This window comes from Lissotriton vulgaris, chromosome 6 (assembly GCF_964263255.1).
Source record: "Lissotriton vulgaris chromosome 6, aLisVul1.2, whole genome shotgun sequence".
NCBI lineage: Eukaryota > Metazoa > Chordata > Amphibia > Caudata > Salamandridae > Lissotriton > Lissotriton vulgaris.
Genome location: NC_141694.1, coordinates 802,799,992 through 803,088,349, shown reverse-complemented (window position 1 = coordinate 803,088,349; position 288,358 = coordinate 802,799,992). Strand labels below are relative to the sequence as shown.

General features: G+C 44.1%; 1 protein-coding gene across 1 annotated transcript; it reads left to right on the top strand.

Annotated features, from left to right (window-relative positions):
• Positions 1-105,911: 105,911 nt before the first annotated feature.
• On the top strand, positions 105,912-272,748 carry LOC147708024 (histone deacetylase 2). The gene is made up of 14 exons (XM_086926833.1): positions 105,912-106,085; positions 170,716-170,828; positions 170,936-171,053; positions 178,821-178,895; positions 196,830-196,968; positions 206,740-206,881; positions 209,437-209,529; positions 209,608-209,716; positions 230,740-230,880; positions 232,974-233,082; positions 234,267-234,397; positions 238,193-238,348; positions 259,859-259,916; positions 272,420-272,748. Exons 1-14 carry the CDS (start codon positions 106,034-106,036, stop codon positions 272,448-272,450), a joined length of 1,467 nt encoding a protein of 488 aa, XP_086782959.1. The 5' UTR covers positions 105,912-106,033; the 3' UTR covers positions 272,451-272,748.
• The last annotated feature ends 15,610 nt before the right edge of the window (positions 272,749-288,358 follow it).

Genomic DNA, 288,358 nt, shown 5'->3' with positions numbered 1-288,358 from the left:
ATGTTCCATGTTACAATGGACATGTTTTGCCTTGTGTTATATTGATTTGCCTGGGATGTTCCTGAGTCTACTTTCAGGGGTATTCTGGGGATCCCTTCTCTTGGTTCTCTGACACACTGGGCTATGGACTTATCTTGACTACCTTCCGGTGGGGATTCATTGTCTCCCCTGTTACTAAGTGTGTTATTAATGCTTTCGTGAGAATCATTTGTTGTTAAATACAAACTAGGGGATGTTTGTTGTTTGTACGGAACTTTATTATTTACCCCTAATTTTTGTTTGGCCCGGTAATGGATTGTATCTTTTATTTGGGTTTGTGGTTCCCTAAGAGCTATAGGCAACATAAGATATATCAATCCATGCTCCATGGATCTTTGGGTTGATGGTGGTCAATCTACCATTTCTAGAGTAGAGAAACGGTTACTGGTTGGTATTCCCCTCCATCCTTCCATATAGGGTTGCTCTCTTCTGGGATTCCATGTCCATGGCTCCCAGTCCCTTCTCCTATTTTGTGTATCTATTTGAGACCAATTCCAGTCAGGGCGTTGGTTCCAGCTAAAAAGAGCTTCTTGATCATAGTTATACATTGGAGGGTAAAAAAAGGACAGACGGTTAGCGTCAATACCTCCTTTTTTCTCCAGTGCTGACCATGAGCATATATACCTAACTGTGCCTGGATCATCAAAGTTTATGATGACACAGTCCCCCTGTGTTTTTTTCTTTGTTTCCCCAATCCAGGAGACCCTACGTACCATGGAAAATCTACTATTACAGTTAGGGGGAGAGGTCTGTTTATACTAAGCCATTGCTGCACTTTGTTAGTTAAAGACCAGGTGTATTCTCTCGTGTTTTCGGGAAGTTCGGGAACCCCCGTGAGGATCACAGTAAACGGACTTGCCTCTGGGGGGAGATGAATGGGCCTCTTGAATCTTCCTCCCTTTTTATTATTATCTCCTTCCTGTTGTATAACTGGGGTCTTAGGTGGCAATGGCTTTGGTTTATCTGTTTCAGTTGGCGCTCTAGGCTTGTCCTGAGTTGGCTGTGTCGAGTCCTGAGGCACTTTTTCTTTTACTTGCGGCTTAGGTGTAACTGTGGGGTTTTTAGATGGTAAAGTTGGACCTGGAGGTTTCTGTGCGGTGTTAACTTTGGTGCCACTCGCCTTAGGAACACCTAATGTGTTTTGTCTAATCTGAATATTTAGGTGGATGGTAAGCTTAGCTATTTGTTTCTCAATGTTCATCAGTGTTCGTTCGATTGGAAGTAAGTGCGTCTTAATTAGTTCCTCAATACTAGCCAACAGTTGTTTGTTCAATTCAATATTACATTTTGTACTCGCACCCTCCCCCCCTTCTGGCACATCTAGAATTAAAGATGATGAAGAAAGGTCATCTATATGTGCAGATGAAGAATTGACAGCATTGTTACTAGGGGGCACTTGTCGAGCTTTATTGATCTTTTTAGGGTTTTTAGCATACTGACGTTTTTGGTTCTTCTTGGACCTAGCGCTTTTTTGTTTAGGGATAGCTCCCTCCCTCTTCCCCTTTTCATCCGTATTCAAAGATTCTATTTGAGTTGGTGGCACAATTTGGGTGGGACTTGTGACCAGGATCGGGGTTTTCTCAAGTTCTTCCATGGTATCTGGCTCCAAGGATAATTGTGAAGCAGAAAGATCAACGTTACTTGGGATAGTATGAATATCAACAGGGACTTCAAGCAATAGTGGGGCAATTGCTCCTGACTGTATGGGAGTTGTAGCTAGAGCCAAAAGGCCCATTGAGGACCTTCGGGCTAAGGCCAAATCCTGTGACACTCTTCTTTCTAGGAGAATAATCCCCTGATTCATCGCCTCATTTGCCCTTGTAATAAATTGGTCAATCGGTCCAGTGATCTGGCCTAACCCCTGGGCCGTCTTGCTCCTACTTCCCCTTGTGCTCATATTTTACGATATGAAGCACAACTTAGAGCATAAGTAGTGGAAATAGCTAGATCTCGGGGGCAAAAAGTTAGATGGGGGGCCCAGTCCAGTCTTACCCGGTCTTTAACGGGCTTAAACGGGCCCGCCCTTGGCCCGGGATTCGCCCGGCGTCCCGCGAGACGGTTCTGATGCCGATTTTAAGCGCCTCCTGGCGCTTCCCGGTGACGCGGAACACCGCAAGGGCTGCTGGGAGTTGAAGTCCGCCCCTCGCCGGTCTCCTCTCGGCGGCTCGCTCTGGGTGACAGGTGAGCAGTCAGGTGGCGGGAGACAGGCGGGCGGGTCCGCGGGTGATTCTCTGGTCAGCAGAGGGTTCGAGGGCAAAGATTAGCTACAGGCAACAGCACGTTCAAAACTTGGAAAGTTCCCCCACTCGATGGGTCTGATGCCGATTTTAAGCGCCTCCTGGCGCTTCCCGGTGATGCGGAACACCGCAAGGGCTGCTGGGAGTTGAAGTCCGCCCCTCGCCGGTCTCCTCTCGGCGGCCCCGCTCTGGGTGACAGGTGAGCAGTCAGGCGGCGGGAGACAGGCGGGCGGGTCCGCAGGTGATTTTCTGGTCAGCAGAGGGTTCGAGGGCAAAGATTAGCTACAGGCAACAGCACGTTCAAAACTTGGAAAGTCAGGATTTTCATTCTAGTTAGGACAGCCATGGACAAAGCAAGGGAGTCGTATCAGTTCCAGTGGATCAGAATGGACCATATGTCGAAGTAGTTGCATTGGGTGTTGCAGAGCCATTTCTCTTGGATACTGGTGCGATGAGAAGTTCTATCATGCATTCCAAACTCCTTGGGGCACCTTTGTCTGGCTTAACGAACGTTTCTGTGGGATTCTCTGGCGCCCCAGTTGCTAACCCGGTTTCTTGTCCTTTGCCTCTTTCGATTGGTCCTTACGAATTGGAAGCTCCGCTTATTCTAACGACTGGTTGCGGAGAAAACTTGTTGGTTTGGACTTATTGAAACGTCTGCATGCAACGTTGTATTGTTCCCCCTCTGGTGTGCATCTTACCTTGGGTGAGAAATTGGTCTCCCCTACATATCTATCATAAGATCGGTTTTTGCCTGAATTGCAATCTCTCCCTGCTACGCTTTGGGCTACAGGTCTGAATGATGTTGGTCTGCTACAGATTCCACCTTACGTGGTTACTATTAAAAGTGATGTTAAATTGCCACGTATTCCTCAGTATAAGATTTCTAATGATGGTGAACGAGCTCTGTTGGCTATTATCTATGATTTGGTTCAGAAGGGTGTGGTGGAAAAAACGAGAGGAAATGTTTGCAATAGTCCTGTTTTGCCTGTTCTTAAACGTACTGACAGCCTCCTGTATATCGCTTTGTGATCGATCTTCGAGAGGTCAACAAGATTGTTGTCCCCCAGTTTGCTGTTGTCCCAGATATAACTGCTTTGCTTACTATGATACCAGCTTCAGCGGCATGGTTTTCGGTTATTGACCTCAAGAATGCTTTCTTTAGCATTCCTATTGCTGAGGAAAGCAGGGATATATTTGGTTTCTCTCTCGGAGGTCGAAGTTTCCGGTTCAAACGTGCACCTCAAGGCTATTGTGAAAGTCTCTCCATTTACAGTCAGGCTTTGAAATCCCAGCTTGATGCTTTCATTTTGCCCTCAGGTGCCACTTTGATTCAGTATGTCGATAATTTGTTGGTTGCTGCTGATTCGGAGGATATCTGTAAGGATGCAACGGTTTCTTTGTTGCGTCATTTGTCTGATTTGCATCATAAGGTGTCCCCCTCTAAGTTGCAATATTGCCGCCAAGAGGTTACCTATTTAGGTCATCTCTTGTCGAAGGAGGGAGGCGGTTGACCCCAGAACGAATTCAAACAATTGCACAAATGTCTGTGCCATCCACACAAAGGGAGGTGCGTGCCTTTTTAGGCATTACCTCTTATTGTAGACAATGGATCCCAAATTTTTCCTTGCTGGCTAAACCTCTATTGGCACTCACGTTAAAAGATACATCACCACCTCTTCCTTGGTCAGATGAATGTCAGAAAAGTTTTTCTGACTTATGTACTGCTTTGTGTTCTGCCCCTGTGTTAGGTTCTCCAGATTACAGTAAGCCTTTCACACTCTACGTTCATGAAAGAGAAGGTTGCGCGTTGTCAGTTTTAACGCAGCAATTTGGAGACAAACAACGGCCATGTGCTTATTTTTCGGCTACGTTGGATCCAGTAACCAATGCATTGCCTAGTTGTCTCAGAGCTACAGCAGCAGCAGCAATCTCTATCCGTCAATCTGCTGGATTGGTATTAGATAACACTCTTGTTGTCATGGTGCCAGATGCACTAGATACTCTTTTGAATAGGACGAAGACACAACACCTTACGAGTGCTCGCTTGTCTGTATTTGAGCTGACGCTTTTGGCCAGCCATATACACATCAAGCGGTGTAACACTTTGAATCCAGCAACATTGTTGCCCCTTCCAGACGAGAAAGGCATTCAAGAACACCATGACTGTTTTCTCCGAACAGAGGAGGAGAGGAAAGGCAGAATAGACCTAAAAGACACACCACTTGTGGACCTGGGATCCTCTGGGTGGATGGGTCTTGTTTCAAACTTCCAAACGGAGAGACGACTGCAGCTTATGCCGTCACCACCTTGTATACGGTAGTGGAGACAGCACGTATTGCACAGAACTCAGCCCAAGCAGCTGAATTAATTGCCCTGACAAGAGCGTGTGTGTTGGCTAAGGGAAAGAGAGTGAATGTTTACACTGATAGCCAATATGCCTTTGGTGTGGCTCATAGTTTCGGTCGCTTGTGGAAGGAAAGAGGATTCTTTACTTCCCATGGGACTAAAATTCAGCATGGTCAGTTGGTGACTGACCTTCTCGAATCACTTGCTTTGCCTACACAGATAGCAATAATCAAGTGTAGTGCCCATGAGAAGATTACTGACGATGCGGGTCGTGGGAATGCTTTTGCAGATGAAGTAGCGAAGGAAACAGCGAGAGATGTTACAAGTCGCATGTGTGTTGCGGGCCCGGCAAGATGGGTCAGAGAAGGAGGAATGTGTGAGGACACGATAGAAAGTGTGAGAATGATTCAAGAAGAGGCTACTGAGAAAGAATTGAGTAAGTGGAGAGAAAGTACGGGAATGTTGGACTCAACTGGGTGTTGGACGGAATTGTCAGAACATCAGCGTTGGCTGTTACCAGACGCCTATGTACTACCTTTAGTTACTATGTCGCATGGTCCAGCCCACATCAGTGCAAAAGGAATATGTAAACTTTTGGCTCCAGTATGGCAGAATGAAGGAATTCCTAAATGTGCAGAAAATGCGGTGAAGCATTGCATTGTTTGTTTAATGCATAATCCAGGAAAGGGAACCCCAACTCCAGCAGGTCATTTTGTTCCTCCTACTTAGCCTTTCGAGGTATTACAAATCGATTACATTCATATGGATCGTTGTAATAACCTCAAGTATGTTCTGGTGGTGGTGTGTGCCTTTTCCAGATGGATAGAGGCCTACCCCCTAAAGGACAATACTGCTTTGTCTACTGCCAAAGTCCTTTTGAAGGAGTTTTTCCCGAGGTTTGATTTTCCGCGCATTGTCTGTTCTGACAATGGGAGTGAATTTGTAGGCCAAATCATGCAGAAAGTATGTACAGGTCTTGGTATTAGGCAGAATTTCCATGCGGCAAACCTCCCTCAGTCGGCAGGTTTGGTAGAGTGCTATAATGGCACTCTCAAGCTTAAATTGGCAAAGATTCAGGCCAGCAGGGGTCTTGCTTGGCCTGATGCCTTACCATTGGCACTTCTGTCCATGAGAGCTACTGTGCATTCTTGTTTAGGTCTTAGTCGGTATGAGGTCATTTTTGGGCGCCCAGCTAATGTTTGGGGAGTCGCTCGACCTAAAAAGAATTCTGATATCCCATACCCAATGCTGATTGACTACTTGCATGACCTCACCACTAAATTACGTATTCTCCATCAACAGGTTCAAAACGCTTTGCCAGAGGCCTCTGTGGACCCAGGTCACTCCATCCAACCCGGTGACTGGGTCTGCGTGAAGAATTTTCAGGGGAAAAAGAGTCTGGAAGCTCGTTGGGGCCCGCCGCGGCAAGTTTTATTGACAACACGCACAGCAGTTAAGGTCGTCGGGAAGAAGAACTGGGTCCATGGCGTGCACTGTACCTTTGCCTCTACCTTTTGACCAATGGGTTCGTAGGGGCATGAGTGACAATGAAGGCGAAAGAGTTCCTCGATTTGTACCTTTCAGTAGTGCACTCCTGGACCAAACGAACTCTGAGAAAGAAGACGACGGCGTGTTGCAAGAAGCTGTGCCATCACACCTGCGATTGAACACGGCCAACCCAGAAACTTTGTTTAAAGAGCAAACGATCCCTAATAAGACTCAGTATAATTTGCGACCAAGAACAGCAAAGGACAATTGAATTTTTTCTTTTTCTGATTACGTTTTTTTTAATTTCCTTTTTTTAGAGACATTTTATTTTTTCTTCCACTATCCATCAAGTTGCAGGGTCACGGTAGGAGTCTTAAGCTGTGACCTGAGTAGTGACATAGGTCTGCAGGACTTGCAGTGTCATAGGACGGCTACCAACCACAGCTAAGTGATCCAGGAAGATTGCCGTGAGCAACGCCTTAGAGTATGGATGCAAAAAGGGAAATTAATGACTAAGAATTAAAAATGAAGAGTAAAATTAAGAAACACTTGGTTAGTCCGTGTGGCATAATATTAGGTATTTTAATATGTTCATGTGTTTCATTAGCGTGTGTAAGTTGGGTTGTTTATATTATGCAGCCATCACCTGTTCCAACCTCTGTCTCTTTATCTCTCTTTACTACTGCCTCTCCACATCAGTTTCATACATTCCCAGAACACGAACAGATTAGGAGAACCGAATATTTCAATAATTAATTTATTCAGTTATTGCATCAGCATAAACTGGTAATGAATACCACTGATTGTTGGGTCTGTGGGCTCCTTCCTCATAATACAGAGAGAGGGATGCCATATTTGGTCCTTCCGTTTTCCTATGAAGGCTCCGTTGGGCCTATTTGGCTATGTTTTCTAATGTCTATCAGAATCAACTACGGTATCCTCCTGGCAGTCCATATGGTGGTGGAGCAGATTTTAGTCATAGTTCTTAGATAAAGGGAATAGTGGCTATGGTTAGAATTGCTGAGATAAGTAAGATTCCCGTGGATGAGAAAAGAGCATATGATCGCTGGAATATAACTCGTTATGTTACTAGCCTCACGGATAAGGCTAGGCAAAGGAGATCCCCACCAATTTGGACTGTGCCTCATCGAGGTAATTTATGTCTACAAATTAATGGTCAGAATGTTAAGAATCAACAGGAAAGGAGTGTTTATTCTCATACTTATGTCTATACACCTCAGATTCCCTCACCATTAATGCCATCGCAAGGCACATATTTTATCTGCCATGACAGAGCTTAAACATGGCTTCCTACTTATTTTTCAGGAACTTGCTATGTGGCTTTTCTTCTTCCTCTAACATATACTGCTGCTTAAGGTCATCATAGGAGAAGGTATGGCAGAGGAGTTATTGATTTGAAAGACACAGCAGGACAAGAAGGAGGTGACTTTAATAAAGGGTTACTTCTTTTCTGGGGCCCAGTGGCCAATAGCAGAGACATTCGACAACTAGTTTGTGTTGTTGAGGCTACCATAAATGTAACTTCTGGAGCCTTGAGTAATCTGACAGCCGAACTTCAGGCGGATCACCTTATGACTTTGCAGAACCGAATGGTTCTAGACATTGTCCTTGCAGATCGTGGAGGAGTCTGTAAATTGATCGGGTCTAGTTGCTGTGTTTACATTCCTGATAATGCTCCTACGGTATATCAAGCTATCTCCAAGTTACATATCATCTCCGAGTCTATACATCAGGACACAGGAGATTGGTCTGTGATGGGATGGTTTTGGGGACTACTGTCCACATGGGGATGGAAGATATTAACTTTCATTGGAATGGTTTTGGCCATCCTTTTCTCTTGTTGTCTTTGTGTACAGTGTGGACCTGCCATCTGTGGTCTTTGTGCTACCATGTGCGTCCCAAAGCCTGTGTCACAGAAAACAGAGAATATTAGAATGATGTTACAGCAACAGCTCGATGACCTCATGGCCATTGACATCGACTCAGACTAACTTGAGTCTTTGGTGTTTTGCCTGAGTAATGGCAAAAGGAGGGTCTGAGGTTCTTTGATTTATGACTTCGTTCCGTATCTAGTCGCCATTTTGTGTCTCGTCGCCATTTTGTGTTGCCTTCACTCAGGCCGCACGGCGAACAGAGTGTTTTTGATTTTCAAGCTGCTGCGTGTCCTTTCAGTTAAAGAATAACTCTATTGCCCTTGTTTATGAAACCGATGTCAGGGTCTGGCCGAGTTCGTTAATCCATGTCTGGGTTGACTGATCCCCGTCTCGACTGACTATTTGCCTTCTCCTATTCTTTCCTCACATTATCTTATCCGACTGGCCTTCACTATTCTTTCCTTGTATTCTCTTGTTACACAACTATCCTTTGAGACACACAAATACGTCCTGCCACCTGCAAATTGGATTGTTGCAACCATTACTGATTAAATTGTTGGGAGGGGTAACACACAGGGTCTGAGAAAGGGGCGTATTTGAGATACTTGATAGCTTGTTTTCCAACTTTTCTCATTGGTCCGTTTTGTATGTGTAAGGATTAAATTCTGTAAATGTGTTTCCTATAAAAGATTGTGCACCACGGATTGAAGTGGCAGTCTCCTCAGAACCCACCTTGTGTGTAACTTCTGGGATAACTGTGCTTGGCTGCAGCTAATAAACCTGGAGAAGTGTTAACATCCCTCTGTCAATGAACTTTGGTATTTTTTTTCAGATATGCCCATTAACACCATTTTGCTTTTGTGTATTCTTTATACGTTATATGTATAATAATGTATATTAATCATGATAATATTTTAATGCTTTTTAATATTTTTGTATAATGTATTTCTGTGACTGCTTTTATGATTTTAATGAATCGAAATAAAGTGCTATTGACTTGACTTGACTTGAAACCTGGTTTCCACGCTCAACAGAGTGTCTTGTGTCTCTGTTCGAGAAGGCAGGTGAACCCGGGGATTTAAGGCGTGCCCTGCGCCGCCAGGCCCATAAGGCCCGGTTCTCCAACCCCCCAGTGGAGAAGGGGTGCCCACGGCTCCTACACTTGTAGAATGGCGAGAGGCTGATATCCACACACTCGGTGATTTATACCGGGATGGTGCGCTCATACTGTACGAGTCCCTGGTGGCAGAGGAGGGGCTCCCACCCGGGCGTTTTTTAGTGCACCGCTCCCTGATAGCGAAGCTGACTGCCAAATGGGGGGATATGACCATGGAGCCCAGTCGATTCAATTCGATTCAAAATCTTTATTCGGATTCCAGCAAATCCATAAAAGCACAATTAAAATACAATTCAACATTTTTTTTTTTTTTTAAACTACAATGGGTGTAATAAAGTGCATATCAATACAATTGCAAAATATCATATGTATCATTATATAAAGTGCAAGAGAGGTCAATGGTCATAAAAAGTGCAGATAAATCAAGGGCATTCCATAGTTTTGCGTACATTAAAAATAACTCTTAAGAAAGTGCTTGTGCGGAATATAAGTTCATCATCCTCTAATTTTAGGAGCATTAAATAGGACTGATTCAAGGAGAGCGGTCTATGTTTTTTAAAATATGGGGCTAAAAACCATTTAATATATTTCATGTAAAACTTGCAATTGAAAAAGAAGTTTAGGTCATTTTGTTTACTGACTCCATCGCAAGGGCACAGAATATTTCCAGATGCGCTATCTCCCAAGGGAAAACAGAGTAAAAACTTAATAGTTCCGGCTCTCATTCAAAAAAGTAGAGATCTTTCCCAATTACACATTGGCAGTATCAAATACAATGGAAGTTGTTGTATAAATAAGCCATTGTTAGTATAGGACGCAACAGTTTGTTTCCGCATCTTATCTGGCAATCTCTTTTCATTGTAGGAGGCATATAATCCAAATTGCACTTCCTTTTTATCAGTACTCTTGATATGAGATGGGTTGTCAAAGAGATTGCCTCTGCCTATGCTAGACAAACTTTCCTGTATAGCACGGAGCCATGGGATCCTATTCCATTTATCACAGGCTAGGCACTCCCTCAGGATATCCTGTGTTAAACTAGCATAGTCGTTAGCCCAAATGGCCAGCCAGAATAGTGCAGGCCTTGCAGCAATAAAATCACTGATATACGGTATATTCAACTCTGAATGACAAATGTACCCCGATGATGAAATGGGGGCCCCCAGCAATTTCCTACAGAGCCGATTCTCTTCTCTTTGTAGTGTGGGGGTTTTTACTAACCCCCAGATTTCGGCGCCGTAGGTTGCCACTGGAGTGCACTGTAGTCTGTATATCTTTAGGATTGCTTTGGTTGCTCCAATTCTCTTCGGTCTGGGAAGGGAGAGAATTTAGTTTATGGCCTTTGAGAACTTGCCTGTGGCGTGGGCAATGTGCCCACTCCACAGGCCGTTCGCAGCAAACACCATACCTAAATATGGGAAAGTCTTGGTTGGAAGCAACTTATCAGCTCCTATCGTGATGGAATTTAGTTGTCTGGCGCCCGGCCCACAGGACATAATAAATGATTTTTTTAAATTTACCTTAAGATCCAAGTTCCCCATGAAATAAGAAAAATCCCTGACTAGTGCGCGTAGGGCATTGGGTGTTAATCCCATAAGCACAGCGTCATCAGCATACAAAAGACAGGCTAACAAACCTCCTTTAATTTTGGGAACATCTGTGGTGGCCCTCTTCAGGGAATTACTCAGGACATTTTTGTAAATAATAAATAACAGGGGTGCTAAAACGCACCCCTGCCTCACACCTCTTTCAACATTAATTGGCCCGGAAACTGTGCCCTCCATATCAATCCGTACCTGCGCCTTTTTATCTTTATGCAGGTAGGCGAGGAAGTGTACCAAGGGGGCATCTAGGCCGTAAGACAAAAGAGTCGACCACAATTTTGACCTATTTACCAGGTCAAATGCGGACGATAAATCCATAAATGCAAGGTAAATGGGCGATGCCTTGGCTATATTATATTTGCTTATTAAAAGATTTAAATTTAGGCATTGTTCGATAGTCCCAACCTTACATCTAAAACCCATTTGACAACGGTCTAGTACCCCCATTTCCTCGGCCCAGTCGTTGACTCTATTATACAATACCCTACCCAAGATTTTCAGCGTATTGTCCAGGAGCGAAATGGGCCTATAATTTGCAGGGTCAGATCTTTCACCCTTTTTATAAATAGGCACAATTATGCTCGTAGACCAGGTCGCAGGTATTGGGACAGACGGGAGACTATTGAAGGTGTTTACAAAAATCGGTCCCCAGAGTTCCGGCTTATGCTTAATTATATCTATTGGGAAGCCATCAGGCCCAGGTGCCTTATTACCAAGGCTCTGGTTAATAGCCATGGTGACTTCCCCCAGGGTGATTTCTAATGATTCCAGTGTTCCAGGGCAATAATCTCCTATGACAGCTCCCGGGCTAGCATATATTTTGGAAAAGTGTAATTCCCATTGCTCACTCGCTATGGTACAGCTTGTTGGGGTTAGCTGCTTACCCATGTCCCGCATCTTTTTAACAGCAGGCCAGAAAGTCGTACTGCTCCCTATTGCAGCAGCAGTTGTTAGAGCCTCCCATTGCTCAACTAATAAAGCCGCCTTCCTTGATCCTATAGCTGTTTTGTAATTTTGTCTAGCAGCCCGTACATCCCTTATACTTCTAGGTTTACAGTTTAGAGCCCTGTGAAGGGCTTTGTTAGCTGCTGGACAGTAACAATCGAACCACCTTGGCTCAGAGGCAGTCAGTTTAGTGGAGACACCTAAAAAAGTTTTTATAATATAACAGAGTGTGGCAAAATCTTTTACTATCCTCTGATGATTCCCATCAACAAGAGAACAGGAGTCGACTAGCGAGCCATGATTACTCATAATTGTGTTTATTATTTGACTGCTATCTATCCCCCGCCATTTTAATCTTAAATTATTAGTCGAGGCCATGATGTCCCTGGCCCCCAAAGTGCGAGCAAAGGCGTTGGAGACACCTAAACCAATATTTACCTCCAAAGCGTTATGATCCCCGAAGGCGGTCTCAAGAACCCAGGCCTTCGTGACTCTATCTATTAGGTCAGAAGACATAGAGATATAGTCCACTGTGCTAGAGAATTCTCGACCTCTAAAGGTTGGGATGTAAGTAGGTGGCTCGTTTTTATTGACATCCATTATATCTATTAGGATATGTTCGTTAATAAAACATTCTAATTCTTCACCACGTTTAAATGCCCTGTCTATTTGTGTGTTGTCCATTTTAGATTTTAAAAACTTCGCATTAAAATCTCCTGCAAGAATTGTCCTAGTGCTCACCTGATTATGAGAATTTTCCGCTATTTTGGATAATTCTCCGAAGAGTTCTATATAGTTCTTGTTCGGAGTTGAATTAAAATCATTATTATAAAAGTTAATTAAATAATATGGGAGCCTACGGGTGTACTCAATTATCTGAATGTTTGCACTTTTAGATGGAATTAATTTTATAGACCCCCCTATACTTATCTTAAACCCGATTAGTAGACCTTCAATCGGGCGGCCAAAAACAGGCTTTTGGGCCTTAATACAGTAACAATGAAAACCCTCTATATGCACCGCAGTTGTCACCCATGTTTCCTGCAACAGTATTATATCCTTATCCGAGATAACCTTTAACCATTCCAAGTCAGAGACCCTTTGCTGGAGTCCTGCAACATTCCAGCTTATGATTCTGAGTTCCTTATTTGGCGCCTGTGAGTGTTGTCTGCCCATATTTAGGTTAGTGTCCTGAGTGCTGATGTGACAACCCGGGTCTTGAATCATCTGTGCCACCGGCTCATAAGGGGTGGCATGTTCTTCCCTTTCCGGGGGCAACCTCTGGCCCGGTAAGCTGACTAAGCCCCGAACTAGTCTAAGGTGTGCCTCATCAATTTGTGTACTTTCAAGCTCAACCTCACTGCTCTCTTTTCCCCCAACATTGATATCCAGTGTAGTGTTTTGTGGTTCAGTTAGTGGTGGGAGTCAATCAACCATATCCAGGCTGCTGAATCTATTAGATGTAGGGAGCCCCCAGTCAACATTTAACCATACAGTACCTGAACGTTATGGGGAAAGGCAGACACCTGGTTTGCTGGTTTGCAACGTCGATGCGAACGCGTGCGGCCTTCAGCCTAGACCCACTCCGCCGCAGATGGGAACTGGATCTGGGGTGACAGTTGGCGGATAAGGAATGGGAAAGGATACTAAAAAGCCCAGTGCGTATACCCAGAAACATGCGATTCCGCCAAAGCCAGTTATTCATCGTCCATAGGGCATATCTTACACCTGAGCTGATTAACAGGTACTTTCATCGTAATTATGCGCTGTGCCCTAGGTGTAGCGAGCAGGGGGCAGGATTTCTACATATGCTATAGAGATGCCTTAGGCTGGGCACATACTGGCACACAATCAGTGGGCTTTTGCAGGGTTGCACAGGCCGCACCATACCCTTTGACTGGCCCAAGCACCTGTTGCACCATTTTAGGAGGGCCCCTACGGACAAGGTGACGTCCCGGTTCCTAGACCTGGGACTAGTGGTTTCAAATCGCCTCCTAACAAAGAGATGGAAGGCGCAAGACCCACCGCACACGCGGGCGTGGAGGTATTCACTTCAGGCATGGGCTAACGCAGAGGTAATTGCCATCCGAAGGGAGAAAACACTGGGGCTGAAGAGGGACCCTATAGCAGCTCAATGGGAGCAGATACTTTGCGCGCTCCAGCAGACGGAGAGGGAGGGACCAGGGAGTCACTCTGAGGGAATGGATAATGATCATACAAGTGGAGACATGCCTTCCACCAGTGCACTGACATGATATTCCAGTAAAATGTTACCCTCTGTTTAATTCCTGTACACGTGTAGTCACGCTAATGCACAGTCACAGCCACAAACTACATAAGGGACCCCGGGGCGGGATGCAGGGAGGGGGAGAGGGAGTTAAATGTACATATACCGATTTATGCTGCTACTGTTATGGTTCCTTTGTTTTACATGTAAACCATCTGTTTAAATGACCAAGGTGAATGACCAGGACAGAACCACACGCACTATCAGGATATTCACACACTTCTTTTAAATTGTAACTTCAGAGATTGCAACACGACTTTCAGATCCAAGTTAACCTCTCTCATGTGTGAGCACTCCTTTTCATAATCGAGGTACAATCAGAATGCATGTGAATCCAATGTTGCTCCGCATCCAGCTGTTGGCGATCAGCCTTATGCATGACTATATGTTTACATATAAGTTGCCTGTCATGACTGTGTGAAAACTAAAATCAATAAAAATAGACTTGAATAAAAAAAAAACAAGGATATTCTGGCTAAAGAATGGCACAACTTCGATAAGCAGGGGATCCTGCGTTTTCTGGTCAAGAGGTATCAACTGGCACAGTTTGATGAACAATTTCCACAAGTGCCTAAGGTCAACTAAATGTTGTCATCTTTGGCCACTTCCTCTTCTTTGTCTTTGGGGGAGGCTTCCCTCTCTGATCCTGATGAGAGGGAGGTGGAGGCTGTTTTGAAGAGGTCGTACCCCTCCTCTAATTTTGGGATCAAGTCAAACACTTAATCAGGGTATGCCTCAGAAGTCATTATTAAGGATTTCGAGAAGTTATTGGATTGTCTTCAGGATTAAGGGGATCCCACTCCTGTCTCTGCACAGATGGAGGTGTTTGCCTAATTTTTCTCCAATGTTGCATTCAATACCCTATGGGCTTTCTCATCCTCAGCTGGGGCTGCGGTGGCTGGTAGTTGGTCTTTATTGACTAAACTATGGCGAGTGGAAGCAGCACAGAAGGCCTTAATTTATAAACTGCCCTTTGAGGGTCCCAAGGTTTTTGGAGACGAGGTGAACATGATGGTGCAGCGTTCTGCAGAGGAGAGGAAACTGCTGAAGCATTTCGAGGCTGTGCAGAATTTTTTTTTTTTTTCCATAAACAGAACTTTCAGGGGGTTCTCTCCTCTTCTCAGCCCTTTCTTGGACAGGGCCAGGGTCGGGATGCATTCGCCAACAAGTCCTGACCCCAGAATCACCAGTACCAGGCGGCTGGACAGAAGTGACTTTGTCGGGGTGAGAGCCCGACTCAGTGTTTTTTCAGGATCGATGTTCCAGCTTGATTTCTGACCAGTGGGTTCTGCCATGCATCAATCCGGAGTATCAGATTCCATTCCGGGGTCCTCCTCCTCAGACTCACTTTTGGAATACACCATTGTCAAGAAACCCTGTGAAGAGAAATGAAATGCTATTCTATCTGGGGTGGATGATTTGCTATCAAAGGCTGAATTTGAAGACTTTGAATGAGATGTGAAGCTGGAACTATTTTGGATGAACACAGTAGAATCTATCATTCCTCTCATCCAATAAGGTGACTTTTTGGCATTTCCGGACCTGGAGGACACTTATTTTCATCTGCCTGTCCATCAAGAAAGCCAGAAGTTCCTGCGGTTTGTGGTGGATGGGGCGTGTTACCAGTTTCAGGCTCTGCCCTTCGGACTCTCCACAGCTCCCTGGACTTTTACCAAAGTACTGGCTCCGGTTGTGGGGATTTGCAGCTTCAGGGTTTCTCTGTGTTTCCCTATATTGATGATTGTTTTATTTCTGCTTTCTCTCTTTCTAAGGCACTGCTGGCAGTGGGAGCTACCATGAACATGGTCCAACACTTGGGCTTCAAGTTGAATCTGGCAAAATCTCAACTGATCCCTGCACAGAAATTGCATTTATCTGTGGTATTTTCGACACTCAAATGGGCGCAGTGTTTCTTCCCCTGCTCGCATTGTCACTCTGAAGCATCTTCTAGTGGATCTCCTGACAAAGTCGTCCCGGCTCAAACTTGGTTGAGGGTCCAGGGGCTGATGGCAGCTACCATGTCTGGGTTCTCTGGGCTTGTCTTCACCTCAGGCCTCTGGTGATCCATCTGTTGCCTCACTGTGACCCCTCCAGTGCAAATTACAATTTTCTGGTTCCTCTCACTCCTGTTCTGGCACAGTACTTGGGTTGGTGGCTCCGCACTCCCAACCTGGAGAAGGGGTCAGTTTCCAGCTTCCTCATCCTCTGTTGTTAACAACTTATGCCAGTCTATGGAGTTGGGGTACCACGTTCGGGTCCTTGCCAACAGTGAGTGGTCTCAGGAGGACAACACCCTACCCTCCAATTGGAGGGAGTTGGCAGCCATTTGACAGGTGATGCAGTTCTTTAAGGCTCAGCTGTGGGACAAATCTGTTGGTTCGCACCGACAACCAGGCGTCTCGCTGTTACTTGAATCACCAGAGGGGAACAGGGTGTGCTGCTCTGACTTATCTGGATTTCCTGATTTGTTCCTGGGCAGAGTCACAACTCAGGGCCTTGATGGCTGTGTACATTCAGGGTCACCTGAACTTTCATGCGGACAGCCTAAGCCACAACCTGCCATCTTTTGTCCTGTGCCATCTGTCAGTACCCCTGTTCAGAGAAATATGCCTCTGAATCGGAGGCCACGGGTGGACCTCTTTGCCTCTACTCACAATGCCCTCCTTCCCTGGTACTGTTCCAAAGTGGTTTGTCCTCAGGCATGGGCGGTGGATGTCGTGTCGATCCCATGGTCCTCAAGCCTTCTGTATGCCTTCCCTCTGATTCTACTTCTCGCGAGAGTGCTGCAGAAGATTCAGGTGCAGCAAGTGTCTGTCCTCCTGATTGCTCCCTTTTGGCCTCGCCACCTTTGCTTCCCGCTGTTGATGAGGTTGTCCAGGCGCAGGGTTGTCCCGCTTCTGGTAATTCTGTCCCCACTGCAATTCTCCCTTCTTTCATTGCCTTGTCTCCGTCAATTGAAACTGAAGGTCTGGCTCTTGAACATTTGTCGTTAGAGTCTTTGGGTTGTTTTTCTTTGATGGCAAGGGATATTCAATAGTCCCCAGGGCTTCCACCCTTAATTGTTAAAATAAGCATTGGGGGTCTTTGTCTGATAATGTGCCTCTCATGGTGTGGATTCTGTGGCTGGGGTGCCGACTGCTATTCTTGAGTTTCTCAGGGACATTTTTGAAAAATCGTCCCCCCTCTGCTTTGACTGCTCAGTGGGCAACTACTCATGCCAGTAGGGGTTCTAGGGTTGCACTGGAGGATGTTGCTCCTTTGGTGGTTCAGCTTCTTCTGAGTTTTAGACTTCATCCTCTGGTCACTTCGGAGATTGTATCCTCTTGGGTTCTGCTGACTGTCCTGCAGGGTCTTTAATTGTCCCCTTTTAAGCTTTTGTTTGAGGCCGATTTACTGTGGTTGTCTGAAAGGTTGGCCTTCTTGTTGGCCATTGCTTCACCTCAGAGGTTGGGTGGATTGGGAGACTTGCTTATTTCTTTTCACTATTTACAGTTTCAGCCTGGCAGGGTGCTGTTGTGGTTGGATCCGGCTTTTCTCCCTAAGGTCTCTTCTAATTTCTATTAACAGCAAGAGGTTGTTATTCCTGATATTCTAGGGGAGGAGGGTCCTATGGTTCCTTCTGTTTTTGATGTTAGGAGGGCCCTACAGATTTATTTGCAGCATACTCAGGGCTTTTGTCTTTCCCCTGCTCTGTGTGTGTCCTGTGGGTGTATTGCTAAGGAAAAGGTGTCTACATCCACCATCAATAGGTGGGTGTACTTGTTGGTTTACCAGTTATAAAAGTCTGTGGGGCTGGCTCCTCCTACTCATGTTCAGGGATGCTCCATGCGGTCTGTGTCCGCTTCCTAAGCTGAGGCGGCTGGTGTCTCTCTCCCGGAGATTTGTAGGGCAGCTTCCTGCCAGTCACATCATGCTTTTATCAAGCATTATCGTATCGATGTGTTACATGCTTCTGTGGACAATTTTGCTGCAGGTGTTTTGAACACAGCTCTGTCTTGAATCTTGTTTTGATTAAAATTTGCATTCATCATGTAGCTTTGGTGTAATGCGTTCTTTTTGTGTTTTTGCTTGTGAGATCCTCACTAATGTAAGGACTGGGACGAGGAGGTCCTATGAGGGAGTAATGCATTGTTACTTACCGACAATCTTCATTACCCCGATTAAAGTCCGCCACATCCCAGTCATGCTCCCTCCCGCTGTTGCTGTGTCTGGTCTTGTTACAAACAGAAATTGCAGAGGGTGGGTGGGGTTTAAATACTAAAGATTAAAAGAAGACGAGCGTTGTAAAAGCCTGGTGGGAGGCGGGATCACCTCACTAATGTAAGGACTGGGATGAGGAGGACCTTTATCGGGGTAATGAAGATTATCGGTAAGAAACGACACATTAAGTCTGGTTTCCAAATGCTGCTACTTCTCTCCTTCACACCAGGCTTCCTAATTGCCTCACTGGTCATGGTGGCTCTTCGGGTGATATAAACAGGGAGATATAAACAGGGAGCATGTCTTACATGATGTTTATGAAAATGCCAGACTTCTATATATAGGTCCTAGCATTGTAAATGCACAGCGCTTTTATTGGGCCTCTAGAGCCACACTCGGTTCATCATAATTCCCATGAGGAAGCTGATATAATTAGACGGTGGTCTGTGGACATTTCTAGAACATTTACAGTGCTGAATACTCTTAATTTATCTCAGGCTGCCACCCCTTTCATTTTATTACTGGTAAAGAGTCCACCTCTTAAATATAAGTCCTTAAAAACTTTAAACAATCGAGAAATAAGATTGTTCATTGTATAGATGGGTATTTGGGTCATGACTTAGTACAGGATTAAATTTTCAAAGGATCCACGGAACTGATTGTGGTACAACTGATACAAAGCAGAAAAACAGATTTCTCAGGCGTGTGCCTTCTCTTCCGTTGCCAATAGTAAGGCCCCTATTGCACCTTGGGAGGTGTAGTCCTGGTAGTTTTTTTATTTTGATTTTCAATCTTCATTTACCAGTAAAATACTGATGAATTTTCCGTGAGGTACTCTCTCTTAATTTAAACAAGTTAGTGTTGTTCTATTTTCCCTCTCCTAGCATCATAATGCTTTGCTTTCGACTTTGCTTGGTGCTGCTGAATTGAAAGAAGTAGAAAAGACTTTGCCGGTGGATTGTTTGGGGCATATCATGTGTAGGATAGCACGAAGAATTGTGCCTTGCATTCAGAATTTAACATCCCTCATCTCCCGACCTTCGAGCAATGGAACAGTCTTTTAATAGGCTGGCCTCAATTGTAAGAAGGTAGCTTGAAGGAAGCTAATAACAGGCTGTCGATGGGACAATGCTGAGGTGGGAGAGATGCCGAGTCCAAGGCTTGAACAACTTCTCCACCCTTCTGCTACACATAAGGGGCTCTTAAGTAGACACATAAGGAGAGGGAATTTTGAGGACAGGGCCAGAACTACAAACAGCCTCCATTGCCATCTACTGCACATGGTAGGAAAGCTCCACTCCATCTCTACCGAGACAAAATCTTGGATTCAAAAAGGGTCAACAAACTCTCCCTGCTGCCTGAACCCGAAACAAGGACCGGACTGGCATGCCCTCAAATCTGTGGCAGTCTGAGTGGACACCCTGCCACCCTCCCAGCGGAGACCCGTCCAATCACAGGGAAAGCGCTCAAATGATAGAGGCAGCCCAGGCATAGAACCTGAGCTGGTGGCACTAGTATAAATGTCTAGCAATTTATATAGCTGTTACAAAGTCACAAGCAGGTAAGGTTTTTTAAGTTTTAATAAGTACACCACCAAGACAGTAAAACCTAATCCCAGTCCCTCATAACACTCTCCAGAATCACCAAGGAGGCACAGATAGAATGTTGGGACAATAGGAGGAAAGTACCAATGAGGCAGGAAAGAAGGGGGAAATCAAGGAGGAGCATACCAATAGATTACAACACATATCCCTGGACAGGAGGAAAAAGAAACACAGAAAGACAAAAGACAGGAGGGAGGAAAACCAAGGTTAAAGGTAATAAGGTACAAATGCCAGAACAAGTATAGAAACATTTAACCAATATTATAGTCTTTGTGCCATGAAGGGCAACTGGTGTTCCTTGATGATCTACGAACAGGGTCACAGTTAGTAGGTGAGGATTTAACTACTCCTCCCCCCATTTGAGGATGGTTGCATTTGACCACTCTGTCCATTCTCCACGTTTGTCCATTTTCCAGGTGGACAACATTTCTTCCTACTTCTGTAATTTTTATGTGTTCGGAAAACCAGGAGTGACTTTTCCTACTAGCCAGTGGCAAATCTTTGGGAACCCATTCTCCTGGTTTGAATGAGAGTGCCTTGACATTCTTGCTATTGTCATACCTCATTTTGTATTTCTCTTGTTGGGTTATTATATTTTTTGTGATATCCGACCTGTCTACCTTGCAGTCGTACGTCTTGTTCCCTCACCCTGCTGTGAGGTTGGTTTTAGGTTTCCTTCCTTTTAGGGATATAAAAGGTGAAACACTTGTGACAGTGTTGAGCGCTGCTCTGTAGGAGCATATCATTTCTTGCAAGGCTTGTTTTGCAGCTATATTGGTGACTTTTGCTCTTTGCAGCCATTCTTTGATGAGCCTATTCATTCGTTCTACTAACCCATTCACTCTGGGACAATACAACGCAGTTTTAAGATGGGTAATTCGTAGATCAGCAAGAAAGTCTTTCATTAAGTCTGAAGTAAATTGGACCCCATTGTCCGTTGCAATAGAATCCGGTATACCTTCTTCGTAGAAGGTGTATTTCAAAAATTGGATAAGAGTTTTGGTATCAATGAGGTTTACTCATTCGGTTACCACCCACCTTAAGTGATAATCTATAAGAACCAGGATGAAACGTTCACTTGCTTGTCTGAGATTTAAAGGTACAATAATGTCTAGCACCAGTTTGGACCATGGATGGTTTGGAACTTGAACAGGCGACAACAGAGGTTTTCTTACTGACAGTGTTTTGTCACTTTTGGCACAATCTATACAATTCTTGACTACATTTTCCACCATACTGTCCATACCCAGCCACCAGTATTCTTCCCTTACTTTGCTTTTTGTCAAACTCCGTCCAAGGTGTCCTATGTGCGCTAGCTTAATAATTTTGTCTTTAATTTCTTCAGGGTGTACAATTTTCTCTCCTCGATAGATTGTATTGTTGATTATACTTAGTTCGTATCTCACTTCCCAAAATTTACCAACAGGTTCCGATAACGTGTTCCTTTGGTCTGGCAACCCCTTTCTGATGAGTTCTTTTAGGGATAGAGCCATACTGTCAAGTCTTTCTTGGTTTTCCTATTTTTATTTTTCCAACCCAGTTATTTCTAGTACTACTATATAATTTTCTTCTTATTTTGTGCTGCAGTCAATGTTAAGGGGAGCACGAGACAGAAAATCATCTATCACGTTGTTTCTTCCCGGTACATATTCAACTTTGAAATTGAATCCTTCTAGTCCTATCATCCATTTAGCTATTCTTGGTGTCAATCTGGTGGAACCTTTGATTGTGAATACGTAGGTGAGAGGCCAGGTGGTCAGTTTTAATAGTAAAAGGTATCCCCCACAGACTTTCTTTTAAATGGTTAACAGCCCAAAAAAAAGCCAACGCCTCTTTCTCAATTACTGAGTAGTGTTGTTCGGCACCTTTTAATGATCTGAAGGCAAAGGCTATTACTTGTTCAGTGTTCCCCATCTTTTGTGTAAGACTGGCTCCCAACCCTTTATTGCTGGCATCTGTGGACAGATAGGTAGTTTTGGTGGGATCAAACCTACCTAGAAAAGGAGCTTTGGTAATGCATGTTTTAATTTCCAAAAATGCGGTTTGGCAGTTTTCATTCCATTCAAATGGTTGTTTGGCTTTGAGAAGGTTGTGCAACGGCTCCCCCTTGCTCGCATAGTTCGGAATGAATTTTGAATAATATTCTGATACTCCTAATAAGGATTTCAATTCCTCTACATTGGTGGGAGCAGCTGCTTCGACGATGGCTTCAACCAGATTCATTTTGGGTTTGATTCCTTCACTGGAAGAAGTATGCCCTAGGTATTCTACTGAGTTTACTCCTATTTGGCATTTTCCTTCTTTAAGGTCAGACTACTTAGCTCAACTTCTGTAGTGTGTTCCTTAACCTGTCATTGTGTTCCTGAGTATCTCTGCCAAAAATTAAGATGTCATCTTAAAAACACAGTGTTCCCGGAATGTTTTTGAGCACATGCTGCATAATTCTTTGAAAAGCAGCCGCAGCTGATGCTAATCCAAAGGGCATTTGGAGATATTGGAATGCTCCTAAGGGTGTAATGAATGAGGTAAGGTGTCGGCAATCAGGACGTAACTCTACTTGGTGATATGCCGACTATAAATCGAGGATACTGAAATGATTAGCATCTTTAATGAGGGTGAGGACTTCATGTATTCTGGGTAGCGGGTACCTATACACCCAAATATTTTCAGGTCCCTAAGATCAATGCAAAGTCTGACTTACTTGCTGGCAGCTTTGGACATAATTACAATGGGAGATAACCATTGGGAACTTTCTATAGGTTCTATGACCCCCAACTCTAGTAGTCTATTTATCTCTTTCTGTAGGGATTCATACATTAAATGTGGGATTGGCCTCACCTTATGGGCAATGGCTTTGGGTTTGTCCTTAAGTTTTATGCAATGCTGGAAATCTTTGAGTAGACCTAATTTATTGGTAACTACTTCAGGAAATTTTTAGCAGATAACTTGGCCACAAGCTGATTTATCTACTAAGAGAACTTGATCATAACTATTGGGATCAAGTTTCATACCTAGGTCTTTTTGATGCTTCCACCCAATTAAATTGTATCCTTTTTCAGTTACATAGATCTTGCCTACTGTGCTTCTACTCTTATATTCAATTCTCATAGTGGTCATACCTAACAGGGAAAGAGGATCTCATCCTTATCCTCTGGGTTTAATGTCAGCTTCTGCGAGAGTGCTTAATTGGTTGGGAAACAGCCCTTCAAACCTCTTACTGTCTAGCAATGTATATGGTGAGCAAAAGTCGGCGAAGTCTCTGACCAATTTATTGTCCAGTGGGATGGTGCATTCCGGAAAGTTTTCCATGCTATCATTATCTTCTACTTGGAACACCAACTTGGTCTCTTCAGGTATAGGTTTGGCTTCTATCAAAGAGACCTTCCTTGAACTGTTGTCATGGCATACTCTGGCTAGGCGTCCTCTCCTTCCACATTTGTGCCACGTTACATTTCTTGCTGGACAAGAAGGATTATTCGTTAAATGAGCTGGGTTACTGCACCTATAACATTTAATTTTAGAATTAGTGCTCAATTGGTTTTTCTGTTTCAATTCTTTTTCCTTTGATGATTCTTGTTTGTTAATGGTAATTACCTCATGACACTTGGACTCAGCGCTTACATTTCTTTCTTTTATACACTCTGCTGTGTGTTCAATGCTTAAAGCGATTTCTATAGCTTGTTTCAGATCAGGGTTGCCCGTTAATATATATATTTTTAATTTTGTGGTTGCTTGTGCATCTGACCAATTGGTCTCTAATGATTCTGTTTACCCTTCAAACTCGCATGTGTTGGCTAACCCTTTTAAAGCTGCAATATAAGGTTTAATCTTCTCACTTTTACCTTGAACTCTGGAAAAAAAATTGTGCCTTTCCAGCACCACATTTATAGCTTTTTCAAAATGTTTCTCCAGTTTGTTCATCGTAGCTAGGTAAACGTTGACATCTACTTCAGTTCTTTCTTCAACCTCTGTGTCAGGGCCTTCTAAGTTATTATAAATCTTTCGGCCTTCAACTCCTAGATTAAGCAGTAAAATGTGCTGCTTCCTGAAATTCAAAAATGTTTCTATCCCTATCACTATCAAGTATGATTCAAATATTACGCTCCAATCCTTCCATGATATAGTAGGATATCCTTCTTCTTTTAGAAAGGGCGGAGGCAATGCCATGTTTAGCGCAGCCATGGCGTACTAATATAATGTAGGCTTCACTGAATATATTTCTTATGGATAGAACACTCCGAACTTTAAGAAACTCTTTGCTTATCAGCGTGCCACCTTGAAAACATTTTTAGAGCAAAATAGGCAGAATAGCGATAGCTGTGCCTATCAGCGTGCATTAGCATAGAGAACACCACTGATGTTGACAGGCATTGTAAATTGAGCTGTGCCCATCAGCGTACAATTTTAGGAAAAACTGGCAAAATAATATTAGCTGTGCCTATCAGCGTGCAGCTAAACAACAATTACAATGGTGTTGACAGGCAGTTTGGGATAAGCTGTGCCCATCCGTGTGCACAGGGACTGGAATAATCTCTTGTTCTAAAAAAAAAGTCCTTCAGAAAATATGACGAAGATTGGGCAAAATATAGGCAAAAAAAATCCTTCCGAGAATATGACAAAGTATGGCCAAAATATGGGCTGTGCCTATCAGCTAGCAGTAACCTAAACAATTTCAATTGCGTTAACAGGCAGTATTGGATAAGCTGTGCCCATCAGCACGCACAGCTAAGAAATACAGCTCATGTAAAAGAAATTCCTTCAGGGAGTATGTGAGGAAAGTGAGGATAAGGAACACTGCTAATTTCAGTCACGCAGAATGAAAGTGCACACTGGAATAATGAGCCACACGGGGCGCTCGTCAGAAGCTGAGGGAGAGTTTCAGGGTGACGACCAGGAAATACTGATCCGACCCCACCAGAATTCCACAAGATGCTTGAGGCAGACTAGAAAAGGTGGAAAGGTTCCCAACTCTCGTCAACATCAAGCACAACTCCTCAGGAGACGAAAAACAGTGCCTGGAACGAACTTCACCGACAGGAATCAACGCCCAACAGAACCGCAATGTTCACCACAACAGAAATCCTCCAGATGGACGTGCCCACCTCACAAAAGAGATCGATCACCTCAGAGAATAGTGAGCGCTGAACTTCCCACATCAGCCAGTCCCACTGAGGCGCTGTGCTACAGTAAAGCACTCACTCTGAAAGGCGTAGGTGTAGTGGTTAGTGTACATCGCGCGGGGATCACGCGATGTTGTTAATTGAATTATTCACGTGCATGTTGCGCGTATATTGTCTTGTGTACCTTGTTGTGTTTTAAAAGGACACTCACGCGTGGTGGGTCAGTTCGGTGGGAGTTCCAACAATGTTATTCAGTCACCGTTTTTTATTCCATCGAGGGGACGCTCCGCACATGGGTGGAGTTGTATTTTAATAAACTCCAACTTCAAGCTGAATTGGATTCCTGGATTTATTATTTTGCTACATTTGGCGACGATTGGGGAGACTCCACCCACACTCACGCAGAAGAACGTAACATTTTTCCACGTATTTCGTCAAACCATACCAACTTATCAGATCCATAAATCCGGCTCTACTCGACGTTTCTTCACGAATCCGGTCGGATTTGACATCTTCGAAATATGGGTTTGACCCGGAAAAGGTACTTGGGAAATGAACTTTAAAGCTTCCATTGGTTAGCACTGATATTACGAGTGTGTATTGGAAGCCATTTGTTACTTAATTATGAGAGACGTTTTACTATTGGTCACTGATAACTCCGTCTCTTCATATCTGCATGTGACTCATTAAAAGAGGTTGGGCCAATCGTTAGCAAGTTCAACCTCTAACGTACTGACGCTTTTCAGCGTACCGGACTGTCACTTAAACCTTGTTGATACATTTTTTCCTATGAGTTTGTTTAATGCCGACAATGCGCCAAGTTACTTCCAGCGATGTGTACGCTCCTTTCAATTAATTTTGGTTAGAGTTACTTGCAGCGCGTCTCATTGGATGACAGCCACGTACACGCTTGGTGCTTAGTGTGTGCATTGTTCATCAGCGATTCACACGCTAGTATAAACTCACAGTGCGCCTCGATTTTCAACAGCGATACGCACGCTTAATATCAGCTTTATTATTCTACCAGTGTGCCTCGCTTTCACAGCAGTGATACGCATGCTTAATATCAGCCTTAATAATCTGCCAGTGCGTCTTGTTTTCACAGCAGCGATACGGACGCTTTATAACAACTGTTTGTGGGCATCTCTTTCAAAACAGCGATACGCACGTTTACTAATAACTTTAATAAGTTTACTGTGTGTGTTTTTACCCACCAGCGATTCGCACGCTTTTATTAACTGTTCACCAGTTTATTTTTCAGCCTGTATTCAAGGTTATTATCTTTTGCAAATTCCGTGTGTCTGAATATACATTGTCAGACACGTTTCAATTATCTGCACTCTTCATATTTTATATTTTGTTTCCGCAGATTTTATTATTTATTCAGATTGTTATTGTCATTGTTATTACCATATTGGCTAATGTTCAACTTCAACAGATTACTCAACCCCTGCCTTTTCTCAGTAAGCCTGGTAGCCCTGAAATTATTTGGTCAGAATGGTTTAGATTATTTGAGAACTACTTAGTTGCTATTGACGCTGTAAATTATCCTCCTGCTCGAAAATTTGCATTACTTTTTGGATGTCTTGGTCAAGCAGCACAAAGAATTTTCCATAGTGTTGTTCCGATTCCCCCACCTACTTTACACGCTGGCGATGGCCAATGGAATGTCTATTTGGAAGCAGTTGCTCGCTTAAAAAAGCAGTTCTCAGAAGAACCAAACATTATGTTAGAACTGAATAATTTTTATTCAAGGAAATAAAAGGAGGAAGAGAAAATTGAGAAATACATGTCTGCACTCAGGGTTTTGGCAACCATGTGTGATTTCGAACCGTTATCTGATAATTATAACAGAGACAAATTTGTTTTTAATTGCGCTTCACGTAAAATCAAAGAGAGGATTTCAGGATGCAAAAATCATTCTCTGTCTGAGGTAATTGACTTGGCTTTGAGCATCAAGCGTTCCACGTTGTCAAGTAAAGCAATGCAAGATACCTCTAAAAGTGGAGTTAATTTTGTTTCTTATTCAGAAACTGATAATGACGGGTCTATATGTGCAGTAAGTGTTAAAAACAAAAGTTCTAAGTTTGTTCAAAAGAAGCACTCATTTGTTTGTTATAGATGCGGGTCCAAAAACTATATCGGTAATTCTCCTAATTGTCCAGCCATTAACAAACGAACAATGTGTCATCTGTAAAAAAGTGGGACATTTCCAAGAGGTATGCAGAAATGCCAAAAGGTCAGTTAAAGTGAACTGTATTGATCCAGATGTTGATTCCTTTAGTAGTTCCTTCAACAACATAGTTGTTGCATTAGATTGTAATGACAAAAAGGATTCCATAAAAGGCCCTTTATGTTCTGCTATTATTGACAATGTTTCTTTACAGGGGATGGCTGAATCTGGCTCCCCTTTAACAATCCTTAGAGATACTACTTTGTATGATCCATGGACAAGAAAGGTTGATCTATTTGGTTCCTGGTGATGAAAATCCAATTAAGGTCCGGGATCTTCCTGTATGTAATATTGAGTGTAACATGTCTGACTATAGTTCTAAAGAGTTAAAAGAAGTTATTTCAGAATTCAAACCAGTTTTTTGCAACACAGTAGGGTCTGTTAAGGGTTTTGAACATCGTATAGGATTAGTTCCTGGAGTTCAACCCATTTCACATAAAGTTTGCTCTGTACCTTTGAGTGTGAGGAATGAATTGAAAGCTACTTTGAAGAGTTTGTGCGTCCAAGGTATTATATAATGTACAGATTCTTCACAATGGGTCACCCCATCGTAGTCGCACGCAAAAAGTCTGGCGAGATTAGGCTCTGTGCGGACTTGCGTGCTTTGAATAAAAATATTATTGTGGACTGCCACCCACTCCCTAAGATTAATGAGTTATTGGCAAATTTGGGGGGGGTAAATGGTTTTCCCTAATTGAATTGAGATCAGCTTATCATCAGGTCCCACTATCAAAAGATTAGCAAGAGCTAACAACTTTTGTTACTCCTTTTGGAGCATACAAATATTTGCGTCTTCCTTTCAGCCTTGCGTCGGCTGGGAGTGTTTTTCAGAAGCTTATGGATACTCTTTTTCGTGGGGTTAATGGTGTACAGGCCTATTTAGACAATATTTTGATTTATGCAGAATCATTTGAGGAACATAACATGATTTTAAAGCGAGTTTTGTAAATTTTAATGTCTAAAAATATGACTGCACGTGATGACAAATGCAAATTTGCAGTTCAGGAACTGGAATATTTGGGTCACACAGTCTCCAGCCAAGTAATTAAACCAAAGTTTTCGGTTATTAGTGCCATTGAGGATGCCAAACATCCTACGGATAAGGATTCTTTGCGATCTTTCTTAGGTTTGGCCGAATAATCTGCCAGGTTTGTTCCCTCATATGCTCAGGTGGTTGAGCTGTTACGCATGCTTCTAAGGAAGGGTAAAAGCTTCAGCTGGTTTTCTGATCTTGACAATGTTTTCTGTGAGGTTAAGAAATTGATTGTTTCAGCTCAAGCTTTGCATGTTTTCAGAGATGATTGTACTTCCATTATAACTGTTGATGCTAGTATCTCTGGTCTTGGGGCAGTGCTAACTCAAAGGGTAGGTGGTCATGAAAAAACAGTGGCTTTCGCGTCTAGATCCCTCAAGTCGTTTGAACAGCAATATAGTACCATCGAAAGGGAAGCATTGGTTTGCGTGTGGGCTGTTCAGAATTTTAAAATGTACATATGGGGTCGGAAGTTCGAACTAGCACTGATTTACATTTTTAATAAAGTAAATTCTTCTTGTTTGTCAGTCAGGATAATGGGATTAGTGTCTAAACTACAGGAATTTCATTTTAGTGTTAAACATATTCAGAGAGGAAAGAATTTTCGGGCGGACTGTCTCTCAAGGTTATCTATGATGAGAGATGATGATGAAGATATCTCACCGGAAGATATCGAATGTGTTACAGGTTTAGATGTGGTTTGTGAATATGATTCTATTCTATCTGAAAAGGAGTGGAATTTGGCTTGCGAGAAAGATGTGGTTCTTCAAACAGTGATTGTTTACTCTAAGCATAGATGGCCTGAAACTAGGTGTTTAGTGGGGGATTTGTGTTTATTTTCACAGATTTCTGAGGAACTTTCAGCAGAGAACGGAATTATTCGTAGAGTTGCCAAATTTGTACCCCCAGCTGGCTTACATTCTTTAATTGTAAACGAAGCACACCAGGGCCATTTAGGAGTCACAAAGGCTATCATGAAAATAAAACAACACTACTGGTGGCCCTCTTTAGATACTCAAGGGAGAAAAGCTATTAATGATTGTCCCAAGTGTCTACTATCGGATAAGCACTGGCAAACCTTGAAGGGTCCTTTACACCCCACTGAGTTTCCAGATACCCCTTGGGAAAAAGTCGGTGTGGATTTTTCTGGTCCATATTCTGTGTTAGACCATGATAAGTAATATGTTATCTTATTAGTTGATTATTATTCTAAATGGATGTATCATGATTTTGTGGAGGCTCCTGATACTAAGTCCACAATTTCATTTTTGAGCAGAGTTTTCCAGCTAGAAGGGTCCCCCAAAGTTATCGTTAACAGATAACGGTACTCATTTTGTATCTGATAAGATGTGCAGGTTCTTGAGCGAAAGTGATAAAAGAAGGAATTCAAACAGCATTGTCCTCTAATCTAAATGTTCAAGATTTTATCCAACAGAAGGTTTGGAGTTACAACACAGCACCTCACTGTACCACTGGAGTCTCACCTTTTTCTTTATTAAGAGGCAGGGAGGAACATTCTGTTTTGTTTCCATCCCGGTTGCATAGTATCGCTGGAGAGAAAGGAATTCATTCAAAATCTTTATTTGGTTATTAAAAGAGAACAACCATAAAAGTACAATAAAATCACAATTTACAGAATCTCATCTTTAGATACAAGTAATTCATCACCAATCAGGATATTATAGATTTCCGCGATCTAAAAACATTTTTTTTAAACGCTGAAATAGATGCGACAGTTAAAATATTATCCAAATATTGAACAGCTAAAAAAGCAGGACGACAGCGATTTATTTCCATAGTCTTCAACAACGGAACAATCCATCTTCTTCTTGGAATCAAATCAAATTTACAAAAGAAAAGGATACGAATGTCTGATTGTTCAGAAGTTTCGTCACATGGGCATTTAGGTAAAACTTTTGTCCAATCATTCATGTTGGGGAAGCTAAGCAACCTGAATATAATATTTAATCTAAAACCAGTTAGAGGAAACCTCTCATAATCACTCATTTGCAGTTTACATATGGCTGCATTTTTGGGGTAATTATTATCAACTGATGAGCAACCACCGTTTGTTTCAACATCTCATTTGTTGTTCTACGCTATTCCAGATAACTCATGCACTTTTCCTTCAGTGCTTTTCTGGAAATATTACACATAGATAAAGGTTCAAGAAAGTTATTTTCCAAACCTAGGTCGGTGAGAATCTTCCTTACATAACTAATCCATCTAACCCTGCCACCGTTATCTAACCTCATCACATCGTTCAAGATGGAGCGGTTTAATTTACATTCTTCGGTGGTCCAGACCCTATGCCATAACAGGACCGGTGCAACCTTTATTGTATCTTCTAAATATGGTTCCCCAAGTTCAGTATGGCAAACATATGTAGATACACTTTCCGGAACAGCTAAAAGATGTTTCATGAAGGAGTTTTCCACCACCTGTAATGATCTCACATTAGCGTATCCCCACAATCCAGCACCATATGTAAGAATTGCTACGCAAGTCGCTCTATACACTGTAAGCATCTCCCCAATAGGTTTTCTACCCATTCTTTTACTAACATTTTTTAGAGACATTATCGATTTGCAAAACAGTAGCCTTCTTGTTTTGATTGCGTTATTCCATCGGCCAGTATGATCAAATAAAACACCTAGGTACGGGAAGGTTAAGGTAATCAACTGGGCTAGAGGAGACAAAAATTATCCTTCTCTTTCTAGCTACCCCATAGCCACAATTCATGCTAAAGGTCTTAGAGCAGTTTATCCTTAGATCCAGTCTGGTCATAAAGTCAGTGAAGGAAGTGACTATGGTTTGCATAGCCATTGGTGTCCTGGCCATTAGGACAGCGTCATCTGCGTATAACAACGCTGGGATTGGTCTTTTACCCACCATAGGCATGTCCCTGCCCTCCTGTAATAATAACATCTCCACATCATTAATATAAAGTGTAAAGAGAAAAGGGGCAAGGACACAACCTTGTCGTACTCGCCTAGCAATTCCAAATGTTTCTGTACATTCACCATTTTTCCCATACCTAACTATGGCTCTTGCCCCCGAGTAGAGTTCCCTAAGAAATTGAATTATTGAATTCTCTACTCCTAGATTCTCAAGGATTAGCCATAGTTTGCAATGAGAGACGCAGTCAAACGCTGACGTCAAGTCAACGAAGGTTAGAAATATACAACCATCCTTAGCTTTAGTATATTTTTCAATAAGGACGTGTAAATTCAGGCACTGATCTATAGTACTCAATCCTTTTCTAAAACCGAATTGAAGATCACTAATTACTATATATTCTTCTGCCCATGACTGAAGTCTATTTAAAATCACACGGCCAAAAATCTTAATAGTGGAGTCCAAGAGCAATATTGGGCGATAGTAATTAATTTGAAGGTAGTTTGGGAGGATGTGGATGAAAGTAAATTTTGATAAAAAATGCAAGTAATTTAGTACTGATATTATGGTTGGTGACTGGGTGTTAATTAAGAAACCTTGCAAAATCAGGAAAGGTGAATCAAAATTTTTAGATCCGGTTCACGTTATGAAGGTTAGCAAAGGCGCTGCTTTTATCGACAAAAAAGGTTGGTGGAGCAAAAGACAATTGGTTAAGGTATCTTCCAGTCAGGTGAAAATACTGCAAAATAGACGTAGGAGGGGAGAAGAGGATTTAGATTGTAGTCACTGGTTAGATTCACCATGTAAGGACAACATACCTTCTCAGACATCTCCAGCTCCTTCTTCTTCCCCTTCTTGTTCAAACTTTCAAAATTGTTATGCATGTTCTTCCCGAGGTCGATCAATTAAGGTACCAAAAAGATTTTATGGTTTTGTGAGATATTAGGAAATATGTATATATCTATTTTACATTTCTCATTTGTTCATTTATTCATTTATTTATTTTTTGTTGGTCATTTTATTGTAAGGGGGAAGGTGGTGTAGTGGTTAGTGTACATCGCGCGGGGATCTCGGGGTATTATTAATTGAATTATTCATGTGCATGTTGCGCGTGTATTGTCTTGTGTACCTTGTTGTGTTTTAAATGGACACTCACGCGTGGTGGGTCCGTTCGGTGGGAGTGGTGGGTGAGTTCAGTGGGTCCGTTCCAACGATGTTAGTCAGTAACCTTTGGCTTTCCATTGAGGGGATGCTCCGCGCATGGGTGGAGTTGTATTTTAATAAACTCCAATTTCAAGTTGAATTGGATTCCTGGATTTATTATCCTGCTACAGTAGGTTGGTTCACAGTAATGCCCAGGAACTGGCACAGGCTGCTTTGGAACGTCGGCACCCAGGGCAAAGAGCACAAAATGGTGATAGTCCACAGCATAGACTTCATCACAGCGATGTGCCCTCTTCAACCAGCGTGACCAGCGTAAACACTTTCCACTTCTCTCTGGAACTGGATACCGCTGTGACAGGACATGGAGCATAGAATGGTGAAAGTCCACAACGATGTGCCCCAATCAGCCAGCATGGCCTTCGAGAACTCCTCTCCACTTTTCCTTGGAACTGGATACTGCTTTGACAGGACACGGAGCACAGAATGGACTGAACTGGATACCGCTGTGAACAGCTGGGGATGGTGGTGTAGCTGCCCCCACGCAACGCTTGTCGCCAGTGTTACAAAGTCACAAGCAGGTAGGTTTTTTAAGTTTGATTGAGTACACCACCAAGACAGTCAAACCAAATCCCAGTCCCTCAGAACACTCTCCAGAATCACCAAGGAGGCAGAGATGGAATGTTGGGATAATAGGAGGAAAGTACCAAAGAGGCAGGAAAGAAGGGGGAATCAAGGAGGAGCACACCAATAGATTACAACAATACCACAAAGCAAACTGGCCATTTTTCCACGTTAAGCTTAATACTACATAACTTTACTGATTTATATAAGCCTTAAATGAATGAAAGACTGTGTAAGAGAAGAAATGCAAGAATTCAGCCTTACATGTAGCTATTTGCAGTGGATGTATAACTCATTGAGCCATTTTGACACAAGTAATTTAAGGCCTACAGGATATATGCAACAAATCAATAACCCAGTATATTGTCTGTCTTAAACCACACATCTGCCACTGAACAGTACATAGAATGTTCTGGAGCAGGTACATTAAGCTTCTAAGCATTTTATGAGAATCAAGCGTGTGTTCAGTAGATTACAGACAGAACTGTGACTCCAGTAAGTGTATTAAGAATCTGAGTTATCAATGACCAAGAATATCTATCAATTGCAGTATTTTACAATGATACAGTGGCGTGCAGGCCTACTGTGAAAAAAAAGGCATGTAGACATAATATCGGCAACAGAAATATCGTGGACCAAAATTTCATGTCAACAATATCGAAGCCACCAATATTTTGATGGTAAGTTTCTATAAGTAAGCAAAGTTTTTATATAGATAACTCACATATACGTACCTTGGCAATGTACATATAGTGAAGGTACGTAACTGTGGCATTAAGAATAGTAAATTTATACTTGCCTATTTGCACCTACCGTCTTGATGTTTTGGTTCTTGATATTTTTGACATGGTATTATGTCCACATGATACTCTGTCAGTGATCCGAAAAAGAATCATTTACATCTCAGCTTCAGAAATAAAGAATACCATTATCAAAGTGGCAATAACATTGTTGCACAGAGATTTCCATAGCCCTGGCACTACAGTCACATGGTGCATGCATAGGTGGGTGACACCAGATATCATGGCAGACAATGAGAGCGAAAATTGGAAGGTGCTGCATTTCGCAGACCTAGAGGTGAATTATTACGCTCCAGATGTAAATACTACCAAAAATCTTATTTACAGCTGCTTTGAGTTCTGATCACCAAAATGGTTTGAGGGTCTGCCATTTCACCTGCGAAATAATGAACCAGGACTCTTGCGCTATGATTGCTAAATTCACAAGGAGACATCTGACACACTGAGAAGAGAGAATGTGCTCCTATGTTTTGACAATAGATCCTCATCTCAGTTGCACATTTGTACAAAGACCACTTGTTAGATTTGGGGGTCTCTAGTTGGCACAGGTAGGTACTTGTGACATATAGGGACCCTTGCCTCTAGTTGGGATAAGGGTCACCTCCTTGGTAGCTTGGCACGAGCAGACAGGCTTATCTCAGAGGCAGTGTGTAAAGCATTTGTGAACACATACAGTGATCAAGTGACAACACTACAGATGGGCACCACACAGGTTTTACATCAAAAATAAGTATTCTTTATATAGATTTATCACAAGACCACAAACAACAAAAATCCACAATACTGTACTTGAGATGGTAGTTTTAGCTTAGTCCTCTTTAGTTCTTAAAATGCGACACTTTGAGTCAATGTACCTTAAGGTGAGACACGCAGGGCAACAAAAGTGTTGCAACGATGGAAATGCGGCAAAGATCCGGTGTAAAAAAATAAAGATGGCACTTTCTCCTTGATGCAACATGCTTCCCGGTGAGGCGGTGGAATCTGCGGCGACGTCGATCCTCTTCCCCGGCGATGCGAGATGCTTGACACGATGCGAGCTGTGACAGACCCTGCAACACGCTTCCGAGTGATGCGGCGTCGTCTGTGGCAACGTTGATTTCGGAGATGAGACGCGACAGGCCCCACGACAAGCTTCTCGGAGATGCGGCGGCGTCTGATGCGATGTCGATCCTCTACTCCTGCGACACGCTTCCCAGTGATGCGGCGGCATCTGCGGTGACATCAATCATCTCTTCCAGCGATGCGAGGCGCTTCATGCTGCGAAGCAGCAGCGGCAGTACTGCGACACGCTTCTCGATCTTGAGTTGCGCTTCCAGCTCCTTGCGACACGCAAGTCCCCAAAAAGTCCAACACAACTGTAGGCACTTCAGGAGATCTCTTGAGGAGCTGGTGGGTGAAGTCTGTTGTCCCTGAGACTTTAGCAGGAGGCAAGCTCTGTTCCAAGCCCTTTGTGATCCTTACACAAGTTGATGAAAATACACACAAAGTTCCTCTCTCCTTTCTTTGGCAGTCAGGCAACCACTGCAGGCAAATCCCCCAAGCTGCACATCAGCTTAGGGATAGTCTCGCCTCAGTTTCTTCAGGTTCCTCTTCTCAGCAAAAGTTTCTTCTTGTAGTCCAAAAGTGATCAAATTTCTTGGGATCAGGGTCCCAATATTTATACCCCAAAATCCTTTGTCCTCTGAGGGCAGAGGGGACTTTGCCCAGTCCAAACCAGTTCTGGTGCACTCTGTTTACATGACTCCATCTTTCCTTTCACAGTGCAGGGCAGACACATCAGACGCCCCACAGGAGGTGGAGCCAGCATTGTGGAGGAAAATCACAGCCCTGGAGCACTCTGTTGACATGATTCCTTCTCTCCTTTCACAGGGCAGAGACATCAGACACACCACAGGGGGTGGAGCCAGCACTGTGGGGGGCAGGCACAGTCCTATTCAGGTCCCAGGTGCAACTCCTCCCTCCCATCTAGACGCAGATCTCTCTATTCACCACTGGGCTTACTCATTTTGTCTCCTGGAATCCCCCAGCCCAGTCACTCACACTCCAGACAAGGAATACACAACCTAGCAGAGGCAGGCCTGGATAGTTAGACAAGAAAATATCTACTTTCTAAAGGTGGTATTTTCAAACACAGATTGTTAAAATCAACTTCCCTAAAAAATGTATTTTATCATTCTGAGTTCAGGCATACTAAACTTGAATTTCTACTATGTTCTCTGAGTAAGTTAGGACTATAAAATGTAATAATCTAACTGCCCATTCTGGCCTATGGAGAACAGTTAGCCTTGCAATATTGAAAAAAGAAAATGGCTGTAATTCACTATGAAGACATGCCTCACACACCAGGGCATGTCCTACCACATACTTACAAAGCACCCTGCCCTTGGGCCTACTATACGGGTGTCTGATATGAAGAAAAGGGAAGGTTTAGGGACTGGCAAGTGGGTGCACTTGCCCAGTCAGCATGGCAGTACCAGACTGCACACAGGTTCTGCAATGGCAGGCCTTGACACATTTTACAAGGCCGCTTCTGTGGGTGGCACAACCAGTGCTGCAAGCCCACCAGCAGCATTTGGTTTACAATCCCTGGGCACGCTCAGTGCACTGTACTAGGGCCTGACAAGTAAACCAAATCAGCCAATCATGGAGTTATCAATTCATACATCAATTTACAATAGGGAGCACTCACACTCACACTCACACTGTGGCACTGGACAGCAGTGGCACATTGCCCAAAGCATCTAACACCAGCAAAAACACAGGAGGCAACAGCAAAAATGGAAGGGAGACACACGCCAATGGTGCCAGGTCTAACATCGCTATTAAAAACTAAACAGAAATTCTATATTTAATATTATGATTCAGGCTAGTTGTACCCCATTTTCATTGTATTTTATGCCACTTTAAATACCCTTGACACTGCTTCAAGGTTTTATTTCCTCAAGGTCTTGTAACGTGGGTGCATCTTGCAACACACCGTACTGTAGGAGCACAGTCATGGCCAGCTTTAGGGTGGTGCAAATGGTGCAGCCGCACCTGGCACTGACCTTAGGGCTGTTGCGTTTAGAAATAAATTATAGGTTTAAAAGCCCCAGCTGCTGAGTTTCTTGTCTGAAAAGAAGTGTTCAGGCAACAATTAAAATGTCAAGGCAATACTGGTGATTAATGTTCCAGTTGGAGAGAGATTGAAGTTTTGTCTAGTGGCAGTTTCAAATCTAAATACAGTAGCACAGAGGGTTAACACGCCTGCTTTAAAGAACATGCACCATGTAGATCAGAGAATGGTGTTTTAAAAAGATAGCTCCACACATTACTGCTTTTGTCACAGAGATCCTTTTGTTACTTACAGTTCGCAAGTTCCATTAGGGAGGAGGCGCGCCACCCCCGCCACCATGCTCAAATAAAACGATAATAAATATAGTTTTATTATTAACCCCCTGTACCTGCCCCAAGGACTCAGGGTCCAGGGGGATGACACTGCTGGTGGAGCAGTGGAAGTGCACTCCCTTTACTGCTCATGAGGGTTCAGCCAGCCGTCTCAGGCTCGCGAAACCCTCATGCATAGTGAAGCTCTCTCCAGTCCCAGCTTCATTGCTGAGGCTGGAGAGAGCAGGAACAGTCTCCCAGTCTCCCTGGGAGAGCGAGTTGCCAGCGCTCAGGCCAATCTCGACGCTGCTTTCTAGGCAGCGTCAGGATTGGCCGCAGTGCTCTGCCAAAAGCAGGTAGAGCGTAATGCGGCAGGAGACGACGGCATTGGTGGCGGCGTCAATCAGGCAAATTTTCCCCACTTCCCTCCCTTCTCCAGCCCGCCCGCACCTTTGGCAGGGGACTGGTCGCTACTGCATAGTGAGCTATCAACTGGAATGAAAGTGTTGCAAGCAAACTACAAGGTACAGGTTCAAACGTTATAATTTTCCCCAGTCTCTAATTATCGTAAAGTTGTAAAAAGGGTTTGTTGGATATGAATGCATCCTTATTAGTAAAGCCAACCAGTGTGTTACATTTAAATCCTGAGCTTGTCCTTCTCCAGACCTTTGATCTTTCATTTGTGAAATTCCTTTCTTCCTTACTGTTGAGGCGGCTAGATTCCTTTAGGCAAGGATCAATGGCAGTGCTGCTACGACATCCACTGACCGAAGAGAACCAGTGCAACAGATGGGAACTCAAAGTCAGTCTTAGACCTGACTTCCACTGGCTGCCTGGAGAGAGGTGTTGTAAAGAGGATTCTCACACAAGAGAGTTTCAAATAGGAGGTATTTAATCTACAACCTCACCCAAAAGCCAACAGAGATAACTGACACTTTTAGAACTTCACATTATAGAACACTACGCTGACCTGGTTCCATGCTGGAACATTAGGCATGGAACCAAGTCACATCAGCACACTCCTTCCCCTTTACATTTCAAAAGATACATCTGAACTGGTATGTTACAAAAGAGGAACAAAAGAAAAGTTAGAAGAACACATATTATACTATTACTTCACATGATCACGCAAATAATTAGGAAGTTTGCGAACTCTCACACTCCTGCGAGAGGACCCAGATTTCAAGCTAGGATCAGAAGAAATCCCACAAGAGGCAACGTGATCTGGGTCAAACCTATTGCCCCCACCAAAATGTACAACACGACTATGGTTCCAAATGTGACCATCATCTGTTTTTACAGCATTTTTTAACAGTTTAACAACAGTTTTAGATGATTTAAATTTAGACCAACTCTGACATCGTACCGGAGCTTTTATCTTGACCATCTCACCAACCTTGAAGTGTGAGACTTTACCTGACCTCCGAACATCAACATAGATTTTCCTTTTCTTCTGAAGAGCTAATTCCTTGTTTCTCCAATCCCCAATGGCATTGTTCTTCAACCCCTTATCCAAAATCATCCACCCAGGACACAAACTTGTATTAGCAGACCTCCCCTTAAAAAGTTTGAAAGGAGATTTACCCGTTGAGGAATGAGGAGTGAATCTGTAGGCCGTAATATGATTCTGCAACTCTTTAATCAAGACAGTTAACTTTTGCCAATTGAAGGCTCTACTTCAAAGTTTTGTTGAAACTTTCCAAAGCACCATTAGCTTCTGGGTGATACAATGAAATAGTTTTTATGTACAACACCACACTTAAGTAGATAGTCTTCCATCACCCCAGAACAGAACTGGGGGCCATTGTCCGAAAGAATGGAAATAGGAAAACTCTCACGTTTAAATACAGAATCCAAAAATTTGATAACAGATTAAGTTGTGATTTCCCTCACTGAACTAACTTCAACCCAACGTGAATACAAATCCAACAAAGCAATTAAATAAGGAGTTTGTTGTTCCCCATGCAAAGGTCCTACTATGTCAATGGCCACCTCATCCCAGGGCCACATTGGTAGACTTCTGCAAACCATGGGTGGATGTCTTGGTTTTAGTACCTTATCACTTAACTGACAAGGTACACACTTACGAACAGCACGTTCCACCATTAGATCTAAGCCTGGCCACCATAAATCTTGTCGGATGCGCTCTTTTGTTTTGGAAATTCCCATGTGGCCTTCATGTGCCATTTTTACAATATTATTCCTTAAACTCAAAGGTGGAATCATTCTTGTGCTCCTAATTAGAACACCATCAACAATGGCCAACTCATGTCCAATTAAGGACCAAGGTTTACTAAGACATTGAATATTATTTTGAGTTAATAAACTCATGACAGCCAACAACTCTTCATCTTTGTTTAATTCATCTTTCCAATCACCCTAAAGTTACATCACAAACTTTTATTTCTAACTCACCCTCACTCTGAGCATCCTCATCATGACAACTTTCGGTTTCTACCACATCCACTAAATGTGACAGACAGTCTGCTGACACATTCGTACTTTCAGGAATGTATTCAAACCTAAAATTGAACTCTTGTAAGGAAATGACCCATCTTCTTATTCTGAACAAGATGGCATCAATACCTTTCTTTTCAAATATCTCCTTAAGCGGTTTATGGTCTGACTTGACTACAAAAGAGGTACCCCACACACATTTCCTAAATTTGTTGACAGCCAAGAAGATTGCTAATGCTTCCTTCTCAATTACTGAATAATATTGTTCTGCACCTCTTAAGCACCTCGAAGCACAAGCAATTAACTCCTCATAGCCATTATTAACTTGGTAAAGAAGAGCTCCAAGTCCCTTCATACTTGCATCCGTGACTATAAAGGTAGTATTCCCTGGTATAAAAGCTTGTAAGTTAGGTGCATTCTTTAGATCTTTCTTAATTTGTTTAAATTCCGCACTACATTCATCAGACCACACAAACTCGGAATTCTTACACATCAAATTCCTGGGATGAATGGTTTTGTCTGCAAAATTCTTAACATACTTATTATAGAATTCAGCCATGCCCAAAAATGAAGGAACTTCTTCTTTTGAACAAGGTGCTTTTAGCATTTCGATAGTTTCAACCAGCTCCTATTTAGGTCTAACACCTTGCTTTGAAATATGATGACCCAAATAATCAAGTTCAGTCACTTTAAACTTGCACTTATCATGTCGTAAGGATAACCCTGCTTCAAGCATTTTTTTGAGAACTTGTGTTACTCTTTGATCATGTTCTTTTACGTCCTTCCCACAGATTAACACATTGTCCTGATAACACCTAACCCCTGGTATACCCTTAAAAAGATCATTCGTGATTCTTTGGAACACAGAGGCTGCTGAAACCAGCCCAAAAGTCATCCTCAAAAACTTGAATGCACCCATGGGTGTTATAAAAGCTGTCAACTCCTGGGAATCTTTACTGAGTGGAACTTATTGACAAACTGACGCCATGTCCAAAGTGGTGAAATAACTAGCACCATCCAACGTTGACACCTGCTATGAATCTGACGTAGGATAGGAAGCTCTGATGCCTACCCCTGAATGTCAGATCAGGTCACTAGAGGCATCCTGCTAGAGCGTTTTAAGTGAAAGGCCAAGACCTGCAGCTTTGGAGCTAATTTTTAAAACAAACTCTAGGTTGGCCTCCTCTGACTCCAGCCTAGGCCTTACAAACACCACCAGTGATGAAATTGTGGCAACCAGACTCTGAAAAAGAATTAAGGGGTGCTACACCCCATCAGTCCTCCCCCCGAAGATATGCCCCTGGTTGTGCTTGTCCTTGTCCTTCTACCTAACCTTCTTACTTTGTGTGTTCTTGTTACCCTTCTCTTCAACCCACACCCACTCCAATCACCCAACCCACCTTACAAGTCTCTACACAGAAGAAGTGTTTCATTTACTTTTTCAGATATTCAGTAGAATTCACAATTTCTGAAGGAACTTCACCAATTACTTTTTCTAACTAACTCTAAAATAAACGTAGTGTGCTAGGATTGGATTACATTTTGCATTTATCTTTTGAGGTCTAATTTCAAGATTAAACTTTCTGCACAATAAATGAGATACTTTTTATGTGTTTGTTTTTCGATTATGTCTACTAGTTTATGCAAGAACTTTGTGCAAAGACGTCCTCTGGGAATGTTTTAAATCCATACCTTAACTCACCCTCATGGTCAAAGTCACATGCATTTAGATCCAATCATACCGATCACGTCCAAACATTGAGTCTGCTAAGTATTGGCACAAAAAAAATAAAGTTAGTGCAATGCTGGTTGCAATTTATTAAAACAATATGTTTTTCAAGATATTGCACAATAAAAACAATTCTATCAAAGAAATCACAATAGAACATTGCATTCAATAATGAAACCAATTGAGCGTAGTTAAAATACAAAAAATGTTGCACAAGAGTTTAAAAACAGACAGTAACCTTTGTCATCAATTGCCACAATCAAAAACAAGATTTCACCATATGAACCTTTATGCCTTACAAGTCAGGAACATCTAAGGTAATGTTCAAACAGATGGATTTGTGACCACAATAGGAGCGTTGATGCGTTTTGAAGGTATGTTCCCATAACACCTTCTTTTTCAAGACTGTGGTATTGTTACTCCCGTTCTTGGATCTAAATGCATGTGACTTTGATCATGAGTGTGAGTTAAGGTGTGAATATAAAACATTCCCTGAGGACGTCTTTGAAAAAAGTTCTTGTTTGAGCCCCCGTCCTTTGGGTTACCAAGGGTTCCTCTCTCTTTTTATATATACTAGTTTATGCCAACCAGTATAAAAAGAGGGTAATGTGTTGCCTGCCTATATAATTGATATTTGCCCAATTTATCGAGTTATTCCAACCAAGCTATATCTGAACCATCCAATTTCGGTCCAGGGAAGACCTGGCTTGGCAGTTCGGGCTGAACTGTTCCCATGGAGAACAGGGTCAAGACTGATTTGCATGTGGTTGGATCTAAACTGGAATGGCATGGGTAGAAAAAAATCGATGTTTTTAGGCCCAAATCTCTGTACTGGGGTGAATGTTTGACATTGATCAGGATTCGGTTCATCAATTGTTCTTTTTGCACGAATTAGGCACAGGAACAGAGGTTAGTGCCCCCAAATAAATTGCACAGTCAGTTAACTTGTTTGTTTGACTTTTTACCCCTGGTGGTGTGGCAGGTAGAAATTCAGTCTCTTGGTCCTTCACGCTCAACTGGCACAAGTTTGGCATCTTGATGCCACTGCAGACATAGACCTGCTGTGACTGGTTCAGTCACCTCCAAGGGGTCAGGCACAGCCTACATCTGTCTGTAGGCAGCTTCCCAAAATAATCCAGTGTCCGTCCACTGTCTCAGCACCACCATACTGGTACTAGTTAAGAAGTTGAGACTCCATCCTGCGCTACGAGGTTGCCAAGGTAGATGCAGTCCCGAACTGGGCTTATGGGTACTCCACAACAAATGCAACCCCATCCAGTCGGATGTGAGCACTGTAGCCTGGGCCAATGCAAACTCACAGCAGTTCCAGCCTGAAAGGGATGATGTGTACAAGCATGAAGACACTTTTCTTTGTTCTCTCCAGAAAAAAACACACCAGAGACCAGAAGACCTGCAGCACGGGGGACTCCTAACTTCACTCTCTGACAGTCAACTTGCACTGGGTGTTCCTCAGACCAGAAACAGACTGAGCTACTCTTCCTGGACAGTCTCTCCTCATGCATGGCCAGGCAGACTCCTTCCCTCTGTCAGCAGGCAGTCTTCTAAGTATCAATCAGGCTCTCAACCCCTCCAACGGAAAGGTCAGACTTCAGGTGATGTCCCCCCCTCTGAGACTGACAGTCCTACAAAGACCATCCCTTGTCATACAAAGGTCCTTGGAGTACTCTGTGGAGCACTCCATTTCCTGTTCATGAAGCATCTGGAACTAAAACAAAGTGGAGGTTTTTATTTCCCACTTTTATACGCATTTTCTAGATTGGGGACGTGGAGCCACAGCCTTTAACTTCAGAATCATTTTGGGGTGGTTTCTTTTAAGTGTCCCTCTTGGGCACCTCTAGAAACAACCTATTTGTAAATTGATGCTTCTCACATCAGGTAGCAATGGGGCTGTCTCAAAACTGAAGCACCCGAACCAAGGGCATAATGAAGTATGCAATTTCTTCACCTGACTGTCATCAGCCTCTCTGAAGCAGTAATCATGGGTAGGCAAAAGGACAGACCATGTGTGTCATTAAGGGTTGCCTGGGGTGGCAACTGCCACCTCTTGACTTGCCCCTTGCGACCCCTGGTACTCGAGGACCGGACATACTGATATAGTTGTGGCTGTACTACGGTGCGTAACGGGGTGCTTTTACTGAAAATTATGGATTTGTTCAATTCGAAGCAAGGGTACTAGATTCACTCACAGTCTAAAGCGTGTGGGATGTAATTATCACCACATGGAAAGTTGCTACCAATGACATTGAAGCCTTGAGAAAGTCACTGGACGATTTCCCAGTTTGTGCGACGAAACACATGTTGGCTGATTTCTGAAACTGTGTTTATAATTTGTGTATACTTGCATTGGTATTTAATATTACACTACAGACGTGTGCTGAGGATTTTATGAATTTCTATGTTGTCCTTGGCCACAACTTTGAGGGAGGTTGGTAGTTCTCCTCACCTTACAGCACAGTAACTCAACACAATCCTGAACTGATATATGTGCAATTGTTCCTAAGGCACCGTATAACCTATAACTATACCACTGTCTAGTAAATTCACAACCTAACTTGGGTCCTTACCAACTGGGAGGGTAGTGAGACTCTCTGTGGTACTGCATGTCAAGCAGTCTAAGGCTTCTGACAGGGGATGAAGATATAAGGGGATGGACACAGGCTCACTACTCAAAGTATGTTTAATAGCAGCAATAAATGATTGTCCAGTCAAATACGGTCTTTTATGACAAAAGTATTATTTATATACAACCAAGAAGTGAAATACAGCATACACAATCAATACACATGGCCTCCTAAGATCAGGGCTCTAGTGTTAAATAGGCAGGACCCTGAGTCCCACTCCCCCTCCAAATTTTGGTAGTGGTTATTCCTCTTGCATTTTAAGTGATCTTCAGATTAGGTCCCACTAACCGCAGTCTCAGCAGTCCAACTCCAACTCTGTTTGAAAAGTCAAAAGTGTTCCGGCGCCAAAGTGCTATCTGCCAGACAAGTTCCCCCGGGAACTTCCAGCCCTTTAATCAGTCTTATCTGCTCTGAGAGCATCTCTCTCGCATGCACAGCAGCTGCAGTGGCTGCCTCTGGTGAGTATCAGACACACAGCTCTGCAAGGGCCTTGGCTTGTTGTCTTTGGCACTCCTCCTATGCAACAGTCAGTTTCCCGTGGTCTTCCCCTCAGGGGGGGAGGTCGTGGAGGAGTTCTGGTTCCGATCCTCAGCTGGGACTATGGTCCACACTGGTCGCCATGGCGGCCTCTCCTCACGACAATGGCATCAACCAGCCTATGATCATCATCTTTTTCAGGGGCCCCTTCTGGCATACAGGGGCACCACACCTGCTCCACACTTGGGTGACTGCTAGATAGGCAGAGCAACAGGTTCCTCTTGGCGGAAGCCCCCTCTGGCATACAGGGTCACCGACCTACACACAGCATACATGCAACAGCCTGATCAGCATAGTTAACTTAATCTCTGCCCCCTGGCAAACAGGGTCATCATCTTACACACTTACATCTTACACATGGCCAATTAGCTTGGTTAATTTAATGGCAGTTTCCTCTGGCATATCAACAACTTACACACTGCATAGAGGTGATGGCCCAATAATCATGTCAACTTCACTGCCCTCTCTAGCATACTGAGTTGCTGAGTTACACACCGCACACAGGTGATGGCCTGATTGGCATGAGACACTCATGGCGAGTATACCAAAGACTTTAAATAACCTCGCCATGAGTGTCTCTTTGTGTTTTTTCAAATTTGAGATGCCTCTTCTAGTACCGGGTTTATGATGAGGTTTTAATAGTCGCTGGAGGGCCTAGCTTTGGCTTTTTTTCATCATGACTGCGATTAGTGATTGTCTTGTAATATAGTTCCCCTTGTGTTTTTGGAATTAACTACTTGCCTTTCCACATTATTACGTAGGTGTGCGAATGGAAGACACCGATTTAGCCATTTATTGTGATATGTTCACTGACTGTATTCCTGATATATGTTATTCAATTTTTGTCAATGCCGTGTTACTGTCTACGACTTCCATCGGCCTTCAACGTTTGATTGACAGGTTCTCCGTTTTTATCAGGGATAGGAAACTACTTATAAATAAAACTAAAACTTACACTATCATCTATGGGGGCGGCTGCAGGAGACCCCATAACTTTTTTTATTGATGGACAGAGAGTGCTGCAAGGGGCCAAATTTTGTTACTTGGAAATCACCTTTGCTAGAGACCGAACTTGGGCGCATGAATTTACCAACGTGCGGGCCAAAATGGCCAAAAGTACCCACAAAGTTATTAGATTCGCAGCCAAGATAGGCAATAGACGCATCAGGGATATGTTGCAGATTTATCAATCACGATGTGTATCAATTGCTTTATACGGGGCCGGGATCTGGGGACACTGTTCTAGCGGCTGCCTGCAAATTGAGGAAAATGTTTTCCTCAAGAAACTCTTGTGTCTACCAAATTCCGCCCCTAATGATTTAACCCATAGAGAACTAGGGATTAATCACCAGTCAGACTTGATATCTTTGAGACCGCTAATGTTATGGCGCTCGATCTGGCAAAAGGAGGAGACAGCAATGAATAGATCTGTAATTAACGACTGCCTCTCTCTGGATAATCACTCCAAGATCCCTTGGTTAACACCATCGCTGCTAGAGAGAATTTTCCTCCGGTGCTGGACTTGTTGGAAATTCCATTGTTCATGACGAGCTCAGCTCGTCATGAGCACAGCTCCACTGTGCCTCATGACGAGCTCAGCTCGTCATGAGCATCGAAGGGGTTAAAATATATAATAGTTAGTTTCCAGGAAATTTTTGATATAAATATTTGTAGGTAATGAGGGATTTCAATTATATTTAAGCCAGGTGACCAGACCCTTGCATAGATTTGTTCTCACGAGGTTGAGGCTTGGGTTAGTACATCATCTGGTGGCCTTCCCGTTCCCGAAAAAACATCCGGTGGGTCCATGTCGCCGTGACGGCCAATCTAAGCAATGCACTTTGCACTTTCTTTTGTTATGTAACCTCTATATGAATTACCGCATTGTTTACCTAAAACCCATCTTTGTAAAAAAGACGAAGGGATGAGAAGTGGCATTATTGCTTAGAAGCAGGGAGTCCGTACTGTTAATGAGGCTATGAATTTGCTTTTTAATATGCATAACCTGGATGTATGCATTTTTACTGCTACCTTTTTAAAAAAATCTATCCATGCAAGGAGTATGATGTTTTAATACGTTGTGCGATAACCGAATCAATTACCCCTGTCATTTGCCTGTATATATCTGTATGTTATGCTGTGCTTTTTTGGTCTTTTTTTGATATGTACCGAATAAAGCTATCAAGACTTGATATCTTTGAGACCACCAATGTTATGGCGCTCGATCTGGCAAAAGGAGGAGACAGCAATGAATAGATCTGTAATTAACAACTGCCTCTCTCTGGATAATCACTCCAAGATCCCTTGGTTAACACCATCGCTGCTAGAGAGAATTTTCTTCCGGTGCTGGACTTGTTGGAAATCCCATTGTTCATGACGAGCTCAGCTCGTCATAAGCACAGCTCCACTGTGCCTCATGACAAACTGAGCTCGTCATGAGCATCGAAGGGGTTAAAATATATAATAGTTAGTTTCCAGGAAATTTTTGATATAAATATTTGTGGGTAATGAGGGATTTCAATTATATTTAAGACAGGTGACCAGACTGAGGAAAATTAAATTTTGGCCATGTTGTGTTCCCTAGCGCGTACCCCACCGACTCCATGTACCAGCTTAAAGTGCATGTAACTTCCCTCCTGTGCCAGCTATGAAGACGCAAATACATTTGCGTCCACCGTTAACTTGTCCTCTTTCAGATCCACCTTGAATGGATTATGTAGTCCGTTCCTAAGTATGCTATGCCACCGTCTTTTTGTAGTACACTTTTCATGTATTCCTGCTCTAGCAAGAGTAGGCCCTGAATTCCTGCCATCTGAACCTCTTTTGTGGCTCCTGACTCTGCCCAGGCTACCTCTGTACCCGTGAACTCTGTCCTACTTTCAGCGCGGCCCCTCGCGCTCAGCTCCAGCCTGCTTTCTGCCAAGACTGACTATAACCTTCGAGTTATCTGTTCCGCTCCTCGAGAATGCATTCCTGCCTACTAGATCCTGTAAACATCCTCTCCAGCTGCAGAGCCAAAAGGCCGACCTGTCTTAATGCAAGTAATTCATAGCCTCTGTTGCCATGCTTCCATGGAAGGCCCCGTGCCCCACGCTTCACATGTAGACACTTAGGCGCTTATACACGCATCCACAGTTAGCATAGAACAAGCTTCTGCCCTAGAGACCTTTCCGCCCAGATAGTATAGTTCCTAAACACCAGATATCAGATATGATGGAAGTACAAGTTGATCTGACATGCCAGACTTCTGTCTCTTTCCGTCAGTGTAAATGTCAAGTCCCCTGCACCCCGTCAATCACACGTCATGCAGCTGCGCGCGCATCCAAGCTTCCGATTTCTGCTGACATTGCAACATTCTGTTAGCACCACCCCTTGGTGCCACCCACTTGCGTCACTTATCAGTGACATTTCTAGCACACACCTCTGGTTCACGCCTAGTTTACGCCTCTTGATGATGTACTAGTACCACGTGTATACTGTTATCTTGTCTTCTCTCAGCTGTTACGCCTCTTACATTGATTCTTTATGGTATAAATCAAGTATATAAGCTATGTACTGTCAATAAACGAGAGCGCTCATCTATCCCTTCTGACACCCCTGTGGTGGTCAGAACATGATATCCTGATTCCTTTATGAGGAATAAAACCCTTAGAAACTCTAACACCACGGACTCTGTCTTTTTTCATTCCGATTGAGTTATTATTGATTAAGTACTTACCTGCATAGAAATTAAGAGAGTAAATTAATTATTTACGTCATTTTGGCGCCCGAACAGGGACCCCTCCCCCACCTCACGCGCCGGTTGGCGCGTTGCAAGCTGTGTCCCCTGCCATCAGTTAGATGGAACACACGTGTACTGGCAGGATTTCCTGCATCTCCCTCTGACCCACGGAGGTGACGAAGACTGCGATCAGTGCCCAGACGAGGCGGTGAGGAGTGCGGAGGATCCCGACCAGAGCCTAGCCGAAAGAAGCAAGGTCCGAGGTGTGAAGAGGCCCACCAGTTTTCCGAAGTTTTCCGAAGTTTTCCGAAATTTTCCGAAGTTTTCCGAAGCTCCGAGTCGAGTCCAGTCGAGTTTTCCGAGGCCTTCTGTTTCCGTGCTTCCCGGTGAGTACCATTGCTGGGTCGTATCTAGACGGGTTTGGGTACGCAAGTCCGGTCTGCACTGTTTTTAGGCAGTGTATCTGTACTGTTTAGCAGTATATCAAGTATTCCGAATTTCTGCACTGTTACAGCAGTGTATCCGTACTGTTGAGCAGTACATCTAGTATAAGGGGGTAGTCATCTATGTCTTCAACGTGTTTATGTGCTTAATATTGTGGTATGAATGTGACTGTTTAAATGTGTAGTATTGTGTTTCTTGTATCAACTAGCTGTGAACTCGTATTAAGGAATAAAGATCTAGCATTCAGTAATAAGTAAGCAAGATGCCGTTCTTCAACAAGTTAAAACAGATAGGAACTAGGAAAGGGTTACTGGAGGAAGAAATTCCTATCCCTCCTAGGGACACTCCAGGCAATTTTATGTACCAGAAGCATGGCATAGATGCCATATTATATCTAGACTTATGGGCCGATTACACCAAACACCTAGACGAAAGACACAGATGGCCTGTTACCGGAACGTGGGATGCCGAGTGCATCATGAGGGTAGAAGAAGCATTATGGAAAAAGAAAGCTAGACAATCTCAGAAGGACGCCATAGAATTTTGGCGTAAGGAATCACGTAAGCGTGCTGACAAAGCACTCCGTAGAGAAGACAGACTTAAGGAATCAGATAAAGAGCAAGAAAACGAATTAGTTACTGAAGGGATCCGAGTAAAAACAGAACAAATAGACCGTGCCCGAAATAATCTTGTAAACGGTATGTATCTTGCAGCAGATGGCACGTCTGAAGCCCAATCAGAAACACCGAAAAACTTACCGACACCATTAGTTCCAACTAAAGTAATGCATAAAACTACTAAAGACATATTCCTAAATTCATATCTAGAGGATGTAGCACCAGCTTATACCAATCTGCCTGTTCGTGCCCTGCCTACTGACAGGGATGGGGGTGGCACTGCGCCCCCAGATAATGTTCCGCCGGTACCACGACAGACTCCCCCTGTTCCGCTAGCTCCGCCACTTCCCGCACTTAAAACAGACCTACCGAAACCAGTCCTACCTGATCTTACTAAACGACAAACTCAGACTCAGATCCAGACTCCGCGGAGAGATAATGCCCAAGCATCCGCCTCAGGAGGTGCTACAGCGGGTCTACAGACCCCGCCACCGACACACAGATTAAATTTAAGGGATACGCAGAATCCTTTCCAGTCTCCCCACTTATCCCGGCTTGACGCATTTAAAGAGAAGATGTCAGTTTGCAGATATGATCCAGTACCCGGAAAAGACGATTTAATGATATTAGCATCACTCCGATTAAGATCTGCCACCGATAACTTGCTATGCTATGTAGGAATGCAGGAACTTCTCGACAGACTATATAAGTTTATACAGACAGGGAAAGACCCCGACAGTGTCAAAGATGCCATGCATAAACAGAAAGTTGACATTCAAGCACAGATATTACGATTTTTCATAAATTGTGTAATAAGAGAACGAGACAGGCCCGGGACAGATCAAAGTGAATTAGACGCATTAAACAAGTGGGGTCAAAATATAGCCGAAGGAAAGCATGATAGAGGGAATTGCATAGCCAGTATGTCCCAGAAAATTAGAAAGGCAGTATTGACTGCACACCAGGAAGAGAATGATAAAGCTTCCTCCGAGGAGGAAGAAGACCATGAAGCACCAGGAAGGTCTACAGATACTATAGCGTATGTAGGTAAGGGAAATTACCTTAGGAAAGGCATCCGTCCGGAGAGCAAGAGAGTTCTTTTCTCTGCTTTAAGCAATCCGAATTCTTCTGAACATCAGTTCCAGGAAACTGATAAAAGGCTTCGAGACCGAGTGGGGTACCATGTACTCAATTCTATGGATGAACAGGAACTAGCCCGGTCAGCCGTGTTATGGGCCGAAAACCCAGACATGTATAATGATGACACGTTAGTACAGACATTCTTGAACCTTTCCCCGGAAGAGCAGAAAATAGCAGGTGTATACATGATTCAGCACCTCCTCATCAAGTTCAGAAACCATCATTCTGATCCAGGTCCCTTACACGAGACATTAGAGGCACTACTCATGGATAGATGGAGAGGTTTTAGTACCAAATTAATACAAATAATTCTAGAACAACGACATAAATATAACACCTTCATAAGTCCCGAATATGTTCCCGCCCGCCTCCAGAAAGGAAAACGTACCACATGCAATGCGGTGGTGGCATTGAAAGTCAGAACCCCTTACGAGAAGTACACCCAGTTATGGGTACGGACCAACGTTTGAAGCGTGTGTATGTTCACACACCACTGACTAAGTTAGAACTGTTAGAAATGAAGAAATTAGTTCCGTGCCATGATAAAGATCCTGCAGGTTTTCATAGAGAGCTTAAAGACATGTTGCTGATGGGAGATTACACGTATGACGATATTATGAAAATGTTAAAAGTACTGTTGCCCACGGGCATTTACGAGAAATTAAAGGAAAAGGATTGGGAGGTGGGAGAGTCAAAGATAGCATGGGCAGAAATAGAAGACGAAGAAAGCAAACGAGTCCCAGGGGTAGGCCTTGGGGACAAGACTAAAGCATTACCAGGTTTAATAGTACAGGTTTTGCCAAGATTATTGACAACTAGAAAGGAAGATTGGGACGCAATCTCGTCCTGTAAACAGAAACAAGATGAAGATACTAGTGACTTTTATTCAAGATTCGAGAAATGTTTCATCATAAATAGTGGCCTAAAAGTTAGCAGTGAGTCATATCCACACCTTTTTGTAACAAAATTAGTAGAGAATGCCCTACCATTAGTCAAAAATAGAGTATACAAAGTTGAAAGTACTTGGCAAGCAAATACGCCATCCCAGATGTTACAAATGTTACAATATCACCAGAATAGAATTAGGGAAGAACAAGATCAGGAACAGAAACGTATGAAAGACACGAAAATGAAAATGTTAGTAGCTCAGACGATTCCAGCCGACGGTCATAGAAAAGGTGGGGCCCAGACCAATCATTCTGCCGCTCCCGTTAAAGGGACATGTAATTATTGCAAGCAGCCAGGTCACTACGTACATGAATGTCCAGTCCTGAAACACAACATCGAGACAGGTAAAACTAAAGAAAGACCGCGTCCGCCTAGACATGAACAGGGTCATCAACAGACCTCACAGAATGAACAGCCAATGCAGAATACACAGCACATGCATGATCAGTCCCACACAGTACAGACAGTAGCAGTACCGCAGCCACAACATGCCCAGACACAGCCCATTGCCGCAACTCGGCAAGTATCACAACAGATGTACCAGTATGCCCAGTCGGCATATCCAGATTATCCCCGTTATACATGAAACAGCCTAGGGAGGGAAAGTGATTTGCCTCTTATTGAAATTCCTGTAGATCAAGAAGGTCCTTATGTACACAGTCACGTATTAGGAAAAGACAGAAAATTTTTAATTGACACAGGGGCAAGTCGCACTACAATAAGTCACAATGAAGTCCCAGGGGCACCCCTCTCAGGCTCACAGAATGTTTCCCTTGGTTTTTCAGGACAGCCTATTGTAAATGAAGTATCAGAACCAGTACCACTAGCTGTGGGTCCATTATCTCGAGTTACAGATTTGTTACTTACGAAATCATGTCCAGAAAATCTGTTAGGAATTAAAACACTGAAAGCTCTAGGAGCTATAATATGCTGTTCCCCGGAGGGAGTCAGACTCTTTCTTCGGGATTTTAAGGGTCATTATGTTTTACGTGATTTTGATGTCAGATTGAAAAATGTACCAGATCACTTATGGGCAAAAGGCCCGGCTGATGTAGGTTGTATGCATATCACTCCATATCGTGTCACACTCAAGACAGGAGTTGTTTTACCCAGAATCAGACAATACAAGTTACCACCCGATGCTGTAGTGGCTTTACTGAAAATAATTGAAGAGCTTATTGCCCAGGGAGTGGTTGTAGAGACCGACTCCAATATCTGTAATTCACCCATCATTCCAATTCTTAAACGTACAGACCGCAATGCACCGCCAGTATATCGGCTGGTGATTGATCTTCGAGAGCTGAATAAATGTATTGTACCACAGTATCCTGTGGTCCCCGATATCTCCTCCCTATTGACTGCTATTGATTCAGAAGCAACGTTCTTTACTGTAATAGATCTCAAGAACGCTTTCTTCAGTGTACCTATTGACCCGGAGAGCCAATATCTCTTCGGATTCAGTTTAAATGGACGAAGTTTCAAATTTTCCCGCGCACCTCAAGGATTTACAGAAAGCCCCAGCATCTATAGTCAAGCACTGAAAAGACAACTAGATTGTATCCAAATGCCAGTTAACACCGCTTTACTGCAATACGTCGATGATCTACTGATCACCGCACGAAGTGAGCCCGAATGTGAACAAGCATCTCTGACAGTTTTGTATTTCCTGGCCGACAAGGGACACAAGGTGTCCCCTTCGAAGCTACAATTCTGTGTTCAGCAAGTTGTGTACTTGGGTCACTTGCTGTCCAAAGTGGGGAGACAGCTCACTCCCGATCGCATTCAGTTAATTATAAATATGCCGCGACCCCAGACACAAAAGGAAGTGCGGGCCTTCATAGGCCTCACCTCGTACTGCAGACAATGGATTCCTCAATATGCATTTCTAGCTAAACCACTCATTCAGTTAACGACGCAGGAGGCTGCAACTTCCATTGCCCTCCCTTGGACTCAGGAACACACACAAGCCTTTGAGGAATTAAAGAAAGCTTTATGCCAAGCACCAGTTTTAGCGACACCATGTTACAGCAAACCGTTTACTTTTTTTGTTACAGAACGTGACGGTACAGCATTGTCTGTCCTCACTCAAGATCAAGCAGGTTCACATAAGCCTTGCGCTTATTTTTCAAGTACATTGGATTCAGTAGCACAGGCACTCCCTGCATGTTTAAAGTCAGTAGCAGCAACAGCGTTAGCAATCAGACAAAGCGACTCAATTGTTTTAGGTCACCAGTTAACAGTACAAGTTCCACATTCTGTAGAGGTTCTGTTAAACAGAACCCAGACGCAACACTTGACTATAGCACGACTTACAGGTTACGAATTGACATTATTCCAGCCACACATAGAAATCAGACGCTGCAGTATCCTGAACCCAGCAACATTGTTACCTACAGTTATGACAGATCCAGCTCCACATGATTGTATAGAGATCATTAATGCAGTAACAAAGCCCAGACGAGATTTAACAGATGTTCCATTGACAAATCCAGACCTGACACTTTATGTGGATGGTTCATGCATGAGAACAAGTACAGGAGAGTTAGTGGCCGCGTATGCCGTGACCACTGAAACCGAAGTTAAAGAAACACATCGTATTGATACACTGTCTGCTCAAGCGGCAGAGCTCATCGCTCTGACCCGAGCCTGTATTCTAGCCAAGAACAGAAATGTTAACATATACACAGATTCCCGTTATGCGTTCGGAGTCGTACACGACTTCGGCATGCTGTGGCAAGAAAGAGGTTTTCTGACCTCTCATGGTGCCAAGATACAACATGGTCCTCTCATTCAAGCACTATTAGAAGCAATACATCTGCCTTCAGCCATATCCGTCATGAAGTGTAAAGCACATACTAAAGCCACAGATTCTGTTTCCCAGGGTAACGACCTGGCAGATCAGACAGCAAAACATACAGCACTGACCGACACTCAGATAAATGATACGACAAAAACAACAGATCCGACAAACTGTATGACAGTCAGGGATCCCACACTAGATGTTATCGACATTCAGACACATGCTACTCCAGAAGAAATAAAGAAATGGATCGAACTAGGAGGGATCCAGACAGATCAAGGTTGGATGACGAAGGGAAAATCTACATGGTTTCTCCCTGACTCTATGGTTCAAGTCATGATAAATACAGCACATAGTCCTGCCCATCTAGGAGAGAAAGCAATGTTAGACAGTTTGCAAAATCTCTGGAACAATAAACACTTACGAGCAGCCGCAAAACAGAAAGTGCGTACTTGCATGATCTGTTGTCAGTTCAATCCAGGTAAAAGCGTCCCTGTAGAGCAAGGTGGATTTCATCCTCCCGATCACCCTTTTGAAGTCCTCCAGATGGATTATATCCAGATGGACCGTTGTAGAGGATTTAAATATGTTCTCGTAGTTGTCTGTGCTCTGTCCCGCTGGACCGAAGCATACCCAGTCCCAGATTACACTGCTCCGACCACTGCCAAACAGTTGGTTCGTGAATTTTTCCCACGATACGGCCTGCCTCGGGTCGTGTACTCAGATAACGGTCAGCCATTCTCGTCTGCCTTAATGAAAGAAGTTTCCTTATTACTGGGATACCAGTGGAAGTTCCATTGTGTCCGACACCCAGAAGCCGCAGGCCTTGTTGAGAGGCATAACCAGACATTAAAGATCCGCCTTGCCAAAATATGTCAGGAAAAAGGGGTCGACTGGATAGTCGCCCTGCCAGTGGCACTATTCTATATGAGAATGGTCGCCCATTCGAGATCAGGGCTATCTCCGTACGAGGTGGTCTTTGGAAGACCGCCGAATATGTGGGGGACGCCCATTCCTAAAAAGATTACTGATGTTGATTCTAATATGTTGACAGATTACCTTGCCTCCTTGATGTCTGCACTCCAATCATGTCGTTCACAGGTTGCCGCAGCCTTCCCTGACAACACTGATGTGAAGCCACATGACGTCCGTCCCGGTGATACTGTCCTCGTCCGCAACTTCGACAGGAAAAGTCAGTTGGAGCCCCGCTGGAAGTCTCCGAAGACCGTTCTTCTAACAACAAGGACGGCGGTGAAAATCGAGGGAAGAAAGGGGTGGGTACACACGAGTCATATCAAGAAATTTGCTGGACTGAAACCTGACCCAGACTCGTCCACCCCCACCAAAGACTGTGTTACCAAAGACTTTACCGAATCGCAACGAGAAAAGACTCCTCAAGAACAATATCGCATGAAATTACGATCTAGCAAGTCAGACAGTTTAATTGTTTAAGTCCTCCCCTAGGTGAATCGGTTAAATAGTTTCTGACATGTATCCCCTAGATCGAGATAGAGAGAGAGAAGCAAAGAAACGTACATATTGCAAATCACTTCGTAGTCACTGCATAGTGACACTAATAATTATGTTTATTCTCAGCATTTTAATTATTATTGCTAGCATCTTATTACCTATCTACTATCCTATTTTCAAGCGTGAACAATCTGCTTACAATGTCTCTGCTGAACACACTTTTAGTGAGTTACCTCCTCATGAGCTTTCCTACAGACTCGCGCTGCGCAACAATACATTCATTAGTATGTTACATCATTCTCATCAAACTAACAATGCTACAAATTGCTGGATATGTGGCCGACTCCCTCCCTACCAGAATTACAAGGGAGCTCTGCCTCTCTTTCCGTATCCGTTCTCTCACAATGGCTCCTGCGGAGCATGGTTCAAAATAATTAATTCTTTAGATCCCGACATTGCTGTTTTCGATGGGGGTTGGGTTTGGGGAAACCTGAACTTGGTCCTACTAGACGTCTGTTACCCAGATAAGGAGGGACTTCCCACTAGAATAGGAACTGATCTAGAAAATGAAGTATATGGATTAGGTAATTATACAATTAACCTTATGATTCTTACTGTCGAATCCGAAGCCACACCAGTTCTACCTATTATGTCAGTACTGCCAGTCACTGGTGAATTATGTATCAAGAAGAAAGGTTCAGTACACTTAGGTCATAGTAAATGTACTACTGTGGTCGAATTCAGTGATCATGGAAAATCGTCTTTCAAAGCTGTCAGTCATTCTTACTTTGTTTGTGGTCATACCGCATACATACGTCTACCTCCAGATTGGGATGGTACCTGTTACATTGCATTCCTCCTGCCACCAGTTTTTCTAGCTCCTCCTGATTACCATAGAAATAGCAATCTAGTAAAGAATAGACCCAGAAGAGATGTCCCACTTGTCGACTACACAGAAACGGCATGGGAACAGTACACCGATTTTAATAAAGGATTCTTTTTCTTTCTAGGACCTGTCCAGAATAGTAAATTAATACGCAGATTAACTAGAACACTTGAAGCAGTAGTAAATGAAACTGCCTCCGCCCTAGGTAACTTAACAGAAGAGCAGTCCGCTATGCGGGTTGTTGTCCTTCAGAATCGTCTTGTAATTGACGTCATCTTGGCAGATAGAGGTGGAGCCTGTAAGGTCATCGGGTCAAGTTGCTGTGTTTTCATTCCACAAAACGCACCATCAGTATATCAAGCTATTACCCGTCTTCATAATATTGCAAATCAGATACATCAGAATCCAGGCACCTGGACTTGGTCCGGTTGGTTCTGGACAACGTTAACAGCTTGGGGATGGAAGATCCTATCCTTCCTAGGCATTGGCCTAGTCCTTGTATTCAGTTGCTGCCTGTGCCTGCAGTGTGGGCCAGCGATTTGTGGACTGTGTGCCACTTCTTGTATTGAACATTCCAGTTTTCACTCAAAACGTAACCGAAAGAAAGAAGAACAAATGATGTTACAAGAACAGACTGATCGATTCATGAGGATCGATATTTCATGAAGGGTCCGTAGGGAACAAGGAGGGAATGAGGAAAATTAAATTTTGGCCATGTTGTGTTCCCTAGCGCGTACCCCACCGACTCCATGTACCAGCTTAAAGTGCATGTAACTTCCCTCCTGTGCCAGCTATGAAGACGCAAATACATTTGCGTCCACCGTTAACTTGTCCTCTTTCAGATCCACCTTGAATGGATTATGTAGTCCGTTCCTAAGTATGCTATGCCACCGTCTTTTTGTAGTACACTTTTCATGTATTCCTGCTCTAGCAAGAGTAGGCCCTGAATTCCTGCCATATGAACCTCTTTTGTGGCTCCTGACTCTGCCCAGGCTACCTCTGTACCCGTGAACTCTGTCCTACTTTCAGCGCGGCCCCTCGCGCTCAGCTCCAGCCTGCTTTCTGCCAAGACTGACTATAACCTTCGAGTTATCTGTTCCGCTCCTCGAGAATGCATTCCTGCCTACTAGATCCTGTAAACATCCTCTCCAGCTGCAGAGCCAAAAGGCCGACCTGTCTTAATGCAAGTAATTCATAGCCTCTGTTGCCATGCTTCCATGGAAGGCCCCGTGCCCCACGCTTCACATGTAGACACTTAGGCGCTTATACACGCATCCACAGTTAGCATAGAACAAGCTTCTGCCCTAGAGACCTTTCCGCCCAGATAGTATAGTTCCTAAACACCAGATATCAGATATGATGGAAGTACAAGTTGATCTGACATGCCAGACTTCTGTCTCTTTCCGTCAGTGTAAATGTCAAGTCCCCTGCACCCCGTCAATCACACGTCATGCAGCTGCGCGCGCATCCAAGCTTCCGATTTCTGCTGACATTGCAACATTCTGTTAGCACCACCCCTTGGTGCCACCCACTTGCGTCACTTATCAGTGACGTTTCTAGCACACACCTCTGGTTCACGCCTAGTTTACGCCTCTTGATGATGTACTAGTACCACGTGTATACTGTTATCTTGTCTTCTCTCAGCTGTTACGCCTCTTACATTGATTCTTTATGGTATAAATCAAGTATATAAGCTATGTACTGTCAATAAACGAGAGCGCTCATCTATCCCTTCTGACACCCCTGTGGTGGTCAGAACATGATATCCTGATTCCTTTATGAGGAATAAAACCCTTAGAAACTCTAACACCACGGACTCTGTCTTTTTTCATTCCGATTGAGTTATTATTGATTAAGTACTTACCTGCATAGAAATTAAGAGAGTAAATTAATTATTTACGTCAAGACCCTCGCATAGATTTGTTCTCACGAGGTTGAGGCTTGGGTTAGTACATCATCTGGTGGCCTTCCCGTCCCCGAAAAAACATCCGGTGGGTCCATGTTGCTGTGACGGCCAATCTAAGCAATGCACTTTGCACTTTCTTTTGTTATGTAACCTCTATATGAATTACCGCATTGTTTACCTAAAACCCATCTTTGTAAAAAAGACGAAGGGATGAGAAGTGGCATTATTGCTTAGAAGTAGGGAGTCCGTACTGTTAATGAGGCTATGAATTTGCTTTTTAATAAGCATAACCTGGATGTATGCTTTTTTACTGCTACCTTTTTGAAAAAATCTATCCATGCAAGGAGTATGATGTTTTAATACGTTGTGCGATAACCGAATCAATTACCCCTGTCATTTGCCTGTTTATATCTGTATGTTATGCTGTGCTTTTATGGTCATTTTTTGAAATGTACCAAATAAAGCTTCATGAAATGAAAATGACTGTAGAGGTGAGTCTGTAACCTTTCGCATTTACTTCCCTGACTGTTCTATTCTGGATTTTGGTTATGCTTTTCTAATTCTTTAAACTAATTCAGAAGAGGGTTGCTTCTACTTTTTTGCTTACAGTTAGAATAGCTCCCATTATGTCCTCTTCTCACTTTTCTTTCTGTTAAAGGCTGTTGGCGAAATAATAGGGTATGATTCGCCCCCACTTTCTTTACTCAGGTACTAAACCTCGTATGGTTGTGGTTTGACATGGTTTTGGTACCAATATAATCCTATTGTTTTTTCTTCCCCTTTGTCTGTGGTTAGAATATGCATATAAATGAAAAAAAGTAAAAAGAAACAATTTAATATAGTAGGATTTTTTTCCCTTTTACCTTTGTATACGAGTGGAAACCCTCTGGCTCTTCACCCTTTCTCTTCTCTTCCCCCCCATTTCTTATTTACTCTATGTCATTAATTAATTCATATCAATGGTTGGATTTGTGTCTTTATTTCCCTTTTTTGTTGTTGTTGCATGTACATCCTAGTGTATAAAGAAATTTTGTATATATTAGAAAAAACATTCATATTTATTAGTTTATTGTTTGATATTTTTTTTAATGAATTTTGTACCAAATGTGTCTTCTTTGTTTGTGGTGCTATTTTGTTTATTAATTGTGGGATTATTACATTTTATATATTTTTTTGATGGTTGTGTTATTTTATGTGGTAACTGTGGGATTACTGTGCTTATGTTTGTACTTATGTATGTTTCATGTTATTTTGTCTGCAACCTTGAAGATGTTCTCAAGGTATGAACCTTTAAAGAACGTAACGCGTTGGCTGCTATTAAAGATCTTATATGGATGCTATAATAAATGATTAAATTAAAGAAAACACAAAAGGACTGAAACATCTTCTGTTTGGTGCGCTACTTATTGTTGGAATTGTTATGTGAATCTGTAATCAGCAGCACCAAAGGGTGACAGGTGTTGGAGTCTTGTGCACAAATAATAACCTGGATAACACGACTGTAAAGGAATGAGGTGGTGTTGTTAAAGTCCATTGCCTATCTCTGTTTGAAAGTATACTTTTCTGTCCTTCCCTTCCTTCAGAGAGCACTCTGCCACTGCAGGTGCGACTTCAAACCTAATAGCCCTGCACCACAGGCCATGGGAGTGACTAGAGGTTCACACCTAGATGTCAGCCACGGTGATATATGTTTCAAAAGGTTACCCCCAGGGTCACACCCTCACTCTTTATGATTCTCTTAGCAGTCCTATCTTCTTCCTGATACATACCCAGACCCTTTTCTCTGAATCAAAGAGCACACTCTGAAGTATACTAGAGAGCATGTCTAACCCTTCCCCCAATGTGTCCCACCTGGCCCACAGGAATGCAGCAATCCACAAAACTGTCTGCATGGATTCCTTTACCTCTCAGTGCTCTTCCAGTCAACCCAAGTCTCCCAAAATGGATCCCAGAATATTCCATGTATTGTACCATTCATGGCACACATACACTCAGCACATGCATACAACACACACACACTGCACAGCAGTATATACTAACTTGATGTAGGCCATTTAAGCACAAGGTAACAGAACTTTACATGAGTGACCCTGTTATCCTCACTTCAATGACACAGGTAAAAAGGCCTGTTCACTTCTGCTTATCACAACACTGTATGCGGACACCACTGCACTCATGCTGCTTAACCCCTAGCAAAGGCAGCAGCCTTTCACCACTAAAAAGGTAGCAGTTTGGGCGCCCCTCCTGGTGTACCAAGAGTGCAACCTTTGAGACCATCCTATGTCATGGCGCACAAGAAGGAACTGTATTCACCTATAACAATAAAAATCAGCACCAGGGATCCATACATCATTGCTGTTGGAGCACTCAGGCTAGGAAAACACATCTATCACCATGCAAGGGACTTTACTATCCCAACACCCCTCATGTATTTCCTGTCAGAGCCTAACAACATCCAGCTTTGTTCATTGTCATCAGGTTCAAGGCGTGCCTATAAAGCCTCTAGCTTGCATCACCCACCTCCCTTAGGTTCTACCTGAACTGTCACCCATCTGTCTCAACAGTGTGACAATGAGTGGGTCACGGGGTAGGTGCCTGTGGTGATTCCATATTTAGTTTGCAAATTGCAGCACAAACAGGTATACTTTACTCACAGTGTATTAGCATCACAACAGATAGGTGCAGATCAATTAAACTTCCACACAGCACAGCAAGCCACCTTGTTGCATTGCACTTTGTGAAAGGGAAAGGGCCATATTTAACATAATATGATGCATTCCTGTCCTTTACTTGCGCCGGCACTCTTTTGGCAGCCTAGCACCAATGCAGGTATTTTTTCACCATGGTGAAAGGGTGCCTGTTATTCAGATAGGATTGATTTTGTGCACTAAGGGACACCTTCCTGTACAAGAACAATCCTCTTAGGCATTTTCATCCTTCTATGTGCACTGCGGAATGAGGAAAAAACAAGGAGAAATAAAGATATTTCTCCTTGTTACGCCTCCCCTTGGCGTTGTAGCATTTTGACGCATACCCAGGTTTACCAGTAATGGTAAATCTGGCAATGCCCCAAAATCCATGGGTGGATGCGTGGTAACACCCACGCTCCACCCATGCAATGCCTCCCTGGGGCAGAGCAATGCAATGCAGTGATTTGTGCTGCATGGCATTACTCTGGATTTATCAAGCCATGTAGGGCCACACAAGGTGGCCTTGCTTGGCTTGATAAATCTGACATAGGATTTGCGTTGCCCTTGGGCCCCCCTGTATGGCACAAGGGTGATGCAAAAAACAATCATACATTTGCCCCTCAGTTCTTCTAGCACTTCATGTTGCATCATTCTGAAGCTCTTCAAACAATGACTATTTTGATCAATTGGGATACATGGTTAACACAATTACTGGAATCACGGTTGCATGTGTAACCTTAAAACTGGAACATATATGTTAACAGCATGGTATGCATCATTCTGAGTTGATTCTCTGTCATTGTTTCTGTTATGAACTTCTATTAAAGCTGTCAGTGGCCAAGGCACTGTGCCTTATCAATGACATTACGTTTGTCAGCGTAGATCCTTCTAATGCTGGGGTATGACATGCAAGTGCACATAAGACATGTCCCAGTAACTGTGCAGTGTCAGGATTCTTGATGAGATGTGATAACCTCACTCCCCTATCACAGAGATTTCTCATGCCTCATTGGCCAGCAGGTAAAATGTAAATGCCTTTCAAAGTCACTAGCTCACTTTTTGCATCTCAGAATATGCCCAAGGGAACGAGCAAAAAATGCAGCAGCATTAAGGTCATTTACACACATCTGTCCACATATGTATCCATGTGGGTACACACGCAAGCTCACACACACAAGACATGTTCATACATACCTACACATATCCATGTACACTGCACAGGCATACACATATACCACATACACTAGGTGACCTTTAATCCACCTATACACAAAGACTAACCATCAAATATCCTTGCACAAATACCCATCGATGCATAGATATTTTTCTTTCACGTGCATTTTCCATTTATCAGCTCATCCATCAGTTTAACAAATTTAACAACCATCAAAAATTCATGAGCCAGCCACAATCCCACTCACCCAATTGACACTTCTCCAGCCATGTACTCATGTATAAATGCAGCAATTGATCCAGCCACACATAACATCACATATGTATTTGTTAGCACAAGTTCACCCCTTGGGTCATCTTGGCTCTGGAACATCACATGTTTATACTCAGCCATCGATATGCAACCCTGTTACCTGTTCAACCATCCATACATGTACCAACCAACACAAGCAGACTGACATAAACAATAAACAGGCATGGGTGCTTGCACTGCTGCTGCACCTGTCATTTGGGACAGCATGCTTCACTGATACGTCCCAAGGTTTACCTTTTATGTGACAGTAGGAAGTTTGTACTGCTACTACTGTGTCAGGAAGGGAAGCTTCCACTGCTCTTACTATATTGCAAATGTTCTGTTAAAGAGGGAAGCTTGCACTTCTGTCCCTACTGCACCTATACCATGAGTAATGAAAGCCTGCACTGCTGATGCTCAACTGTGCCTGTTGTGTGAAGATGTTGTGGTGTGCTCTTTCTCTGAAGATGGGAAGGTTGAGACACTTGCACTTCTAATGCCCAGCTGTGCCTGTAAAGTGGCGCTTATGTTATGTTATTATTTTTATTTAAAGCGCTCAATTACCCCGAAGGTGTCATGGCACTATCTGAGATAAAGAAAAAAGATGCCCCAAAAGAAAGAAATTATTTGGCAGAGAAGAGCCACGCCTTCAAGACTTTCCTAAAGGCAAATAGATTTGGCATCATTTTAATATAAAATTGATGAGCTTTCCAGGTTTTCGCAGCTCCAAGCCCAAAACCTCTGCCGACCCAGGACATGCGATGCAACCTAGGCAGCGCCAGCAGTCGGGCAGAGACTGATCGAACTGGCCTTCCTGCCTGGCGTGTACACTGCTGATAGTGTGATGTATCTATTCTGTGAGGGACGGAAGCTTGTACTCTCGTGTTTCAGAAGCATTATTCATCCCACTATTGTGGACCTATCTGTTGGTGCAATAGGTGTGCATCTGGCTCTGGACCTAACCATGATTGTGAGGGTCTAGTGGGTGTCCCTGTGGTCTTTGAAGACATGCAGGAGGATTGCAACCTTTCTCAGAGAAGAATACTTGACATTTCTTGTAAGCTAAGACTATGGAAGGGCAAGGAGATGCCACTTAAATAGCAGTATAAAACCCCCTGTGTTCTTTTTCTGTAACATAGCAATTCTGCCTCCCTTTTCATTAAAAATATTTATGAACAGTCTAGACAGCTCTAAAATATTTTAGAGGAGTATCCATCTTGTAGTTGGTGCTGTATGTTTATTTTTAAAAGGGGAAAAATACAAGATTGTGATATCTTTTGGGATTTTAAAAAAAGAATCTGATTTGACATAAAAATACTGGCCAAATCAATGGCCACAGTTTCCAGTGCCCAGAAGAGAAGGCGAGCAGCGCACACAGTTTATATCGAAATAAAAGACTCTGATAAATATTTAAAAAATCTGCACCTAGTCTTGGAGCCAATAATACCTCTTCATAAATACTTATTGTGGAACAGTATCTGGATTACCACAGCACTATTTGTAACCACGGTGTTTGGGCTGATGAGAGAGCATTGACATATAGATCTCATTTATTAGATTTTGACGCACGGCAGCGCAGCAAGCCTTTCTGCTGCACTACCGTGGGTCATAATATAAGGTCATAATATAAGGGCAGGAATGCACTGTATCTACAAGATAGAGCACATTTCTTTCCTTCTCCCTATGCTGGTGCACAAAGAGGTGCATAAAGAGGCGCTTGTAAGTCTGGGAATGCTTCAGGTTCCATGGTTGTTGAGTGGGAACACCCACAGCAACACCCATGGACCGCCCATTTCACACAGTTTTCTGCTTGAAAGGGGCATATATTTATAAGGCTATGAAAAGCCACGTAAAGTGGCTTTAAGTGGCCTTGTAAATAGGCCATGGCACATTGCGCCACCAGAATGTCAAAAAAGTGACGTTCTGGTGGCACAAAAGTGCCACTAGTGTGGAAGGTCAGTCCAATTTACTACCGATTCCCAGGCTGCTGGCGCAAGACGCCTCTTAGTTCCCATTCTGAATAGTTACCAAATAAAGAGTCGGGCGCTGGAAGCAGGAACACAAGAACAGAGTTTTATTTCTCATGAGGAGAGCCTGTCATTTCGGACACGAAACACAGTGTCTTTCGGGAGGTGCTCTAACAAGTTCTCTGTGACATCGCCTTTTATACATTACAAACATTCCTTATTACAATAACGACATTGTGAAACAAGGAAAAGACATCCCCGACCCCTCCCCGTTCTAGCGCAATCCAACACGTGGCTACAGTACAGGTCCTCACACCATACAATGGGAGGGGGCTATTGCTCAGCTGAGTGTTCCGCTGATTTCTTTGGAATGTGTGCGCCTGATCGATTCTCGGAGGGGTGGGGGGGTCATGATCAATAGTAGCTCTTTTGAAGAGGGACGAGTGCATACAGTGGTGGGCAATGAACTGTATCCTCAGGCGAAAGAGATGACCAGTGGTCCGTGCGGACAATCGGGCTCAGTGGAGGGGTCATCAAGGGAGGGGTATTCATAGGAAGAAGGGAGGTGATGGTCAGGCACGAGGTGTGATGCCCAGGGACAGAGTCGCACAGAGAGAGAGGTCTTATGACCCGTACATGAGAGAACGGGGGCAGTCAGGTACAGCTGGGGGGGGGTTATGTCAGCTGAGGCGAAGGATGCTTCTTCGAGAGGAAATGGGGGGGTTTGCGTGGATCAAGCAGGAGGGTTGCTTTTCAGAGCAGGGTCGCGCAGAGGGAGAGGGTTTTATGGTCTATGCATGTGAGAGGGGGGGGTGTTCAAATACGCGCAGGAGGGAAGCCGGGGATCCCAATGAGCGGGCAAAAAGGCCCTGGTGCCTAAAATGGCTGTCATGTACATATGGGCACGGGCTTTTACTGGCGGAATGATGCGGTCAATACTTCACGGTGTTCATGGTGCTTACAGGGAGGGGAATGGGAAAAGGCAAATGAACGCCGCTTAGGTACATTAATTTTGCTAATTTCCACAGTCGCCGCTTTTACCATAAGCTAGTTCATTTCCTAATTAACGGGTGTACATATAAACATGTATCGTTGATGAAAACTTGTCAATACTAGCAGATTGCCTATAACCATGAGCAGTCGATGTGATTGGCAGAATGCAATACATAGAAATTTACATTTGTTGGGTTACTACAAGCCTAGGGTGCAGCATACTACACAGTGTAAATGCTTCTGACTTTACAGCTCTAAAGGTGACCGACAAACATTTTGAAAACAATACCAAGTGGTTGAGGGAGGAATTCAGTCCAATATATCTTCGTCACAGTGTCTTTTTAGCAGTGAGCCATCACTGGTAGGCTCTCGTCCGTATCTTTTCGTTGGCGCTGTTGAGCACCGGCGGTGGAGTCATAGGTCCAGCTCGGATCTATCCTTACGCGTTGCAGGGTGTGGTCAGTCCTCTGCTGTTAAACCACAGTCCTGTTCCCTAACCAATCCTTTTGGTGGTGCCTTATGCTCGGCACCTATATTTCTTTTTACTTCCGTTTGCAAACCTCATTGCCACCTAAATGCTGTTTCTTCTTTCTGAGTCAAAAAGTCATGTGGAAAAAGAGGGGGTTGTTGGATAGTCGAGGGAAGAGAGGGCGGAGTGGGATCAGATCTTTTCGGACACTTCCAAGGGACCAAGGGAGCAAAGGATAACGAGCAGGCAGGCCCATCAATCGGGCCCAAAAAAAAAAGGGGGGGGCGAAGACTTCAGGCACACGTGGGTTAGCAGACTGAGGGCTTCAGGGCAGCCCGTCAATTTTTCATTTTCCACGTTTGAGATTGCTGTCTCGTCCCGCATCTTGTTGCTCTGCAGCTCCACCTTTGGTCGAGGTCACATGTGTCTCAAGATCTGCAGCCAGGCTGTACGTCACGTCCGACCCTTCTCCTCCGGTGATCGTATATCTTTGAATAGGCACAAAACAAGCTTTAGAGAACTGGCAGGAGAAGACATTTATGCATGTGAATTCCTCCTTCAATCCTACGCACTTGGGAGATACGTTCATCGGTCACAGTCAGAAGTCTATTACCATGCAGTGTATATGTCGGCATTCCTACTGAGTTCATGCCAAGTTTATTCATCGTCTATTCATGACACAAATGGAGAGAAATCAGACTCCTATCAACTGCGCATTTCATCAAATTCAACATTTCGGAACCTCCAGCGGAGGCTTGTCTTTCTAACCCGAGCCTTAACAGTCTAACATTTCCCTTCAGAGCTGGTTAACCCTTTTCAAACAGGGCGGGGTGCTATCATCGAGAGAGGGGGGGGGGGGTAAACAGACTTTCATCGAGGAGCGACAGTTAATCAAGGCCATCAGTTATACTTCGGGGGTAGCTGATATCGAGCAGGGGTCAATGGGAGAAGCGGGGACGCTTTGAACATTCGCACTTGAATACATAAGGGTGGGGCAACCTGGACGTTGGGGATCAATCTGGGCATTGGGGATCGTATTTCTAACGAACTGAAGAATAGGAAGCCATTGACATGTAGTCCCCCCTATAAAAGGCCAGATTGGGGGATATCAGTCGTCTTACCTGCCCTTTCTTTCTTAGCCAATTCAAGTTCATTTATTTTGCAGAAAGGAGAGGTAGTAATATGGCAAGTCACAATCGTTTTGGTTTCTGTCAATTTTGCTGAACACCTTTGCGTTCAAAAAAGGAACCCAATTAGGCTGGTGCCGACGGGGCACAATTTTACTGCGAAAGGGAAGAGGGAATAGGGAGACTCTCATAGAGAGTGAGAGTCGTCCGCAACCTAAACGAGCCATTCGGTACACGTAGGACATGTAGAGAGAGAGAGAGAGAGAGACGTGTACAGTAATGGGTCATTTAGTGCGCTCACAACACAGAACAGCAGGGGTCAGGCAACACAGAGACGCGAACAGAGGGGAGACATAAACCCATACATTACATACACACAAACTCAGTCAAAGGAAGACAGTACATGTAGTACATACAAAAAAATGTTCATGACAAAACATAAAACAGTTATTGGCCAACAAGATCTCTTTCTGCATGCTGCGTATCTTTAGTATCCTATTTGTCTACGTGCTGAGCTCTTTTTACCTTTTCCTCCTTTTCCTTTCGTTCGCTATCTTTGCGAGCGTTCTCGATCGCTAATACTTACACCTCGGTCAGTTGGTCAGGAATTAACCTGGTCGGGCTATTGCCCATGGTTGGATCTTGAACCACTTTTTTGTTTCTGTCAATTGGTAAGAAGTTCTCCAGGCTGAGGCAACGGAGGGCATTAATCGGGAGAACAGTCGGACAGCTTGGCTATATCTATAAGAGTGCGAGAAGGAGGTGGTACATTTTTGAACATCAACATCATTCCTACTTTTCCAGACGGGTAGTGCCTAGGTAAACCTTACCCCGGAACTTTCCTTGTCCTTTCCCTATCTAGTAAAACGTCATAGTTGCACTATCTGGCGTGCTGGTTCGAGTCAAATTCTGTCATACAGTACTAACCCGTCGAGTTTCTACGTCAGTCCATCCTCCCAGTCGCTACGTTCTAGGAGGCATAGTCATATCTAAGTCTACACCTTTCAAAGCTCGTTAGCATAAGTACTATGCTCAGATCCCCTTTTCCCCTTCTGTCGGTTGCTCGATCATTGCTTCTTCCATACTTCAGCCGATGTTCCGGCGCGACCTGCAGAAGGGAGGAGAAAGAAGGGGGTGGGGGCAGCATTCAAAACACATCAGCGCGCAATAATCCGAATTTTTTTTACCTACCACATACTCGACCCATTTCCACGGGGTGCATCCTCTACCATCTCGGCGTTTAAGCCCAGAGGGATCAGTATTGTTAGATAGATAATCATCGATGGTCTGCGTATCTACATGAATCACTTGATCGTGGCCTTTTAGGCCATGTGCAAGGGTGGTGGTCAGGTGGCATTTCTTCGGTATCGCTTAAGGGCGTCTAAAACACTTTTCCGGCTGCCTGTGACACATAATGTAGCTGCTAAGTATCGGGCCTTTTTAACCTTCAACCTTAATCATGCTGCATGTATTTTACTTATATCGGTGACAGTAGCCATACATTTCGAAACTCATCAATCCAAACGCTACAATTATATTTGCCTGTTCAAAAAACCCTTTAATAAAAAATGTTGGCGCACAAATACGGGCCTACAACCCAGTGGGCCGGCTACGGAGCAGACTGGAACTGTGCATAAGAGGAACGAAGTCGGTGGCCATTTATTTCATAATATAAAGTGCAGCAGTGTAATAAAATCGTATCGAAATTCATTGGGAGCAAGCATCATAAATGTCGAAAATTCGAACTTTCAATAACCATTGGTTTCAAACTTTACATCATCTCATTGTTCAACTATTCACTCAGTACCTATCGTGCATCAATCCATTGAAAAATCACGTAACCAGTATTCATCTTATGCTGAATTCATTGTTGAAATACATGATCAATACCCATCTCATATCTGTTCATTATCCATCCACATAATTAGTACCCACCCCATATCAGTTCATTGTCCCAACAAATAATCAATACCCATCTTACATCGCTTTCTTTTCCAAACACATAATCAATATCCATTTTATCTATTTTCATTGTCCAAAACTGCATACATATCTTGGAACATCAAGGCTGAGCAATCAGGGTGCAACAAGGAGTTGAAAGTTTCATTTTGTATCGGCGCCATTTTGGGCGAGGTCAGGCAAGTCCCAGTATAGTCAGATTGTCTCTACCTACTCGTGGTTGGACCAGAACCTTCTTTTGGCAGTTCAAAAAGTTTTTCGTAATAGGGTAACGGACTAGCGATATGAGCCATCAGTCAAAAAGTGGGGAGGGATGCAACAATCTTCCCTACCGGGTCATTCTGGTGTTCCACCGGAACTGAACAAATCTGTATCTTTGCAGGATTTTTAGTCATTTCCAAACTGAGGCTGGCGCCGGCAGGAGTGCGCCGACGTCTCGTGGCTCCATCGGAGGACGGGGGGCGCCTCGTAGAGAGGTCGGCCCCCCCCGGCTCTTTTAGAATCTTCAAGGTCGAGGAGCGCAGGGCGCGCGCCAGTCCTGGGCAAAAAAACCCACCTTTTTGATATGGACCCTCTTTGAGCAGGAGCGTTGGGGTGTCGCTGGAAGCCTCCACCTGGGGGGGTGGGGGAGGCTCGTTCGTGCCGCCTCCCCCTTCCAGCGACCCCGCGCCGTTTCTCGGCTCCACCACTTTGGTATGGCCGTACCAGGCAATGAAGATGGGGGGGGGGGGTCGGAGGCAGCAAGACATCCCCCCCCTTTTGTGACCTGCAAGGAGCGGCCAGACCAGGCGAGACTACCTGCAACTCTCAGTGTTATCGCTGACGGCCGGAGCAGGCGATAGAGAGGGGGGGGGGGTCGGTGGCTGAGGCAAGACATCCCCCCCCCTCCCCCGTGGCCCGCAGGGCAGAAGGAAAGAAGGGAATGGGGAGATCATAACAACCTTCGGGCCGTCCGCCCCACAGCCTCCCCTTCCGATGGCGGCCAGCCGAGCCCTGCTCTACACGCGCTGAGGCCTCGCCTTCCGGATGGGCGTAACCGCGGACCTGTTGCACTTCGGGAGCTTCCGGAATGGGGGTAGGTATCTGCTGATTTGTATCTATCTCATGTTACCGTTATTTGGGCATGGCGGGCGGTGGGACAGACATGCTTTGGATAGCGAGGGGGCGGCGGGGCCTAGCTACCTTGTGCCTGTCTTGGCGTCAAGCTTGGCTTCTTTCGCCATTTTATAATTCTTATTACGGACTATTTCTAACGTTTTCTTATTTTTAATGAAGTCGGAAACTCATCAGTGGGCTACTGGCTTAGCTCGACTTCTTTTCCTTCCTTTTCTAGTGTGTTTCATGCTAAAATTTCTGTTAACAGGATTCGGTGATCATATCATATTTTATATGTCCTTTTATCAGGGATACCCTCCGGTTGAACCGGATGATCTACCTCCAATAAATGGTCCGGGTGGAACTAGTTTACCAATCAGTGGGGAGAAGATAGGCATGACGGATTACAACGGGGACAAAAGTCTGCACTACCTATCTTATCACGGCGGGCAAAGACTAGACAGAATATTTCTATTCTTCGTTGTTTGCAGGCGGTGAATACCTCAAAAAGAACCAATATCGAACAATCAATGTTCGGTCAATCAAACAATCAATGGGGAGAATGAGTAGGTACAACGTGTTAAAGGTTTGCGTTACCTACCCTTTCGCTACCTGCAAAGAGAGAACCTGTTCTTCCCCGTTTGCAGGCAGAGAATCTCCAGAGAACAATCCGCGAACAACAGTTCGGGCCACAATCAATCAATGGGGAGAATAAGTAGGTACGACGTGTTAAAGGTTTGCGTTACCTACCCTTTCGCTACCTGCAAAGAGAGAACGTGTTCTTTCCCTGTTTGCAGACAGCGAATCTCCAAGAACCACAGAGCAACCAATCAATGAACAATATCAGTATTTAAATACCGATTCCAATACAAACAATCAATCAATCAATCAATCAGATGGATAAAGCCATCCTACCAATTAGACGTAACAGGCGTCTCCTACTTAACCTTACCCGGACCGGACCATATGGACAGTTCTTCGTCTTCCCCCTTCCAGCGCCCGATCGTTCTCTTACTCCATGATTTTACCGCAGCAGTCCTGTGGGATCCCAGTCAGGACAGTAGGTCACTCGAGAGAGGTCCGTTCGGAATCGGTGAAGTTCATTCAATCAGCAGCCGGACGAGGGTCCTCTTAAGGCAGGTATACTCCGATCGTTTAGATGTTCACCCCCATCGTCTGGACCTCTCTTACTGGACCTTATGTCGCTGATGGGCCCCGCGTTTGGGGCGCCAATTGTGGAAGGTCAGTCCAATTTACTACCGATGCCCAGGCTGCTGGCGCAAGACGCCTCTTAGTTCCCATTCTGAATAGTTACCAAATAAAGAGACGGGCGCTGGAAGCAGGAACACAAGAACAGAGTTTTATTTCTCATGAGGAGAGCCTGTCATTTCGGACACGAAACACAGTGTCTTTCGGGAGGTGCTCTAACAAGTTCTCTGTGACATCGCCTTTTATACATTACAAACATTAGTTATTACAATAACGACATTGTGAAACAAGGAAAAGACATCCCCGACCCCTCCCCGTTCTAGCGCAATCCAACACGGGGCTACAGTACAGGTCCTCACACCATACAATGGGAGGGGGCTATTGCTCAGCTGAGTGTTCCGCTGATTTCCTTGGAATGTGTGCGCCTGATCGATTCTCGGAGGGGTGGGGGGGTCATGATCAATAGTAGCTCTTTTGAAGAGGGACGAGTGCATACAGTGGTGGGCAATGAACTGTATCCTCAGGCGAAAGAGATGACCAGTGGTCCGTGCGGAGAATCGGGCTCAGTGGAGGGGTCATCAAGGGAGGGGTATTCATAGGAAGAAGGGAGGTGATGGTCAGGCACGAGGTGTGATGCCCAGGGACAGAGTCGCACAGAGAGAGAGGTCATATGACCCGTACATGAGAGAACGGGGGCAGTCAGGTACAGCTGGGGGGGGGGGTTATGTCAGCTGAGGCGAAGGATGCTTGTTCGAGAGGAAATGGGGGGGTTTGCGTGGATCAAGCAGGAGGGTTGCTTTTCAGAGCAGGGTCGCGCAGAGGGAGAGGGTTTTATGGTCTATGCATGTGAGAGGGGGGGTGTTCAAATACGCGCAGGAGGGAAGCCGGGGATTCCAATGAGCGGGCAAAAAGGCCCTGGTGCCTAAAATGGCTGTCATGTACATATGGGCACGGGCTTTTACTGGCGGAATGATGCGGTCAATACTTCACGGTGTTCATGGTGCTTACAGGGAGGGGAATGGGAAAAGGCAAATGAACGCCGCTTAGGTACATTAATTTTGCTAATTTCCACACTAGGGCCTCATAAATGAGGCCCTATAAATTTGGTAGCGTCAGGTTCCTTGGATGTTGCACCGGAACACGCACAGCAACACCCATGGAATGCCCCTTTCATGCAGAGGAATGCATGAAAGGGGCCCATAACTGCAATACCATGAAAAGTCACGCAGGGTAACTTTATGTGGCCTTGTAAATATGGGCAAGCCCAGAGCGCTGCCGGTGCGTCAAAAAAGGGGCGCACTAGCCACGCAATCAGCTTGTAAATGATGCCCTTAATCTGGATTGTAGCGCATACTGCAAAACCATGCCTATAATGTAACCAAGGTCAAAACAAGCGTTCAGTAGGCACCTAGGATGTTTTGCAAGAGCGACTTGACACCAATCTGGAAAATATATAAACAAGCATTTGCAATGCAATAGGTCTCGCATCGAGACACATTTGAGCAACAGAAAGTGCAAATAAAAATGTGTGTTTATCTAGCTCCTGAAAAGTAAGAAAAAGCAACTGTAACGTACAAAGCAAATTGGCAAAAGTAGAAAAAAAACGAGAATTATTGGATGAGTAATTTGCTTATAGATGTATGCATTGTATTGCATTTAATATGTAATAGAAAAAGAAGACTTAATAAACAGAACAGTGCATGTAAATGTTGTGGTGGTGAGTGATGCTGTTGTGTTGCAGATTTTTGTCATTGTATCTTGTATTGCACTTTTATGGATGTTTTATTCCGAATAAAGATCTTTGACCTGACTTGACAGAGTAGGAGAAGTGACAGAGTAGGAGAAATGACAGCGTAGGAGAGGTGACGGGGCAGGAGAGGTGACGGGTCAGGAGAGGTGACGGGGCAGGAGAGGTGATGGGTCAGGAGAGGTGACGGGTCAGGAGCAGTGACGGGACAGGAGCAGTGACGGGACAGGAGAGGCGACAGGAAAGGAGAGGTGACGGGGCAGGAGGAGTGATGGGGCAGGAGCGGTGATTAGGCATGAGCAGGAGCGGTAATCGGGCAGGAGCAGTGAGAAGGGGCAGTGAACGGATAGGAGCAGTGAACGGGGCAGGAGAAGTGATGGGACAAGAGAAGTGATGGGACAGGAGAAGTGATCAGGCAGGAGCGGTGATCGGGCAGGAGCAGTGATGGGGCAGGAGCAGGGACGAGGCAGGAGCAGTGATGGGGCAGGAGAGGCAACAGGAAAGGAGAGGTGAGTGGGCAGGAGTGGTGACCGTGCAGGAGTAATGACGGGGCAGGAGAAGTGACGGGGCAGGAGAAGTGACGGGGCAGGAGAATTGACGAGGCAAGAGAGGTGACGAGACAAGAGAGGTGACGAGGCAGGAGAGGTGATGGGGCAGGAGAGGTGACGTGTCAGGAGAGGTGACGGGTCAGGAGTGGTGATTAGGCAGGAGCGGTAAACGGGCGGGAGCAGTGAAAGGACAGGAGCAGTGAACGGGGCAGGAGCGGTGAACGGGGCAGGAGCGGTGAACGGGTTAGGAGCGGTGAACAGGGCAGGAGCGGTGAACGAGATAGGAGCAGTGAACGGGCAGGAGCGGCGAGGGGCAGGAAAAGTGACGGGGAAGGAGCAGTGAGTGGGCAGGAGCAGTGATGGGGCAGGAGCAGTGTCGGGGCAGGAGTAGTGACAGGGCAGGAGAGGCAACAGGAAAGGAGAGGTGAGTGGGCAGGAGTGGTGACTGTGCAGGAGCGGTAAACGAGGCAGGAGCAGTGAACAAGGGAGGAGCAGTGAATGGGCAGGAGCGGTGAACGAGATAAGAGCAGTGAACGGGCAGGAAAAGTGACGGGCAGGAGCAGTGACGGGGCAGGAGAGGCAACACGAAAGGAGAGGTGAGTGGGCAGGAGTGGTGACTGGGCAGGAGTAGTGACCGGGCGGGAGTGGTGACCGGGCGGGTAGTGGTGACCGGCAGGAGTAATGACGGGGCAGGAGTAATGACGGGGCTGGAGTAATGACAGGGCAGGAGTAGTGACGGGGCAGGAGAAGTGACGAGGCAGGAGAGGTGACGAGGCAGAAGAGGTGACGGGGCAGGAGTGGTGATTAGGCAGGAGCGGTAACCAGGCGGGAGCAGTGAAAGGACAGGAGCAGTGAATGGAGCAGGATCGGTGAATGGGGCAGGAGCGGTGAATGGGGCAGGAGCGGCGAACGAGGCAGGAGCGGTGAACGGGGCAGGAGCAGTGAACGGGTGGGAGCAGTGAACGGGGCAGGAGTGGTGAATGGGGTAGGAGCGGTTAACGGGGCAGGAGCGGTGAATGGGGCAGGAGAGGAGAACGGGACAGGAGAGGTGAACAGGGCAGGAGAAGCGACAGGGCAGGAGAAGTGAACAGGGCAAGAGAAGTGAACAGGGCAGGAGAAGTGAACAGGGCAGGAGAAATGACAGGCCAGGAGAAGTGACATGGCAGGAGAAGGGAGAGGGCAGGGGAATTGACGAGGCAGGAGCGTTGATGGTGCGTGAGCAGGAGTACTGACTGGACAAGAGTACTGACTGGACAGGAGCAGTGAAAGGGCAGGAGCAGTGACGGGGCAGGAAAAGTGACGGGGCAGGAGAAGTGACGGGGCAGGAGAAGTGACGGGGCAGGAGAAGTGATTGGGAAGGAGAAGTGACGGGGCAGGAGAAGTGACGGGCAAGAGAAGTGATTAGGCATGAGCAGGAGCGGTGAATGGGCAGGAGCAGATAACGGGCAGGAGCAGATAACGTGCAGGAGCAGATAACGGGCAGGAGTAGTGAACGGGCAGGAGCAGTGAACGGGAAGGAGCAGTGACTGGGCAGGTGAAATGACAGGGAAGGAGCGGTGATGGGGTAGAAGTGACCGGGCAGGAGAAAGTGACAGGGCAGGAGAAGTGACTTGTACTTATGTTCCTTGCCAATTTATTGATATACTATTGCATGACATCCACTGATGTGTCTGCAAAGCATACCTATTGCCCTCGATTTTTGGCCTGAATTTTGACCTCCTGTCCTGAATTGTTGTTGTGAATTTTGACCCTTTGTCCTGAACTTTTACACTCACCATTCTGAATTTGCGCCCATGCCAGTTGGCCACCCTACTCTTCAGTGCCCACGACCTCCCCCCTTCCCTACTATCTAGGGGCCTGCAAAGCAACACTGAAAGGGCCATCAGACAACCAGGGGCGGTGGGTGAGATTTTAAAGTGGTGGGGTGCAAATTAATTAGCATACAGCACCGTAGCACGCAAGCGCAGCAAGCGTGCCCGAACCCCATAAGGGGGGCTTGGGGGGTTACCCCCCCCCCCCAAGAAAATTTTGAAAAAAAAGAAGAAAAATCGTGCATTTTCAAGCAAATTTGAGAAAGCAGGAAGGTTAATAAAGCAATTGTGAAAGTGTAGTTATTACATTAATAGATGGTATAACATAGGTAGCTGATTATTCAGTATTACCACAGAGCTTCATACATTCCGTCCTATTATGCTCAGGTGCTGAATTCAGACTATAAGACTTTCATGGAAATCTCAGCTCTAAGAGTAGAAGAAGTTGCACAGCAGTGTAATGGTTGCCAGGCTCGTTCTGCAGGAGCGTCAGGAACTTGAAGAAAAGTCCACAGTCTTCCCCTACGGCCTTCTGACTCTATTAGACTCTAGGGTAACGAATGGCACGCAAGGGGAAAACAGGGAAACAAAACAATGAAACACGGGGGAAGAAAAACAGTCTTACAATATACTGAATATTAGACTCTACAGTAACGAATGGCACGCAAGGGGAAAACAGGGAAACAAAACAAGGAAAGGCGGGGGAAGAAAAACAGTCTTACAATATACTGAATATAAAAGAGGCAGCGCAATGCGCTGTTACCGCGATTCTGGTCGAGCTGAGCTTTGTACACACACTTTACATAGGTCCACGCAAGTACCCCAAACATAAATGGTATAAAGGTTTTCGCAATTTGCCAAGGGGAAAGGTTTGATAGGCAACACAAGCAACGAATCGTTCACCCTGCGGGAGACAGGTCCGGCCAGTGAACAAAGGTGAGCAAATCTGTGTAGTCTCCAAATAGAACAAACACTACAAAAATTTTAAAAACAGAGATAACAATGCATTTCTTACCTCAATCAGAATTTTTTGTATTCAACAAACAAGTAGCAGCATTCACTTTTTGTAAATGAAATCAGCACGTCTGTCTTTCAGTGTAGCAAACTTGTCAATTACTTTCATGTTGAAGTCCGGTATCTTTTGGACTAGCTTGCTCTCTACAGATAGCATCGCCAAAGCATTTAGTCTTTCCTCTAGCATGGTGTTCCTGAGGAATGTCTTTATGCGCTTTAAGGCTGAAAAACATCGTTCAGCTTCTACTGTTGTCATTGGAGTCGTAATCACAATTTTTAGTAAAGTCACTGTCTCTGTAAGTGAGTTTTCCATATGCAGTTTATGAATTAAACTCAGCAAAGTCAAGGCGCTTGTGGCCTCCCGGTACACAGGCATTCCGTAGAGTACAGTTAACTCAGTTCTCAACTGCTCTTTTTTGAGCATAGGATATGCTTCCACAGCCTGATTCAGAGCATGCTCAGGGAAGGATTCATCATATTGTACAAACTCTTTACTTTGCAATAAAGTTGCACTCACCAAATGTTTTGTGAATGAAAAACGTTCTTGTGCCTGCACAATTACAATGTCACATATCTCCTTTCCAATTCGAACCAGAGAGGTGATGTTTTGTCTGCGGTTTGCAAAAATAGAATGCTCCGGCAGTTTGCTCTCTAAATCGTCAACCCCATCTCTCACTTTCATAATCTTTTGTACAAATGCAGATGTATTGGCTTTCACAGAGACAGTATCTAGGTCTTTTCTTTGCAACTGATCGTATAACACATCAACAGGACTCATTATGTCATGAAATAAAAACAGTAAGAACTGAAACTCTTTGTCTTGTAGTGTTCTAATAGAGCCATGGGCTTCATTCTGACTTGTGTGATCAAAGTCTTCTCTGGATGCTATGGCGACAAAACATTTCTCAAGGCCCTCCCTCTGTTCAAAGATTAAGTTGACTGTACGAATGTGAAAGTTCCAACGAGTTGAGGATCCCCTTGGTACGCTTTTGTCCACAATCTCATGAAGGGCTTCTGTTCTTTTGGGGGAACGTGTGAAGAATGCTGCTATGCCTCCGATATCCTGAAAGAAAACTCGTGTCTCTCTGATCTTTGATACCCCCTGTTGCATAATAAGATTGAGTTGGTGGGCGTAACAGTACACAAAATGAGCATTAGGGTACACATCTCTAATTCGTTTCTGTACTCCACTAAGGCTTCCACTCATTACGGACGCACCATCATAGCTTTGTGCGATAAGCTTTTGTTTTTGAGGCAGGTCCGGGAAAATTAAGTCCAGTTGACACAGTATTGCTTCAGTGATGGTTGCTGCACTAGAGTCTCTTAAATGCGTAAAGCCATAAAACCTCTCCACAACGTTTCTGTCACTGTCAAGGTACCGAAACACTAACACAGACTGTGTTTTAGTGGACACATCAGTGGTGTCATCAGCCTGAATAGCAACAAAGTCTGTGTTTCGCAAATCTTGCACAATATGGCTTCTTATAATTTCGAGCATACAGTCGAGGAGTTCATTTTGTATTGTATTAGAGGTGCCCTTAAAGACTGTAGCACGTGCTAAATGTTTTTCCAAATCCTGGTCTATGGTTGACATTAAATCCACTAGGCCTCGGAAGATCCCAGGTTTTGAGGAAGTTTCTGATTCGTCATGGCCTCGCAATGCCAGTTCGAAAGCACCACAGAAACGAATGCAATCAATGATCTTGGATAGATTTTGTCCGTTCTTATCAACAGCTTCATTGTGTTTTTTAATGGATTTGCGATACGCATCATTTATCTGCTGCTCAGTTGGTGCGTCTTCCCCCAACATTCCCAGTCTTGTCCGGTTTTCCAGATGATTTCTTGTGAGCGCATGCTTCTTTATTTTTTCAGCGATGTGCTTAAGGTCTACCAATCCTTGCCGTGTCCAAGAAAAGTCACCGCCAAACAGCAAGCAGGGGAAGCAGAACAGAGAATTTCTTATAGGGCACCCTGTAAGCCAATCAGCTTTTGTGTACCAGGCATTTGAGAATGTACGTTTTGACATTTTTCCTCTGTCCTGGGTAGTTTGCTGTAAATTTATTTCAGGCTGATGAGGTCCTAATTGCTTTATCTGTAGTTTTTGTTCAAGTGGCCGTGACTGGAATGACTTTGCAATCAGCTCTTGTACTGTATTCATGATGGTGTGTTGCTGGCCTTACCAATATATATATATTAAAGAAACCTGTCAATAATCAAAGTATAACGTATAAGGTGCAGTTCAATAATATCAAATTTCAGTATAAATACATTCTACATATATCTTGTGCATTATCCTAATACATCTCAAATGACTGCTACAAATAGAGCCGAACTCGCTCCTGCCTCTCTGTGCCATAGTGGTTGCTGGATGCAATGAAAGACACTGCTTGAGGGCCTTGAGAGTGACCACATACATACATAGCCCTAACTCCCATGTAAAAAAATATAAAGCATCAGTTTCCTTACCTTTAACACTGGTGTTTGCTGGGTTGTAGCCGGGGTCGGGTGAGAGAGCAGCAAAGGAGGTTGGGGTCCTCTTGTTGTTTGCTGATAAACCTGTCAATAATCAAAGTACAACGTATAAGGTGCAGTGCAATAATATGAAATTTCAGTACAAATACAAATACATCTCCAACAGCTCCCCTTCCCACAAAATGACTGCTAAAATACAGCCGTACTGCCTCCTGCCTCTCTGTGCCATAGTGGTTGCTGGAGGCACTGAAAGAGACACTGCTTCAGGGCCTGGAGAGTGACCAGATACATAGCCCTAACTCCCATGTAAAAAAGTATATAGCATCAGTTTCCTTACCTTTAACACTGGTGTTTGCTGGGTTGTAGCCGGGGTCGGGTGAGAGAGCAGCAAAGGAGGTTGGGGTCCTCTTGTTGTTTGCTGATAAACCTGTCAATAATCAAAGTACAACGTATAAGGTGCAGTGCAATATTATGGAATTTCAGTACAAATACAAATACATCTCCAACAGCTCCCCTTCCCACAAAATGACTGCTAAAATACAGCCATACTCGCTCCTGCCTCTCTGTGCCATAGTGGTTGCTGGAGGCACTGAAAGACACTGCTTGAGGGCCTGGAGAGTGACCAGATACATAGCCCTAAATCCCATGTAAAAAAATATATAGCATCAGTTTCCTTACCTTTAACACTGGTGTTTGCTGGGTTGTAGCCGGGGTCGGGTGAGAGAGCAGCAAAGGAGGTTGGGGTCCTCTTGTTGTTTGCTGATAAACCTGTCAATAATCAAAGTACAACGTAAAAGGTGCAGTGCAATAATATGACATTTCAGTACAAATGCAAATACATCTCCAACAGCTCCCCTTCCCACAAAATGACTGCTAAAATACAGCCGTACTGCCTCCTGCCTCTCTGTGCCATAGTGGTTGCTGGAGGCACTGAAAGAGACACTGCTTGAGGGCAATGGGTGAGTCACCTTCAGCAACGAATAATGAGTAATGGATTTCTGCTCTATGTCATGCATGCTCCTTCTTTGTCTCGGAAGTGCCCAGGAGTCCCGATGCTATGCACCCAGCCTCCCCCTGTCACCCTCCGGGAGCCAGGAAGAAACACTGACACCCAAAAAGTAACAAGGGGGAAAACAGGAGAACAAAACAAGGGTAGGAAGGGGAAGAACAATAATACTCCACAATCGTCTTTCACTCAGAGGATGGTCTATCTTCTGGGACTGGGGCTGTAGAAAAATACAATAACAAAGAGTGAACACAATCCCCTCCCTGTATTGCTCCAAATGTAAGACTTGTAATGTAATGTACCTTTACCTTGTAGACAGTGAAGGGAGATGATAAAGTAAATTAAAGCAGAAAACTCTGGGACTTCAATCTCAGTCTTGATATGGTTATCCAAATGCACCATCAATCTAAATACAAGAGAATGCTATTAGTAAAGCCCACAAACACTGAAACTAAGGAATCTCTCTTGTCTAAGAAACTCACCACTAGTTCTGTATCAGAACGCCGTACAGAAATGCCATGTAAGCTCACAACGAAAGACAGAGCATATCAAAATGAACACCACTCAGTGTCCAGCGATAAGAAATATGGCAACTACACCAGACAAGCTATTAACCTTACAGCTTGCAAAACCGCTAAACAAACAAAGCGGATAAACCCAATATAATACTGAATTAAAGTAAAGCACCAACTAAGAAGCAAGCCGCTTCTTAGAACTTACGATAACACGAACGAGAGTCAATAACACGGGAAGACCAAAACTCCTTCCGCAATGAAACGCTAGCTCCTCGGACGCCGACACCGTGACCCGGAACGAAACAGGATACTGCTGGCTAAATGCGAAGCAGTTCCGGAATGTTTGGGCAGGTTTAAATTTCGCATCGTCTTGCGTCTGCGCATGCATGAACACTGCGTATGCTCCAAATCCCATGTAGACACATTTGCCAACCATTGCCAACCACGGTTTTCTAACAGTCTGCAATAATACGGATTTGGATTTAAAGGCTGTAAAGTGTATTACATTCTTCCGCGTATGCGACAGGCATGACACTCTTCCACAATGTGCACGTACGTAGTAAAAGTATCCTCCTTTAATGCCAGGGACCACTGGACCATTGTGTGTTTTTGTGATGAAGTTAAAAAACTAAAAATCATTGGCAAAACTAGAAGGTTGGTAGATAAGGCAAGACCTACTGACTCTTCCAATGCTTTTTACATTTGCTGCAAATCTGGCCTTATAACAACATGTCAATCAATCTTTCAACATCTTCCTGTTGTAGGGCACCTGCTAGAGGTGTTGCCCCTAGGCTGCTTCTTTAACCTTGCCTCATGGAGCATTGCTCCTGTACTGAGGACAACCTGTCAAACAATGTGATGACCCTACCCCAACCATTAATAAAATAGTAGACTGTACCCTCACTATACACTCTCATACTGCGAGTCGTACAAATGGAACAGCAAAAGCAGACAGCTATCCATACATATTATCACTATACATATGGAGAAGGCTGCTGTTCCTGTAACCAAAAGCTAATAATAACATTGTGTAGCAGCAATATTATAGCTTGAGCACAGCCCAATACTTACTAAGCCATGTTCAGATTCCTATTTCTTGCAAAGGCGAGTTACACCAAAAGGCAAAAAAGCTATGTCAGAATTGTACACAGGCAAACTGAAATATTTGAAATGGGATTCTATGTTAGATTGCATGTGGGTGGTGGCATGTTTCCGCTATAGAAAACTCTTTTTTATTCAAGAGGAAACACAGGTACACCAGCCTATCTCTCTTAGGGCATTAATGACTTTGCCTGCAATGATGTTTATTTAGTTTCATATACACTGTGTTTGGACTTAACTTACAGCTAGCGTATTCCGAGCAGCACACAAAGCATTTTTTTTTACTGCAGGAGCCAGACACACATCAAAATTGTGTAGGGAGCTCTACGTGGTATATAACCAAGAAAGAAAATATATTTTTTCCATTTCGCTTCAGGGCTAAACACTAAAATTGTCAGTGTTCACACCATGCTATCCTGTTCTGACTGCAGTGGGAAGATTCCAGGGCTGACATCTCCGTGCTGGTATCTGTAGCAACACACAGTTTAGAAAACGTCTGGCCTGCCTGTTATGGAACTTTTTAATGTAATGTTCACGGTTTCTGTAGCGTTTACTTTTCTTCACAGTGCCTGCTCTGGAGTTGGGCTGGTAGGAGGTGGAAATCGTTTTAATGCAGTGTTCATCTTTCTGAACAAAACAAGAATATAGAGTGTGCGTCGAGACAAAGACGGATGTTTAATTTTTTCTAACATCTGCTTACATGTTCAGCACTCTCGCCATAAAAATAGTCTGTGCCCTGGCTTTCCCGGTTAGCAATGTGTGCTGCTTACGTTCCCGTGAAATGAGGTAAGGCTGGTACTTTTGCTCACAGACCAAAATTAGTATTTACGCTGAAGTTGTGCACAATCAAGAAATCCTTTATCAACTAAAATGATATACAATATTGAAGGGTCTATATACAATCTACTGAATCTAGGGTACCTAGTATGGGCAGTCTACAGTAAAAGAAATATATAGTGATAAACACAGAAATCTACACCTAAGTAGTTAACAACAAGGCTGTGTTATCCACGGTAGGCCTGTGCGTGTCAACATAGACAAGGAGACCAAAACAAGTGGATGCGACATTGTGGATGAAAATGGAAATTGCCCCTACGATGGACAATCTACTTAAATTATTGAAAATAGAAAGCTGGTATTGTCTCAAAGTGTGAAATACAATAGCTATAGCATGGGCTCTTTACAGAGTGACAACATTGTTGTTTACTGCCTTTCACATGCACACATTCCAATATGGGGAAGTAACACATACGTTGTAATTTACCATCCTGGCCTGCAGAATAAAAAGACAAGCATTATTTTTCGAAAATTACCTCAGACTACGCAGATGAAAATGTCAAATTCTTTGAACAATATGCGCATAATGCCACATCATATCCTAATACAAAGTGCGCAATCGGACGAACCTCTTTTCACAAGTGAATAACAATTTAATTCTGTTTAATATAATAAGGCACGTTACAGCTGTTCCCATCAAGGCTCTCCCGAAGGCACCGCTAGATTCACTATCTAAATTCACCCGCTCGCGACTTACCCCATGAATCCATGATGGACCTCCTCGAGGAGATGTATTCATCTGTGCAGCAGCCACGGAGGGGGTCCTTCTTCTTCTGGGGCCTTTCCAAGCCCACTCCTCTACACCGGAGTCTAAAGCACTGCAGAGGTGTTACCCATCCTTTCATAACTCCTCCCCTTGCTCCTTGGAGGCCATGCGTTCTACTCAGAGTATTTCCCTGCTTGATTTCAGTCTTCCCTGCAGTGTTGCCACATTTATGTCCACCCCAGCTTGCTATAACTACCCTCCCTGCTTCGCTTTAGTCTCTCTCGCTTTCCTTCACCTGCCCTCCAGCAGTCTGGTGGCCCTGACCCTGTCTGATCACGTCAAAAGATCTCCGCCTGCTTGCCTCCCTAACCCTGTCTGATGACATCAGGATGGCCTCCTACCTCCGCCTTCTGGCGTCCCTGATGACGTCAGGATAGCCTCCTACCTCAGCCTGCAGGCCTCCTCTGGTCCTGCCAGTGACAGGGAGGCCGAGCAGGGAGCCTGGAGGGCGATAATGTATGAGGAGGGCAACACAGGATCGATAAACAGGCTGAAGAGCAGGGGTGGGAGGGTGCTGCACCAAGAGCTAACAACGGGTCTGAGCAAAGGAGACTGGAGGAAGAGGCGTCCATCTTGGAAAACGACATTTTAGGAATCAACCAGACAGGTGTTAAGAGGAGCAATCACCTTAAAGTGCTGTTACATCTGTGACTAGCTCCACCCCCCCCCTCCCCCCAAATGCGTGCACAATGCAAACATAGCTGCCAAGGTTTTAGATTGCCATGTGTGACATTGTCTTAATTTCAGTGTAATTATGAGTGACATTTCAACGACTATGAGGGACACTCTCTCACGAGCAAAATCAAGCTATGAAGATGAGGGAAACATAAATATCAGAAATTGCACTCCTTTGAGCAACGAGAAACTCCAAGTTAACTGCTGAAAAGCGTAGGAAATAATTGTGAAACAGCTTTTATTTAACAGACTCTAGCCAAAATTCCAGAAAATACATAAAACGGTCTGGAAGACGTTCATAATTTAATTATATTCAGCAGAGTGACTTGCAACTTTACTGGACTTCCGTGAGCAACATGAGCCGTAAGCATGGCTGCATTGGAAAGCTGAAAGTGGGAGGCACTCATTTAGATAACAGCTAGGCAGGCTTAAAGTACATTTTATTTTTGAGTCGTATTATTATCATTTAAAAAGGTCTGTGCCACCTCGAACTGTGCTGTGGTCGCAGTCACTGCTGCTATACCTGCCAGCTGCCAATAGACCAGCCTAAGGCAGGAGACTCGACTCCAGCTTTGTTTTAACTGCCTCCCTCTTCCCCGCTGATGGCCCCAGGAGAGCCCCACTCCAACACCAGGCCTGGCCTGACAGCTCGACTGTCCCGCAATTGTACGGCCCTGTTTATGGGGCTGAGTCGCCCATTGTGATCCCTCCTGTCCCAGCCCCGCCGGCCTCACACAGATCCAGGACACCAAGGCTTTGGAGGGGAGCGGAGCTGGACTTGGTCTCATCTTTGCGCTGATTCTCCCTAGCCCGGGGTGCACAGCTTCTTGCCCCTCTCTCAAAGCTGCCATGTGTGGACTGGAGGGGTGCAGCTTCAAATGGGACAGGGAGCCATGGCCAAGGGGGCAAGCGTACTGTGACTGCTTCCGTTGCAGACCACAATTCTGCCTCGACAGGGAGGAGGTGACCTGCACGAAAACTGGATTATTTGCGTGCAGTCTCCCCGCAGTGCCCGGTCATCATGCCGCGCCTGTGATCATGCCGCCGCGCTGCCATGATGCTGCCTGTGCTGACTGACCCTGTCTGTGACTATCTCAGCAGGTGAGGTCGCTGTGCCTGCGCGTCCCGCCGCGGCCTGTTTTAATGTAAATTATTGCTTCTCCTGCAGTGCACAGGCAGCAGCAGCGCATTCTCTGTCATACAGTCTAAAGAAGTAAGACTTACTGAGGGACGCCGTGGCGGACCGACACGATATTTCATATCAATATTTAATATTTAAACATTAGTTTAAAACAAGTAAATACAAAAACCAGTAGACCTGCATACAACATTGGCACCTGCGTGTAAATACAAATGTGCGAGTTAGATGATCATATGTGCTGCTTTGTGCACTGTGTGCAAACAGGCATACAGAAATGTTCTGCAGTGTTCGCGCATGCATATAATAAATCACGGAATCTCATTAATTTACGGCGTATGGTATGTTTACTCTCACTCACCACACACAGACAGTACTGTCTCCACTCCACGGACACGAGCAGCACCAGCACACGAGTCGACTCACTCCACACAGTCACAACCACGAGGCGAGTCGGACTAGTAGTAGTAGTGAGTAGTGAAGAACCGTTACCAGCGCCGCGCGCCAATGGCAAATCACTGCATGACTACAAGAAGTCAGATACAGTGATTGGCCATTGCGCACTGCGGCTGAGCCACCCACGCGCGGCATCCAATATGGATTGCCCCTGCTCTGCGGAACGGTGACCAGCCAATCCTGGCGCTGCATGCAGCGCCAGGATTGGCTTGGAGGGCACACAAAATGCTCACCCTGTCGCCCTTTTAACGCCAGGGCTGCGCCGCACGCGAATAAACATGCACCCCCCCCTAGTCACTATGTGGGGCACCTTAATATGCGCATGCTCGGGCAAGTTTCTGCCCCAAGCTGTGAGGCGCGTTCTGACTCGTCTGTCTCGTGACGTCTCGACGCCTGTCAATCACTGACACTAACACCAGCCCCGCAGCCCGCCCCCCTGTGCACTCCCGTTTCAGTCGGGTGCGGCCCGGCGGCGCATGATGAGAAAAGGAGTCAGGAAGTTGCAAGTTGGAACATTTATTTTAATTATTTACTGGCAGCCGCGGGTCCATGGGTTGGTGGGGCTACGCCCCTACGCCCCAATGGACGCGCCGCGGCTGCAGACAACTGTGAATTAACTGGTGACACAACAGAGCAGAGCAGATTGTTGACAATGCAATATCAGCCCTTGATTAGCAGTGGATTTCAGAACAAGGAGTGTAAAATCCTCTGTGTAGAGGATACTGTGGTGCAGGGAGGCACACAAACTAGTTTATTTTAACAAACTGACTACACTGAACAGGGTACCTGTGCACCCTAAACTGGAAACACAGTGACCCCTGACGTTTATATCTAATAAGCATACATATCTGCATTATGGCACTGAAAAAGGTAACTATGCCGGACTGGCCGTTCCTGGCATCAGGCTTTTCCCAGGGCGACTGAAAGGGTAGGGGGCCAGTTTAGTTTGGGGGGCCGATTTTGTACAAGAGCAGGAGTTTTAAAACACTGCAAAGTTCTTTGTATATTCAGCAGGTTTCGGTCAACAATACAAGTGCCAAGATAACTTTGGTGATCAATATACCTGCTGCAGAGAGATGGCTTTGTACATGCAACAATGGTCCCATGCATACAAGAAATATGAAAGGAATAAATATAGACAGAGTCAATCTATATTACGAGTGACATGTCCAGCCGGACAGTGGTCTTCAAAGTTTACTCAATATACACTTTGTTATAACACAAGGAGTACCTTCCACAATTGAACCAGTGTGGAACACAAGCCTGTGCCCAGCACTAACAGAACGGGTACAGAAGGTGAATATAGTGAGCGAAGAAGGGCTTTTTAAGGCAAAGCACGTTTTCTGTCATTATTACAGTTGTACAGAATTTTTAAAAACAAACAACCATTACATCACATAGTAATCAGGTTTAGTATTAGGTGCTAAATAGGTCGACGGCGTTTCGGACCCCCTAGTAAATCACGGGGACCATCATCAGGACATTTCAATGAAAGCCTTAACAATAATTAGCCTCTAATTGCCGATGAGACCCAATCGGGAACGGCAGTCTGGGATGTGCGCGCCCACAGTCGAGCGCATAAGTCCGCGGAACGAAATGGTATCCGTCGGAGCCTAGGGAAACCGGGTGAGTCGGTGGGCAGTTGTGCTCCCTGGCAGCATGTTTTATCTAGTGGCTGTTTTACTCATCTAAGGTAGCGCAGAGGGGTAATATGTCTGCTGGAAAGAACGTGTACCTTGCATATCAAAGAGCAATATTTTATGTGCATAGTTCAGTGGGTACTGCTTTGTGTTCACTTCCCGAATGAAAGGACACTTGAATACATATGGCCTGGCAATTCGGGCTGCACTGTTCCCATTTGGCGCAGTATCAAGAATGATTGGATGAGCCTTACCTCGTACGCCGACGACACCCAACTAGTGTTGGCGATCAAAGGTGACGGAGAGCAAGTAGCTGAAAAATTCAAGAAGGGGCTCCTAGATATAGGAGATTGGATGGCGACAAACTGCTTAAAGCTAAACTCAGAAAAAACTGAGGTACTTATTTTCGGTCCATTATCCCCAGCCTGGTCCACCACTTGGTGGCCAGAGACCTTCGGTACACCTCCTACTCCGACTTCCAAGGTCAGGAACTTGGGGATTGTCTTCGATGATGGACTGAACTTCATGGATCACGCCAACAAGACAGCATCCACTGCGCACCTAAAACTAAAAATGATTCGCAAAATACGTCCTTTTCTTCCCGAATCTGCGATTAAGACACTGGTTTCTGCCCTTGTCCTCTCATCCTTGGACTATTGTAATGGTTTATTTCTTAACGCGCAAAACCGAGTTACTACTAAACTTCAAACTATACAAAATGCAGCAGCCCGTCTCATCACCGGCAAAACAAAGTTCGAACCCATTGCCAAAAACATAAAAGACCTCCATTGGCTGACTGTACAAAAAAGAGTCCACTTTAAGGCCCTCTGTATAGTCTTTAAATCAGTCAATAACCAAGGACCACATTTTCTACGAGACAAACTTCAATTTTACAAGCCTACAAGAGCTCTACGATCAGCCACCCTTAACCAACTGCTTGTTCCACGCACCAAAACAGTGTCCTGGGGGGACCGTCGCTTTTTGGTGGCGGCCCCCAGACTTTGGAACGCCTTGCCTCTCAACATCAGACAAAGTGCTACGCTGTTCCAGTTTCGCAAACTTCTGAAAACCTGGCTTTTCTCTCAGTAATCCACTCTAATCTGTTAACCTGTTTAGTCTTTCATTCCTCACTCTCTACAATAATGGTTTTGAGCGCCTTGACGCCTTAGGGTATAAGCAGCGCTTTACAAGTGTTAAAAATAAATAAATAAATAAATAAATTTGCATATGGCTGGGTCCAAACTGGAATGGCATGGTGAGCAAAAAAACGATGGATTTAGGCCCAGCTCTCTGTACTGGGGTGAATGTATGACATTGTTCAGCATTCTGTCCACCAGTTGTTCTTTTTGCTATATTAGGATTGAGCAGCTAGGTGACTGACATGAATATGAAGGAGCCTTTGTGGGTTTCTGTGAGTCTAGATTCTCCAGAAGAGTCCCTTTCTCTTCTGTGCCCTTGGAAAGGTGGGATTTTCACTCTAGAATCACAATCAGAATTCTAGAATCCCGCCATAGGTCGACTAGACCTTTTTACCTGTCATAGAGTGTAGAAGGCAATCTTTTTCAACATATCAATTCGAACTACCTCCATCGCCTTCCCCAAAGAACCACTGACAAAAAGTCAAGTTTGAAGATTTATTATAAAGCCAAAAGCAGTTGTGTATATAAACACCTCAGTAAAAGATTCAGGAGATATACAGGCACTAATACAAACATGATCCTACGGAAAAGTCTTGGTCGACTAAGAAACAACACAAGTATAATTTCCAAAACCACTAGACTTGCAAGAATTGCTATAATCTGGGTCTTGGTAGGCATCGAAGAAAAGAAGAAATACATCCAGATTAATCTGTCCCTACACTATACTAAGTGAAATCCTACTTAACAAAGTTCCCTCCTAACAAAGGTGTCAGCCGTGGTGACTTCCAAAGAAGTTCACTCACTTAGTTCGGACTTAGCCTATGAACTCATCTCGCATAGCAAAGCGCTCTGCCTACCCAGCATCTTTCTTCGCCCTCGTGCGCATCTGCTCTGCTCTCCTACCGGGGTGCTGTCCCTAATACAAACCCCACAATATGGGCGACACGCCCTGAGGTACGCCCCTCTCTGAGGTATTAACTTTCAAACAAAATTCATTACGACATCTTCATCTTTGTTCGTTGAAAAACGTCCTTGGGTCCCAGAGTCTTCTCCTCTTGAAGTTGCTTCCCTAAATTCCGCAGCCACTCCTCCATGTCTGGGACTACCATCCTAACGCTCATACACAATGGGCCCTTCTCTACTATCTCTAGTTAACCTTGCACCTGCAAAGGAACGCACATAAATCGGTTCACAGATCCATGCTACTTGCAATTAATTTTCGAAAGCAACCTTCTAGGAAAGACATTTCCATGATTTAATGTTAAAAGAAACATTCCTAGTTCGGCCTACACAATCCTCTCTCCCCACCTGGGCCTCTGCACGTTTCAGGATATCACCCCCTAACATTGGCAAACATTTTCGTTCATTAGGCCTACATCATTATAGCAAAAAGAATACATTCTCTAACTAAACACTTCTATGTCGTTTACAGGAATACATAGGCTTTCCGGTTTTCAGTTTCTATTTTTGGTAAATTCTGGTGGTGTTTTTTCAGTGTTTTCCAGTGATTTCAATATCTCATAAAAACAGTGCTTTTCAGTGGTTACTCGTTTTCGCGCCATAAAAAATAACTAAAACAGTGTTTTACCGGTGTTTATGGAACGCTATGCTTTTATTATTGCTTGTTTCTGGAAGACATTTTGTGCAACCATCTATGCTACATCAAGTCAAGGAATCCCTCAACAGAGGCCCTACAGAAGATGCTTAACTACCAATTCTAAGGGTATAAGCATTGGTCTGATGCCTACAGCGCTGCAGCACGTTCCTCCCACAGACATGTGTAAATAAATGACTGCCACAAAGGTGCTCGTGAAGAGGTGGATGTGGTGTGAGTTTTGAAACTTGACTGTGGCCGCGTACAGCCGGGGCTGTAGATGGCATCTCAGTTCTACCCCATTCTGAGATACCTCTCAGTCTATGTAGTGTCAGTGTCAGGCATCTCTTGTTGTGAGAGCAGTGTCCATAAGTTGCACCTCTTGTGCTCTGGGTGGTGTCTCTAACTAGCACCTCTCCTTGCAATGCTATCAGAGAGAGGCACCTCGCATTGACTGCACCTGAGAGACACTGTCCTAGCTGTATTTGTGTAATTGTGGGATGGTGGTGGTATGCATCTGTGTAAGGATGGTGTGCAAGCTGGATGTGGAATTGAAAAAGGGAGTACGTTTCGGGAGGTGGTGTAGGAGTAGATGTGCACATGGATGAAAATGTCAGAACGCTGTAAGTCAGTGTGTGCGTGGAGTTGGATGTGGGAGTGTGGGGAGCTTGTGTGTGTGTGTGTGGCTGTCCTTGTGGAATGTGAGAACGCTGTAGGTGTTAGTGGGCATGTAGTGCTGGAGGTAGGAGTGTGGGGAGATGGTGTGGGTGCGATTGTGGTGGTCTGTGTTGGAGTGCGGGAATGCTGCGGGTATGAGAGTAGGTGGGGTGGCAGTTTGGTGCAAGTGCTGGTTGCTATGAATGCCATTGTCATTTCTATTGTCCACAGTTTCCCTGCATACCCGGGTCTACAAGCTATCGGTCTGCAATCTGAGGATGCACAGGATAATTTCATTCAGGTTCTTTGTCCATTTTCTTAATTTTATTTTTAAAGAGACACCCTCAGCCTGCTGTCCCCTCCCTCGGCCTCCGTTTCCTGAGCTCAGAAGCAGTTGAGGCCTGAGATAAGGATCGTGCAGACGGGTCAAGGTGTGTGCAGCTTGTGATGGCGTTTCCTCTTTGCTTCACTACCCCAGACCCTGGCACCACCTGCAAATAAAATATCAAAGGAGCGTTGTTTGTAATGGGGACACTTTGCAGCCGGCCTTTGTCTTGTGATGGGACAGGGTGCGGGGTGGGGGTGTTTGCATGTCTTATCAAATGTCTCCAACTATTGAGTGGCAAGGTCCTCCTGCCTTAAAGGGTCAGAGGCTCCCAGCTATCTCTGGAACCGGCCACCCAATCTCCCAGATAAACTCCAAGTCCTCTTTGTAAACACAGCAGCCATTAATGTTATGTAGTATCTGCTTCAAGAGTGTGCCAGCGTGCAGCCGTGCTTCCATAGTACGTCAGAGTTAGGAAATGACTGAATTCCTTCTTGTATTTATCATTATTGGGGCATGTATGCTGAAACTCTAAAAAAGCCCCCAGTCCCTCTTCGAGTTATCATATTGTTTAGGAGCAGCCATCATCCCACATAATTCCCAGGTGGTCAACGGGTTTCATTTGATTCATCACTTCAGTGTAGTGCATGTTAGCTCCTGGCTCCTGATCGACAGGGCCATCATATGGAGTGGCCGTGGACATTTCTGAGCCTGTGTGGAGATCCAGCAGCTGCTCTTTGCCATCAGGACTGCACTGGCACGAGGACTAGGAGGGAGGTGAGGCCGGATCAGTACCTACATTTATGTGAAAATGTGGACTTCCAGCAGCCTGGCGCGCCCCCGAGACTGCATAATCTGTAAAGAGCGCTATGTAAATGAAGCTTTGAGTGGAAAGAAAGGCCAGGGATTCGCTTGTCTGGCCTATATCACAGGTGTTTTATCGGCCTAGCTGGCCCATTGTCATGCGCAGTAGGACAATGGGCCAAACTGAAGAGGCACGGCATGTGGTGGGTCTCCTTCCATCCTGGGTGAGCGCGACAGTAAGGCCTCAGGGCGAGCACTAATGTGGCAGGGGCAGGGGGGAGGGGCTGTGCCGTGAGCTGGATTACCAGTGGTGGCCTGTTTAGAGGCTCTGACTTTTTCTCCAGCAACTGTCAGACGAGCGTGGGTGCGCGCTAGCACCTTGTCAATTTAAAAATTGCAAGGGGGGGGGGGGCGTTCTCCATTGAACGAAAATAAAAAAAATGACGCATAACAACCAATAGGAGCAAAAGAAAACGTTTTTTGACAACCCAATTACATTTTTTAAACGTTACTGTGAAAAATATTCATCCAGGGACACAATGACTAAGGGAAGGTAGAAAACAAATGGACTGGCGAGTAACAAAAGTGCAGAAACGATAGTGTGTGTTACCTGTGTGGGGTAAGGGACTTATGTGTGGGGAAATGTATTACATGTGTATGCGAATAGATGTCTTGTGTGGTTAGAGAGACAGGCTACATGTGCGTGCGTTGCCTGTGCATGTGCTGTGCGCTGGGGCGAGGCAGGGGCATTCGAAGCATGTTCCGTGATGGCAGCAGCAGGCAGGACCGGTGCAGGCCACTCCGCACACTGAGTGACACATGTACAGAAGCACACACGCCAGGCAGACATACACATGAACAAACACTGTCCTTCACACACATACAAGCGCGCACCATGCACAGAAGAAAAGCACACACCAGGCACACACACAAACAAAAAACATAGCCTTCACACACAAAAGAGGCACGTACGCACCATGCACGGACTATAAACACACACCAGGCAGAGATACACTTGAAGATGCACCGTCCCATCATACACACAACACATGCATATCATACACGGAGGACCAGGATTTTAAAATCCAATACGTAGGGCATTAGGACGTAAATACAGCATGCAAGTGAAAGGTGCATATCTTCTTGCTACTGTAATTTTACTATTTATGTCTGTTAATCTTATATTTCTTGGCTATTTGGTATCGTGTATTGAAGATATTGTGCCCCAAAGTCACTACAAAGCAAACCCAACGCCAACTTCCGAAGTGAGGGTTGTCATTATTTTCTACCATTTGAACATTTTTGTTTTCAACAAAGGACCTGAAACGTATCTTAAAACGTGTGCAGGAAACACCCTTTTCCATTAAAATATATTTATATTATTTGATTTTCATGGTACAAAGCGCATCAATACTCTTAATGTACACACAAAGACGTTCCAGAAGAAAAATGGGAAGCTAAAATAAGTATAGATTCTACAGGGTTAGGCCCGTCGTGTTTTGCTGTTGTCTTGTACCCAGACATGTGCCAAAACCTCAATCAACAAAGACTGTTTCTGTGCTCAGCTTCGCCCCCAGGGGCTCTGAGAAGGGGCGAAAGAACAACAAAGCCTCGTTAAGCAAATGGTCTTTTTAAAGACCTCTGAAGTACTCGCGTGCGGCCGCAGTACGGCAGACGGCAGACGGCAGACCGCAGATCACAACAGCTCCTCTTCCCCACGCCAACTATGAAAAAAAACAGTGACACTCGGTTTAAACCGGGCCAGCTGTTTTTCATTTAGTAGTGTACTTTCGGCTACAGTCGGTTTTAACCGAATTCCGAACAGTCTAGGTATACAATAATGAATTTCTAAACATGCATTTAAATGTCTCAATGCCTATTCGAGCATCCCTTAACTGATTTAGCATTACACTACAAACACATTTCTAAGTTAATATGACATTATATATTTTCAAAGCACTTTACGTTACAGCTATGTAAATTCTGGCACATGGGTTCATAACTCTGTGTCATATTCAACATGATTATAATCCTCTATATATGCGGGTGCTGATTACTCGTGAATATGGTGCACCCCTACAATTTCTAACACAGTTTTGCGCTCTCTCAGTCCCCCCTTTGATGACCTGTGTCATCACCACCACCCCACATTCCTTAGGGTAGGGACCGAGCTACACAGCACTTGTTGCGACGTTCCCTCGCCTGAGCATTTCTAATGCCCTTAGACTTCGATATTGATTGTCCTGCAAGTCCTCCATTCTCTGCTCTTGTACCCTCATCGACCTTGCCAGTCTATTTGATCTATACCATTTGTACAATCTCAACAAACCCCACAATCCAATCACGCATGACACTATGATGATAAGGGGTTCCAGTACGTATCCAAGAAAACTCCTTCCCAGGTTAGCAAACCAATTTCCAACACTTCCAAACCCCTTGCCAACCTTTTCCCATGTATTCTCTTGCGTCAAATCGTTAATTTAATAGTGAATTGCAGTAATGTTGCGTATATATTTCTTCCGATCCTTGGAATTGTCTGGAATATACGTGCAACATTCCTGAACTTTAAAAGTTTACAGACTCCGCCCTCTTTCGCTAAAAGAACGTCTAAGGCAAGACAGTTCTGTAAAACCATCGCCCTTATCGTCAACATCTCACCATGAATCAACACCAGTGATTTTGCCGTACTCATCGATAATTCATCCACCACTGTTGCCAATCTCCGTATCTTTACGTCATTTAAAATCACTCCCAACATTGGTATCGCAGCTCCAAACACATCTCCCACTATTGCACCAGCACTTTCTCCTCTCTTTACCCTTGTTAATTTGCCACCCTCCACCTGAGCAAAATCCTCAGTGTGATATATCTTAGGGAAAATAATCGCCAGGTAACATGTCCCATACCACTTATCCGGCAACCTCACGTACGCATTTTTCCCACAAACAAAGTACACTGTAGGGATCACTTGCACCACACTCTTCAGGAAATCCTTGGTGTAATATTCTAACGTGAAAGTGTGTTCACAAGTTGTCTCGCCCACATACACATTTTCGTAATACGTCTTTGGTCTATGCAAACACAACTTCCCTTTCTGCACCACGTCCAAAGCTATCGGACCATAGCTTCCCTTTGACTTATGTCCAAGCTCCTCATCCGTCGAATCTACTTTGCCCTGACCTGACGTCTGTAACTGCTTTTGTTTTTGATATCTATCTTCAACCTGTTCTACGAACTTCTTCTCTACCTCTGTCAATGAGCAGGTCAAGTTGTGTCGGTGTGCGTATGAGGTGTCTATTGCTCGTGTTGGGATGAAAAAGTATCTAAGTCTATCCTCTGCTTTATAATAATCCCACTTGTTCAGGTGCTTATAATTTGGGACTTCCGGTAGCACAGCATCATAATTTGAAAAGAAATATTCAAAATGAGTCCGCCCATAAAATATGCTAAGCAGCAAACTACATGAAATTCCATACATCAACGGCAGGTGATGGTATCTAATACCCTCGTCTACTGAAGCTGGCAACTGCATACACACATAACAATCCTTCGCATCCATCGCATCAATGTACTCCTACAACAACTTGGCATACGCATTCTTTCCAAAATTTCCTTTAGACAAATCTGCATGTAATCTACGGCTTTCTTCTGCTAGCAAAGCTTTTTCGGCTCCTATGTTTACCTCTTTCTGGCTAGGAGTGGTAGGCGTAGGTGTTCCCTCGACCTCCGCTTCCTGCTCTTGTGGTGCTAAATAAGAAACTAAAACTACTAAAAATATAAAGAATATCACTACCCCTATAAGTGTACCTATAATACATTTTGCCCTACGAGTCGGGTTCCCAGCCTCCATGGTCTCAGACAGTATGATTCGATTCTAGCAGCAACACAAAGTCTCAGCAACACAAAGTCTCTTGCTTGGCTTTATGAATTTCTCGAACCACACCTAGAAGCAGAGATCCCCTTTCAGATCTTCTTCTTCCATTTCGTATTCAGGTGACTCTAACCCTTCTCCGTCCTCTAAGGGATGTCCCTAAATGTCTTCTTCTTCCACTCGGCTCTAAGTAACTTTAGCAGCTATTTACAAAGTCTTTACTGCGCATCAATGATAAGATTTTCTCCAAGTGCACAGAGTACGTAATCCAAGAGTTCCATGTGAAGGACTATTGATTCATAGGCAGGTATTTCAGGGCCAAATGTAGGAAAAACCAGTCTATTTAGGATCAAGTCATTTATCTTGCTTAGGAGAGGGGGATTAGGAACAGTGATTGTCAGTAAACCTTCGATTTCCAGTCCAGGTACCAACAGTATCACTTCCAACTTAACATTAGGAGTCGTATCGGTCACAAGCACCGACCTCACCCTCCCGGATCTCAGCACACCTGGCATTTGTCAAAGGGTAGGTCCACTCCGGAGTGGCGTATCTTCTGCAAGGTACTCCCACCCTCCTTGATCTTCTCGGACCCTTCTCCTCTGACTCCTTGCTTTCTCCTTCCGGGTCTGATTCTTCAGATACAGGTGCAAGATCTCTTTCAGAGGTCAGCCTCACATTCAGCCTCTTCCGCCTTTCAGGCCAACTTGCCTCTGTGCGATTCACTCCTCTGCTTCTTGACGGCACAACTTGCTCATCACTGCCTTCAGCTCTTTCACGATCAAGATCACCTTCACAGCAGCTTCCTTCTTCTGAGGCGGATTGTGTGTCACTGCCGTTGTGATCTCCCTCAGCTCGGTCGGATGAGTTGCCAGCCTCTTCAGACGCCCCCACAGCTTGACTTGTCCCCTCTAGTGGATCTTCCTCCACTGCTGGATTTCCTTCAACGAGAGGAGCTGTTTCTTCAGGGGGCGCTGGGACTCTTCGGGTGTGAGAAGCATGTATCCAATTTGGCAATCCACCGCACTTCACAGCAGTGTTCGTCACCAGGATGACTTGGAACGGCCCTCACCAGCGGACGTCCAAGCAGCTCTTCCTCACGTGCCTCAGCACTAGAACCCAATCTCCGGGACATAGGTCATGACAAAGGTCTCTAGAAGTCGGGATTTCAGCAGTCTGCATCTGAAGAGACACAGAATGAATGACGTCAGATAGTCCTTTGCAGTAGTCAAGAATCAGATCATCTGTGATATTTAGCAAGGCTGCTGAGGGGACGGACGGCAATCTCATAGCTCTTCCCATCAGCACCTCATGAGGTGAAAGTCCTGTCCTCCTGTCTGGTGTACTACGCATGCTCATTAACACCAACGGTAAAGCATCTGGCCATTTCAGGGACGTGGATGAACACCCTTTCGCCATTCGTGTTTTGAGTGTTCCATTTACTTGCTCCACTATGCCAGAAGCCTCTGGCCGATAGCTACAATGCAGTCTCTGATCAATGTTCAGTGCAGAGCAGAGCATCTTCACAACTTCACTGTTAAAATGTGTCCCTCTGTCCGATTCCAAAGAGGTCGGGACCCCGAATCTAGGCACTAATTCCCTCAACAATAATTTGGCTACTGTGAGTGTATCGCACCTACGAGTGGGATATGCCTCAACCCATCTGGAGAACACACATACAATTACCAAGACATATCTGAGGCTATTACACTTCGGCATCTCAATGAAATCCAGTTGTATTCTGTTGAAAGGCCCTCCAGACCTCCCCACATGACTTAACGTGACTGGTGTCCTTTTCCCAACATTCATCTGTTGACACGTAACACACCTCTGACACACCGCTTTTGCAGCCGTTCTAAACTTGGGATTATACCAAGTCTGCCTGAACACTCGTATCATTGCATCTCTTCCCAAATGCACAGGACCATGTATCTGTCGAGCCATCGGGCTCACTAGCTCATTCGGCAACACAGCTCTCCCATCTGCCAAAATCCACAAGTCCAGATCCCCTTTGGTACAGCCAGAAGTCACCCACACTCATTTCTCGAAGTCCGACGCTTGCTCTTGCATCATCCTCAATTCATCCCAAGTATCTGCCACTTCAAGTATCATGTTTAGCTCGGTCCCTCTATGCATCCCTCGATAACCTGGTCAGTGAATGAGTAAGCTTGCTCGGCACAATAACGTGCAACCTCATCGGCATAACGATTTTCCAGGGACACGAAATCAGCACCTTTGCTATGTGCTGTACATTTCACCACAGCGATTTCTGCTGGTCCCTGCAGAGCTTCCAGCAGTAACCTGACAAATTCTCCATTCCTGATAGGGGAACCTGATGATGTCATGTAACCCCTTTGAGACCACAACTGACCGAAGTCGTGAACCACACCAAACCCGTATCAGCTGTCAGTGTATATGGTGACTCGAATTTTGTTGGCTGCCAAACAGGCACGCGTCAGCGCGACTATCTCAGCCACCTGAGCGGAGTGTACTCCTTCTAAGCAGGCAGCTTCGATTATCCCATGAATCGTGCAAACGGCAAAGGCCGCTCTTAACTGTCCAGCACTGTCTCTTATACATGAGCCGTCTACAAAGAGAATTTCATCAGGGTCTTCTAATGGCTCATCAAAAATGTCTGGTCTAGGTTTGGTGCACAGTTCAGTCACTTCAAGGCAGTCATGGTCATCACAATCATCATCTAAAACATTTGGCAATGGCATCGGTGTAGCAGGGTTCAAAACCGAGCACCTCTTTAGGGTCACATTCTCCCCAGCAAGTATAACCTGCTCGTAGCGTGTGAGCCTGTTGTTAGTCAGGTGCTGTGTTTTGGTCCTGGTCAATAACAGTTCTACTGAATGTGGAACATGTACCACCAATGGATGTCCCATCACAATACTCTCACATCTCTCAATGCTGACACCTGTTGCAGCAACGGATTTGAGACATCCAGGCAACGCTGCGGCTACTCGGTCTAAAGTAGCCGAGAAATAAGCAACTGGTCTACGGACACCTCCGTGGTCTTGGGTCAAAACTGCTAACGCGCAACCCTCTCGCTCGCAGCAGAACAATGAAAACAATTTGGTGTAATCAGGCATTCCCAGAGCCGGAGCACGACATAAGTCCTCTCTCAACTCAAGGAAAGCCATCATGCAGTCTGTGTCCCATGGTACCGGATCACTCACGTCCTTGAGCGTCAGTTTCTGTAAGGGCTTCGCCTTTAGTGAGAAATTAGAAATCCACTGGCGACAGTAGCCAACCATTCCCAGGAACATTCTAACCTCTCTCTGTGTTGAAGGCACCATCATTTTCATTATCGCCTCTATTCTGTCTGGAGACACTTTCCTTATTCCCTTCTCTATTCTGTGTCCCAAATACTGTACTTCTGGGAGACAGTATTGTAGCTTGCTGGGAGATACCTTGTGACCATTCTCTGCCAGATGGTTCAACAAAGCGATGGTGTCTATTCTACAGGCATCTTCTGTCTCTGATGCAACAAGGAGGTCGTCTATGTACTGTACAAGAACCGAGTTCTGGGGCAGTACTAGACTTTCAAGATTTCTTTTCAATAATTGATTAAAGATCGATGGGCTTTCTGTATACCCCTGTGGGATACGACACCATGTTAACACGCGATTTTCCAGCTTAAAAGCGAAAAGAAATTGGCTCTCCTCATGTAACGATATTGAGAAAAATGCCTGACACAAGTCAATCACTGTGAACCATTCAGCCTGTGCTGGAATCTGAAACAATATTACTGATGGATTCGGTACCACTGGACAGCATGGAACGACGATGTCGTTCACTTTTCGTAAATCCTGCACAATTTTGAACTTCCCGCTAGGCTTCTGCAAGCCCATGATCGGCGAGTTACACGGACTGCCCATTATTTCCTTCAGGATTCCCTGTCTAATCATGGATTCAATCACAGGTTTTATTCCTGCAATTGTTTCTGGAGTCAGCTTGTACTGGGGTGTTCTTGGAAATTCTGCATTAGGTCTCACTTGTATCTTAACTGGCTCCACACCTTTGATCAGTCCAATCTCTTCTCCTGTGAAGTCCCAAACTTCCTGTCTGACTGTCTCTCTCAAATCCCAGGGGAGTTCCTCCACTGTTAGTGCAGGATACAGTTCTATGCACACACGTGTGTTTGCAACCTTAAAGGCAGCATCATCATCATTCGTCTCTAACTCCACTCCCTTAGGTGTACAATAGATGGTACAATTAAGTTTGCATAATAGGTCTCTTCCTAGCAGACACACGGGACTAGAATCACATACCACAAATTGATGGTTGTCCCTGAAGTTTCCTATTCTTACTGGAACTGGCTCAGTCAATGGATTTGTCATCTTCCTATTTGCGACTCCCACAACTTGGATAGTTTGTCCGGAAAGAGGCAAGTTAGGGACCACTGTGGACCGTACAGTAGAACGAGTCGCACCCGTATCCACCAGAAAGGTGGTGGGGTGTCTGGCTACATCAGCTTCTACAAAGGGTCCTCTCTGATCCATCTCTAATGCTGCTCCTGAGGTGCACTCTTCCTCTTCGTTCAGACACCGTCCTGTCACTGGGTCAAAGTGATAGTATTCGTCTCCATCTACCAGGAGAGGCATCTGCTGGTAAGTCCTATTCCCTGCCGCAATTTTCGGTGGCTGGGGAACAGGGACCCTAGGAGCGGAAGTCCTCCCTTTTGCCGCCTTGTGCTTTACTACTGTTGTTCTTGGTACTTGAGGGGCCTGACTCTCCTCTTCCTCCTCCTGTACCTGATTTTCTGGGTTATGAGGACACTCGCGCCTCCAATGCCCGATCTCGTGACATTGATGACACCTCGTTGTCTTTTTCAGAGTCGCCAGGTCTACCCTTGGCCTTGGACCATCCTCGCTGTCCCTTTTCTGACCGCTCGATCTTCTCTCCAATGTTCCACTTCCAGACTGACCCTGTCCTCCCGGTTGCATCTGGACTAGCATCAGTTTATCCTTGAGCTTCTTTGTTTTAGAGTCTATCTAATCACTGCAGTACCTTGCATACCTCAGGATCTCGTCTAGAGGTTTGTTCTGCCAACAAATCAAATGTTGTTGTATCATGAGACAGATCTCTGGTCTCAGTCCCAAAACAAACTTGGACGCAAACTGTCCCATGTCCTTTGGATCCATCACATCCAGACCACTGCACTGCTTGAATATCTGCAACAATCTTTCATAGTACTCATGGGCTGTCTCTTTCGGTTCTTGTCTAGTTCTATCTATTTTCACCCAATCTATGTCTTGTGGTGGCACCTTTGTTTTTAACCACGTAATCACTTGCTCGTACTTTATCATTACTCTTGGTGAAGGTCCATTTGTGAGTGCATCTCGTTCTGGCTCCTCCGTGGGCCATTCAACACTGATCTTACATGCTACCCACAAATCTCCCGGAACCACAATGTCGAACAATGTGTTCAAATCAACCCACAGTACCTTTGAAATTTTGACAAACCTCTCTACCTGCTTGTACCACTCTATTGGGCTCTCTCTTAACTTGGGGAATGTATTCGTGAAAGCAGCCAAATCTCCCCTACTCCAGGGTACGTGCACATATCCTCCATGAGCTACCTCCCTCAAGGGATATGCTTCTGCATGCATCTGCCCTGCTCCTGGAGATGTCTCTATAGTGCTCCTCCTAACACTTTTTTTTGACCATTTTTCCTCCCATTTATCCAGTTGGACCCATATTCGGATTCCCACAATTAATTCTCTGATGTGGGTTTTTAATCCAATCACTCTCTTCTCGTCTAGATCTTGGTCTGTATACTGCAACCTATGGCCACCCTGAAATGCCTTTGTCCTGGTCAGATCCACTGAATATTTGTTCGCTAATTCCGTTAGTTTCTCGTGAGCTGTCCTAGCTCTGCGAGTAACATCTTTCGCTACGAACAACAGTTCATCTGGTTCGTAAAGTTCTATTCTCTCCAGGGGTATTGTACCTTCCACTATCTCCTCTACCTCTGACTTGAGTCTTAGCACATCTATTCTCCTTGCCTTTATCACCGCTCTCAATGTGCCTTGACTAGAGGTTTCGCTCGGGTCTTTCCCTTTACATTCCTGACTCGCTCTTCTGTCTTCCTCAGGGGTGTTATGAGGAACACTTCCTCTCTCCCATCTTTCGCAGTCCCAATCTTGTCTTCTCTCTGCAGTTCCATGGGTAAACGTACCCCTATTTTCCTCACTCCCACGGTCCCCTTCCTGTCTGCTTCCATTAGACCTGCAATGGGATACTTCCCTATTCTCTGAACTCCAATGTCTACAATCGTCTCTTGACCTATCGCTCTGGGTATCCGCGACTGTCTCCCAAGTTCTCAAATCTGGCCTCAATTCTCTAATCGACCGGGGCCGTGGTCCTCTCAGATCCATCGGTCCTCTTAAACCCCCCTGTTCCCTAGAAGAATCTGCCGATGCTGCCAAAGGGGTGCTCCTCTCTATAGGTCTGGACCATTGGTTCCACTCGTCCGCCACGTTACTCCTACCTTCGGTGGTATTTCTTTCCCTGTCCATTTGTGGCAGACTCTCATTTTGGGTCTGTTCTGGGTTGTACACTGATACTATAGGACCTATAGTGACGGGCACTGTAAGAGCATCTGGTAACCTCTGGGAACTGACTCCCTCTTCACAATGTACCTGCTGTACGGTGAATCTTCCCACTACTCTCGCTTCTGGGGTCCGTTGAGGTACCCCTTCACCTTCTACCGAGCCCGACCTGTCCCCTACTGGGCCCAAGTCGCTCTCTCTTAGTACTCCACCGTCCACTACCGATGTCTCTCTCCCTGTTGGTGGTGGTGACCTCCCTTCTACTTCTGGATTATATGGAGGTGGTCTCTCTGACAGCAGTCTCTCTATCAAACTGTTGTCCGTCTCGCTGTCATCATCCTCTGTACTCTTTTTCTGCGCCTCCCTTTCATTGACCAACAGTGGGTACAACCTGTCTACCTCTATGGTTTGCACTCTCCACCTTTTGGCCAGTGCATCCCTCCTCGCGCCCTGTACTGCCCTGACTGATCTGTTCACTCTTTCCTGTCTCCTATCCCTGTTCTTCTCGTGAGCTGCCCTGATCCATGCATTCAATGTTTCGAACTGTGCTGGCCTAGGCAAAGGTCGCAAAGAAGACATAATCGCTTTTAGCTGGTACAACACCTCTAACCTGAATGTCCCGTACCTAGGAAAAGTCAATTCCTCATTCCCATCAGTCATCTTACACCAGTTCTCAAGCCACAATATAGTATGTAACCCAACATTCGTAGACATGTAATGAGCTGGCGTATCCTCAGGGTGGAGCCTCTTCCCCACCCCGAGGTTCTAGTCTCTTTTCTCCCGAAAAACAACTTTGCAATCCTTTTAGACATTTCATGATGAAACCCACAACGATTCCTTGTTTACTCCGCTCGTTTTACTTTACAATGACACTCCACCAATCCCAACGCGGCTTTACTCTAACCGCCCTATCCCAGCGCGGCTCTTCCTGACATCACTCGCTTCTCGCCAACCGCCCAATCTCAGCGCTGCTCCACACTAACCATCCTATCCCAGCACGGCTCTTCCTGACGTCACTCGCCTCCGTTTTGAAGCAGTTCCCCTCCCTTCTCCGCTCGTCTCTCGGTCATGCATGCGTCCCAATCATACGCTTTGAAATTATCACTTCCGACCAAGCAATCACTTCTCTGACTGTACGTCCACAGTCTGACTGTAATTGTCACCGACTGGCAAATGTCTGTCCGCTTAACGACCAAACAATCGCCTCTCTGATAGGTTTCATACACACGGTAACTTCCGACCAGCGTCCGTTACCCACGCATTCACACATTCGTTCCCCCTATCTCGGTCCTGCGGGCGATCAATGGTACCTCATGAACCCCTTTCAATGGTCGACAATTACTGTAGGTGTTCGATACACCCGAACCACTTAAACTCCCTTTGAGCTTAAGATTTTCACCGGTTGTGCGCGCTCACAACCTGTTCTCCTTTCACACTACAGGCACTCAACTCCGCTAGACAATGCAATTCAACAGCATAATACACACCGTAATCTAACGCGCATGACCCTTTTTATACTCACACTCTTACGGCCTGCTGCTTTCTGCCGCACCGTCACTCTCCGTCATTTTCCGTGGAACGCCATCCTCCGTCCGAAGTTCTGCGGACGCACATCTCCAGATCTCTATGGGCCTTGGGGAAATCTTAACCTACTCTAGATTACCCTCACTCCAGAAGATAAACCATCCTCTGCTACCAACTGGAAAGGTGGGATTTTCACTCTAGAATCAGAATCAGAATTCTAGAATCCCGCCATAGGTCGACTAGACCTTTTTACCTGTCATAGAGTGTAGAAGGCAATCTTTTTCAACATATCAATTCGAACTACCTCCATCGCCTTCCCCAAAGAACCACTGACAAAAAGTCAAGTTTGAAGGTTTATTATAAAGCCAAAAGCAGTTGTGCATATAAACACCTCAGTAAAAGATTCAGGAGATATACAGGCACTAATACAAACATGATCCTACGGAAAAGTCTCAGTCGACTAAGAAACAACACAAGTATAATTTCCAAAACCACTAGACTTGCAAGAATTGCTATAATCTTGGTCTTGGTAGGCATCGAAGAAAAGAAGAAATACATCCAGATTAATCTGTCCCTACACTTTACTAAGTGACATCCTACTTAACAAAGTTCCCTCCTAACAAAGGTGTCAGCCGTGGTGACTTCCAAAGAAGTTCACTCACTTAGTTCGGACTTAGCCTATGAACTCATCTCGCATAGCAAAGCTCTCTGCCTACCCAGCATCTTTCTTCGCCCTCGTGCGCATCTGCTCTGCTCTCCTACCGGGGTGCTGTCCCTAATACAAACCCCACAATATGGGCGACACGCCCTGAGGTACGCCCCTCTCCTGAGGTATTAACTTTCAAACAAAATTCATTACGACATCTTCATCTTTGTTCGTTGAAAAACGTCCTTGGGTCCCAGAGTCTTCTCCTCTTGAAGTTGCTTCCCTAAATTCCGCAGCCACTCCTCCATGTCTGGGACTACCATCCTAACGCTCATACACAATGGGCCCTTCTCTACTATCTCTAGTTAACCTTGCACCTGCAAAGGAACGCACATAAATCGGTTCACAGATCCATGCTACTTGCAATTAATTTTCTAAAGCAACCTTCTAGGAAAGACATTTCCATGATTTAATGTTAAAAGAAACATTCCTAGTTCGGCCTACACAATCCTCTCTCCCCACCTGGGCCTCTGCACGTTTCAGGATATCACCCCTTAACATTGGCAAACATTTTCGTTCATTAGACCTACATCATTATAGCAAAAAGAATACATTCTCTAACTAAACACTTCTATGTCGTTTACAGGTATACAATAATGAATTTCTAAACATGCATTTAAATGTCTCAATGCCTATTCGAGCATCCCTTAACTGATTTAGCATTACACTACAAACACATTTCTAAGTTAATATGACATTATTATTTTCAAAGCACTTTACTTACAGCTATGTAAATTCTGGCACATGGGTTCACAACTCTGTGTCATATTCAACATGATTATAATCCTCTATATATGCGGGTGCTGATTACTCGTGAATATGGTGCACCCCTACAATTTCTAACACAGTTTTGCGCTCTCTCACCCTGCTTAACATATGTGTACAGGAGGAGCCCTGTATTCATGTCCTCAATTGTTTGAGACAAAAAATAATCATGGATTTCTGAACAATGAGAGTAAAAGCATTAAGGTAACATGTTGTTCCTGCTTGTATTTCACACTCTTTACATAAAGCTGTATTCCCTATGAGTGTTTGCTTTTTCCTGAATTAAACCTCAAATAAACATGTTTATCCATTGTTTGAATTAAATAAGGTTATAAGCTGTATCTGGTCAGTGAAATGCTAAACCTACAAAAAATGGTATGTTTTGCTATTTCTAGCCACACCCCTGACTCCGCCCACTGATCCAATATTTGGTTATTCCCGCCCCCTGATTCTCCACCCACAGTTTCGCCTAATTTTTCTCCCCACTTCGACCACTGGGCTTGAGTGATAACCTGTTTTCTTGTTGCCTCTTTTCTGTTGGTGCTAGAAAACACCTGCTTTTCCCAGCGTTGCTTCATATATCACGACCATCCTCATCAAGCGTTTTGAAACATAGCTAGGTTCTAGCGCTGTATTAATTAATACATAGCATCAATAAAAGTGCTATATAAGCTTCATTAATACATAAACTCAAATCGGCACAGTGGGCGTGTATGAAAAACACAAAAGTTCTGACTTTTCTTTCTTGATACGGTTTTAGAAATGAGATTTCCACTGGAGTGACTGTTTAACCCTCAGTAAAGTGCTTAAGTAAAAGGAATTTTTTTAGAGGCCACAATGAATTGGACGGATTGTGATTTGAGTCGACGCCAGGTCCATTTTCATGAAGCTGGTGGTTAATGCTGGTCTTTTACTTTTTGTTTTGTTTACCCGATTGTCGTCGTTTTGCTGGGCTAGGCCTGTTCTGGTTTTGTTTTGACGTCGAGTAGTGCTTGGCGGCTGATCAGTTTCTGGCGGCAGTAGTGGGATTTCACCCCTCCTCCTTTGGCCGCCGGTACCAGCTCACAGCAGCCGCACCAGCAGCACGGGGCTTCATGGCGTACAGTCAAGGGGGCACCAAGAAGAAGGTCTGCTACTACTATGACGGTGAGTTGTGTCGGTAGATGGCGCTGCTCAGGGGAGTGGATCTGGTGCTGGCTGGTTGTTGAGGCTTTGGGGCGGCAGATTTCGCCCCTTGTTTGCCGCTGCTTCTGTGTGATGTTCACAGTGTACAAAAAGTGTGCCCACCGTAGAATCCGGTGGCAGCAGTCTCACACCTGCCGGCCCGCGGTGTGAGGCGGCGGCGGCCTGCAGCCCTCTGCGCGGCGTGCCCTCATCCCTGCCCACCCGCCGTGCACCCCTGTCTGCAGGCCGCGACCCTAACTCTGCCAAGGCTTTGTTAGAAACCGTGTTGATTTCTTATATACTTTGGGGAACTAAACTGGGTAAACCTGGGGACCTGCTCTCCGTGCATAGAAGACCGTATGATACGCACGGTCCAGGATGCAGGACGTGGTGCACTGTGTGGTGTGCACGGCATGATGTGTCACAATGCTGGGCACAACTTGGTGTGCAGGGCATGCTGTAGTTTAATCTAGGATGTTGCACCCTTTTTGATTGGCCATGCATGATGTGCCACATATTTCATGGTGCTCGACATCTGGCACAGCCTAGATCATGGCACGGAGCCGAATGTATTCTCTCTGGTACGACGTGTAGTGCATATGGGGCAGTGCAGATTATTTATTTATTTATTTATTTTTACACTGCGTGGTGTTGTATCGTGTATGGTGATTTGTAGAGCACGGGTAGCAATGCATGGTGCCCATGCAGACTTGCACCGATTGATAACTAACATACTTTATTGCTATTGTAGTACCACCGTGCCTCACACTGACACGGACTTAGCAGAAGGGTAGTTGGGGCGGAATGGAATAGGCCTTGATGTGCCCACAATTATTTGATTACTAAAATGTCCTCATTTAGAGAAAAGGCATACAACGCCGCTTTCTCGCTGTCTTGGTCTCTTGGCATGCAACTAATGCAACTATACTGACAAATAAGGATGTGAAATAAAGGATTTAACCGCTGCCGACCCGTTGATTGCAATGGGTGCTGGTCACCCTCTTAGTCCTAACGCTACTTGGTGCAGTGGAACATGAATTGAAGTGGGCGTATTTGCTTGTTGGCCATTGGATCCAACAAGCTGAAACTTTCAGGAGATGGGAAGGAAGCATGTTCTGTTTGTGGGGTTTTGCTAAAATACTTTTTTTCGATTTTAGGCCAGATGTAGTTTTAAATATATTGAATGGCTGCAGTAAGATATGAATTGAAATTTAACGTGCACAGTGAACTCCCTAATCCACTCTATAAACCGGGTTGTTTCTAAGCACTTAAATATTTTTTTTGTTAATTGTTGAAGCCATTTTACAATATATCTGAGACTTTCCTGAGCCGTAAAAATACACAGCATGCTAAGTGTCACATTTCAGACCTATTATGATTTTACCCAGGAGGTGACCAAACTAGATTAAAGCCACATTCTTTTTATCCATCGCAATATGGCTGCGAGCTCATGGAATCCCAATAAATAAGAGACATGCCTTCATGTGTCCATTTTGTCTGTGGGCTCTTTTAGATAGCATGTGCCCTTGAGGTACAAACTTAGTTTGCTTGAGTTTCCGAGTGACGAGATAAGGTCATACATGTATGTGTTGAAGCTTAGCTAAGGAGCAACATACACTTACATAACTGAGGGGGGATGTTTTGGAATCGTATACAAAATTGGAATTGGGGAGTTGAAGGAACAAGGAAGTTCTGTTCATGATGTGGCCACTGTGGACAAAGTGTCTGGGATTTTTGTTATTGGCTGGAAATGTAGTGGTGTCTGAAAAGTTTAGGTTTTAGCTCCTTTCATAAGTGGAGGAGTGATAAGCAAGTCCTATGTTATTGGACGTTCTTCCAGATGCACGGTGCATATTTTGAGAAGACTTGTTGCATGACCTTTTTTATTTTGCATGTCTTGCTTTTGGGTTTTGCTGTGTTGTGGTTGTGTATGCTGTCTTGGCTTGAGACAGTGAGGTTATGCTAGTCAGGCTAGTGTTCGTTTCTACCATTTAGATCAGGGGTTTCCAACTTTTTTTTTGTAGTGAGCGCTACTTCTGAACTGTTAAAATCATTGTGCGCTACTGAAGGCTAAACAACTCACAAATTGTTACCAGACACCTCCACGCCGATCTTCATTGACTTTAAGGCTAATATCTATAGAGCCAGATACAATGGTTTGAAAAACATTCTTTAAATAGGGACATCCGATTTAGGTGGAGCACCAGTTCTTCAAGATAAGGTGTGCATCAGCGGGCATCCAGTTGAGGCTCCTAATGGTGTACTCCTGTAGCTCTTTCAGTAAAGGGCCAGGAAATAATTATGGTTGCCGGTGAGCCACCATCTATTTGGGAAAGGACCAAGACACAGGCATTGTTTCTCAAGTCTGATGTGCAGAAGTAGTTCTATCATGCACTGAAGCGATAATTAGTACTGTTGTGTAGCTACTTGGGCCTAGATTGGGGTACGCCAGGATACATAATACCCACTCCTCATCCGAAAGTCAACCAATGCTAAAATATGCCTGTTTAAAAATCATAAAAACATTGTCATATAACCAGTGTCTCAAAACATCTAAAAAAAGGTATATGTAAAAAAACGATGCTATAAAAATTAAAAAAGCTATATAAGTCTGCTAGACAGTCAATATACTGTTAGACCAACTGAGCACATCAAAAGACACAGTGCTCAGTGAGAGCAGAAAAAAATAAAACCATATTTTCGCATTCCATTTTGGCTTGTTTTGGAAAAAGGGCCGAATTGTTCCCATCACACGGAGAGCCAAATGTTTATGAACCCTGTATGGGAGACGCAACATCACTGTCGCTCGCAGGCCACCGTCCTTGTACCACCTCCTGTATCAGGTCAGTGGAACAAAGGTGATCATCTTTAGTTCCCACTGAAGCTGGAATAACTCCAAAGATTGTCTGAAGGGTGCTTAATAGTCCAGAAACTATGCCTTTAAATAGGTGCATGATCCCCCTCGTATCAGACATGTTAAAGACATGATGAACCATTTCCTCGAAATTGAGTTGGAAGTTCGTATGGACTAGCGCCTGTATCTCAGATGAAGACCGTGCAACCTGGAGATCAAAAGTATCTCGGGCTGTGGTTAAGGGCACATCTTTCTTCAAAAGCATGGCTTTCAGTTTGCTCAGAGAATCAAACCTTATAAAGGAAACATTCAATGAAGGCCATAGCGTTCCCTCCTTAACTGTGTGGGTCGGTGGAAACAATACTTGCATACAACAAGTAACCCTAGAACTTAATATAACTAGATATGTGAAGCCTGGTACCATCCCACAACAGCCTTGATCATTCAGCATCAAATAGCTCCCATTTGAAAAAAATCAGAACACTGGATGAATCACGACAGCTGGGAACCCTTCAAGAGACATACCAAGTTAACAACCAAAGCATTACAGGCTCTTTAAAGCAAAATGTATTTGCAAACTAAGGAACCACTTAAGGCTCTTTCACATTGTGAACCGCGGAGAAAAACTTCAGTGTCCCCATTCTTCCATCTAAATCTGTACGTAATTCCCAGTATTCATGCATGTATCCGTCTCCCAGCGCTTCATACGTGCCTTCCTGGTGATGCTGTAGACAGTATTGAAATTAGAATGTCGTGGCTGGCAGTGTAATATAGCCGTGGAATGTGACTCAGACAGGTAATTGGACCAATTTTTCAATGTGCAACATTGTATATTTTGCATCTCTGCTTGCCGTAACCATCTGTCTATACAGAGATGTGCTGTTGATGTAACGCCAGGGCACGTGGTCAGAACACAATGATTGTAGCGTCCAGCTCCATAATAGAATGGATCGCATTTGTGATAGTCCATGTTGAAGAATAGACAAGTCCTGCTTCATTATATCTATAGCAGAAGACACAATGTTGCCCAGTTAATAAATACTAGATGATAGTGTGGTCATACTGTTGTCGACCACCGACAAAGCCTTTTTTAGGTTAACCTTATCATCTCATGTAGTCTCTCAGCAGCATCTAGTGGAGAGATTTTCCATAGCTCCTTGTAAATCGCATACGAAAAACGCTTACGACGTGGCTTCTGGGGACCTAACAAAAACCCCAAAGATCCATGTCTTCTGAGAGAAGAGAGAAGTGTTGTTTCACCTGGGAAAGTGTCAAGATCTTTAGCCATTTTAGGTATAACGTCCCAACACTGTATGATGTCACCACCTGAGTGTTCTGAGTGTACATAGTGTTGGTCAGGCTTATGGATACTAAACATGTCTGTGGTACACCTGAATTGTGACTGACACCTATCCCTTCCAGTTGGGTTCAGAAGAATTTTATGAACCACTGTGCAGAATGGCATTTATTGTATCCTCACTGTTTTGTGTGTAATTATTCTATCCTTCAAAGTGTGTAAGTCGTGGAGTCCGAGGTAAGGTCAAATCTTTAGACTTGGCTATCCCAAGACAGGAAGTCTGTTGCACTGTATTGCTCAGGAAGATCATCTGATGTGGTATGAGGCATGCTTTAAATAAGGCCTCAGTTTCCGGAACTTGCCATTCTTTAGTCCACCCAGACAAATTTTGTCTATGGTGTCTTTCCAAGCGTCAAAACCATGCACAGACAGCTGGGCAATAAAAAAAAAAAGCAGGGTATATATGTTTTGTGTTAGTGAGCATATTTTTCTTTGCAGGTGTAGGTACAAGCTTATAAGAGGTTGGTCTGAAGTGTTAAACCCATAAAAATAAGCAAACATTTGTGCAAATGTGGTTGAACTACCTTTTGGTAGTGTTGGGCACTCTTCCAATTGATGGTAAATGAAAACATTACGTGGGATTCTTGCTTTGTGCAAAAAATTGTGACCACAGTGTTGGTAACAAAGCACAGTGTCACGGTTAGATGTACCATCATGCAATTCATCATTTGAAAATGAAGCTGATTGTTCTAAATCAGACAGCATAGTATGTACAGTTTCAAAGTCCCAATCATCAGAGAAAGTACCAGAGGTGATGATATCACTAAGAGAAATTTTAACCAAGTTTGGTATTTTTAAAAGTTCAGTAGGATCGTATACATTATAGGAAACTCTGTCCCAATCTATTCCTTCAGGAACTGGAAATGCTGTAATGTTCACTAAGGACAGATTTCTCTGTTCACAGTGTGATGTTGCATGCAGTTTCAGGACCAAGTTCACATGGTGTACTGCAGAGCGTTCTGGGAGCTAATGCCCATTCAGGAGCAAGAAAAAGACAGTCACTATACCAATTCAAATGACTAGGAACAGTAGACTAAGAGCAATCCAGAGCTGTAGCCAGGGAAAAACAAAGTAAGTCTTTTTCAGCTAAAGGTAGAAATCTCAAATTCGTTGTTTGTGGGAAACATGTTCTGGCAGTAATTCTAGTTTACTTGGATCCAGAAGAAAAAGTATAAAAATCGATGAAGTAGCCAGACGCAGTTCAGTCTATCTTTGGTAGCTCAGCAGGTTTAATGGAACTGGCAGATGTCCCAGTTTGAGACACAGACATATAGATGTCGATGTTAGGCCGAATTGAGATCTGTATTTCATTTGTAGTTTAATGTTGTTAAATTTCAACAGGTACAAGTTTCATTACGCTGTTGGTAACTCCTTCACTTCGTGGAGTAGAATCTTCAAACGCAGTTAATCTTCACATCTGAACTTCCAATATAGTAGCAAGAGGAGATCTGAGGGTATCCAGGACCCCACGCGGCCTACTTTTGAGTATCTGCAACATAGTGTGGTTTGTTCCGATCAATTGAGACAAATCTCTTGCCGGCAGGGGGCTGAATGAGTACTGTTCTTGTTCCATTCGACAGCCAGGACAGGCCCTCATTTTTTTGTCCACTATCTTTTCCCTGACCAGGTCCCCAATCTTCGGGACCCAGGGAGGTCTTGCCGAAACAGTTTTCACTTCTCCAGTGGCGGTGCATTTTACTTTGACGTTGCATTTTACTTTGACATTGCTTTATAATGCCCAGTATTCATTTAGTTCCTGTAAAACAGCCAAACGATCATTGATGTCAAATGGTTTTTGTTCTGACCTACTTTCTAATCCCAAACAGGACTTTGTCTGGAGTACGGCCCCCATGGAACTTCTTGGCATGTTATTTAGCACCCTCTGGACCCCACATAGGTGATTGACCCAACTGCCACCTGAGCCTAATTCCCTAGCTGTTAAGGATTGCTTTAAGTCTCGGTTCATCCTCTGCACAATCTAATTTCCCTCAGGATGATAGAGTGAGGAGTACTGCAATGCTACACCCTAACTTCCCATGTCTTCTTTGTAAGCCAGTGAGCAAAACACACAGCCACAGTCTGAATGTAATGTGCCAATTGCGTATGTCTCTATGAAGACTTGCAAATCCTTTATTACAGTTTAGGCATCAGCCGAGCGCTGTGGCTATACCCGCAGGAATCTAGAGCATGAATCCACTGCCACCAGGATGTACCTGTAAGCCCCATCAGATTGTAAGGGGCTGCAGTTGTCTAAATAGACACATGCGAGAAGTCTGTCTGATATTGGTAATGGTTTTTGTGGTGGATGTGCTACGGTGGAATCTTTCATCTGCTAACTGATGTCTCACTTAAGGAAATAAACCTTGCTTTGTTTAGTGAGACCTGGCCACCATTAACGCTGCTTTAGTAGCAAAATAGTTGCAGTGATACCTGCTTTACTACACCCAGACCCTTGTGTGCAGCTAGCCTTAATCCTAACCTGTGATCCATGTTTGGTAGTACATTATCCCCCACTCCTGTAATTTGAGCATACAGAATGTTTTGCGCATCTAACTTGTAGAGTACTTGAGTAGAAAACCTTTTGGCAAGGCTGAGCTGTTGTTGCGAGTAGCGTTCATAGCTATCGTTATCTGTCCCTCTATTTCCTTGCTAGAACGAGTGATTACAGCAAGGCATCAGTACGCACTGTCACCTTGGCGGCTTCATCATCCAGTGAATTCCCTTCAACATGCACGCCAACACCCTGATGACTCAATGTGTGAATTACATGAGCCCTTGGCAAGCATTTTTTCATCTCTGCCACCTGTTCCCAAAGCATCTTGTTCTCCCAGCTGTGCAATCTCCTAGAGACTGCGTCTGTGTATTGCTAGGATGGAACTTGCCGTCCCGCATACGTCCCTTCACAATTGCACATGCTGCCCTGTATTGCTGTTTACTTCCTTCGGCAGGCTGGGTAGATCCATCACTGTAAATGATGTATTCATACTGATCTAGAGGCAATATTTAATTTGGGAGAGCATATTCTTGTTCGTACTGCAGAGATACTTGGTATTTAATGTAGTCTCAGATTTGTAGTGTACATCTGTTGCAGTGAGAGAATTAGACCTATGGATCCATCTTGGATGTAGTGCTTTTGTATTCAGAACGCTTGCTTTGGTACCAGCCTCTAATTTTGTTACCGGAGTCGCAACAATTATGTGTTTCCCCTGAGCTAGTTCTCTTTCCCTCACTACAGCAGTTCGTAGTGCTGTCAATGTTTTTTCTGTGGATGCAAAACACATTTCAGAGTTTGTGTCCAAATGTGATTTGTATGCAATTGGTACTGTTTGGCCTTCATTGAAGGTGAGATAGGTGTACCCTGATAGGCCAGCGACTACACGGATCCCCAAATTAGTGGTGTTTACACATGTGTGTAAGTGTTTGGAAGCTATCTTATCAGCTTGTGCGGAATGGAGAATGTTTTCTTGTGTCCAATGTTGGACTGAAAAATCAGGTCTGATTAGGTCGTAGAAAAGTTTTACCATTCCAGCATAATCCAAAATGTATGTTCTACTAAAATGTTGAAATCCTACCATCCACGTACTAACCAGGCCTGACCCTGCTTAGCTTCCGAGATCGGACAAGATTGGGCGCATTCAGGGTGGTATTGCCGTAGGCTAATATCTTGGAATCCTAAAATGTATTGTAAACCTTTCAGAGTCTTTGGAGGTTGGAGCAGCGCACATTTTTCTAAAAAATTAGCTGCCAGGCGTTTTCCTTCACTTGATAACTCATATCCCAATATTAGGACATTGAAGTGGGCAATTTTTGATTTTTTTAAAAAGTTAAGTTTGTAGCCCACAGTGACTAACCCCTAAAATGCTGCTGTTCACCCTGTACAAGTGATCCAATAACTCCTCGTCTGTCAGATAAATATAACCTACATAGGAAAATACCTCCTCATCACAATTTTGAAGTAAGTCTGTTACTTTGCTGAAAACAACCCAGGGCTATTCTTACACCCTTTAGGCAATCTACAGAATGGCTTTAAGGGCCAAATGGCGAGAATGCTTTAAGATATGTGTCCAGGTCCTATATTTTGTCAGAAGAATCCATTCGAGATCTAGTGTTTTTGTATTTTTACGCACAGTGTTATTTATTAATCCGCCTCTGTGTGCATTTTGTACTGCAAATGTTTGTGTGCATGTGTTCAAATGCCTGTAGTCTTAAACTAGACAGTATGAATTGTCGGGCTTCATTACGGGAAACAAAGGATTATTCATGGAGGAGGTGCAATTCTCAATAACACCTTGGTAGTCAAGATGATCTAAGATCTCCCTGACCTGTTTCTTTACATCATGTTTTATTGGGGACTGCCTCTGTGGAGTAGGATTAGTTTTTAATGGGATTTCAGGGAGAGGTGACTCAGCAACCCGCCTTACATGATTGCGGTAAAGTGCAGGAGCTAGTGCTAACGCCCACTCCTGCGCATATAAATGTTTTAGTGGCTCTGGAACAAGGTCGGAGAAAGCTGGTAAAATTGCATCTTCCCCCTTTTGGCACTCCATGATGAACTCAGGCGGCCAATCTTTTTCAACCAAAAGGATATCGTATCTATATGTCAGGCTCTCTCAAAAGAGACTGTTTACTTTAATTTTGTGTAAACGATGTGCAACACTTGCCCTTGCATCCAGTATTTCCACCGTGATATGCTCATTTCAACGTTTCTGTCACCAGATATTCCATCATGTTCTGGTGAGCTATTGTTACTTCTGCTACGCTGTCCAGCTGTGTCGGAGCCTATTGACCGTTCAGGAGTAGAGGCCTCAGTAGCCTGAGTATTTCCTATTTTAAGGCCGGCAGCTACCTTGTTCTTTTTAAATTGATGTTTACTTTTCGGTTTATCTTCTTGTTTGATAATCTAGTCTGAAGTGCGATGTGTGTCTTTTGGCTTCGTTTGCTTTTCTGATCTGTGTTCTGATCGTCCTTCCCTCTCTGAGTTTTTTTTATGAACCTTGAAAGGAACAAGAGGAACGTGTATCAGTATCCTGATACCCATCAGGTTTTTTTAATATCACAGTTTGAGGTTGTATTTTTTATCGGAGTGCTCCTGTTGAGGAGACCCACCCCGTGATCTTGATGCATTCTTATTATTATATTTACATTTTTCTAACATTTCCTTTTAGAAGAATCAGGTGCCTATCAATTTCATCCCCAAGTCCAGGGCAGGTTCTGCCCCGTGCTCATTCTGTATTTGTTTCAATACTACTGGTATGACTGCTATTGAGGGGCTACCATGAGCTCTGGTATAAATGGCAGTGAAAACTGTTTCCCAGTGATACAATCCTCTGTCGGGAGCTAATCCCATTGGGAAGCAATTATATTAAATATTCTATGTTTTTCCTGCGGGCCCGTGTGGGGAAATATGGCTTCAAGCTGTGTTATTTTCTGTGCTATCCAGAATGGCATCTGCTCGTGCTTAGTGGGCATCCGTCGCATAACCGCCTTCAGCATTTGTGGGCTTATTTTTGTCGAAGTCCCTTGCAGTTGACCAGCTTGAGTGACCCTTGTAGGTTGAATTGTAAGTGTACACATTACGAACTGTGTACGATTTTTGTACAGGTTTGCTATTTCTTTGTAAAGTGTACGTAAGTTTGCTGCTGGCAATGTATCAATCTCTGGATGCTGTGTGCTACTAGGACCGGCCAGGTTGCTCCTTCTCTGCTGAGCGGACAGTCTCACATTTCCTGTGGTGTGGGGGATGGTGCCTTTAAACCAAATAAGTTATTGGTAAGTTAACAGGACCTCTATGTCCTCATATGGAGAGTATTCCTCCGGAGTCTGATCTGAAATGTATGTATGAATCAAATTTGTGCGTGCATTTGCAAGTGGGAATTCGATCCAAGAATAGACTTCCTCTGTACTGTGCCTCGTGTGACTCATCACAAAGGTCTGCAATTTTCTGTAATATTTAGAGCATAATTCAGCTCCTCTTCCTCTGTGCTCGCAGCACCGTCTTGGACGGACATTGCGAAAAGAAGTTTGTAATAAAAAGAGATAAGGTTATGCTCAATGTGGGGAACTATAGTCCTTCAAGCTAGAATAAATCTATAGCCAATACATAGGGTATACCTACTCCGCTGCAGCAGATTTTCTCTTCCTACTCCAGACGTCTCTGGTAAAATGGGAGTAGGGGTCGCTGAGAAAGCACGACTGAACTACTCTGATTTGACTGTTGAATTAGAACCAAACCAACGTTGGCGGCGCCATGTCATGTAGCTGCTTGGGTAGCTACACAAACCTTTACCTACATTTGTCTTACTTTGCTCAGCATGACAGTTCTAACTGACCTTTTACCCAGTTGTCTGCTGAATAAATGTCGATCAGTTTCCTTGAATCTATCCTCATTTATTCACGAGGATTCTTAGAAAAGTTTCTGCACATGACGTGCATAACAGGACTGACATACTCTGTATAAAAGTCATGGTCCTCTTCATCCTAGGGCGCAAGGACTACTTTGCATAATGCAGGTATTGATTTAGGCTCATTTACATAATCGTACCCACAAAATATAGATTGTATAAAAGAACCATACCAACAATAGATAGAGGAGAAGCTTCCGCGCTGACAAAAGACGCTGATGTCCCAGCCTGCAGAAGGTACAACATGCAGTCATCTGACATCCCTTGCCGGGTGTCCAACTCTAGACCAAGACTGGGTCCTTCATTCTTTCAATCAGGTAATTGGGTTGACTATTTCCTAGGGGATTCTTGGCTTTACACCCACATACATATTAGGTACGGTTGCATCTTAGAAGAACGCTTGATTACTGTCATGTATTTATGTGCGTGCATATATTCACTGTTTTAGCACCATGGTAGAATTCTACCTTTTATTTACTCTATTGGTGCTTGTAATCTTATAGATTTGCTTATGTCTAATAATTGTCGCACAAGCAGGTTTTATTCTAGAATGACGCTGATTCAATAAATGCTTATTGGAAACGTCCCCATAGTTTTGTGCCATGTCGTGTAGCTACTTAGGCTTGCTTGGGGTACATAACAGTACTATGCTTTTTGAGAATTCTTGGTGATGTTGGTTTTGAGGGTTCCATCTAATGAATCATTTTGATTTAATTGCGTCTGAGAGATGGGGTGTGAATGTGGTCTTGTATAGGAGATTAGTTCTAGATCTGGCTTACCTTTGTCCTCTTGGCAATGAGATATGGTTCTGTTTTGATGAGAATGAGTCGGTGTAAAAGAAGTGTTTTGGTTTGTTGAGACTAAGCCTCTTTTTGCCCATTGATCCCAACCAAGAGAGTCCCTGCATACCCTTTTAGTAACAGTGATTAGACTACCATTATACTTGGGACCATGCACCTGAACATAGATACTAAATATTTTTTTGGAGGCTGGGGCAGGAGCTATTTGCACAACTTCTGGATGTGGTTGTGAAAAGTTTTTTTATTTAAATTCAGTTATCTTTTTGTTGGCGGCATTCAAACAAATATAGCATACAATAATAACAAGGTAATGTACAAATAAGACCATTTGTACAACAGAAGAGTGGCATCAATGTCTAAAATAGATAGGTGCCCGATGATATAATGCAACATCCGGGGTAATATTTAGAGGTGATTTGTCACATCCTTAATGCCTCACATGAATGCTTCGATGAGGGAATCCCGGTCCTGGGCAAGCCTGCTGTATCTTCCCTAGGAAGCTGTATGCTCTCAGAAGACAGCCAGGGAATTGAAGTCTTGCCCCAGGATTCGGCAGTCGGTGGAGTAGACTCCTTCCAAAGTATCATGATGTGCGTGATGTGATGTGTGCAAGCAGAATTGGTCGCACTGCAATAAGCTTTGTGGGGGGCATTCTTGTTTTTAATTCACGCACTGTTAGAGTGTTTTTAAGATATTTATACTGCGTCTTTGCACATTGCTTTACCTTCTCTGGTGTGTGCTTCCTGCTTCCGCCTTGCACCCCGGTCCACCTCGGTCTTTACTGTTTGAGTGGAGGATGTAGGCGGCTCCATTGCTCCTCTGCTGGCTGGCGAGGGGCAGAGACAGGGGGTTAGCTCTCTAGTGAGCCAACCCTACTTAAACAGCGTGTCCTGTCCACCGCGCAGCGGGTGTACCACCAGCGTGCCAAAGGCTAACCCCGTCCTGCCGAGTCTGCGTCAGGTGCCAGGGATTCTGATAGTTCTCCGCAGGGATCTAATCTCAGGATAACGTACTCAAAGGAGGTACTTGTGAAACTGCGTTTGGCTAGGTCACCGCCTTGCAAGCATGTGTTTTATCCTGAAACCCTCTCTAGAAAGGGGTCTTCTTCGTGTATGCTGTGCAATCTTGGCATTATAGGGGATGGGATAAAGGGTCCTTCCTCTACCAAAAACACAGTTACCCCCGCAGGAACTGGGAAGTCGATCCAGAGTTTTCTTATCAATGTCAGGTCTCTGATTAAATAATGTTGCTTTTAATGATTTTGTCTTACAATATAAACCTGATTGGGTGTTTATAACTGAAACATAGGCCAACGATTATTCTAGACCTGATCTTGAAGAGGCTATACCTGTGGGATATTACCTCACCAGACTGGACAGAATAGGTCGACGCGGGGGGGGTCTAGGCATTCTGTTCAGGGATACTTACACTTGTCGCTCTGAACCACTCACCTCACCGTCCGACCAATTCGAGGCATTATATTTTTCTATAAACATGACCCCCACAGAAAGTTTTTCCAGTGTTCTGTGTTATAGACAACCGGGCCCTAGGACATCCTTTAGTCCGGACTGGTGCAATTGGTTGGAGCCCCTCCTAGAAAGAGCCAATTTTACACTTCTTGGAGATTTTAACTTTCATTTAGAGAACAACGCTAGTCTTGGCACACCAACACTTTTGGAATGTATGAACGGCTGTGGCTTTTCGCAACTAGTTAAATCTCCCTCACACGTAACACGACACACCCTAGACGGGATCTTTTCCAATGATCTTCGGATTAGGGTGGGAGAGCCCCTCCCGCTAGCCTGTTCAGTCCACTCTGCGATTCCATTTAATTTAAGGGTATCAGTAGCTAGGAACATCAATCTTGAAAATGTTAATGTGGCTGAGAAACAAAATTTTTATCGAATTGGCAATGAGGACGTTGCCAATCCTTTTAGAGAATTCCAGCTTTCTGAATATCTAAGTGCTAACTCAGCCCCAGACAAACTTTCACAAAAGCTATTAGCAGTCATGGACACTAGAAAAAGGCCTACCACAATTTGGTTCTCTGATAGACTACGGAAGATGAGACAGAAGTGCAGAAGAAATGAGCGACAGTGGCGCAGAGATCTCGTCACGTACCTTGGGGTAGAGACGTGCATAAACAATGCTTGAAAGCATATAAAGCAGCCATCATGGAGGAAAAAGGAAGGTACTATCTAAAAATGGTAGAGTCACTTAAAACATCTAAGGAGCTTTTTAACATCGTCAATTCTCTTGTCTCACCCACGGCCAATGATTCAGTGGTGCCGTCACAGGAGCTCTGTGATAGACTCTCTACCTTCTTTTGCTCGAAGATATCCTATATATATGTTCAGTTGGATATTTCAAATCGGAACAATACATTGGATACCATACCTGAAACGCACCTGATGTATAGCTTCAGTAAAGTGGTGCCCCCAGTTTCCTTGCCTTTCCAAATCTACTGCCTGACACTGTAGATCACATTTTAGAAGGAGTTAAGTCAGGATCGCCTATGGATCCCTGTCCCTTGAAGGTTCTTAAAACTGCCAAATTTGCAAATATTCTGCACCTTACCACTGTCGTAAATTTAGCTATTTCAGAGGGACAATAGCCCCTGGTGTGGAAGGCGGCAGTGGTTAGGCCACTGTTAAAAAAAGCCCACACTGGATCTTACGTAACTTAAAAACTTTCAGCATATTTCTCTTCTGCCGGTTCCAGCTAAGATCTTGGGATCCCACCTGAACACCCATTTAAGTGCTTATCGGAGGGACCACCAAATTCTGGATGGCTCTCCGCATGGGTTTAGAAGCTGCCACAGCACGGAAACTGCCCTCACGGCGGTATTTGATAACCTCAGGTCACAGGTGGATGCAGGGCATACCACCTTATTAGTTTTACTTGATCTTACCGCAGCATTCGATACCCTGTCTCCCTTGAGACTTGTGGAACGTCTCAGGGAGATAGGCATTGGGGGCTCAGCCTTGGATCTTTTAGGGCTCGGCCTTGGATCTTTTAGCCTCCTTTCTCAGTGAACGATCTCAAATAGTAAAACTGGGAAGCTTTTACTCAGATTCTGCCTCCCTTGTTTGCGGAGTGTCTCAGTGCTCTTCCTTGAGCCCTACTCTGTTTATTATCTATGTGGCCCCGCTTGCAAGGGTGGTGAAATCGTTTGGGCTGAAGGTGTTGTCTTATGCGGACGACACTCAAATAATGGTGTCCATCACTCATAATGTCAGTGACTCCTCTCAAAATTTTAAAAACTGCATGCAAGCAGTCTCATGGATGGTACAAAACTATCTAAAATTGAATGGCGAGAAGACAGAGGTTCTGATCTTTGGAGACAAGATGGATACTTGGTCAGGGGAGTGGTGGCCCGACTCCCTGGGCACGTGTCCTACTCCCGTCTTCCATGGCAAAAACTTGGAAGTGGTGGTTGACAAATCCCTTTCTTTGAACCTGCAGGTCTCCAGGACAGTGGCTACCTGCTTTGGGCTAATTAGGCTCATTAGGAAAATCTCACAGCTCCTCGCCCTTGCGGCACACAAACAAGTTGTAGTTGCACGAATACTGTCCAGATTGGACTATTGCAATGCCCTGTACTTGGGCATTAACAAAGGACAGTTGCGGCACCTGCACCTTGTGCAAAACGCTGCTGCAAGGCTAGTGATGGACCTGCCTAAACACCACTCTGGCTCGTCTTCCCTTCTTTCACTGCATTGCCTCCCGATGGAGCGCAGAATCATGTTTAAAGTTCTCTGCCTCACTCATAATGCTTACTATGGCCTTGGCCCGGTGGGCATTAGGGCCTTATTTCAGCATTATGTTCCCACGAGGAATCTCAGGTCAGCAAGAAAAAATCTCCTCATTGTCTTGAGGTTTAACAGGATGAGATGGGGTAGGAGAGCTTTTTCAACTGCTGCTGCTAATTTGTGGATACCCCTCCCTGATGAACTCTCGGGTCAAAGTTCCCATACATGCTTTTGTAAGACTTTAAAGACCTGGTTGTTCCCTGTGGGGCTGGTTTGAGTGTTTCCTCGTCTACCTACATACTGTTCTGTATCTATTGCCTTGATGCCCTTGGGCTAAGTTAGCGCTTTAAAAGTTGTATATTCATTCATTCATCATGTAGCATTTCGCTAACACTAGGGTCTGATCCAAGAATTTAGTTGTGACTTTATCCAAGTCTGGATGAGATAATAGGCCCAGAACTAGTTCTTCCAGGGATTATTCAATCAACACCCTATAGCCTGTTAAAGTAGATCAATAATCCCCGCTTAGTAGCCAGGCAGCTACCCGCATGACAATAAGACATTCGAAAGATCCGTGTCTGGAGGCCGACATCAAAGACCGAGCAAAGACATTCCTCTGTAAATCCTAGAGATGTGGCATGGAATAAGATGTGCTCTATTCAGGATGTTCAACTGGAGGTACTCAAAGAGCAAATTACGAACCATCTAATGGTGGTTGCGAGAAGTGGAACCAGGTTCTCGGTGTGTACATATTGAGAGCTGGAGAAGTACTCTGTGCAATATAAATGGTGAAAATGCTATGCCAAGGTGTCCGATGGGTTTGTGCACACAAGTGGGGGTTAGAAACACCTTGTTTGTGGTAGAAGATTCCTGAATAATTAATTGTCATGGATTAGCCTCATTGAATATTAGTGTGAGAGCAAGAACGTACTTCATATTTAAGATATTCAGGAACGCCAACATTTTACCTCACCCAGTTCTCCTACTGGCAATAATTGCTCTAAAGGGCACCCTCCCCTACATCACCTTAGAACAGTATCAAAAGCAGGTAACTACACCACTCAATAATTGAGTTCTCAATCAGGGAAAAGTTAAAAGGGTGTATTTATTTATACAGTTTTATATAGCACAAACCAGATCCTGAGGGATATCGTAGCGCTTTACAATACGAAGGGAAAAAAAATGCAATAACCATATGAAGTAGGAGAGAGAGAAAAAAAACAACAAAAAAACTGAATGGTTGCAGATTACAGTACAATTGCACCCAGGAGCGTAATGCAATAAACAGGTGTGGTTTATTACAAAAACGCCAAAATCAAGCAATGCAGAAAAAGGCCAAATGGTATACCACACACCAACTTTAAGCAAGACCCTCAGTTTTGGGCAAACACATTATCTACATTTAATAACACGGTAACAGGCTCCATTCGGGAGAACTGGCGTGGCTCAATAATAAACATAGTCTTCAAGGAGAGCGGGAGATCTAATCCAGCCAACTACAGACTCATGGCGCTTATAGACTTGGAAGCTAAGTATTATTAATCCTTAATACTCGCAGATCTCTTTGAGTGATCTAACAAGAGTATCATAGTCCTGGTAAATCAGACCGGTTTAAGGAGAGGACTAGGCACAATAACGAACATCTTAACAGCTTCCTTAATTGCAGATAAATGCAAGCGAATGCAAAAGAAACACCCTTGCTTTACAGATTTTAAAGCAGCTTTCGACTGCGTAGACCGTGGGATCTTTTAGAAAAACTTAAAGAAATGTAACATCATACATAAGCTGCTACGAGCCATCAAACAGTTCTACTCGAAAACCTGGATCCAAGTCAAGATGGGTTGCGGCACAAGACCCAAGAGGAAGATTGCTATTCAACAAGGCTTAAAGCAAGGCTGCGTGTCGGCACCACACCTTTTAAACCTGTTCATGGCAGACTTGACGTCGAAGCTAGATCAGGTAAATTCCCACGCCTGGGCTTACTAAGCTATTACCATCTGTCCTATGCGTACGATGTCCTACTGCTTAACTTAGCAAAAGTTGGATGACAAAGGCTAGTCACCACATTGAAAAGTTACATCAGTATTTATAAACTTGAGATCATGACAACAAAAACTAAAACAGTGACCATCCGCAATCAACATGGACCGCAGTTAAGGTTCTCCTGGAGTCAAAGTGTGTGGTTTAGTTTAATCGGGTTACCAACATGATAAAGAAAAATTAAGTTCTATTTGATCAAATGCATGAGCCATAAGATCTGACACGCTTACTTTATACTACAGTGCCCATTGAGAGAGGGTACAATCCCGAAATGCATCGGATAAACAACGCTGTAACTACTTGAAGTTTGCGCATATTTCAACTTGCTACTGTGATACGCCTGGATTGGCAATTCGCAAGCATATGTATATTAAAAGCATGATGTCTTGATGTAAATTTTGAAGAAGATTGAAATAAGATGAAAAACAAGAAGGAGTGGACATAATTGAATTAAAAACGGTTTATGATATTCAAACATACATTTCTTATGGCGTGCACCTTGGGACTGTTGCGCATGTGGGCATCAGCTTATTTAAGATTCTCTTGGACGACATAACCCTGGAGGAGGTCAACTACCATAAATGCTTGTGCGTATACATGAACATTAGAGGAAACTTCTCGGAGCAAGAACAGTACATGTTAAAGAAAGGGAATGTGTTAATTGTTGTCTTTCACACTCTTGCAAAGAAGTTGGATGGCCTCCTTTGAACCACTTCTCACAGTAAGAGTGGCCACATTGTTAAGGACCGTGGCATATGCTAGTGTTGCCATGCGAGGGCAGGATCCAGCTCTCTTGGACAGACTGCAGATCCGCGCCTACAAGCGGGTGCTCTGTCTTCCCCCGCCACAAATTCGACTAGAGTTTGGGCTCACAAATCAAGCATTTTGGAGAATGTACGCCTCAATAAAGTGCTGGTAAAAGATCAGGTCAGACCAAGAAAGCTTACTAAACATGTCCTTCTGGACAGCCAAAGAAAAAGATCCTCAGTCCACTTATCATAAATACTTGTATATCTCCCTGAACTATACTCTCCTATTAGAAACTTGGAATAAGAAATTGACCTTTTCGACTATTTTAGCAAATGGTGAATTAAGCTTAAAATATACATACATACTTGGAAGTTAAAAAATAATTTAAATCGTTGATCCTATGATTGGATGCTGCTTAAGTTCTATGACAGCCCGAAGCCAGCTCCATAAGTAAGAATCACTTTTCTGGCACAAATTAAGCAAAGACTAATGGGCAAATACCATCGCTGGCGTGTCAACCACCTTGGAATATATAATGGTCCAACAACATGTAGACTTTGTGGTGCTGAAGGGGACTTTATACACCTGGTCTGTACATGCCCGTTTTACACAAACCACCTGCCACTGTATTAAAACAGTTTTAACACCAGAGTCATTCATACATGCAAAGAAGCAATAATAGAAAGTCTTAATCCAGCAGACCCACAGTTGACTTGAAAGCTAATGAAATTTTGGTCACTGCATGAAAATATCATGTTGCTTAAACCTTGAATACAAGTACAGTAAGTGGCAGCAAGTGTACTTAAAATCCTATCTGCCACTTATCTGAACTGTCATGGTAAAACCGGACGTACTGCAGGATGTTTGTGCACAGGGAACATTGATTGGGCCTGGCAGGCTGCTGTCTGAGAATACAATTCGCTTAATCTTAGCTATTCTGTCAATGGTCTGAGACAAAATTAGATTACATAAAGCGTGACCATTTTTTCATATTAATATGAACTGTTGTGTGCTGCTAAGGTATTCTTCTCAATGGTATTTTGTTAGCACTGTGGCACTTTTTATTAATATACTATCTGTTGTCCTATTTATAAATCTGAAGTGTTCTATTTTATTTGGATAATCTGACTTGTTAAATGCCACTGTCGATAAACAACTCTATCGAGTGAGACCATATAGTGAATCATTCAGCATTTATTTGAATAGTCAGTAAATTAGATCTGAGTATTTGAAAGTAACATTGTTGCGGTTTTACTGAACTAAAACAATAACAAAATGACTTTTGAAGCAGTACAGAATATTTGCAATACAATATAAATATCAGAGTTATACAGAATAGCCAAAAATCAGAAGTCATCCTAAGTTCTAGATAAGCACCAAAATCAGAAAAGAGACGGATGTCATCCCTATTAGAACAGAAGTCATTCTCTAATGTGGATTTCTCTTCTGCTTCTTACCTTTGCCGCCAGCTGATTTTTAAAATTCAAATTGCTTGCACTTTTTAAAATATCATTTTAAATCTGTGTGTGTTTGGTGACATTAACTTACCTTTGTAACGCTCCTTCCGCCCCGATCCACTGCCGCTCTTTGTGCCGTTTGTTGTGGAGGGCAGGGCAGGGCGCCATCTTGTGTGAGTCCCGAATCCCGGGGGGACCATAGGCAGCGGTCTAGCTGGGGGAGGGGCTTGGGGCATAAACTGCATATGCCCGCCCGTCTGCGCAGCGGACGCGCGCAGCGAGCGCCAAAGGAGAGCCCGTCTGCGCTCCGTACGCGCCCAGCGCCAGTCTCCCTGCCCGTTTTTCTACTCAGCTGATGGCTGGTAAGGTAGGGTACAGTCGTAATGAGCTAATGGTGCTAAATACAGCTAAATGTTGGGGGGACAGACACTGGGAAGCTGCTGATTGCACCTCCAAGGTCTGCCCTTCTTGCCGTTTTCTTTTTCACCCCACCAGAGCTGGCCCTGTCCTGCAAATTATCAACCGTTCCACGATTTCAGCTGCGTTAATCAATGCCTGGTCCTTGGTTAAACACGCAGCTGATGTCTTTGAGCTTCTGGCAGATGGCCAACTTGATCTACTCTTTATCACCGAGACATGGCTAAATGGTTCCTGTGCTCCGGTGGTGGAGCTTGCCATTCCCAGAGACTTTAATATTATGCGGACAGACGGCTCTGTGGGGAGAGGAGGCGGCGTTGCTGTGGTATTTAGGGATTATTGGGCCTTTTCCTATGAGCCCTCAGAAGATCTGGGTGAAGGGGAGGCTCTTCATTTCTCTCTTGCTCTCACCCCTCATTTTACGTTGGGAGGTACGCTGGGCCGTTTATTACTGCTTTGGCGGACGTGATTGTGCCTTGCGCACTGAGGTTTCCTACGTTTCTCCTTCTCGGGGATTTTAATATCCATGCGAACGTTCTGGACTCTTCGGAATCAAGATGCTTAGCTGACTCCCTGAATCTTGCTCAGCTTAAACAATGGGTTAAGTTGTCGACGCATGTCGGGGGGGCACCTACTTGATCTAGTCTGCTCCAATTTTAGCATTTCTCTGTCCTGAAAGTGTGACATGGTCCGATCACCATTTGATCAGATTTTCCTGGCCACTAGATAAACCCGCTGGGGTCTGTGCTATCTCCCCTAGCGCTTACCCCCAGAGGATTATTCTATTAGCACTCTCGGATACTTTATCCGGGAGCCGGCCGCTCTTGGGCTCTGAGGTACCAGATGCAGTGCAGAGTTTTAATGCCTGGATTGGGAGGGGGGCTGTATCCTCTATGTATCAGGGCTCTGGTCACAGAGGGCGTTCTTCCCCCTCTAAGCCATGGTTTTCTCACGCTCTGCGCAAAATGAAACAGGGCTGTAAAAAACTTGAACGGTGTTGGAGACTTGGCTATCAGCCCGCTGCGAAGACAACTCTCCGTGCCGCCCAGAGAAAATATTATGCTGCCATTAGGACAGCAAAAGCCCTCTATTATGCAGGAAGGATCACCAAGGCTAATAGTAACAGCAAAGACATTTTTGCCATCGTTAAGAGTTTCCTCTCTCCGTGTGCTGAGCAACCTCTGTTGCCTTCCTCTGAACAGTAGTGCGAGGATCTGTCCTCTTTCTTTACAGATAAAATTGTGAAGATCCAGGACAGCCTGCGCATAGCATGCCACAATCGGAGGACCTTGCCTCCGCCTCCTTCTTTGCCTTCCCTTAAATTCCCCAACTGTCAATTTGGGGAATTTTCTCCCTCTGCTGAAGCCGACATACTGGCCGTTTTGAGGTCCATGAAATCTGGGTCTCCAACCGATCCGTGTCCGGCCCGTGTGTTAGAAGGGTGGCAGTAACGGTATGTGCAGAGGTTACTCAGATTGTTAACCTCTCCTTTACAACTGCTACAGTTCCGATTTTTTGGAAGCAAGCCAAATTATTGCCGCTCTTAAAGAAATCAAGTCTGGACCCATCAATTCCGTCTAACTATCGACCTATTTCCTTGCTACTGGTGTTAGCCAAGGTTTGTGAAAAAATGGGGTTTCGCCAGTTGGACGCTTTTGTGGAGGCCTCCAATGTTTTGCACCCGGCTCAGTCGGGCTTCCGTGCTGCTTATAGCACTGAAGCAGCACTGGTAGAGATGGCAGAGGCTATTCGGGAGTGCCTGGACGGAGGCGGCAGAGAGGCATTGGTTTTGTTAGACCTATCTGCCGCCTTCGACACGGTGCCCCATCAGCTTCTTATCACCGGGCTGTCTGCTATCAGCATCACTGGTTCTGCCTTACAGTGGCTGACAACATTCTTGAACAATCGGACCCAACAGGTGTGGATGCCGCCACATGCGTCCTCTGCCAGGGCACTTTCTACTGGGGTGCCTCAGGGGTCTACTCTTAGCCCCCTGTTGTTTAATATTTACTTGACCCCTTTGATTTTCCTGGCAGAGCAATTAGGTACAAAAATATTTGCCTATGCCGATGACATTCAGCTTTTGTTTACTTGGCCAGGTGATAATCTGGACACCTCCGGTGTCCAGCTTTGTCTCTCATCGGTCTTTCGTTGGCTTGCATTTGCCCAACTGAAATGCAATGAGGAAAAATCTGAAGTCCTCCTCTATGGTGATTTTCCTACTAACTTTAGAGAACTGATGTGGCCACCAGAGGCTCCTTACCCTAACTCCATGGGTAGCCCGGCAAAAAATTTGGGAGTGTGGTTTAGTGAAAACCTTAAATTTGAGGACCACATAAAAAAATTACCAGGCGTCTGCCTTGGCACTCTCAAAGCCTTACGCAGATTCTTTCCCTTGCTCCCAAGGGAAGCCAAAGAGTCAGTGTCACATGCCCTTATCCTTTCTCGGCTAGACTACGCGAACGCTCTGTTCATTGGCATTCCAGCTTACCTGATCAAGCGCCTTCAGATCATCCAGAATGCGGTGGCTAGACTTCTTTTTAACATCTCGAGGAGGTCCAGCGTACGGCAATATTTGCGTAGTCTTCACTGGCTGCCTGTGGCTCAACGGATTCTATTTATATCTCTGATTCTTTCTTTCAGAGCCACGCATGGTCAAGGTCCTCATTATCTGAGAAAGCGTTTTTCCATGTATGTTCCCAACCGCTGCCTTAGGTCGGCCAACCAGTGTCGGATGGCCCTTCCACAATTCCAGCGCGTTCGGCTACGCGGTCAATCCATCTCTGTAAAAGCAGCTAGAGCTTGGAACGCACTTCCATTGCAACTTCGTGCCATCCAAGATATTTTTGTTTTCAAAAAAGCACTAAAAACACATCTCTTTACCATAGCATTCTAATTTCCATTTCCACCCATTCTGCCTCTCTGCACGAGCTCGCACCAGGATACTCTAGAGTAATTGAGCGCGCTATAAAACTTTTTATAACATAACATAACCTCTTTTAATATGTTCTGGCTTACCCATAAATCCAGGGTTCTTATACACAATTATTGCATAACAAATTAGTTAAACTAGCAGAAACATCATGGGGTGATCTTAAGTAACAATTCTTTAACAAATCAGAAACATGAACATCATTACCTTAACACAGAGGCACTATCCCATTCTAAGATATCATCCACCATCTTCTGTGGTACTGCCATCAAATAAAATGGATACTTAAACAGCATCCTTTCACACAAACGAATAGCACCTGTCTACACAGTGAAACTATAGCTTAAAGACGTTGAATGGTGCAAAACATTAGGAACACTAGAAAATTAATTGAAAGCTTTGTATTCATAACTTTATTAATAAATAATTACACCAGATGACTTCACTCTGCGGAGCTTGTGATGAGAGAAATTACGCAGGGGGACAAGATGTGAGGGGCTGAACACAGGAGCGAATGACCGAAACAGCATCCGTATTATCCACGATGGGTTTTCACATACATGTGACACAACTAAATTATGTTAATAAACTCATTTCAATACCTCATATTAAACTCTGTTCAACTGTAATCATGCTAGCTCATCATTTACTTATTGGATTCAAAATAAAAATTATTTCTGTACATTATTATTTATTGCACAAAAATATAAGTTTGGCAAAACGCTTTCACAGTCGTCCCCCCCCCCGTCAAATTATTTTATAATCACTAATACCCATTAATAACTATTTGTCAGGAAAACATTAAGTGTGCATCAGTTTCTGCTTCTTTCTGGAATTCTCCTCTGCTATGCTTAGCTGGTTGTAGAAACAAGCTGGGATATATGCCATCTCATCCTCCTCTTATCTTTTCCTCTTTAGATTCCTCTTATTACTTCTGTTTCCACACTTTTTAAACATGCACCCAGAAAATTTCAGAAACAGAAGTAGGACAATTGCACAAATCATAACTATTATAGGTGTTCTGATTAGTCTTAATGTACCCCACCCAAATTATCTAACCATTCACCAACCATACTAAAACCGTTTCCTGAGCCTCTATCCAAGGAACCTACAGTTTTCCATAAGCTATGCTCTTCGAAAGATTGACATTGTTGCGAAATATTAGTAATATAAGAATGATGAACCCTACTATCATCCAGAACACATGCACAACACCTCTTGGCCTTTATTACCTTACAAACTCTGTCTTCCTTTGCCAGGAGAATATCGAATGCTAATCGATTCCGCATAGCCATCATCTCTGTATTAACCTGTTTCAATTTATTTTGATTTATTTATTTTGAAAGCTTTATATAGCGCGAACAAGATCTTTGCAGATATCAGAGCGCTTTACAGAGGAGGGGAGCATATATACACAGATACATCAATAGTGTTAAAAGTACAGTGTAGTGATATCATAAACAATCAAGTAATTCAATTTCAAAGTCATACAAAAATGCAAAGGGTTCGAACAAGTAGTACAGATCAGTATCAAGTCTTTGAAGTTGATCCCCAGTAATGGTTCAGGTGTATTTAGCCATGAGGATCGCTTTTACTTCTTTCTTGAAAAGTGTGGTAGAGGGGATGAGCCTGGTTTCAGGGGGGAGTGAGTTCCAAATCCTTGGAGCCATTCCTGAGAGAGCGTTTATAGGTTTTTTCCTTGCGGAATCTTTTAGGCTTTAGCAAAAGATTGTTTGTGCCTCTAGTGTTTCTGGAGCCTCCAGAAATCGTCAGCTTCTGAGCGAGGTATCTAGGTGAGCTCAGGTGGACAGTCTTGTGCGTCAAACAAGCGATTTTCAGGTGTATTCTGGCTTCAAAAGGCAGCCAGTTCAGGGATTTGAAGTCAGGGGAAATGTGTGAGTGTTTTTTTGATCCAGTGATGAGTCTCGCTGCGGCGTTTAAAGAGGCTCTTATGGGTGCCGTAGTAGCTAGGGGGAGACCGCAGAGGGCGGTGCTGCCGTATTCTATTCGAGGTAAGACTAGTGATTGTACCGCAGTTTGGAAGTCTTTGGCTGGAAGGAAGGGTTTAAGTTTCCTAAGGGTGTTGATTTGGTAGTTCGCTCCCTTAGTTGCTTTGTTGATGTGTTCCTGCATGCTGAGATTGGTGTCAAGTGTTATGCCCAAGGATTTTGCTGAGTTCACGATGGTGGGTTGAACATTGAGTGCCGTTAGGTGTTTAAGCCACATTTGTGCGGTAGTGATCTTCGCGGGAGGTGAGATCAGAAGGAACTCTGTTTTAAGGGCATTGAGTTTGAGATGATTAGCGGCCAGCCAGGATTGGGTGCTTCTGATCGTTGAGTTCAAGAGCGTGATGTCTTTGGGTGATTGTAGTTTGAGATAAAGTTGGGTGTCATCAGCATACATGTGGAAGTGTACATTGGATTCTTGTAGCAAGGTGGTGAGAGGTTCCATAACTAGGTTGAACAAAGTTGGGTATAGGCAGGATCCTTGTGGTACGCCTAGCGATACAGGTCTTGGCGCGGACATCAAGTTGTTGCTCTTGAATTTCTGCGACCTGTTATGCAGAAAGGACGTGAACCATTTGAGCACAGTTCCAGATAGGCCCATTCTTGTGTTTAATAGTTCGAGTAAATTCTCATGTTTGACGGTGTCAAATGCGGAGGAGAGATCAAGGAGGATGAGGAGGCAGGTATCGTTATGATCTAGGATTTGAAGGGCGTCGTCAATTATGTGAGTCATAGCAGTTTCAGTACTGTGATTTGCTCGGAAGCCTGATTGATGAGAGTTGAGGAGATCAAACTGAGTAATGTGTTTAGTCAATTGTATTTGTGCGCATTTTTCCAGCAGTTTGGCAAGAGTCGGAATGTTGGTAATGGGACGGTAGTTGTTTAGGTCAGAGGGGTCGGCTGTAGGTTTCTTTAGCAAAGGTGTGACTTGTCCAACTTTGAGGGAGTCGGGAATGGTCCCTTGCTGAAGTGAGCTGTTAATGATTTTAGTCCAGAGTGGAAGGAGCGACGGGGTAAGGACTTTGACAGCGTTAGCAGGAAGGGGGTCCGTGAGGTGATTGGATGGTTTCAGAGTGCTGAGCAGTCTGCCAATTTCTTCTTCCGTGTAGGTGACAAATGTTGACCAGGTGGCATTGTTTTTTGGTTTAGTGGGTGCTATGCAGTGGGGTTTGGGATAGAGACTTGCGTCCATGAGGAGATCATTCTTTATGTTGTCAGTTTTTTGGTTAAAGAACGAGGCGAAGTCTTCGCAGGAGGGAGCTTCGCACATAGTGTTGAGAGGTTGGGGTTGTTCTTTGGATTGTGTTCGGATAAGCTCAAACAGCTTTCTCGGACGATTTTTGGCTTGGTCGAGCTGGCGGCTGAAGAAGTCTGATTTAGAGCGTTTTATTTTCCTGAAGTAGGCATTTCTCTTTTTCTTCAGGGTTTTTAGGTTCAGTGCAGAGGGAGCTGATCTCCAGGTGCGCTCTGCCATTCGCATGGCGCGTCTATCGTCATTGAGACTCCCGTCGTACCAGGGATTGGAAATTTTTGCGGAGGCTTTTTTTAGCTGCAAGGGTGCGACTTCATTGATTATTGCGGTCATAGTGTTAAGATAGTGATCAGACAAGGATTGGACGTCCTTAACGCCAATAGGAGGAAGCAGTAAGTTACAGCTGTTGGGGGGCAGAGAGTTTGAGTTTAGTTTTTTCATGTCTCTTTTCCAGACTTTGGGCCTGGCGGATTGAACAGGGTTAAATTTAACTTTTTCATTGATGAAGAATCTACTGCAAGCTTATACACTAAAGTAGATAGACCTCTAATTTTCACATCATTCATTGCCACACCTACAGAAAGAGATCTAGCACCTGATGAATCTAAAACTACCTATCTAAAGCCCTGTTTCACTCTTTTCATGCCGAATTCACCATCCATTTCAATCCTATTGTAAACTCTAGGAAATACTAAAGCCATATAACATGATCCAACCCAGCTATGCAGCAAATTGAAATGGGTAGTTTTCCCACAAACATAATACATTCCTCTCAGGATTGAATCTGCACCCAAGTATTTCCACCCCCTTCATAACTTCTTTCACACACAATTTCTCCCCATAATCAGCATTACCCCTTTTAAAAGACTATGCTGCACCATGCACAATTACCTTACGTTTTTGCTCCATCCTCAATCTAGGATGCACATTTGACAATCTGAATTTCTCTTCTTTAATCTGTTCTATTGTAGCCTTTTCTTCTTTCGAATCACTCAGAATCTTTACTCCTCTCTCATTATATTATCTAATGAAATTATGTTCTTCACTATAATACACACATGACTGTTTGGTAATTTTAGTTTCTTGCTTGATTTGTGCAATTACCCAAGATATATATATATATTTTTCTTTTTTGTACATTTTTTATTGAGATAATCAATGCATTTCCAGGACAATAGAATTGGCATGACTTGTACATAGATCACAGTATTAGATATACAATTTTTCCCACAGTTCTTATTGTCTCACATTCGGATGCCACCCTTTCACACCCGTCCCTCGTACATACCATCATTCTCTAACAGTCTGCTTCTCTTAGTGTATGTAACCACTCGCATCCGAATCAGAGTCCTCAGGAGGCGGTGGTTCACATATATCTCCCCGATAGGCGTTTCAGCCCCCCCAGACCTTTTCCCGCTTTTTCGGACAACCACAGTGAATATAAACTGACCTTTCCGCTACCATTGCCAGGTCCATATCCTTGCACCACTGGGCAAGAGTAGGGCCAATCCTAGACCCCCAACGTTGGACAATATTCCGCTTCGCTACTGTTATGCCAAGAGTCACCCATCCCTGAGCCGTCGCGCTTAAGTCCGTAGGCTCCCATATATTGAGCAGGCAACACCGCGGCTCTGGCAATACAGTGACTCCTGTGACCTGGGTGAGCGTCCTCATCACTGCCATCCAGTATCCCACAATCCTGGGGCAGCTCCAGATGGTATGAAAGAATGTCCCTAGCTCTCCGCACTCTGAGACAGTTCGCGTGCCTGTCCGTCCAATTCTGTGGAGGAGCACCCTCGTATAGTATGTACGGTGGAGAATTTTAAATTGAACAAGCCATAGCGTTGACGGAATAGCTGCCTCTCTACGAGAAGCCAGCGCCTCCTTCCAGTCTGCCTCGTCAATGTCCCTCACCTCACTCTCCCATGTGGCCTTACCAGTCTGTCTGTGGGGTCAGGTCTATTATTAATTATTTTTTTATACGTCCTCGAGATTGCCTTTTTTTGAAGATGGTCTGTTAGGAGTCTGTCCTCTAATGGCAAGGATTCCTCCAGGGTCGCGTCTGGTGGTAAAACCGAATGCAGTGTGTGTCTAATCTGCATGTAGCGGAACCTTTCAGTCTCCGCAAGACCATAAGTGGCCTGCAGATGCGCAAATGTAACCACCTCACCTTTCTGCCACAAATCCCCCATTGTTGATATTCCTATGGTGTCCCAGTTGTGGAACCCCTTGGTGTTACCCAGCATTCCCAGCTTCTTTGTGTCCCATAGTGGCATTGCCTGCGTGATCACACCCTCCCATCCCAACGCGCGCTGAGCCACATGTGTATTGTGTGCAGTGTTGGTCCGGTGATAGTGGACTTTCTTTTTTTATTATATAGGGCGTTCAAGATCCCAGCCGGCGCCAGAAGATTTCTGTCCAGCCCGAACGCTGGTTCCTCTTGGGGAACATGCAGCCATTGGTTGATCGGGACGAGCTGGGAGGCCCAATAAAATGCTCTAATGTCCGGAAGAGCGATCCCGCCGTCGTACCAGCTCCTAGTGAGTTTTTTTTGTGCTATGCGGGGCGTCATTCCGTCCCAGAGTAGTGTAGTCACCTCCGCATCAATTGCACCGAAGTACGTTGATGGGATGTTTCAATTCATACCTATCAGTAGTTAATTCATCGTTCACAGAGGCATGTCCCACTGGAGTAAGTAAACAGAACAACTGCCCGACTAATATTACTTTTAACATTTTCTCTATCCCTACAGTTTTATATAATTTGCTGTTCTCCATCTTCCCTTTTAAAATACAAATATTATTGTGAGGCTCCAAAAATTCTAAGGCAACAAAAATGTTCTTTAAATTATAATAGATTTCTTATGCTCTTAGTTCTTTAAAACAATAATCAAAACAAACATTTTAATTCTTTTTTGCTATTTTCATTTAAAAAAACAGTCCTGGTCATTTCAAACCAAGATTAAAGTCGTTTAACTTGTTCAAATGTTGCTTGATAAACTTTGTCTGAACAGTCTCTTTATCATTTCAAGGAGGCTCTTCTGTCTCTGCTCCACTCTCAGGTTCACTGTCAAATTTGTACTGACAGTAATTCACTAGATTCTAGCTTTCTGACTTCGGTTCTTCTTCTTCTTCTTGCTCCGATAGTGTGGCTAGATCTACTTATTCAGGTGAAGCATATTTTCTATTTGGATCTTTCTTTCTCTTTGACCTTGATTCCCCCTCTCTGGTTTTAGTGTCTAATTGTTTACTCAAGCTTTTCTGGTTTGAAATGCTTTCTTTTGCAAGTTCTTTTCCTTGGAATATCTCTCAATTTTACTTTGTTCAACAACATTCTCTTTACTCTCTGAAGAACTTAAACTTGAACTTGTGCTTGAGCCTTTCAGCTTCATCTGCAAGATTTACTGCAAGCAGCTTTCTTCTGATGTTTTGGAGTAACTCAAATGTTAAACTGCAATTTGTCATTGATTGCATCAGTCTGCTTCATGCTGCCACTGATGCTTTTGATTCTTACACAGTAACTTCGCTTTACTCTGATCCTCGTTTTGAAACTAGGCTTAAGGCTTTTCAGTTTCATCAGAGCTTTCACTGACCTTGATGTTTTATGAGTATTTCTTTCTTCATCAGTATAAAAAGTTTCACACACCCTACGATCCACACTGAAAACTTGAGCTTGATTTTCAACTTCACTTTCTACTTGACTTTGTAGATCAGGGGCTGTTTCTACCACTTCTTCCTCTGCTTTCACCCTTTTCGTGTGGATCCATTGCAGCAGTCTGGTATACTTTACCGTACTTACCGTAAAAATTACCTGATAGTGTCCACTCCACCTCTTCCAAGCAGTTCTTCCTGATATGCTTCCAGACCTCTGTTTAGTCTCCAGACTGTGACAGGTGATCTCCTTTGTTGCATCTGTTGCCACATTCACCTGATGAGAGACAGATTTCACCATATCAGCTAGACATTTGCAGTAATCTAGCACAATGTAATCTGTTATTCAAACTAATGCAGCTGCAAGGATGGGGGCAAGTTTAATTGCTTCTCCCATGGTCACCTTTTGGACCGATAACCCCGTCTTTCTGCCAGGAGTACTTCTCATACTTATGAAAACAAGAGGAAGTGCATCAGGCCACTTTAAGCCATTTGAAGCACCTTTGGCCATTTTGTTCCTAAGAGTTCCATTAGCCCTCTCCACCTGACCTGAAGATTGATGACGATAACTACAATGGAACATTTTTTATTTATCTGTAATGCTGTGCAGATGGTTGGCGAAACTTAATATTTAAAATGAGTACCACGATCTGCCTCCATAGAAGATGGACTTCCAAATCTGGGTAGCAACTCCCTCAAAAGGCATCTGATCTCCAGGTGAGGTACGCCTCAACCTATTTTGAAAGAAAGCAGACGATGACCAAGATCTATTTTAACCCATTGTTTGCGGGCATCCCTGCAAAGTCGGCTTGAAGTCTTGTAAACGGGCCTTCGAACTTAACAATATGATTCACCACAGTAAATGTCTTTTGCCTTGATTGTTTCTCTGAAATACCAGGCTCCTCTGCAACATTTCTTAATCCTGTATGTTTCCAATATTTTCTAAATGCACTTATCATGCTGTCTCTGCCCGCAAATGTCTGGCCATGGAGATATTTATCCATTGGATACAACATTGCATCTGGGAGGGTGTATTTATTTTCAGCATTGACATTGAAATCCGGATAATTTTTCATGTATTACAGTTTCTATTTTTTTCTGCATGGTCTGAAGATCTCTTAACTTTCCCAAAGAAGTCTAAATTAAATTCATAAAGAAGTAATTTACATTTCCTTCATATTGTAAATTGCTTATTCTTGACTCCTTTTCCTGCACCACTGTTTTATGTTGTAATGCACCATACTTTGACATTATCTCTGCATATTTATTTCCAAATGTAACAACATATTTTCCAGCCTTATGCTCAACATTTTTGATCACTGCAGTCTCTTTTGGCTATTGTATGGATTTCAGTAAATCCAATATAGAAGCACTATTCTATGTAGGAGCTCTAGAATGTCATAAACCCTCTCTGTGGCCACAAACCACTCTAATGCCATGCGGTCGGTATGAATTGTCACATTCAATTCTTTTGATGGGCAGCAAGCTCTCGTTAACACCTTGGCTGCTAGGGATATTTTTCTCCGGTGCTGGATTTGCAGATTTATCATTGTTCATGACGAGCTCAGCTCGTCATCAGCACAGCTCAACTGTGCCTCATGACGAGCTGAGCTCGTCATGAGCATCGAAGGGGTTAATACTAATAATTCTGCCATCTGAGCTGATGTTAGATTCAGCAGAAAAGATGCATTAAGGACCTGAGAAATGGAATATACTGCAAGGCAGCTCTCAATGCTCCATATTGGTCTCAAGAACCAGCAACAAACAGTTTCTTTAATATCTGTTTTAGGTTTGGTACATGACTCTGTAACTGCAATGCAGTAGTGTTCTGGTTCACCATCCGGATCATCAATGTCATCCTTTTCCCTCTCTTCACACCATCTGTCTGAAATAGTAATTACACCTTTTAATATATTTTGCCTGAAACATATACCATTTGCCGCATCAACCCACCATGCTTTTGTACAAGGATTAATAATGCAAATTCACCTTTCTCATGACAGAACAGAAAGAAAGCAAAATTATAGTCTGGCATGCCTAGTGCCAGGCAGTGCTTAATTTGTAAAATATGAAGTGCAGGTGCTGAAATTTTTGTCGGAGGCCACGCCCACTTTTTGGCTCCACCCACTCCCTCCGCTAGCTCCACCCACTTACTTTATTAGCTTCACCCACATCTTCAAGTGGCACTGCTAAAGGTCAAATAGAATACCTGATATGAATTTCAGAAAGGGAGCCTTCGTAAGGTTTTGATAGGAGGTTCCCCGTGAACCATTTTGAAAAAGTCTAAAGCCAATGTCCATTTGAAGCACAAGTTTGGAATAAATGGTCACAAGAATCCTTCTGTGTTCATTTATTTCACAAAGAAACAGCTCACAAATTACTGTGATTACTCAGCTGCACCATGTGTATGCTGGGACTGTTAATGTGACTTCCTGAGGCTTTTTTCTTTAAATAGTGGCAATAGTGAGGGTTGAGTAATTGAAGATCATTCTCTCTTCATGAACGTGCTGCTATCAGTGACGGAGTGTGAATGACGGCTGATGAGGGGTATTCGTGCAAATGCAGGAGGGATACAAAGCTGGAAGATGATCTACAGGCGTGGGCTTCACTGCTGGCTGACTTACTTGACCTATCCAATTCTAGACAAGAAGACCACCCTAGATTATTGCTATTTACGGTCCTACACTGTGATGCTATAATGTGCTAGACATTTGGATATAATTCTGAGAACCAGTTTAAGTTGTTATGTCGGGATCCCCAAAAACCCAGATGTATACAGAAGGCATGATCATCTATATAAAGTTATCATTCCAGGTTTTCAGTTGTTTCCTAGTGACATACTGACATGGTATTATTACTCCAATATGCATATCAGGTACAGATGGGTAGAGCGAGGGTGTGGGGGATTATAATAACACTGTTCTTAACATGCCTGTTTTCCACAGATATTGTATGTTGCTGTGCCAATAAAGATTATACAAAAAAAACCTCATTCAGGTGAAGCATGCATTTGTGACGCCAAATTACTGAATTGAAAAACAACAAACGAATAGCAGAGATGCGGCCGGGAATGGCACAGGCAGTGGGGACAGAGGAAGACGTTGCACCCCTCTGCAGTGAGCATCAGTACCGGGGAGCATAGAACAGTGGTAAGTAGGCTTGGGAAGCTGCACTTGCAGAACACTAGCAGCATGTGGAGAGCGGGCAGGGTATTAGCAGGACTTTTGAGGTCGGAAGCCAAGTTCCCAAACTCACAGACCGAACGGAACTGCCATTAGATCCCTGGCGTGGGACTGGGAGATACTGAACTCAGTCACAGCTCACAGGTCAATGTATTGTAAACTACTGTACTGGCCAGCGGAGGGACAGGCAGACTCACTGTTACTACTTGGATGGCCACTGCCAGCCTACGTACTAACCCTTCCCAGTATCATATAGATCCTCTGCTCTGTGCTGGCTGTGGATGATACATGTATGACCAGATGGTGTGTGCAGCAAAAGTGCAAAACCCCCGTGCTGGGCCGGGTTTCCAGTGGAGTTTTTCTCTGCATATAATTTATAGCAACTGCAACTCTCGTCTTGCGCCCCAAAACTTCGTCGAATCATGTATGGTAATTGGTAAAGCCAGAGGGTGTCCGTGTGTCATGTGGCAGCCAGGATAGTGCAGGCCCAGGGTTTAGGCATGCACATGATGCAGTTGCACTAACATGGTGCCGCAATCCTAGTCTAGTCTAAATGAGAGCCAATAGGCGCAGCAATAATTTCACCCCGGTCAAATGCGCATTTAAGGACCCGGTGACTGGCTAGCTGGCAGTGGCACCGCACCGCGGGAGTCAGCCGTGTCGGTACTCGGTAGGCACCATCGATCCATCGATTGCGGGCGCCTGAGCCAGGCTTGTGCGGCGGCCGGCTGCTGGCGTGGAGGGCTTAAACATGGAAGAGAACTGGCGGGCAGTTAGAGAGTGGTACTGTTACGGGAACGGAAGCGCACACCTCAAGCAGCTTAGATTGGCACTGCTGCAGTACCTCAGCTCAGCCCCTGCCTGGAACGACAATGATGTCTTACAGTCAGGAGTCACGCAGACATTACCCGGAGCTCTCCAGGCAGGTTGGCATGCAAATCCAGGGTCAGAATCGAGCCAAGCAAGACGTAATGTACGATATGATATCAGAGAATGGGCCAATTGAAAGCGGCACGCGGACAGTCACTGAGGTTAGGGCGCACACATACATTCACATAATTGCACTAAACGGGGAACTCTCTATGCAGTACATTTTTAGAACTGTCATTTCAGGAAAAAGGCAAGGTCATCTGCTGCAGGTTACATCAGAAGCATTTGCTTAGTAGTAACCAGTCTTTTCTATATTCCGAACCCTACACAACTTAAGGTGCTTTTATCTGGATGGTGGTTAAATTGTTAACACTGCCTAACAAACAATGCAAAGTAAAAACTACAGTTTTGAAAACAATTACTGCGTTATTGCAATGCAATCACAGCATGCAAAGTCGAGCAGTGGCACTGAATGCCAAAATACTTTATCGGAACAATTTCAATTTAATGATTATCATTTGAGATAGTCAGTATGTTGGCCACCGCCATCCTGAAAACCGAATGGAGTAACAATAAGCTGGCTGGTTCGATGGATTCAGGATCAAATTCCAATTACAACACAACTGACCTTTAGCAATTTCCAGTACTTTGGCACAACCAGCGCACAACTCAAATATCAAAGGCCGATAGATTCATTTCTGCCTTTAAAAATACCTAGAAATCCATTAGGTTCCGTTCTGGCACTGTCGCAGACTCGCACCTCCCAGTCATCCCACCTCCCACCTCCCCCCTCCCCTCTCTCCCCCGGTCCCCCCTCTCCCCCGGTCCCCCCTCGTCCACCGGAATGAAAGGAAAACTGAACAAAGTGTGAGAGCTGATCGGGTCACCTAGCTTAACTTAAAAAAACTGTAAGTCATTAGTGGTGCTCTGCTTAAGCTTAACTAACTTAATTTATTGTATTATCTTCAGTTCTTACCGTTATTCGTGGTGGGGCCGGTCGGCAGGCAGGCAAAGAGTCAGACACACACTGCTGCTAGCCACTAGGGCTAGGCTAGCTAGCTAGCTCAGCTCAGCTGTACTTTGCTGCGTGCTGCCTGCTTGCTACTAGCAGCGGGCCGCAGTCTGCAGTGCCAGCGCCAGCAGCCCAGGCCCAGTCCAGTAACTTGAGTGGAGACACGCACGTGACGCACCCGACCCCTGGCTGGCAGCAGTGCCGGCCACCAGTGACCAGACCGTCACGGACCGACATCACCTGCACTGCACAGCCCAGGGTCAGCTCTGCCCTTCAGCGTCGTCGTCATCTAGGCTGGGGCCGCCGCGCGGAGCCTAGCCGGGCTAATTTAGGATGACTTTGGCCAGTACTGCTCTCTTGGGGGAGCTGCCGCCTTCCGCTGTAACTGCGCAGCGCGGTGGTTATGCCGGGGCATGGCTAGCCTGCTTAAGCCAAAATGAAAAAAATCTGCGCGCGCTTCCGCGCTCACGCACAGCCCTTGGTGGCTTGGCCCCTCCAGCCCGGCCCCACCTGGCAACTAAACTGAAACTTCCGTTCCGATGCCCCTGGCCCGCCCACCTGCCTCAAACAGAAACTATCAACAACTCTGCAGCCGGCCGGCCGCCAGGCGCCCGGCCATGATGATGAAAAAATGATGAAACGAAACGAAAGCTAACTACTTCAGTTTTTTTCTCAGAGTCAGACACAGTCACACTGCATGCATATATTATTTATTAAATATTCGCTGCCTTGAATCGCTTTGGAGTTGGCCTGGGCAGGGGCAGCTGAGGGTGCCTGCCTGGGCTGGGTGCATTTCACGACGTCAGACTAATCAATGTCACAGTTGAGTTGCAGCTGCGGCTGACGGTGTTTCAACATTAACGGTTACCCGGTCCCAAACGCCGTGACGGTAACAGTCACAGAGTGACAGACACACACATGATTGATGATGAGAGAGACTACAGTGAGTTGACGGGCGGCGGCGGGATATGAAAACGCTGCAGCGGGAGCCAGGCAGTGAGGGCGGGCTGTACAATAAAGAAATTTATATTTATTTTTCCAGTCAGCAGCTGCAGCAGTCAAGATTCATAGACCCGGCCCTGACATTTAAGTGCCGGTGCTGAGCACCGGATAGCTCCGGCACAAATTAAGCACTGGTGCCAGGGCACAACGAAGACTTTCTCTCATTTTCTTTCAATGCTTCAGAGCATTCCTTATCAAATGGTACTGGATCTTATATTTCACTGTGGATGAGCCGTACTAATTAAGGAAAAGTTAAAAATCCACTGACAGCCGCACACAATTCCAAGAAACCTCTGAACCTCTCTCTCTGGGTGGTTGGTGGGCTCATTTACTGAATTGCAGAAACACGTTCTTTTGGGACTTTCCTCACACCTTTTCAGTATGATGACCAAGATAGATTACTTCTCTTTTTTGGGAGACCTTATGCCAGCTAGATGATTTAATAGGGCAATAATATCAAGTTTACAGTTCTTTTGTTTAGATGCCACTAACAAATCATCTATATACTGCACTAAGACCAAGTTATGAGACCTTAGAATGTCTGGATCTGTGATCAAAATTTGACTAAAAACTAAAGGACTTTCTGCATACCCTTGTGGAATTCTACACCACACAAGAACTTTATTTGGAAATTGAAAAACAAAGTTGAAATGACTTTCCTCATGCAAAGTGATTGAGAAGAACACTTGGCATAAGTTAATGAATGTATACCATTCTGCATCTGCAGAAATTTGGAGCAAAATTACTGCTGGATTCAGTACCACAGGACAACAGAGCGTGATCATTCTCTTTATTTCTCAGGTCCTGATCAGTTCCCCCACTTTGCACTTTGTTTCTTTATCCACATCATAGAAGAATTGCAAGGACTAACCAAGGTCTTCGAATGTCAATATTGTTTAGTTCTACAGAAAATCGCACATGGTCTTGCTTTTATTTTATCTGGTTCACACTAGTTGCCAATCCAATTTTCTTTATATAAAAATCCCATTCTCCATCCTTGACATTATGCCTTAAATCAGAGGCAGGTCTTCTTTTGTTAAGGCCAGGGACAACGTAACATTAGTCTCTCGTGATTTTATTTTGAACAGAATCCCCATCTTGTGTTTCAATCAAAACACCATCTGGTGTGCAATACAGCGCACAATTCATCTTGCAAAGCAAGTTTTTAACAAATAGATGAACAGGATCTTGAGCTCACAAAATAAACTGGTGATTATTTTCAACCAAACAATTTTAACTGGGGTATCTGGTGTAGCCTGACTACCAATTTGTGAATTACTACAACCTGGACTTCTCTTCATGGAAAGGGAAGGCTTGGGAATTCCACAGCACAAACTGTAAAATGGGTAGTCCCCATATCAATCAAAATTAAACAGGGTGCCCATTGTTTTCTTTACTAACATATGGGCTACATTAATCTACTTCAAGGACTGCTCCAGGTCTTCCACCCTCCCTTACGCACTGTCATTCTGAATTGCTACCTGCTAAATCCTGATTGAGAATCAATGGAATCTGTGGGTACCCTGTACCATTTGGCATTTTATTCCCCATATTCTACTACATCAATGGTGCTGAAAGCATTGACATTCAAAATGATTTCTGATTCTGTACACCCTGCTCAGAATTAGGCCCAGTTAGGACTATATTATTTTTCTGCATCTGGAGAACAGCTTTGCATTAAATTCTATGTGGATTCTGGTGTCCCTCACTCTTCCAGTTCCCTATCCTCCCACAGAATTGGAAAGCAGTATTTCTTTTAATCATTTCAACATTCACATTGATCCCATCATTATTCATCATTGCTTTCCCACCACTTTGCTTTTGCATTGCTCCCATTTGTGTACTTTGCATTTGCTTCATCCCAGGCTGAGCATAATTCATAGTTGAACCTATTTGGTTCTAGGATCCTCTCGCTGACTACTTTGTCTGAGCAATCCTCATCTTTTCTTTGATCTGTTTCTGTTTTGAATCAAAGTAATCAATACTGTACTTCACCAGCATCAGGATTTCATCTCTGCTTTTTGTCTGCCAGCACAATTGACTCTTTTGCATAGGATTACTAAGCTATGTTCGCAGACCCATAATGAAAGAAGAAACTAAACCACTGATACCATCTCGGGATCCTCAGCTCTGCTGTTTTCTTGAAAACTGCATGAACCTCTCATAAAAAAGCATGCACTAACTATTTTGGTTCCTGTGAATTTCTCAGAATTTTCACCCAGTCTGTCCTTTTCAGGCACTAATTTTTTTATAAACGCAATTACCTATCTACACTTATTAGAGACTTCCTCCGAAGGAGCATATTAAGACTATCCCTAGCTGGTTCTTCAGTTCATCATTCAACCACCGCCTTACATTCTGTCCACTAATCAGTAGTAACTTCCTCTCTCAATTTCGGAAAAATTGTTGTAAAAGCATAAATATAGGCTGTTGTCCATTGCACATGCACCAGATTCCCTCCATACACTACCCTTATAAGAAATTCAAAAAACTCTCCTGTCCTAGCGTCCAAATCACTTAGTATACTCCTTGTTCTACCTTCAGGCCCCTTCAATTTATTTTATGTGCCGCCCCTCTCTCCCATCTTTCCTTGTATTTCTTCAGGTCATTCCATTCCCTTAATTTTCAATTACATCTTTAAAATTAGCTGCGAGTGCTTGATCCCATTTTTTAAAATTTTATTAAGAGTCAAATTCATTTTTTTTCATTTTGATGAAGTCCACCTCTCATTCATCTGCTAACTTCTGTCGTTCATCAAGTGCTTAATTTGCACACCTAGCAGCTTCTTTAACAACATATCTCATTAGCAGTATATGTCACTCACTTGTTTAAATCGATGTTTCCCGGTAACATTTCACCAAATGTAATTTTCGAAAGGCCAATGTTAATAGTTTTAGGAGACTCTTCAACCCCTACTGCAGGTGGATTAACAGATTGGGTATCCCTATCGGTACTAGGCATCACTGTCATTGACGTTTCAGTTGTTGCACTTGGTACTACATCCGTAGGAGCCTGACTGTAGTACCATCTTCTCCTGCTTCCATTTCAGGACCAGAACCAGAAGACCATTTGTTCCCGTTGCTCCAGCTATATATGGAAGAGGTCTGGAATTCAAAAGTTCATTAATGAACTTAACCTCCAATCTCCCCTTCATTTGTTTCCCAGACAATGGCAGGATAATCCCTTAACCCTTCCATCATATCCCCCTCCAGCATTTTCCTTGTTGATCCCACTTGCTCTCCAGTTTAAATGAACCCTTGACTTGCTTTGACATTTTCTTTCTTTCCTTGTGTGTAGCCATTTGATTTCATTTATTCAGTGCTCAATCTTTGTAGGTCTAGGCATCTGCTTTGTGTCATTCATGGTTTGTCTAAGGAAATCCAACTTTCAAGTGTTAAAGTCTTACTGTTGCCTTAGAGGGTACCTTTATCAGATGCATTTTATTTATACCCTTCAGATATCCAGGTACAAGTTTAGAACCCAGTGTCCTTTATCATTCCGTATGTAGACATCCCATCTGCTGGTATTTTCTGACTCTGTCGGAGGTACTACAGAAGTCTTCTCATGTAAAACAATCTCAAAATGTCATCAAGTCAGGGCACCGCTCTGTCCAAGATCAACCTTTCACAGTACGGCTCTGTTGGCAACCAACGGAAGTCCTGCTTTGTGGTGACGTCTCACCAATCCCTGTCTGACTAACCAATCGCAGTGCAATTTCTCCGTGAATGAGAAAACAAATAGCGAAGCTTTCTAGTTAAATACAAACTAAATATACCCTTGTCTGCTCAACCTATATAATAAGAAAGTCATCATGTTAAGACAAGTCAATTTTAGACCAATATTAGCAAACGGAGCAACAAAACAGCACCATTCACAGTACTTTTCAAAATCACAATTTACACTAGAAAGACTGCGTCCAGTGGTAATCTACCCTGGTTAATGCTTTAACTCCTCTGCACCTTGGAGTAAGGATATTCAATCCTAGATTAGACCCACAATCCTGAAAAAGAAAAACTCAATATGTCCACAATATCTCAAGATATTGGATTTAGAAGAATCCGATAACGAAATCAACCAACTATGAGCAAAATAAATTTACAAATATGAATAGTACATCAGCAGTACGATGAACGGTTCACCAGTTGAGTCCACAATCGGCTTTGCACACCAAAGATATTTTAAAAAGCCTAGAAATCTGACACAAACTCATACTCCCTATTCATACTTACACTACAGAAACGTTAAGAAATACACTTCAAGTTAGACCTCCTGGGGAAACTCTAGCATGGTGGCGTTTCCAAAAATCTACTATTCTCTCAGTGAGCATTATGAATTCTGAAAACCCTTTTGGGAGCCCCTTACAAAGATGAGATCTCTTTATTATGCAATCATCCCCGCTACTAATATGTGGGAGCACAACCATACCACAATATTCAAGACAAATCAAAATTCAGGAACCTCAAAATTTTACCTTCTACGATTCTTCCACTGGAATAAATGCACAAAAAGGCACCCACACCCGCATCAATTTAGCAGACTATCAAAAGCAAGTAACTGGGGCCACTAAATAGAGTTCTAGATCAGGGAAAAGTTAAGTGTTTGTTACAAAAATATCAAATCATACAGAATAAATATTTTGAAGGCTCAGTATCTGAGTTATACAGTAAAAAAATCTGAAATCATTCGAAGTCCCAAATAAGCAGCAAAATTAGAAAAGAGGCGCACAGGAAAGTCTTCAAAGATCTTCTGGCTAACCCCCAAATCTACTAGTACTTAACATGTTTTGTCCCCAAAAAATTAGTGAAAAACAGCAGAAAAATCATGGTATGGTTCCAAGAAAAAATTCTTTAAGAAATCAGAAAGATGAACGTTACTAGCTTAACACCGTAGCACTATCCAATTTTAAGAAAACATGCAGCAAATGAATAGGACTGAACAGCGGAAAGACATTGGAGGTTGCAAGACATCAGGGCACAAGAAAATTCACTGTAAGCTTTGTATTCCTAAGTGTAGGAATAAACCATAAAATCATCTGTCTTCGCTCTGTGGAGCTTGTGAGGAGAGAATTTGCACAGGAGGATAAGATGGAAGGAGGTGAATACAGGAGTGAATGGCGTCTTCGGTGGCGCAATTAAGTTATGTTTAATAATAGACTGTAGCAATAATAATAATATGCCGGTTAAAAAAGTAACATACAAACAAGCTCACAATGCGTATCATCTGTCTAGTAAAATTGCTAAGGGTAATTTCACCAAAAATACCATCTTAGAAGCACAAAATCATTCAGGCACTCTCTTCAAAGTCCTAAAAAACTTAGCAGGGACGGCAGTCCAACCGGAACCCCCAACCCTGTCCCCCATGCAATGTAATTCTATCGCCAATTTCTTCCATGAGCAAATATCAACAATTTATGCAAATGTCACCTCAGATAGCGATGTCACTGACTCTCCATCGATTTCCCCGATCACTAGCGATAATGATAAAAGGGAGTACCCCACTAAGAATGTAATTACGACATGGCAACCTCTGAACACCAAGACATTTGTTGAAGCACTGAGCAGTATAAAATCAGGTTCACCTCAGGACCCTATGCCAGCTCATGTCTTTAAACAGCTGGACCCATCCATCCTGGAGGTAATCTGAGCTCTGCTTAATGCCTCACTGAATGAAGCAGTGTTACCTGGTGACTGGAAGCATGCCATGGTGGTACCCCTGTTTAAAAAAGGTTAACAGTGATCCTGAGGTCTTTTCTAACTTCCGCCCAATATCCCTACTGCCGATATTCTCAAAAATATTGGAAAAACACGTGAACAAACAGTTAGCAGACTTTGTCAATGACAATAATTTATTACACTACTCCCAGTCTGGCTTCAGACGGGGTCCCTTCACGGAGTCCACCCTATTAGGGGTCATGGAGGCAATCCGTAAAGAACTGGACAACGGTGGCACGGCGGCGCTCATTCTTTTAGACCTGAGTGCCACCTTCGACACCATCTCTCACTCCACCCTGATTCCGGCCCTAAAGGATATAGGGGTCAGAGAAAGAGCACTGAAGTGGTTGGAACAATTCCTTGCACATCGGACCTTCCAGGTTTTTTCAAAAAATAATACCTCGGATGTCCTAAATTCCCCTTATGGGGTACCCCAGGGCTCAATATTGAGTCTGTTACACTTTAATATTTACGTCACTCCGCTAGCCATGATTGCAGAAGAAATGGGCCTCACAATTTATTCTTACGCGGATGACACACAATTAGTATTCTCCCTAACTGCCACGGATAAATCCGTAACTTCTCCCCTCCGATCTGGGCTTCTGAGAATGGCTAGCTGGTTACACCATAAGAAGCTAAAGTTAAATGGGGACACAACTGAGCTGCTTATTTTTGGCAACCAAAATAATCTTTGGGGTCCGACTCACTGGCCGGCAGAAATGGGTCCATCCCCGGTTGCGGTCCAATCGGCTCGCAACCTTGGGGTAATAATTGATGACAAGCTGTTTGTGTGATCAAACAGCCAAGACGGCCTCTATCTGCTTTATTATCCTCAAATGGCTGAGGAAAATATTGTGGCAACTACCAGATGGGGCACAAAGAACAGTATTACAGGCACTAGTGGGCTCGAGATTAGACTACGGAAATGTCGTATACTTAGGAGCTACAAAAAGTACCTTAAACCGTCTCCAAGTCATTCAAAATTCTGCGGCGAGATTGCTTCTAAATCTCCCAGGACGCACGAGCATGGCAGAACACCGTAAGAATTTACACTGGTTGAGGATCGCTCACAGAGTAAAATTTAAGGCACTATGCTACATGTGTAAGATTAGCTCAGGGAAGCTCCAGAATATGTATGTAAGATCGCCCAGAAATATCTACCCTCCCGTAACCTCAGATCCATGCGTTAGGCCAAATTCACTGTTCCTAGATTCAAGCGGGCACGGTTGGGCGGACACTCATTTGCCCATCTAGCCCCAGTATTGTGGAACTCACTCCCACTCAAACTACGCTTGGAACCCTGCTACCTCCAATTCCGGTAGGGAGTTAAAACTTGGCTGTTTAATCAATAGAGTCCACTCTTCACTTCCGAGTAATTACAGATCCAAGGCGCCGGGAAACCCGCAGGGTAGCTGTTGCGCCATATAAATGCAAAAAATATTTAAATAATAATAAATAAATATTAACATATTCCAGTGCCTCATATTCAACTTGTTTCAACATGAATTATGTTGTCATCATTTGCGTATTGGATCCATCATAAACATTATTTCCATTCGTTATCATGTATTGCTCAAAGATATAAGCTTGAAAAGACGCTTCAAAAGGCGCCATGGATATTTGTTGGCATGCCTGAGTTTTGGCGACCTGATGGAATACACAAGAACCATTGAATCCATAATTTAAAGTTGCATTGAACATTCATCTTTTAGCTTTCTCGATGATAACTAGAGATCCTATCGATGGACCATAGAAACACTCAAGGAAATTGGACAAATTGCTGTGGGCTGGCCTCCATAGTGGGCTAATCCTGTCTTTTGGGAATTTATTTGATACGTTTCTGTTGCTCTGATAAGGCACTCCCTGATTCTGCTCATGGAGTGATATTTGTCATAAGTATCACTGTTGTGTCCTGTGGTGTAAATGAACTCTATTACCTCCTGGGATAAAGCTTCTTGTACTGCAGTTTGAACCTTAAGTGTCAGAGTGTACAACAGCTGACCTCTCCTGAGATGTCTCTAGTATGACCAAAAGGCCTTTGTTTTTGTGAGTCTCCACCCATTTTGGACCCTGTGTTCAACACTTGACTGATTCCTTTATTCCTCTATATGTTCATTGGTTGGGATGTCGATGGAGTTACTGACTGAAATAGTCCAGGGCAGCAGGTAAACTTAGAAAGTGGTGGGGCATAACATATGCTCTGAAGTTCAGAGCGATAAAAGTACAGACACTGAACTGTCTCAGGGAAGGTGGGAGGAAGGGACTTTCTCCGACCAACTAGGTTTTGAACCAGCATTGGCAAAGCCAATAAGTCTGGCATTGACTATCAACCTTTTGACTTTGTCAGTGTTTGTTTTCTCGTGGTTTTCTGAAGTTTTTTGTAAACCTTGTTTGTTGGAGGAGCTGCTGGGCCTTAAACATAATAAAAGAAAATAATTTGCTGAAAGCGAAAATATTTTGTTGATCTCCAAAGGCATACATAGCCATAGTAGTCGCTGGCAGAAGGGATGTAGTTTTTATGCGGATATGCTCCCTGTAAAAGAGCAGAATGCCATCATCCACACAAAGTTAGCCAGTTGCTATAGTGGACTGATCGACTGCCCATGCTATAGTGGGCAGATAAAAATGTGTATGACAAAACAATGGCCTACTGAATGAAGAGGGCTGAAAGCTCATGTAAGTATGATATATATATATATTTTTTTTTTTACAGAAATTTGCTCTGAAAGGATGCTCATGACATATTCCACTACATTCATGATGCTCAAACTGAGCTTCCGCAGGAATGAAGCAGATTCACCTTCCCCTGGATAACTTTGAGAAAATGGTAACTTTTCAGCGCAATGGGGAAAGTGATCTCGGGCTCTGATCGACTATGGGCCCTGAGTAACTGGACCAAGTGCTACCACTTTAAGCACTTGATTCTCAGTGGTGGCAGGGGTTGAGCAGTCCAGTGCTATTAGAGGCAAAGGTAGATGTGAGGTATACACAGGTGCAAGTCTCTAAGTACAAACAGTTACTTTAATAAGGTGATTGCCCAGTCACACACTTGATGTATGTAAAAGTTGTATTTAATATAAGTACCCAAAGAATAGAGCCAACACATTAATCGGTCTTTTAATGTCTGTGCGCTAGGATAATTCTTGAAAGTATATGAGTTCTTCAATCAACATCAATAGTGCTACGTTCGTGCCAGTCCCTAACAATCCAGCTGGCCTCAAACAGTCTTGTCCTCCGAAAACCGAGAGTCACCCAAATTAAGCCAAAAGGGACTGGATAGTTAGACAAAGTTAAAACAAAAGGATCCCTCTTGTGCTGTATGCTATTCGGTCTCCTATGATCAAAGAGTGCATTGAACCAAAATTGTACCAAAAAGCTTACTGTTGCTTACCAAAAAGTTATATACATCTTAGTCTTGTAGACAAACAGAATGTTGTTTCCTCTGTGTATAGTCAAAAAGTACTTATTATAAAAATGTTTTACTACATCTCTAAATTACAAGAGGTAATTACATCAATTCCGAAGAGAACTATACAGTATCATAACTCACCCCAAATACACAAATACATTTCTAAAATCAATTCATATAACGCACATTAAAAATATATTTCCTTAACATATGGATCTATAACACATAAAACTCTTTATTGCAAAAGAACTAGTGTCGGCGCTGCGTGTCAGTGGAATATGTGATCAATTTTGGTTCAGTGCACTCTGTTTGATCATAGGAGGCTGAGTAGCATACAGCACAGGAGGGATCCTTTTGTTTTAACTTTCTCAAACAGTTTTGCCCAAACCAATGGCAGCTGGCAAGCGCAGAGGAGCAGGGCATGTCTCTGCGGTCTCCGGAGTCCCTTGCTGGTGGTCTTTTCCCGATGACATGTTGTGCCTTCTTCAGTCTCTGACTGGCCCACGTTGGTGTCTGACGTTCTGCTGACTTCCACATCTGTAAGTGTTCCCTCAGAGTAATATGGGTATGACTTTCCAGGGCAACGGCCCGGCTTCCACTGCAGCCCCCCTTCTGGTTCACTGAAGTCTCCAAGTAGCGCTTAACAAGGGCGCCAGACCTTACTTCATGGTGGCGGTTGCCAACTGGCTTGTGCAAGGGCTATGTCCTTTACTTGAAGGTGGCCCCTACTTGGCATATGCCTGATTCTGCACAAAGGCAAAGGCTCTTCCTTCATAATATCCTCCACCTGACATACAGGGGTTGCCGACTTCATCCGTGCAGCTATCCCAACCGGACAGGGCATCTCACACTGCACTCATTAGGATATACTCTGCACAATTCCTGCTTGGCTTTGTTCCCTCCAGGTGCTGTTCTCCTTCTTACAGGGTCCACTGGCCTTTTGCATGCAAACTAAAGGCTGATTCTCGAGGCTAATGACAAGTGCTCTTGACTTCCTTGGTGATGGCCACTCACCGAGCATGGCAACTAGTAGACCGTGGTCTCTAGTCATGGTTCCAGCAGCTAGAAGTCTTGGTGATGATCTCTCCTGTTGTAGAGTGGTGTTTGATTGACTTCTGGATCTCATGTTTCCACCATCATCCAACTCCAGACACAAATGTGATTTACTTACTAATTCTTTGAAATTGGGTTATGGGCGGTAGTACTGTGAGATCCTGTCTCCTCTGCACTCCCTTTTGTCAACAAGACGGTGTGCCACTGCAGAAGTGGCTTGAATTCTGATTGACCCCCCAATACAAGCCAACGGAGGATCACGCCTGGCGGCTAGCCTTAACTGAAATATGTCTCCCAATTAACAGGCTTAAGCATTCCCCGCTATCAAGATTCTCTGTTCTACAGTACCGGTCAATCAGTCCCACCCTCTCCCAGACAAACCCAAGCCACACTGACCAGTAACTCATTCTGGAATTATAGAGACCTTTTATGTGCACAGAGGATGCTCTACCCCCCTTCCTTTATTTGTGCTCCAAGTCGTCAGGAATGTCAGGTATGTACCCCTCCTGTCTGGCTGGTTGCAATTCTCACCTCTCCTAGCCTCTCGGGCCATGTTTTTTCAAAGCAGAACCCACATGCTTCCATGTTAAGTACCATACACAGGCACACACACATCCTAGCATGCATACGCTAGTATGACTCACTGTCTGGCGCTGCTCACAATCCATGCAGGTGTGTGGGCAGCACTGCAATCCTTGCAGATGTGTGGGCACCACTCCCTTGATACAGGTAAAAAAACGCCTGTTCACGCTACAAGACCTGGCCTGGCGGTTTGGGCTGGACAGTTCCCATGGGTAGGAGGGTCAAGACTGATTTCCATATGGCTGGGTTTAAAGTGTAATGGCTTGGGGAGCACAAAACGATGGATTTAGGCTCAGATCTCTGTACTGAGGTGAATGTTTGACATTGTTCAGCATTCTGCCCATTAATTGTTCTTTATGCGTTTGTCACCCAGAGTGAGAAGGGTATGCCCAGACGTGGACCCTGTGCTCTCCATGCCACTGGAGTCAAGCTAGCCTGGCTGAGGGGTGAAATGCCGAAACCAGTCCTAGGATTCTTTTTTCCGGTCTGGGGAGTACCTGGCCTGGCAGTTCGGGCTGGACTGTTCCCAGGGTCAAGACTGATATGGTTGGGTTTAAACTGTAATGGCATGGGGAGCAAATAACTATGGATTTAGGCCCAGATCTCTATACTCGGGTGAATGTTTGACATTGTTCAGCATTCTGTCCATCTGTTTTTTTTTTTTGCATAACTTGTAGTATGGCAGCCTGGAATGGCAGTTTTAAGCTACTAGTTCTACTTGCCATGTAAGCCAATAGCATGGCCCCAACTTTCCTTATTAATATATATGGCTCCCCTAAGGAAGACCTATCAAGCTGTAAGGCAGGGAGCTGGAACATGCATTCTAATATGTCCGTAAAACTTCCACATTTTTCATTCATGACCAAACCTTTGAGGCTAGTGGTACGAGAAGCAGTTGAATTCCTATTTTAGATACAGAAAGGCTTTATTGCTTTTCTGATTCTGGTGGCTTTTGCTGATCATTATTCTCTTTGAGAAACTATTTCAGTGCTTGTATGTCTAGGGCAGTAAAGCGCTCCCACCAGTGCAGGGTTTGGCTGGAATCCACCCAGGAGGCACAGATAAGCCAGTAGTTTATTCTGTTTGAAATTTCACAGGGAGCTCAATGCACACCACAATAGTGGCCCTGTGGTTTACTTCATACACTTGTTACGGTATAACTCGACGTGCATTTAATAAAGGTAGATGCTCAAGTTGGCTGAGGTATGGGAATGCCTCCAGTAAAAATGTAGCTTGGAGATGAGCAAAGCAATTGGAGCTATAGGGACATGAGTTGGGGCAAAAGGGCATGCGTTCTGGGCAAGGCTCTTTCCAGATGAAACAGGAGAGCCGAAGAGGAAGTTTACCCTCAACATTCCACTCTTCACTTAGATGCCTGGGCTAGATGCCCTGGGGGGGAGAGATTGAAAAGGCATTGAGTGTCATTCAAATTGATCATTTTGAGTGTGTAAGAAGGATTGCCTTGGTTGTATAACTTTTAGGCCTAGTGGGGGACACCAGTGTCACAGTGATGCAAACGAGGAAGCGAGATGGAAATGGGGGTTAAGTTACAGAAGAATGATCTGAACTGAGCCAAGAAAAACATAACCAAACTAAAATGTACAGCAGAGATATTTCATGTAGTGAGTTACTCTAGTCACTTGAAATGGAGTCCTTCCGAGCCACAAGCTGTGCCAGTTTTTATGCGGACCACCTAAACAATCAACATAAATATAATTCCTAATCGGAGTAAACCTCCAACAATAAAACCAACATCGGAGGCAACCATAGCACAAAATCTATAAGTAAGGTTACCGTTTGATTAATATACATACTATTGTGTATGTTCTGGGACCTTGTAGAGTGTATTTTCAGAGTTCTGTAATGGTCTTCAATTGCTGCACGCAAGGCAGATAAGTTACTCGAAGTACTGTATTTTCATTGTATTAAACTGAACGTTAACTGCCGCTACCATTTATTATAACTACTTGGGATTCTAGGTCAACTTTTGGGGAGTATTTTAAGCACATGAGTCAGTGATAAATCTGTAGCGTCCTCCCCAGCCCTGGAGCATGCAAAGAACTACATCACACATAGAGCTCTGCTTTGCACATCTTTATTCAGCTCCATGCAACCATTGCCTGAATGTACTGTGCCATGAACTTTATTGCCCACACCCAGATACCTCCCAATCAATCACATAATGCCTGTAAGTAGTCCACCGAAGACTACTGGAGTCCTCGTGCCTATAAACACTTGGTACAACACCGCCCCCTTTGCTAAATGAAAAGTACAGACAACAGTAGATCTCCTCAGTGAGTCCACGAGGTGCTCACACCAGTTTTCTAGATCAAGTTGTATGAGGTAGAGGAGGGGCGGTGGTAATATCGCGTGGGCTCCGAATTTGCCTGTTGGCCGCCCCTCCTGGTCTGCCAGGCTTACTGGGGGGCGCGGCCTCTTCGTGTCTCCGGCTTGGCTGGTGGTTGATGGTGCCTTCCGGCTTGATGGTGCCTATCTTCAGTCCGGACGGGGATTAGGCGCTTCATTTCCCGGCGGTTTTGATGTTGAAACCGGGTCGGTGGGGTGAGTACCGCGTAGCGGTCTTTTTGCTGCTGCATTCTGTTCCTGTGCTTCTGGTGGTGAGCGCTGGATTTTGGGAGCTGTTTCGCCATGCCTGTGCATGTCGTGCCAACAGCACAATAAGGCTCCCGCCGTGGATGTTTTTTCGATGTGCTGGTGCCTTGAGGCGCAAGGGGGACTCCTGGGGATGCAGGAGATTTGAAACCGGGGCCTCATACATGTTGTGCATGCACTCTGTCGCTGAGCTACATCCCCGCTTCTGTCCTCCGTGGCGCGTTGACTCCCACGGCTGCCTCCTGGTGCTCTGTTCTCATGGTTCGGGGAGGTGGTGTGGCGTTGCGGCCGTGGAGTCTGCCGCCGGATGCTGGGGCTTGCGGTTCGATCCCTGGCTCTGGTGGCGGGCCGGCCCAGTTCCATGTGTCTCTGGGCATTGGCTTACTTGATCTTCCTGTCGGCCCCCGCGCCGGGATACCTGTGGGTGGCTGTGCGCTTTGCAATTACTGGCTTTTCATTTCAACTGCCCTTCGCAGGCGGTCGACGTGTCGCCGGCGTTGGTTGTCTCCAGTGGCCGCCAGCGTCTCGAGTGTGGCTTGGGAATGTTTCTTTTTTTCAATTAGTCTTGATCAGGGTTTACATTTCTGCTTGTCCTGCTGCTGCCTCCGCTCCCCCGCTGCTCCTGGGGGTTGGTTGCCCTGGTCGGGTGTGCCTTCGGTTGGGTCTATACTTCCTGTGTGGACTCCATCCTGGTTCTCTATGGTGCTCTCTGCCCCGCCCCTGCCTTGGGTGGTTGCGTCTGTTCGTGTGGTGCCACCCTGCCCGTGTCTTGGCGGTGGCCGTCTGCCTCCGGGTGCTTCTTGTTCATGCTCGCTGGTGGTGGGGTATGGTGCTGCTGTCATGGGTTCCCTTACAGTCGAGCGCAGTGGTTTGGTGCTTGGCGCTGGTTCCTGGGCTCCTCTCCCTTGATCTCCGTGGCCTGTGGCCTTGCCTCCTGCTCACCCCTGCTCTCTTTTGTTCTATGGGGTGGGTCAGCCGGGGGTCTTCTGACTTTGGTCGCTTCTTCCTACCTAGGATTGGCATAGGTTCCTGTCGCCTCGGTGGTGGCTTGTCTTTTTTTGGCTGGCTCTGCTTGTGCTTGCTTCTTGGGTTCCCAGTGTTGTTGGTGTCTCCCTGCCTGCTTGCTTATGCCTTGTCCTCTGCTGCTCTTGTAGTCATTGCCTCTCGTTTCTTCAGCGGCGGCCTGTTGAGAGTGCGGCTTTGTTCCCTCCTGCTTTTAGCTCCTCTGCTGCTGCCTTCCCCCTGCTGGTGGTGGGTCTGTGTTTCTGCTGCTTGGGCCGCTGGTCGGGTGGGGGGGGCCCTGTTGCCTCCCCTGGGTTCCTGTTGGCCTGCCGTGGTTTTCTCCGCTTTTTTTGTTGCCCCTCTGCATCCCTGCTTCTCGGGGTATCGCGGGTGTGGGTGTCGTGGCTTTGGGTGTGCTGTGTGCACCGTTTTTTCTGGTGCCCTTCGCTCCGCTGTGGGCTGGCTGTTTTGGCCTCTGCTCCGCTTGGGTGACTTGGTTCTTCGCCTCCGCTTCCTGGCTTCTGCTTGGTTGGTTGGGCCTCAGTCGGGTTGGCCGTGTGGTCTCGGGCGCCGGACTCCTGGGAGCTTGCTTTTCGGCGGCATAGCTGAGCCTTCTGGTCTCCTCATCTTGGGGTTCCTGGTTCCTGGATTTGTTGGTCTCTGCCTGGTTCCTCCTGCTCCTTCCTGGGTTTCTCCCTCGCTCCGGCCTGGGGCTTCGGGTGTTTGTCCCGGGGCCTTTCTTTGTGCTTGGGTTGCTTCTGGGGTCTGGCTGCTTCTGCCCTGGCTCTTCCTGTGCTTGCCTTTGGCTTGCTTCTGGTGTTCCTGGCTGCCCCTCCTGGTTTTGTTTTGGTTCCTGCCTGTTTTTTACTGGCTGGGGGGCCTCCTGAGGGTGTCTGTTGGAGGTTTTTTTCTGGCTGGTGTGGTTGGGCGCCTGCTCTTCTTTAACCTGCCGTCCTGCCCTCGCCCCCCCAGCCCCTCGGTTTGTTTTTCGGTGGTGGTTTGCCTTTTGGTCCCTGGAGTTCGTGCTGCTGCTGTCTGGGCCTGGATGTCTTTTGCTGCTTCTTTGTCCTGGCGTGCCGCCTGTTTTTCCTATTCTGCAGTGCTCCAGGTTGGTGGCCTGTGGCAGTGTCCCCCTTTATGAGCCGGCTTTCGTCTGCTCTCTGTTTTTTCGTATGGTCAGGCCGGGTTGGTCCCTGCATGGCCTCCTGGGGCTGCCCGGTGCTGTTGGTTTCTTGTTCCGTCTAAACTACATACAATACGGGGGACCCAAGGGCAATTTTAATGACCAGCTCTGAATACACGCCCAACAGACATATATCACAGAAAAGTATCAGAGGGTCAAGAGTTCAACAGGAAACTATTCGGGACAGAGAGGGTGAAAGTGAAATTCTACCTCTGGCCATATGACTGAAAAGAAAGTGAAAAAGCCAGGTCAAGTTGGTGTCTGGTCTCTGGCACCCATCAGTCACCACTCGGAACCGCCCTTCATCATTTGGGGCTCCGAGGACCAACACTGTACATGATCTTGTTCTCTAGCAGAAAGAGAAAGGCCTTCCTGTTAGTCAGTGTATGTTGGTATTAGAGTGTTGGTGATGTAGCCAATGGGGTAAAAAACCGTGCAGTGCGAGGACCAAGGAAAAGAGTGAATACAATTGGTTTAGGGAGCAAAGAAAAACTTTTAATAGGGTTAAACTCCCAGCACCAATGTTAAAAATAGCCAAGACAGGGAAACTTTATAAACTGTCTAGTGGTGGAACGTGGTCGACATGTTTCAGCAAATAGGGCCAATAGCCTTGCTTTCTTCAGGACCTATGTATTACGCAACTGCAAACAGAAAAAAAACCCCAAAAAAGTGATAGAAGTGTCATAGATTAGGAGAAAAAGAGTACTGGAACTACATCAATGTGTAAATGTCACCTGGACATCCTAGGTGTGCTTGTTCCAAGTCTTCTCACACAGTCTGCAGTGGACTGAAAAAATAAAATAAAAGCATGGCGTAAGCATAACACTCACCAACTGTCCGAAAATTGCCTTATGTAACACCTGTTGTAGTTATCAACTTAGGTGAGATCCATATCAACAGACTATGGATAACCACACTGTTTATACTAGTGTAATAGCGTTTATTAGAAATTGAAAGCTTACAAGTTTCTCACACTACTTCTTACCTGGTTTTTGAGAAGTAGAGACCTCACCCCACCTGGCTGCGGCTCAGGATATTGGTGAAGCACCGCTCTGTAAGGGTGATCAAGGTGAGGCTGTCTGAACACAGAAGTACCATCAACTGTAGAAGGCAGGCCACCAAACTCACTACCCACTTCATCACTTTAAATCACTCACCTACATCTTTCATATGGACAGTTTTAGAAAAACCATTCATCCCTTCTCATGTCACTAATGTGAGTGAATTCCTTCACAAGAAAGAACAGAAATGGGTTTTAAAGCTTGGCACTGACCGTACAGGGTTAAATGATGACATACCCTGGTCATCTTTCTGAAATCATTATAATATTTGTCTGACCAAGATATTTGTGATCATTCCTTCACAAAAAACCATGCTTAATAGATATCCATATTTTTTAACTTATGGATATCTACTTGCAAAATGAAACCACTATAATATTTGCCTGACCAGGATATTTATGATCATTAAAACCATGCTTAACAGATATCCATATTCTTTATGGATATCTACTTGCAGAATGAAACCTGAGTCCACTGGAATAACTAAAACATTTCCTTTTTGCCAAAATGCCGAAATCGGCACTCTTTGCCAATGTTTTTTTTTTTTTTTTTAAATATATTTTTATTGCAGAATTATAAACCACAGGATACAATTAGTCAGCCAGTTCACTCGTGACATCCCCCCGTTCAGTAGTAAAACACAGATCGTACACAGCCATTCAGCCCGCATCCCGGGGCCGGGCGGCATAATACTCCCCTCAAGAGGAAAACATCACGGTGCACGTCCCATAGGGACCATGGTTGATATGTCGTTTTACGTATCTGCTTTTACCCCCCCACCCTCAACAGTGCTCCCGTCAGCCATCCCAGTGGTAATCAGTGGTACCGCCCCTGTCGGGACCCGCCCCAGGTGCTGTATGACTATTCTGCCTGGCCGCTCCCCCCAGCCATTCCACATTCCACGCAGTACCCCACCAACCCAATCATTCCAAGGTGCCCTGGCGGGCCACCATCCATGCGGCTTCCGACCCACCCCCCTGGCAACTGCTAAGGTGTATGCCTCGTCCCAACAAGTTGGATGGATCCATTACAGTGCGGGTTATGATACTGATTGTGTTCGCCCCGCGGTGTCCACCGGCTTAAGTCTCACCGTCCTCATCTTCCACCATAGAATCACGCAAGGCCTGCACCACTAACTCCCATGCACGTGCCGCGTCCAATGCCTTCTCATTCCCCATCTTGACGGCCTGCTTCATCCGGAGCACACTCTCGCAGTCAGACCACCGCAGCAATTCATTCTTCCATCTACGCAGTGAGGGTCCCCCCCCTGGACTTCCAATGCCACGATATTTCCCTTTGCGCCAATATCAGGCCCAGATCAATGAATTTGCTCGTCACCTTGGTGCGTTTGGTGTGCGGGAACCAGAGCAGCAGGCATGCCGCCATATCGAATTCCACCTCCCTATCAGTCACTTCGTTCAGGAGGTCCCCTACCTCCGCCCAATAGGCCTCTAAGTGCGAGCACCCCCAGAACAAATGGTCCATGTCCGCTCCCAGAGACGAACACCGTGGGCATCGGGCATCCGGTACCTGAAAGTACCGCTGTAATTTCTCAGGGGTTAAGTAGGCCCTATGAAGCACATAGAAATGTACTTGCTGAAAGCGCGCATTTCTCGTGCCCTTCCACGTGCGCCGTAGGATATGGCCCCACGCCGTGTCCGGTATGGGCCGGCCCACACTCTCCTCCCATTTAGACTTGAGCCCCTGGAGCGGTTCCAGTCCCTCGTTCAGCATCCTACCATGGAACAGCTTTGAACGTGCCTGCCGCCATTACCACGTACTGGCACGCCATAGTCGTTGTCGGTTCCATGAGTCCCCCTTTCCAGTGCTTCTGTATGGCAGCCACCACCGCCGCGTGCAGGAGGAACCCCCCGTCGGGCAGCCCAAACTGGTCCCGGAGCGCTTCGAACGGTGCCAAAGCCCCGTCTATATATAGGTCGCCTATTACCTGTAGTCCCGCCTCTTCCCAGTCCAGCAATGGGGACCAATCTCCCCCGTGCGGCAAGGCCGTCAGCATGCCGATCGGGATCTCCGGAGCATAAGGCCGCGAGGCCTTCGCTCTCCGTAGGCTTCTCTGCCAGCACAGCCGGAGTGTCCGTTCCTCCATAGTGAGGCCCCGTAACTCAAGCCTCTGTTGCATGATAATATAGGACAGTACGTGGCGTTGTATCCCCCGATCCCGGTCCACCTCTGGACCCCGAAACACCCTAGCCACGTTCTGCGTAAGGACCTGCAACTGCGCCGCTAGATAGTACAGCTCGAAATCGGGCACAGCCATGCCCCCTTCTATCTTGGGGCGAAGTAGCGTGCTCAGGGCCACTCTTCGGCGGCCTTGCCCCCATAGGAAGCCAATAATCATGGACCTCAGGTCTCTGAAGACCCCCTGAGGAATCCAGACAGGCAGCGTCCGGAAATAATAGAGGAAGCGGGGGAGCGCCACCATTTTTAGAAGTGCGATCCTACCCAGCACCGTCAGCGGGAGGGTCGACCAGAAGGACAAGCTGCCCCTCAGTGCCCGGACACATCGACCAATGTTGCCCTCCAATAGGTCCGCAGTCGCGTGGTAGATGCGGACTCCCAGATAGGTGAAACAAGATGGCTCCCAGACCACGCCTAAATCGCCGCCGGGGCCGGGCGATCCCGCTCTCAGTGGAAACACACAGGTCTTCGCCCAATTGACCTTAAGGCCCGATAGCCGACCAAACTCCGACAACAGGTCCATCGCCCCGTCCAGTGCCCGCGCCGTGTCAGCGAGGTACAGGAGCAGGTCATCCGCATATAGCGATATATAGTGCCACTGCCCGCCGCCGGCTATCCCCGCGTACCTGTCACCCGACCTCGCATGAACCGCCAAAGGTTCCATCGCCAGAGCAAACAATAGGGGGGATAGGGAACACCCCTGTCGCGTGCCCCTGCCCACCGGGTACGCCGCAGACACCAGACCGCCCAGACGCACCGTCGCCGAGGTATATAAGACCCTCGTCCACCTGCGGAACCCCTCGCCCATGCCAAACCTCTCCAACACTCCATCCAGGAAAGACCACTCCAAACTATCAAAGGCCTTCTCAATATCCACGGACAGGGCCGCCGGAGCTCCCTCCCCGTCCAAGATGGCGTCCATTATTCCCACCAGGCGGCGAATATTCAGCGCCGTGCTCCTCGTGGGTATAAACCCGGCCTGGTCTCTGTGTACCAAACCCGTCATGTGTGGGGCCAGCCTGGTGGCTAGAATTCGGCTCAGAATCTTGTAATCCACCGTCAACATGGATAGCGGGCGATAGGATCTTACATTCGTTGCATCCCGGCCAGGCTTTAGGAGCGGTACAATCAAGGCCTCTCGCATGGACCCAGGCAATTCCCCAGCCTCAAAAGCTTCCGTATACACCACCAGAAGCCTGGGAGCCAAGCTGTCCACATACTGTTGGTAAAATTCAATCGGCAGTCCGTCCCCCCCAGGCGTTTTGTTACGGGCCATATGTTTGATGGCCACCCGTATTTCTGCAAGCGTGATCGGGCCGCCCAGCTCCCTCGCGTCTTCCTCGTCCAGGACCGGAAGCTGCCTCTCCCCTAGGTAGTCCGCTATGTCCTGAACCCCCACCCCCAGCTGACTCTGGTACAATTCCTCATAGTACCCCTGAAAACATTCCAACACCGCTGCCTGGGAGTACACCATCTCCCCCCGCGCATTACTAATGCTGAGGACCGGGCAGCCCCTAAGTTCCGGGTTAGCTAGTCTGGCCAAGAGGGTGCCCACCTTGTCCCTTTCCGCATGCGCCCTGATGATATACTGCCTATAGTCGTAGCACCTTAAACGTTCTGTCTCGGTGGCAACCACTTCCTTCGCTTCCAATAACTGGGTCTGCAAATCCGGCCTAGCCGGCCTGCGGCGCTCCAGGTCCCTCAAAGTCTCTTCCGCTTTCATGAGTGCATTCAACACAGTCGTTCGAGCATTCGAAAACCTACCCAAACACACCCCTCTCACCACCACTTTCAGTGCATCCCATTCAGTGGACCTACTCGTGGCCGTGCCCTCATTCACTCCGAAATAGACATCAATGCCTTGCTGGACCGCATCGCTGAACACAGAATCCTCAAGCGTCTCCGGCCGAAGCCGCCATGTTGGTATCGCTGAGCGCTCCCGCTGCCACTGAAGATGTACCAATAGGGGGTTATGGTCAGAGATGGTCCTAGCCAGGTACTCCGTATGGGAGATCAACGGGGCTAGGGACCCACCGCAGAGCACCGAATCGATCCTGACATGCAGATCATGGAGAGCAGAATAAAAGGAGTAATCCCTGGCGTCCCTGTGCCGCTCCCGCCAGACATCCAGCAACCCCCATCTATCCTGCCAGTCCTTCCTGTGCGCGGCCAACCTGCGCACCGGGGAGTCCACCAGGGGGGGATGGGACCTATCCAGAGCCACATCCGTGATCGAGTTGAAGTCCCCCCCTAGCACTATCGGGCCCGCCAGGAAAGAGGCCAAGGACCCCGAGAGGCCATCAAAATACCGAGCTTGATCAGTGTTCGGTGCATACACACAACAGAGAGCCACATCCCTTCCATATAACCTCCCCTCCACCGCCACAAACCGGCCATTTGGATCCACCATTTGATTCAACACTTGAAAGGGTATCCCCGCCCTCACCCAGATCAACACCCCCCTGGCATACGCCGAGTAAGTGGTGCCAAACACCTGGCCCCGCCATCTTTTCTGGAAAGCAGTGCACTCTTTTTTAGTGAGATGAGTCTCTTGTAGCATAGCAATCTGTACCCCCCTACGCACTAGGTACGCATGAACTTTGTGGCGTTTTATCATAGTTCGCAGCCCCCGGACATTCCACGTCAGGCATTTCAAATTAGGTAATGTCCCCATTCCAACTTCGAGCAGTCCGAATAAAATAACTTAGGTTCACAGCCCCCCCAATGCAGTTGCCCCCCCCCCCCCCGAACACACCCAGAACAAAAAAACTCCCCAAACCCCACTCCCCAGGACAGAGCACACGAACCCAATGTCAGCCCCCATCCAAACCTTGATCCAACTTCCCACACTCCTACCCTGTGGTCTCCACCACAGTCGGCCTTAAGGGCCCAAGGGGGGTGAGTCACCGCCGACCCCAACTAGCGGAACCCGCGCCCCGCGTCTTCATCCCCTACTAAGCACTCAGCCCCTCCACCCGGCAACCCGCCCTCCATCAACAGGATGCCACCCTACCATGAAGTCTCAATCAAGTCCCAAGGCAGTCTCAGCCGCAAAATATGCCATCCGATGTCTGCGGGGTCACTATCGGCCCCTTCGAGCTTTCCGCCTCTGAGAGTTCTCCTCCCGTTCTGCTGCCTTCCCCGCCTGAGTCCGATTCTGCCAGTTCACCGGTCTGTTGCGACCCCGTAATGGCCGCCGTCACTGCGAGTGCATCCCTCTTCTCCGCCGCCATTTGAGCCTCCCGTTTCTCCCGTTGGCGCCTGTTGCGGGACCTGATGCGCTGCGATTGCCTCACCCGGGGCGGCTTAGGTTGATCTCGCCTACTTTTATGCGATCTGTCTGTCCCCGCTCTATACAGCTCTAGCCATTGCCAAACCTCATCCGGAGTCTGAAAAAAGTGCGTAGTGCCATCCATTATGATCCGCAGCTTGGCCGGGTAGAGCAAGGAGTACTGGATGCCTTCCTCCCTGAGCTCCTTCTTCACCGCTAGGAACGATGCCCTATTCTTCTGGACCGCTTGGGTGTAGTCCGGGAATATCGTGACCCTACTGTTCTCCACCTCATATGGGCCCGACATCCTGGCCCGCTGGATGAGGAGATCCCGGTCCTTGTAGTGGAGGAGCCGCACCACCATCGGTCGTGGGGGGCGGCCAAGCCCCGGCGGGCGAGCAGGTACCCGGTGAGCTCGCTCCAGAGTAAAGAAAGGAGTAAGCCCCTCCGGCGCTACCACAGTACGGAACCAGTTCTCCATATAGGCCACCGCATCCTCCCCTTCAATCCTTTCCGGCAGGCCTACGACCCGCACGTTGTTCCGTCTATTGCGGCCTTCGGCATCCTCCGCCCGTCGCTCCAGCGAGTCCAACCGGGCCAATATATCCGTGATCCTGTGTTCCGCGGTCACCACCGATGGCTTCAGGTCCAGCAACAGTTGGTCATGGTCCTTGACCCTGTCCGCCAGCTTCGCGTGGTCCGCTCGTAGCAGCCCCAGGCCCGTGGCCACTTGGGCAATGTCCTGGTGCAGCGCCTCCTTAGTCGAGGCGATCGCTTCGAGTATGGCATCCAAACGCCGGTTCAGCCGCTGTTCCTGGCCCAGCTCCGGGGAGGGAATCTCGCCCAGCCGGGTTAACGTCGCCGGGTCCCCCTCAGCACGCTCCTCGGCCATCGACCCTCCGATCGCCGCCATTTCAGGGTGCCGCGTCACAGGCCCAGGAGCCCGTTTGGCGTCCGCTCTCCTAGTTCAGTGCCAGCCCCCTGGCACCGGGCAGTGTTCAATGTCGCCACCGATGCCCCCGGGAGCAATAACCCGCTTGACAAACTCCGTTCAGCTGACCCCCTCGGTAGCCTGAGGGGGGAGGGATGGGTCCTGGGACGGCGGCCAGCGAGGGTCCCCAAGATCCGGACGAGGCAGGTCAGCGTCCCCTGGTCTCTGGACACAGCACCGCTGATCCCAGTGCTTCGAACAGCCGATTGCAGGATCTCTTGCCAGTCGGCGACAGCTCGGCTCAAAGCGAAAGCACGGGGCCGTCCAGCCTCCTCGCCGCCATTTTCTTCGCACCCTCGGCAACACCTCGGTCGTCTCTTCGGCTCGATCTCCACGGGGCCAGTAGTCCCCCAGCGACTCTCCGATCGTGCCCGGCTGTCCCCTCACACTTCAGAGGGCAGGAGCGTCGTCTCCGGGTCGCCCAGGGTACCAAAAAACAGGAGAATTAGCGGGATTCCGCGCGGAGCTGCGAGCTCACGCCGCCATCCCGATCGGCGTCCAAGCCACGCCCCCCTTTGCCAATGTTTGTTTACTTATAACATCAACTACTTCCTGAAGCGCGCCATTGGCTAATCCCACTGTTGGCCCAACCAATCAAAACAGCGTTAACACACTCTATGAGTGACGCGCATGTTTAGCGCGTCACGTGACTTTTTGAGCCCAATGAGCACGAGGATTATAAAACGAAAGGACAACAATCCGCCGGTACCTCCCCAGACGGCACAGATGCCGCGCTGAAGTACCGACGGTCAGGTGAGTGTCCTCATCACCTGAGGCCCCCGCTTTGAATACCCGCATCCTCGTAGAGCGTATTGGCCAGTCTCTCCTGCACTGGCATTTTGCTACGATGATTTGTATTTTAACACGAGTGCTTCTGTTAAAGTCTCGAACGCTCATCCAGGCATTGAAAGATCACGAGAGCATTATTTAGGCGCCTTGATACAAATATGCGCCCTTGCACTGTCAGTTTGCTGCCATCATTTAAACTAGAATACAAGTGCATTTGATGGCGGTTATCCAGGCTTTATAAAACTACGACATTTCTACTTAGGAGCTTAGCCCCTTCGATGCTCATGATGAGTTCAGCTCGTCATGAGACACAGTGGAGCTGTGCTTATGACGAGCTGAGCTCGTCATGAACAATGGGATTTCCAACAAGTCCAGCACCGGAGGAAAATTCTCTCTAGCAGCGATGGTGTTAAATAACAATACGCGCTCTTTACATCATAGCCAGTTGGTCCACACCGACAACAGCTGGTGTATGATTATGAACCCCGGATATGGAGTGGTCAGTACACTCTTAACTACACTGCTAGTCTACCGCTTTCACTTATATTAAAAATATGAGTGCCTCTTTAAGATTCTAGAGTGTCTGTCTAGGCATTGTGGGACTACGGGGTCATTACCTACATGCTGAGATACCATTGTGCGCTCTTCACTTCAGTATGTTAACAGCTTGGGCATTTTTGACAACAGCTGGTTTTTGGTTATTAATTCTTGATTTGGGGCAGTGAGAACATTCTAAAAACCGCCCCGCATGCTGTGCTAAATTTTACATCATACTTATTCAGTTAAGATAGACCTGTGTTCAGCACTTTTGTGGTGAGTGATTCAGTTATCTGGATTTATTCACCCTTACAGAGCGGTGCTTCACCAATATCCTGAGCCGCAGCCAGGTGGGGTGAGGTCTCTACTTCTCAAAAACCAGGTAAGAAGTAGTGTGAGAAACTTGTAAGGTTTCAATTTCTAATAAACGCTATTACACTAGTATAAACAGTGTGGTTATCCATAGTCTGTTGATATGGATCTCACCTAAGTTGATAACTACAACAGGTGTTACATAAGGCAATTTTCGGACAGTTGGTGAGTGTTATGCTTACGCCATGCTTTTATTTTATTTTTTCAGTCCACTGCAGACTGTGTGAGAAGACTTGGAACAAGCACACCTAGGATGTCCAGGTGACATTTACACATTGATGTAGTTCCAGTACTCTTTTTCTCCTAATCTATGACACTTCTATCACTTTTTTGGGTTTTTTTTTCTGTTTGCAGTAGCGTAATACATAGGTCCTGAAGAAAGCAAGGCTATTGGCCCTATTTGCTGAAACATGTCGACCACGTTCCACCACTAGACAGTTTATAAAGTTTCCCTGTCTTGGCTATTTTTAACATTGGTGCTGGGAGTTTAACCCTATTAAAAAATTTTCTTTGCTCCCTAAACCAATTTTATTCACTCTTTTCCTTGGTTTTCCCTCGCACTGCACGTTTTTTTACCCCATTGGCTACATCACCAACACTCTAATACCAACATACACTGACTAACAGGAAGGCCTTTCTCTTTCTGCTAGAGAACAAGATCATGTACAGTGTTGGTCCTCGGAGCCCCAAATGATGAAGGGCGGTTCCGAGTGGTGACTGATGGGTGCCAGAGACCAGACACCAACTTGACCTGGCTTTTTCACTTTCTTTTCAGTCATATGGCCAGAGGTAGCATTTCACTTTCACCCTCTCTGTCCCGAATAGTTGCCTGTTGAACTCTTGACCCTCTGATACTTTTCTGTGATATATTTCTTGTTCCGTCTGCACTCTGGTGTGTTTGCTCCCTGGGTTGTTCTGGTCTCGTCTGGTTCCTGTGCCTGGGTGACTGCTGGGGCCTTTCCACTCCTTGTCGGGCTCTGCTTCCTTGCCTGGGCTCTCTTTTGGGTCCTGGCGGGGTGCTCTGCTGTTGTGGCAGCTTCCTGGTGTGTCCTTCTGGGGTCCTGTGGCTCCTGGTCTGCGGGCTTCCTGCTGGTTCGGGCTGGCCTCGGGCAGGTCCTCCTGCGTGGTCGGGTTGCTTGGCTCTGGTCCTGGCTCCCTGGTTCCTTTGGCGTTTGTTGCCCTGGTTTTTGGCTGTTTGCTTGGCTCCTCTCCGGTGTTGCTGGGTTCGGGCCTTGTGATTGTGGTCTGGGTGCTGTGCACCCTGGGTCTTTATTTTTTCCGCTGCTCCTGCCCTTGCGGCTTGCTTGGCCTGGGTGTGGGGTACCTGGGTGGTCATCTGCTGTATGGGCACCTTCTTTTGTGTTGCCCTCTGTGCCTGGTTTTGGGGGCTGCTGGGGTTTCCCGGTTGCTCCTACCTTGTATTCCCTCCCTTTTGGGGTTTTCTGGGGGTTGTGGCCGGTGCCTCTGTGCCCGCCCTTGTTGGGCTTCTTTTTTGTTGGTTTCTGGTCTTGTTGGCCTCTCCTTGCTTGGTCAGCTTTCGGCTGGTTTCTGGGGGCGTCTCGGTTCGGTGGTCTTTAAGTTGGTCTCCTCTGCCAGTGCTGTTCTGGGTTTGGTGGCCTTCCTAGTTTGGTTGGTGGCCTCCTTTCCTGTGTTTTTTTTTTTTTTGGCCTTCTGGGGTTTGGGGGTTCTTCCTCTTCCCTGTCTGTCGGTTTGGTTCTGGTTCTCGCTCCTGTTCGGCTTCTAGTTTCTTGTTGCTTCCTGGGCCCCTGGCGGGTTTCCTCCTCTGGTCTCTTTTGGGCCGAGTCTTTTGGTTTGGTGTGGTGGGCCGGTTTCTGGCCTGTGCTTTCTCCTTCCTTTTTGGTCTGGGTGCTTGTGCCTGCGCTCTATTGCCCGTTTCTTTCTTTGGCATTCTTAGGGGATGTCTCGATTTCCTTGTAGGTCTGCCACCTGCTGTGTGTGTGCCTTCCTGCTGGTTCTGGGCTTGGCTGTGTTCGCTCCTGGTTTCTTCTGTTTTTGTCGATAAATCTCTGGGTTTTGGTCCTGGTGGTTTGTTGTGTTTTTGGATGAATGCCGGGGTATGCTTTGGTATTTCTCACTTTGTTATGAAGGTGTCGAGGACGTAGGGACCTGGGGGTAATGTCCTATTACTTACCAGTAATCTTCATTACTCCGGGTCCTGTAGTCCTCGACATCTTCATGACTTCCCTCCCGATCTGCCGGCCTTCTTTCATGGCTTTGTATTTCAGAGGGAATGCTGGGACCTGTACGCTTATGTACTTATGTACTCCCAGCGGGAGGGGGACGGTAGGTCCAGCATTCCTTCGTTCTTTTTTTCTGTCAGTGAGATGGATTATCTCACTTTGTTATGAAGGTGTCGAGGACTACGGGACCCGGAGTAATGAAGATTACTGGTAAGTAATAGGACATTCTTATTTGCTGCCTTCTCATTGGGCACTGCTGGCCATGCATGATTTATTTTTCTTGCAGTGGTGAAAAGACTCTACTCCACTCCACTTTACGCCACAACAGTACTCCACTCCACCACACTCCACTAACATTTAGATATGCTGAGGTACAGCATGGCAAAAAATTCATTGGCAAAGCCAAAAGCTCTGTCTTAGACGAGATGGATTGGCTTTGCCAATGCTTGTTTGCCAAAGTACCCAAACAAATAAGTTCTAAGAGAGTAGAACGCTTCCTCTGCTGTCTCTTGGAAGAAGTAAAATCAAAATAAAAAGTAGCTTGGGGAATGCAAGGGCAGTCAGCCGGCCCTGGCTATGAGCTGGAGGTTTTGATAGGAAAGTAAACATTTAACTTTTGTGAAACTTTTATATTTTAATTTATATCCAGTCAGATCTCTGTATAGCGAGTTTTTAATTTTCTTACGAAGAGGTGCAAACTTAGAGATTATTTGGTACACCTCTAGCTTTTGCTCTTTCTGTTTGTGTAGCAATTCTTAATTTGATCTTGTGAGCGCAAGTGATCGAATTAAGTTTCAGCCAACCAGTTCAAGGGCTAGATGTTTAAATCTGGCTAAGAGCATGCCATCTACCACACAGAAGCTTATGGTTCATTCCTTTAGTAAATACACTTACATCCAATGCAGCTTGGCTGGGCAGTGCCAACTGTGATCGCATTTAAGGGATGTTGTTGGCTTCGGTGTACCATCCACTCGAAGGCTTGCTACTATATACCGGTCGTCTTTTTCTGCCTTGCAGGAGGGTTGTTGTTATATCCTAAGATTTACATTCCTCTGTGAATCAGCCTAGGCCTTCCTAGCTGCTCAGCTAGTGTGAGAGATGGTGACGGAATGTTGGTGTGCCTGTGATGAATGGATTGCCTGGGTGACTGTGTGGTTGAGTGGGTGACAGTTGGAGATGGGCTGAGCAGCTAGGCAGGCTGCTCCTGGTGGGGCTGGCATAGGAGTTACTAGAGCTGGATTAAGAGCTGTACTTGGATGATCCCTGTTTGATGTTATAGACATGGATTAATAAAGAAGACTACATGAAACTTACATCCTGGCTACCAGTGGCTTAATGTACAAAGTACAACAGTTGTCTTGAACGCCACTTTTAGGGTTATAGTTAGCAGACTGTTTTGGGATCCACGCTTTGTAAATGACACCTTTGCCATTGCGGTGCTGGGTGTAAAAATTCAGCTCATTTGTGCATAAAAAGGAAGTGGTGTAGAGGAGGTTGAGTGGGAGGTGCGACCTAAGTAATGGTCAGGAAGGCACATGACCTCTTTTCTTAAAGTTATAGTACTTCCTAGTGAATTCGGGCTTCCCCATGCGTGTAGCTAAAAGTACAAAAGCATTGATAGTATTTTGAGGTTCCTGTTTATGTACGGTGCTGTTGTAGGTGGACTGTTCCAGTTCAGGATAAGTAGTGCTGTGTAAGGTTTTTGGACGTTCCCTAAAGCTTCACTTGGGTAGAGTTTGAATATGTGACCTAACAGAAGAACAATACTTTTTTTTTCATTTTGTTTAACAGGTTTTGGGCATGAAAATAATGTTTTAATCTGGTTGGATAATTAATGAGCTACTTGTTTACAGTTGTTTTTATTTTTATGTGAAGATTTAAATTATTACTTAATTTTCATCTAGGTGATATTGGAAATTATTATTATGGACAAGGGCACCCCATGAAACCTCACCGGATACGTATGACTCATAACTTGCTGCTGAATTATGGGTTGTACAGAAAAATGGAAATCTATGTAAGTGTGCTCTTGAGTTTTAATGTATTGCCATTCCTTTTATTCAAATGTAATTGAATGTGCACATTGCTAATTATGCCTTCTTGTTTATCATTTCTGTTTTGCAGCGACCTCATAAGGCTACTGCTGAAGAAATGACCAAATATCACAGTGATGAATATATCAAATTTCTACGATCAATTCGACCAGACAACATGTCTGAATATAGCAAGCAGATGCAGAGATGTAAGTCCTCTCAGTGATAAAACAGTAGATGAGAAGAATAGAACTCCATTGATACCACAGCTGTTTTTTGTTTGTTTTTTTACCCAAAAACTGTTTTAGGTGCTGGGAAACAACGTACGGTGGTATACTTTAGCTCTGTTCAGAGCAATGCAAATATTTGGTACTGCAGAAAATCTAGGAGAAAACCCACTAGTTTTATTGTGAGATCTGCTCTAAAGTAAATAATTGGGTGTTCAGCAACTTTATTTCACCCTTCCTTCATGCTGTATTTTTATTACAGCTTCTCCTTAGCTCCCTGAGGCAATTTATGTCATTCTTGTGCGGTGCAATGAGGGTTCTCCTATTCATAATGTCAAATTCTGTTCCTTGAATAGAGGTAAAAGGCAGCTATGCAAAAAAATCTTTCAATGTACTTTAAGCTGTTCATGCTATTGTAGACAATGGAGTCACCCACGGTAGGGTAGATCTTCTGCCATACCTCTGTACAAGGCATGTTTGGCTTATCTTTCATAATAAGACCACTCTTGTCATTTTTTAAGTAAGCATATCAATATTCAGTGTATTTGTGACTCCCGCTTTCTTGTCACATATATTTGTTTACAGAAGGCTGATTCTTATGATAAAAATCAAAACCTTATCAAATTGATAGCTATGAGATGTTTTCTTTTCAAGCATGCGAACATTTTAGATTGTTCACATAATTACAGTACTTTTTCAGGATTTGTTGGCGGGATTGCCATTATTCATCAATTAAAGATGCAATGCACTTTAGAGCTGGCAAATATAGATGATAGCGAAGCAGGCTTCTTTTCAATAATGGCAGCAACTAACTATATTATAAAGGGCTTTTTAATTTACAGATTACCAGGGCCCTCCACCCGATTTGTACCGAGCCTTATAGATCAGGAGATTTAACCTGCTCTGCGATATGACGAAATGGTTGTGCTGGGGGACCTGAACCTTCACTTTGATGAGCTAACTAATACCGGAGTGCAAGAGCTCTGTCCGGAACTGGCTGCCCTGCAACTGACACTACAATCTACGCTCCCGACTCACCAATTATGCCACGTTTTAGACCCGATTTTTGCCAATTGGGGGGCCCTAGGAATTGAACGCTGATTACAGTTCCCTGTACAGATCACTTTGTGGTTTACTTTAGCACCCTGGTACCTTATACCCTTATTCCTAAGACGTCAGGTGCTGGGAAACCACATAGGAAGTGGTCCAGGTTCTCAGCAGCAAGCTTTAATCAGGCCCTCCAGCTGGGTGGACCACTTGGTGGCAATTACATTGATTCGGCCTGCAGCACGCTAGATAAACTGATTGCGGAGGCATTCGACAGAATTGCCCTATGGTCCTAGAGTGCGCCGGGGAGACTATTAAAAAAGGCCCCTTGGTTTAATGACTAACTCAGGAAAGCTAAGTCCATTTTAGAAAGGACATGGAGGAAAGACTTCTCAGATTACAAGAAAACTGAATACAAAACCAGCCTTAAACACTATCACTCCCTCATAAGAACAACCCGGGCCGCCTACTATATTGATAGGATTGAGATAGCTGAGCATTCCTCCAAGGAACTCTTTATTTTCAAAGAGATCTCATCACTAGCAAGAACTACAGCTTCTAATATCAGTTCCGTGGACTCTTGCAACCTGGTGGGAGACTTCTTTCCGGAGAAAGTGGAAAGGATCTATTCTACCTTCCCAGATGAAGCACGTAATCGGTGCTCTGATAGCGATGGGACGTCTAACATAGCAGAGGCGGACTGCCTTTGTGCTTCGTTCTCCCCTCCTGTGACAACCTCAAAGACATAGCCTCAAGCATTATATCCGGTTCACCTAGGGACCCCACCACTCCTAAAGTGTTGAGAGCCTAGATATCCTAGCACCCTACATCAGCCACCTCCTTGGACTCTCTTTCGCTTCGGAAATGGTCTCAAAAAGGTGGAAAGAGGCGATTGTCCTCCCCATAAAAAAGAAGTAGAACGTAAGCTTGAGTCAATTGGAGAACCTGCGTCCGATCTCACTTCTTCCATATTTTGCCAAAATAGTCGAAAAAGTGGTCAATACTCAACTGGTGGCCATATTGATCAACACAACCTACTTCACCCTACACAATTAGGCTTTCGAGCGACCTACTTTACCGAATCAGCACTGCTCCTATCTACAGAAACCATCAGCAAACATGTAGATGAGGGCTAGACGGTCGCCCTGGTCTTCTTGGACCTTAGTGCTGCATTTGACACTGTAGCCCCCCCACTACTTCTACAGCTCCTAAGGAAAGGAGGGCTGGCGGAACGTGCCCTAGACTGGCTGGGGTCCTTCTTACAGGACCACAGCTTCTAGGTGTCTCAGCAACCTTACTATTAGTATTGCACTGGCCCAAGGGGTCCCTCAGGGCTCCATACTCCGCCCCACTCTCTTTAATCTCTATATCACCCCATTGGTAGAGATTATTGGGAAGTATGGCATCAGTGTTGTGTCATATGCGGATGACACGCGACTGGTGGTGTCATTAGCACAAGCCCATGATGAGGCAGCCATCAAGTTCTCTACTTGCCTACAAGAACTGCCATCTTGGATGTCAAACAACTGTTTAAAACTTAATGGCAATAAGACGGAGGTTCTAGCGGTAGGCAAAGCCACCTCGATTTGGTCCTCATCATGGTTTCCTCAGATTCTGGACACTACTCCATCCCCCAGCGAACAGGTTAAGAACCTAGGGATGTGGCTGGACACCGAGCTCTCCTTTGAGAGCCACACCAGACTGGTGGCAGTCAAGTATTTTGGGGTAATAAGAGGACTTCAGAAGACCCTTGATGTACTTCCAATGACAGCTAAAAAAAACATGGTCCATACTCTGGTAACCTCTTACTTGAACTACAGTAACGCCCTTTATCTGGGGGCAAGTAGCAAGTGTATGAAAAGACTTCAATGCATTCAGAACGTGGCAGCCCGCCTCGTTCTGATGCTGCACAGGAGAGCTTCCTCTAACAAGGCCCAGGCATCCCTTCACTGGCTTCCGGTGAAGAGATGCTCTGCGTGTTAGTCACTGCATCTTACAGAGAAAAGGGCCAACCTATCTACATGATCTACTAACCACCTACACTCCGACCCGCCTTCTGAGATCATGTGGAACGGGAAAGGTCAGAACTCTGACCATTAAAAGAGCGAGAATCGGTGGTCGATTCTTCCGTTTCCGGTGGCCAAGCATTGGAATAACCTCCCCCTTGGTCTCCGGATGGAGCCTTTGGAGACATTCTTTCAGAGAGAACTCAAAACTTGGCTTTTCCATCCTTAGGCTTTCTCCGCTTGCTGATTCACAGCACTGATACTGATGAGTTTTTGATGTCGCAGCACGGGGACACACTAGTAAGTGTATCCATGTTCTTTATAAATGTGTTGATTTATTATTATTATTATTATTATTATTATTATTATTATTAATTGTATGGTAAATGTTATTTGAGCACACTTTTCCCTTAAAAATCACAAAAATTACAGGAGGAGCTGTGTTGCTCTGTAGTTAGTCAGGGAAGAGCACACTTTATTTCCAGGGCAGTTATAAGTGGTGTTTTCCTGCCTCTTTAATAAAATGTTCAGCAGGGTTCCACATCTCTGTAAAGGCGGCTTTCCATCTTTGGAGGGTACTACTATTGCTGTTAGTTGATGTGCCCCAACATTGGTATTAAAGGTCTTTTTCCCATCGACAAGTAATATCTATGGGCATGCAAATGTGGCAAATAAAGTCAGCTCTTTGTCCATTTCTACCATCTCTGCATGTCCGATACTAATGGCACAGAGCATCTGTTGTAGAGCCCCAATCCGAGCCCTCTGCTAAACCAGCAACTGACAGTGGTACTGTTTTGTTACTTGGGGGCGCAAATCCAATCAAATCACTTACAACACAAACGTCCGTTACTATTTCGAAGAATGACAGTTTACAGAAAATGAGAAAGGAAGACAAAGTGAGCACAAGAATCTCTAATTATTTTTAAGAAATGATTATTGATATGCGCTAGTGTTAAGGAGTACCGTAAGGGTTATAGTTAAACTAAGATAAACGTTATGTTAAGAGATGAGGTAAAAATACAGGTTGCTGTGTGAGGTCTGGAGAGGAATCTCAGCCATGTGTGTCGCCCCACACCTAGAAACCCAATATCAAGCGTATATTTGGGGGATGCATTTATGGGTCCAATATTGTTGATCCTAGCACTTGGAATATATTCTCTATATAGCTGTTAATATTATGTTGTCCATAAATAGTAACTAGTATTTTCAATTTATGCTTAATAATTTTTTATGTATGTCACGTTAATACTCAATAAAAATAAAAAAGATTGGTTTGATACGTTTTAAGCATCTTATGGTGTTATATCCGCTAATAGGTTGATAGAGAAGTCTGTGTAAACCTATTCTAAAATAAGTCTTATTCTCTCTTGAGTATCAATCACATGCTAGAATGATTACTGCTTTGTACCCTCAGTTTGTATGTGATTTTGTTTTCACTTGGGCATACATCTAGAAATCTGAACATGCTGATGCTCCTGGTAAGTAGTCTGTAGGTAAATCTGTGTCTCTCTAAAAAAACCTTATAGGGTAGCAATCCCTTTTAGGACGAATGCCCTCACTCACCATAGGTGACATGCTTCATCATTTGGGCTTCTCCTCCCAGTGGGAAATCCTATCCCCACTGAGGGCAACAACCAATTAACTGAGAGGTGGGAGCTCTGGGATGTTTTCTTGTTCAATAATAGCAGTTATGGATGCTAAAATCCCAAATATCAGCAACGGGTGTGATGTGAGGGTGCAGCGCAATAAGTGAGTGAAAGTGAATTTAAAACTAGCTGGTGCGGATGAAAAGAATCTTTATTGGCTCATCTGAACTGGCAGGGTTAAAACACAGTGTATAATTAAACTGCTAGATTGAAAGAAGAGGTCGACATGTTTCCGCCATTAGTCCTCTAAAAAGTATGTCTGGCTTTCTTCAGGACCAAAAGAACGTAACAAAGCTTCTGCTGTGAAGTGGAAAAGATACAAAAAAATAAGCTCATATACAAAACCAGTAATCCTAGGTCAAATTCGGTATCACTGGAACTTGTCAATTCTGTAGGACAAGCTAGCCCACCTCAACCTGGTTACAACTCAGGGAAGGGAGCCCCGCTCTCTCCGTTGGTACTCCGTTGTAGTACAGAAGTTGCAACCGGTTGAGGTGCTCCCTTCCCTTAGTTGTAACCAGGTTGAGGTGGGCTAGCTTGTCCTACAGAATTGGACAACCTCACTTGCTGTATCCAAGTGGATTTTTGTGATGCTCTTTTTCTAAATGCACAATACCGATTACTCCATATACTACAGAACACATCAGCGTGCCTCCTACTAGGGCTCCCTAAACACCAATCTGCATCTCGGGCATTAGTCCAGCCTCACTGGCTGCCTATAAAGAAGTGGATAGAATTCAAAGCACAGTACACAGCCTTACGGCTTTACATAACCCTGGCTCTAAATATCTGAGACATATATTTGTTTCCTACGCTCCTTACAGAATGCTTCACTCCTCCACAGCAACGTGTATGGTTGCTCCCAAGTTTAAACAAGCCTCTTGTGAAGTGAGATGCTTCATAACGAGCACTGACAAACTGTGGAGTTACCTTCTTCAGGAACTAGAGGAGAGCCTCAACCACCTCTCGTTCAGGAAATCCTTAAAAATCTGACTCTTTGTTCACTAGCCCCCCCAGTCCTCACCGTCAGACCGAAGCAGCACCAAGATTCCTGTGGGCAATTGAGCGCTTTGCAAATTTAAAATCAAATCATGTATATGTCCTTCTAGTTTTATCTCCCCAAGTCAGCAGTGTATTCCGTTTTGTTGGCGGATTTGAGGGACTGCATAGGCCACCATCAAAAGCAAGTAGGCGATCTCATTGGGGAAGTGTGAGGGTCGGATCAGGAGAGTGCTTGAGCTACAGTGAGTGATCCCTCCTCTTAGGCCTTTCTTGTGCAACCACTGACCCAACCCCCACTGTGATCTCTGATAGGTGGACGAATGGGATGGACTCAAAAGATACCATCTTGTTACCTGATTTGATTATCCGTTTCTTTACCAATATGACAAAAAAAGGCTTTAGTGGTATGGGGACAAAGACACAAAGGAGGTTCTCCCTCAAAAAACCTGTAACGAGTGTAGTGGTAGGCTTTGAAAGGGGCAAAAAAACAAACCTGCAATGTTCCAAAGTGACAGCTCAAGTTAAAAAAAAAATTCCCTCATAGCGCCAATTCTGCAGTTCCTTCTGAACTGTAAGGGAAAGGGGTCATCCAAAGAGGGTTAGGCAAGGAAATGTATAAATCATTGGCGATAGCCCGTACTTGGATTGTAGCAAAGTATTGAACCAACTACCATGGTCAAATGGTAACCACTGGAAAAAGTGGAAGCTGTCTGGGAGAGGCAGCTTTTACTGTGAATAACTAGTTGTAGTTATCCAATGAACAGACGACCGGGTAATTGGTTGCTGTATTCTGACTCCAATTTCAATATGATAATGTGACACAAACATTTGAATTGTATCCCTTAGTCCTTCTAATGGATGGGGTGGTATATGGGAAACATCCTTTACAACGCAACTTTTACCACGCAGTGCTGTTACAACACAAGTATTACAACGAAAACCATTACAACGCATTACACTGGGGGGCGCTCTAGGATAAGGGATACGTTTAATTTACTATCCAACACCTTCCCTAGTGTCCACGGGGACTGGAGTTGGAATAGTAAATTAAACTATTCACTATCCAGCACCCCTAAGTGTAATGCGTTGTAATGGTATGCGTAGTAAAGCCTGCGTTGTAACAGCATGCGTGGTAAAAGCATGCGTTGTAACGTCCTACATCCGTGGAATATTAATGGCTACATTTGTGTAATATACATACTAAATAACAATACTAGGACTTTGTGAATGCGTTACAGGCCTTCATCTCTGCATTTGCAGCTGTTTGCAAGAAGTTGGAGAAGGAATCTTCCCTCTCGAATATTGATGAGGCTTGAAAGCAGTGATTCCACAACCCCAGACTTTGCAATGTGCCGGATATATTCATTTGGCAAAGACATGGGAAGGTCTCATCACAGACACTGCACAAACAAAGTGCTGCAATCCAACCTGACTTGTGGCACATCTAGCTCATTTAAAAAAAGAGATTTTAGAAACTTGGTGGATTAGGGAACAGATTTGAAATGCAAAATGCAGAGGTTGCAAGAGCAAGTATTCACGGACAATGTCGGTGGCAAATGTGGGAGCAGGCACCACAGTGGAACAGCAAAGGATCTGACCAAGAAAAAAATTATGAGCCAGAGTGGAAAGAAGAAAGCATATTTGGGTGCATAGATCTAGAGCATGCATTGGGGAGGGATCAACAAGCTTGTCTATAAAGATGAAACTGTAGTCATGTCGTCTTACTGTGCATTTAAATTGGGCCCTGTGTGTGTGGTGGGACAAGTGTGTGTGGTGAGGCAAGTGTGCATGGTGGGGCAAGTGTGTGTCTGTGCACACGTTTGCACCAACTCATTGACCTATAGATGTGAATACCAGCTAGCCTACTCTAGCTTCCATCTCCACAACAACCATTCTACTTTAGATTATGCATTTAATCTCTTATTTTACCTCACACAGTTTGATTGAGCCCCTGGCATTTAGACATTTGCACATTGTTTATCATGTTATTAATGGTATTATTGATGCTGTAGGGCGAATTTCAATACTTACATTGTTTTCATTCACAGTCAACGTTGGGGAAGACTGCCCAGTGTTTGATGGACTTTTTGAATTCTGCCAGTTGTCAACTGGAGGCTCTGTCGGTAAGATATGTATTTTTTGTAGCTGTTCTTGTGCCATTCTTAATTCATAGTTTGTCAGATGCATAGTTCTATGGTACTTATGTCCACAGGGAGGGGAAAAGGGGTAGCTATGATTCACAATTTGACTCCATAAAATCTCCCTGTGCTCCATTACCACATAGTAAATGGAATACTTCGTACATGTCTCTCCCTAAATCTTTTATGCTACTACCCACCAGGACCTACTGAGACCCTCTTTGAAGACTTCAATTTGTGTTCAGCCAACCTATTCTTTGTAAGCCACCACATTCTAAAAGTGTGTAACTTGCCCTTCTGACTGCAGAGCAGTTTCATTACTTCAACATGAGAGTTCTTAGACCAATGCAACAGTATCAAACTAGAAGCCCTATTCAAGAGCCTCTTTCATAAAAAAACGACTATCTCAATGTTATCCTCCAACACGTAATAAAAAAATAGCTACTTTATCAACGGCTCTATGAACTACAAAACCATTTACTTTAACATCATACTCCGTAAGATAAATCCAGTGAGCCTCTATAGAACACACCCATGCTACTCCAATTCAAGAGAAAGTCTTCACTAAATTCCTTTGTCCAAGAAAGATGTAATACCATTAAGCGATCAACGTGTTGCACATCTTCCTTCCCCATCTCAACTCACTCACCACCGTAATCTTCAGAACCTGTAGACATTTGCACCTCATTACATATTTTTTTGCAGAATATTTTTGGGTGGACTGTATATATGGTTTGTTTGAAACGGAAATAAACGTTATTAGACTCTAGGGATCCCTGGCTTACTTCGATTGCTGCCTCTTTTGCGGAGGAATCAGCAGCGCTGATACTGGCATTTCTTAATAGCTCCCTACAAACAGGAAAAGGGGCCTTTGTACACACCTTCACTCTAAAAATTCACCTCTAGCCCACTCCCAAAGACCAATAACTATTGTAAAACTCTATTGAAACTCCAGAATCCTGAAAGCACTTTTCTAACCTCCCTTCACAGAAACTTCAATGACGTTTTCAAGAAAAGTTGGGTACAAGTTGAATGCGGTCACTTCCACAGAGACTAACTCCAGCAGGGAGCATGTCAAGGGTCCTAACAAAGTCTCAAAGAACAGATACCTACTAGAAGGGGTCTCCAGTCCAGTTCTAGTGTTAATGGCAACTTGCCATTGAGTTCTATGCAGTTATCCTGATGCAAGGGATACATGATGCTGTGCGGCCGATGTGGGACATCTGGGGCTACTACTTGGTCCACGGTCATAGTGGGTAGACTTTTGTCACGGGGTTCAATGGCCCACGAAATCCACTTTCGGCCAGCAAAAGTCTGGTTGTCACTGGACTACTGGTTTCCGGACACAACAAAACTAACGCTTCCCTTTTCCTGGCAATAGCTCTCCTTCAGGGTAACCAAATTGCACTTCTACGACTCTCCTGAACATTTGAGCGCCAGAACTCTTGTCTCCCAAGCTGCACTGCGGCGAGGAGATGCGATCTGATTATCTCGTCTACGAACTTGGTGAAGCATCTTCAGAATTTGTGGCTCTGTGCTGCAAACAGGAAGTCAACTAACTGACTTTTGGAGTTTCTGCCTCTGGTTGGGCTCGGGGAATAACTTGTCCACGAGCCGGACACTACAGGCACAGTCCTAGATTTCCTAACCCAAGGAGCAGGCGGTGCAGTCCAACATCAATGCAGCCTTTTCTATGCCAAGTCCTAGGTCAGAAGGGCAGTTCTTCTTGGGTCCTCTTCTCCAATCCTGGTGATGGGGGGCTATGGATGCCTCTTTAATCCCTGAAAATGTCCTTAGGGGAGGTCATGGTCACTAGCCAATGGACTTATCGGATTCCTCCCACCCGATGACAGCTTTCTGTGAAGTGTGGCATCTAATTATCACAGAGTGGTCTATTCTGGCCATCCCAAGATGAATAAACTCCTTTATTGGTGCCATTAGCTTAGTAGCCCACTTTAGAAGTGTGGCTACCTCTGGTCTACACACCCATGGGAAAACTAATCTGACTAGTACTTTCCCCTCGCTGTCCCTACCACCCTTCTGTCTACCAAAATAAAGGAGCAGCCCCTCTTGTGTGAACCTGCCATTTACCCATCAAAGGTGGCTTCCCCTTTTGAGCTTGCCTTTTGGGCTCACACCCTGTGTGGATTTTCCTGCCAGGAGGATACCGTCTCCTGCTTCAGCAGATCCTTTCTAGGCTTTTCTTTGGAGTCGTTTCCACTTCTCCCCAGGAGGCCAGAGGCTGTCTTGAAGACATATCTTTTTGTACAACCGTAATCTGGTACTGGAAACTTGGCAACCAAGTGGCAACTTACTTAAGTTGCAATTTGAACACCAGTAAGATCAAATTTTATTGAACCATTAAATCAGATTTAATGGACCAATTTATTTGATAGCTCGAAGTGCCAACTTTGTTAGTCAGTCAGACGTTAGCAGGGCTAAGATGTCGGCCTGTAACTCTGCACTTGCCAATGGGGCTGCTCTCATTTCAACAGTAGAAATGACATTGGTGGTTTTCACTGTTAGTAACTTGAAAACATGAAACTACAAGTCCAACCCTTTAATGCAATGCGCACTCTAGGTCTCAGTAGGCCTGCTTTAGGGGTGGCTTACAAATACTAAAAAGGAAGGCCTATGCATTGTCATTGTTTGAAATGGCAGTCGAGTGAACAGATTAAAACTAGCCACCCAACAGTGGCAGACTGGGAGTCATGCTCTTGCCTTGTCACCATTGTTGTGCAATTACTAGTGCTGCAGTCTGAGACACTTTTATAACTCCCTAGCACTCAACACAGCTACAGACTTACACAGCGGCGGCCTGGGGAGGTTCCTGGTGGCTGCGTCTGCTTGTGCCCACTGTTCCCTGGGAAAGCGGGGTGAGGGTGTGGCGGGACCCAGTGTTAGCCTCCCCTTGGACCTGCGTGACATGTAGAAGATGGAAACTGGTGTTCAAGGGAAAGCAACAAACGCACCAAACAGACCACGATGGAGGCACAGAGCACCCTCGGAGCTGTCCCAAAGTGCCAACTTGCAAGAGGTAGACATCAAGGAGATGCTGGTGTATGTTATAAGCAGCCTTCGTACTTTTGACGCCAAAATTGATGTCCTAATGAACTGCATTGACCGCATCAAAAACAAGAGTGGACAACTTGGATCACCTTGATAACCATGCCCCTGATGTAGAAAACACACAGACTGCTGCCGGGGAAAATCATCTCCGTATGGACAAAATCCTGGAAGTGATCCAGTTGAAAAACGAGGACCTGGAAGTCTACTCGAGGCACAATAATCTTCTCAAGATTGAAATACCCAAATCCACTGCCATTGACAGAATGGAAGACTATGTCGAATTGATGCTATGCTTACTATTTGAGAATGCCCAATCAGCGGTCTTCAACGTAGAACGGGCTCACTGTACGCTGGGACTGCGCCTTCCCCAAGGCGCACCAGGTAAACCCATAGTCGCCAGACTTTAACTATAGACACACGATCCTACAGCTTGCTAAAGAGCGCCGTACCATCCAATACCAGGGAACCGATGTGTCCTTCTACCCCGATTTTAAACTTGTGGTACAAACTGCCCGCTGTGAATTCCTCCCGGACCCTAAGGCCTGTCCCCGCATGGGCTCAGCACAGCAAGATGATGGCCGCCTTCGCAATCCCGAATAAGACGCCCTTTGCAACAAGAGGCCTGCCGGACGAGTGGCATGCCCCGGACCTTTGAACCTTGAACACTAGCACCTCTTATTCTATCACTTAGCCCTCAGTATGGGTTACTACCCACGATTTGCTCTGATTCAGACCGTAAACTCTTTATTATTGAGTCCACACTGATCCCAACTGGAGTCCTTCCACACTTTGTAGGCCACCCAGTTGCTGCCTGATTAGGCAGTTCACCTAAATCTTTGGCACCTCACAGGATGAGTTCCACTGCATATTTTGTTGTTTGTTTATGATTTGGAGAAGCAGATGGGAACGGATTTACAAACCAATTTGTGGAGTTGAGGTGGGAGGGAGATGGCTTTGTTGGGCTCTTTGTTTTTCCCTGTTTGTTCCCTGCATGACACACACCTGGGGAGACACCACACCAAGGCACCGCTCCCTTGGACAGGTACGAGGCGATGCACCCGCTTCCTCTACGCCACGTATCGCCCCTCCACCTCCCACAAGGCGTGATGAGCACCAAATAATCCGTGACCTGGAATATCCCTGGGTTGAATGACCAGTGGAAGACCAGGCTGTTTCAATCCTATATTAATAGACCCCATTTAGATGTTTGCTTCCTCCAAGAGCTCCCCGCCTTCGGGCTGAGTGGTGCGCTGAGACATATGTGTCCTTATACTCCAACTATCCAACTACGCTCAAGAGACTGCCATACTTATCTGAAAAGGGCTGCTCTGGCACATGTGACAGGCGATATGTGACAAAGAAGAGCTTTATGTAATTGTCGCCAGCCCACTACATATGCACCCAGTCATTTTAGTCTCAATATTTGGTCCAAGCACAGAGAGTCCTGAGTTCTTTGCAGAAGTTTGGCGCTTAATTGCCAACACAGGACCTGTAGTGGTTATTCGAGGTGGGGTCGATTTTTAATGTTGTTCTAGATCACACGGCAGACCTCTTCTTCACCTCCAGACTATTCCATCCCAATGCCGCGGCACAGCTTCTCATGCACGACAATTGTTTATCTGATGTTTTGCGACTGGAACGCACAGACTGTATTGAGGGAATCTGCGTTACATTAACTCATAGCATATGGTCTGGAATAGACTATTGGCTACTCATCCCAGATGCCCTCGCCTGGGCCTCTGACATGCTGCACTTACCCGCAATCTTTCAGATCATACCCCCGCTCTACTGGAGATATCTCCTCCACAAGCCACACCAGGCACCTTTAACTGGCGACTGGCCCCCAGTGCTCTAAGTGACCTGGTATTTAGGGCCAAAGTCGGAACAACAATTATTGACTACTATGCCTACAACAAGGGCTTGGTAGCCTCCCTAAAGACTCTGGGAAGCCTTTAAATTCGATAAGGTCGCAGATTGCTGCGCTTGAAAGGGAAATCCACTTTCTTGAACCGGAATTTTGCACGATTCAACATGTACACGCACTAACGGCTATTGGACAGAAATTCTTGGCATACAACCAGGATGCTCAGAGGGAAACACGTTACCTCTACCGGGAAGCACCTGTAATCGTCCCTGGAAGATGCTGGCTAATTTGTTCTGTTAGCCATGGGCCTTTGTCTATGTCGTGGAGCTTATCGATGATCCCAATGACCTGCTACAAACCATGGCATCCTTCTGCTGCCAGCTGTATAACGCCACAATCATACCAGATGGGAAGGCCCTGGCTTCCTTCCTAGACATGATCCATTTGTTTTGACTGGACCCGGCTCATAACCTGTACCTAGACGTGCCTTTCACATTGTAATAGGTGACCCAGGTTATACAGAGGCTTCCCAGTGACAAAGGATCTGGATTAGACCAGCTCACCACCACCTTCAACAAGGAATATGCTTGAATTCTAGCCCCACACCTCCTGGTTGTGTACGAAGACTCCCTGTTATCCATTGTGCTGCCGCTGTCCGTACGGGAGAAGGTCATCATCTCGATACTAAAACCTGACAAACCCATCGTATCGACCGTTTTCAATGATAAACGTCGACAACAAAGTATTTGCTAAAATCCTTCCAAATTGCTTGCTCCCTTTAAGGCCAGACATTGTCCATCCAGATCAGTAAGTATTTGTACCAGGCTGCTCTATGGCCCATAATCTCCACACAATACTTGTCCTCCTGCATGCAATAGAACCACAAATGGCAGCCATTGCTGCCATAATGGAAGCCGTTAAGCCATTCGATTCCCTGCGTGGCCTTACACGTTCCATCTACTTCCACGACTCTGACTCAGCCCCTGGTACGTGCGCCTGATTGGCTTCCTTTATGCTTTCCTGATAGCACACCTCCACTCCGTTCTCGGTCACTCATTGAACGAGGTAGGGATGCTATTTATCCCTGGTCTTATTCAGGGCCGGACTGCGGGCAACGGGCATTTCCCCGGTGGGCTGCCAGGGTTTGGGGCCAATTTTGTTGCAGGGCCTTTTTTTTTTTGCAGCATCGCTGCAATATCGGCTGCTGTAACAAAATCAGCAGAAACCGGCCCTGGTAAACCGCTTGGCCGCACCCCCAAAGCCCTGGGGGGCTGGCCAAGCAATTTGCCAGGGCCGGTTTTGGGTCCCAGTCTGGCCCTGGTCTTATTTGCTATAGCGACGGAATCACTAGCTGCTCAGTTACAACAGCATCATAGCCACAGGGGCTTCAATGCCACGGCTCGGAGGATTTTAATGTCCATGTATGCTAACGACATCACACTATATATACACGAGAACCCCAAATGAACCTGGCCCCCATTATACGCAAGGTAATCCGATTTGGTGGTTACTCTGGTATTAATGTAAATTGGGCTAAATCTACTCTCTTCCCTCATACCTCCGGTACTAAACTGTTTGAATCTGAGTACCTCCTGCAGGTGGTCATGGACCGGTTCGCTATCTGGGTATCTGGCTCTTGCAGGACACTGATGAGCTTTGAACATCAAACTATGGAAGGGCTATTACAAGACTGCTGGAGTCGACCCAGCCTGGACCAGACTTCCTTTCCATGGATGGAAGGGTTGCTATTGTGAAAATGGTTGTTCTGCGCAAATTCCTTTGCCTTTTCATCAACCTCCCACACACTTCTTGAAGCGTCTGCACTCCAAACTGATTTCTTATTATGGGCTGATAAACAGCCGTAGATCACTTGGGAAACGCTCACACTGCCAATCCAGCAAAGAGGCCTCAATGCACCTGACATGACCCCTTATACGTACTGCGCACAAGCCCAATATATCCATTTCTGGCTACATCCCAGGCACTTCCAGCCTCACAAGGCGAAGGAGGAGATGAAGCTGCTCCTTGCCACCTTGCCACTGGGCTTTACCAACCTTATAGTTTACCACTCGCAGTGATTGACATGGTGGCATGCGTACACTGGGCGTGGGATGGTATGCGGTGCCGCTCCTAGCTATCCTGCATATACTCTCACTCCATCCTACTTGCGAGCAGTAACATGCTCCCACCACTGACGGACGAGGGCGTTAAAAGGCGAGCCCACTGGCGAATACTCTCTTCATTTGGATACCTTTACTCTGATGGTCAATACTTGCCCCCACTTGAAGCAGACGAGTGACCTTGCCCTACCGCACTAGATGTCATCCTCCATCACCAGGTCCATGCTACATGTCGCATGCTGCATAACCTGTTCCCTGTGCCGCCTGCCACACTGTACGCGTTGGAGCACCTGTTAACGAACCCCTCTCCCTGATTTAATGCCGAGATGCAGGAAAAGGCACTGGGGAGTGCCTCTATGACTTGCACGGTATGGAAACTTGACACCAAACCCCCCATCACCGAAGCACAATGGGCATATTGCTACGGGCAGACTGCGGCCCTCACCTAAATATAGACTTCTGCTTATCCATTTTAAGTTCCTTCACAGACCATACCGCACTCCAGTGCAATTGCATCGTTCGGGACTGGCTCCCCCCTTTTCCTGAGGCCCTCGTCTTGTTGTTGCTTTTTCAAAATGGCAATAACATTTTTTTTTTTAGAAATAAGTCTGCTCCTGTATACACGGTTATTCAGGGTGGGAAAACAGAGACTTTGGGTTAGAGACTTAACAAGGGTCGTTAAAAAATTAGCCAAGTTTACGTTTAGGGCATCTACTGCGACTATGGAGAGCATTTCTCCATCCAGCTCTACATGTAAATGTAGTGTATTTTGTAAAGCGCACAGCTGCCCCAACGGGGCGTCCCGGCGCTGTATAACGCTATGGAACACTTCCTGGCTCTCCCTGTGAGAAGCCCCTCCTGGGCACCACCAATGTGAAGCCAGGCATCCCAGTGTTGTAGGGGCCGTTGTGGAGATTAAGGAAGCTATTGCCCAGAGTTGCAGCGTGGGACCCATGATAAGAGTAGGCGCCGAGGCGAGAATTATCGAGTCCGCAGACATTGAGCCCGAGACCCTGCCGCATCGGGACTTGAACCCTGGTCCCGGGCCTGATCTCTGCTTCAGAGTCTGCCGCTCTAACCAGTGAGCCACACTTCTCCACGCTACATAGCTACCTTCCTGATCAATCTTGGTGTGCGTGAGTGTGAAGGGAATCCCCAGTGTAACCCAAATGAGTGCACTTCTGTTGTAGTTAGATTATGTAGTGACAGCAACTATGCCTCGCCATTTCTTATGCAGTTTAAACAATTCTAAGGACGTGTACTTCCTGCAGTCACGCAAAATGCACACTTCGACGTTAGAGGTATGTGTGTTTGCTGTATCATTTTGTGAGTGAGATTATACCACATGTTCCAAGTAAGAATATTGTGTTCGAGGCATGTGGGCTGCTGAATTCATATCTGTGCATAGATCGCCGCCTAGTGTTGGGTCCGGATGATTGCACCTTGTTGTCCTGGAAGAGTCTTCGAAGTATCACGAGATAGGTGGCTCCTCCCTTGGACTACAGTGCGCATGGGCATCCTCTCTATCTTCAGATTGTTTTTTTTCGCCATTGGGTTCGGATGTTTTTCCTACACTCGAAGTTCGGAATCGAAACAAAACTTTTTTAAAGGCCAAAAGGCCTTCGGAATCGACAGTATTGTTTCCGCTCGGTGCCTATTATCTCGGATAAACTTCCTTCTTCTCTCCGGTCGTCGACGCGGCCCGATGGGCCTTTCGACGCCACGTGGGCATTTCGTCGATGGAACGGAGTCCATTTAAATTCTGCCCACAATGCCATTCCAAGTACCCGCATACTGACAGACACCCAGTATGCAACAAGTGCTTGTCACCGGACCATAAAGAAGAAGATTGCCTGGCTTGTGCCCAATTCCGTTCCAAAAAGACGATCCGGAATCGACGGGCCGCTAGGCAAGACATGCAGAGACCACCAGCAGCAGGCCCGGAAAACATTTTCGACGACGACCAAGAGCTCGTCGACGTACAAGACTCTGATCTAGAGATCGTGGCCGTTGAGGGCAATTCGGAAGACTAACAGATCCCGCAGGGGCGAACCGTGAGTACACTGCCCCTAAAACCCACTCTACCGAGAACAAAGGCTCCGGTCGAGGCATCGCCAACAGGCCTTAGCCAAGATCAAGACACTGATTCAATGGCCCCGCATTCAAGCTCGGCTACGAATACCAAGAAAAAGCCTTTTGACACTCCAGGCTCAAGTCACGTTCTCAAAAAACCAAAGGTTGTCGATCCAAAGGCTGTCGGACCGAAGGTCATCGTACCGAAAGCTGCAGACCCAAAGTCCGCCGTGCCGAGATGCGACGTGCCGCGGAAGCCTTTACAACCAAAGGTCGTCGACCCAAAAAGGGGCATCTACTCCAACGTCGCCCCGAAAAAGCCGGTCGAACCGAAACCGAAAGTCGACGAACCGAAAGCAGTCCAACCAAAGAAGGTTGCGCCAAAGCCAATCGACCCGAGCACAACTGCTCCCAAGAACACAGTTGAACCGAAGAAACCAATCGATTTGACAAAGGAGAAACAATAAAAGAAGAAGATCGAAACTCCTAAATAAACGGTCGATCCGAAACAAAGCCTCGACCCGAAAAAGGCTGAAAAAACACCTAAGCCTACAAAACCTGTTGATCCAAAAACAAACGTCGAACCAAAAAAGACAAAACCCAAGGATTCGACTCCAAAACCAAGGACAGTGGAAGAAGAACTCTTTCACCCTGATCCTATAGAAGAGGAACAATCAAAACTGTACATAGCCCCTGAGACTGGCAAAGTAACAGTTTACAGAAAAAAGAAGAGACCAGTGGACACTGAACCTTTTTCACCAATTCCTCTAAAGATAAAGAAAGACTCTGCCACTTCTCCACTTAGACCTTTCCAAACTGTCTCTCCTACTATGCCTACCACGCCTTATGCCCCTTACTCTCCAACACAGTCAGAGTATAATGTAGATTATGAAGAAGAGGATCCTGAGCAGGATTATAACTATCCACAGGACCAAGAGACACAGGATAGCACATGGGACAATCAACAAGACCCATATGATACACATCCCATCCCAGACACCTCCTCCTATCCAGTTAAACCATCACCCACAGATGATACAGTAGCATTTAACCTACTAGTGGACAGGGCCGCACTATACCACAATGTTGATATGCATAGTGACCCAATAGAGGAGGATTTCCTTTTTGACACATTTGCCTCTTCTGAGAGAACAGTTAAAACACTCCCTATGTTAAAGGGTGTACTAAAACACGCCAATGACATATTTAAGGATACAGCTAGAGCATGTGTTATCAACCCTCGGGTTGAGAAAAAATATAGGCCTGCCCCTACAGACCCTACATACATTAGAGGTCAACTACCACTGGATTCACTAGTTGTAGCTAATGCACGTAAAAGGGCTAACTCCCAAACAACTGGAGAAGCACCATCTCCTGATAAGGAATCCAAAATCCTTGAAGCCTCAGGAAAGAGTGGCTGCACAGGCAGCCAATACATGCAAAATTGCTAACACGCAGGCTCTACTAGCTCGCTACGATAGGGCACACTACGATAGACTAGAGAGCATAATGCAACATCTACCTGAGCCATTCAAAGAACAAGCTGATGCTCTTATTCTGGAGGGGAAGCTCATCACAAATGCTTCCATTAAATGTGCATTAGATGCAGCAGATGTAAATTAAATGTGTTTGTATTTATATAGTGCCTTCTACCCAGAGGTCTCGTAGCGCTGTATTCATACCGCTGTGGAACCCTTCCTGGCTTCCGTTAACACTAGTGTCTTGCTAAGACGGCACGCATGGCTACGCATCCCAGGCTTTAAAAGCGAGGTGCAATCTACTATTCTAAACCAGCCGGTCAATCCAGACTTCCTCTTTGGACCAGCAGTAGATAATATTCTGGACAAAATGAAAAAAGACACTGAGACTGCAAAGTCAATGGGTGCCTTGCAGTTCCAACAGCATAAAAGCTCCTTTCGGCGCTCATCATACAGAGGAGCTGCACGAGGCAACACCGCACAAGGCGCCTCGGCATATAAAGCCAATACCCAGTCCAGCTTCAATAAAGGTCCCAATCGAGGTGGGTACAGAGCTAGTAGCAATAAGGGGAGAGGACGTGGAGGCAATAACAGAACCTCCACTGCCACAAAACAGTGACTTCAATACACTACCTCCAGACCACATAACACCGGTCGGAGGAAGAATACAACAGTTCCTACCAGTCTGGAACAACATTACCACAGACAGGTGGGTAAGACAAATTATCCAGTATGGCTACTGTCTAGAGCTGACTTCTACTCCACCCAACATACCACCCAAACACCGTCCAATGTCCACGGAACACATCTCTCTCTTACAACAAGAGGTGAAAAGTATGCTGGAAAAGGGAGCCATAGAGCCAGTCCCTCTCCAGCACCAAGGAACAGGAGTATACTCACGATACTTCCTCATTCCCAAGAAGGACGGGTCCCCCAGACCAATACTGGACCTCAAACCCCTAAACCAGTATATACTTTCGGAGCACTTCCACATGATCCCTCTACAGCAAGTCCTACTGTTGCTAAGGCAAGGAGACTTCCTAGCAAAACTCAGACCTAAAGGATGCATACTTCCACATACCTATACATCCTTCTCACAGAAAGTATCTCAGGTTCGCAATCCAAGACCAGCACTATCAATTCAAAGTTCTCCCCTTTGGGGTGACCACAGCTCCAAGAGTGTTCACAAAATGTCTAGCGACAGTAGCTGCACATCTAAGGAGACAACACATTCACGTTTATCCATACTTGGACGATTGGCTGATACAAGCAAAATCGTACAAACAGTGCAAAAGCCATATGTCTCAAACACTTCAGCTGCTACACAGCTTAGGATTTTCAATAAACTACCCAAAATCCAACCTACAGCCATCCCACATACAGCAATATCTGGGAGCTACTATAAACCCCTCACTAGCAAAGGCATATCCAAACGCAGCGAGAATAACCAGTATTCAAATGCTCATTCGCAAATTCCAACCACAACGCTCCCTGTCATCTTAAATGTTCATGCAGCTCATAGGCATGATGGCCTCCTGCATTTTCATTGTCCCTCATGCCCAACTTCACATGCGTCCACTGCAGGAATGCCTAGCAAACCAGTGGAACCAAGCTCGGGGACTATTAAAGGACCTAGTGTTGGTAAACAGTTGTGCATACAACTCTCTGCAGTGGTGGAACCCACAAAACCTTTCCAAAGGACGACTGTTCCAAGAGCAGGTTCCACAGATAATGTTAACAGCGGATGCATCACAGTTAGGTTGGAGAGCCCACGTACTCCAATACACAGTGCAGGGACTATGGGCAACCCAGCAGAAAAAATTGCATATCAACCATTTGGAGTTGCTAGCAATATTTCTAGCTCTAAAAGCATTCCAGAAACACCTGTACAACAAGACTGTGTTGATCCGGACGGACAACATGACAGCCATGTACTACATACAGAAACAGGGAGGAACGCACTCTCTACAACTGTCTCACTTAGCGCAAAGCATATGGAAGTGGGCAATTCCAAAAAACATCTTTCTCCTGGCAGAACACCTCCCAGGGAAGGACAATCAAATAGCGGATATACTCAGCAGACACAGTCAGCAGCTACACGAATGGGAGATTCACCCTCAAGTCCTCCAACCATTCTTTCAAAAATGGGGGCACCCGAAATAGACCTGTTTGCCAAAAAAAAAAACCTCAAAATGCCAGTACTTTGCCGCCAGGTTCCCACATCCGTTGTCACAGGGCAATGCGATATGGATGAACTGGTCAGGCAGATTTGTGTACGCTTTTCCCCCAGCTCCACTAATTCCACTAGTGGCACGCAAACTCCGGCAACAGTCTGTCACAATGATCCTAGTTGCTCCAACATGGGCAAGGCAACCATGGTACACAACGTTCCTAGAACTTTCAGTAGTGCCTCATCAAAGACTAAAACTCAGACCCAATCTTCTGACTCAGAGCCATGGAGAAATCAAACACCCAGATCCCAATCAGTTGAAACTAGCGATCTGGCTCCTGAAGTCTTAGAGTTCGGATAACTTAACTTGCCTCCAGACTGCATGAATATTATCAAGGAGGCAAGAAGGCCAACAACTAGGGCATGTTATGCGGCTAAATGGAAAAGATTTGTTATTTACTGTAACAATAACAAAATCAATCCATTAGATGCTTCTATACAAAACATCATATGCTACCTGTTGCACCTTCAAAGGTGCAACCTAGCTTATTCTTCTATAAGACTACACTTGTCTGTTTTGGAGGTATGCTGCTATAGCAGCTAACACCTTTCACTGTTTAGAGTACCAGCAATAAAAGCGTTCATGGAGGGCCTCAAAAGAGTAATTCCTCCAAAACACCCACCTTCACCAGTCTGGAATCTAAACGTTGTACTCACCAGACTTATGGGGCCTCCCTTTGAACCCCAACATTCATGTGAACTACAATTTCTCACATGGAAGGTGGCTTTCCTTATTGCTATTACCTCACTTAGAAGAGTTAGCGAGCTACTGCACTAACTATTCAAGAACCCTTTATGCAAATACACGCAAACAGGGTAGTACTTAGAACAAACCCTAAGTTTATGCCAAAGGTCATATCCAATTTCCACATCAAGAACTACCAGTGTTCTTCCAAAATCCAGTCAGTAGCTGAAAGAGCCATACACACCCTAGATGTCAAAAGAGCTCTGCTATATTATGTTGACAGGACAAAGGCATTCAGAAAAACAAAACAGTTGTTTGTTGCTTTCGCAGCACAACACAAAGGGAATCCCGTATCAAAGTCGGGAATAGCCTGATGGATAGTTAAATGCATTCAAATATGCTATCAAAAAGCTAAACGCACTTTAACAGTCCCCCCAAGAGCACACTCCACGCGCAAAATGGGGGCATCCATGGCTTTCCTAGGAAATATTCCCCTTGAGGATATCTGTAGAGCAGCCACATGGTCTACCATACACACTTTCACAAAACATTATTGTGTAGACGTACATTCCAAACAGCAAGCTGCTGTAGGACAGGCTGTTCTTAAAACTCTTTTTCAAACTGCTGCAGCTGGCACAGGTAGCCACCGCTAGAGGAGATACTGCTATACAGTCTATGCACAGATGTGAATTCAGCAGCCCACATGCCTCGAACGGAATATGCTACTTACCAGTATGCATCTGTTCTTTGCATTTAGAGCTGCTGACATTCATATCCCCCACCCTCCTCCCCGGTGCCTGTTACAGCTGTAACATTTCTCTCTTTTGCATGGACATTTCTTACTGTACTATACTCCATCCCTGCCACAATGGCGAAAAACAATCTGAAGTTGGAGAGGATTCTCATGCGCACTGAAGTCCAAGGGAGAAGCCACCTATCTCGTGATACTTCGAAGACTCTTCCAGGACAACAAGGTGCAATCATCCGGACCCAACACTAGGCGGCGATCTATGCACAGATATGAATGTCAGCAGCACTACATGCCAAGAAGAGATGCATACTGGTAAGTAGCATATTCCATTTGAGAGAAGGCTCTCTAACATGTTCAGCCATCAGTCAAGCAAAGATATGGGCCACAGTGAGTGTACCATCAGTCCCATTTGTACAATTTGCATAGGCAGTTCTACACTTCAGTGTAGAAGCAAGTGTACTTAGTCTGGTAACAGTGGAACACCCTACTCCCCATCCCAATACAAGATTTGAAAAGCTACTTTTCTACCAACTAGCACCATGAAAGTTCACCATACATATTGTCTATTTTGGTGTGTGTGGGAAGCCGTACAAAAGGGCACATGGAAGTGCAAGCTTGCATGAGATCCCTTGTCGCAAATCTCAGCAGTCTTATTCTCCTCAATACAAAAATGTAGCAGTAGTCTGATGACCCCATTGTCTATATAGTATCATCTAAAGCCACATTCAAACAGAAAAACTATATATGGAAAATGTTAGTATAAAGAATGAGGTCGGAATGCACCCAATTACACAATAGTACATACAATATACACAAATCTTTAACACATTCAATAAAACGTTGCGTACAATACTGAAAAGAGGCTCTACCCTAGTCCTGATGTAAATTATAAGGAAACTAGAACTAATGTCCTAGGACCAGTATGCACTGCATTGACCTAAGGCTTCTAAGTCCTCAAAACGTATCAATCATAAATCAAAGTACAAAACTCCAATAAACAGTTGGTGCTCCAAACAAGCAGTGTTTAAATATAATTGATTGTAGAAATCAAAATGAATCACAGATGTCAACAGCACACTTGTAACAGTTGTTGAAAGAGCACATGTTTTTTTCTTAACATGGTGTGTCCACAGTAGCCATGCATTTCGGGTATGGTACTCTTCATCAGAGTAACTTAAAAAATGAAAAATGAAAAATAAACAATAAACCTGTTTTTCCAACGAGAGAACTGACTTTTCAAGGTTCACCCTACTACCAACAAATCGGCATATAGACACCAGAAGGCAGAGACCTGTAGTTAATGTATAAAGAATCAAAGAAACTGTTAGTCACACTCGACTCGGCATACAACAGTAATATCATCAGTGAAGAACCAGTCTGTTATACATAGAAATGTGAACAAGACTTCAAGAAGCAGCATAACTTTTTTCAAATAACATTGTTGACATTTACAAACCATAAAGGCTTGTTTCTTTCTGGTCACCGCACCAATGCATGCTGGTTCTTGAAGTCTTGTTCACGTTCCTATGTTGCAAAAAGGAGTATCAGAGATCTATTTGTTGTAAGGGGTGTTTAATTTCAAGGACCAACGTTCTTTGCCACTGCACCTCTGCTGTATAATCTGGAAGTATGATCACTGTGCAATTCTCTGCAGTCCAAGAGCATTCACTCCTAGACGTTTGTAGGATGTGGTCTCTATCCTTTTAATTAAACTGACACCACTGCTGTTCTGGGAGGAGCTCCAGGTGCAAGAAACTCTGGGTGATTTGATTTGATTGTTGTATTTATAGAGTGCGGGGTGTCACTCTGAAAGGAGAATCCTGGTGCTTTCTCCACCGAGGAAAAATGTGGATTGCTTGCCAGCCAGTACTGTATCAATGAGCTATAATTCAAGGTGCAACTCCATACTGGGGTCCTCTACTCATTTCACCAGCCCAGTAATTCGTATATTGTTCCTCCGTGATCTGCCTTCTGCATCATTGGCTTTCAATTTCATCAGGTTGACTTATTGCAGTTCCTTCAATTGTGCTTGTATGCCTTTCACCGTAGGGTGCATTGCTGCAAGTGTGGACTCCGTGGTTTCTAGTGATCTGCTCAGAGCAAACCCAGGTCTAGTCCATAGTGTCAATTTTGTGGTCAACTGTAGATTTAACATCCAAAATAGCTTGGAAACCGGCCACAGATTTACTGTTTGCGAAGTGTAGATTCCACACTCTCAGTGGTTCTCGAGGTCTGTTCACCAGTCAATGTGTGGAGTTGTCTGATACTCCTGCTCCTGGACCCTCGATCTGAGTGGTCTCCCCATGGTGTGTAGCTCATGGTATAGGGCACGGGGCACCTCACCCTGCAGCGCGTCATCTCAGGGTGTGCCAGGTGTACAAGACAACTGTAGGTTTGTCTGGACAGCAGTGTTGAATATGCACTATGCTGCAATCGAGCTAGCACAAAAAAGGGGGGTGGCTTTGGGGTACAGGAGGCAGCTAACAAGGAATTCCCAGGTTAGTTTTGCCCTTGTGAGGGACGCTGTTGATTCCAGAGTAGCCCAATTACAGCATTGGTAAATCTAAATGGTGTTTAGGGGGAGAGGCGGTGGTAACCGTAATCTCTCCAGTCAGCAGAAATTTTGTTTTGTTTTTCGGTTGCTCTATGGTTGCGAAAGTATGCATATGTAGACCCAGGGAGGTGGGATTTCTGTTCCAGTGCTGTACTTGGTCGTTTATGTTCGTGCCATCGACTGCCAATCGCACTCCTGTCTCATCGTGGACTCCAGACGCCGGGAGGGACCCCCCCCCCATTCTTGGCATCTGAGCTTCTTGTCGATTAGGCATTAAAAAATCCTGCCTTCCCGCCCACCTTCCCCCGTTGGAATCAATTGAGTAATCCTTTATATTGATTTGGGTCTCATCTGGAAGGTTGTTAAAAAAAAAAAAAAGTTATAGCTGTGCATAAGATGCCAATATAGGTTGAATAAAAGCGGTGAGATGGAGCTATACGTTAACTCCAGCCCCCACCAGCTGCATAATTCTCCTTCGCAGAGTGGCTTACAGTATTATCTAAAGGTTGCCAGATGGGAAAGAATGAATCCACTGAAGCGTTACATCTAGAGTCTTTAGCTTGGAATGTGTCAAAGGACATCCTTTAAATAAATAGAAGACAGACCAACCAGTACATTTGTAGATCTAAAAGTGTTACTGTGCTGACACTGGCCCCATCTAATTTCACTCTGAGATTATCTATGACCAGTGATCACTTTATCATGAAATTTGGAAGAAAGATGATGAACAGTCTTAAGGTGGACTAACGTCTTGCACCAGCACAGTTAGACCAGTGATTCTAGGGTCTTAAAAACTTACATTAAGCAATTTTTGCTGATATAATACGTGAAAATGATTTCTATTATTGTCAAACATTATTTCTGCCATAATGAATCTGTGTAATAAATACAGTAAAGTTGCATGTTTCACTTTGATTTCTACAGTGTACAAAATTCAATCGTGGAAACAGATTTCTTACATTTCGGCTATTATCACTTGACCCTATTTTACCAGAAACTTCACTAGTTGTGTTTAACAACTGCTTTTTGGCAGTGGGGGAAAGGATGATCTAGATATACAACTTCTAATAAAATGTTGTTCCCACTTTCTTTTAGCTGGAGCAGTAAAATTAAACCGACAGCAGACGGACATGGCTGTTAATTGGGCAGGAGGACTTCATCATGCCAAAAAGTCTGAGGCATCTGGTTTCTGTTATGTAAATGATATCGTTCTAGCTATTCTTGAATTACTAAAGTAAGTTCATACATGAGTTCACTTTGAAACTCTTTATTATATTACTATCTGTGCCTGGCATAATCTTAAATCCTCTGCAAGCCCAGATTTGCAATTAGCTTTCTAACACGTTTTATTAGTAAGTAACTAAATAGCAAGGGCTATACTAGTATCAGTTTGTGGGGATTAAGTCACACGTAGTCCTGCCCAGAAAATTAATTTTGTCCTAGAAACACAAATTTAAGAGCAAGCGATGAATGATTTGACTAACACATTGCCTGTAGGAATACCATTCTTTTAACAATCACCTAAATAACCTCTCACATGTTAGTTTAGAGTAGGCTTCCTTCATTGTAAGCCTGATCCACAGAATGACATAAACAATCAAATTCATTTTGCTCCTACATTTCAGTCCTCCTTCGTGTAGATTGATTGGTTCTTCTTCCAGTTGAGGAAGGCACCTGGCATTATTTTGCAGAGCCTAAAAAGTGTTTTGGAATCATGAGTTGGATTGCCCCTCACATGCCCCCACAGTTTCTCTTCTTTGATCATTTTTATACTCTCAAGTGAAAGATGTGTGTGGAAGGCAACTCGTCTGCAGTTCAGAATTCATTTTTTGTAACTTTCATAAAGTGTATTTGTCCCACCTCAATGATTCTGTTTTTTTCCCTGGTTTAAAGAATACCTGTCCTGCATCTTAACATTTCACAATACTATACATCAGAAATTATGCCTTCTGTGCTTGTATCTTAACCCTACATTCGCACTGACAAGATCTGTGATTATTTTTCAGCTAGTTCATTGAAGAATCATTTGCACGGTTGTGCAGACAGTTCAAGACTTACATTTTTAAAGATTTTTCTTTTCTTCTGTGGAACCAGGAGTAAGACTATGTTTTCACTCCGACCTCTAGTCCCGGTGACATATTATCAGTGCTTTCTTCAGTTAGAAGTCTGTATGTGAACTTGCCTCCCAGTGCGGCATTGTTAGGTTGTGGTTGATCTAATGAGGTACAGGCAGTGGTGTGTTAATCTGCACAAATGTTATCAAATTCTGCAGGTAAAAATATTGCACATTTCTTAACATTTCCAATGTTTTAAAACAAAATAGCAGCATGAATCCACAAAAAAAGGGAAAGATTTGCAAATTGGCATATGCCTGCGTTTTTGGTGAAATGGTTTTAAATTTTATTTAGGCAAGTAACTGCTAAAAACCCATGAAAATAATTTTTCTGTAGAATTTCACAGAAGGTGAGCACGAATGATGGAAAATAATTCTTAACTTCTCAATTTTCTGAAGTGCATATATATGATTTTCTTCCAGTTCCACTAGAAGAAATTCAAGATATCACACCCATAAAGCAGAGGGACTATACCTTCTTCCTAGCCACTAGCTAAGAATACCATTGCCATTATTTTCTTTATGGGAAATGTTTATAAAATGAGCCACTCCTTGAAATAGAGTATGTTTGCTGCTCACAGATGTGACGGCTGATGCAGCGCTTTCATTAAGGTCTGACTTATTAATTGTACAAATAATTTATCTGGAAACCTTTGGTTGAGGGTCAAACTAGTTAAACTTTACATATCTGTGTAGAGGATACATACCAAATCTTTTTCACTGCAAGTTAGAATATTCATATGACCACCAGCTGAATTTATTATGCCATTGTGGGTGGAAGGTTCGGAGCTGAACCTTATGCTCAGAGGCCGAGGAGTGATTGGGTGCCGGCCAGGGCAAGAGACGAGGCACTGCCCCAAACACATGCCACGTACGGCTGAAGGTGGTAAGGTGATTTGGGCACATGCAGGGTTTGTACTGAGCGTAGGTTTTCCCACGAGGCCACACTCTGGCATACAGGGCCATATGTACAACCATCAGGGTTTGTGACTTGCAAATTGCAATTTTTAGCCACTCTCAAGCCTCGCGTCACAACCTGATGTACAGCGATGTCTGAGACACTGGTTGGGATTCCTAAATGGGTCGCAAGGGACTTTTCTCGTTAATATTCACAAGGCAGGTCGCAATTTGCTACCCATTGAGAATAGCTGGCACTAATAGTGATGGTTGCCTTCTGCGGTCAGCAGATCACCATGTCTGTGACTGCTTTTTAAATAAAGCAGTATTTTTTTTTTAAATGCAGCACGTTTGCCTTAAAAGAAAATAGGATGCTTTTCAAAAATGAAAAGTTTTCTTTTCATTTTTTCACAGTGGGCAGTGGTTCGTGGGACCATTGCCTGCTCTGAAAAAATGTTGGCGCACCCAATCCCAAAAGAGAAACCTTGCAGTTTGCGAATGGCTTACCACCAATTTGAAATTGGTTGCAAACTGCGAATGTTTTGTGACCGCCTTTACGGTTGCAAAATATTCCAACATACCAGTGCGACTCGCTATTGGGAATGGACGCCCTTGGCACTTCCCTTCCTAATAGTGACTCGCAAACCCTATTTTGCGAGTCCGTAATAGGTTACTGACTCGCAAAAAAGGCTTGGGATTTTGAAAATGCATTTTACAGAGTGCAAACATCGTAATGGGACATTTGTGACTAGTAAAATGCGTCGTACATCTGGCCCATAGTCATAAAATTACATAGGATTAAAAATTTACGGTTGGCAAAACAAAACACTCTGTGTTCTAATAAGGCCTAAAAAGGATTCACAGTGCATATCTCTTTCAACATGGTTTTAGGAGGAGCCAAACAACACTAAAATCATTGCCTACTATTGGAATCTGTGACATTTCACCTAACAAAACACCCCTCTGCAGATTTTAATGAAGAATGAAAACAACCCTTAAATGCCTATCATCACTTGCTTTTCACAATGGATATGCCACACCTGCCTCTTTTTTATTTTGCAATAATCAGATGAGACCTATATCCTTGATCCCTGGCTTGCCACCATAACTAGCTCAGTTCTGTTGTATGGAGCATAAGTGGTTTCACAATGCAAAAAGTCCAATAGAAGCACTCTTTTTTTTTTTCCTTCCAGTGAAAGCACACTCATTCTTCCCAATCAAACACTGAAATCAAAGGAACCAGCATGTGGGTAGAACCTAAACCCTTCTGAATAGTACTTCCGAAAGATCTTTTTCAGTTGATCACATACATTTCTTTGGCACCTGCTCTTTCAAGCCATATCTAAAAATGGATTGTGAGAGGCCATGATTTTATAGACCCATTTTCTTATAACGTGCACTGGTGAAATCCTACGAGAAAAAGTATTAGATTGGATGGCAAATGAAAATATGGCTTTACATAAGAAATGTGAAGCATTTGGTCAGTGCCTGACTATAACTGAAACTTCAGAAGCAGTTCATAATTAATCGTTAGCTTGTCTTTTTCACCCTCTACAACCACAGCATTCAACATTGGTTCAACACAACCTTTCTGGATACATTGAGGGACCAGGCATTCCCAAACATTTGTTGCCAGGCATTGTTAGCCTCTACTCTAACAGTGTGTGAGAAAGCTCTGTGAGAAATGATCTATCTGAGCTAGATTGGCTATCGGAGGTACTTCAGCATGTTTGTTGGATGTGTTTCGTTTCGTTTTAATTATGGTCTGTTGAGCTCTGTTAAAGAGTGACTTGGTATTTTACTTTTGTATTGTCTGACTTGTTGTCCAAGTTTTAATATTTTTGTTTACGTAGTATGACCCTTATGCTTTATAAAGCTTTCTGTGAGTTGATTCATGCTTTTAGCCAAAAAGTAACATTTAATTAATTCATAAAGTTTAAAAACTGTTGAGTACAATCATAATGTTTGGTCTTTTGGGCTGTATTATGGCAGTTACATTTCATGAACTCATAATGCGCACTCAGTTCATCGCCCAGTGTCTTTAACAGACAGAACTCCTGTTACAGATGAAGAACAGTATTCTAGAGCTACTGTGCCATTGGTTTAAAGAATGTACTTCTAATGCGTTTGATTTGCACACATGCTGCCACAAGAAATTGCACTATGCAGCAATGCAAGGGCCACTGTCTGGAAATCTGCTCTTGGTTGTTGAAAAGGATTACTCCTGACTAGTTTAGTAGACTTATATGCCTACACTAGCAGGGATTTTCCTTTTTCTTTGAGCCACGAAAACTTTGAGTGATGGAAACTCTGACATGTACACACTGTTTCCAAAAATAAAATGGGTTTATAGCTCCGGCTGAGTGCAAGACTCCGATTGTTAATAAAAAAGCAGTGGGCTCACTTTGTAATGGTGAAAGCATTTATAAATTGTGTGTTTCTTTAAAGGTACTAAAGTTAGATGGAAGGAAGCTAATAAAAATAGTAAAATGGAATCGATGTGAAGATTCAATTCGCATAGCAAATTTTAATCTGCAAAACAAATGCTTTTCAAAGTCTTCGGCAAGAAGCAAATTTAAATCTGGCTTTGCTCTGATTTGGGGTGCACAAGTGATATTCGTGCAAGAGGGGTTTCCTTATGTGTTTGGAGAAGTAGAGGGACTACTAAATCTTTAATGTGTGGGTGGGTCCTTTTACATGGCTTACTACATCTAGTGGCTTCCACTTATCCTTTCTACCTCCTTTTGAAAATGATGGTTACGTCTGCTGAGAATATCAATCCTAGAAAGGATGCATCACATCTCCAATTCTGATACTGATCTTTGGTTGTCTATATCCCATTGAAACCACTGGATTGAATTGACACAATTGAAGGTCCACTTAAATGGAGGGTACCTTGCTACTGTTGCAAAGCTTTGAGATACCACACCACAAGTTAGGTTGTCCCCAAAATTGATAGTTTGATAAAGAATATTGTGGATGTTTTCTCCTTTGTTCTCTCCATTAGAGAGACAGATTTTGCACCACCTTCCTCCTCAAATCATCTTTCCTCACAATGGGAAACCTTGGAAGCCACTTTGGTTCTTTGCAAGGTAACCCTGAATACCTATTGTTCAACTGGACAGGTTATATCGCGAAACCAACTTCAGATAATGGATTTAGGAAATTACTGTTGATCGTGCGGCGAGTGGGTTATCTTCAAGGAGACAAAGAAGGTCCTACTTGCCAGCTAACTGTGATAGGCAACCATTAAGCCACATTACTCCTGCACCACTTCCAACTTGAGTGTCAAATTTAAGTACCAAAGCTCATATGTGTCTCCTTTGTTGCAGCAGCCCCCTAGACACTCTTATAAAGCACATGTGAGAATTTGTTACGAAAAAACAATTGGTGCACACTTATCCCTAGAAAAAATTTAATATCTTTTATTCATCAGCCTCTCATCCTTTTAGGCAGGCCCTTCGTCAGCTTTTAAGAACATGATAAAAAATAATGGCTGTGTGTAAACTGTTATGTTTTTTAAAGAATGGCGCTACCTACCTAAAAATGCAGAAATGATTACTCTGTAGAAGACAGATTTCCTTCTCTCCAAGTATCTGTAAATGAGTTCTGTTCCTATCTATTTGTATAGATGTCATCTGTCTGACATTGGGCTTATAAAACACATGACTATTTGTGTGCCCTCTCTAATGTGGTTATAAAATGTCAATTTGACCGGTCTGTATACCAGTTCCTGAATCTTGCCAATTTTCTTTTTTTTTTTTCTCTTCTTCTGATCAGTGTTCTTTTACAGAGATTTTGAGCTCAACACAACCTCTGAGCTGAACTATGCTCCCTGGGAAGGCCCTTTATTCTGTCAATGAGATCTTTGGCTTTCAGCCCTTTCAAATTTTGAGCTGTAGAATATTGTCGTGAGACAAGATATAACTGAGATTTCATGCATTTCTAGATATATTTGGTTTTATTTTGGTTGCATGAATCTAGCAGTATAAACTCTTCATAGGTTTCTTTAGTCAGTCCGTAAACATCATCCTATTTGCCAGTTTGGGTAATTCTCCATTGAGGTTAGTTTCCAAAGCATCATAGTTATGGGTAATATTCTGCATCATAGGAGGGAATGGCAGGGGGTTTCGTTGGCGGTTATTGATGCACATTTCACTAGAAGTAAGGATGGTATTACAGTTTCCAAAAAAATTGTTCCTAGTGGGGGAAGATCAAATGGTTGCTCATGTGAATGTTTGCACATGACCGGATCACTTCTCGTGTAGGTGCTCTCAGCAATGCTTTAACTGGAGAAAGCCCAAGAACCAACAGCTCTGGAATCAGAAAAATGGCATTTGCACAATTCATAAATTCTAATGGAGAAGCACAGTGCAGAGCTCAGAAAATCATAAGAATGTTACTAGACCTGCAGGTCTAGTAACTTGCGTAATCTACTCGACCTAACTGTAATGTACTTGACCACTGAACTGGTCTCAAATTGTTTGATCCTAGACAAATGTTTTGTCTTTTGGAGCCGCCTTTTTCTTCATTGTCACCTAAGAGAGCATCTTCAAATATGCAAGTTCACTGTTTCTGCTGTACAAAGAAAAGTCTTCACTTAGTAAACGTTTACTCTGTGTATAATAAAAATCGAGCCCACATATAAGGTACACATGATCCCTGGCTTGCCTCTTGGGTTACTAATATCATTGTCATCTGGGCAGAAATATTTCCCAGTTCATGTATAAAACTCACGTTTCATAAATATTTTAATAAAGCATGACGTGGTAGTACACTGTTATTTACAGATAGCACATTTTGCATTGAAATGGCCACAAAATGTTCCCACAAACATGCAGTTTTACTGATAAAACTATATAGTGCATAAACAATGTTTGGAAATTGGGTTTCAGCAAAAGTATTTAAAATGTGCATATCACCAAGTAAAGTGTTCTGATTTGTTTTGATCCTATAAAAATCATTTTCTTTTACCCGCATAATTACAAAAATGTGTTTTCATAACTAGTGAAATATATTTGAAATGTTTGAACAGTTCGCTTATTAGGTATTTCAGTTTGTGTTAGAAAAAAGCCAGAAATCTTACAGCCTTTCATTTCACAGGCTTTGAACAGCGAAATTGTCACACAGTTCACTTTACAAAATCCTCCTAACTTCAGTCACAGAAAGAAAAGTAAATGTAGGAAGACAAAATGACTTTTGACTTCTGTTTCTGAATGCTGAGCAAATGTGACAAGATAACTAAATTTAAAGGTATCTTTATTGTTTATCCACTTTGTGAGCAAGCAGAACACCAGTTGGGCGAGTAGACCCTAAAAGTAGCTCATCTTGATTAAATCTGGCTCCTCATAGCGAGTGGGTGAATAGATTTTCTCGAGCCTTTCAGCGGCTTTTCTTGCGCTGCTAACCTGAAGCTGAACATAAACCCATACTTCACAACTTCCCAGACCTTCTTTTTAGGTCGCAGCCTACCAGACCCCACAGCTGTCTGGTTTGCTAAATACATCCTTGGGGCTTTCAGAAAGTTGACCTAGAAAGGCCTTCTGCCCGTTGATCACCATTGGCTTTGTGGTTTGTATCTCACATTTTCTGGCTTTCTATTTGCTATCTTTGTTTGCTTTAGGCTCTCCAGGTTCCGTTTGTCCCTCCAGTTGCCTAAAGCATATTTACTGTATTCTTTCACTAACTCCCTTTCTGTAAACTGACCTTTATTTCTTTTTCTTATCTTGTCATGTGTGCTGTGCTTTCAAACACTGAGGTCAAATATCAGGTGCTGTCTTCTGATGGCACTTGTTTTCTTTTCTTTCTCTGACTTCAAAGTGAGAGAGAGAGGTTTTTTTCTAGCACAAAACAACATTTAAATGAACTGTGTATTTCATAATATATCCAAATTAGTAACACAAATGAAACACCTTTTTTGTTATTTCTGAAGTGTGTTGGAAGCAAATACTTTAATATGATTAAAAGAAATCATTGCACTATGTGATGCAATTTCCACACATTTCTGTTTGTGCGCTGTATAGTTTTATTTGTTAAACTGTATGTCTGTGCAAATGTAATGGTCATTTCAATTGGAAATGTTTTGTCTGTAATGGCAGTGCACTACCATACCATGCATAATCTGTGTTACACCACTCCACTCTAACCTGCACCACGCCACACCACTCCACGGCACTCCGCACCACTCCACTCCACTGTATGTCACGTCATGCTATGCCTCTACTCTATACCACTCTACTCTATGCCAGTGCACTCCACTCCAGACTAGGCCACACCAATCTACTCTTCACAGCTCCACTCTAAGCCACTATAATCTACGCCACCACACTCTATTCTAGTATACCCTATGCCAGTGCACTGTACTCTTCAACACGAAATTCTATGCCCGTGCACTTCGCCAATTCACTGTATGCCACTCTAATCTTCACTGCACTCTACTCTGCGCCACTCTACTGTGCTCCACTCCGTGCCTTAAGTGGATTAGATTAGACCTCTTTTCATAATTGCTTAGATTGTGTTCCTTGTTGACTATGATGAACTGACTTTGATTGACTGTTTGATACATTGAGATACACAGGAGGCTCACAAGTGTTCTCCATGCTAACTACCAAAGGACGAAGTGCCTGAATTCTTTTTAATTGGTGAGTGTTTATGGACTTGGAAGATTTAAATCACTGTACTAATTCCTAGACGTTTGCTAACAGTTGGGCATTAAATCAACTCGGAAGAAGGTGTGTTGGTTCAAATTTGGAGTGGTACATCTTGTGTCCTTATGGATAGTTTGCCCATTGTAAGAAGGACCGGGTCTACAAAACAATTATTTGTAGTTTTATATAGAGAAAACTCGACCTCAAGGTATCGTAGCTCTTTACATGAGCACCAGTTGCATTATAGACGGACGCATTCATTTTTAAGTGAGGGGAGATTAAGTGATTTGCCGAGAATCACAAGATGTTTGAGGCTCCCGCCAGACTGGAACCTGGTTCCTCAGTTTCAGAGTTGGCTCCTCTAGCCGTTAATCCACACCCTCACTCCACATTCAGTATATGGGTGTAACACTTTCTCTTCCAGGGCATTCTCATTTGGTTGAGTTCCAAATGGCAAGTGAAATGTTTACTTTCCCTACAGGATGATACTCCTGTTTGGCAGTACATAACCAAAATATAAAATTCTGCCATAGTGAGATCATCCAGCTGTTAACATGTTAGCATGGCTAAGGTACACATTGAAAGGTACGAGGACACCCCATCTTTTTTAAACTTAATGAGCTTCTTGAAGGCTAAGGATTTGAGCTACAATTGTGTATGGTGTCCACAAAAAAAGCAATTAACGAGTGAATTCTGTAGTCCTATTCATACAATCAAGAACAGTGGAATTGTAGTATTTTACTTTACTCTTACGAATATATAAAACCTGCCAGTAAGGACAAAATTCTTGATTTGTGAGTGCAAACAACAGAAATGTGGCCCTTTTAGGGGTTTAGTGTCTCTACAAAGAGTAAATACCCACAATATACATGTGTGAGTGTGCGTAAGCTGTTTATGCATAGGTGTCACTCCTGGGAAACAAGCATAACTATTCTTACACATAGTTCACATGCCAGGGCTGGAAATGGGAATCCGCATGGGGGAAGAGGTCCGTCCTCGAAGAAAAACCTGTCCTCTGCGTAGAAAAATTAAATGATGTGTTATATTGCATATTCTTCCATCATTTACTTATTGTCAAATCTGGTTGATTACATTTTTTTTGCAAACCTGAGTGCTACTGAAAATTTAGGACTATCATAGAGTTTCAGGAATATTCCTCAGATTCATTGTGAGTAAATGTCCGATATCTACTCCAGCCTTTGAAGACCCTAGAGGAGGAGCTATCCTACTGAGCTTTGTGATTCAAGCCCTAAATCGGTTTCTCCAGTTTTGCATCTTAAAGCTTTTAGGTTCTATAAACAAATTTTGTGTAAAAATAGCAGATTTGCATACCACTTTGCAATTTCAGGTATCACCAGCGAGTACTGTACATAGACATTGATATCCATCATGGGGATGGTGTCGAAGAAGCCTTTTATACAACAGATCGCGTTATGACTGTATCATTCCACAAGTACGGTGAATACTTTCCAGGAACTGGAGACTTGCGGGTGAGATTGCATTCCCTGATTATCTTGGAATTTGTTTGTTTTTTCCTGTTTGTATTGAGTGGTGTGTAACCAAATGTTTCTTGTGCATACAAACCCATTAAGAAATTGAAAGTGCTTCTACTTTTTATTGAAGAGTTGACTGAAACCTTGTACAGACATTTTAGTTTGCAGGTGTGAAGACCGTCTACAGTTTCCCCTCTGCTTTCCTAAAAGCTAATCCGATACATTGAACCAAGTTTTCAGCTATGCTTACTGTGAAATTTAACTTACAAATTTGTTTTCTTGATTGTTGCAATGAACACCAAATGATTACCTTAATAAAACATTACTCACTAATGATTTTTTTCAAATATTTTTTTATTTATTTCTCACACAACAAAACTACATTACATATGATGCTTGTTGACAGGGATAGATATTACAACACAGTTGCACAAATACACAGTTTAGGATTGTACAGTAACATTGTAAATGCAAATCGGAACTTGTTGGCCCCTCTTTTTCATGGAGTCCTCCACAGCAGCATATCATTTGGCGCAGAATTCCATCTTATCGTCTCAGTGGTTCCTGTTAGTGTACATCTGCTTTGTCGTTTTCCAAGTATACAGCACAGCTGTAGTCTGTTTCCTGTAGTCAAGCAGGTTTATGGGTATGTCTTGCCCCTTGGCATTGAGGAATTTACACAGGATGCCAAAAATCATATAGGCCCGATTTGGGGGATGGAGTTGGGCATAACATCCACTCAATTCACTGTTTTATACATTTTCTAAGCAATTGCATAATTTTTGTCAGTGGACATCTGCCCCGGGGGTTGGCAACATGCCTCTTTGCCAATTACCAGGCTATAGCCATGTAGCTGCAGTCTGACTTGGGGACATTATAGACCTAACCCAAAAGCACCATGAGAGGTTCTGGGACTGCCCAAAGCACTGCCACCCATGGACCGCTCCATGCCAGGTGTATAAGGTAAGCATCTGAGCAAGCACAGTGACTACGGTCTGCTTCAGTCGTTTTAAACTAGCCAGGGTGTAGTACACTCTATGAAGAAATTTAAAATGTATAGCGCGATGTCGACCATTTATGGAACCCGGTCTCATCTGTGCACAACAGAACTGCCACTTTTCGTATGATAAGTGTCTTTTGATTCTCCTATCCATTTCTACCACCCAACCTGGTTTCTTGTTCAGCGATATTCTTTGTTTGTGATACTAGTTGCTTAGGACTAGTGGCAACAATAAGGTATTGTAGTTGTAAGAGCTCTATGGGTTCTAGCGGGAAGGCCTCAAATGTGTTTCTACTTGTCACTGTCAGTCTATTCTAGTACATTTTCCAGCGGGGTACGAGTGGTAGGAGGAACAAATGCACACACTGAAATGAGTGTGCCGCTACTGAATATTTTTTCCATGTGGTGATGCCTTTGTTTCTAAGCTGCTCAACTGATTTAGGTTCTATGGTGCGAGGAAATGCGAGGGCAATATAATTGGGGCACTCAAGTATATTTGGCTAGGAATTCCCAAGTGTTTATTGTGCAAGGAACTGGGTTGATGCCCTTGGGGTTTCTAGATGTTGTGTGGGTAAGGATTGTCTGTAGGGGTGTTGGGTCCGCTATGTCCACCGCCCCACCATATGTTGCATAACAGGGATTGAATGACGCCAATTATATGTGAAATGAGCTTGTGTATAGTTATTATATAGTATAGGGCATGGAGTTCATGCCTCATCCGTAGAAAATACATTTTGCCACGTTCTGCTATTAAATTGAATGGTGCAGTGCATGTACAGGAAGAAAATCTAATTTGCGCAGATTTTGATCCTGCTCTGCGGCAACTGTTTTTATTCCACCAGCTGAGATCACATTGTCCTTTACTTACTTGTATTGTCTTGTTGTTCTGGTGAAAAACATTTATATTGATGATCAGTGATAGAATTACCGTCCATTTTGGTCATTTTAATAATTACCATTCTTACAGTCCCCATTAAAACAAATGAGATGGTGCTCTATAAGGAGAACATTATCTATATTTCTAGGTATGTGATGGGAAAGTTACCTCAGGCTTGTACACCACTGGAGATATCTCAGGGCATTACTCCAAAGTTTTTAGGTCAGCTGTGCCAGCATATGTAAAGGACTATATGTTTTTGTGCTTCTGGTCTAAAAATAATGTGAGCCAAATTGCCTGACCAGAACCATGCTGCACTTTAGAATTTGTAACAAGAGAATATTGATCATCATCTGAGAGGTGACCATTGAATCTCGAGGGACAGTGATGATAATATCCAGATTTGCATGGAACATGCCTTTTTAGCTAGCAATCTAATTTGAAAGCCATTTCTGTTTTTTCTTTCTTGCCTAGTAGACGTCTTTGTAGTAAGTTGTGCTCAAATACTTGCACTGATATGTTGCACAAACTATCTATTGTAAAATATGTACTTGTTGTGTATTTCATAGTGGTTTTGAGTTTCTTTTTGGTGTATTTGACAGAGGTAGTGAGTTTCTTTGATGTGAATTGTAATTTTCTTTTTCTGATGCTTCTTTTTATATTTTATCTTTACAGGACATTGGTGCTGGAAAGGGCAAATATTATGCAGTGAATTTTCCAATGAGGGATGGCATTGATGATGAGTCTTATGGGCAGATTTTCAAGCCAGTGAGTAATGTATCTCCACCAAAATATTTTCGGACTTGCTTTTTATAAATATTAACACGTGATCATTTTTCATTCAAGATTATTTCCAAAGTGATGGAGATGTACCAGCCCAGTGCTGTGGTTTTGCAGTGTGGAGCAGACTCGCTGTCTGGGGACCGTCTAGGATGTTTTAATCTTACTGTTAAAGGTAATGTCACAGAAATAAAATGTGCCATATTTCAGCAGTGTAAAAAATGACTGATTTTAATAGCTTCATACATTTTTATTAGACATTTTTTATTAAATAGCTTCTTACCGCAGTGAAATATATTTATCCTCAACATATGTAGGATTATTGCTATGAAGTACAAGATTGTATCTGGAACATTTACTCTCATTTGCTGTGTTTCTCATTTTGCTGCACAACTGCAGCGTTTATGGACAACAAATTGCAGAAAGTTGCTGTTAATGTCACTGTTGGGAACCCTGCTATTCAATGAATAGATGTGCTGCTTAACATTGTGCATCTGGACTCCTTTCCACAATTATGCTAACTTTCATCGATACAAAGTGGTCATCCAATGTGTTAATTTGAAATGTAGTTTAAGGAAAAAGAGTTGGGATTAAAGGGTGAGGTATTTACTGCATCCGGTTCCAGTCAATATCTCCTATTACACGTTATCCTTTGCAAATTTAGGAATTTCATCTAGATTCAGAGTTAGTCACCAAATTCCAGAATTCAATCCATTAAATTTTAGCAGAGTTGACCTTCTGAAGTTTGCCAACGAAAATTGCTGGGAGTGAGGTCATTGACTTCCGACCTATTGCAAACTTCTTTTTGCACAGGGATTAAAACTTACTCAAGCGTAGTGGAATTGCTTTGTTGAAAAATGTGTACCTTTTTAGTATAATATATCAACATTGGATGATCACTTTCTCCCCATGCTGCAAAATAGCCTAACTAACTCGACCAGAAGACCACCCAGATAATGTCACCAATAGCATTGTTACCTTTTCAACATTTCTGGGGAATTTCCCTCATGTGCTGGCCTTAAAAGGAGAATTTGATTGTCGTTTAGTGATTTTTTTTTTTTTTTTTTTTTTTTTTTACAGTTTCCAAGTTTGTCTATAGTTGAGTAGGAGAAGTCTTACAATATTCCCATCTGTTGCCTCATACCTTTCAGCAAACTACTTTGATACCTTCCCCTCTTTATCAGGTCTGGTTACTGACATATTTAGCAGTTTAAAAGACCGTATGCCATCAGCTCTTTAACACCTTCAGCGTGGCGCGAATTTTCACGCTGTGCTGAAGGTTCTAAAAGACGGGCGTGGTCATGACGGAACGGTTCCGTCATAAGCACAGCCCAACCGGCGCTCATGACGGAACCGCTCCGTCATGAGCGTCGAAGGGGTTAAGAAAAAAGGACAGTTACAAATACGGAGAAAATGGACTTTGGGTTAGCCCCCTTTAACCTTTGGCTTCATGTGTTTTTTTTTTCAAAGTTTGGATGAACCTTCGACATTACCTTCGACGTTTGATGTATAGTGGCATTGTTCCATTTATACTCCATGAAATTGGGAACCAGGACATGTTCTTTGATGAATCCACTTTGCTGACTACTCAATGTTTTAAGTCCTAATTTATAACTTAGTTGTTCATTGAGTGTGTGCTTTTTGGATGTCGTGGCCTATCATAGTGACACAGTGGTATTCACTAATTGCTCTTGCCCATTAATTTCTGTTAATTAGCTGTCTTAATAACATGTTTTTGTTCATAATTAACGATGCGTGCATATAGGCTATCTTAGTTGCGCAACAAAAATATTAACCCCATGTCAAAAGTATCTACTGTGCAGTATTTTGCTGTGTATGCCTTTTACATGTTAACTTACAACGAAAGATTCATCTTCCGACATCTTTTATAAAAACCTTAAAAATTTGAGGGTGCACCTTAACTTATGAATGCAACCCTGTTGGCGCTGGTAATTTGGCGAATAGATGTGACTGCAGGGATTCCAACGAGGGGCCGCTGCAGAAAGTGGAATCGCTACAAAAAGAGGTGGACCTTTTAAGGAAAATGTTGGAAGCTCTAAATTGTAGGACCAAGCCTCCTATACCAGCCGCCATCCCATTGCCCCAGCCTCTCCCTTCTACATGCCTTCCCCATTGGAATAGTTCAATAAGTGGTGTTCTTCCAGAGGGTGGGGGGGGGGTCATTTCTGGGTTGCAAATCCAAGAAACGCCATCCCTCCCACTGCCCCAGTCCCTAGTTTGAAAAAAGTTCATGCCGACCCACTGAAAGCTTCTGGGGTTCGACACATTCCTTCTTCTAATATCTTAAGGCACCAGGGTCAACCCCTTACGGATACGCTCATGAACTCTCAGGCAACAGTCTACATGGTGAAAGTCACAAAATACTTGTGTAGACAGGGATATGAAAGCAGTGAGTCCCTTCGCAACAAGGCAATACATTGGTTGCAACATGTAAGGGGTTGCAGGTCCATAATTCGTGAGGATATTCTCAGAGCAAGGAGGATTGCCTCGCGAAATTCTGAGCTAGACTGCATTGAGCTATTGTTAACCGATGCGGCTCTTGCTGAGAATTTGTTGGCCTTGGAGTTTCGCACTTCCTCTCCTGAGCATTCTGCCATTCAGATTAGACACACTCCACTTTGGGTATTATCAGGGGTGGCAGACCAAGATAAAGCAGGGAGAAGGGGAGGGAGATCTGGCCTGAATTGGGTAGACTGACTAAAACCAGGGTCCATTGAAAATAACACCATCGTTTCAATTGCAGCAAGGCGTAGAGAGTCTAATGCCCCAGCCAACTCCCTAGCTGCAGGAATTTTAAAGGGACAGGGATTGGTTGCAGAAGACGCACAGGCAACGTTTGGTGCCATAGATAGTGTAGCAGTGGCGACCACGACTAACAACGCTGACTCAATAATTCTTAATATTCTTTCGTGGAATATAGCGGGGCTAGAGAAGAAATTACTGCTCCCCGAATGGAATAGATTTGTTGAAAAGTTCGAGATATGTTTATTCCAGGAAACATGGACCCTAACTCCTCCATATAAATCTGGCTATACTTCTTACTGTATCCCTGCAACTAGTTCAGGTAAAGGGCGCCCTTCTGGGGGATTGCAAATCTGGAAAAGTATTTCCCTCAATTTGCTCGATCGCTACACACACTTGCCTGACACGGGACATTCTGCACTTGACAGTCGGAGGTACACCCAATGGTACAGCCTTAGAATTATTTAACATATATGCAAGAGGCTCGCCAGGCGCTCAGACATCATCGACCATAACCTCTTTGGAAAGTATGTTATCTTCCATATCGCCACACTCTAACATTGTAGTAGCTGGGGACTTCAATGTTACATTTGAACCTCTGAGTACGGGTGATCTCCTGGGAACTGCCGAAGAAGATGCAAAATGGGCTATCCTGCCCCTTAGTTTAGATCCTATTAAGAAGTGGTCCCAGAGAGCTATTCAAATTAATGTCCTCACTTTGGAATATGGTCTAAGAGCTGTGAATGGGAGAACACGCTCTGATTTAAGCGGAGCAAACCCCTTAAATAGGATAAGCTCCCCCGTCCAGAATAGACTATATTCTTATTGATGTTCGACTCTGGGGGGATCTGGAAGATATGGCAGTCATGCCCTCCATAGACAGTGAGCACAACCCTCTCTGTCTACAAGTAAATAATATTTGGCGATCCTCTGGGTCTAAGGCACGTAATCGTCCCCTAATGACAACCAGAGAGGTAATTCCCTTCAACTGTAATTGTCCCCTAATGACAACCAGAGAGGTAATTCCCTTCAACTGTAATCGACGCCTTAAATGGCACACAGTCTCCCAACAAGAAGACAAACTGCAAAGCATCAGGGATGTTGTTGAATCTAAGAACAGGGAATTAATGGCGCTCTATAGTGATATGGGGAAGCAATTTAATCTTCATTATTTTTACCAAGATTCAATTAATAAGCGAAGTTCTTTTTTTATTGTAGAAGGGAAATTGGCTCCAAAGCATGATCAAGCAAGACCTACTACTCCATGGTACTCTCTGAGCTGTAGGGAAAACAGGGCGACACTATCTCTTGCCATCAGGATGAACGATCCACCAGCAATTAAAACAGCAAGGAAAGATTACTCCAAGGTTTTGGTGGAAGCAAAACGCAATTGGGACGAGGCCCATTGGCAGGAACATAAGCAGGCCTCGATCCAGAGGGACGCAACACTATTCTGGGATTTAATTAACAGAAGGAACAGAAAAGTATCCGACCCAATTCCTAATCATATTACAGGCCAGCAATGGCAAGAACACTTCTCCAATCTTTATTCGGGAGAAGAATGTTCTGCATCCCCAAGCGTTGAGACCTCCCCAATTATCACAGTTGCCCCCGAGTTATCGGACAGGTTTGAGCTCCAAGAGGTGGAGCAAGCAATAAATAGCATTGCTCGAGGAAAGGCAGCGGGTCCCGACGGTCTTCCCGGGGACCTGCTCCTGCACGATCCCAAGCCTTGGGCTCAATTTATTTTATTCATAATGAATCTGATAGCAAGGGGATTTCCTGTTCTGGACTCCTGGAAAGGTGCGGAGGTCATCCCAATATTTAAGAAAGGAAATGGGAGGACCCTGCCAACTACAGACCGATCAGTTTGATCGACGTGATCCAGAAGGTGGTTGGCAGGGTGCTCCTTACGAGGATCCCATTATCAAGCTGGGTTCAGGCAGAAGGTGGGAACAATGGACCAGGTGTTCAGATTCTTCATGATCTACTGGAAAATAGTGACCATAGAGAAAGGCAGTCTGTACCTGGTCTTCATAGATCTGAAGACTGCATTCGACCTGGTGCCCCGGGATAAGCTCTGGCAGGTACTACAACAACTGGGCATTTTCCCCCAGATTCTTGACTTTCTAAAAGGTCTGCATAATGACAACTATGCAAAAATTAGGTGGGGATCTCAAGGGCAGTTGACGGAGAGGATCGTGGTGAACAAGGGGGTACGTCAGGGATGCGTGTTGGCCCCCACCCTGTTTTCATTATTCATCAATGGGGTGGTGGACCACCTCAACGAGGAACCAACTGACGCTCCCACTCTGGCGGGGGAGAAGACACCAACCCTCCTGTTCGCTGACGATACCCTCCTGATTACCAAATCACCGGGTGGCCTCCAAAAGCTTTTAAACCGATTTAGCTCCTTTTGTAATTTGTAATTCTCGGGGTTGATAATCAATACATGTAAAACCAAATTAATGACTATCAACCCTTCAAAACGGTTTAGAAATGGCATTGCTCTAAACAGTGCCCCATTGGATGTGGTTGAGTCTTTTGATTATTTGGGAATTCGGGTTTCTAAAAATATGACATTGGAAAGTCGCCAATTTTCAGTTGTCTCGGAGCCATGAATCAATGGATGATGTGGAGCCATCTTAAATGGAAGCTTCCAATACTGAAATACTCATGTGTGGCAATTGGATAAATTATGACCGCCTCACCGCCTGGCTCAATGATCTGGGGAACACCGCCTAAAATATCTAAGGAAGTAAGAAACCTCGGAATGACCATGGACATCAATGAATGCCCAAGTGGACAAACTAGCAAGATTACAACAGATTCAGAACTCTGCTGCCAGACTACTCTTACATATAAAACCACATGACCACATCTCCCATGCCTTGAAAGCCCTGCATTGGTTACTGGTTGCCAAAAGATCCACGTTCAAGCTGCTTTCTATCACACACAGAGCGATATGTGAAACAGGACCGCTTGTAATCAGGAATAAAATCACCAAACACATTCAACAAGGGAGCCTCTGCTCTAGAGTGGCACCTCGCCTCAAAATCCCAACGTACAAGAAAAACACCATGGGTGGCTCATCCTTCTCTGTTCAATTAGCCAAACCATGGAACTCTATACCCCCCAACATAAGATCCACGGACAGCCACCTTATCTTCAGAAAACTACTCGGGATTTGGCTCTTCCCCACATAACCACCATATGCAAACAGAAATATGCAGCATATTCTTCTGTATATAAGCATTTATTTGGACTATAGATATGTACCTCTATTTAGGTATTGCTTTGTATGAACGTGTATAATAATTGTTTTAAAAAAAATATAGATATTGGTTAGTTCTGCTTAACAAATGTACATATTACTAATATTTTCATTATTCTATGTTTTTAACATGTATCTAAGCAACTGTATAAATAAGTAAATCTTTTATCATACCTATTTATCTACAATTGCTTCACTATTGAATTACAAACAGTAAACAAATACATTAACTTAAAGTATAACAACATTTTGTTGACCACCTCCTTCTTGAAATTCAAGACATTACTCAAAGCCCTCTTCCTAGAACGCGCTCTGCCGTAACGAAAATCCCGCTTCTGTCTGCGGGTAGGACCGCCATCTCCCCCTCCCGAAACCCCCCAGCCGGAAGTGACACTCTCGAACTCTGTTCCTCGTTGCTCTCAAGTTGATGATCTGCAGACTTTTATTTCTCTTATTGTTTTGTTGTTCTTGTTGGCCGCACAAAATGTTCCTGTTCATAACTGTACATGCTGTGAGGCACTCTGATACCCTCGGGCCCAACTAGCGCTATACAAAAGTTCAATAAATAAAATAAATAAATAACCACACTAACATTCAACTCGGAACACTCACACTAGCTGAGCAGCCAGGACCCAAGGTAACAGGGAAGATGTTTGAATGCATTATTAATCTATAACACACTTGAAAGCTGGAGTTTGTTAAATTCATCTTTAATCTACATATCTACATATACTACCCTCCTTATGTATGTATGTGTGTGTGTATATATATATATATATATATATATATATATATATATATATATATATATATATATATATATATATACCTTTCATGTGCTTATGTATCTCTATATTTATTACTTTTCTTCTAATTCAGCATATCCAATGCACTGCCCTTTTTCTGACCCTATATAGCTATCAATATATCCACTACCCTCATTTCATTACAAACCCCATACCACTACTATGATCCCCCAAATAACCCTTTCTAACCTCTTCCCTCCTCTACCCCTCCTTGCATCATTTCATACCTCTTTTACTATTCAGATCTCCCAAACATCCTTTCTAAACCCTTCCCTCTGACTCTTCCCCCTCCACCTCCTCTGTACTCATCCCAAACCCCCTCCTACTGCTAGGAACTAAAAAAAAAAACGATTCTTGACCCTTCCCTCTTGTATCCCTCCTTCCCTCTTCTATCCCTCCTTCCCTCTTCTATCCCTCCTTCCCTCTTCTATCCCTCCACTATTCCTTTTCAATCCAAAAAATAGAATAACATGTCCACCACTTAAATTAGTTTCATATTTCCCTATAATAACTCTCCTCCAACTCCCCTTTACTCACCCCAAACCCTTATCCTACGGTTATCACGTAAAATAAACAACAACTGAAAAGATTTTAGAACCTTTCCGCTTCCTTCTCAATCCAAGTAACTGACTAACATATCCACCACTCAAATTACTTTCATATTTCACTATACAAATTCACCACAAATCCTTTATGGGTGCCGGAGTGGCGTGCTTCTCGCCAAAAAAGCATTTTGACGGCTCGTCGGGGGTAGTAAGTGCTATAAAAAATACAATTACAATACAATAGTAATCAATAGTTTTAACAATTTACAGCATATAGTCTAATACAACCTTGCATCCTTAAGCAAAAGGTGTGTTATTAATAGTATTTGTGCTTCTTCATTGCATTAGGATGAATTGTAAACAATAAGTCTTGTGAATGCTTTAATACTATAAATATTGAACAAAAGTGTAATTATGTTAATTACTGAGGGCATCAAATATTCAACCTAAAAATTAGTCTACATAAAGGAGAGCACACACATTGTAAATAAGTAACTACATAATGAAACATTTCTTTCCATACAGCACACAGGATGGGAGGAAATGTTTTCATTAAATCACTCTATTTTTGTACTTTTAAATTGTTGGAAATCTGCAAGTATGTTGTCTGGTGCTGGAAAGGTGCAGTCTTCAGATACAGTGCTTTCAATGGCTTGATTTGTAAAAAACTTTACTGGTAATGTTCTTTCAGCTGCTGATTATCGTAAACAGTATGCTTGAGAAAGGGCGCTTATTTCGTTGGCATAAGCTTACCGTTAATGAAGCTGCAAAAACAGACATCTGCAAATATATTAAACCTGCTTTTGACTACACCTTGTCGCCTTAAGGTGATGCTTTCTTATTTAATTCCAAGAATAATTTTGAAAATGTTCATGGCATTGCTTTTTCTCACTTTTAGATGCCAAAGTAATATAGTCACAGTATTACTTGAAGTAGATTATAATTCTTCTTATCTTCTCTGCAGCAAAAAAGTTGCTTTCTACATTTATTTACTTTACTGCTTTTCTCTAACAATTAAGGAAGAGCTCTGTAGAAAGCACTGTCTAGGCTTCTTCAATTGAAAACACACTCATCCAAGAACTGTGGTAAGGATTCCATCTCTCAAGCATTCAATATCGTCATATGTTTATAACATTCTCCAAAATAGTGAAATAATTTGCTTTGACAAAAAGGCCCGTTTTCCTTGTAGCACCAAAGATCCTACAAGGTGTATGTACCATGCACTTTATAAATGAACAAAACCTAAACAAATGATGCATAGTGTAAAAGAGTCAAACACTTGAAGCTATGGCCCACTGTAATAAAACCATTCTGGCGTGTGGAGTATGGTGTGGCCACTGACGAAGATGGCTGCCTCCCTTTGAGACCTGCGGCGAAGAAGGCCTTTAGAAGGCCCCCTTTCGTGCCCTACAGCACACTCCACCTGATCAACGCTACCCCAACGGGAGAAGGACATGAGGCACACGAATGCTGTGACAGAGGGTGGTGGGAACCGCCTTTGAACTCATGGACCATGCTTGGAGCCTATGCGCTAGCGTCTCCCGGGGCTGCAGCGACTGGCTGCATTGCTTGTCCTATCCACACTGCTACCAAGCCTCATGACGAAGGATCCCTTGCCCCATTACATACCTAGGTAGCGACTTTGAAGACCCTGTGCCGGATGATCCTGTTGACCACAGATTAGTCTGAGGCAACAGAGTCTGGTGGCGGAACGTAGGCTTTTTCACACACATGCTGCCTCCCCGACCTGGTCTTTTTCTATACAACCATGTCCGAGGCTGTAGCATGGAGCTGCAATGCTCTCCTATCTCTGCCGCCAAGCCTGGCACTTGCGGAGTTATTCCTTTCTCCCCTTTGTGGAGCAGTGCCATGGACTCCACTGCCATCCCCAACAACTTCGGAACTATACCCTGACTCGCCCCATCAGTGCGTAGCTGCACTTGCGATTTTAGGGTTCTGTGGAAGGGTGCAGCCCTCTCTCCATGAGCATCGCTTACTGGGACAGTAACAGGACATGGGTAGAGAAAGCCAGGGCATAAGGGCCACATTGAGGGGACACTCCTTTGCCCTGCTAGACATTAGCTCTTGATTCCTGTGCCATATAGCATGCCTGTCGGTTCATTGCCTCATAAGGTGATTCGCCCATCTCCCAGCTTCACCAGGGTCCCACATTGATCTCCTGCACTCAAGACAAAGGGACCTTGGATCTTATTGCTATTGCTCGCTCTTCCCTCCATCACAGACCTCAACCCTGGCAAACTTCCCCCAACTGCAACTGGAGGACGTCTTTGCCCCCTGCACACACTGCTAAGCCGGTGCCACCTGCATCCAGGGCCGGCTCTAGGCTCATGGTGGCCCTGTGCAGGGAGCGTAGGTGGGGGCCCCGGAAGAGGGGGTCCGGACGGGGCAGAGCTCAGGAAGGTGTTTTACTAATAATACGTCAAGAAAAGTCGTTAGAGGATTGACCAGTACCTGTGCGGCTGCTCCTACCCTTCCGAATTCGTCTCAGAACGATACAATTTAGGAGGAGGAGGACATTGTGACACACGACATGAGGGACTGGGCGCACAGACAGCTGCAGTGCCAGGGCCATGACAGGTGCACCGGACCCCCACAACCCCCCAGAGAAATAATCGGTGGCTCTTTGCCCGGAAACAGTAATATCGATGCCATATCGAATATGGTGTCTTACACTTGGCGGAAGGAAAAATAAAGTAGGGAAACTCGAGTTCTCACACTACTGAACGCGCACTCTTAAGTGCATCAGCAGTGCACTGTGAATTGGAGCGTTTCACAGGCCTGTCACAGATAAGAAATGCTATCAAAACGAAATCTTACAAAACAATATACTACTGGCAGGCAGCAACTCGTACCCGGACAACGTTGGGACGGGCTGCTATTAAATATAGTTTGATGTGATTGCTAGACTGCAGTGACCTTAGTGGTACTTCTGTTTCTTCAAGCTGGTAATGTCTGGACAAGAATGATGTCTTTTTTTTGTCTAAAACCTTTTAATAAAAACACATTTTTATTTTCCTCCAAAAGAGAAACTCCGAATGTGCCCTGCTTTTCATATGAGACACTAACTTAGTGCATGCATTTAGGTTTTGAGCTCACAGTTCTTCCAAACCCACGGGTACCGTGCTGGAAGTGTAATCTGCAGAGTTCAAAGTGAGTATGTTTCAAAGGGGAATGTGTGTGGGTTTGAAATTCATTCTAGTATGACCTAACTTTTTCTGGGGAAAATGGAAGTCATAACTCCTTAGCCACAAAGGATATGCCTCACTCTGAACTTCTGATAAATTGGACAAATGCACTCGTGAATTGGTAAAATTTCTGTTACAGTGATTGCTTCCACCACACATAAGACTAAAACTTCAAAATGGAAGTAGCGAAGAAAACGCCACTTAGGAAAAAATGTTCCTTTAAAGAAAATTGTTAAATTAATGTATTTACTTATTGTCATGGCCTCTAGAATTATGCATTTCTGCTGCTGTGGCGTTTTCCGCTAAATTACATATTTTCTGCACTTGCTACATAATCCAGCATCTTGTCCATAATGCACAGATTTGCAAAAAGATAGTGAACAAGCATTTGCAATGCAATAGGCCTCGCATTTATGCGAGTTTGAGCTAGTGGCATTGTAAATGACAATGACTTCTATTTATGTTTTGCTTTTCAAAACATAAATAAAAGGCACTGTAATTTACAATGCCAATAGCTCAAACGCACGTAAATACGCAGACCTATTCCATTGCAAATGCTTGTTTTCACAGTTCTGTCAGTTAAATCAACAAATAGTGCTCAGTCTGAGCAGGGTCCTTTTCATCAGAGGCTGTACCGGGAGAAGCGGCGCGCGCAGAGGGCGGAAGGGCGCCATCAAACTAGGCCCACGGCCACGCAGCACGCTCTTGCTGCCAACGAACTGTTTGGAATAATTAGCATATTTAGCCCGTTTTTATGAATACCCGTACCACGGTCCTGCTGTGCTGTCGACCGACTAAGACCCTTTCGGTTGCCTTTTCACCCGATGTGACGTCTAACTGCAGTTTGGCCTTTTTAATGTCTATCTTAATACAGAACCATTAGTTGGGGTGACACAAGGAACAGTCTTACTCTCTTCTCAAAAGCAATTCAGGCACCTCACACATACACACGCGTGTCGTGAACATGCATATTGAGATGGAGTTTCCCAGCGTATGCCTGGCAGTTTACATGCTGCTCTATGGTGCTGGCACATAACTCACTAATCTCACCATTATATGGCAGGAACCCTCATTTTTGTGACCAACAGGTAACTGAAGGACCTATTGCAACAACAGCAGCAACACGGTGGTCAAAAACATTCAAATCTATCACCTGCGTGTTATACACTGTGCTGGGGAGCAGGCACATAATCCCTCCATGCTAGCTTATGGTGAAACCTGCTATTCATCTGCATACACCCCTCCAGCAACTGTTTTTTCGCAATTTTACCTCTGGACTGGCTGGGTACATCTGAATTTCTTAGGCAGTTGCCTGAACCCTGTTTTGATATATTACCATGTAGTCTGTTGGCGACCAACCACGTAAGACAGAACAAAGTGACCTTTACATTTGTCAATTTGCTGCCAGTCGTAGAGGGAAAGGGCAAAAAAGCTAAATGTATAAGTCGATTTTGTGGCTTGGATCTTAATGGCGCTGCCCCGGGTGAAAGAGAGGGTGGAGCATAGCCATAAAGGGGAAGAGGTAAGCTGGAGACCTGTGTTCTAAGCCTGGATCACCTCCGGAACATTTGAAAATGAACGGAGGAGCACTGTAATCATCTCTGCTGGTGTGCCCACGGCCGGGGAGTTTAGGAGTGGGCTGTGAGATGGTCCTCTTACCGGTGGGTGCGGGCCATCAATGCACACACCCTCATGTGTTTATCGGGCCTTCTCAGAGGGAGGGGTTGGGTCGGGGCACCTTTCTGAATGAAGTGCCTTCACAGCTGGGCTTCCAGTGCTGGGTCGCAATGGATCAAAAGGCTGTTTGATATAACGGTGTGGTGCCCAGGCGCGCAACACCCATTGGGCTCACGGGGTTTCAGCGGGGCACTTTACTCACTGATCATTGTATCCACAACCAATCGTATACTGCCAGGGGCAGGGTCCGACCAATAATCGCTTGCATTTTTCGCCATGTGCATACCCAGCAGATTCTGCCGTCAGCGTGTCAACAAGGACCCTATGACTTGGGCTCTCACAGCATCCAAAATAACCAGTGACTTTTCCAAGGAAACCACCATTAAGCAGAAAGCCTTCCTGTTAATGAGACCGCAACTACGGAAACTGACCATTAAATAAGGCCTGTTTAAACCTGCTAGAATGTGGATAACCAAAGAAAGACACTCAAACTTTCATCTCCTGAAGCGGTCCCTCCCGGCTATCTTCCCTACCCCTTCACCCCCCCCCCCCCCCATTTACCCCCCCACCCCACCAGATTCAATTTTCTTCCACTTATTAGTCATTGAATTACTGTCCCAGGCACCCTGAAGAATCCTGGGTCTCTGTAAATTGACTTTGCCCCTAGGGACTGTCATACCCTGGTCCTATGAAGAGGCGACCAGCTTCCAGGTGTCCCAGAAGTTCCCTCGTCCATTGGATCCCAACATACCCCTGTGCTTGACACCTCCCAAACTCTCCGCCCCCCCCCCCACCCCCCCCCCCCAACTTCTTACCTTTCCTTTCCCCTTTCCTCAGACCTGACACTCGGTGCACATCAGTATTATGGATGCTCTGTCACCCCCTACGACCCGCCTGTCACATTATTCCAGACACGGCCTAGGGCCCTCACTGAATCTATTCCTACTCTCGAACACCCTGCCTTCGCCACCAACACCTTAAGGGATGAGGAACTGATGCTAATGCTATTAATGTTATTACTGTTACTTACATGACTACGTTACCTTCTTTTCTTATCCGGCACTGTAATTTCATATCCTGTTAACCGCCAAATGCCAGTATTTACCTCTGAGAGACTACACATGCTGATCTGTGTATACTGGTATCAGCTCTATATTCTACCATATATACATAGAGAATTGGTGCTAGTGGTATATAACATTCTGCACCTCTAAATACACAGGGTATGTAGGGATGATTCTAAGTCATGTGTGCTCTATAGGTTAGACACTGTGCCACCATAATAGTCTATAATATACATGAAAAAGGAACCTCATTCACATAATTGTGTAACTTCAGCCAGAGTGCTACAAAAGTATTTTGATTGTCTGATTTTATTGGTGAAGATTCAATTATCCTGCATTGTTTGCGCTTGCGTTCTTTTCCCTTGTAAGGCAGTTGAAATGTGTTTAGCCTTAGACTACTTTTTCCAGGCTGTTCGTTCAATAAGTACATACGTCAGTATATTGTTCAATGGTAGAGCTACACAAGGTGCTACCCACATGTGTTTCATGCCAACATAGTTGTGTTGTGGGAGACATTGTCACCATTCAAGACCAGTCAAGTACCTGGAAGGACCATAGCTACATTTGATAGACATCAGTAAGACCAAAGAATATGGTGTAGTGATCACCCAAGATTTTTTGTGTGCAAACTTACAGAACTACATTTAAAATGTAAACGTAGGAATTGTGATTAAGTCATTATAGGCATACTGCTCCTAGTCGGTGTCTCATTCAAGACATGAAACACCAATGTCCGTATAATACCAGAGTAAAGTGAAAAATAACTTGACAGTCAAAGCGGACCACGAGGGCCTGGTACAGTAAAAAGGAACCTTAGAAGAAAGCATAAACAGGCATTAAAATAGGCAATAATATAGGGAGTGCGCTAAATAGTACGTATCTGGCCACGTATTGTTAATGTAAATTGGGCAACATATGTTGAAGGCCACATATCTGAACTACTGAAATGTTATTGCCAGAACCTCAAAACATCAAATACTTAATGGACCAAGCTAAGCCCGTAATTGCAACACGGAGTACTCCAGAAGGGAAGGGAATATAAAAAGCAGTCCCATATTACGAAAACTATTCGTTAAAAAAAAAAATCATGTGGAGAAGAGTATATAGTGAGGCAGTCAAACAAATAAATAGTCAAACTGGGAGACTTGATAGAACAGCCATCAAGTGTGTGTCCCCCGATGCATGTAATTCCACCAGGACACTGTGTAACGTAAAAACTGTGATAACGTTTGTGATATTTAGGTTAAAGGGTATTGTTATAAGCCACATACCTGGATCGCTGAAATGTCTTGCCAGTAAAGGGCAGCTATAAGCCTGTGGTCTGCATAAAGCTAAAAGAGTGATGGTACCTCTACCATTGACCAGTATACTGATATATGTACGTATTGAAGTTAGAGCCTTGAAAAAGCCGTCTAAGACTAAACACGTGTCGGCTGTCTTCCAATGTAAAAAAATGCAATTGCAAGCAATGCTGGATCATTGAGTCTTCACCAATAAAATCGGGCCTGCTCTATTTGCAAAAGCAACATTTATCCTGAGCTAAATTCCACAATAATTAATGTCCTTAATAAATCAGAGCTGAAGCAATCTTCTTGTGTCCTTCATTTATTTTTCAAAAATTTTCTTCAGACCCGATCCTAGCCAACAAGTGTTTTGTCTTTCTTGGTGGCAACCTCAGACTTCATCAGGGTCATTTGTCGCAAGAGAGTCTGTTTTTAACCATTAAGCAACAGTTATAAGTAGTAAAACCGAGCAATCCTAAAAACCACGTATTTGTCCAAATAGGTTTTTCAAAGAAAGGTGTGTGGCCTCTCCTAATCATCCTCACTGCGGCAATCAATTGATCAAAATACCTATAGTAGCCGCATCGTCCACTCATGTGAAACATTTGTCTTTATAGTAGAGGATTTTTCCTCTCTATTTGGTTGATGGTGGATGGCCATCCCCTTATCCTTGGAGCTTTGTTGAGATTTTTATTTTCCTTACTGTTTACAACGTAGCGCAATTATCGCCCAGCCATCTGTTCAGGAGAGTTCTGCTCTATTAGCAGACCATCAAAATACTTTCTCAGTGTTCTCTGTGTATTTATTCTATATTCTACCATGGTTAGCAGTTTTTTGTTGTCCATCGTAGCTCTTCTGCCCAATGTTGCATATTGAATTTTGATATGTTTCTTGCCAACTGTTCTACGGGGTCCCATACCCATACCCCCACGTCCAACCCCCACCCTCACCCTCCTCCCACAGACTGGGGGACACATTCTCTGCTGCACTCACCCCACTAATCCCACCCCCCAGGGCCCAATAGTTATAAAAATGATAATACTTAAAACAATACTAACAGGTGCCAATGCATTACTATTTATATACATGGGACCTCCTTGCCCTCACCCCACCACTCCTGTTTTTTTTTTTTTGGCATCCTGTCGTCCTTTGCCCCACTACTGATTGTGATGTAAGTGATGGAGGTATTGTGCTCCCCTCCCCACCCCAACAAAAGCTTGGTTCCCCTAGCCGCCCTATTGTGAGTCCACATACTGTGCTTCTGCGCAGCACTTGTTCGGTCTCGCTGAGTCCGCGCGCTGCTCGGAGAAACATTTAGTAGCTGCTTTGGGAAGTGCTCCCAAAGCGGCGACCCGCTTGCTAGAACGCGCACAAGCACCCGCGCATCCTTTGCGTGTTTTAGCACGTCATCGCGATCACTTTCGCTTTCCAAGCAACCGCGATGACTTTCGTTTTTTTTCTTCCCTCCTTGGGCCCACCCCATGCTCTCACTCTTCTGGCCTCTCTGTGCTCTCACTCTTCTGGCCTCTCTGTGCTGTCTTTCTTTTACTGACTCCTCCTTGTGCTCTTGATCTTTTGGGGGCCTCATCCTTGCTTTTGCCCTTCAGGCGTCCCATGCTTTCTCCCTTTTGGGCCATCTGTGTTTTTCCATTTTGAGCCCCCGTGCACTCGTCCTTTCAGACCCCCTGTGCACTCCTACATTTTGGGGCCCCTGTGCTCTCGTCCTTTTATTTGCTCCTGTGGTCTCATCCGTTCCCCCCCCCCCTCTCCCCCCCTGTGCTTTTGTCCTTTTGGGGCCCCCTGTGCTCTCGTTTTCTTGGTGCTGCTGTGCTTTCGTCCTTTTGGTGGCCCCCTGTGCTCTCATCCTTTTGGTGGCCCCCTATGCTCTCGTCCTTTTTCAGCCCCCCCTGTGCTCTCCTCCTTTTTCAGCCCCCCTGTGCTCTCCTCCTTTTTCAGCCCCCCTGTGCTCTCCTCCTTTTTAAACCCCCTGTGCTCTCCTCCTTTTTCAACCCCCCTGTGCGCTTGTCCTTTTTCTCCCCCCGTGCTCTAAACGTTTTTCGAGCCCCCTGCGATCTTGATCTTTTTCGACCCTCGTGTCCTCGTCCTTTTTCAGCCCTTGACCTTTTTCGGCCTGTGCTCTTGTCCTTATGGGCACCCAATGCTCTAGTTATTCTAAAAGGTGACTCTTAACTTGCACATGTTGGACACGTTAAAGTTCCGTTGACTCCATGCAAACCTTTTACCGTTAAATGCATTTTCCTGGTGCATTGTGTGGTTCAGGACCTGTTTTTTTTTTGTTTAACAATAAAAACAAATATTTCGAAGTGCGGGTGACATCAAAAGATTGGAGGACGCTTACAGTTTAGGTATTGACCAGTGTACTTCGTATTTAAGCAGCCTTATAATTCTATGGCACCACCGCAGGCAATGGTTATACTGTTACTCTTTACAATTTAATGGCAGCCAAAACACAACAGCTCTATAATACACATACTTCCATTCGCTAAAAGTACAATAAAGGACCACAATCCGTCCTACAATATTTACGTACATCTTATCATTATCCCATTCATTGCAGCGAAGTGCTCTGTATTTTATTTGGTGCTCAGCGTTTGCGTGCTTAAGGCAAAGAGAGCATACCTGTCAAGTCCCTTCTGGATTATTGTGCCAATTTGTGAGGGTGATTGCTTGGAGTGGCTTTTTGTTCCTCCAGCGCAGGGGTAGAATATGAATGGCCTGTCCTGGATCCTTTGGGGGTGCACATTAATCTCTTCTGCAAGCTGCTCATTAGCCGCTGTGACATCTGCGGTTGGCCCCAGGCTTCCTTTCTTAATGATTCAAAAGGTGCTCTGATTGGCTTAGTTCAGGGGATAGGAGTGTGAATAATCCCATCTCTCACCTCTCCCGTTGTGGGCACTATGGCTTTAGCGCAAGCACTTCTATAGCCAATAGGTCTCGCTTTTGGGACCTTATAAGTGATTAGTTATGCAGCGCAATATCTTTGGTGCACCAACATTAACTGTTGCATGGCTAAACACTTATAACGTCCCAAAGACTAGACCTATTGGCTATGCCAATGCTTGTTTTTGTCAATAGAATTAATTGATTTCACTTCTTCCCTCCCCCCCCACCTTACCCTTCCATCCCTACCAGTTTCCCACCCCCGTCTCCTCTCCCTTCCCTACTGTCCTTCCCACTTGTCTCAATACCTGCCACGAGCGCCTGCTTGCTGGTCCCGCTTTAGTATCTTGGACTCTATCTTCTATTACACACATACAGACCACCTTCTCCCTACACCCAAAACCTGTTTAATATTGCTACCACTGCTTGGGGGGCATAGATTGGCGATTTATTTATTTTTGCCCTGTGGTGCACCCCTGAGCGGCCCACGGCTGCTCTGTGAACCTCCTCAAAATGGCGAATGCTGCCCTTCGGATCACCACCTGAATGTTAATGGCCTAGCGCATTATGTGAAGGGGATAAAGATCCTCTCTTATTTGGCCTCCGAACACACTGATATAGCCCTATTGAAGGAGATACTCCTCTCTGCCCCTGAGGCTGGAAAACTGATCGAGATTGGATGGGCACAGTTATCATCAGTTGCAGATCACCTATCCTGGATTCTACTGGAACCCTGCCCGCTGAGAAAATGTGAGCTGGCACTACTCCAAAAGATTCTGCCTTGCACGGTGCTTCAGACTTGGGCTGATATGCGCTCTCTAAATACGTATAGGAAATAGGGTCCTGGGCGTTGGCTCAATCTATGCCCCTACTGGATCAATACCTAGTTTCTTTCTTACACTAAACAAATTCCTCTCTGAACTGGCCCCAAACGGATCATTCTAGGAGATGACTGGAACCTACCACCAGACGCCATACATACCACACCAGCCTTGGTGACGTGTCCCGAAAACAGGACAGTGCAATTCTCCCAGATGTCATTGACGACCAGGTACTGCTTGACATCTGGTGTCTGCTTCACCCGTCTGGGACACAGTGAAGGCTGAACTATTTCGTATCATCTCACCAGTTAACGTCTTTAGTGACGTGTTGCAAGATATTGGCGGAATCCCTCAGCGGGCACGCACCGGTTGGTCTTGCTATAGACTGGTGTATGATAAAGCCGATCATAAACCATGGTGCCTTTACACCTCATATTACAAACTGCAAAATGAAGAACGCCTCCTGAAATCCCATGTAACCACATACTACGAGGGGAACTGGGAATCTGTGACCTCCGCACAAACTCTGTGGGCAGTGGCTAAGGCCACTATTTGTTGCTAGATTATGTGTGACACAGTTCTTGATCACAAACCGAAGAGGAAATGACAGGCCCTTTTAGAGACGGATATTACATCCAAATCATAAGCTTACATGAGCTGTTCCACACCAATCCTCAGGCAGCAGTTAGAAGCTGCAAGGGCGGAATTCAACCACCTGTAGACATCCAAGGTGGAATACGTGCTCTATAACCAGCATGTGTGGCATTATGAACAAAGGGGAAGAGCTGGCAGATTCTTAACCACTCAACTTAAACTCATCCGACCATCCGTAGTGGAGCGGGCGATCTGCTTTGCAAGTCCCAAGAAATAGCTTCGGAGTTAGAAGCATATTACCAGCCCCTGTACAGCTCAGAGACTGGCAGAGCACCTGAGAGGGCAGATCTCTTCTTTGCCACTCCCAGATTGTCATGCCTCTATGCCAATGGCAGGGCTCTGCTGGAAGGAGAAATCTCCAAAGACGTGATTGATCTCTTACCTCTTTCAATAAAGCCCCAGATATGGTGAATTTCCTGGAGAATTTTATAAATGGCTGAACCCAGACATTCTAGACTCCCTGTATGATTCATACAAAGAGGTGGAACGGACGTTTAATGGTTCAAAGACTGTCCGTTGGCTTTGATTTGGTCAGCAACATTTTTTCCGCAGGTAGAGGCCTGTTCTGTGGCATGTCCAAGCAAGCGAGCAGGCTACCGCTGAGTGGTTTTACATTTGGGGGAATGTAGAACCTCCTCTTAATTTGTTGCTGGCTATTCCAGTGCATGGTGGTCTCAGTGGTTCAGATGTGCAAATAATTGCAGGGCCATTGCTCTGTCATCTGGGCCTGTGGTCACTAGAAGGAGGGCTGCCCTACAGATGTCTCACTCAAAAACATATCGCCACATGTGCCTTTATTGGTAGGCCTCTCCTCCAGTAAGTAATCTACCACAGGCATTCACACACACACACACACACTGCAGTAGTCTGTGAGAATTAGGCACCTGCTGTGCTCACTTGGCCATTCATGACCCACCTCTTTGCTCGCGGGTCCTCGGAGAATCCCCCACAGGCCCTTTGGGTGACATTGTAGATACAATGTCACCCCTCTGTGCCGGTTTGTGGCAGCCAATAGGCCAGCATGGCTCCTCACATGCTTGCCTAATCCGCTCGGGCCGTGGCCAGAGTATTTTATCAATAAACCTTCCTCCGGCCGGCGTTACCACCTCAGTCACAACCACCTCAGCACTCTGGTGCTCTTCTCCTTCTTTCCATGTGCCTGTGTGTGGGCTTAAGCATGCATTGGTGGTTTGACATGGTTCCCTGAATGCGCTTTTTCCGTTGGAGCTTTTAAAAATAACATACCGCCATTACAACAAAGAAAACTTAGCTATAATAAGCTAGGCCTATTGGCCTTGCTTTTGCCTGTCTGTGCAGATTGTGCAGCAGTCTGCTTGACCTACTGTTACCAATTCTTTACAAAATCTAGAGCGAGCAGGCTTTGTCTCTGCCCAGAGTTGTACTTCTCTCTCGCCTTCTGATGTCGACTTCTTGGAGTATCATTTTGCTTCCGATGGTGTGCTTGAATTGCAATGCAAGTGCTACTATTTTACATACCAAATTTCCTCTCTATCATCACACAATAAGGTATTTATCTCATAGACGCACAGTGTACGGAAATCAGTCGCTTTTGTTTTCACTGTAGCGTTTTTTCTAAGTGTTTTACTCATGCTACAAAATACAATCCAGATGTATTGTTTTAACGGGTGGCAGTTTTTATGTGTATAAGACCTGCTCAGAACTTTTCAGTATTTTCCATTTAGCAGTGGAGGCCCAGAATTGACTCTTGCAGTTTATACTGAACTGCAAATGTTGATGGTATATTTTTATAGCACGAGCTTGGAGCATGCTGCTGGCATCTCTCCACACTTTAGCCCCTTTAGTTTCCATGATCAGTGTCAATCCATAGAAATGCTGTTGCAGTATGGATATTAGGGTCAGCCCTTGCTAGATGGATTTCGTCTTTCTTTCATGTAATATGTTAACCGGTTCTTTCCCTAGCGCCCTACTTGGTAATTCAGATAATCTAAACATATAGTATGTAACTATGGCCCCGGTTACCTCACCATTAATATCACTAATTATAACCTATGTCAGGTGAGTGACTCTTTGGTTCATGCTACTCGTTAAATTTTTTTTGAATGAGTTTATAGGAATATTCCTGGAAAATTCCTGTACAATGTCCCACAGTTGTTCCATTTTTATTAACCTGTTTATTAGATGATGGCTTATTGAACTGGTCTTTGTGTATTTTTCATCCTTAGGTCATGCAAAATGTGTTGAAGTTGTGAAGACTTTTAACTTGCCAATGCTTATGCTGGGAGGTGGTGGATATACGATCCGTAACGTGGCACGATGTTGGACGTATGAAACTGCTGTTGCACTGGATTGCGAAATTCCGAATGGTGAGGGTTTAATTTGTTTCCAGCTTTTAAATTACCTGATCCATATTTGGGGCTTGGTTGATTCTCACCCCGAATTGAAATGTTGTACATTTACACATCCTATCCACAGGGTACATGATCCAGAGCTCCCAAAATACACGTCTGTTTAGAAGCAGCTCATTCAGTCCTGGTTTTCTCTTGGCAGGTTCTCATTTGTAGACTTGCTTGTAAAACTTGAAAACCTAAACAACTACCTGAAAGTAAAGGAAAACATCCAGGTTCAATGATTACTTGTTACGGATATACGAAAGGTTGGGAGCTCGCTACATGCTTCAGATGCTTTTCTAAGCACTGGGGTAGCTAAGAGCTCTTGAACTCATTTACATGTTATCTGGTTAACTTTTACATTTTGGAAGTAATGTTTTGTCATTTGTTTGAACTGCTTATCCATGTAATTTCCTCCAAATCCTCAACCTCTGTGGATTTTCTTTTTGTATATTTTTCCCTGCAACTAACCTATTTTTTATGTGTATGTCTCAAAATATTATTAATTTCAAATTTTGTTATTACCTGTCTTGAAACAGTTCACAGTCAGAGTTATCTTGCAGTAAACTCTCCTTGCTCTAACTTGTATAAACCTAAGATCTAGCTGCTAAGTTAGTATCAAATTGGTTTGTGGCAAGAGTGCAAGCGTACCATATGGAATATAGTATGGATAATGAGTGGAGTTTTGACAAGGTCCAACCCTTCCATTAAAATTTGAAATGTAGTTTTTTTATATACTTGTTTGTGAATTAAATAAGATATTTAATAATTTCTGAATTTGTTTGATGAATGTTTGTTTCTGTATTTTGTGTGTATTATTTTGACTTTCAAATCATCGTAACTGCTTAGGCCAGCTGCTTAGGCCAGGTTCCATGGCTTCTAGTAATGACTCAGTGGATTCTAATAATGATTCAGTTGGGGTCCCCAGGTCACAGTAATTGATTATGTGGGGGTTCACAAAAGTCAAAGGTTAAGAACCACTGAGATAGACCTTTGAAAGCAGAAATAGTCCAAACCTGGATTGGGAAACCCGTATGAGACAGAACTGTGCATACAGAAGTATATAGTTGAGCTGTTAAAACAGCAGTATCAATCATAAGGGTCAATGAAATAAAGTAGATAGCAACTGCTTTTAGTGGATAAATATTGATGGTACGGCCCAATGCACAGAAGGCATTTCGTAAACTAATTGGTGTTTTTTTTACAACATGATTTTCATCAGCCCTTTATTTTACGTTGGTGCCTTATTCACTAATCTGTCATATCACAAAATAAACATTCTCAGGAGGTCACAATCTCCCACCTCAGTAATGTATGTGTAATGTATATGAAGTAAGAGACTTTTTATGACACTAACCTGCTTTCTAAGAATTCGAGAGAGAGGGTTCCTTCGGAGAAGAAAAAGTTGCCATTCAGTAAATAAGCTAGTTGGGAGCATGTAGTGTACCCTCGTAGTCCGCGTCCAATTAGCGAATTGGTTACCACTTTCGGCCATGTGTGAAAAACCTGTCAATTGTGTGCGACTTCAACTGCAGATACAAAGCATAATGATAAGGGTAGACCACCATTTCATTATTTTGTGATTCTGAATGGATCCTCAAGCTCAGTCATTCTGTCTTTCTAGTACCTTAGTACATTGTGACTTGTGTTATTGCAGTCTCCAAACCTGTGATTTTACCAACCCTCTATAACTTATCAAGTCCTTACTTTAGAATGGAGCACAGGTTATTTTGTAATTTTTGCATTTAAGAGTTGGCCATCACTTGGTCTGTGTGTGTTTGTGTGTATGGATGTGATGCACACCGAAATTCTCCGTTTTTAATGCATGCCTGAAAGATACATTTTTTTATTAATTAGACCACTTTTCTTCTTGTTTATTTCCTAAAGCGCAGTCTGATTTACTTCAAACATTAATCGTAAAATCTGATTTGCAAAAGGTAAAAAAAAAGCAAATTCTTAGATTTGTTGTGAAATTGTAACCCGCATGTAAAGTAACATCTGTTTACTAAGTTCTGCAGATTATGCAAATTCATTATCGATTCTCATTCACCCTTGTTTTTTTCAATTAGAATTGCCGTATAATGACTACTTCGAATATTTTGGACCAGACTTTAAACTCCACATCAGCCCATCGAATATGACCAATCAGAACACGCCTGAATACATGGAGAAGATAAAGTATGTTTCTTTTTATTTATTTATTTATAGTTTGTGCATATGATTGGCTGTTAATAATTTGCATTCTTTTTCTTTCTTGCCAAGCCAGGAGGGTCGAGACGTATTTTAATGTATTGTCTATATTTTTTGTTACCGGAGCTGGTTATCGGGAAGCTGTATGTGTGTTTACATTACCACTCTTATAACAATTCCATTGGAGTGGAGAGTAGTTCAACAAGCTGTCAGAATTGAAAGCTGAGACTCTGCAGTTTTAATTAAAGTTGCATAGAAAAGGTCCCTTATGTATGTATTCCCAGCGTCCTTTTTGATCTGGATATATCTCGCCTCGTATTGTTTCCCCACTATCACCTGGTGCTACCTGCAGGACTGATGTCTATTAGGGGATTAGGGTGTTCGCTTTGTCTTGCACATTGTTTTTTACTACATGTATTTCGTTTTCAGCATAGTTGCCTTTTTAATTTCAACTAACAGCCTACTTCAAGGACTACAGACTAATGCTTGGCCACCAACAATCTTGAAAGATTTAGCTTCTGTCTCCGCTATGTCACACTTTGTAGAAAATTATATTTCCTATGGCTGACCTAACTAGAAATGTCTGGTCTGTGTTGTCCTTGGAAACTCAGTAATCGGACACTACTGTGAGCTCGCTGCATATGGTTGGTAGCAAGAGCTGCCAATGAGAGGGTACTAGGACAGACTCTTACTCATAGGCTCATGTAATTACTATATACGCCTCCTGTTTTGGCTTTGGTTTTCAGGGGTTAGGAATTTTTAATTGTCACGTCTTACTGGGGAAGATGGTGTGGTTTGGTGGTAGCATATGCATCACTCCCAATAAATTGAAGGCCACACAGTTTTATTCTTTTACAAAATGAAATGAGACTTTTTATTTTCCTAAAGTTGGCGGAGTATTTTTTATACGCTTTTTAGCCAATATAATACAGTATGGTAACATTGTTTTCAGAATTGTTTCTTCCATGGAAGGGACCAATTCTGGAAACCCATTGCTAGAAATAAATGATGTTCTTTCCTCTTCTTCAGTGTGAGCCAGTTAACTTGCAGAATGAGCATTCCCATAATCTGCTCAAGTCTAAAAATGATTGCAGTTAAATGTATTACTCTGTTAGATCTGTTGACGTTTTGCATCTATTGTGAGTTCTTTTCATTTTTATTTCATTTTGTAGACAGCGTTTATTTGAGAACTTGCGCATGCTACCACATGCTCCGGGTGTTCAGATGCAAGCGATTCCAGAGGATGCCATTCAAGAAGACAGTGGCGACGAAGAGACTGCAGATCCAGAGAAACGAATTTCTAGTAAGATGAAAACTTTGATCAAGTAAATGAAATTAATGATTTATACATGTTGTTGCTCTTTAGGGACCCTGGCAGTTTACCGTAATGTCTGATCAGGTGTTTAGATGTTTATAGGCAAGTGCTCCATCGAACTTAATGGGTCAATGGAATAGTACTAAGCATTCAGTAATAACATGCATGCAAAATGAATTATGCCTCAATAAGCAGACTACATCTAATCAAAGTGCCTATTTGTGCATAAAGAAAAGGCCGATCATAAACAAATAGCAAAAGCAGCGTACATACAAAAGAATACATTATTTTGAAACGAAACAAAAAAGCAACCAAAGCATTTCTAAACCACTGCTGCACTGCCACAAAGAAAGTCTGGGATGAGAGATGACTTACAGGGATCAGACTGCTAGAAGTGCTACCATGACACCACTGCAAGACTTGCACAATAATCTTGTAATTCTTATAAAACCTTCAAATTCTTTCAGACCTTTGGTCTCAAATATCCAAGAGAATCTCTGTCTCTCTATGACCTGAGAAACGCAGGCATCTCCAATTCTTCTATGCATTTTTGCCCCATTATCACCTTATTGACCTTCTTGCAATTTGACTCACTGTTTAAATTAGGTACATTCTCATACTCTATACCTAAAGTTTGGCACCAACAATGTTAAAAGATTTGGCTCCTGTCTCAGCTGTCATTTGGAAGTTTTAACAAATTTCTTGAGTTGATACTACAAACTTGAAGATACCGGTTGTATGCTCCTAACATCTCTGAGCCCTGATTGGGTAATGTCAGATTAGAAGAAACCTTTGGAGAAAATTGTAATAATGCAAGTGTATTCTTTCTTTGAGTACATTGAAAGTCTTATTCATTGGTGTCAACCCGGCACAGTAAAACTCAGAGATAAAGATATTCCTCTGAGTAAACTTCCTCTAGTCAGTATTAGAAAATATTGTAAAGTAACTTCTAGTCTTGCCCTACTACTGCAAATGCTGGCAGTGAAGGCTGTTTTTTTCAAGCTAACATTAGGACTGAATGTTCTGTACCTGACCCTAATTCAGTGAGTGTCTGATAATAGATTGTGTTCTCTCGCATCTTAGTATCACCAGTAAACACCTCCTCCGTGCCGCTGATCAGATCATCTCCAGTAGCTTCATAATGATACAACACATTATATATTGTGTTTTAATCGAAAGGATCTCATCTTGCAGATTTTGAGATCTCTGCAGGATGACTTTACTAAGACTCAGCATAACACCCCCCTTTCACCCTCTAGGATTACTGACAGCGAAGTTCTGAATCCCTGATGACTCCGAAACCAGTATGCTTCGATAAAACTCATCTTCTGATACCTTTAGAGTATGGTCCTTCTTAATACATTTGCCCGCAGAAATATCTTATTCTGGCGTACCAATATGTCTCTGGTTTTGAATTCATATTTCATTAGTCTCTTCTTATCATAACTAAGACATGCCATTTCCCACAATGACTAGCCTGTGGTGCCATTAGACAGGTGTTTAACTGCTTCCCTTACCACCCCTTGATGCAATCAAAAAGATGTTAGCGCACTTTAAAAGTGACAGTACCCTAACATAGTATAACGTATAACTTCTACTGGAATTGCCAGATCTGCTTATACTTTCAACAATTTGCAAATCCTGCTTGCTGTGTGGGCCTTTTAACTCCCAGTGCAATATTCCACAACACTAGCAGTATGAGATGGCTAAACCTTTAAACAGAGACACTACAGTGACATTGGGGGCATTGCAACTCCATGGTCCGCTTATGGAGACTTATGTTGAAGTAGCCTGGTTTTTGAGGATAGAAAACTGGAGTCCATTTCTACCTCACTTAAATGTATTTGGAGGCTTAGCACCCTTGCCTTTTACCTTACAGAACCCCTCCCCTCGAAAACACATACACCTATTCAAATCTATTGAAGTTTTGAATGGTGGGGATAGTCATCGAAGTGTGTTGTACTGCCTATTTGCCAATGTTCTAGCTGACTCGTTACCCCTCACCCTGCTTACAAAGCCCACATCCCAACAGAAGCCGAGATGGATGAATTTCCTGCACCAGGTGAAAACTCAGTGATGTGCTTGGGTTTGTTAAACCATTTCCACAAACTGCGTAGAATAGAGCGAAAGGCAGTACATCACGTCTGAGCGAGCTGTTTCAAGTGTGGCTTGAGAAAGATGTATATGGCAGAACTGTGGATATTGAAGAGTAGATTCAGGCTGCTCAAACTGCAATATCAAAATTAAAATCAAAGATTGCATCATAATTTTTCAGAATTAACGCCAGTGGAAATTTGCTAATTTGTGGATTTTTGCCCTTCTTGATCTAGTGAACATGGCTGCTCATCAATTCAATAGTCTTTTAACTTTTCATTTGCAATTGGATGTTGTTCTAATGTTTCAACACTTCCACATATTATTGGCGCATCCCTTTTTCTTTAGTGGGGATACCAGAGGCACAAGCCTTAGCACCTAAAAGATTTATAAAAGATAACTTTAATCAGTGCATGAGATGGAAGTGTACTGCTGTAAATCAATCAGTCAATCAAAATAAATATTTCGGCATAAGCCATACAAGTGATCAATAAATAACATATAACTCACACAAAGAACACAATATTGACGTTGAAAGATCACATTTCGCAGCATATCCAACATTCATATCTTACAACATGCAATTATTTCCATTATTCAAAAATTCCCTAAAATAAATTCATGATACAAGAAGTATGATTGATAATTATATTAAAAAGTGTTCACTATATATAATTTTAAAAGATTTTAAAACCTTAAAATCACTTTACAGCAAAAGCAGCCCTCCTTTTCCCCGCATCTGGCCCCAAAAGTTTTCAACTGCGCAAGCATACAGGGGAAGTGGGACTTATACTACCTGGTGGCTTAGGATGCCCAAGTGCCTCCACACTGATGCAATCCAGAGAAAGTGAAACCTGGTGTAAGCAGGCCATACGAAGAACACATGCAGGATTATCTCTTTTTTTTACCTTCACAGAATGGGCAGGCCTCAACAGCTGAGCCCTTCCACTCTGCGGTGAATGCCTTCCCAAGGAGGTGTGCCAACTCTAAACTGGCGGTATAGCTTCCTATCAGATGGGAGTGTAATTAGATACCAGTGCTGCTCTAACGCATACGTGGTCTTCAAATACTCCAGTCTGTTACTGGGCCTATCAGAATGAATGTGCTACTTATATAATGAGGGTTTATATGTTCTATGATATATGGCTCTGTACTGCTTTGATGACCTTACATAGATTGTTAGTGTGAATTGTCTCCTCTGCACTACTGCATATTACAAATCTTTCACATAGAAGTGCTTTAAGCCAATTGGTCAGCCGACGAGTACAAGCTGCGGTGCTCTTTGTAATTCTGCCACCAAAACCAAACAAACCACCTTTTGTCCTCTACTCGCCAACATCATCCCTACAGATAATGTTCAGAATAGAGAGCTCAAAACTATGTGTGCAGTAGGCTAATTGTGGACAGGTCCTGTGTTGCATGGGTTCATCTCTGTTCAGTCCTCTTTCTTGTGTTGTTTAGTGTTGTTGGAGTCCCATGCATATAGCGCAATAGGCAGAAGGACTGTGGGCATTCTAGCTACCACAGAAACAACATGGCTATGTTTAGTTCTTGATGTTTTGGCACGGAGCAATGCGTTCTCAGTAAATGTTGATATAAGCTTGCACATCCCTCCATGGAAAAACTTCTATTTTATGGTATCTAGTAGTGAACAATCACATAACACTACCTCTTACTTTCTGTTTGTAGTTCGAGCCTACGATAAACGGATAGCTTGTGATGAAGAGTTTTCAGACTCAGAAGATGAAGGAGAAGGGGGACGGAGAAACGTAGCCGATCATAAAAAGGGAGCCAAGAAAGCCAGACTTGAAGAAGAAAAGAAGGAACCAGAGGACAAAAAAACAGGTATGGCTGGAGTCCATAATATTTGGTTTATGTAAAGCTGTTGCTTTGGTGCCGACAGTAGAATCTGAGAATTTTGTTAAAGGTATTTGGCCATTGATGTAAAAAAAACAACAACAAGAAACGGTGTAATACAGAGGTGTAATTTCCTGGTGAAACATTGAATTATAGTAATGTTTCTCAACAGATGGTGTCATCAGATTGCCCTCCGAAATTAATTCAACAATGATTTTGGCGCCAGTAACTGACTGGGGACAATGCTGCATGCAGAGTGTCGAGTAATCCTTGTCTGATGTAAATCTTGAAAATAATCTAATCGGCTACAAAGTTGTGTACTGGTTTAAATGTTGTGTGGCACAATTTGAATTAGTTTGGAAGTACTAATACAAAACTGATTTTATTGTCTAACCACAGAGTGGAGAAGAAGAGGAATATCTAGCACAAATAATACAATGGAAAGGGAATTATTGTTTGTAGCAGAATGAGTTTCTATTTACATTGAAAAACAAGCATTTACAATGCAATGGGTCTCGCAGCATTAAAGTTTGAGTTACTGGCATTGTAAATAACAATGCTTTGCATTAGATTTTTTTTTTATTTGCAACTATGCAAGATTAAATATTAGGGCCATGCTCAAAGCGTGGGGTTAAGAGGAGGGTTAGGTTTTTCACGTTATTTCTAAGAAACAATGTTGATTGATAACACTGAAGTATTTTCGTGGATATGACCGAATACAAGCTTTCAAAGAAATGTTTCAACCCCACCTTTCACGGAATCGTCAGTTTCAATGTAATGTAAAGCAAATCGCACTTCAGATTGTGTTCAATGCAAACATTTTGCTAGCACTGTAGTCGTCATAAATGCACCGAGAAGAAACAGATCTAACAGTTCACAGTCCTTAGAACACAAAAAATAAATATATGCCACCATAAACTGGAATACTTGGATACATGTAATGCAAGAAGCCCCCGGTATATTTATGATAAACGTTATCCAACAGATATTCGGCTATCACTAGTGACACAACTGTGATTTAAGCTATAATCAACCCAAAACGATCTCAATGAGAAAGCAGCTGAAGTAGAAAACACGAGTCCTTCGCACATGCCCAGCTAAGCCCACAGCCATAACGAAGTAGCAACCAAAAAAAAACTATCAACATTATGAAATTCAGAGAAAATACACAGACAGAAGAAGCCAAGGATTTGTCATTTTTAATATTGAACAGGTGCACCAAGCCATAGTTGAGCACTTTAACGATTTAAAAGCCATACAAGGAATATTAGTTTCGTAACCTCGAACAGCACCGTGTAATGGCTTGGGAGGTAGGGCTGGCATAAAACTTAATCAGCTGACTACCTTGGGATGCATAGCTAACATTAACCTGCTGTGGATCAGAACTGATAACACAGATATTAGACGGATTATCATCAGTTTAGTACAATCCACGAAAGAAAAGGTATTAAAAATGCGCAGTGGTGTTGGGTGCAGCAGAAGACACTTTGCAAAGGTTGACTGTTCAACTTTCAGTGGCGTGTTGCTGTTTTTCTGAATCAAGCGAGTACTTACAAGGTGAAACTCTTCTCCTGACAGTGTTAATGTGTAAAAAAAAAAACTAAATAATGAACAGATACTATTACGAAATGTGACGCATTATACCACATAAATAGATTTTTCTTGATACATAAATTAGTCAAATTTGCAATGCAATAGTATTGCCGCTCCCCTGGACTGGAGCCCCACCCCGTGAAAAAGAAAGAATCACTGCCGCCGCCCGGGTGGAAGTCAGGCAGGCTGGGGGCGGGACGACAAGACAACCCGTAAGCCCAGGCGGGAGCGTACCCCGCACTGGGACGTGTGGGCAGGAGGAGAAGGGCGGCCGGCACGAGCGGGGCTCCCGTGAGGTGAGAGAGCCCCGCACCGAAGGAAGAGACCGCCGCCTGCAAAGAGCCCCGCCTGGAGAGCCGGAGATGAGTACCGATGAGTGGGGGGCCTTCTTCCTTTGCTGAGGTGCGCGTGGGGAATCCGAGGGGCATTCTGAAGATAAGGAGAGCAATCTGGGGTTGTATAGGCAATCAGAAAAGGAATTATTCAAGTTAAGCAACTTGTTCGTTTTGTTCAATAGTTCATTTGCCTCAGTAGGCTGAACCTTCACCCGTTTTTTTTTCCCATTTTCCTATTTGAATAACCCACACCAATCAATATTGAATTCTTATATTCAGTCTTCTTGTTATAAACCTCAATCAATAAATTGTCATTTCCACCACACACTATCCAATGCGTGTAGTGTTTTGTCTCTGGAGGTTATTACACCAACAGACTTTATCAGGGCTAAAGTTGAGCAGATTTCTAGTACAATAATTAATACATGGTTCAATATCAAATACAAGTGAGGCATATTGAATCACTACCATAGTGAGTATACCATAAAACCACAATGCACAGTGTAAAAATTATTTTAAAAATTATATATAGTGAAAACCAAGTAAAGCTAAGATCCCAAAGGTTATAGAAGTCAAATAAGTAATCCAAGTGTGACATGAATAACCAATTGAATCCATAATATACACCATTCTCAATGTACAACAAATAAAACACCAAACAAATGGTCATGCACCTACAACAAAATAACAACCTTTAAAAACGTTGAAATGAGAAGTCAGATTAGAAAAGAAATAGACCCTTCACAGGACCAAAGTGATCAACAAAGTAAATTAGTGGTCAGAGGGTTTACTTAATGTAGGTCAGATTGCCCAAACTATTCCCACGCGTGCTGCACTTAAGTATGTGGATTCTGAAAAGTATTTATAAAATTCATTAATAATATTCCAACATGATTTATAATGATCTCATAAGCAGTAGATCAACTCAATATGTAATGCAACCAAAAAATTGCATTTTAAACTAAATCAAAATCCTGGTAACAGTACATAGATTTACCACGTGTTAATACTAGAAATAAAATAAAAAACGCTTAACCGACTATTGTAAGGTGAAAGATTTAATCAGCACATATCCTATATTGTTAAAGTCATCTTTTTTTCTTGTGCCCATTCAATATCCACAAGGCTCAGAAGTCCATAGTCCACTAAGGGTGAGTAGGCGGCTGCCTGACCTCACGCGCGGTCACAATGAGTTAATTGGGCTAACGCTTGAGATTGGAAAGCGCATCTCTGCACCGATTTTTAAAGTTTATTTTTATCGATTAGGGCTTTTTTAAAACTGTAATCCTACCTGCAATTTCATATGCACTCTGCCTGCTAACTGCGTCGGTCTCCGCAGCACTAGCTGTTTGAGTGGAGGGCGTGTTAGCAGCAGACTGACCCCGCGCTGCACTTCCGGCCAGAGGGGGCGGAGCCGCGTTTCCGCTTCAATCCCAATTTAGATCGATGTACCAGTGGACGCGCGCAGCGGGTGCACCGAAGGTGCGCCAAAGGTAAGCCCGTCTGCACACGACCGGGCCCAGGGGCCAGGCTCCCTGTTTAACGATTGGAGTATTCAGCTAAAGAGTTACACTCACTCAATTCTATAACCTATACCATCAGTAAGGCTACACTCAGTAAAATAAAGAAATTAAATATTCAACAAAACTGCCTCCATCCATCCTCCCAAAAATCCTCCGAACATAAAACCAGCTCAGCTATCAAAACTCAGACTGAACTGAAAGTCTCTACCCTGAATACACGATCCCTACAAAAACACCACCTGGAAATCTTTTCTCTTCTCCAGGATGAGGACATAGACATACTGGCGCTTACAGAAACCTGGCTAGGAGATAGCTCAGTAGCTCAGTGCCAGATATCATTGCTTCCCTTCCAAATGAATATGACGCCATGTGGCATAATCGTATTGACAACATCAGGGGGGGGGGGCGTGGCAATTCTCTGTCTCTAAAATAATGGCAGAGAACGTTGATTAAGCTGACATACTGGGGTTAAAATGACCTTTAACAATTCCTGTCTCGCTCTTTTGACAGTATATCGCCCCCCAAAATCAACCTCGCAGTTAAACCATCTTTTCAAAACCATCATCTCTGACATTCGTACACGCTATCAGAGAGTTTTAGTAGTGGGCGATTTTACCGTACACTGGGATAAAAAAAACTAAAGATACGGCAGCTTTACAGCTGGAGATTCTTATGACCACACTAGGGGGGGTCATTAGGATCGTGGACGGACTTGAGTCCCCTGAGTAGGAGGGAACCTCCGCATGGGCTGCGGAGTTCCCTCCTGTGCAATTAGGATGTGACCGCCACCCTGGCGGTCACATCCTCTATTTTTAACATTGCGGTGGGTGCGGCTTCAAGCTGCACCCGCAACAATGTTAAAAATGCACGCATTGCATTTGTATGTCGACAGTGGCAGGCACCGCGCGGTGCCTGCCGCTTACTGCATACAAATGCTGGGGGGTACCATAGGTACCCACCATGTGCACCCCCCACCCCCCCTTCACCTAGGGGGCCAGCAACGGGCCCCCGCAGTGAAGTTACACATGCTTTTCCACGGCAGAAAAGCCGCAGCGGAAAAGCATGTTTCCGAGCACATCCTCATCTGGCTGACGGTGTCTGAGAGACACCGTCACCATATTAGTGCTTTTCCGCTGCGGTTGTAAGCCAACCGCGGCGGAAAAGCAGCGGACGGAAACCAGGACCCACTAGCCATCCTAATGTGGCGGTGGGTCTTAGAGGGTCCGCAGAGGATTTTCCGCATCCTCCAGGCCGGCGGTGGCTTCCGCCGGCCCGGAGGATGCGGAAAATCCTCCATCCTAATCAGCCCCTTGGTTTACAACAACTAGTAGAGGTCCCCACACATATTAAAGGTCACACCCTGGACCTTGTTTGGACCACCCACCCGGAGGTTACTCTCACAGACATTGTACCATGCCTATGGTCTGATCATTCCTTAATAAATTGTTGTATTCCAATAGAAGGCCACCTGACTCATTCACCCCAAATATGGAAAATGGTACGCAAATGGAAAAAAATTGATCAAGTAACCTTGACGGACATTCTCCTTACTTGTACCCCGCCTACTAGTAAACTAAGGAATTTAGATCAAGAATGCGAAGCATTCACTAAAAATCTATGCTCGGTTATCGACCAGTTAGCACCCGAACGGAAACATAAGATCAAAGAAGAAGCAAAAGGGGCCCCCTGGTTTAACTCCTCACTTAGAGAATCCAAAAGAAAGCTTCGCCATACAGAAAGACGGTGGCGCAAAACCAATGACCCCGCAGATTGAGAAAATTATAAGTCATTGCTCAATTCCTACAAAAAATGCATCTTGACAACTAAAGCTGAATATTATGAAGCTAGAATAAATAATGCTGGAAATAAACAGAAAGAAACTTTTAGAATTCTAACCGAGCTCAGTAAAAAAATAGATGGTACACCAGTAGAAACCCTTTATTGACTGTAATACTTTTCAATCTTTCTTCCTTGAAAAAGTTAGGATTATTTTTTCAGACATCAATAACACCCCTACTAGTTATTCTCTACCGCTGTGTCCTCAAATTTCCCTTCTGACCTTACACTCTCTAGTTTTCCAAAACTGGACTTAGCTTCCCTTAGGATGCTCATGAACCGAATTAAAACAGGCTCCCCATCAGATCCATGCCCCCATGGAATCTTCTGAATGGCCCTCCCGGGTTTAGAGGGGCACGTGATCTCCCTGCTAAACAACTCTCTAGAGACCGGATACCTGCCATCCAGCCTCAAAGAGTCGAGAGTTAAGTCCCTACTAAAAAAGCCAGGGGCAGACGTGACCAATCTAAACAACTACAGGCCGATCTCCCAGTTACCTTTTCTGGCCAAAGTCCTAGAACAGCATGTTCTGAAAACACTTTCATCGTTCCTGGAGGTTAACCACCTTCTCCAGGGACACCAAGCTGGGTTCCGAGCACATCATAGCACTGAGCTGGTCATGCTCTCAGTGCTTGATGAGCTTAGAGTTATGGCTGACAGTAAAATACCCTGTGCCCTGATATTATTAGATCTATCAGCGGCATTTGATACTATCAGCCATACTCTTCTACTGGAGAGACTTACTACCTTAGACATTCAAGACCTAGCCCATCAATGGCTTGAATCCTTTCTGTCTGGTAGATCGCAAAGGATCCAACTGGGCGATGCAACATCTGACCTAGGTCCACTCGACTGCGAAGTCCCCCAGGGATCCGCGCTGTCCCCACTCCTTTTTAATGTCTACTTGCAACCATTAATAACAGCTCTTGCAAATATGGGCTGCAAAATCTTTAATTAGGCGGACGATACCCAGCTGTTATTCAGCATCGACAACACAGTACCTGCCCAGACCCAAGCCCAAAACATCCTCAATTTTACAGTGAGTTGGATGACTACCAACTCACTAAAAATTAACCCGGACAAAACAGAGGTCCAGGTCATCCCTGCAACTGAATCTCCCTGGAGTGATCTGTTTTGGCCCCAGGACCTAGGTCCTACCCCTATACCAAGCTCAACTGTTAAAAGTCTTGGCATAAAAATTGATCACGAACTCTCAATGGCCAACCAAATTTCATCTGTGGTGGGTACGTGCACGGGACTAATTAGACAGCTTTGGAACTGGTCCCCCTTCTTTCTATCTCCACACTCCGTACGATTGTTTCAGCCATCATAATCTCAAGGTTGGATTACGGGAATGCCCTATACCTGGATCTTCCCCAGACATTGGTAAGTAGATTACAAGTAGTCCTAAACGACGCAGCCAGGTTGATCCTCAGATTACCTAGACGGGCCCATGCCATGCCGTTGTTGTGCAAACTGCATTGGCTCCATATAAAACAGAGAGTGAAATTTAAGAGCCTTTGCATAGCCCATAAAGCTATACACGGCCTAGCACCGGTCTACATAAAAGAACGCCTTGAGGTTTATACCCCTGGACGCTCATTACGCTCTTCCGAGGCACAACTGCTGTCATGCCCTCGGTACAAACTCTCGTCAAAAGGTGGGAGATCTTTCTCAGTGCTGGTTCCGCAGCTTTGGAACAAGCTACCTGAGCATCTCCGTAAAGAACCCAACTTGCTCCACTTTCGGAAATCACTCCAAACTCTCCTGTTTAAAGAAGCCTTAAACACAGGTTAAGCTCCTTGATGATCTGTGTCCTCCACCATCCTTCAGTCAGCTGTTCTTCTCCCCTGGTTCCAAGCGCCAAGAGACCTGCCGGTGATTTGGCGCTATATAAATCGCAAATAACATAACATATCATAACTAATATTTGAATTGCCTGTTCTCTTATTGAAGATTGGCTTGAATATAAAGTTATTGGAGTTTACGGTATTATACATTTAAGATCTTTTCACTAAAATACATTCATTTCTTTTCTAGATTCACATGCTGCTAATTATTCAGCCATGTAGTGGTTGTGTCAAAAAAAGATTAATGCAAAAACGAAACATCATTCCGATGTTTCGTTTTCGTATTAATCTTTTTTTTGTTTTGTTCGGGAGAGTCATTGTCGACCACCAGTTGCTGGTATAACCATCCCCTCTGTGAAGTGAGCTGTACGTCCCTGAAGTTCCTGCACATATTTGCCATTTTCTGATTCTTTATTTCACCTTTGGGGTCTGGAAGCAAGATGGAAGAGCTCTGAGAGTCATGAATAATCGGTGGATTGTCAAGGAAATCCCAGATTAAAAGGGTTTTTAAACCAGCTGCATACCACAGGAGGCCACTTGCAATGAGCGGAAGCCAAAAGGGCCTATCTTTGAATCAATGGAAGAGTCATCAGACCGGAAACACATGACTGGAAAATGCAGGGAGGTGAGGCAGCAACGGTAGGTGGAGAATACACTTTTCAAATTCTGCCCAGAGTGTCACCTCATATTTGTGCAGAAAGACACTCACAAATTTTGCAGATTGTGTTGCCCAAAAGACCATAGCACTTGAGGATCAAGTGGCCTCTGCGGAGTTTCATCCCAAGACACTAAAGGTACCAGAGAGATAATACTGGGCACACTACGCCATGGTCGACACCTTATTGAAGCAGTGGCGAGGAAGATGGGAGAGTTGAAGACTCCAAATTGGCAAGAGGCGGCGGAAGAGTTAGATGATCAGTAAGACCGAATAGGCACCGAAAAACTGAACAAATCAGACTGCAGAAGGTAACTAAACAGCCAAAAATCTCAAACTGAAGTCCTCGAAGACTCCCTCAACCTCAAAACACTCTACACTCAACAGTAAAAGGAAAGCAAAACCTAAAGCAGCCACATGGGTCCAAACACAAGGGCACCGAAGGCAGCTGACCTTCTGAACCCCCCTCGAAACAAAGGGGGGTTAAAAAGAGGGTAAAGGAATGGGACCCAAAGGCCAAGGAGTCACCAACTCTGAACAAGAAGACTCTGCTTACAGGTTCTTTAGAACTTTTGGTCATCTGGGCAGAAGGACTTGGAAATTGGGATTGAGAAAATGACTTGTTGCCATCCTGATTTTTCTCTCTTTCAGCTCCCCTTTCCTGAACTCTGTTATCATTCTGAATGTGTATTGACATTAAACTTTCAAAGTTGCAGGTCTGTTCACACGGGCCAGTTAACCTTTTCACTCGTCTCTCAAACGTTTCTGAAAATAAAGTTCTTCTTGCAAGAGTTTTATAGTGAGTTACAAAAGACTGTAAATCCCTACAACCTTGGCAACAGTCAAGGAGCGCTTCTTGAGCCAAGTGTCTGATCTTGCTTATCAAACAGATCCTTGAACTAATTTAATGCTGGATAAACTGCTCTGAGCTGCTTGTAATGAAGGTCTTTGTGTTTATGCATATTATTAGCAGTAATGTAATGTTTACATGGACACACTGGCTTTTAAAATGGAACTAGTTTATCTGGCGAGCAGATAGGTCGTTGCAGGAAAGTACCCCTTTATGACCAGGTTGCTCCCACTTTTTGCCTGGTATTCGATACAATTTTAACAGAAGTGCACTGGGTTTCAGCTAACCAGGTTCCCAGTGCCAGATCTGTTTCCTTATATCTGTACAATTGTTCCCCAAATTGGCAATTTCTTAGGCACTTGTGTAAGCCCCTGGTAAATGGTACCCCAGGTACCTACGGTATGAGTGCCAAATAGGGGCCCTACAGGCTGCAGCATGTATTATGCCACCCTAATGTACACCCCTCAATACTCAAGTACTCGTGCACACTGCCATTGCAGGCTGCGTATCTTGGTGCTGACAAAAGTGAGAACACAACGTTGCAAACATCCCTGTGTGCCATGCCTGCAGACACTGCATGCAATATAGATAAGCCACCCCTACAGTAGGCCTTACAGCTCTATGGCAGCGTACACTATACTACATGTGTGAACATATAGCAGATATGCCCCTGTGCTGGGCAGTTCAATTACTGCCAGTGCAAGTGAGCACAGACGCTACTTTAAATGCATGTACTGGACACTGGTGTAAAATGGGTTCCCCAGCTACATGTTGGCTTCATGAATCCAAAGACGTTTGGTATCAAACATCTTCTATTAATAACCTCACACTAATTCCAGTGATGGATTTATTAGTACAGGCACCCAGAGGGCACCTTAGTGGTTCCCCAGAAAACCTACCAACTACTAGTGTGCTGGCTGACTGGTCTTGACGGGTCTGCCACCACAGATGATATTCTGACTCCCAGGGGTGGAGCCCATGCTCTCAGGAGGTCAGGATCAAAGCTTCCACCGGTAGAGGGGGTTTTACACTCCCTACGGCAGGATGACCTCTGAATTAGCATTCAATGCCAGGGAGCTTCAGAGAGCACGCCGCTTTTGGTATGCAAATCTGTCTTCCCTCAGAGGTGGATTAGTGACTAAATATCGAGGGACAGAATATCGACTGGCCAAAATATCGAGGGACATATCAAGTCCCTATCTACAAACAGGTAAGTACTAAAATATCGAGTACAAAATATCAATGTTTAAAATATCGAATTTTTTAAATGTATTAAAAATAATGTTAAAGTAATTAAATAATAAACACAATTAAATAAAACATAGTTAGAATAATGTAAAAAAGCTTAAAATGTAAAAATAATAAAGGTAATTTATTTTTTATTTTTTATTTTTTGACATATATATTTACTTAATATTATAAAAGAATTATTATTCTTCATGATAAAATATTTAAATCATTACAAATATATAATGTAAACCTATTATATAAATATAAAAATAAATAATATATAATTTAAATAATTAAAGTAAAACTTTTTATTTAATTAATAATTTACACTCAATTAAATATAACAAAAGTAAAAACGTTGCACAGCTAAGGGAATAAAATTAGTATTCACACTCCAACAAATGGAAAAGTAAAGAATTTGTTGGATAGCGCTTGGGTACAAATTACTATTCGCACTCCAGTGAGTGCAATAGTAGGGAAAGTGTTGGATAGCAGGTAGGTAAAAATTACTATTCCCACTCCAGCGAGTGGAACAGTAGGGAAGCGTTGGATAGCGGGAGGGTAAAAATTACTTTTCCCACTCCAGTGAGTGCAACAGTAGGGAAAGCGTTGGATAGCGTAGGGGCAAAAATTACTATTCTCACTCCACTCCAGAGAGTGCAACAGTAGGGGAAGTGTTGAATAGCATAGAGGAATAATTTAGTAGACCCAGTCCTACAATGTATTTAAAATTAATTAAAAAAAGAATTAATTTAATTTTAATTTACCTCCCACTATTTTCCACTATAAACGTCCCCTCCAATAGTCTAAAGAATTAATTAATTAATATAATTAATTAACAATTAATTGGCTAATCACAATGAACAAAAAAATAAAAACAATATCTACATTAATTTACACAATTAACACTATAAAATAACGTTGATAAAATGATATAAATATTAATAAAGTATTTTCAAATAATTTAACACACCATACTCCCCTATAAACACTCCAAACACTCCTCAAAAATGAACATAATTACCATATTAATTAATTATAAAAACAATATTTAATTACTAATTAATAAGCAGTTACACATTTTACATATTTATCAAGTAATTAAAATCCTGTATTAATACCTTTTTTAAATATGTAATCAATTCATTAACTCAATTACCAATATTAATTATTAACCATACATTTATTAATTAATTATGATTTTGTATTTTAATTATATTACTTCCCACCCTATAAACCCACAACCCGGTACGGAACTAATATACGCAAAAATTAATTATCAATATTAATTATTAACCAATTAATTATTAATACTTTTTTTATATAAATGAAATTACTTCCCACCCTATTCCCCTAAATATATATATATATATATATATATATATATATATATATATATACAAAAATTAATTGACAAAGTTCATTCTTAAAAAAATTGTAACATACATTAAAAAAATTATATACTTTAAACACATTTACTAACATATAATACAAGAATCTATATAATGACATTCGATATTACTTACCTATATGTTGATACTATTTTAAACTCTATTATGTCTATTCTATATTCTGTCCTCTCAATATTTTTGATTCGATAATTTGTCCTCTCGATATTTTTGAATCGATATTTTGGGTGTTTACCCTCAGAGGTGATGTCACCCCCTTGCCTGGGCCCATTCGGCCCCTGGTCTGGTGGGAAAATTTGTAGTCGTAGAGGCGTGTTCACCCTCAGGCTAGTTCCACCCCTAAGGTGGGCTAACTGATGTGTACCCGACATTTTTTAATCTGCCATCTTTGTGATGGCAGAATTAGGAACTTTGGGATATGGTTATGCCCATTTTCTTCAAGAAGTGGTCATATAGGGTGCATAGTGACCCAAGGGGTAAGCTACCCTACACTCCCCTAATGTCCCTAAATTCTGTATTTAGGGGAGCCCCTGGCACCAGGAAATCAGATCCTACCTGAAAGAAGAAGGCGGACGCTGAAGAGATACAAAAGTAAGAACAGAAAACCAGCGACTGACTTGGTGCCATCCCAGCCAGCCTGTCTGCTGTCCTTGATAGTTGCACCAAAGACTATTCGTCCTGCAGCTGTCTGTGCCTCCAAAAGCCTGGGAGGACTTCCAGCCTTCACCCAAGACCCAGGAACTCCTGTGGACTAACAGCGCTGCTCCCCTTTATCCTGCAGGCAGCCCAGAAGAGCAGCGAGGACTCATGGCCACTAAAACCAGATTCTGGAAAGCACCGCTGAACCTGTGCCCCTAGCCCAAGTTGAAGTGGATCAACAGTGCCAGCATGGTCACCCCCCCCCCCCCCCCCACCCTCCAGATCCGAAGCCCATCTTGGGTGTTCCAACTGTTGACTTCCCAGCATCACCTGCAGCCTCTTTGTGCAGGCCCCCTCTACCGTGAGTGTCGCCGGTGACAGAAACCCGATGCCTCAGGACACCTCTGCACCCGGCCGCCCTGGCTCGAGGAGAAGAGAACCAAAGGTGTCCCTGAGCATTGTGAGACCACCTGTTGGTTCAGCCGGACTGGCCTCCCAGTCTGCAGCCTCTTTTTGACTGGTCCAATCCACGTTGACTTTACGGGGCACCCAATGCTATATTGCACCCGGCAGCCCTAGCGCTGCTCAAGGTGACCTGTTGTTGATGCCTTGGACTATGCTTATGGGATATTTATTGTATAATGAGTTTAAACCCATAGAGAATGAAGAGTTTTCACTTACTAGGAGGCTTAGGTCTAGCCCTTCATAGAGGGCCTACTCTTGCTATGGCTGGCTGCTTAAGTAAATCACATGTGCCTTTAATCATGTAGGTGCCTTTAACTATGTTTTCTGCCATAATGTATGCCAGAGGCAATGCAAATTGGTCTCATCCTTGTCAATAGATTTAATGAAGCCACTGATGCATCCTGAGAGACAGTAGCATAAGTGACTGCAAAGGAAACCTTTACCAGCTTTTTACTTTTCTTAAACAGTTAGCTCTATTCAGCCAAGAAAGTTCTTGACTTTAGATTTCACCAAGTGACTGTTTGGCCTGTATGAGCATATGAGAAAACATTTTTTTGGAGAGGCTGCCTTTATTCTGTACAGTTGAAGCAGGTCATGTGGAACTCTGTCCTTGATGCTGCTTTAATTCTTTTTCCTAGCTGTTATTCTTTGTGTTTGTTCTTTTGTAAATAATGTAGCCCTGTGTTACCAAGGAGTTAAAATGGGACTGAGAACTCCTTGATGTATAAGAGGATTGTAAAAAAGATGTGAGTGGTGTAAATACAACTTTGACTGCTGAAGGCTAACATAATTGAGCTGTTGCTTTGTTTTGAAAAACTTCTAAAAGTCGATGCCATTCTTTAATGAAAAAAGCATACTGCATATTCAGATGTTACATGGATATTTCAGCTGTGTGTATGTGTATATATATATATATATATATATATATATATATATATATATATATATATATATATATATATATATATATATCCTACTGGCGGTCGCCAGTAGGTAGTTATAGTTAGGATTGTTTTCCATAGGAAATCCGCAACATTCTATTGGGAATAACTTTGGCGCCGATTTAGGGATCTGCCTGTAATTTTTCTTAAATTTGCGTCGCTGCGCTCCGCTCCTTCCCTGAAAGTTTGGGGGGGATTCGTCAAGTGGGGGCCGAGATAAAAGGGGGACCCAAAACGTGTTTTCCCCATGTTAATTTCCATAGGGCGGTTGGACTCGCTTTTCGCCCGAACAGCTGAATGGATTTCCACCAAACTTGGCAAAATTGTCGGGACTGGTAGCCCGATGTGCCTTTGCTATGTCTCAAGATATGTGCTCCAGTGGATTTTGAGTAATTTAGGTTCAAAAAAATATATCTATAAGCGCGCCCCGGTACGCGCACCGGGGCGCGCTCCAGCGCGCTACGCGAGTTCGCGAGTGGTAAGCTGATTGGCTCTCAGGTGTCTGTCAACATTCCAAACAGTCCGGAGCGGCCGCCATCTTGTGTCTCGGTAGGATCGAGACACAAGAGGTGGCAAAAACAAAGGGGGAAATGACCAAAAGGGGGCAGGGTAGACCCCCCCCCCCGACCCCCTAGGTTTGATGTGGGGGTCATAAAAGGGCCCGCGGGTCAAAACATTTTTTTTTTTTGCAAGGGGGGAGCGCCCTGTACTCGCAGCACGGAGCGTACCGGGGAGCGTACCATGGGGAAAAAAGAATGACCGAGTATTTTAAAAATGTAGCATTTTTTTATAAATTGGAGGTAGTTCTAAAAACTGTTTTTTTTATTCTTTTTGTTGTTTTTATTTTTTTTATTGTTTTTTGGAACATTTTTAACTTTTTTTGGCTTTTATGAACAATTTTATATATTTTTTTGTAATTTTTATGGGGGCAAACAAAAAACAGGGAATTGTAAACGGCTCAACTGGAGCAAAAAAAAGCAGGCAATAATTAAGGTTTGTTTTTGCACTTGTGGTTGTCTCCAGCACGGTTAATCAGTTTAATACTTTGCTCTCCATAGCAAATTGTCCTTGCACAAAATTTGCAAACTATTTTGAAATCTCCAAACTGGGTTTTGACGTTTGGGACCATCTCACTTGTCTCTGGACCCGATGGAGTGGGTTGCTTACTTTGGGAGGGGCTGGGAGAAGATTGGGGAGGGTTTCTGATCAGTTCTCTGACCTCTGCCGCAGCATAGTTGTTTGGGTGCCGGCGTTGCATGTGGCGAATCATGATGTTGCCAAAAGAATACTTTTTGGCAGGGTTCCACCTGGAAAGTACAGTGCCACAGATCAGACAACTAACCTTTGGCGCATTAACTTTCTTGAGGCCCCTTGGGATTTTAAAAAACTCCCATACAATGTGCTCCTTTGGCTTATAGGTGGTAGTATCTTCAGGCAGGTACCACCTCTCCTCCTCCTCCTCCTCTTCTTCTTCTCCACCACTGGTGTTGTGGTGGTCCTTGTGGTGGTGGTGGTGGTGGTGGTGGTTGAGATGCTCCGGCTGCTGCTGCTACTGTAGCCATTTCTCAGTATAAATAGGTACAAATAGGTCTGCAAACAGGTCTTCCTCAGTCAAAGTAAAAAGTGAGAATGAGGAAAAAAGGTGGGGGCTTTCATCATTTGGGAAACAAAACTGTCCTGAACCAATGAAAAGTGTTATTTTCAGGTCACATGACCCGACGCGCTTACGCTACGCGCCCTGGGGCGCTCCCCGGGGCGCTTACGTAGAGCGATCGTATGCGCTCGAGTGCTTCTGGGTGCGCTTACGCCGTGCGTATCACGCGGACGCGGCTACGCGATACGTCACGATGATGTTTTCGTTTGCGGCAATAGCGCAAACGGGACGCTCACCGGTACGCGCACCGGGGCGCGCCGGAAGACTGCGCTTACCGGTGCGCTCACCGGTATGCGCACCGGGAGCGCTCCAGGGCAAAAAAAATTAAAAAAAACATGAACAATATACATAAAAAATATTATTACATAAATATACAATATAGGATTCATTATAAAAAATATTATATTTGATAGCTATAGAAATTTGCTATTAAAAAACCTTTTAAATTCACTGAAATAAACATAGGTTTGAGGCCCTATATATAGTTAGGAATTAGCATTTAAAAAACCTATGAAATTCACTGAAAAAACCATAGGTTTCACACCAGTTATAGTTAGGAATTAGCATTTAAAAAACCTATTAAATTCACTGAAAAAACCATAGGTTTCACACCAGTTATAGTTAGCTGGAAATTTTACTGACATAAAACCATTGAAATTCCCACGTTATAGTTAGTTGGACTCACTATAACTTGCGCGCCTGCAATGCACTGCTGATGACGTCACATATTACATCACTCATGACATGGTCAGTGACATCACTGATGACACCATCCTTGTGACAGAGTGACAGACCTCCTTTCAGTGTAATGTAACCCTTGAAACACATATTCAAAAATAGAAACTAACATTTTCAAAAAAATGGAGATACCCATACCAGTTACAACAACCAATTCAGTAATTCCACCATCTATATACACATCCACTCATTCACCAACAGTTCTATGTAGTCACTCATACATATACTCACTCATCATATGTAGTGATACACCTATACATCCTGTTACACACCGACAGTCATCCAAAAGTTACTCACACACATTCTCACACATGCAAATAAACTATTGAACATCCATTTATTTGCATATACAGCTATACACACACTACCACCTTACTTCTAAGGAAACTTACACATACTTACTCTCTTAAACAATCACTTATAGAAATACATACTTATTTAAACAGGAACTCTTACAATCTCTCACTCTCACATATACTCACTTATATACATCAATACTCACATATACTAGATTAAAACATATGTTGTTACTGATAAAGACACTAGTGAGACAGTCATTCACTCACTAACACACACATATACACACTCATCGACCGATACAGTCCTGCACACATGCTGTCTTTAAAACACATGCAAACAGTGAGTCAGTCATTGATGCATCTATGTGCTAAGTAATACCCCCACCAAACCATACAGACACTCATACTGATACTAAAAAAAATCTAATAACCCATATACACACACATGTAGCTACTCACCAACCCATGCAGCCACTTATACACAAAGTGAAACACTGATACATATATTTAAATATTTAAACATTACTTGCTAATATATGTATTCACTAAGATACACTTAATAAGCCAGTTAACCAATCAATTAAAAAAAAACCCATCCATTTAGACACTTATTTAAACATTTATTCTTCCATCGACCTTTACATATACATATATAAAACATATTTATTTTTCAGAAAGACACACATTCAATGGATGGTGTCATGAGTGAGGTCACTGACCATGTCATGAGTGATGTAATATGTGACGTCATCAGCAGTGCATTGCAGGTGCGCACGTTATAGTGAGTCCAACTAACTGTAACGTGGGAATTTCAATGGTTTTATGTCAGTAAAATTTCCAGCTAACTATAACTGGTGTGAAACCTATGTTTTTTCAGTAAATATATATATATATATATATATTTATATTTGTTATACATCGGAAATAATTTTTTGTACCACAGGTGATGGCTTGAAGAATGCGTACCTTTAACTTTGCTAGATTAATTGGGACGGATTTTAGAGTCTGTTATTCAGCTCACACAGAAAAAGATGTCAACGGGCCTGTGATGTTGTGGAGCAGTGCTGCTTCTATATGTGTTTTAAAACATACAGGTACTTTTGTAATGCTACAAACACACAGGTACTGTTGCAGGGATATCATAGCACTTCCATTCTCCTGGTCACATCTCGCAGATAATGTCTTCTTGCTGGTGTCCAAGGCCAAGAACTTGGGTGCTTCCATTTAGCTCTGATATTATCTTGAAACACTAGGTCACTGTTGTGGTGAACAACGTAAGCTATCAACTGAACTCATTAATTCAAGAAGGTACTTCATCTTCTAAACGGTAACCACTTAGAACTTACGCAGTATCTGATTCTTACCGGGCTGGATTACTTCAGTACTACGTGCATCTACTTTTCACGAGTCCAAATCGAGGAGTTGCTCATGTTAGTAAACCATTCAGAAAAGGGGGCGGTGATGAACAGAGTGTCTGAATTAAGCAGACCACTCTTACCCAGTCCAAAGATCAGGGCTTGATCCATCACCGTTATTTAGCTCACTGCACCATCCCAGCTCAGAACCTGGCTATATGCAAATCAGTCTGTCCCTGGCCCAGTGCATGCTAGTAAACCAGGCAGCAAGTACCTACCTACATCTCAATCGCTTAACCATTGCTTTGTAAGAAGCCTATTGGCTTCCAATGGAGCAGAGGCTACAACTGAAGGCCTAATTGTGAGAAGTTGGCCTGATATATGATGCTCACTAGTTCTAGTGATCACCTTGTATCAGTCCAAACAACCCTTATGGTGATTGGTTGTAAGTCAACCTTATAGACCAGCTATCCTAATGGTAGCATGGACAAAGCAGTCTTAGGCTAAACTCTTTTGGCATGTGAAGCCAGCTGTTTTACCACATATAACCCCTTGAATACCAAATAAAGACACCACACAGGTTGTTATGAAAATAAACAAGATATTTATTACTAACAAAACACCTCAACTCTTTATGAGATCAGAGGGCTAAGCACATGACAAGACTCTTAAGAAAAATACGTTAAGTTGCACAAATTACAATGGTGCCCTAGGGGCACGACAAACCATATACTAAGTAAATGGAATAAGGAAATCGATAGAAGAATGGAGCTGTCCAGAGGCTGTAGGATCGCTGGGACTACACTACCCTAACCTTAGGTAAGTAGCAGGAGGCCCACGGGACCCGTGTGCAGAGTGTGAACTCACACGCGAGATGCGGGACAAAGTCAATGGACAGTACAAATTACAGAAAGGTAAGTAAAAGACCGTTCCGACTAGCTAGGACTAAAACGACTGGATACCTGGACACTAGGAGAGTCAATCTACCCTTGAGCACCGAAATGCTCTCGTTACCTCACCCACGGGCTGCCGGTGCATAGGTGTGAAAGTGTCGGGTTTCCGCGTCGAAGTCTATGGAGCCTTGAAGAAAGATGCTGCAGGCGACCAGGAGGAAGCTGTCCGGAGCGATCCAAGGGTGGATCGAGGAAGATGAAGACCTGAAAGCAGAGGGGACAATGTTCAAAGTCACTAGCCAGTGACCGGAGTGGAACCAGGAAGGAACCAGATGCTGTCGTCGCGATCAGGTGAAGAGTGGACGCTTTACTCTGCAGCCACGTGGACCAGGAGGTGTCTTCGACGACCAGGATGGAGGCACGAGCTGTCCCACGCAGGCTCTCGCTGTCGGCGGTGTTGGTTCCGGATTCGGCGTCAACAGGCCTTGGCAAAGGCAACCCACGCGGTGAGTGGAAAAGGCGTCTGGTGCGGACCAGGAGGGTCCGGGGTGCTTCTCCTTTGCAGGGAAGCAAGGGCCAGTCTAGAGCAACCAGACCAGCAATGTGGATTTCGTGGATCGTCGTCTAGGAGGTCACTAGCCAGCCGGCAAGTGACTAGACAACGCTTCGAGCAGCAACCAAGCAAAAGGGCCCCACGCAGATCTCGTGGATGCTGGAGGGCTGATCTTCTGTGCAGGAGCTGCTCGGGGCTGGGGCTTCTCAATCCCCAAAGCACTTTCTCGAGGATGCCTCTGAAGTCGTGCTGGAAGCGAAGTGCAGTTTCTTCAAGATGGCCGGTCCCACGTGTCTCGTCGCACCCACGGATCTCAGCTGTGCTGCAGATGTAGGTAGAGGTCGGAGAGGTCTGGAAGTCCGGATGTCGTCGGGCTCTGAAGTCTGGTTCCAGGCAGGAAGGACGACAAAGTGAACCGCTAGGACGCTTGATGGTGCCTGCTTGTGCAGGGTGGTCACTCCTTGGCCACAAGGGAGATTTTCTTCAGTCTTCTGTGGAGCAGAAAGTCGAAGTCCAGAGTTTCTTCTTGTAGATTCAATTCAGGATAATCTAATTTGGAATGGGACCAGCTCCTACCTTTATTCGCCTAAAGTGGGCTGTACTATGACTAGGTCCCTCCTATGGGTGGGACCAGGAAGGGGGGTGGTTACACCCCCTATCCTTTGTCCGGTTTTGTGTCAGAGCTGGGGCTGGAGTTCCCCAGCAACTGGTTTGAACCGGGGTATGCACAGGGACACCTTGTGTGCCCCAGGCATGTCTCATTCCTTTCATCCTGTCCTACCTCAATACATAAAATCCTGTCTTGGGTGGTGCTAGCACCTCCCAAGGCAGGAAACCCTTTGTCCAAGCCTCCCTCGCTGGAAGGACTCCCAGCAGCAGGAGGTCAGACTTATGTCTGTGGTAGCAGCATCCATTTTGTGATGCTGAGACTCTAGTTAACTTTAACCGGGGTTCACAGTAACATACATGTTGTGTCCCTCTAAAAGGGTGGAATGCTACCCCCGTTGCCGGAACTGGCGAGGGGGTAGTATTCCAATTCGTATGACACCTTACTCGACATGTTTTGATAATGCTATGCCAAAGTTAGCAATAACCACAGGGATTATAATGCACTTAAGAGTATATGGTATAGCGTTATCATGGAAACAGCTAAGGACTTGGTTCCGAAAGCTGCAGACAGGCTCAGCTCATGCTAGAGCACCATCTCACATAATTCCAAGCACTCTGCCTCCAGGATTATTAAGGCCTGCCATAGGAGTGACTTATAGGAGTATATGTGTCCATTTTAGGGTTAGATATAGGTATGCTATATCTAAAGCAAAGGGTGATTACACCGTCTTGCCCCAGCTGTGTTACCAGCCAGTTGTGTCTGTTTAGATGGCCAGCCAGGGGTGGCACAATACATGCTGCAGCCCCTGGTAGGCCTTGGGTGCACTTATGCCCTGGTTACCTATGGTACACTGTACAAGGACTTACGAGAGTGACCCAATACCAATTGGTAAATGCACCTAAGGTACATGGATGTCAATTTAGAGAGAGAACAGCTAGGCTGTGGGTCTGATTAGCAGGCCCACAGCCAGGGAAAGTCGTAAACCAGTGAAGCAATAAGCAAAAATCTGGGCTGACCATAGGATTGCAGACCCTACACTAATGTATAACACAGAAAACCTTAACGGGTGGGGACTGGAATTACCTTGAAGACTGGCACCCATATACACTGAGAGCAGGAAGTTGAACTCTGGTCATGCTATTATTTTCATGTTAAGGCAGTGCCAAAGAAACCAAACTTGGAGGAAACATAAGAAGCATGACTGGAGAATATCTATTGAAATATCTGGAGTATCCGGTCACAAATTCAGCCTTGTGTTCTTCCTGTTTCATAGTCTCCCCAACTAGACCCTTCCTGCAAGGGATTGCTTGCACACGCTCACCCAGTATACCGTAATTATGCTGCACCCACATCCACTAAATCTCATCAATTGACTTATGCTTATTCATAAATGTAAATGTCCAGTATTTGTAAAGCGTGAACAATTACTGGAGGGTGTCAAGGCGCTGGGGGCCGTCTGGAATATTAAGCGAGCTATTGCCCAGAGTCACTTGGTGCTGGGCTGATCTGCCGCCTGCGCCGGGGATCGAACCGTGAGCCCCCAGGTTTCGGAGTCAGTTGCCTGGAGTCAGTTGCTCAGGCCGCTGCGCCACACCTCTTCCTTAAAATTCTTCCTTCATTCGTGTTTAAGAAATGTGACCACCCACTCAGTCCATCAGGGACATGGTAAGAACATATCCTGGTGCTTGTTTGCACCTTACATGACTCTTACATATATTTACTAAAACCTGGCCTCTGTGATAGTTTGCAATATAAAATATTTTTGAGCATTACTGCGGAATCTAGAGTTATTCGCGAACCAGATTGAAGATTGTATACCTGAAACAACTACTGCTGAAGATGAGCAAAATTGTCATTTCTCTATTCTTATTTGACTGGCTACTGATTAGTGATGGTTTACATTTCAACAAATGGCAGTAAAATTATATTAAAACACACTTGTATTGTCTCATCCCAATAAACGGTTGTGAATGTGCATGGGTTTGTTGTTGAAACGTTTTGTATGCTTTTTAATCAAATGGTTATGGTTAATTTGGAGAACCTTTAAAAACCGGTTTATATGTCTTCTAGAAGTGAAAGAGGAAGAGAAAATTAAAGACAGCAGTGTTGAAAAAACAGACACCAAAGGGTAAGAGCCAACCTAAATTTCATCTGTTTTCTCCATGACAGTCAACTTGAAAAAAATCAGAACACTGTATTTTTTATTTCTGCGTGAGAAATGCCTTCTCCGAATGCAACATTTCTCTTCAGGATTGTAAACTGCTATACATTACACCTCTAAGAGGTATCAGAGCATTTTCTGCAGAGCATTAAAGGGAACATGTGTTCTAGTCTTTCCATTTAAGTGCCTTATTAGCGAGAGGAGAAGGAAGAGCATATTCCCATCCCTTTCTCCATTATGTTTTACACCTAGTATTGCAGTACTTGCTGTAGATATTTCTGACTTGCTTTTTACTGCAGAGTTCTTTAAGGTGATTATCCGGGACACTGCACCAGAATTAGCTACTCCAGAGTCTTTTCTTTAACTTTGTTGGCTCAGTCTTCAACCTCTGCAATGCTTCTTCCTCTACCTTTAAGTATGTGACATCCTACAGCAGACCAAGCTCTCTCTGATTGTCCAACCTCTGTACATAGAAGGCGAATCATAAAGCAAAGAAGGTGCCCACATGAGATCCAGTTTGCTTTTGTGAATGGAGCCTTAATTCAACACCCTTGAAATAGGTGTACTAACGTACATTGTTTAAATATTTCCAAAAAGAACTGTTTGTCCCGTCACAGGAGCAGGTCATAGAGATCATTGCAAAGCTTTGACAGGACACCAGCTAAAAAGGTTCATAGCAAGTTCTTGTCTTCATCCAGCAAAAGGGTCTGCAACAATCCACCTGTACAGGGGTGTGCTGTTTTTGGGTGCAATATTCTAAGCACTAGCATTGAGAAGGGGCGGTGTTTAATGATTCTTCAGTCTGAAACTAGTTGGCAGGCTATGACAGATGGCTATAAACTGAAAATATTGTGGGAAAGAAAAATTTAATATAGCCCACCCTCCTTCCTTGTTGAAGGAACTTGTGTGGAGATTGGTGTGTGTAGAGCATGATCAGTCTGTTCATTGGTGTCTGACTACACATGCATGCCTGGGAAATTCTTCTATACTGTTCACCCCTTCCATCTGTATCCCTTACCCTCTGATATGCTCATACCTTGCACTTAACTAATCTAACCCTTGTAATTTTGTTTTCTAAGGGTTCAGTGTAGAGTTCCAATGTTATTCAAAACGTGGATAACGTCTTTCAATATCATTTGGACCATATTCACTGACTCGAAGTCTGCTCTTTGTCACTCTTCCCACTGTTATCCCCCTCTTCACTTTTATATTTCACTTTATTTCCTTTAATAAATCTCACTCACTTTCTTGATTATGTCTTGCACTACTGGGCAATCTCTAAGTGATGTCAAGGATTCTTTACTGAGGGCCTGATTACGAGTTCAGCGGTGTGGCAATGGGCCACCATGCCAGACTCCCCCTGCCCTACTACCAAACCCGTAGTTCTACAGCATGTCGTATTCCTACTGGTATACAGGTTAAGCAGTCCTGCAGTGGCAGTGCCTTTTTAAGGCTCATAGGAGAGCCTTAGAAAGGCACCGATGTGCGAGCGCCGCAGCTCGTTTCTTCACGGCATGGACTGTGAAGCCCATGCAGTGCAGGAACTGGGGCTGTACGCATACAGGGGGGCACATCATGTACTCCCTTGCATGCATCCCCTAGCCCAGAGGCAACAGGGGGTTCTGTAGGGCCCCCTTAGTTTCTTCACCGCCACACTTTTCATGGCAGACTCACCACCCTGAAAAATAGGGTGGTGAGGAAACTCCAAATATGTTGCGCCAACGTATAGGAGCCTCTGGCCACTGCAAGTCCGTTGGGAAATGATGGTTCCCCAGCAGCATCAGCGGCCCCATGGCAGTCAAACTGCCCAAATTGTAATACGGTGTCATCGGACCGCCAGACTCCGAATCAGGTGCTATGTCTTTGAACTAAATGTTTGAGGCATATGAGCTGCAGACACTACATTCAGCATTAGATCGCCACCTGGTGTTGGGCTCGGATGATTGCATGTTGTTGTCGTCTTGGAAGAAGTCTTTTGTAGTCACAAGATAGGTGACTCCTCCCTTGGACGATAGTGCGCATGGGCATCGGCTCCATCCTTAGATTGGTTTTTTCCACCACTGGGTTGGGCTGAACTTTTTCCGCTCCGGCTAGAAATAGACTTTTCAAGCACTTCAAAGCGCAAAAAACTTATTAAAACTTTACCGAACTACCTTCAATATCGACTAACATCGTTTTCGACTCCATGAGCTCGATTCCGGTCGTCGACACGGGCAGTTGGGCCTATCCAGGCTGTGAGGCCTAAAACCCATGGAAAGGACGCCATTCAAGAGATGCCCCGAGTGTGGAGCAAAGTTTCCACAAATGACCACCCTGAGGTCTGCAACATGTGCTTATCGCCAGAACACGACGAATCCAGATGTACAGCCTGCGCGTCCTTTCGATCCACACCAAAAGTTACGCCTCACACCATCCCTGCTAACGCAGAACCATGGAGACATCGGACATCCAGACCCAATTCAACTGAATATGGCGATCTGGCTCCTGAAGTCTTAGAGTTTGGTTATCTTAGCCTGCCACCAGACTGTATGAACATCATTAAAGAGCCCAGGAGACCTACTACAAGAGCTTGTTATGCTGCTAAATGGAAGAGATTTGCCATTTATTGCAACAATAACCAAATTGATCCCCTGGACGTGTCTATCCAGAATATAATTTGCTACCTTTTACATTTACAAAGATGTAACTTATCATATTCATCCATACGCCTGCACCTTGCAGCAATTGCAGCGTATTTACGAAACAGACATCTGTCTCTTTTTAGAGTGCCTGCTATTAAAGCATTTATGGAAGGATTAAAAAGAATCATTCCCCCCACGTTAACACCTTCTCCAGTGTGGAACCTAAACGTTGTTCTTACAAGACTCATGGGACCCCCTTTTGAGCCTTTACACAAATGTGAATTGCAATTCCTCACATGGAAAACAGCTTTCCTTATTGCTATTACCTCTCTTAGAAGAGAAAGTGAGACACAACCTTTCACAATACAAGAACTATTTTTACAACTACATCGTAACAAAGTGGTTCTAAGAACTAATCCTAAATTCCTTCCAAAAGTCATTACTCCTTTTCATTTAAGCCAATCTGTAGAGATACCTGTGTTTTTCCAAAACCCCGACTCTGTAGCAGAAAAAGCTCTACACAAACTAGATGTTAAAAGAGCTCTTCTCTACTATATAGATGGAACTAAATCTTTTCGAAAAACTAAAACAATTGTTTGTGTCTTTCTCTCCACCTCATAAAGGCAACCCCATCTCTAAGGGTGGAATTGCAAGGTGGATTGCAAAATGTATACAAATATGCTATCAAAAAGCAAAACGCACAATAACAGTTCCTCCTAGAGTGCACTCCACACGCAAACTAGGAGCCTCTATGGCTTGCTTAGGGAACATCCCCCTAGAGGACATATGCAAGGCAGAACATGGTCTACAACACATACCTTCACTAAACACTACTGTGTTGATGTGCAAGCCAAGCAGCAAGCTGCAGTAGGCCAAACTGTCCTTGAAACTCTCTTTCAAACTACTGCAACAGATACAGGTGACCACCGCTATGGGAGACACTGCTGCACAATCAATGCTAAGTGTAGTATCTGCAGCTCATATGCCTCGAAAGGAAAATGCTACTTACCAGTATGTATCTGTTCTTTGCATGTAGAGCTGCAGATTACTACACGCCCTCCCGCCTCCCCAGGACCTGTTCCAGTTTTATCTTACTTAGATGCACCCGCATGGACATCCTTTTCTTTACTTCTACTAACTCCATCATTTCCCATTGCGGGGGAAAAACTATCTAAGGATGGAGCTGATGCCCATGCGCACTATCGTCCAAGGGAGGAGTCGCCTATCTCTTGACTACAAAAGACTTCTTCCAAGACGACAACAACATGCAATCATCCGAGCCGAACACCAGGTGGCAATCTAATGCGAAGTGTAGTAATCTGCAGCTCTACATGCCAAGAACAGATGCATACTATTAAGTAGCATTTTCCTTATCTTAATACTTCACTTCCGCTCAATTTGTGATTCCTTTCTCTGTCTCCAAATCCTTAATCAATATCATTGCTAATATTTAGATTTAGGGTCTGATTTAGAGTTTACATAAAACAGCACATCATATTAACCTTCTTAAATATATAGAGGAATGAGCTCGACACTGAACAGTCAGTAACCATGTAATACACATGACTATCATTGCAAACATATTATATATTTGATATTTCTGGTGCTAAAATTGTTAAAAGTGGTGCAAAATGGTGCTGTACTCGGTGCAGTGATAGTGCTACAAAGCTAATGTAGAAAAACAAGTAACCCTTTTAAAGCAATCTTGACATCCAGTATGGTAAAATCTTTATAAGTGACAACAGTAATTACAGCCCATGAACATGATCAATCGATTAACATAAGTCCACAGTATTATCAAGGTCACCTCTTGAGAGTCGATGTTTCTACCAAGTTGAGAGAATTTGAGAGTTTTCTTCAGGTTGAAAGCATAATTCAAGAGCATATGAGACAATTGACTCTAAGGCCCTTAAGGAGTCCTAGCAAAATTGTTCATGTGATTAAATGATTCCACACAGTGATGTATTTTAGGCACCAATTTATGGTCCTGTGGATTCCTGAAAAATAAAGATATTCTATCATGCCAAGACGAAACATTTTAAAAGTACACTTTGTGCAGCACTCACTCGCCAACCGGTTGAGTTGAAAGGCGGCAGTGACCCTCACCGCCTCTGTTGGGAACCCGGTAGGGTATATTGTGCTCCCTTGTCCATCACAGCTACCAGAAAATTATAAATCACTACCTTTAATAAATCCTCTCATGCAATTTTACAAGGACTTATCTTTTAATCCTTCATTTCATACCTAATCTTCTATCTTTGACTTTGGTATTTTTTTTATTAAAAACTTTTAAAAATTCACTTTCTCGTATTTCATCTTCAAACCTCTATTCTTTGCCTCAGCATTTTTTATCTCTTCTACTTTCTCTAAACTGGAGCTTCTTCTTTTTCTTATGTGGGTTAATGCCACATCTCATCAAACTAACCCTCTTCTTTCTTCACATACATCCCATAGCCTGCTTCTTCTGCCTCCTTGCTTAGTTTTTCTCATAAATGATATGGGTATTTTCATTGACGTATGTAAACGGGCCTCTTTTCAACTTAGTCGGATTCATTTCATACTTGACCACCTCCTACTTGCTTGCTTTCATCCAAATTTCGTTCTTCTTTACCTCTCAAAGGTTCTTGCTTCAGTTACCTCGTTTTGAAGTTTTGTTCCATGTATGCATTTGTTTAGAAGATGTGTTTCTATATAAAAGTGGAGTATTATGTGGTGATGCTGGTTATGCTTCACCATGCAATGCTCTCACAATACCCCAAAGATGGACCTTTGATTCACAGTAATAAATACTTAGAGGAGTCCTGGTATAGTGGCAAAGAGCAGTCCGTTTTTACTAGAGGAACATATGTTAAGCATTTCAGAGTACAAATATAGACGATAAGGAATTGACACAACTTGATAGAAATCAGACCCTAATTTATACAAATAAAGCCGATTTTTATATTACTTTAGACAACAAAATGAACATTATCAGATTTATATACCCGGCGTTATGGATTTTAGAAGAAAACCTAAATCACAGCAATTCACTACCGTAGAACCTGTGCATTGCGGAAAGTGGGAAAAAAGTGTCAGCGACAATAGTTCCCTTGCAGATAGAATTGCGTGGAACCCAAGAGGGGGAAAAGGTGATGTGGGTCCCTGGACTAAGCCATGACAGCCTGTTCAGTTTTTACCTGGCTCGATAAACCCCGGTGCATTGTTGTCCTGGCGGACCTTAGTCGTGATGCGAGGTCCACGGGAGAGCAGTTTTTACTGGTTACAGTGCTGGTAGGGAATATGTTGACGACAAAGCCACTGCTGACTGTTGAAAATTTCCCTCGAGGTGCAGCGTAGAGTAAAAGTAGTGGTTGCCGGACTGGCATCGAACAAGCCTTGGCAGCAGTAAGCACAGCAAAATGTAATTTGATGTCTGGAGGTCCTGGGGAACATGGTAGCCACCTGAAACTTTGTTTAGGTAAGTACTATCTTTCACTTAATGCACTGGACCATATATTTCTGTGCGATTCCTTGTAGAGCCCGATAGCCAGAAATTCTTCGGTTCCAGTACGTTGTCTTTACCAGCAGTTGGAGGGGACTAGTGCCACTAGTCAAGGGTAATCTTAGGTTCCTTCTGGCTTTCACAGAGATCCCCCTGTTTGGGAGAACCTACCTTTGACCTAGGATGAGTCGCTGTCATGCTGTTCAATGGGTGTTACCCCAGGTGCAGAGTATCCCTCAGTTGGTCTGTGCAAGTCCTGTTGTCGCAGTCTTTTCTTTGTCCTCTTTGGTGCAAATTGGTTCAGAATTGAGGTTCTGGTGTCCGGGGTAGTCCTTAAATCCTAGTTTTAGCGGCGTTGGGGGTGTGGGTGCAAATGGTTAATGGGCTACTAGCCCCAGCGGCTAATCCACCCCCGAGTTAGTCACATCTAGGTCACTTTTTCTACCCAGAACCCACTATTCTACCACTTTTAAAAATGACGGAAGTCTTCCCTGGCTGCACAGACTGGGTAGCCCTACCTAGAGGTACGACTTGCCTTCTAGGGGTGTACACCTCCTGAATCACCAATTTTCTCACCTGTCCAGGTGCAAGTGTGCTTAGGGGCAGGGTGAGAAAAGCAAAAAGAACAGATGATGGGCGTAATGCTGAACAAACAAACATTCACCCCAGTCACAGATCTGGGTTTAATCCATCGTTATTTTTGTTCTCAGCGCAACCCCAGTTTTGACTCAGCCATATGCAAATTAGTCTTGACCATGCTCCCTATGTAAACATTTTAGCCCGAGTTTCAAAGCCAGATCCTCCCTGGACCAGACAAAAGCATCCTAGGACTGGTTTGGGGGTTTCACCCCATATCAGGCAGGCTAGCTTGAATATAGTGGCACATTGAGCACAGGACCCACATCTGGGCTTGCCTTTCCCACTTAGGGCGACAAATGCAAAAAGAACCGATTATGGACGGAATGCTTAACAAATCAAACATTCACCCTCCAGTAACAGATCTGGGGTTAATCCATTGTTTTTTTTCTCGCCACGCCATCCCAGGGGGATGGCTGTTTCCTCCTTTGGCAGGCAGCCTGGTTGCATATAACAAGTGGAAGTGCCTTTGAAGCTTATCACCTTGGTGTGCCACTTCACTAGCTATCCTGTCAGGGAGGGAGGACTGACCTCCCCAACCAGGGTATTGTGTCCGACTTCTCTGAGAGTTCACACCACCTTTTAGGGGGACAGATTTCTGTCTTGGCATCAGTAAGTGCGTAACTGGCAGCCAGAGCACAGGAAAGGCTGAGGCACCCTGGTGGCCAACCTCTAAGTTGGCCACCTGGGTGCATGCCACATAGTCCGCAACACAAGATTCATGTCAGGGGTAATGAGGCACAATGTTTGATACTAACCACAACATATTTGGGCAGTAAGATAATGGAGCTGCCAGCCTCAGCTTTGCCTGGGTGCCAGCCCATGGTATCCTGTGGACCGTTTATCTCTCATAGTGTCCTTTAATGGTAAAGGCAACAATAGGGACATATAAGCTTGCTCTTACATGTGCTTAGCTTTAATATAATGCACCCTGCCTCCTCTGGGCTCTGGAGGCTTCCTTATGGGTAATTGGAATATAATTCAAATAATTCATTGATTTTGCCTCACATGGTGAGGACAAAGTAGAGTTCCTGCAATGGCAGGCTTGCTGTCAGTAGTTTACTTGGGTCATTCAGGGTGGCACTAAGAGGGCTTCAGGCCCTGGTGACCGCTTTAACACCCCTGTCCTGGGTACCGCTGGTACCATATACTATGGACTAGGGACTTATAGGGGTTCTTAAAGTCGTTTTCCAATTGGGGTTACCAATTCACACATATCAGTTTTAGGGAGAGAGCACTCGCACTGGGGCCTGGGTAACCGGTTCCAATGTACTTTCAGAGTCCTAACCATCAGCATTGGGGCAAGAAGTGTGTGTGTGTGGGGGGTGGGGGGGAGGGGGGGGGGGAGTTGGAGGGGGGGTGGTTTACCATACAAAAAGGGCAATTTCCTGCAGTTTTCCTGTGATCTTTTACTGGTTGCTTTATTGTTGTTTTATAGTACTAGTAAAGTCCAGAGGTTGGCTAGTTTGCAATGAAATTTAGCAATAGACTGTTCACTGAATGAATTGAATCAATACTGCCAGATGTGTTGCAGTTCATAATCATTTCTGAACATTAGCAGCTTCAGGTGCTTGCTGTATTTTAGAAAGTTGTCTACAGTGTGACGTAAAAGACTTTGGTTGTAAAGGTAGGAGGCTCGAAGTAAATAAAAAATTTGGATGGGAGCCAACAAATATATAAATATTGGTGATGGGGAATTGTTCAGCATGCTCGTTTTAAGGATGAGGTAGGCAGCATAGATTTTCTCTTTCAAACTCTGGTGATAAGGAAAAAGCAATATGCACAGGATTCTTTAGAGGGTGTATAACGCTTAACGTTGTGCACTTGTGTATTTATTGGCAGATCAAGTAAAACAAATAGCTTGTGGACACTTCGAGACGTAGGTGGTGGCGGTGATTGATGGAGACCCATCAAAGCATGAGAGCATCACCAGGCCCTAACTACTCGGAACAATTATACAATTCTTTCCATGATTGTGTATCTGTGCTACAGCTACTCAGCTTCCTAATGTCTCCATTTTAATTACAACATGATTTAAACTCTATTTCCTGCTCCCTCCCTCAGTGATTGCCTTCCCTTGAATCAGTTTTAGTTTCTCATACTCTTTATTTTCCTCTTCTGTTTGTAATCTTGGTGTCATTTTTTATTTTTTGCTAGCTTCAGTCACAAAAACTGCCCTCTTTCAAGCTTCAAAGAAAGATCTTATTATTTCTCTTGCCTTATGTCAGTATGACAACTTCGCCGCCTTCTTTAGTCGTGTTTGGAGTCTTTCCAATATGGCTATTTGTTCCATCATAGGCTTCTATCAACCTCTTTCAGTTTTCATTTCTTTAATTTCTTTGCTAGCTAACTTCCTGTGTCTGGCTCCCCTTTCAGTTCCTTTCTGCTCTTTTTGAGTATGTTCATGACTTGCTTCATCTTTCTATTGCAACTATAACTGTCCCTCTTTCTTCTCATTCCTTCAAATATGCAATCCAGTTTCATATCTCTGTTTCTCTCCATAACTGTGCTGAATCTTGTCTCTGGTCTTTCTCACTCCTAACTGCTATATGAAGAAAGGTCTACCTGTTTAATTGCTGAGATCCATGTGCTGTGTTCGTATAGATTGTTTTACCCCTTTTCCTAAATATTTAATTTTCTTTCATCCTGTTGCTCTCTCTTGGGTCCAACCTACTTTATTGTAATTATTTTCTTATGTACTGACTTTAGCAAATATGTACAGACCTTTAGGAAAACTTTGTATACATTCATAAAAAATTAAATTACAAACCTATAGTCGCACACGATTGGCCTTCATTTCATGGTAGGATTGGTGCATTAGGAGTTAAGGGGCTTCCTTTGGGCTTGATCTCTGCACCACATGTTCTCAAGGGGCGCTATAATGATGCCTCACTTGAGGGTCTTGGTAGTCGCCCCTTAAATTACCTCTACCACTGGAAGCTAAGGTGACTTTCACCACTCGCATGACTGAACTCCTAAGTAGATGGCTCTGAGATCTGAATGTTCACTGGTCTGTTAGGTTTGGAAGTCGGGAGCACTCTATATGAAGAAGATGGAGCTCGCTGCATCTGTTCCTAGACAACTACCATGTGGTTTGGGCCTTGATTCGGAAAGTTTGCAATCTGCATTATACTTTACCACTTGCAGAGACCCGGAGGTAATTGGTGTTGGCAGTTTTTCCATGTCCTGCATGTAGGAAGCTGGCTCTTTATGGAGTGGACCAAAACGAGGTGCACTGTGTAAAGGGTCAAGGCAACCCTTATTGGTTTAGAGGAAATAATTATAACACTAATGCTCTCTTTAGTGGTAGTGTGGGTGAGCAGTTTAGTCTAGGGTAGTACTAAGCATTTGTTGAACTCACAGAGGCAATAATCGAGACGCTTGAAAATAAATCCAAGACCAATTTAGAAAAATAACTTGTATTTTTATATAAATTTTGAAACGAAGAACTTTATCAAGTACGTACTTTTTTAAATATGAATTTTTACAGGTAAGTAAATAGTTCACTTAAATGCATCTTTGCGCAGCAATGCTACCCTATGGGAGAAAAGGTATATGTTGCATATAGTTAATTGCGATCAGTTTCCGAGGTTCTCCTTTCAGACTTAAGGTCATAGGGGGCCATGGTCCAAAGTACCACCAGCAGCTACTAGTTACCTGTCCTGGGACATCCAGGTGCAGAGACGCTGGTCTGGCTAGTAGCTGTGCATTCTACACCAGTGGAAAGAAGGGGGGCCACCTAGAAATAGGTTGCAGAGGGGGCTCGGTCACAAGGGTCCTGGGGAGATGGGGACACAGGCGGTTTGTTGGTACACAGCTGGGGCGATCCGGTGCAGTGGAAAGGTCGGCTGTGCTCTGTGTTTTAGGGCTTTACGGTTGTTGGTCGTAGCCAGTTGATGGTTCAAAATCAGGACAGCTGGGACCTGGAAGTAAGTCTCTGCAGTGCTGACGTCCCTCGATGGATGCTCGGTGCAGTAGGAGTCTGAATTTGACTTTCACTTGCTCTATTTGCTGCAAGAGGTACGGTACCCTGCGTATTGGTCCTGTACAGCTCCGGTTGGTCCTAGTGTCCTCTCACTTGGTGGGGAGACAGATCTGACCTTCAGGAGCTTAGGGTCCTCTTGTTGGGAGGCTATTGCGTCTGGCTGGCCAGGGAGCAGAAACAACGTGCAAAAATAGGAGAGCTCAGTCTGTAACAGTGCCTTAATTTTGGTGAGATAAACAGCAGAGGATAATTATTTCCACCCAGAATGAAAGAAATGCGTAGGCATACCTTTCAATAAAGACTACGCTGAATGAGATACAGAATCCCCTTGAGCCATCACTGATGCATCAGCTAACAGATCTGTCTGGGTGGCTACATCAGATCTACCACACTGCTGACCCATCCTGGGTTTTTTACATTTGATAATTGCCTTGTTCCCTTCAGTTTGAGAGTTGACAGCCTTTCCTATGTGCACCAATTCATAATTAGTGCAAAGACCCAAAGGGGCTAGACACCGTATCCTGGGGTACATCATCCACATACACAGAGCTATCACCAGAATTTAGAGACAATCTCTTCTCTTTAAGTACAGTTTTCGTGGTTATGACCCGCAATACCCTTTCCAACATCCATTCTATCGAAGTACACTTTAATGGGAGAGCAAAGGCAAGTAAAGCGCCAGACTCCTTCCTTTTCACCATGGTGGGGAACAATATGCAGTAACAGCGGGAGACCAGTGGTAACCATCTCTAATTAGGGAACACACCTTAATTCACCAATATTGAATGGAGAGGACAATGATAAACAGATAAGCAAAGCTGGTAAAGGCCAACCAAGAGAAAATCTCTCCTTTTAATGTCTCTTTCGAGTGTCTAGGCCGAGGAACCAATTGACATCAAACACAACAAGTCGTGGGAGAGGGCTAATAGACCCTCACCACTGCCCCCCTAGTTGCGAATAAAGCAGAGGTAGGCAGAGACATAAACAAATGAACTACCGCCCTCTGCAAAGGACAGATTAAACATATAGTCTATTAACAAAAGGTGAGGGCAGACACCACCCAACTGAGCTCTAGTAGGTATTCATGCGGGGATGGGATGCATAAAAAGTACCTGGGTGGAATGAAAGGCAGCCAAAAGGTCCAAGGAGCAACTCGCTGCAGGGTCAAGGGGAATGACCCTGCCCTGCCTCTTCCTGGGGCCAACAGGTGCAGGACAGGCCCGCCCTTGGCCCTGGCTTCACCCGCACGCGTCCTGTGCTTCAGAAGTGTGCGATGCGCTATAAGAGCTGTTGGTGATGCCTCCTTACGCTGTTGGTTGCTGACGCTTCCTGGCGTGGGAAACTAAGTGTCCTCCTACTTGGGAGTCCCCTTCCAAATGAAGTGGTTAGTTTTTGCTTACGATCAACACAAGTATTGATATACATTTTTATTAACTAATGTGCAAGTTTTTCTGGATATGTTCTGGACCTTGGTAAACCTACTAATGGTTTCTGTTAAAAAATGTTTTCGGATGTATCTTTCAAAGATTAGAAATTATCTTAAATTTTGTGACATGCCACTTTGTCCTTTTGAGCTGGTCATGTTACTAATGTGTTTCGTTTATAGATTTTAAATGTAACAACTTTTTTATATGGTCAAAAAGCTATCTATACAGATAAGTATTTATTAGCCATATATTGACAATATGTGTGTTTGTGAAAATGGGTGTATTAATCTAAATTCCATGTGTTTTTTGTCTTGAAACAGTGCCAAAGCTGACCAGCCCAATAATCCATGAGTTCAAGTTGATGACCTCAGAACAATAACAGTATACAACTTTTAGAGTGACTGTAGTGAGCGGAAGTGGCCGTTTTTATTTTTTATTTTATTTTTTCACAACTGCCAATTTTATTCCCTAGGTTTGGCATGGACCGTATTTATTTTCAAACGGTATAGATTGTTTGGCAGGCATTCGGAGTTCTCCAATTATGAAGCCTAAATTCCTATCTTCACCCTACTTTGTGATAGTATTTAAAATGGATGTGCATTATTATGTTACATGTCTAAAATAGATCTATTAAAGTAATTTTCCTTTATTGACCGCTTTTTGTAATTTTATCTATTAAAAAAATGCCACCTTGGCAGCTTTGTCTGTTATTCTGAGATGAGCAGTGCTTGCAGCAGAATCTGCTACTGACTTTACGCGACTTGGTGTAACAAATAAAAGGACTTATTTTCACATAACAGTAATGGTAGATCAGTGACTGCTGCCTACAAGAGTAGCTGCCCCCTAGCATTCTTTGATAGAGACCCATTCTGAACAGTAACTGCTGCACAGCAGTATTACTGAGGCTGATGGGGTGAGTACCAAGCTGGAGCTGCTTTGCCATAGTAGATCGCCCACAAAAGGAAGAACAGGGTATTTAACTGCAAAAATTAAAGCACCCTGGAACATGTATCCATTCTTGATGCATTATATTGTCTGCCAGACCTCCTGCAGCACTATGCCCATATCTACACTAGTCATTTAATGAACTTCCCTATACCTGATTTCACTTTGTATTCACCATTTACACTGATCACATTTCTCTCCCTATCAGTTCCATAATGCAAAATATGTGGATTATATTCAACCTATTTATCGCTCTCCCCAGTCGTCAATCCTGTACACATTATGAGTTGTTACATGTTTCCATTGTGATGTGGTCTTGGGGATTTGGTAGGACTTATGGTCCACTTCCACACTTTTTTAATTACACATTTTTCATAAATGCAGTAAAATAGAAACAACTGGCATATTTATGAATATAAAATAGTAAGGCTTCAATGTATGTAGTTTGTGACTACAGCTAAAAAGTGATGTGACTGCTGTCTCTGTTGGGTGCCTTTGTCCAACAGGGTTCCAATTGCAGTGTTCTATGATGGGGTTATGCTGAATGTTCTTATCTTTTTCATTTGATAGTTTTGTACTGAGGAAGAAGTTAGTAACACCTTCTCCTGTCTCCGTGGGTCGAAAAAAAACGCTTCATTTTAAGACTGCCTTCTGTGTCCCTCCCCATCATTGGTGACAAGCTATGACACGCACAGTGAAGAACCTGTTGTTGCATGCTCCCCTGTTTGCTTTCTACTCTGTGTACTTTTCCGAAGGTGGCCAAACCTGCTCTTGCTCGAGTTGCTGCCACTTTATTTTTGGCACTGGGTTTCTGTGACTGCCCAGTGCTTCTTGTAGCCTTGCTCTGTGATTTTTGCTGTTCTTCCTCTTAAATTGTAGCCGATCTGAGAAGTTGACAGTGTGTACTCAACATGCTGTCTGAAAGTGGTATTGACTCTCCATTTAAAACCAATAAATGGTTGAAGGGTAGGATCGGGACTATGTCTTCATAAGACTAAGTCCCTGCGCCATTAAAAAAACCATCACAAGCTAAGAATTCAAGTCAATACCATATTCAAAAATGTGGATCATTAAAGAAATAAAGAATGTGTTCTTCAAATCAATGGAAAATAAGCATTTATAACAAGTCAAAACCAGATAATTCAAGACAATCAACATAACGTCTCTCTCCAAAGTTAGCTAACAGCCAGAACTAAAGTATAGTTAAGCAAGTTGACTGACATAGTCTGCCTCCCAAAAAATGTACAAAAAGCTCCTAAGTATAGCTCAGCTGATAGACCAGTGCAGAGTCTGCACATTTTGAAAGGCAAAGAATGTCTCAGTATAGATCAGTAGACTAACATAGGATCTGCTCAGAGAATGTCTGGCACATATCCAATAACATCCTCTTTTATATGGTTTTAGGCAGAAACCATGCACTCGTCATGATGTGAAACTACATAACGGGGCTAGATTAACAAAGATGCATCTGATTTAATCAATAACTTGATACACAAGGTACATAAAATAAAGTATTTCTAGTATACACTTTTTTTCTGCATATATTATTTTGGTTTATGTCAGCACATTTTTGTAACATAAACAACACGTTCAGAGCATGGTTTGTTTGTGGGGAGGCAATTTATACAATTTTATTTGATCAACAGACAGACATTGTGGAGAGAGCTTTATTTCATTTATTTTTCTGAAATGGAAAAGCACACAGACGTGCACATGGCAAAGCTCGTTAACATAAAATAAAATTAACTGCAACCAAATTATGGTCCTTTAAACACATCTAAACTACTCATTAATTTCTAATTGTTAAAAACACTCCTACAGTGCTGTCTTACAGCCAAGCAAAGGGAGGTTTGTCACCAAGCGAAACCCCCACAAGCAGAGGGAAGTGAAACACCTATAGCCAGATGGGGTAGTGCTCTTTTTAGGGTACGTTTTTCTTTACACCAACCTCAGTAAGGAAACCAAACCTCTAGGTGATTTCAGTTGATCTCTTGTGCATGTAAAGCAGAGAAGCGGTGATGTGGGCACCTACATTTTTCTGCGGAATGGTGTGCATGTTAAGGAGTCACACAAATTACATTTTGTTCCAGCTTGTTTTATGTGATTAATTGTAGTCTTCTAGTGCAGGAGGTGTCTTTGAGCAGTTTGCACTCCTGCACCTCAATCAGTAAGGTTGTATTCTGCAAACATTTACTAGATTAGTAAGTGATCCAGCATGATGTGCACACCTGTCAGTACTTCAAATTATATGTGCACTACAGTAAGTTTCATGCCTTTGTTATTTACATTTCAAGGTTTTTGTATTACTGCTTTACTGTATCTGATGCATGATAATGCTGGAACTTTGCGCTTAATTTTAGCAACTCTTCGGACGGATACTTCTAATCGTAGATTCCATACCTTGTACATCTTCTCCACCGTCCGACCAGATCCAGAAACTTCAAAGCAGTATTCCTGTGCGCTCTTAGATGTTGAGTGGCTCCCCACTGATGTCGTTCAGATCCGGAAGTGATGAGCAGATCTGCATATAAGTACCATCTATGTGCGCTGACGTCTTTTCCTGTCTTTCTGCGTCTTCAGAGGCTGATCCAGAGCTACTCCTTAGTCCTTTAAAGTCGCTTTGAAACATTTTTCACCATAATTTTCCAGTGCGCAAGGAAAAAAATCACCTACCAAGATGACCGGGTTCAAGCCGTATAGGGAGTGTCGCAAACAAAGGTCTGTGACAGACCCTCACAAAGTTTGTCTGTGGTGCCTGGTAGTTAGAGCACCATCTCATGGCCTGTGAAGACTGCTCTCAGATTAATCTGAAGGCCATACCGCAAGACAAAACTGTGTTCACAAATATCAGACGACTCCAAGCCATAATTGGTCAAAGTTGAAAGAAAGATCTCACTCTCAAAGTTGTTTCCACAGCTGCTCGTCATTCCAGCCAAAGTCTTTGGGTATGCCCAATAAGCAGCATAAGAAATCCAAGGGATAATCAGCCCTCTTCATGTCACTCGCAAACTCCATACATGGCGCGAGTGCGTAACTTGCCACCCAATTTGGCTCCTAATCTCCATTGGAACTGATCCTGAGCCTCGTCCCAATATATACCCCAACGGTCAAGGTCTGTTGACGACAATGCAAGAAGGTGAGGCCTCTAGGGAGACCATCTTCAAATTTTTTGCACTTTGCTCGTTCCCTCTGGTGTGCCTTCGGTCCCCAAGGATCCACAGGGCACTCCATTTGGACATCTGCCGGCAAGTCCACCCTTGCTGTCTATGCCCCTCGAACCCCATTCTGGTTGAGTGCTGACTTGTGTTCCAGTGCCACCAACTGCACTATTCCCTTCACATTGATGCAGATGCTGGAAGATGATTCGTAGGCCATTAAGCTTTCAGACTCCAAACAGAATCCACCTTGACTGAGATCGCACCCTAATCTGACTGGAGCACATCCTCACCATGCAGTAGAGCCCAGAGGTTTCATAATCTTTTCAGGGCTATTGGTGGGGTAAGCATCCACTAGAATGAAAAATCCCAATGCATTCCCCACCTGATCATGAGTCTGAGATTAGGGTTGTTTGGCAAGCAGATCTTTTTCTCCACAGCCTTGCCCTTTATATCAGTAAATGGCATCTGTCTTCTATGCCGCTACTCCCATCCCCTATGGGACAAGGTGGGCCAAGTTATACCAGCAGTTTTGGCCTATCTCTGGGCGTTCATGACTCAAGCTATCCAGAATGGTGGCGAAACAGCAACATTTGTTATTCTATCTGGCTTAGACACAACTGACTACTCAGGTCGTGCGACTTTCACAAGTGTGGCACTTCTGCACCGCGCCTGGATGAGATCTACTTGCTTCTTCCGAGATGTCCAAGCATCCCAGATGAAAATGCAATTTGACGGCTCTCGCCTTTTGGTGAGAAAGTGGACATCGTCCTGGAACCTTTCGGAGAAACTAGGCCACAGCACTTTCCCTAGGCCTGACGGCACCACCCAGCGGGTTCTACCAACAATTTCATCCCTTTTGAGGCTATGGTAGAGGTTTCCAATACCGCCAACCTCCTACCCATACGCAGCCAACAGGTCTCCAGTCCTTTTTGTCTGAGGCCATGGATTAAAAAACAAACAACCAGGGCAGTGGGGGCAACGGATGGCTATTCCCCCATCCCTCCAGCTGCTTCAGCGTCGAAACCTCTGTATTCTGTCCTTCCTGGCACACAGCCAGCTTGTTGGGGGCAGGATCTACCATTTCCTGCAAGGTTGGGAGCCAATGCGTAGGGACAAGTGATTTCTCTAAATTATCTAAAGGGCTTAAGACCTCCCGTTTCTGCCTGCAGTACCTTCCATCACCTTAACAACAGTTGACAGAGGACCAAATGTCTGTCTTGGAGCAGGAAGTGAAGGCTGTTCTGGCAGAGGGAGTCATCGAGAGGGTTCGGACCTCAGATGTAGAATACAGCTGTTACTCCCACTATCTGCTTGTGCTGACGAACGACTGAGGCCTTAGTCCTATTTTAGATCTTTGCGCTCTTAATGCCTTCCTGTGAAAGGACAAATTCATGATGCTCATGTTAGCTCTGGTCCCGTCTGCCTACATCCTGGAGACCGAATGGTAGAGTTAGATCTGCAGAATGCTTATTTCCCTATACCTGCCCTGCAGGCCTACAGATGCTGCGTCCTGTTCAGTGGTCCAGGAGCATTTTCAGGTTGAAGTGCTCCCTTTTGCCTCACCAGTGCCCCTCAGGTGTTCATGAAAGTGATAGCTGTGGTCGCAGCACACCTTCAGGGGTTGGCAATACCAGTATTCCCCTGCCTCGACAACTGGCTGTTGAAGGCAGGGTTGCCCCAAGAAGTCATGAACCTCCTAACATAGTTGGGGTCTACTGTTAATGTAAAAAAAGTCTCACCTGACTCCTCCTCAAATAGTCCTGTTCCTCTGAGCAAATTGTGGATATGGTAAAGTTTCATGCATTTCCCCTGTTGTGGCGAGTCAAGAACAATCAGCTGTATTTCCAATGATGCAGCATCTGTCCGGGATCTCACTGTGGATGACTGTGAGTCTGCAGGAATTGCTTGCATGCTGCTGATTGAAACATACCAGATACCATATGCTTGTCTTGCAGTGGAACCTACAGTCCCAGTGGGCACAACACCTGGTGAATCTGTCATATTGTATCCAGATTTTCGAGGAGACAATAAAAGATCTGCAGGGTTGGCTGCTGCACTGTGATTGGGTCAGTGGCAAACCATGCTTCTTATGATGGAGCAAGTATTTGCCCGTAATGCGACTTGCTTGTATTCAGTCCTCTCGACATAACGTTAATGTACTAATCAACATGTTTGTCCTATTAATATTGCATTACATGACATCTAAGTGAAGCTTGCATATGTGCTTTTACGAACGATAATCCGCTTGCATTAATATGACCGCTGCTACGCGGGATTTCTTACTGCGCATGCGTCTGTCACACATGTGACATGAGTCAGACGTAATCTCTGCTTTTGGAGGGAATCTTTTGCTTCTGCGCACTAGAACTAAGATGGCTGCTCCATGTCCTCACATGCAAGAAGCTTGCACTGCTGCTTTTGCTAAGCTGTTCGTTTTGCTTAACTTTAACGCAATAGTTATATAAAAAATGGGAATAGAGTAGAGATGTGGTATACAGTGCATTCATTTAGTCTTGTTCGAAAACTGTTCCTTTGCTACTCTTTCATGTAGTCACGCTTCTGAGCCTGAAATGTACCAGATCCTCCATTTTGAAACCCACTGCACTCCATATTGAAACCTTTGAGCCTGCGCTGCAGAGTCTGAAAACCATCGAGTCATGGCATTGAATGAGTGCCAGGGACAGTCTTGACCAAGATGCGCCTGGGAACTTCAACTCCTGACCCCTGAGAAGGAAGCTGATCTAAAATATGAACTATATTGTAACCAATATTGGAAAATTCATTGCTGGGTGGAATAAAACATACATGGGAAAATAAATTGATGGGCGGGAATGCAAACATTCATATTCATTCTAAAAAGTTTCATTTTGGTATGGTGTGATGACCTCTCCTCATTCTTTTGTCCAATCAAAATTGGGGATCCTTACACTTGCCACATTGGGGGGTGGTACACTGACCTGGAAAATAGTATAACTAGGGTAGGCTTAGTTAGCTAATTTGTCCGACTTGTCCGAATAGCTGACCTGTCACTGACCCAACGCACTCAATAGGTGATCGAGAGCAGAGGTGCTGGCGGTGCCCTCTGTCAGAAGGCTCGAAACCCAAATCGGGGTTTGAGAGCTGAAGTGCTGGCGACCCTCTTTGTCGGAGAGATCGATAACTCTTACCGGGTTCTGGCTGTTAGCTGCAGAGAGGGAGTAACGCAGGCCTTGCAACTTTAACTGCAGGTGCCGGTCTTAACGTGTGGTGGTCCTGTCCTGGACCAATTTGGCTTTACCTGTCCTGATTCTGAGCTGCACCTGCTTGCCTTTATGGTACCTGCACTTTCGGGGTCCTGTCCTTTAAACTGACCCGTGGCCAGGGTTAGTTCTTCACACCATTCTAGGTAAATATTCAATGTGGGTATGTCATTGTATTGTTTCCTTCTCTCTTCCCCCCCTTAATGTTAAATGCTTAGACTGCTTTATAAAAACATTGCATATTTTCATTCTAATCGTTATTTTCCTAATTGAGAATTTTCTATTGTTCAATGCTTGGATTATGACATTTTAAAGATTTTAGATAAAGAGTTTAAACCTTTCCCGAGTTGTGGTTATTTTATCAGTGCAAATGTTCTTATTCTACCTGTTATTCTAACACCTTTGATCCCTTAGGACTTTAGGTACCGATGACAAAGATTGGCAAGACAATGGTATAGGTCCTAAATTACATTTATTAATCAATGATTAGAGTAAGTGCACAGGTTACCTGATTAAACCTCATCATGTGTTGTTTATGGGCCCAGGTAAATATGGTAATCTGAGTCGGGTGACCTGCGCTCTCTATCATTTACCCCACAAAATGCGACACTGTTGCATCGCCTCTACGTTTGGTAGGACATCTGGAATGGTGGAGATCAGAGGCCTCTGGTCTGCGGCAGAAGCTGAACTCCATATCATCTTGGAGTTCAGGGTGATTCACTTGGCATTGAGGGCCTCTCAGCCGTCAGAAGAAAGCTGGTGCGGGTGCTCACGGACCGCACTACCACTATGTGATACTGCAACTAGTGGGCAACGTTTCATCTTGGGTCCTGTTCCAGGAGGCTCTCAGCCTCTGGAAGTGGCTGGACTGTGTGGTCATTTCTCTAATTATGACTCACCTGATAGGATCTTTAAGCGCCATGGCAAACTAACTTAGTCACCAATGCTTAGCGGAACATGAATGGCAGTTACACCCAGAGGCGGCGCAAGGCATCTTCCAGCAATGGGGAGAACTCTAGCGCAATCATTTCATCACCGTCTAGTATTTTACCTTCTCTGTAGCTCGGAGATACTCCTTCGGGGGTGATTCCGGTGCTTTATAAATTCCATACGAATATAAATTTGCAGTGTCTGCAATTTTGTGCGTTGAAGTTCCAAGGCTGTCTCTCAGAGATGCCTTCCGCCTAGAATGGAGCACTGGACTGATGTATGCCTTTCCCGACGCAAACAATCCTGTACTGGGTTCTGGAAAAGAACAGAAACAACTGGGCCAGAGTTATCCTAGGGGAACTGGATTGGACCAGGAGAGTATTTTACCCTCAACTCCTTGGCATGAGCATCTGTCCTTCGATTAAGCTGCCACTTTTGAGGATCTTCTGTCGCAGCAGCAGGGTAGGCTGCTGCACCTGGGCCTGCGTAATCTGTGTCTGCATGGTTGGAGATAAAGCGGCGGTAGTTGATATCTTATGACGTTCGTCCTGAGGTTGTTGATGTCATCTTGGCAGCTAGGCGTTCCTCTACAAAATTGGTGTATGCTAGTCAGGATAAATTTGTGGTTTGGTGCAGAACTTGCCAGATTTACCAATTGTCTGATGTTTTGTTGTTATTGTCCCTGGCCCAGCAAGCCCTTGCTCTGGGCTCTGATTTAGGCTACTTGTTGGCGCGGTCTGCTTTTTTTTGCAGTTGCTGGACCAGCGTTCACCATTTAAATCACCAGTTGCAATGAGTGCTTTAGAAGATTTGCAACCTTTATTTCCACCAAGGCACTTTGTGATGTTACAGTGGGATTTAAATTTGGTTCTTACTTTCTTAATCTTTTGAGCCAATGCACAGTTTTCCATTACATCTTCTGACCCTCAGAACGGTCTTCCTTATTGCCATAACGTCAGCTCGTCGTGAGCGAGCTTCAGGCTCTTTCTACTCAATCACCTTATACCATGTTTTTTAAGCTGGTGCTGAGGACCCACGCTTCTTTCCTACCTAGAGGGATAAAACTTTCACGTTGAAGAGGCTATCACTCTTCTGGTTTTCGTCGTTCCACCTTTGCTGGTACAAAGGAGGACATGGCAGTGTAGAAGCAGACCATCTCTTGATGTATTGTGCTCTGCATCAAGATGTGCTATACATTGGCTAATAAGCAACCTATGCAAGGCGTACCAGCTCATTTCACGAAAGCTGTGACCACTGCTCTGGCATGCAGTGTACCTGTTGTGGAGATTTGTGGTGAATTGGATGTCTTTTTGGGGGAAAAACGGAATATTTGTAGAGGACCTCCCAGTTGCCATTGCCACAACTTGAGCCTCTTCCTTTCCATTCTTTCAAGCACAAGGTTAAATAATGTTTATTGAAATGCCCATAACTTAGACATTCAATGGCTTGCCTTTAATCCTGACAATCAAGACATAGTATATCTTTCTTTGATATTGTGTTATGGTAAGACATAGATGTAAGTAACATATTTCATTTGAAGCACTTAAAAAACATAATTCAACCTACTCTTGTGCTCTTTTGACATCCTGCCAAAGACCAGAATATGGTCTTGAAAGGCCAAGGCTCAACTCACAACATGGAACAACTGACCCATTATCCACTACAAAACCTCTGCAGCAGATTCAAGTCTGAATTTTTTCAACTTATACTGTTAGATGCCATTTAGCATGTGAATACCATTGCAGGACGCTAATCATGGTAAAGAGAAAGGCATGTGAATAAATCTGTGAAGTTTAATGTTTGTAGAAGACAAAACATTGGCTAACATAGGGATGAGTGTGAGACGATCTGGTTGTTGGACGTGGAGCAAAAAGCAGCATACAGGAGCTTCTTGAGTAGAAAGTTATTCACAGCTGTAAATGTTAGCCCCACGCGCCTCCCTGGGTTTTGTGTCCGCATTCTCCTCATCACATCATAGTATTCCGCTGATGGCAAAGTGGTTCCATAAAGGGTTATTCAGACCAATAACCACACATCTCCCTTTTTACCTCCATTTTGAACACAATATATTAAGAACTATATAGGAAATAACTGTATATAAACCTGCAATTTTACAACTATAATAACGAGCCTAAATCTAAAACCAAAAGTAAGCATTAAGAAAACAAATATCATACATAAGAAAACTGCTGGACTGGAAAACACACATCTGCCCAACAATTTCTTAGGACATTTCCTTACTCTGGTACTATGACGAAGGGATTCGCTGTGGTTACTTAGAGATCAAACAAGTTATTAAAATTATCTGTAGCCTAGCTAGCCTCCCATCATGCCACCATTGTCCTCTTCCACCTTAGTTGCATTCCTTTACTAAAGAATTTGCACTGGCTCTTGAAATTTCAAAAGACTTTTCCTTAGCAACAAGGATTCCCTGATTTTGTTCCAATCTTCCATATTCTGATGGTGGCCAACACACTTTCAATTCCTTAACCTGTCATGTTGGGTTAGACGCAAATCTGAAATGAGTTTGTTAGGAGTACACTTGTCTGAGTGAGGTACTTAATATTTCAGATATACCTTCACCATCCAATTGGGATAACCCAGTTGATACATGAGTTGTGTGATAAGACCACAACATGCATCTCACAGCATCACAAACATCTTTTCCAGACTAGTAGGTCCCCCGCACACACTCGACCAGCGCACACTCTAAAGCATTCAACTATCTCGTTGGCTTGCGTTCTAAATAATGTTGCACTGAAGTGTTCAACCCCAGATTGAACCACAAAGTCACACAAGATTTGTGAGGTGAACTGAACTCCATTGTTAGTAGATAATGTCAGGCACTCCCCCCTTTGCAGAAATATCTGGAAGAAAACCGCAAACAGCATGAGCTGTGGGTTTGTGAAGACATTTTGCTTAAACCCATCAGTACATGTTGTAACACTTTACTAGGGACTCATAAAGTATATTAAATATACCATTTGAGGGTAAGCCAGTGTTACCGTATTTTAAAGAGTGAGCACATGCACTTTAGCACTGGTTAACTAACAGTGATAAAGTGCACAGAGTCCTAATGCCAGCACAAACAAGATCAGCAAAAATGGAGGAGTAAGGCAACAATTTGGGGGTAAGACACCCTAAGGCTGACAGGTTAATAAATTGTTCTGTTGTTGGTGATAGGTTGTATGGTTCTGTGGTTGTTCTTGTTTTGGAAAACCGATAATAGTTGATGGAACAATTTGTTAGTAGTTAAAGTCTGTGCTTGGATCCATTAGCACGCATATTGCTGATGCAATTTATTTGAATCCTCCGGTCAGCCGAAGAGCAAGGTCTTGAGGCTCTTCCTGAAGTTGTGCAGAGTATAGGAGCGTCCAATGTTGACTGGGAGCTCGTTCCAAGCTTTGGCTGTGATGTAGGAGAGGGCTCTGGTTCTGCGGATGTGTGGGGTTTCTGCCATGGCAAGGTCGGTGGAGCGGAGGTTCCTTTTGGGTACGTTGAAGGAGACTCTTTCGTTGGGGTATTTCGATTTGTAGGCATGGGTGAGCAGCTTTAAGGTTTCTCTCTTCTCGACGGGGAGCCAGTGGAGGACTTGCCGGTATTGGGTGGTGTGCTCATGTCGTGGGATGCTGAGGACGAGTCTGGCCGCGGTGTTCTGGATGGTCTGGAGTTTGTGTAGCAGGGATTTGTTGATTCCATCGTAGAGGGCGTTTCCGTAGTCCAGTCTGCTTGTTATGAGTACGTGGGTGACGGTCTTTCTGGCTTCAGGGGGGGATCCACTTGAAGGTCTAGCGGAGGATGCGGAGGGTTTTGAAACAGGTGGAAGTGACAGCGTTGATTATGATGCAGAGGTTCTGGGCGTGGTCTGTGAGAGAGGGGGGTGCCGAGGGCTGCGGGCCACCAGGAGTTGACCCACGCAGAGGGGGAGCGTCCGGGGACTATGACTTCTGACTTCTTCGAGTTGAGTTTCAGATAGCTGCTGCTCATCCAAGCTGTGACGTCTTTCATTCCTTCTTGGAAGTTGAGTCTGGTGGTTTCAGGGTCCTTCGTGAGGGAGAGGATGAGCTGGGTATCGTTGGTGTAGAATACAATACTGAGTCCATGATGTCTGACGATGGTGGCGAGGGGGACCATGTAGATGTTAAAGAGCGGGGAACTGAGCGAATCTCCTTGTGGTACTCTACAGTTGATCTCCGTGTGTTTGGAGATGAAAAGTTGGAGTCTGATACTTTGGGCTCTGCGGTGAGGAAGGAGCTGAACCGGTCGAGGGCAGTTCCCTGTATTCCTGCGTTGTGGAGTCTGGCTGTGAGGGTGCAGTGGGAGAATATGTTGAAGGCTGCGGAGAGGTCGAGTAGGATGAGGGCTGTGGTGTGGGCTTTGTCGTAGAGCGTGCAGATGTCAACTGTGGCAGCGAGGAAGGCGTTCTCTGTACTGTGGTTGCTGCGGAGTCCGGATTTGGAGGGGTTGAGGATCGAGTTCTCTTCGATGAAGTTTGTCAGCTGGGTGTTTATATTCTCTGTGACTTTGGCTTCAAAGGGAAGGAGGGAGATGGGTTGGTAGTTCTTCAGGTCCGTCGGGTCTGCAGAGAGCTTCTTGAGGAGAGGCATGACTTCTGCATGTTTCTAGTCTTCTGAGAAAGTGCCGGATTCTAATGTGGCGTTGATGGTGCGTCGTAGCTGGGGCGCTATGGCGGCAGCTCTGTGGATGATGTGCAGAGGGCAGGGGTCTGTGGGGGCTTCTGAGTGGGTGCTCTTCATGGTCATGGTGGTATCTTTGGTGGTGACTGGGGTCCATGTGGTGATGGTTGGCCTGCTGTCATTGCTGGAGGGAAGGGTGGTTTCTGGAGTCTTCTCGCTGAAGTTGTCGAAGAGGGCTTTGATTTTCAGGTGAAAGTAGGAGCCAAACTTGTTGCAGAGGTTTTGGGAGGGAGGGACGTCTGTAGCTTCACTGTGGGGCTTGGTGAATTGCTGGATGATGTTGAAGAGTTCCTTTGAGTTGCTGGAGTTGGTGAGGATTTTGTTCCGGATGAAGGTCTCTTTTGTGGATCTTATGCATTGGTGGTAGTCTGTCATGGTGTTCTTGTAGGTGATCAGTCTTCCGTGGTTTTGCTGTTTCTCCATTGTTTTTTTAGATGTCTGCAGGAGCCTCTGGCTTCTTGGAGGTTCGGTGGTGAACCAGGTGGCCTTCAGGGGTTGTTGTCTGTCAGGGGTGCAAGCTTTTCTGTGCAGTTGAAGATCCAGTGGTGTAGTTCCTTGGCTGCAGAGTTGGCGTCGGTCGAGGCGGGGTGGGGGGCAAAGCTGAGAGTCGAGTTTAGGTACTCCTCTGTGACCTTTCTCCTCTGTCACCTTGCTCCAGTTCCTTCGTGGAGGGTGAGGAGTGGGTTTGGAAGAGGTGGTCGTGTTAAAAGAGAAGTGTACGCAGTGGTGGTCCGTCCAGAGGGGTCTTTTTATTCAGATTAGGCAGATATATTCAGTTACAGAAATATCCAGGATACTTTGATTTAAAGCAGCATTGAAATAACATCTTGCTCCAAAAAGATGTAGCCCCTGTCTTAATATAAAAGGACCTGTCCTAACCTATCACGAAACCCATTAAGAATTCTTTTTAAAAGAATAAGATCTCAAAGCATTAAGCTAATTGTTCTAAAAGAGTGAACCCCTCATTAAGAGCAGCACAGTATCGACCATTAATTCTAGAATAAAGGAAACTAATCTACAGCAGTAACAATGACATGGCATAAGAGAAAGAAGTCTCCTCACAAAATGTAAGGAAACAAAGGGAAATCACTGTAAGCAGGAGCTCACAGTAATTCACGTAAGCACAGCAAAGTGATGAGGGGCACGGCAGGGTGAGCATAGAATGCATTAACTCTTTAACTAGGAACACCTACTATATTGAAATGCATACACATTCTGTGGCTAAAACAAGCCACATGCATCTCTTTCAGCCAATGAAGGATCATCCGATGGTCCGTCGCCGCTACTCAGTTCTCACGGAAGCATATTAGTTGCTGTAAAGTTACCTGGAGATTGCTAAAACTTTGCACATTTGATACACAGCAGTAAGTCTATTCTATTACCTGTTCAGCATCCCATTGTCCAAATGGACTAGTCTAATAAATGAAACATTTTCTGTTCTCAGTGTTCTGGCTAGATCATTTGAAAATGCTTTCCCCCTCGTCAAGTATTAACTGAATTAAACATGTTATCAATTATAGCACATAGCAAGTGACTTAATCAAATACGATGAAACATGGTATGAGGAAAGAAAGAAATACATTTTCTTGTAATTACACATTTTCTGGTGATGACAAATTCTACAATTAAATACTCCGATGAATCAGCATGAAATCAGCATTTGTATAAGGCATCATTTCATTAAAGGGGAAGAAACATTTTGAGGCCCAGACCTGTATGCGCAGTGGAAATGGGAGCCGAATAGTAAGCTGCAAGTTTATTTTAAAAACGTTTTAGAAAAGCACATTTCTCTACTGTTTGTCTTTGTCAAACATTTCTATGTTATTGTTAAGGCATATTTTAGTATTAATGTAAGGTTAAATGTCATAAGATTTTAACTTTCACACATATGAGGCGGGAGTTGTAAAACAGATGGAATTTTGGGGATTATCATTTGATAAATATTTTTTAAGTAGAGGTTGGTTACCTTAAAATCTCATGGTGGTGATGCAGAGTTTCTGGCCCCTGGGCCTAACAGACCAAACAGGCAGCACTTTTAACGTGATGCCCTAATGTTATATTGCCCTAGTAATCAGGTGACCTAGAGCCAATGGGAACACTAGCACTAACCAATGAGAACCCTAAACCCAATGAGGGCCCTAGGCACCAACCACAGCCTAAGCCCTATCCACCAATCAGAACCCAAACCCAATTGCAACCCTCAACTTGGAAGCCAATCTAAACCTTAAGCCCTAACTCCAATTGAAACCCTAGCTTTTGGAGCCAATCAGAACCCTAGTCCTATCTACCAAGCAGAACCCAAAGCGTAGGACCAATTGAAACTGACTCTGGGAGCAATCAAAACGCAGGTCCAACTATCAATAAGAACTTAGTCGTGGAGCATTTTACCTTAACCTTGTCCATGTGTCTTGTGTGCGTTGGACGGCCAGGGGCTGTTCGAACTGCGCACGCGTAATTTTTTTCTGCTCCGCAGCGGAATACCTGCTGCGGCGAAGCAGCTTAACCTAAGGGGCTTTGCAAGGTATGTGGGAGGAGGGACAGAGGAAGACCTACTCATGGCAAATGTTTAGGACTTGATTACAGTAATGCTTTTATTTTCATAAACACCAATGCTCATTTTTCATGCTTTGTTTCAAGACAGAGTGGTGCTTATTTTGTTTAAAGAGAAATGCAATTAATTAGTTTGGCATATGAAGTGTAATGCTATTAATGAACCTATTTTAAAGGTTGCAATTAAGTCCTTGGTAGGGAGTTGGTGTTCTGTCTGTTTTAGAAGAGCTTGCCTAGCAATCATTACAAATTGTCAGAAATGTGTTGACGTCGATTTGTGGTCAAAGCATGTCGGGTGTTCACATTTTTGTGTGCTAACAGATAATCTAGTCTAGGAACTTTGCTGCCAATAAATCATTCTTAAAGCTGCTACTGGAAAAGCCAGGTTCAGAGAAAAAAATCTATTTATGTTCAGAGGATTGTTTGACAGTTATGCTGAAGTTATTCTATTTGTAAACCTGGCCAATGCAAATCTATGTAGACAAGCATTGGCATAGCCAATAGGTCTCGCCTTTGGGATCCTACAAGAGAGCAGGCACACTTGACAACCCTGTGAGGATTGTGTGAGACAGCCTGTGGATTTCGGGTGAGTCAAACCTAGCGTTTCAGAAAATGGATGTAGAGTGTAGCTGAAAGCTCAAAGACCGAGTGCTACATGCTGGAAAGTGAAAGAGACTTCCTGTTTAAGTGTTGCAGGAGGCTTGTTTTTTTATTTATTAAAAAAGCTGAATAACCGCGCA

What these genes read in the sequence shown, in the direction of transcription:
- LOC147708024 (XM_086926833.1), top strand. Translation starts at nt 106,034, where the DNA reads ATGGCGTACAGTCAAGGGGGCACCAAGAAGAAGGTCTGCTACTACTAT. An exon ending in GCTATTCTTGAATTACTAAA is followed by an intron (nt 196,969 to 206,739) that starts GTAAGTTCATAC and finishes TTGCAATTTCAG; the next exon opens with GTATCACCAGCGAGTACTGT. An exon ending in GAATACATGGAGAAGATAAA is followed by an intron (nt 233,083 to 234,266) that starts GTATGTTTCTTT and finishes TTCATTTTGTAG; the next exon opens with ACAGCGTTTATTTGAGAACT.